Source organism: Carcharhinus amblyrhynchos, chromosome 1, assembly GCF_965287045.1.
Source record: "Carcharhinus amblyrhynchos chromosome 1, sCarAmb.v2.hapA, whole genome shotgun sequence".
Taxonomy (NCBI): Eukaryota; Metazoa; Chordata; class Chondrichthyes; order Carcharhiniformes; family Carcharhinidae; genus Carcharhinus; species Carcharhinus amblyrhynchos.
Window position 1 is genome coordinate 142,275,738 of NC_137324.1, and position 288,358 is coordinate 142,564,095.

At 43.6% G+C, this 288,358-nt stretch overlaps 2 protein-coding genes across 2 annotated transcripts; one reads left to right on the forward strand and one right to left on the reverse strand.

The window, feature by feature from the left end:
• Positions 1-921: 921 nt before the first annotated feature.
• On the forward strand, positions 922-132,575 carry gucy1b1 (guanylate cyclase 1 soluble subunit beta 1). The gene is made up of 13 exons (XM_080193462.1): positions 922-959; positions 1,476-1,549; positions 24,724-24,824; positions 42,642-42,760; positions 49,879-50,076; positions 71,421-71,651; positions 81,288-81,404; positions 82,050-82,183; positions 102,209-102,406; positions 111,621-111,858; positions 121,280-121,420; positions 126,861-127,015; positions 131,208-132,575. The coding sequence occupies exons 1-13, from the start codon at positions 957-959 to the stop codon at positions 131,329-131,331; spliced, it is 1,833 nt and encodes a 610-aa protein (XP_080049588.1). The 5' UTR covers positions 922-956; the 3' UTR covers positions 131,332-132,575.
• Positions 132,576-174,585: 42,010 nt separating this feature from the next.
• Positions 174,586-251,714, reverse strand: LOC145341381 (bile acid-sensitive ion channel-like). The gene is made up of 9 exons (XM_080186356.1): positions 251,446-251,714; positions 240,572-240,809; positions 233,078-233,197; positions 227,530-227,679; positions 216,768-216,915; positions 207,152-207,208; positions 198,874-199,042; positions 184,314-184,405; positions 174,586-174,773 (listed from the first exon to the last, which is right to left on the reverse strand). The coding sequence occupies exons 1-9, from the start codon at positions 251,712-251,714 to the stop codon at positions 174,586-174,588; spliced, it is 1,431 nt and encodes a 476-aa protein (XP_080042482.1).
• Positions 251,715-288,358: the final 36,644 nt, after the last annotated feature.

Here is a 288,358-nt window from a genome sequence, read left to right on the forward strand (position 1 = left end):
TCCTGCTGTAAATCGTGCTTATAGGGTGTAACAAATCACCTTAGCGTTTTCATTTTAATATGTTCATACATATAAAATTATGAAATAATTGGATTGAAAAATGCATGAAGCTTAATTTTGTGTTCATAAATTTGGAGCGCATTTACAAATGAATACAATACGCTTTAAAGGTTGATACATTTGCCTTGATTTTTGCAAACACATAGTGATACACTGCATCACAGCAATTGCAATGCGCGCAGATTTCATTTGATGATTTTTGCTGATTTCATTTTGAAGCCCCATAAGAATGTATATCTGGAGATTTTACAGCAGAACATTTTAAGATACAATTGAATATTAATTGTTGATAATTGATTGCATTATAGTCATATCATTAATACAATTACTTTTTTCATGCTGTGTATTTTGATATTTACTTTGTAAATTCTATTACACCTCTAATACTTCATTAATTTCAACTGCATTAGTGTAGCCGTTAGCCGCTATAAATGTTACTTTACTGACAATAACGCAGTACATTTTTAGATTTTACTTTATATATGTTTCTAAACATTGCACATTGTATAAAACATGGTATACTTTATATAAACTATTTATCATATATATTTATGAACAGGGTTCTTTTGTAAGGACTCGGCTGTACATACTTTTTCTTGACATTTAATTGCCCTTTTTATTGTGCTTTATCTTTCGTGATTTTAATTTACCGTACGCAAATTGTGAACGATCTCTGCTGCTTGCTCCCTCCATGGAGGGATTTTATTTCAGAGGAATGCTCTCCTCCTCGCTGCGGAGCTGATTGGCTCCAGCTCCTTAGACTATCCCAGTTAGGCAGTCTGACTGACGGCGCTGCCTGACAATCAGAACTGGCCTGGCGGCCTCGACACTCAGTGACGGACCGTCTGTTTCAGTGAGAGACGGTGAGAAGAAGCGGAACGGTCGCTAATATCAATATGGTGAGTGAATGTACACTCGGCAACAGTAAAAACATGTATATTTATGTTGTTTTTTTATTGGTTCGTGTTATCAGTTTTATTACAATACATTAAAAACGAGCTGTATTCAGACGTTGGATTAGAAGAGTTTTTTTGTCTTTATTTGGAATTTTTCTCGAATCAAATTCATTTATTTTAGGTCTTTCTCCCACTGTGATAATAAGGTCAGTCCGTTGGAAGAGAATGTCAAGTATATTGAATTAATTGAATTATTGACAGCGATGCAAAAAAAATGGAGCTGATAAAAAACCAAGAACAGTTTGGACCTGTGTTTGAAACATAATGTTGGTTTATCGGCTGACCCTAGAAAAGGCCGTTCATGTTTGTGCTGTAGTGTTCTATGTTCTGTGTTTCATGGATTCCCTAGTAACAGTATAGTTGGTGCTAAACTACACCGTTTTATCAATGCCTTGGAATTTTTTGTGTAATTTTTTATGTGAACGTCACAAATGTTACAATTCTTTATTTTATTGACAGTATGGTTTCGTAAATCACGCTCTGGAATTATTAATCCTACGCAATTATGGACCTCTGGTGTGGGAAGATATCAAGTAAGTGATGGCATACGAACAAAAATGAACCCAGATTATTCTAGACTGAGTTGAAGTGCCGCCTGTGCTTTACAGAGTCACACCGTGTTTAGACGCGAGGTGGTGCAGTTAAATATGTTTCAGAGGTGTTTGAGTTCCGACCTCAGTAAAAGATTAGTATACATTGCTGTACAATTGGCCGTCCATACACGCGGGTCTTGGTAATAACCCCTCAGTCTGAGCTCTGATGAACAGTCATCCAGAGTCCAAACGTTAGCTCTATTCTCTCTCCACAGATGTTGTCAGACTTGCTGAGATTTTCCCAGCATTTTCTGTCCTAATTTAAGATTCCAGCATCTGCAATAATTTATTTTTATCAATTTGAGCTGGACTAATATACTTAGAGAGCAACCATGGATGCCATTTGTTTAACTAATGGATACATTTGTAGTATAAGACTATTTCTAGTCCACATTAAGGGTTAATGTGGACTACAACAGTGTGGGTACAACACTTTTATTTCCACATGCATGAGGGAGAATCAGCCCAAACCCAGTGAAGTCCAGTCTGTATCTAGGCTGATTCTGAAGGTACAAAGGCTGTACACATTACTTTTGCAGCTTTACAGAATCTTAGTTAGGCTGCACTTGGAATATAGTGTTCAATTCTGGTCGCCACACTACCAGAAGGATGTGGAGGCTTTGGAGAGAGTACAGAAAAGATTTACCAGGATGTTGTGTGGAATGGAGAGTATTAGCTATGAGGGGAGATTGGAGAAACTTGGTTTGTTCTCACTGGAGTGAAGGAGGTTGAGGGGAGACCTGATAGAAGTCTACAAGATTGTGAGAAGCATGGACAGATTGGATAGTCAGAAGCTTTTTCCCAGGGTGGAAGAGTCAATTACTAGGGGGCATAGGTTTAAGATGTGAGGGGCAAGGTTTAAAGGAGATGTATGAGGCAGATTTTTTGCACAGAGAGTAGCGGGTGCCTGGAACCCGTTGCAGGGGTAGGTAGTGGAAGCAGATACGGTAGTGTCTTTTAAGGGGCGTCTTGACAAGTACATGAATAGGATGGGAATAGAGGGATGTGGTCCCTGGGAGGGTAGGGGGTTTTAGTTAAGTTGGGCAGTATGGTCGATACAGTCTTGGAAGGCTGAAGGGCCTGTTCCTATGCTGTAATTTCCTTTGTTCTTTGTATTTCTACTAATCTCTGGCGTCCAGGATATCATTGATATGAATAGCTTGAATTGATTATAGTTGATCACATTAGGTGGGTCTATTGTCCTGGGTATTTCACGTTAATCGGTTGTGTCCGGCTATCCTCGTCTATCTGTTTTGTGATACAAAAGTGATGGGTGTGATAAATAGGTTTCAATGGTGTGATAATCATCCCATCTCCCCAGTTTCCAGGAACAATGGCTACCCTCGACTCAGTGGAGCTTTGCTAATCAGTATCGACCCTGCATTGTTTGCCAAGGCCTTGAAGAGATCTCACCTGTAAAGTAACTGTGTTGGCAGCCTGAGATGTTAATTGGGTATGTCTGCCCGCAGTTACAGTGGACCCTGTGTTTTAACTCTTTCTTAGACATTCCTGTTGCTACATGCACACCCTGGATTTGCCCCAATACTGGGTTGTGCCCTACTATTCAGTGCTCATGTATTTATGAGAGCAATTAGAATTCTATCTTGTGGATATTACTGCTGGTTCTTATGACCGTTCTCCTGCTTTCTGGTTATTGTTGAGGATATGGTACCAGATCATTCAAGTGGCCCACCCTCCAGGTGACGGAAAGTGTCCTAAACCGCCCTGCTGTAACTATCAGCTGCTATCCTTTCCCTCTCCTGTGTGCGAAGGGATGCTACTGGAGTGGGCACGGGGTCAGAATCTTTCCCCTTTTGTTGCTGACAACACATAACTGTTGTCCATGTCAGCATTATGCTTATGCCAACTGTCATCTCCATCCTAATCACCTCCCATCGCCTGTAAATCGGTTCCCTGCTGACTCTGGAATATGTCCCACCAATGGTGTGTCCTGGAGAGTCCCACCCGAGTAGCAGTTTGGATTGCTAGATTCACCTGGGTCCTCCCCTTACTTGTCTGTTCCACAGCGTGCTTGACATACTCCTGAGCAAGTTCTATTTGTGGCCTGTTGGATTATTTTGCCTGATGCTTCATCAATGTACAGGGAATCATCCCACCAGGCCCTGAATAGGTAATGTGATGTTCTACCTGGGAGATGAAATTTTCCCACAGTTAAAGAGTCCATCACTTGCAGGCAGAAGCTGTGGCTGCTAGCACAATGTAGGCTCTCTGAGATTATCTCTGTCTCTGGTGTGATTAAACACCATTGAGGTGGGCCCACCTGTATGGCTTTAAAAGCTTCCTTTGGTGGTAGAACATCGATTAGTATCTTGCTGTTATTTGACAAGATTTCAAGGATCCTACAGGCACCCACGATGTAATGTGCTTATTCCGAGCAACACTCTGTAGTGTTCATGTCTGCCAGGTCTCCTTGATGTGCTGCATGCCCCAGAATCCAATTCGATAAACCCAACTCTCCTGCACCATATCCAGTGATCCGAATCTGTAATTGTCTAAATGTTCCTTTGGATGGATTCTCTTGTGGGACTACCATAATGAATTTTAAACCTCCCTCTACTGGCCCGCCGCCTAGTCTTGTGTCCACCAGTTCGTGCCTGTCGCTGTGTATGTTAAGGAGGTTTATTCTATATAGAATCATACAATCCTCCAGTGCAGAAAGAGGTTGTTTGGCCCATCGAGTCTGCACCAACCACAATCCCACCTAGGCCCTACTCCCATATCCCTACATATTTACCCACTAATCTCTTTAATCTATGCATTCCAGGACACTAAAGGGCAATTTAGAATGGCCAGTAGTTTGATGGAGCAGACGCAGCACGGATTCGTTAAGGGGAAGTCGTGTTTGACAAATTTATTGGATTTCTATGAGGATGTGACTAGGGGGCACAACCTCAAGATAAGGGGGGGGTGCAGTTTAGAACAGAGTTGAGGAGGAACTTCTTCACTCAAAGGGTAGTGAGTCTCTGGAATTCTCTGCCCGTTGAAGTGGTGGAGGCTACCTCGCTAATATATTTAAGTCACGGGTAGATAGGTTTTTGACAGACAAGGGAATTAAGGGTTATGGGGAGAAAGCGGGAAAGTGGAACTGATCCACTTCAGATCAGCCGTGATCTAATTGAATGGCGGGGCAGACTCGAAGGACTCGATGGCCTACTCCTGCTCCTATTTCTTATGTTCTTCTGTTCTTAATCAACCTGACCCACACATCTTTCAGACTTTGGGAGGAAACTGGAGCACCTGGAGGAAACTCATGCGGGCACAGGGAAAATGTTCAAACTCCACACATGTGATGACCCGAGCCGGTATTCAAACCCAGGTCCCTGGAGCTGTGAAGCAGCAGTGCTAACTACTGTACTACAGTGCCGCCCGTAGGGAGGTGAATAAATGCCTTGGGACAATCCTGAATCTCAAGTCCTCAATGTCAGCCCAGATACTATCAATTGAATCCCTAGTAATAGTATCACAGGCTCTTCCCTTTGCTTGTTCTTTGGTGGTGTTAATTCTACCCACGGATACTTCCCTCAAGGCCAGCAGAAGTCCTTCCCCTTGTAAGTTTCTGGCAGTCAGTCCCGTATGCCACATATTGTTGCCCTTTTCCGACCTCTGCGGCTATCCAGGAGGCATAATTATTTATTTCAGCTAGCTGCGCTGAATTCATGATTAAGTCTACACTGCCAAAAAAGTCTCCAATGTCTCCTAAAGTGCTCATTTTCTTTCGCCTGCATACCCTAGACTCAGGCATTATCCTGTATTAATCATCTGTAGCCTCCTGTAGCCTGGTTTTTGCCCCATGAAGTCTCTGGGATGATCGTGACACCTGGAGAATAGAATTCCTAATAACCCTGAGACATTATATGTTATTTCTAAAGATACCATTGTGACATCATGTAATAGGGTTTTAGGCTTCTCAATCCTGACTGGTCCTTCCGAGGGAATTCAACCAATTGAGAGCAGCGGGTAGCTTTTGATATCCACAAGTACTAAAATTATAATACCTAACACCTCTACATCCTGGTCAATCTGTTACATGTGTACAGTATTCTTGACAATATTGACCTTCAAGGCCAGGTCTCCACACAAAAGGAGGGAGGTTTGCCCATCGGGCTGTTAAATTTAAATACGTAGCGAATATCCACACCCCCCTATTTTCATTCCATTATGTTACATGTGTAACCCTCGTACCAATCCTATACGTACATCATATATCCCCTTGATAACCAAATATCCATCTGAGTCCTTTTCAGTTTTTAGTCCCAACTCGGAAGCTGTGGTGAACCAATGTCCATTTTGTAATGCCATCTCATGGGTTGTTTCACAGCATCACATCTCCAGTCTGTATTAGCCCATCCACAGCCCAGATGTTTGATCTAAATAGGCATCTTGGGTCTCTCGAAGGGCATGGAAGTGGTGCGTGCTGACATGGTCTTTCCCCAAAATGGCGTAATCGCTTGTGTCCAATGGCTGACGAGAGTTATTCGAACTGAAATCCAGATTTCTTAATCCATTCTCCTGTCCCCCGCCGTGGTTAGCTGGACATATTGTCCTGGGTGCAGTCAGGTGTCCCTGTCCACATATACGGTCAGTTCTTCTCATGTCTCTGTAGGGTTATCAAAGGGAGTAAAAGCCTGGAAAACAGGTAACATTAACCAATCGGGAGGGGGGGAATGTTAGGTCTCTTAAAATTTCTCATACTTTAACTGGGTAAAGTATTTCCATCTTGGTGAGGCTTTCATACCTATCAAGGTACAGGTATCCTCCCTGACAATCACCTCATATGGTCCTATCCATTGCGGCTGCAAACCTGCTCTTTTGGAAAGTACCTTGACCTTGTTCCCCGCCTCGGGACTTTGGGTTCTGATACATTCCTTCTCTCTTTCGCAATCCTTACCTCTTTATCTATCACCTCTCCTTTTAGTTTATGCAGCTGCTCAGCTAGGTGTCTAATAAACTGGTACACCTTTTCCCTTGCGATACAAACCTCTGCGTCTCCTGTCTCTGCATCCTCGGAAATGTCATTAGCTTAAAGGGCGTCAGTTCCGTCCCTGTAGCTGGGATGACTCACATCTTCATTAATATAGCAGGTATGACTTTACCCAACCCTGTCTGGTCTCGACTAATGCCTTTGTCAGGTTTTTAAGAGTCCTATTCCTCCTTTCTATCATACCCAAACTTTGTGGGTGGTATGGTATGTGAAACCGTTATTTGATTCCCAGCAGGACACAAGTCTGTTTCATTACTTTCCCTACAAAGTGAGAGCCGTGATCTATGTCTTAACTGCAGTGAAATACCCTACTGGAGCATCAGTTCCTCTCCAGTGTCCTAGCCACTGTTCTGGTGGAGCAATCCCTACAGAGAATGCTTCCACCCACTGGGTGAATTTATCTATCAATACCAAGTTATACTTCCTGTTCTGTGACTGGAGCAGTCCAGAAAATTATGCCTGTAGTTGTTCCCATAGTCTCTATGGTGGGTTGATGCCCCCCGCCCCCCCTCAACCTTCTCTCTGATCCTACCCTCTCTCAATACCACTCTCTTTGAGAATAGGAGCTGAATTTACCTTTATTGCTAGTGGAACAACAGAGGCACAAGTGCAGTGCGAAGGAAAAATAAATGTCAAGTATGTGATAAAAAATCTAATTCCTCAATCATTGGACTATTAATGTACCAGAGGAATTTACATATTCAAACAGTCTGCATAAAATTCTATCAAAGATTTTTGGGTATGATTTATCCAGGACATTCATATTGTAGCAAACAAAATGTAAAACAGATGAGAGTGAAGAGAGAAAATGTTCCTCTGCTGTGCACATTGCCACCACATTGAAGCTTTCTATCCCATTAAATGGGTCAAATCCCACACTCTGTGGCCTGGGCCCGGCACTTCCCTCTGCGACTGGATCCTGAACTTCCTAATGCACAGACCACCATCAGTAGGGATAAGCAACAGCACCTCCTCCACAATCATAGTGCCCCACATGGCTGTGTTCTCAGCCTCCTACTATACTCCATATACACCTGTGACTGTGTGGCCAAATTTCCCTTCAATTTGATTTTTAAGTTTGCTGACGACGCTACCATAGTGGGTCGGATCTCAAACAACAAAACAGAGTACAGAAATGAAATAGAGAGTCTGGTGAATTGGTGCGGCAACAATAATCTCTGCCTCAATGCCAACAAAACGAAGGAGATTGTCATTGACTTCAGAAGCGTAAAGGAGAACATGCCTCTGTCTACATCAATGGGGAAGAAGTAGAAAGGGTCGAGAGCTTCAAGTTATTAGGTGTCCAGATCATCAACAATCTGTCTTGTCCCCCATGCTGACACTATAGTTAAGAATACCCACCAATGCCTCTACTTTCTCAGAATACTAAGGAAATTTGGCATGTCAGCTATGACTTTCACCAACTTTTACAGATGCACTATAGAAAGCATTCTTTCTAAATATATCAGAGCTTGGTATGGCTCCGGCTCTGCCCAAGATCGCAAGGAACTATAGAAGGTAGCAAATGTGGCCCAATCCATCACGCAAACCAGCCTCCCATCCATTGACTCTGTCCACACTTCCGCTGCCTCAGCAAAGCAGCCAGCATAATTAAGGACCCCACGCACCCTGGGACATTTTCTCTTCCATCTTCTTCCTTCAGGAAAAAGATACAAAAGTCTGAGGTCACATACCAAACAACTCCAGAACAGCTTCTTCCCTGCTGTTGTCAGACCTTTGAATGGACTTACCTTGTATTAAGTTGATCTTTCTCTACTCTCTAGCTATGACTGTAACACTACATTCTGCAGTCTCTCATTTCCTTCTCTATGAACAGTATGTTTTGTCTGTATAACACACAAGAAACAATACTTTTCACTGTCTGTTAATACATGTGACAATAATAAATCAAGTCAAACCAAATCAGGTTGGTCAACATGTTATTTTGGTAAATTAGCACAGCAGAAAAAAAACCATGATTACGTGGAGGTCTATCTGCCACCGTAGGAGGAGAGGTAATAAGCCGTGGATAACGAAGGAGGTGAAGGAAAGTGTTAAATTAAAAGCGGAGGCGTTTAGAGTAGCTAAGAGTAGTGGGCGAGAAGAGGATTGGGAGAGGTTTAAAAGTCAACAAAGATTGACAAAGAAGTTGATAAAGAAGGGTAGGATAAACTGTGAAGCTGGGCTAGCGCTTAATATAAAAAAGGATAGCAAGAGTTTTTATAAATATATAAAAAGGAAGAGGTTGGCTAGGGTGAATGTTGGACCCTTAGAGGATGAGAGGGGGGACTTAGTGGTAGGGGATGGGGAAATGGCTGAGGCCTTGAGTAACTTTTTTGTTTCGGTCTTCACGGAGGAGGACGTGAATAATTTGCCGGGTGTTAGCGATGGAAAGATGGTCGGACTGGAGGGTCTCAATGACATTATTGTTACTAGAAAGGCGGTGCTTGACAGACTGGAGGGACTGATTGTGGACAAGTCCCCAGGACCGGATGGAATGCATCCAAGGGTTCTGAAAGAAATGGCGGAGGTGATAGTGGATGCCTTGGTGGTTATTTTCCAAACGTCGCTGGATTCCGGGGAAGTGCCGGAAGATTGGAAAACGGCTAATGTTACGCCGTTGTTTAAGATGGATGGCAGGCAAAAGGCAGGGAATTATAGGCCGGTTAGTTTAACGCCTGTTGTAGGTAAAATGTTAGAATCCGTCATCAAGGAGGAAATAGCGAGGCATCTTGAGGGGAATTGCTTGATAGAGCAGACGCAGCACGGTTTCGTTAAGGGGAAGTCGTGTCTGTTAAATTTATTGGAGTTCTATGAGGATGTGTCTAGGGCGGTGGATAGAGGAGAGCCGGTGGATGTGGTCTTTCTTGATTTTCAGAAGGCGTTTGACAAGGTACCTCACAAGAGGTTATTGCAGAAGGTAAGGAGGCGTGGAGTTGGGGGTAGGGTGTTAGCGTGGATAGAGGATTGGCTGTCAAATAGGAGGCAGAGAGTGGGGGTCAATGGGTGCTATTCGGATTGGCGGTTGGTGACTAGTGGAGTGCCCCAGGGGTCGGTGCTGGGGCCTCAGCTATTTACCATTTATATAGATGATCTGGAGGAGGGAACCGAGTGAATGGTGTCGAAATTTGCTGATGACACCAAGATTGGTGGAACGGCAAATTGCGCAGAGGGTGTGGAGAGTCTGCAGAAGGATCTAGATAGGCTGGGCGAATGGGCCAGGAACTGGCAAATGGAATTTAATGTTGGCAAGTGTGAGGTGGTCCACTGTGGTAGGAATAATGGTAGGAAGGACTATTACTTACGTGGCAAAAAACTGCAGCATGCGACGGTGCAGAGGGACCTCGGGGTCCTTGTGCATGAGTTGCAAAAACCCAGCTTGCAGGTGCAGCAGGTGGTCAGGAAGGCTAATGGGATGCTGGCCTTCATAGCGAGGGGGATTGAATATAAAAGTAGGGAGGTCTTGCTGTGGCTGTATAGGGCATTGGTGAGGCCGCAGCTGGAGTACTGTGTGCAGTTTTGGTCGCCGCACTTATGCAAGGATATTTTGGCCTTGGAGGGAGTGCAGAGGAGGTTTACTAGGCTGATGCCGGAGTTGAGGGGGTTGAGCTATGAGGAGAGGCTGAATAAACTGGGCTTGTACTCGTTAGAGTTTAGAAGAACGAGGGGAGATCTCATTGAGACATATAAGATGATGAATGGGATGGATAGGATAGAGGTGGAGAGACTCTTCCCACTCAGAAAGGACAGTAGGACTAGGGGGCACAGCCTCAAGATAAAGGGGGGGGGCGGTTTAGAACGGAGTTGAGGAGGAACTTCTTCACTCAAAGGGTGGTGAATCTCTGGAATTCTCTGCCCGTTGAAGTGGTGGAGGCTGCCTCGCTAAATATTTTTAAGACGCGGGTTGATGGGTTTTTGATAAGCGAGGGGATTAAGGGTTATGGGCAGAGGGCGGGAATGTGGAACTGAGCCACGACAGATCAGCCATGATCTTATTGAATGGCGGGGCAGGCTCGACGGGCTAGATGGCCTACTCCTGCTCCTATTTCTTGTGTTCTTATGTTATGTTCTAATGTGAGACAAACAAGAGCACATGATAAAGCTTAAGAGACTTAAGCTGATTCTTGACTTCCTAGAAATTAAAGAAACTTCATGTGATAATAAGATGTGTGAGTCAAACTATTAGTTAAGGGCACAGTGTTGTTTTTTTTGAAATCTCAATTTGATTAACGTGACACTCTCACAATGCTTTCAACAAGTTTAAACTTCACAAGGTATAAAAAAGGCAAAGCTGGGCTATTCTAAAACAATGCTTTTGTAGGTGTTGTTTTATATGAAGAAAGTGTGGTTCAAAATAATTAAACTGAACTTGGCCAATTTATCTTCTCACATTCCCGCATTTTTAAACGTAAATTAAGATTTTTAGTACAATTGGAATTTATCAGGCTGTTATGTGTCTCAACTGAAAAATTTGGCACAGAATCCTGCTGGTGTTTCTGTATGAGAATTTCTAAAAATCAATGCAGCTTCTGGCAAATAATCAAAATGCAGCGCTCCCTCCAAGCAAATGGGGCTCATTTTAGTCCAGTTTGATTTCTGTCATGGTCCTGTGGGTGATTACTGTCCCTACAAATCATCAGTGTTGTCTTTACCTCTCCTCTTCCTGCATGTATCTTACAACTGCAACTGTCACTTTGTGTTCTTTTATCCCTTGATTTTTTTTTAATAGCTACCGTAATAGAACATAGAACATAGAATAGAACATAGAACATTACAGCGCGGAACAGGCCCTTCGGCCCACAATGTTGCGCCGACCAGTCTTATTTTTAAAAAAAAAACATTGACCCACTAATCTAAACCAATCCCTTTTCGTCCATAAACCTATCCACCAATCTCTTAAACGCCCCCAAACTAGGCGCATTTACAACTGCAGCAGGCAGGGCATTCCAGTCCCTCACCACCCTCTGGGTAAAGAACCTGCCCCTGACATCCGTCCTATAACTACCCCCCCTTAATTTAAAGCCATGCCCCCTCGTGCTAGATTTCTCCATCCGAGGAAACAGGCTATCACCATCCACCCTATCTAAACCTCTAATCATCTTATATGTCTCTATAAGATCCCCTCTTAGCCGCCTTCTTTCCAGTGAAAACAACCCCAAATCCCTCAGTCTCTCCTCATAGGACCTCCCCTGCATACCAGGCAACATCCTGGTAAACCTCCTCTGCACCCTCTCCAAAGCCTCCACATCCTTCCTGTAATGTGGGGACCAGAACTGCACACAGTACTCCAAGTGCGGCCGCACCAGAGTTGTGTACAGTTGCAACATGACGCTGCGACTCCTAAATTCAATCCCCCTACCAATAAACGCCAAGACACCGTACGCCTTCTTAACAACCTTATCTACTTGATTCCCAACTTTCAGGGATCTATGTACACATACACCTAGATCCCTCTGCTCCTCCACTCTATTCAAAGTCCTCCCGTTAGCCCTATACTCAACACATCTGTTATTCCTACCGAAATGGATTACCTCACACTTCTCCGCATTAAACTCCATCCGCCACCTCGCGGCCCAGCTCTGCAACCTGTCCAAGTCACCCTGCAAACTTCGACACCCTTCCTCACAATCTACCACACCTCCGACTTTGGTGTCATCAGCAAACTTACTAATCCACCCAACTATACCCTCATCCAGATCATTAATAAAGATTACGAACAGCAGTGGCCCCAAAACAGATCCCTGAGGCACACCACTCGTAACCGAACTCCATGATGAATAATTACCATCAACCACCACCCTCTGTCTCCTATCTGCTAACCAATTCCTGATCCAAGTACCTAAATTACCACCAATCCCATACATCTGCATTTTCTGCAGAAGCATACCATGGTGAACCTTATCAAACGCCTTACTAAAATCCATATATACCACATCTACTGCCTTACCCCTATCCACCTCTTTGGTCACCTTCTCAAAGAACTCAATAAGGTTAATAAGGCACGACCTTCCCGCTACAAAACCATGCTGACTATCTCTAATCAATTCATTACTCTCCAAATAACTATAAATCCTATCCCTAATAATTCTTTCTAAAACCTTGCCCACTACAGAAGTAAGACTCACTGGTCTATAATTCCCAGGGAAGTCTCTGCTCCCCTTCTTAAACAATGGGACAACATTCGCTGTCCTCCAATCTTCCGGTACTATACCAGAGACCAACGACGACCTGAAGATCAGAGCCAGTGGCTCTGCAATCACCTCTCTTGCCTCCCATAGAATCCTAGGGTAAATCCCGTCTGGACCAGGGGACTTATCTATTTTCAACCCATCGAGAATATCCAACACATCCTCTGTATCAACTACAATACTTTCTATTTTACACCCCTTCACCCCAGTGACCTCCTCAGCTACATTCATATCGTCCTGCGTGAACACCGAAGAGAAATAATGGTTCAATGCCTCTCCAATCTCTTCTGGTTCCACACACAACTTCCCCCTACTGTCTGTAACTGGCCCTAATCTTGCCCTGACCAACCTTCTATTCTTGACATACCTATAGAACGCCTTAGGATTCTCCTTAATCCTATCAGCCAAAGTCATCTCATGCCCTCTTCTAGCCCTTCTTAACTCCCTCTTCAACTCCCTCCTAGCCAATCTAAAGCTTTCTACTGCACTACCCGAGCCCTCAAGCCTCATCCGAACATAAGCCTCCTTCTTCTTCCTAACCAACAAATCAACTTTTTTTGTGCACCACGGTTCCCTAGCCCTACCAATTCCTCCTTGCCTGACAGGGACATACCTATCACAGACCCACAGTAGCTGCTCCTTTAAAAAACTCCACATTTCAGACGTTCCTAGTCCCTGTAATCTCCTAGTCCAACCAATGCTTCCTAATTCTCTCCTAATGGCCTCATAATTACCCTACCCCCAGCTAAAACTACTGACCCGAGGTTCATGCCTATCCCTTTCCATCACTAAGGTGAACGTAACCGAATTGTGGTCACTATCACCAAAAAGCACACCAACTTCCAAGTCTAGCACCTGGTCTGGCTCGTTTCCCAGCACCAAGTCCAATATAGCCTCACCTCTAGTTGGCCTATCTACATATTGAGTTAAAAAACCTTCCTGCACACTTTGAACAAAAACTGACCCCTCTAACGAGCTAGAGCTATAGCTATTCCAATCAATGTTAGTAAAGTTAAAATCCCCCATAACAATTACCCTATTACTTTCACTCCTAACCAGGATCGTCTCTGCAATCCTTTCCTCAACCTCTCTAGAACTTTTTGGAGGTCTATAAAAGACTCCCAACAGGGTGACCTCTCCTCTCCTATTTCTAATTTCTGCCCATACTACCTCAACAGACAAATCCTCATTAAACTTCCTCTCTGACACTGTGATATAGTCCTTGACCAATAATGCTACTCCACCCCCCCTTCTACCTCCTTCTCTACTCCGACTAAAGCATTTGTACCCCGGCACCTGCAACATCCATTCCTGACCCTGCTCTATCCACGTCTCTGAAATGGCCACAACATCAAAGTCCCAGGTACTGGTCCACGCTGCAAGTTCATCCACTTTATTGCGAATACTCCTCGCGTTAAAGTATATACATTTCAAACCTCGCTCCGCCCCACCCTCACAATGCCGTGCAATGCCATCCCCTTCTATGCCCCCCTCACTTTCACCCCCTCTACCCAGGATCCCACCCCCCCTCTGATTACTACCCTTTTCCCATACTTGTTTTAACTTGACCCAATCACGAGGCACTTTGTGCCCTAATTGTAGCCCTTCTCCCTCATCTTAATTAATTTTATATTATGATTTACTATTGTCTGTACTATAGATCCCTTGGGCCCCCATTGTAGATCCTCCGTACCGGAGCAAGTCTTATCATTTTCAGCCATTACAACCATCCTTAAACTCTCCCCCTTGCAGCTTTACCCTCTTGTGGAATTCTCCTTTGCGGCTACTCCTCCTCACTGTAAGCGAGACCCCTCAACTGATCCTACACTGTCCTCTTGTGAATGTTTCCTCGGCTCTCATTTTATTCAAGCCCACATGGTCAGACTCTTCCTCTACATAGTTCTTATAGTACCACAACTTACGGCTGGCCAATGGCTAGTGTGGAATCACTCCCTTAACTACTCACCTGAATTGGAGCCACATAGTTGTCAGTCGTCAGTGCAGTACCCTGCTCCCAGTGCCAATTGTAAGAGGGAATAAACAAAGAGTCTTTGAGTCTGTGCTAGGCTTCAGTAAACAGTTTTATTTCCACATGCATGAGGGAGAATCAGCCCAGACCCAGTGAAATCCAATCTGTATCTAGGCTGATTCTGAAGCTACAAAGGCTGTACACATTACTTATACTGTTCTCTGGGGTCCAGAGTACTGTAATACAGGATATCATTGATGTGAATGGCTTGAGTTAATTATAGTTGGTCACATTAGGTGGGTCTATTGTTCTGGGTACTTCACGTTAATCAGTTGTGTCCGGCTATCCTTCTCTATCTGTTTCATGATATAAAAGCAATGTATGTGATAAATAGGTTTTGATGGTGTGATAACTGTCCCATCTCCTCAGTTTCTAGGAACAGTAGCTTCTCTAAACTCAGTGGAGCCTTCCTAATCAATATTGACGCTGCATTGTTTGCCAAGGCCTTGAAATCTCACCTGTAAAATAACTGTGTTGGCAGTCTGAGATGTTAATTAGGTATGTCTGCCGCAGTTACGATGGACCCTGTATTTTAACCCTTTCTTAGACATTCCTTTTCCTGCTGTTACATGCACACCCTAGATTTGCCCCAACACTGGATTCTGCCCTACTACACATACCTTCTCTCAAATATTTTTTGAAAAAATTGACACATATTTGATTTTGATTTCATATGGCATAATTTCCAGTTATAAAAATGGTCACAACATTTTAATAAACAAGGTTCCATATTGAGGGTAAATGTGTAATATGAAGCAGATTAATTCTTGCTTTATGACAAAGGTTTCTAATATACATTGTTGAAGATACGGACAAGTGAAAAACAAAACTCTATTTAATGATGTTTGGGTGTAATTCAATTGCCAGTAGATGTGGTCACTAAAATAAAGAGGCTCATGACCCATTTATTGATATTGGAGTTCACTTTATAGAGCCAGTCCTCTGCTGTTACATTATGGTCTGTGACTAACTAATGCTGGTTATTGAGAGACTGTGGTGTGAAGAAGTTATTTTCCATGCAGTAAAATAAATTATCCACTGATGTGGCCCAAAGTTTTGAACTTTGAGACACACCAGATTTATGCCATATTTTAACTTAACCCTGACTCCACTGCAAGTGAAGTATCAGACGTGTTCAACTATAAAATGATAATCTTAGACCAGGATGAAATAAACTATAAATCTCAACATTATGTCAGTCTAAAAGTCACTAAAAGTAATAGCAATTTTGAACTTAAGGACATAGGATATAGGAAGTGAAAAAGGTCATTAGGACTTCTGAGCCTGTACTTCCATTCAACGAGATCAAGGCTGAATTTGTACCTCAATACTGCTATCCCCAAAAATCTAAGAGATTTTTTGAATACACAGTGCCGAGTATCCATAGCTCTTTTGCGTGGAGAATTTCAAACGTACACAACAGATTTGAGTGAAGGACAGTCTTAAATGGCTGCCGTCTTATTCTGAGGGGGTGACTGCATGTTCTAGTCACTTCATAAGAAAAGCTAACATTTACCTTTCCAATTGCTGTGTTTGCATTTTAACTTTCTAAGATCCATATGCATGACCACCAGCTTTCTTTGAATGAATGTGTTTCTCAGTCTCCCACCATTCAATTAAAATTGACTGGTAGGCTTTGGGAGAACAGATTGTTGCTAAGGTGTGTAGGAGACCTTAGAAGCTGGATCAGGTAAGTAAAAAGAAAGAAAACCACTGGATTGGTCAGTGGAGAACTCTTTGAAAGCATTGGGGCTATGGGGTTGCCTTTTATACCATTGTGTCTTTGAGACTGGTTTCTCCAGGGCAGCCACAGGGAGACTGCGTCAATTTATCTGGCAGCTGCTCCATATGGTGGAAGGAAAATGCTGACAGCACTGTAAAGTGGTCTCTAATTGAGTTGTTAATTACGCTAATTGGATGCCCACCTTCTTGGAAAGAGTGGCCTCTCTGCGTCTGGCTCCACCACTGCAATGTGCAACAATGGCGATGAGAACTATGCTAGCAGCTGATCCTACATGATCCTCAAAGGTTGGGTAAAATGTTGGTGAAAGTACTTCTTTAATGTCTCTGCCATTTCCTCCTTCCCTATAATAATTTTACTTGTGCCTGCCGCTAATAGACTCTGGAACAGCTCCTAGAGATTGGAATGTAACCCCATTTTAAAAAAGGGAGGTAGAGAGAAAGCAGGGAATTATAGACCAGTCAGCCAGATTTTGGTAGTGGGGATATTCTAGAATGTATTATCAAAGAATTTATAGCAGAGCACTTGGAGAATAGTGGTAGAATCGGGCGTAATCAGCATGGATTTTCAAAAGGGAAATAATGCTTGACAAATTTACTGGAATTCTTTGAGAATCCAACTAGTAGACTTGATGACAGGAAATCAGTGGAAGTGGCTTATTTGAACTTTCAGAATACTTTTGAAAAAGTCCCACACAACAGATTAGTGTGCAAAATTAAAGTTAATGGGATTGAGTTAATATATTGAAAAGGATAGAAAACTGTTTGGCAAACAGGAAACAAAGAGGAGAAATAATGGATCTTTTTCCAAATGGCAGGCAGTGACTAGTGGGGGAAACCACAGAAATCAGTGCTAGTGAGCTATCATGAACTGTTCACAATATATACTAATGATTGAGAGGAGGGGACTAAATACAATATCTCCAAATTTGCAGATGATACGAAGTTGGGTGGGAGAGTGAGCTGTGAGGAGGATGCAGAGCTGCTTCACCGTTTTAGACAACTGGGTAAATGCATGGCAGATGCAGTATAATATGGAAAAATGTGAGGTTATCCACTTTGGCAGCAAAAATAGGAAGATAGATTCTCTTTTGAATGTCAATAAATTAAGAGAGGGGAATGATCTGGGTGTCATTGTACACCAGTCGTTGAATGTAAGCATGCAGTGCAGCAGGTAGTATTGAAGGCAAAAGGTAGACTTCATAGCAAGAGGATTTTAGTACGGGAGCAGGGATGTCTTGCTGCAATTATATAAGGTGTTAGTAAGGCCACACCTGGCTCATTGTGTGCAGTTCGGGTCTCTTTATCTAAGAAAGGATGTTCTCATTATAGAGGGATTGCAGAGAAGATCTACCAGACTGATTCCTGGGATGGCAGGACTGACATATGAGGAGATTAGGATTATATTTGCTGGAGTTTAAAAGAATGATGGGTATCTCATCGAAACTTATAAAATTCTAACAGGACTAGACAGGGTAGATGCAGGAAGAATGTTCAAAGTGGTGGGAGTGTCCAGAATCAGGGGTCATAGTCTAAGAAGACCTAGTAAATCTTTTAGGATTGAGATGAGATATTTCTTCACCTAGGGAGTAGTAGGCCTGTGGAATTCGCTACCACAGAAAGCTGTTGAAGCCAAAGCATTGTATATTTTCAAGAAGGAGATATAGCTCTTGGCGCAAAAGGGATCAAAGGACAGAACGAAGATGGAATCAGGCTATTGTGTTGAATGATCAGCCATGATCATAACGAATAGTAGTTTCGGTTTGAAGTTTCAAATGACCTATTCCTCTTTCTTTCTATGTTAATAAGTCCTCATTTACATTCACTGATCTCTTCCTATTTAAATATAAACTTTCACAGTGTTTTTAGGCCTCTTCTTGGTTCATATTAATATTATTTTTCCTTATTGATTTTCTTCCTCTATAAATTCTGAAATTTTGGGACCTTCTAATCATTTTGGCAACATTATAGTCTCTTTCTTTGATTCAGTGTTGTCATTAACTTTTCCTGGACCACTCTTTTTCTTTTGTGTTTTAGTGGAATGCATAATTGTTATAGTTCTTTGAGATTACTTACCATCACATTTTGTAAAGTAGTTTCTAATTCTAACTAGCTCCCTTCACTGATGCATTTGTTTGTTCTCTTTAAGATGCTAGTTTCAGCCTTGATTAAATTACCTTCAAGCTCAATATGATTTTCTCTTGTAACAGTTGGTTTTCCATAGAGTCTCTTTTACTATATGATTATTAATTAATCCTTTCTCAATTCACAATACTAGAACCCAAAATTACTTATTCACTAGTGGCTTTCATGACATACTGATTTGCACAATAATCTGGTATACATTCCATAAACTCATCCTGCACACACCCAATCTATGAGAAGATTGAAATGCCCCATGACGACTGTCTTACTCTTGCTATGTATGTGCATCTTTGTTTTTCTGATTGATTGGGATGGGGAACTACAAACATCTACTGCTAATGTTTTTCACCCTTTGCTGTTTCTTAGCTCCATTCAAAATGATGCTACTTGCTTTTCTGAGCTAAAATCCATTTATTCTAGTGTCTTAATCTCATCCATTATTAACATCATATCCCACCTCTTTCATTTTTGCCTGGCATGTGTAAAGGTTAAGTATACTGGGATATTTAGTTCATAACTTGACCACTTTGCAATCACATCTCTCTAGTGGCTATAGATCAAACCTATCAGTTTTGTTCTGTGTTATTTCAGTGGCACGCTGGCATAGTGGTTAGCATTGTTGTTTCACAGTATCAGGGACTGAGTTCAATTCTGGCCTTAAGTGACTGTGTGGAGTTGGCATGTTCTCTCTGTGTCTGCGTAGGCTTCCTGTGGATGCTCTGCTTTCCTCCCATAGTTTAAAGATGTGCAGGTTAGGTGGACTGCCATGTTAACTTGCCCTTTAGTGTCCCAAGGTGTGTAATTTAGATGGATTAGTTTTGCTAAATGCGCGGAGTTATGGAGATAGGGTGGGGTGGGGGTGGCGTGTGGGCCTGGGTGAGATGTTCTTTGGAGAATTGGTGCAGACTTGATGGGGGAATGGTACTTTTTGCGTTGTAGGATTCTATGATCCTATTAATTCATCTCATTTGTTATCAATACTTCATGTCTTGAGATGAAGAGAGGGTGATTATGCGTTGCGTTTGCCATGAGAACAATGTGGGGACAAACTGAGAATTGAAAAATGATATCCTTGCCAGCAAAGTCTCATTTTCCAACTTTACACACCACTTGCTGGTGACATAGCTAATATATATTAAATCTTAATGTTCCCCCACGTTAGAACTCTCCCTGACTGTCATGTCAACAAGGTTTACAACAGATATTTTAAAATGTGAAGTTGTCAAGAGGAACTTGCCACAGATGCACAGGGAAGTATAGCCCTTGGGGGAGTGGGACATGTGTAGGCAGTGCACTGCTCTGTGAAGCAGGCATTGATGACTTTATCCGGCCCTTTCCTCTTAGTGATGCAGTGTGTGATATCACTGCACCTTTAAGAAATGTATTTATATCACAAAATGCCAGTGGAAAATCAAACAACTGAGGTGTTGCAGAAAGCATATCCTGGGATCTTTCCTGACTGTGTGGTAATAAGGTCACAAAGACCACAGGTTGAGACAAGAACAAGGATTGAGGTTGAAGTTCAGTTATCAGAAAGCAGTTTTGATCAGATGGTTGAGAAAGAACAAGAACAGATGGAGACTGAAGCTGATATCTTTAGCTCAAGAAAGTTGGCAGAAATGCAGCAGAAAGATGTAGAGATAAAGAATTTGAAAGAATGTATATCGGGGACAAAAACAGAAAATGCTGGAGAAACTCAACAGGTCTGACAGCATCAGTAGAGAGAAAATAGAGCCAATGTCACTCCACGGATGCTGTCAGACCTGCTGAGTTTCTCCAGCATTTTCTGTGTTTGTTTCAGATGTGGAGATGCCGGTGTTGGACTGGGGTAGACACAGGAAGAAGTCTCACAACACCAGGTTAAAGTCCAACCAGTTTATTTGATAATAAACCCACAAGCTTTCGGAAACACTGTTCCTTCGTCAGGTGTGTGGAAGGTTCTGATCAGAGAAGGGCATACAAAGGCACACACATTTTACAGATACTGATTCTTTACAGCTAACCTGCTATTGAATCTTCAAGTCACATTGTCTGCATCTTTAAGACTTGAATAGCAGGTTAGCTGTAAAGACTCGCATTCTAACCAGTATTCTGTAAACTGTGTGTGCCTCTATATGCCCTTCTCTGATCAGAACCTTCCTGACGAAGGAACGGTTTTTCCGAAAGCTTGTGGGATTACTATCAGGACTTTAACCTGGTGTTGTGAGACTTTTTACTTTGTTTCAGATTCCAGCATCCGCAGTATTTTGCCTTTATCTTAGTGTATACATTAAAAATAATTTTGCTAGTGGGGATAATGTATTATTACTAATGGTAAGTGAACCTGTTAAAAGCCAGGTTTAGTGGGCCTTATCAAATCCAAAGCAAATTGAATGAGGTGAACTATTTGATAAGTATGCTAGGTAGAAGGAAAACTCACAAGTGTGTCATGTGGATATGCTGAAACCGTATTTTGATAGGGAAGGAAAACAGAAATAGGATGTGTTAGTTGTTAGAATGCAAAGTGAAGAGATAAATCCAGACGATTCTGAATTTGACATTCCTCAAATTACATTGGATAATAATGTAGAGGGACAGGTAGTATTGAGGAAGCAGAAGAACTTGGACAAGTTAGGAGAGTGGGTGAAGAAGTGGCAGATGGAATACAATGTGGAAAAGTGTGAGGCTATGCACTTTGGAAGGAGGAATGGAGACATAGACTATTTTTTAAATGGGAAAAGCTTAGGAAATCAGAAACACAAAGGGACTTGGGAGTCATTGTTCAAGATTCTCTTAAGGTTAACGTGCAATTTCAGTTGCTTAGTTAGGAAGGCAAATGCAATGTTAACATTCATGTCGAGAGGGCTAGAATACAAGAGCAGGGATGTACTTCTGAGTCTGTATAAGGCTCTAGTCTGACCCAATTTGGAGTACTGTGAGCAGTTTTGGACCCCATATCTAAGGAAGGATACACTGGCCTTGGAAAGGGCCTAGAGGAAGTTCACAAGAATGCTCCCTGGATGAAGAGCTTGTGATATGAGGAATGGTTAAGGACTCTGGGTCTGTACTCTTTGGAGTTTAGAAGGATGAGGGGGAATCTTATTGAAACTTACATGATACTGTGAGGCCTGGATAGAGTGGATGTGGAGAGGATGTTTCCACTTTTAGGAAAAGCTAGAACCAGAGGGCACAACCTCAGGCTAAAGGGACGATCCTTTGAAACAGAGATGAGGAGGAATTTCTTCAGCAGAGAATGGTGAATCTGTGGAATTCTTTTCCACAGAATGCTATGGAGGCCTGATCATTGAATGCCTTTAAGACAGAGGTAGATAGGTTCTTGATTAATGAGAGGATGGGGATGAGAAAGAAAAAAAAATCAGCCATGATTGAATGGTGGAGCAGACTTGATAGGCTGAGTGGCCCAATTCTGCTCCTATGTCTTGTGGTCTTAAAATGAGGAAATCATCAGAAATGTGAATAACTGGTGGCATGGTGGCATAATGATTAGCATTGCTGCCTCATAGCACCAGGGATCTTGGTTCAACTCCAGCTTTGGGTGACTGACTGTATGGAGTTTGCATGGACTTCCCATGTCCACGTGGGGTTTCCTCAAGGTGCTCCAGTTTCCTCCACAAACCAGAGATGTGCGCGTTAGGTGGATTGGCCATGGTAAGTTGCCCCGTAGTGGGGGTTAAGGGGATTAGTAGGATAAATATGTGGGGTTACTGGGATAGGGCCTGGGTAAGATGCTCTGTTAGGAGGGTTGGTACAGATTCAGTGGGCCAAATGGTCAACCGCTCTGTAGACATTCGATGATTCTATTGAGTTACCTTTTGGAGGAAAATCAAAATTAACTGAGTTATTAATCATATGGCGATAAATGTGCTTCAAACTATGGAGTACTAAAGTAATTGTGCATAATGTGGTTGTAAAAAATGATGTTCCAGTTGAGCAATAGGCTTAATCCACTCAAGTTGGCACACGCTCAGAAGGTGAAGCTGACTTTTCTTCAGACTTGAGATGTAGCAGCCGAAAGTCTCAATCAAACACTCTGAAAAGCTGGTGGATAGTTACAGATAACAGATGAAGACACAAAATGGAGGCAGATGTGTGTAATATAAAACTGGCGAAGGCAGGAAAGGAGACCAAATTACCGAACGATGATGTGAATAAGAGCAATTGTGGAGACAGGTACAAGAAAGGTTGATTGATTTGGAACATGCACCTGAGTTGTTGAAATTACCTGAGCATGAACTGCAGTAGTCAAAAAGAGCTCATTATCAATGAGAAGAAAATCACAGAAATCTTAGAAACCCTACAGAGATGCTGGATGATCTAATCCTGCTCTCATGTCAATAAAAAGCCACATTAAAATAAATGCACAAAATGCTGTATTTTTATATAATGCGAATGTGGGTAAATGTTGTGTATACATATGAGAGATGGTAGTTTCTCGACAAATATACACCTGGCAGAGCACAAGAAAAGTATATTATCAGTTTTAGGTAAGTATATCATCTGCCATTTCATTCCTAAATGGTTGATTTTTGCACCAGTCAGGTCGTCATCAGATTCTGTCTTTTCAACTTTCAGCAAACCTTCCTAGGATGGATGTCAAAAAATATATTTTCAAAAAACTGAACCAAAGCATTCATAGAACAGAGAACATTACACACAGGAACAGACTCTTTGGCCCTCCAAGCCTGCATAAACCATGCTGCCCATCTGAACTAAAATACCGTACCCATCAGGGACCTTATTCCTCTATTCTCATCCTATTCATTTTAATTTTCCTATATCTGCTTCAACTACCTCTCCCAGCAGTGAGTTCCAGGCACCCAAAAAAAAATTACCTCGTACATCTCATTTAAACCTTGCCCCTTGCACCTTAAACCTATGCCCCCGAATAATTGGTTCTTTCACCTTTGGAAAAAGCTTCTGACTATCCATGTCTCCATGCCCCTCGTAATCTTAGATTTCTATCGGATCGCCCCTCAACTTCCGTTATCCCAGTGAGAACAAACCAAGTTTCTCCAACCTCATCTCATAGCTAATGCCCTCCATACCAGGCAACATCCTGGTAAATCTTTTCTGTACCCTCTCCAAAGCCTCCACATTCTTCTGGTACAGTGGTGACCAGAACACTACATTCCAAGTGTAACCTAGCTAAGTTTCTATAAAGCTGCAACATGATTTGCTCCTCTTTCAACTCAATGCCCTGGCCGATGAAGGCAAGCATGCAATATGTTTTTATGACTACATCCTCCGCCTGTATTGCCATTTGCTGTGAGGTAACACTGTGCTCCACCTCCCCTTAAGTATTTAGGGTTGGGGAGGATGTTGGAATGAGGAATGTACCTACTGTATAAATTAGATGGTAACTGTAGTTTCAAAATCAGTGTCCTCAGAGCTATCTTAATGGCGGTGTTTTGTCAAGTTAACTGATTTACTGATCTATTCTAGTGGGATCAGAATCACATCTGAAATCTTTAGAAGTAATGGCAGCTTTAAATTTGTCCCTATTTCTTTCCAGGCTGCTCCTAACATTTCGAAGAAAATAACATAGCAAAAAATACATACTGGGAAATAGCAAACAGTAGCTGGAATTTTACCAGCATGTCCACCCGAGGGTGGTAAAATCCTGCCCAAGGCAAATGGAGAATGTCTTTCTGCGAGCCTCGTCTGCCCTGATTCCATGGTGGGCGTGCTGGTAAAACTCCAGCCAGTTTGTATGTCCTTCCCTTTGCAACATTTAGAATTCAGTGACATTTTAACATTATTTTATTAAAATGGTTGCAATTTTATCATGCTCATGCATAAGTCATAAAATATTTGTGTCCTTAAATTTCTATGGAGATTGGCAGAAGCCCTCAAGAAATTCTATAAGTGATATTTTTAACTGCTGATGCTGTTTTTCTCAGGAGAAATCATTCACTGAAGTTTACCCAGAAAACCAGGAGATCCCCAGCTGAAATTCAAAACTGTAGTGCCTATTGTGTATCATATTTTGTCAATTTTTTCTTTCTTGTAGAAAAGAAGCACAACTGGATGTGGAAGGACAATTTCTAGTACGGATTATATATGATGATTCCAAAACATATGATTTAATCAGTGCAGCCAGCAAAGTTCTCAGTAAGTACACTTATCTCATTTATAATATGTAAACATAGGAAATTCAAAGTAAACTTTGGACTTCCTTGACATTACGGGCATGATGTCTTAAGTTCAGCTACTTTCTAGCATCCTTCTCATTTACCTCATAGCTGTGAAGTTATAAGCATTTATTCCTTCTGTCCACACTTGACTACATACCTGAACTAGATAGGGTTGAATTTGCTCCTTATATTGACTTCAGTATTGCATCCAATATTTTGCCGTGAGGGTGACACGGTGGTTAACATTGATGACTCACAGTGCCAGGGACCTGGGTTCAATTCCAGCCTTGGTGACTGGTTACGTGGAGTTTGTATGATCTCCCCATGTCTGTGTGGGTTTCCTCTGGGTGCTCTGGTTTCCTCCCATAGCCCAAAGATGTGCAAATTAGATGGATTAGCTGTGGTAAATACGTGGGGTTACAGGGATAAAGCAGTGAGGTTTGGTGCAGATTCGGTAGGCTGAATAGCCTCCTGCTGCACTATAGAGATTCTATGTCTTAAGTTTATTGATGAAGACGATATTGGATTCGATGATCTGCCATGATCAAAATGGATCATGGAGCAGACTTGAAGGGCCGAATGGCCTACTCCTGCTTCTAGTTTCTATGTTTTGGATGTTCACTTGTATAACTTGTAGGGGATCCTTTTCTCATTTGCGTTAGGAAATTGCTGTAAGGCTAACCCAGATTGTCTCATCAGCAGGAAATTTTTCTTTTGACACATTAGAGGACTTAAATTAGAGTGTGAATTAGATGCATGCCACAGCTTAGTGAAGGGGAGGAACTTCTGGATGTCTTTTTCAGAGTACAGACATACCTTAGAAAAGTGCAGGTGTCGGAAAGGGACAACATGATTCTCACACTGCAGCATTGGGAGAAAAGAAGAAAGACGGATGATGAGGTTGTCAGGAGGAGAATCATAAAATTATATAGTGCAAACAACCCTTCAGCCCATCGAGTCCACACCGACATGTGAGAAACATCTGATCTCCTACCTAATCCTATTTACCAGCACTTGATGTTATGATTTGCCAAGTGCTCATCCAGATAATTTTTAAAGGATGTGAGGTAACCTTCCTCTACCATCCTCCCGGGCAGTGCATTCCAGACCGTCATCACCCTCTGGGTTTTTCCTCACCACCACCACACTCCCCCCCCAAACCTCCTGCCCCTCACCTTGAATCTATATCCCCTCATGATAGACCCTTCAACAAAAGGGAACAGCTGCTCCCTATCCATGTTGTCCATGCCCCTCATAATCTTGTACATCTTGATGAGATCACCCCTCAGTCTTCTCTCCAATGAAAATAAACCAAACCTATCCAAACTCTCTTCAGAACTTAAATGTTCTGTCCCAGTAGGATCCTGGTGAATCTCCTCTGTACCCTCTCCACTGCAGTTATATCCTTCCGATTATGTGTTGACCAGAACTGCACGCAGTACTCTTTGTGGCCCCAAAGTTCAGCACAACTCCATGACTTCTCTGCTTTTGTAATCCATGTCTAGATTGCTCAAGGCAAGAGATCCATATGTCTTCGTTCAGCATTCTACTAACATGGCGTTCTGTCTTCAGACATTTATGGACAAACAAGTTAAGGTTTTTGTTCTACAGAACTTTCTAGTGTCATGCTATTCATTGAATACTTCCTTGTCAAATTACTCCTGCCAAAGTGTATCACCTTCCACTTTCCAGGGTTAAATTTCATCTGCCACGATTTGCCCATTTGGTAATTCTGTCTATATCTTCTTGTAGTCCAAGACAGTCTCACTGTTTTCCAACCAACCAATCTTTGTCATCCACAAACTTGATAATCCTATCCTCACATCGTCGTCATTGTCACTTATATAAATGATGAACAATAGGGGATCCAGCACAGATTCCTTTAGTATGACACTGGCTTCCAGTTATTAAAGCAACCTCCTGTTATTACCCTCTGTTGTCCAAACTTGTATATTTTAACCTCTAGTGAATAAAGACACAAAGTCTTTATAGAACCCTACAGTACAGAAAGAGGCCCTTTGGCCCATCAAGTCTGCACCAAACACAATCCCACCCAGGCCCTACCCCCATATCATACCCACTAATCCCTCTAACCTACGCATCCCTGGACACTAAGGGGCAATTTCTTAGCATGGCCAATCAACCTAACACACATCTTTGGACTGTGGGAGGAAACCAGAGTACCTGGAGGAAACCCACGCAGACACGAGGAGAACATGCAAACTCCACACAGACAGTCACCTGAGCCAGGAATCGAACCCAGGACCCTGGAGCTGTGAAGCAGCAGTGCTAACCACTGTGCTACCGTGCTGCCCAAGTGTCTACTTAAACTTAAACACAATTTCATTCTGTAGCTACTTGAACAACAGAAGTACTTGCAATGCAGAAACCAAATACTCACTATCTGTTACGTTTACTTAAGGTTGCTTTCTGCTTGCAATTAAGACCTGGCCAGGATTTTGTTGTCACGTGGAATCAGTTATTTGTGCACTTCTTCCAGATGTTGTCTCTCCTTGTGAACTTGGTTCCTGGGTTCTTCACACTGCCTTTCTGAACAAGTTCTTTGTGTTAGCAGAGTTAAAACTCCAAACGTTCCTTGGGAACCAGCCAATGAATTGATCAGAAACTAGGTCAATCAAATACAGCCAGATTAGTGTCATCAATCACTTTAGCCCCTTCATCTCTCAGCCCCTTAAGTGCATGTTATTTACATTCCAATGCCCAGATAAGGAACACTGGCTCCAAAATATCTATAAGGAACTCCCTGCCAAGTACATGCTGTTAACTCTGACCTTCTGTCAAAGGACCTTTAATCTTTTGACAAATTCCAGACCACTGGCCACAAGAAATCCCAGCATAGTGAAACCAAAAAATCAGGTGTTCTTGATTGAAGATCTTTTGAGCATGTTAAAACTCCATTCAGCCACAGTCTCTCCTCTTGACCCTTGAAGCCACAGGCAAAATGGATCAGTCACCCATGACCAAGTTCATACGCTACTGAAGTTCAACCTTAGGCTAATCAACTAAATTAATTCAATTTATAGAGGAGTATCAATGTTATATTACATACATCACTTGATCTTACAAATAGTAAGAAGTCCCTCAACAGCAGGTTAAAGTCCAACAGGTTTATTTGGTAGCACGAGCTTTTGGACCACTGCTCCTTCATGAGGTGAGGCAGGTGGGGGAGAAAGTAGAGGGGGGATGGCGGGACACTTGCACCAAGAATCTGGTGGATGTTGGGGAAGGTAGAGCAAGCACTCTGAAACAAGGGCTGAGTCTGCAAGGCTCAGCAGACAGCACCTCTGTGTTTGGGAGTCGGGAACACTGAGCTGCGGGAAGGTGGTTGGGAAGAGAATCAAAGACGCATTAGTCACAGCATGATGTGCAATTAACAGTTTATTGTGCTCTTAACATAAATTATTACCAAACTCTGACTAATACTGACCTGCAGTGAACTACAAGTTTCTAACTTTGTGTTGTCTACAGCTTCTCCGAGGTGCTACTCCAGGATGCGCATCGGAGGTGGAGGTGTGCAGCTGTGATGCCCTGTTACCTGTGATGTCCTTGACGGACATCCCCTGGATGGCTGGGAGCTGGAGGGCCCCGGTTGACTTGCGGATGGCACTGTGTTGGTGCCACCCTGTTCATCGCACTGGCCCGGAGATGCCCTGGTGTGAGGAAGGGGGGAAGTAGGAAGGTCTCTGGATGTCCGGATCTCCTTTGTGGAAGACCTTGGCATGGCCTCAAGCCTTTCCTTCTCCCTTCGGGTGCCCAGAAGCCCCAGGGCTTCATGGGATGCCAGGGTAGCTGGACTGAGCTCCAGAAGCTCCAGCCTCACCTGGCTCTGCCAGTCCTGGAGGCCTAGATGCATCTGCCCTATGATGTGTGATCCTTCAGCCGGCCTATGTGATGGGCCAAACTCTGGAGCCCCTCCGCTATAGCATTCTGAGCAAGCCAGGCTCTGGAGCTCCTCACCTGTAGTCCTCTGAACCTGGGCAAAGTTGTTGAGACTCAGAGCTACAGCCTGCTATGTCTCCAGAGTCCCAGCCATGGCCAGCAGTGTCTCCCACATACCCCCCAACATCCATGGCCATCGAGCGCTGTGCCTCCTGGGTGCCGGAAAAACGCTTGCCCATGGCCTGTAGTGTCTCCAGCAGAGCCTGGACTCTGTCACCCATGAGGACAGACCCCTGAGCCAGACTTTCCACTGCGGCTGCCACCCTTGCAGTATATAGAACATAGAACATTACAGTGCAGTACAGGCCCTTCGGCCCTCGATGTTGCACTGACCAGTGGAACCAATCTAATGACCCTCTAACCTAAACTATTCCAATGTTATCCATGGATAGGTTTATGGATGGAAAGGGTTTGGTTTAGGTTAGAGGGTCTTTGTTTTTTAACTGGTCGGCGCAACATCGTGGGCCGAAGGGCCTGTTCTGCGCTGTAATGTTCTATATATGTTCTATATGTCTATCCACTGACCATTTGAATGCCCTTAAAGTTGGCGAGTCCACAACTGCTGCCGGCAGGGCATTCCACGCCCTTATTACCCTCTGAGTAAAGAACCCACCTCTGACATCTGTCCTATAATTACCACCCCTTAATTTAAAGCTATGTTCCCTCATGTTAGCCATCACCGTCCAAGGAAAAAGGGTCTCACTGTCCGCCGTATCTAACCCTCTGATCATCTTGTATGCCTCAATTAGGTCACCTCTTAACCTTCTCTCTAATGAAAATAACCTCAAGTCCCTCAGCCTTTCCTCATAACACCTTCCCACCATACCAGGCAACATCCTGGTAAACCTCCTCTGCACCCTTTCCAATGCCTCCACTTCCTTCTTGTAATGTGGCAACCAGAACTGTACGCAATACTCCAAGTGCGGCCGCACCAGAGTTTTTTACAGTTGCAACATGACCTCACGGCTCCGAAATTCAATCCCTCTCCCAATAAAAGCTAACACACCATACACCTTCTCAACAATCTTATCAACCTGGGTGCCAACTTTCAGGGATCTATGCACATGTACACTGAGATCTCTCTGCTCATCGACACTACCGAGAGTCCTTCCATTAGCCCTATATTCTGTACTCCTGTTACTCTTACCAAAGCGAATCACACACACTTTTCCGTATTAAACTCCATCTGCCATCTCTCGGCCCAGCTCTGCAGCTTATCTATGTCCCTCTGCAAACTGTTACAACCATCCTCACTGTCTACAACTCCTCCGGCTTTGGTGTCGTCGGCAAATTTACTAATCCATTCTTCTACACCCTCATCTAGGTCATTTATAAAAATGACAAACAGCAGTGGCCCCAAAACAGATCCTTGAGGTACACCACTTGTAACTGAACTCCAGGTTGAATATTTCCCATCAACCACCACCCTCTGTTTTCTATCAGCTAGCCAATTCCTGATCCAAACTGCTAAATCACCCTCAATCCCATGCATCTGCATTTTCTGCAGTAGCCTACCATGGGGAACCTTATCAAACACTTTGCTAAAATCCATATACACCACGTCAACTGCCTTACCCTTGTCCACCTCTTTAGTCAGTGGAGGCCTGGGTCTTGCGCTGTGTTGGCACCACCTCCTGCAACAGCACACTTTGACTCCCATAAACAGCCTTGCAGTCGCAGCATGGTGCTGACGGCCCTACCACAACTCCCCAGATTTCCTGATGCACCTCCACCTGCCTTGGGAGGAACAAACCCAGAGGGCCAGCAGCTGGCTTGGGGACAGCTGAATCCTGGCCTCTGGAAGACCTTCATGTCCCTGAACCCTTTGATTTGCCTGCCTCTACCAATGTGCATCAGCAGCTATGATGTGCTCAACAGATTGTGACCCAGAAGCCTCAACACTAAAGATACCCACTGTGGTGATTGTCTCTGTGTTGGTGGGTCATGTGGTGCATGCCTGTGATGCTTTAGTGGTGCTGCCCTCAGAGGATTCCTCAGTGCCTCCCTCAGAGGCGTCATCCAGGGGATCGTGGACATTTCGCTCCAGAGTGGCAGGGGCGGTGGCAACACCCAAAGGGCCGGCTTCCTCTGGGTCCAGAGCTGGAAAAATAACACACGTTAGGGGGAGGGAGGCAAACCATTCAATGCAGCATCGCACTTCGAAGAAAATCAAGGTTGAGGCTGCACTTCTGCTTACTTGCATGATGTACGTCAACCTGACTGTCGGTGACTATTTGGGATGGTCCATCACCCTCTGCTAGCTACATGGCACGCTCCTCCACATTACTCAGCTGCCTCAGGTCAGGCACACCACCGCCAGTCTGTCATCTCCCATGTGTTGTGAATTTTCTTTTCCTGTGGGAACACAAGGTGGATGGCAAGCATTAGCATATTGCACTGCATGGTGCACAATGCATGCCTGCGTGTCAGGTGTTGTGCTGACAGTTTTGGGGAAAGTGGTCACCACTGAAGGGTGCTCATCGTGGGATGAGAGAAAGGAGTTAGATTCTGTTCCTGGGGGAAGGGTCACTTGTTGCATGGCCGTTAGGTGTCTAAGCAGGGTTGGAGATCCGTGCCAAGCATGTGCACAGTTCGTTCACTGTTGCTGCTTGCAGAAGGTAGTTCATTTTTTTGTGGCATTGCCTAACAGAGTGTGGTGTAAGGCATTCACCACTTCTGCTGCCTCCTCCCACAGTGCAGTGGCAGATGCACTCCTTGGGTTAGGGCCCTGGTCAGGGAACAGACGATCGCGCCTCTCCTCCATGGCACCTAGCAGGTGCTCCTGGTCTGCCTCTGAAAATCTGTGCTGACATCTTTGTGGCATGATTGGCTGTGTGTCCATTCCTGCAGCTTATATACTGCTATGGCTTATCAGGAGAGTGCACGTGCAGTGAGTGTGGCCAGTCAAGGGCCCGTTGGCAATAAATACTTGTGAAAGATTTTGAAGACTGCATTCGGTTGCGTGTCATTTGTCCCTCAGGATGCTGATTGGCTGCCATTCAATAGACTGTTGCATCCGGGCTCCTAATCGATTAGATGTTGTGTTCGGGGGGGGCTGCAATACTCAAGGTTCCCATTCAAGAGAGGGAATGATCACAAGCTGGAGTTGTGCATGACAGCACAATGCTAGTTCTCTGCAGGGCAGCGGTGAGGACAAATATGTGAAATTGGCCTTGCAGGTGGAGGATGTGGTCAAGAAGGCGTATGGTGTACTGGCTTTCATTAATCGAGGGATTGAGTTTAGGAGTCAGGAGGTAATGCTGCAACTTTATAAGACCCTTGTCAGACCCCACTTGGAGTACTGTGCGCGGTTCTGGTTGCCTCACTACAGGAAGGATGTGGAAGCTATTGAGAAGGTGCAGAGGAGACTTACAAGGATGTTGTCTGGATTGGGAGGCTTGCCTGATGAAGATAGGTTGAGGGACCTAGGTCTCTTCTCCCTGGAGAGACGAAGGTTGAGAGGCGACCTGATAGAGGTTTATAAAATGTTGAGGGGAATAGATAGGGTGGATCCTCGGAGGCTATTTCCCAGGGCTGAAATGGTCGCCACGAGAGGACACAGGTTTAAGGTGCTGGGAAGCAAGTACAGAGGAGATGTTAGGGGTAAGTTTTTCACTCAGAGGGGGTGAGTGAGTGGAATCGGCTGCCGTCGGTGATGGTAGAGGTGAACTTGCTGGGGTCTTTTAAAAGACTTCTGGATGAGTATATGGGATCTAATGGGATTGGGAGTTACAGATAGTTCTATGGCTTGGTATGTATAGATGTGATCGGCGCAACTTGTGGGCCGAAGGGCCTGTTTGTGCTGTAGTGTTCTATGTTCTGTGTTCAGGGAATGGAGGGAATGCTTTCCTGCATCATCCGGATCCATGGGAGCATGAGGTGAGTGGGCAGCCATGTCTGTATCTGGAGGGAGATTGGGGGGTTGGGTAGCAATGAGGCCAGTGATCTGTATTGGGAGGGTTGTGGGGGCCAGTGATCAGGCCAGCAATGTCTCTGCGAGGGTTTGTAGGAGTCAGCAATGAGGCCAGCGAGTTTTGGGGACTGCCGATTTCAGGCTCTTTAGCCTGCCCCCGGAGCATTTAATGATATTCGCTACTGGGCCTTCTGCATCGCACAGAGCGCGGAGATTCAGGTGAGAAGCTGATCTGAGAAACCAGTCGGGATTTAGACCAGTTTTCCTGCCAATTCAGCACATTAGGGAGAATTGCCCCCAGTGTTCCTGATGCAGAATTTTGATTATTGTTATTTACTTTAGCAATTACTTACTTAGCCTGCCATGTTAATGTTTGAAGTTTAATGTCCAGATTTGCTAAATCAAGAGTGTTAATCGTGGACACTCTTGCACTATAAGCAGTTGCAAATCATTAATTAACTCTGTTCTAGGTGACCTTTTGGATCACTAAACCATTTTTGTTCTTCAATTGTCGCTTCTTGATTTAACTACCTCTGTGTTAAATAAAAGCATAACTCCTGAAGTTGAGAGGGACACCAATCAGGTAAATGTATTTTAGTGAAATTCAATACAATTGGTATTCGTAATGGATATTGTCATACAGTATGCTGCTTGTATCTATTTTTACTAAACCATTTTGAGGTCCAACAGTATTCATAGGACAGGAATATACTATTCGTAGAGATGAGGCAGTTGAGTAAAATTCAAATTCAAGTGTACAGTGTACCAAAGAAGGTACTGAAGAGGTAGGTTTAACTCTCCAACATACTTGATATTTAAGGTGATCCTTATCTGCATAATCAGCCCTTTGAAACATCACTTAACAGGAATTTGTATTTTACCAATCTCATCTCAGGGTTCTATGTAACATTGTAAATCGTACACAGTTGTCACTAAAAGATGCTACACGCTGTGACATAATTAAACCTCATATCATAGAAGCCCTGCAGTACAGAAACAGGCCATTTGGCCCATCGAGCCTGCACTGACCACAATTCCATCCAGGAAATACCTCCATATCCCTACATATTCACCCACTAACCCCTCTGACCTACACATCTCAGGACACTGAGGGCATTGTTTTTAAGCATAGCCAATCAGCCTAACCCGCACATCTTTGGACTGTGAGAGGAAACCGGAACACCTGGAGGAAACTCATGCAGACACGAGGAGAATGTGCAAACTCCACACAGACAGTGACCCAAGCCGGGAATCAAACCAGGTCCCTGGAGCTGTGAAGCAGCATTGCTAACCACTGTGCTACCTTGCCACCTATATAAACCGAAACATGGCACAAATGGGTTTGATTGTACCATTGTATAGCAAACTCCTATTTAAACATGTTTGGACACCCAAACATAACTGTTGCATCTGGATTCACCCATAAATGTCCATCTTCATACTGTACTGCATTCCAAGGAGTAAACCATTAATCTCCTAGTTGTCCTTCATTATGTCAGTTGTGAGACCCCACATCATTCAGCAAAATCAGAAGAACAATTCCTATGGAGAATGCCATTTCCCCTGCAACAGGTCAAGTTAGTACCTGCTGTTATGTACAGCTCATGTTATTATTTAGAAACTAAAAATTAAATAGTTATGGATTTATCTTCCTGTTGGAACAAATTTGGTTTAAATAGAAAAGAATCCTACCCTTTACATTGGAAAGTTGATAACTACCTGGAATATAGTGTTCAATTCTGGCTGCTACACTATCAGAAGGATGTGGATGCTTTGGAGGTGGTATAGAAAAGATTTACAGGATGTTGCCTAGTATGAAGGGCATTAGCTATGAGGAGAGGTTGGAGAAACTTGGTTTGTTCTCACTGGAACGCCAGCGGTTGAGGGGCGACTGATAGAAGTCTACAAGATTATAAGAGACCTGGACAGAGTGGATAGTCAGAAGCTTTTTCCCAGGATGGAAGAGTCAATTACTAGGCGGCACAGGTTTAAAGTGTGGAGGGCAAGGTTTAAAGGAGATGTAAGAGGCAATTTTTTTCCCACAGAGAGTGGTGGGTGCCTGGAACTTGTTACCGGGAGAGATAGTGGAAGCGGATACGGTAGTGACTTTTAAGGGGCGTCTTGACAAATACATGAATAGGATGGGAATAGAGGAGTATGGTCCCTGGAACGGAGAGTGTTTTAGTTAAGTCGGGCAGCATGGTTGGCGCAGGCTTGGAGGGCTGCAGGGCTATTCCTGTGCTGTAAGTTTCTTTGTTCTTTGTACTTCACATAACATGTTTTACCGCTAGGAGCATTTACAAAGAGTCAGGATGATGACAAAATAGCCCTTAATGAAAAGGAAAGGTAGGAACCAATTCTGGTCAGAAGAAGCAACAGGAAAATATTGATAAGACAAAACTGGAGAAGACCCGTCCAAGAAGAGTAAGAGAAAATCTAGATGACATTAGGAACACAGTGTCAAGCTGAACTGTGTCCTATCTACAAGATAGTTAAAGTTTAACAAGTACCCTCAGAAACATTGGCTTTGAGCACCTTGGCAATCAATATGCACTTTATCATTTGGGAACTCATTTAAGCACAGGAAGTTTGAGGTTTGTCTGGAAGCACACGCTTTTTAATTTGAACTTCATTCTGTCTACCTAAAAGTTCACTTTGTAGCCCATCACTATCAGGTAATCTTTATAAGTCTGTCATGTGGGGCCCTGTCAAAGGTTTTACCGACACCCATACAAACTACATAGATTGCACTCCTCTCATCTACAGACATGGGTATCTGTTCAAAAATTCAATCAAATTTGTTAGGCATGACCTCCCTCTGATGAAGCCATGCTGACTTTCTCTGATCGAGCCGCACCACTCCAAGTGGAGATAGATAGAACATAGAACATTACAGCGCGGAACAGGCCCTTCGGCCCACAATGTTGCGCCGACCAGTCTTATTTTTAAAAAAAAACATGGACCCACTAATCTAAACCAATCCCTTTTCGCCCATAAACCTATCCACCAATCTCTTAAACGCCCCCAAACTAGGCGCATTTACAACTGCAGCAGGCAGGGCATTCCAGTCCCTCACCACCCTCTGGGTAAAGAACCTGCCCCTGACATCTGTCCTATAACTACCCCCCCTTAATTTAAAGCCATGCCCCCTCGTGCTAGATTTCTCCATCCGAGGAAACAGGCTATCACCATCCACCCTATCTAAACCTCTAATCATCTTATATGTTTCTATAAGATCCCCTCTTAGCCGCCTTCTTTCCAGTGAAAACAACCCCAAATCCCTCAGTCTCTCCTCATAGGACCTCCCCTGCATACCAGGCAACATCCTGGTAAACCTCCTCTGCACCCTCTCCAAAGCCTCCACATCCTTCCTGTAATGTGGGGACCAGAACTGCACACAGTACTCCAAGTGCGGCCGCACCAGAGTTGTGTACAGTTGCAACATGACGCTGCGACTCCTAAATTCAATCCCCCTACCAATAAACGCCAAGACACCGTACGCCTTCTTAACAACCTTATCTACTTGATTCCCAACTTTCAGGGATCTATGTACACATACACCTAGATCCCTCTGCTCCTCCACTCTATTCAAAGACCTCCCGTTAGCCCTATACTCAACACATCTGTTATTCCTACCGAAATGGATTACCTCACACTTCTCCGCATTAAACTCCATCCGCCACCTCGCGGCCCAGCTCTGCAACCTGTCCAAGTCACCCTGCAAACTTCGACACCCTTCCTCACAATCTACCACACCTCCGACTTTGGTGTCATCAGCAAACTTACTAATCCACCCAACTATACCCTCATCCAGATCATTAATAAAGATTACAAACAGCAGTGGCCCCAAAACAGATCCCTGAGGCACACCACTCGTAACCGAACTCCATGATGAATAATTACCATCAACCACCACCCTCTGTCTCCTATCTGCTAACCAATTCCTGATCCAAGTACCTAAATTACCACCAATCCCATACATCTGCATTTTCTGCAGAAGCATACCATGGTGAACCTTATCAAACGCCTTACTAAAATCCATATATACCACATCTACTGCCTTACCCCTATCCACCTCTTTGGTCACCTTCTCAAAGAACTCAATAAGGTTAGTAAGGCACGACCTTTCCGCTACAAAACCATGCTGACTATCTCTAATCAATTCATTACTCTCCAAATAACTATAAATCCTATCCCTAATAATTCTTTCTAAAACCTTGCCCACTACAGAAGTAAGACTCACTGGTCTATAATTCCCAGGGAAGTCTCTGCTCCCCTTCTTAAACAATGGGACAACATTCGCTGTCCTCCAATCTTCCGGTACTATACCAGAGACCAACGACGACCTGAAGATCAGAGCCAGTGGCTCTGCAATCACCTCTCTTGCCTCCCATAGAATCCTAGGGTAAATCCCGTCTGGACCAGGGGACTTATCTATTTTCAACCCATCTAGAATATCCAACACATCCTCTGTATCAACTACAATACTTTCTATTTTACACCCCTTCACCCCAGTGACCTCCTCAGCTACATTCATATCGTCCTGCGTGAACACCGAAGAGAAATAATGGTTCAATGCCTCTCCAATCTCTTCCGGTTCCACACACAACTTCCCCCTACTGTCTGTAACTGGCCCTAATCTTGCCCTAACCAACCTTCTGTTCTTGACATACCTATAGAACGCCTTAGGATTCTCCTTAATCCTATCAGCCAAAGTCATCTCATGCCCTCTTCTAGCCCTTCTTAACTCCCTCTTCAACTCCCTCCTAGCCAATCTAAAGCTTTCTACTGCACTACCCGAGCCCTCAAGCCTCATCCGAACATAAGCCTCCTTCTTCTTCCTAACCAACAAATCAACTTTTTTTGTGCACCACGGTTCCCTAGCCCTACCAATTCCTCCTTGCCTGACAGGGACATACCTATCACAGACCCACAGTAGCTGCTCCTTTAAAAAACTCCACATTTCAGACGTTCCTAGTCCCTGTAATCTCCTAGTCCAACCAATGCTTCCTAATTCTCTCCTAATGGCCTCATAATTACCCTTCCCCCAGCTAAAACTACTGACCCGAGGTTCATGCCTATCCCTTTCCATCACTAAGGTGAACGTAACCGAATTGTGGTCACTATCACCAAAAAGCACACCAACTTCCAAGTCTAGCACCTGGTCTGGCTCATTTCCCAGCACCAAGTCCAATATAGCCTCACCTCTAGTTGGCCTATCTACATATTGAGTCAAAAAACCTTCCTGCACACTTTGAACAAAAACTGACCCCTCTAACGAGCTAGAGCTATAGCAATTCCAATCAATGTTAGTAAAGTTAAAATCCCCCATAACAGTTACCCTATTACTTTCACTCCTAACCAGGATCGTCTCTGCAATCCTTTCCTCAACCTCTCTAGAACTTTTTGGAGGTCTATAAAAGACTCCCAACAGGGTGACCTCTCCTCTCCTATTTCTAATTTCTGCCCATACTACCTCAACAGACAAGTCCTCATTAAACTTCCTCTCTGACACTGTGATATAGTCCTTGACCAATAATGCTACTCCACCCCCCCTTCTACCTCCTTCTCTACTCCGACTAAAGAACTTGTACCCCGGCACCTGCAACATCCATTCCTGACCCTGCTCTATCCACGTCTCTGAAATGGCCACAACATCAAAGTCCCAGGTACTGGTCCACGCTGCAAGTTCATCCACTTTATTGCGAATACTCCTCGCGTTAAAGTATATACATTTCAAACCTCGCTCCGCCCCACCCCCACAATGCCGTGCAATGCCGTCCCCTTCTATGCCCCCCTCACTTTCACCCCCTCTACCCAGGATCCCACCCCCCCTCTGAATCAGTTTAAACCACTCCGCATAGCCTTCACAAATTTACCCCCCAGGATATTTGTTCCCCTCTGGTTCAGATGTATACCATCACTCTTATAGAGATCCCATCTTCCCCAGAATGAGCCCCAATTGCTCAAGTAATTAAATCCCTCCCTCCTGCACCATCCCCTCAGCCACAAGTTCAAACTTTCCCTCTCCCTATTCCTCTCTAAACTATCCCGTGGCACAGGCAAGAGTCCAGAGATAACCACTCTGTTTGACTTGGCCTTTAGTTTCCATCCCAACTCCATGAAACTCTGCTTAATATCCCCTTCCCTTAGCCTCCCTATGTCATGTGTCCCCACATGAATTATAACTTGGGGTTGATCACCCTCTCCCCTAAGAGTCTTGAATATCCTCTCTGACACATCCCGGACCCCAGCCCCTGGTAGGCAACACACCAGCCCTGAATCCCTACCCTTACTACCAACTCTCCTATCCGTCCCTTTAACTGTAGAGTCCCCAATCACGAGGCCCAATCTCTTGCATCCCCTAGACACCTGAGCTTTTACAATAGGCTCACCCCCAGAGTCCTGCTCCCTTTGGCTATCCCCAGTTGATGCTTCCTCAACTGTAGCCTCCAGGACCGAAAACCTATTTTGGAATGAATTTTCTTCAGTAATTTCTCTACCACTGACATGAGACTCGCTGGCTAAAAGGCTTATCTCTTTAACCCTTCTTAATTAGCAGAACACATTAACTGTTCTCCAGTCCTCTGCCACCTCACCTATGATAAGAAGCCTCAGCAGGTTACAGTTCAACAGGTTTATTTGATAGCACAAGCTTTTGGAGTGTTGCTCCTTCTTCAGGTGAGTGAAGAGTTGTGTTCACAAACAGGGCATACATAGACACAGACTCAATTTACAAGATAATGATTGTAATGTGAGCCTTTAAGGTAGTCAAGTCTTTACAGATGCTGACACTCACCTGAAGAAGGAGTTGTGAGACTTCTTATTGTGCTTACTCCAGTCCAACACTGGCATCTCTACATCACTTCACCCATGGCCAGAGAAGAATTAAAAATTTGGGGATCAGAATTGGTGCAATCTCCTCCCTTATTTCCCACAGGAACTTGGTATTTCATCCAGCCTGCCAACACTCTAATACACTCCAGTACTTTGTGCTTCCCAATGTCAGGAGGTGAAAAATAAATCCTGTTTATCCTCATCGTCAATGTAATAGTCTTGGCACAGCCTGTCTTCCAGTATCACACTGCTTTATTTTTCATAAAGAAAAGGCTGCACCCACAGCTTATAGCAATACAAGTCTTAAGCTCTGGACTTACAATACCTGGTTTAGGTTATGAGCATGTGTTTTAAACTCCTGTTCCTCATTTTTTCATTGGGTTGAGCTTTAAGTGAGCTGCTGACCTCTATTCCTTAACTTTAAGGACAGAGACTTGACAGGATTTGATGAGCTTTTGGTTTAGCCATTCAGTACTAGATCTGGCTGAGCCACGTCAAACACTGTTGAGTTCTGATTTCAGCAACTAAAAGTTCTTTCTTCTAGGATCATCCTGGAATAAGAAGATAACCTCTGATTTCTTTGCTATGCTACAAACTAACTTAAATCCTCTCTCCTGTCTCCTCTGCTCTCACCTCCAAGAATAAATGAGGAGTTCATGAATATTTTTGTCACTTGACCAGCTGATCAAGACCATCTGATTTCTTGCCTTGCTGCTTCCCTCCCTTCCACTAGTCCACTAGGTTTCCTCTAGCCCTGGACTTTTTATTTATTTGTTCCTACCTCCCTTCCAGTTCTTTTGAGCTCTTATCTTATTCATAAGGGTCAATTCCTGCTCCCTGAACCCCATCCCAACTAAAGAAAGCAGATTTTATAGAGTGCCTATAATGTAATGAAACATTCCAAAGCCCTTTACAGGAGCTTTATAAAACATAATATGAGACTGAACTACATAAAGGGTTATTATGATTTAATGGGTGTCTTAAAGGAGAAGCGTCATGTAGCAAACTGGGGTGATTAAGAGAGTGAGTTCCAGAGCTTGAGACCAAGACAACTGAAGACACAGCTACAAGTGGCAGAACAATTAAAATCAGGGGTGCTCAAGCACCGTAGAACAGTACTAATTCAGATTAAAACCAACATTCTAGCTATTAGAAGCAATTATGCTGCTCCAGTAAAAATTAAGGATACAGATTGTAGACAGAACGGCACTGATAAAATGTAACGGACTGTTAGAAAAATCCTGCACAGAAACATGCCTAAAATACATTTCTTAAAGTATTGTATCATACCTGATCCTGCCTTCTTCCCATATCTTTTGATCCCCATCACCTCATGTGCTATATCTAACTGTTTCTTGGAAACAATGTTTTGGCCTCAACTACTTTCTGTGGTAGCAAATTTGATAAGCTGACCACTCACTGAATGAAGAAATTTCTCCTCATTTCTGTCCCTGTATCGTCAAGACTGAGACCTCTGTTTCTATATACCCACACCATCAGAAACATCCTTCTTGCATCTACTCTGTCTAGCTCTGTTAGAATTTTTTTAGGGTTTCTATGAGATTTCCCCCTCATTCTTCTAAACTCCACAAACACAATCCTAATCCCTATGGTACCCCACTAGTCACTGCCTGCCATTTGTAAAATGACCAGCTTATTCCTACTCTTGTTTCTTGTCTGCCAACCAGTTTTCTATCCATCTCAATATGCTATCCCAATCCCATGTGCTTTAATTTTATGTGCTAATCTCTTATGTGGGAATTTGTTGAAACCTTCTTCTATAATACCTTCCAAACTTGCAAACTTTACCACCAAGAAGGACAAGAACAGCAGATGCTATGGACACCACCACTTGCAATTTTCCTTCCAAGCCACATACCATCCTTACTTATATTTCAAAATTCTGGAACTTCCTCCCTAACAGCACTATGGGTGTACCTGCATCATACCATCATATGGAATGCAACAGTTCAAGATGCTGGCTCACCAACGTCTTCTCAAGGCAATTAGAAATTGGCAAATAAATGGTGGCATAGCCAGTAACACCCACATCCTGGGAAAGAACAGGAAAAGAAAAGCTATTGTTATGCTCTTGAAAATCATGACTTCAAGTGAATCAAATTTTTCTTTTAAAAGCAATGTAAAAGTTGCAGTTGGCCTGTAGGATCTACTTTGTTAGAGTAAAAGTTGAAACACTATACCCTTTAAGTTGAAATATGTCACATTGTTTAATTCCTATATTGGTAAACCAAATAAATTTTAATAGAAACTGTAAAATATAAAATAAATATGGTGACTTTCCTTTTACAGTACCTCCCATTAGCTTTCACTTCAGGGTCTCTCTGACCCTGGTGATGCTCTGACTTGTGGCCTCACCCACTCGCTGACCCATCCTCCCTCTGAACCACCCATTCCCTGACTCTGCTACTCATCACTTCTACCTCCTGCCTCTGTGTTTGACCTGAGGTGGTAAATTCTCTCACCGGCGATGTGATCAGATTATAGAATCTGCCTTTCTGCACTTCAATATGATTGGTGGGAAAGGAACAGCGAGTGGTCATGCTGATGGTGGTGACACAGGAAGAACTTTATCAGAGTAGCACAGGAGCTCATTCTCTAAATGTTTCCTGAATCACCAAAGTAGCACCCCTGATTCTCCCCCTGCCTCACCATGAATGTTTTTTTTTGTTTACAGTTATTTTGATCATCTTGTCTCTCAAATTGTGGAACCAAGAGTAATTTAGATCCAATACGAGTGCCATTAATATTGGGATAAATTTGAAGGGGGCGGGGGGCAGCATTTAGCGAGATGGGAATTGAAAGAAATTTACCAGCATCTCGAAGTTTTGCTTTTACTGTTGCCTTTCTGACTTCTGAGCTCTACTTTGGCATAACTTTAAATACATGTTGTTAGCTTCAAATTCAAGCTCCATTCCATAAGGTGTGTTTTTGATTTGTAAATAATCTAGTGCGGATTAAGCACTCCTAAATTCCTTCAAATCAAGAATTTTTAAAACTTGAGCTGAACAAAACTTTTGAGATATTTGAAATGAGGTCTTTTGTTTTGTGATTAACCCTTCACAGAAATCAATGCTGGCGAAATTCTGCAAATGTTTGGAAAGATGTTTTTTGAATTCTGCCAAGAATCTGGCTATGATACAATTCTTCGTGTTTTGGGCTCCAACGTTAGAGAGTTTCTGCAGGTAAATGTGTTTGTGGTATTAAATGCAACATTTTTCAGTTTGTAAAGATGAATATAAATAACAAGTTGCTACACAGTTGAAATGTTTGATGGTTAAACTTGTGTGTCGAATTTAAAAATATGCTGCACTATATTGAAATATTGAAGACTTATAGGAGAGTCATACAGCAAATAATGAGGACATTCAGTTCATCAAACCTGTGCTAACATTTTGAAAGAGTGAGGTAATTAGTTACACTAAGTACAGCCTGATTAGATGGAATAAGCAAAATTATTAGAACCAGCATTTTTACGTTGAATTATCCTCAGCTTTGCAATTACTCTGACCCTGAATTCCTTTTTTACTCAGGATATCATTGACTTAGGGCGGTGCTGTAGCACAGTGGTTAACACTGCTGCCTCATGGTGCCAGGAACCTGGGTTCGATTCCTGACTTGGGTCACTGTATGGAGTTTGCACGTGTCTGTGTGGATTTCCTTCGGGTGCTGTGGTTTCCTCCCATGGGTTACGTGCATTATAAGAAGTCTCACAGCACCAGGTTAAAGTCCAACCAGTTTATTTGACAGTAATCCTTCAAGCTTTTGGAAAAGCTGTTCCTTCGTCAGGTGTGTGGAAGGTTTTGATCAGAGAAGGGCATATTAAGTCACACACAGTTTACAGAATACTGATCAGAATGCAAGTCTTTACAGCTAACCTGCTATTCGAGTCTTAAAGATGCAGACAATATGAGTGGAGATAACATTAGGCATAGGTTAAAGAGATGTGTATTGTCTCCAGACAGGACAGTAAGTGAGATTTTGCAAGCCCAGGAAAGTCATCAGGGTTACAGATAGTGTGACATGAATCCAAGATTCTGGTTGAGACCGTCCTCATGTGTGCGGAACTTGGCTATCAGTCTCTGCTCAGCAACTCTGTGCTGTTGTGTGTCATGAAGGGCGCCTCGGAGAATACTTACCTGAAAATCAGAGGCCGAATGCCCGTGACCGTGCCTGGGCTTGCAACATCTCACTTACTGTCCTGCCTGGAGACAATAGACATCTCTTTAACCTATGCTTATTGCTCCTTCCACTCACATTGTCTGCACCTTTAAGACTTGATTAGCTGTAAAGACTCGCATTCTAATCAGTATTCTGTAAACTGTGTGTGCCTTTATATTCTCTGTTTGTGATCAGAACTCCCACTCATCTGACAAAGGGGCAAACCCCAAAAGCTAGTGGTGTTTACTACCGAATAAACCTGTTGGACTTTAACCTGGAGTTGTGAGACTTCTTGCTGTGTTTACCCGAGTCCAACGCTGGCATGTTCACATTTGGGCATAGGAAACAGAAGTAGCAGTGGAAGGGTACTTTTCTAACTGGAGACCTGTGACAAATGGTGTTCCACAAGAATCAGTACTGGGGCCTCTGTTGTTTGTAATATATATAAATGATTTGGAGGAAAATGTAGGTATTCTGATTAGTAAATTTACAGATGAAACAAAAATTAGGGAGGTAGCAGATTGTGAGGAGCATTATCAGAGGCGGCAGCAGGTTATAAGTCGGCTGGAGACCTGGGCCGAAAGATGGCAGATGGAATTTAAGTAAAAAGTCTGATAACACCAGGTTTAAGTCCAACCGATTTATTTGATACTTACTGAGACATATAAGATAATGAAGGGGCTAGATAGGGTAGAGGTAGAGAGATTCTTCCCACTTAGAAAGGAAAACAGAACTAGAGGTCACAGTCTCAAATAAGGGGGGGCAGTTTAGAATGGAATTGAGGAGGAACTTCTTCACTCAAAGGGTGGTGAATCTCTGGAATTCTCTACCCGTTGAAGTGGTGGAGGCTGCCTTGTTGAATATATTTAAGTCACGGGTAGATAGATTTCTGATAAACATGGGAATTAAGGGTTATGGGGAAAAGGCAGGAAAGTGGAACTGATCCACTTCAGATCAGCCATAATCTTATTGAATGGCGGGGCAGGCTCGAGGGGCTAGATGGCCTACTCCTGCTCCTATTTCTTATGTTCTTATGTTCTTATGAAATTGCTGGGGCCATGAGAGAAATCTTTGTATCCTCACTGGCTACAGGGGAGATCCCAGAGGACTGGAGAACAGTCAGTGTTGTTCCTTTGTTTAAAAGGATAGCAAGAATAATTCTGGTAATTACAGGCTGGTGAGCCTAACATCAGTGGTAAGAAAATTATTGGAGAGGATTCTCCGAGACAGGATTTATTCCCACTCGGAAATAAGTGAGCGTATTAGGGAGGGGCAACATGATTTTGTAAAGGGGAGGTCATGTCTCACGAACTTGATCAAATTTTTCGAGGAGTGACGAAGATGATTGAGGGTAGGGCAGTGTATGTTGTCTACATGGACTTCAGTAAGGTCTTTGACAAGGTCCGTCATGGCAGACTGGTACAGAAGATGAAGTCACATGGGATCAGAGGTGAGCTGGCAAGGTGGGTACAAAACTGGCTCGGTCAAAGACGACAGAGTAGCAGTGGAAGGGCACGTTCCTGAATGGAGAGTTGTGACAAGTGGCGTTCCTCAGGGATCAGTGCTGGGACTTTTGCTGTGTGTAATATACATAAATGACTTGGAGGAAAATATAACTGGATTGATTAGTAAGTTTGCGGACGACACAAAGGTTGGTGGATTTATGGGTAGCGATGAGGACCATCAGAGGATACAGTAGGATATAGACCAGTTGGAGACTTGGGTGGAGAGATGGCAGATGGAGTTTAATCCTGACAAATGTGAGGTAATGCATTTTGGAAGGTCTAATACAGATAGGAAATATACAGTAAATGGCAGAACCCTTAAGAGTATTGATAGGCAAAGGGATCACAGGTCACTGAAAGTGGCAATGTAGGTGGAGAAGATAGTCAGGAAGGTATACGGCATGCTTGCCTTCATCAGCCAGGGTATTGAGTTTAAAAATTGGCAAGTCATGTTGCAGCTTTATAGAATCTTAGTTAGGCCGCATTTGGAATATAGTGTGGTGACCAGAATTGAACACTATCAGAAGTATGTGGAGGCTTTGGAGAGGGTACAGAAAAGATTTACCAGGATGTTGCTTGGTATGGAGGGCATTAGCTAAGAGGAGAGGTTGAGGAAACTTGGTTTGTTCTCACTGGAGTGACAGAGGTTGGGGGAAGACCTGATAGAAGTCTACAAGATTGAGAGGCACGGACAGAGTGGATAGTCAGAAGCTTTTTCCAGGATGGAAGAGTCAATTATTAGGAGCCATAGGTTTAACGTGCGAGGGGCAAGGTTTGAAGGAGATGTATGAGGTAGATTTTTTACACAGAGTAGTGGGTGCCTGGAACTCATTGCAGGGGGAGGTAGTGGAAACAGGTACGATACTGACTTTTTAGGGAGCATCTTGACAAGTACGTGAACAGGATGGGAATAGAGGTGTATGGTCCCCAGAAGGGTAAAGGGTTTTAGTGAAGTTGGGCAACACGGTCGGTGGAGACTTGGAGGGCCAAAGGACCAGTTCCTGTGCTGTAATTTTCTTTGTTTTTAACTGGCCTACTTCTGCACTGTAGGGATTCTTTGATTCTATGGTTCTGACTGAAGTATGATGATGTGGAGATGCTGGTGTTGGACTGGGGTAAACACAATAACAAGTCTCACAACACCAGGTTAAAGTCCAACAAGTTTATTTGCTAATAAACCCACTAGCTTTTGGGGTTTGCCCCTTTGAGTTGCAAGAGTATGTGCCATGTACCTAGTGGATGGTGTTCTCATCAGATGATGGCATCCGTGTCAATGATCCGGCACATCTTGCAGAGGTTGCTGTGGCAGGGTTGTGTGGTGTCGTGGTCACTGTTCTCTTGAAGGCTGGGTAGTTTGCTGCGGACAATGGTCTGTTTGAGGTTGTGCGGTTGTTTGAAGGCAAGAAGTGGGGGTGTTTGGTTGGCCTTGGCGAGATGTTCATCTTCATCAATGACATGTTGAAGACTTCGAAGAAGATGTCGTAGCTTCTCTGCTTCGAAGGGTAGCTTCTCTGCTCCACTCACCTGACTAAGGGGCAAACCCCGAAAGCTAGTGGGTTTACTATCAAATAAACGTGTTGGACTTTATCCTGGTGTTGTGAGACTTCTTACTGAAGTAGATGGACAGAGCTGTTTGGAGATAGGACCACTTTTTTTATATTTAAGTGAATCATGTTTTGGAATACAGAGTAACGTTTCAAACTTTGCCAATAATAGTATATTTAGAGTTGTGGCAAGCATTGCAGAGAATGCCAATTGACTGCAAGATTGCAACAATAGGCAAGCAGAATGGAAAGGCAAGTAGCCTTGGGTAAACTGGGGCTCTTTTCCTTAGAAAGACGGAGATTAAGGGGGGATCTGTTGGAGGTGTATAAAATAATGAAGGGTATAGATAGAGTAAACAGTGGCAGGCTTTTTCCTAGATTGGAGACAAATATCACAAGGGGCCACGAGCTAAGGGTGAGGGGGGAGAGATATAATTTGGATGCTAGAGGGAGGTTTTTCACACAGAGGGTCGTGGGGGTACGGAATGCGCTGCCAAGTAAGGTGGTGGAGGCAGGCACGCTGGACTTGTTTAAGGTTTACTCAGATAGGCGCATGACCGAAACAGGGATGGAGGGTTATAGGAGATGGTTTTAAATAAGGATCAGAGCCTCGGGACGTTCCTGGAAATCTAATGCTACATGTGTTGATGTTTTGTCTCTTTTACTCCACAGGTGTCGGTCCACCTTGTTGTCTAACGAGGGGCATGCACACGGTGGGTCGTGCGTGGGCTGCTCTTGGATGTTTCGAGAGTGGCCTAGTACTTCGCATTGTTTGTGTATGCTTAAAACTGGACCAGCAGATGGGCACCACGACAGCTCAGTGACTATCACTGCTAGCTGTGCAGATACATGGATTTGGGCCAGTGTCTGTGGGAGTTTGCGCATTCTCCCTGTGGTTGCGTGGGTTTCCTCCGGGTGCTCCGGTTTCCTCCCACACCCCAAAGATGTGCTCTTAGGCTGATTGGTGTAACAAATTGTCCCTAAATTATTCTCCCCTGAATCTGGTTTCCAATGGGGGTACCATAAGCATGGGTCAAGGGTGGAGTAGGAAAAACACATTGTTAAGATAGCGGTGTGGGCTCGTTGGGCCGAAGGGCCTGTTTCCCGTGCTGTTTTGTTCTTTGTTCTTAGCAGTGAAATGTTGTGCATTGGCAGAAGGTCACTTTATAGCACAGTTCTAAACAGTGAGCTCTGGAAGTTCTTATGCATAGACTTTGAAGGTGAGAGGACATGTTGAGAGAGTAGTTAATAAATCATATGGAATCTTGAGCTTCAAAAATAGAGGTCCAAGGTAAAATCTTAATCAAGGGGTAGTGATTCATACCATCATTTGGAGGGGAGTAATACCAGCAAAATCCAGCTGCACAAAGATCAGGATGCCATCTTTAAAGGGCATCAGAACTGCAATAAACCTCCCCATATCCCACCACTGAGGCCTCGGGCTACCTTCCCTACCCCTAACCAGAGCCAGCTTTCACTCCCACTCCCCCTCCCCTCACCACCACCACCACAATCATCATCCCCTTCACGATAATCAGCCCCTTCTCCCTGTCCTGTTATTCCCACCCAGTCTCAACAGTCATTGCCAGCATCCCCTACACATTTATGTGCTTCCAGCCCACAACCACATTTGCATTAACTGCCCCCCAACCATGAGGCCCCTGTTGGGTGCTGTCCCTTGGCACAGGGTGGCACTGCCAGTTTGGCAGTGCCAAGGGATATTGCCATGACACTGACTAGCCTGGGGACTATACTTATTCTTTGCTCTGCTGGGGTGATGCCCACGACAGGTTCATATCTGTGGGAACTTGTGATTTGAAGATATGATGAGGGGTCAAAATATGGCAGAGGGTGTTTGTCATAGAACCCCTACAGTGCAGAAAGAGGCCATCAGGCCCATCGAGTTTGCAACGACCACAATCCTGCCCAGGCCCTACTCCCATATCCCTACACATTTACCTGCTAATCCCTCTAAGCAATGCATCTCAGGACACTAAGGGGCAATTTTAGTATGACAATTAACCTAACTCACACATCTTTGGACTGCGGGAGGAAACCGGAGCACCTGGAGGAAACCCATGCAAACACGAGGAGAATGTCTGTGTGGAGTTTGCACGGTGATCCAAGCTGGGAATCGAACCCAGGTCCCTGGAGCTATGAAGCAGCAGTGCTAACCACTGTGCTACAGTGCCATCCACTTTAACGATATTAAAATGCATGCATGCCAAGCAGGTTCAAGCTCATAATGGACATTAACATGATGATGTTGCTAACGAGGGGCAGGGATGATGCGTTATTACTGTCAGGAACTGAGACTTCCGGATCTTGAGCCCCCACCAGCAACCTCGCAGACGGTGAACATGGACTCAAGATTTCGCCCATTGAGTACAAAAGCTGGGAAGTTACGTCAGAGCGTGTATAAAACCCTGAATAAGTATTACATCTGATTCAGGTCACCACATTTTTGGAAAGATGTCCTTGAGAGAGCGTATGGGAGATTACCAGAATGATCCTAGGAATGGGAGAACTTAGCTACAAAGTTAGATTGGAGAACCTAGTGTTGTTCTCCTTCAAGCAAAGGAGGTCGAGGGGAAACATCACAGAAAAGATTGGCAGAATTTAGAAGTGGTATGCAATGAAAAGCGGTTGGCATTTGCTAATTGGGCAAAGACAAGGATACAGATTGAAGGTTTTGGCAAGTGGTAGCAGGGTGATATGAGTAAGAACATTTTTATGCCATGATTTTTAATAATCTAGAACTTCCTGCCTGCATTGGTAAAAGAGTGTATCAGTAATTTCAAAAGTAAATTGGATAGGCACATGAAGGAAATAGTCATTTGGGGCTACAAAGATCAAGTGGGGAAATGGGACTGACTGAGCTACTTTATAGGAAACTGACATAGACACAATGGTCTGAATCACCTCCCTCTATGTTATAATGGCTATGAAATTGACTGTATGACTCCATATCTGTAGGGGAAGGAAAATATTGTGGATGGTACAAACTTGTGGCTTGTTTTTCACATTGCAACAATGTTTTGCTAGAAATCGAGCACATTAACAAATTGTTAATTTTTCTCCTTCCCCCACCAGAACCTGGATGCTTTACATGACCACCTGGCTACAATTTATCCAGGGATGCGTGCACCATCATTCAGATGCACGGATGCAGATAAAGGGAAAAGTCTCCTTTTACATTATTATTCAGAAAGGGAAGGCTTACAAGATATTGTAATTGGAATAATTAAGACAGTTGCACAGCAGCTTCATGGCACTGAAATAGACATGAAGGTAAGATAATATTTAGAGTTTTAGTAATGAGTGTTAGAAAACCAAGATGTGTCCATGATCTATAGAATTAAATAACTTAGCACCTCCTTGTATATGTTCAGTTGCTATCTCTTATTTACAATTTTGAATGTAACTTTTGTCTTTTTTTTGTTTAAATATATTTATTGCTAGTCTATATAATACAGTATATGTTTTGATAGTTGAGGATAGTAGCTTGGATTTAGAATCTTGATGGTTATTGGACACAGCTTATCTCTTTCTTACATGTGTTCTTAATTGGGCCATTATGCGACTGTTTCCCAAGAATCAAGTCTACTATGTTGCCTTGATGTTTCATGTTTACCAAAATGGTATTGCCTCTTTCATGTAATGGCATAAATAGCCATTTAAATCTCACATCAGTTTTGCAAAATATTTTTTACCCATCTTCAGTATCTAATCTTTCCACCCAACACCACAAGTGCACTGTGGTTGCAGTATGGAAAATCTACTGGGTGCACCACCAAGCACAACCATGGGACCACCATCAATACAAGGTCTGTAGCTCCAAGAGAAAATTGCTGAAAAACACAGCCAGTCAGTCAATATTTATAGATAGAACAGACGAGCTCTTTTTTCCAGAATGAGCTCTTCTTCAGCCCTGTATTCTGAAGAAAGGCCTCTATCCAAAACATAAACTTGTCTGTTCTCTCATAGAAACCAGCTAATCAATATGTGTTTTCAGCATTTTCTTCATTGTTTCAGAATTTAATGCAGGTTTTTCAATCCTAATATTATTAAGGAATGGGATAACGTGTCAGGCAACTGACATCCCCAGTTACTGTCCACTGTCAAAGACTTGTTAATCTTTAATTCGAGGTTTCATTCAAATAAATCATTGCAGAATTCTGTCTCACACCTGATCAAATTGGTTGGCTGTTTAGAGGATAGGAGCAAAAGAATAATGGCAGGTGACTACAGTCAGAAATCCATAACATTCTGCCCTTCTGTATGGGGTGAAATTTGTGGGCATCCCCAAAATGTCATGGGAATTTTTCCAGTCTGTTTCATGTCATGGTATGATTAGCCATTTAAATCTCTCACCATTTTTGCAACATTTTTTTTACCAACCTTCAATGAAAGTTATGGTAGATGATAAAGGGATTTCTTTGGCAATTTCATGCTTTTTTTAGAGATTTGGTTACCTTGCACAATGTGTGGAAATGAATGATTGTGGATTATTGTATGCCAAAAATTTGAGTTTGGTTAGAAATACACTTTGGTGCTTTGCTTAGAAAAATAGATTCTCAGAAGGTCACAAGTTTGAACAGAGAATAATGACGTGTTAAAAGTTTCTTCCAACTAACCACAGGAGACTCGGGGACAGATTACAATATCATTCATGATTAAGGCATACAGTGAAACCACTGGAGTCACACTTTGCCTCTGGTACGGAATCACAGGAAGAGCATGCTAATATAACTCTCAGCTCCAAGTCACAGATACAGACTAGTTATACTGTTAGTCAGTACACAAAAAGCATTGTTTTAAAATTCCAGTATTGTCCATGGAGAGGTTTATAGGTTTTGCCTAAAAGCTTGTTTGTAAGCTCCTAGCTAGGAACTGTCCATTTATCTTAACAAGCAAACAACCTTGCTGGTGAGTTCCAGCATGTGATTTTATTCTGATGCAGGAATGATAAATCTATCCCTCTCCTCTTTTACTTAATCATTCTTACATTCCCCTTTTTGGCCCTTCACCTAGCCCGAGTAGCCAACTTTCCATTATGTTCCTCTATTCATAACTAATTTTTAGATATAATTGAAGCGGTATACTTGCATATAAAAGCAGTGTTAACATATGATTGCATAGACCTAAAAGATGCTCTAGCTCTCCCTTCACCTTATCCATCTTGTAGTTCTTATTATTACTTCTAGAACATAGAACATAGAACATTACAGCGCAGAACAGGCCCTTCGGCCCACGATGTTGCGCCGACCAGTTACAAAAACAATGACCCACTAGCCTATACCAATCCCTTTTCGTCCATAAACCTATCCAGAGATCTCTTAAACGCCCCCAAACTAGACGCATTTACAACTGCAGCAGGCAGGGCATTCCAATCCCTCACCACCCGCTGGGTAAAGAACCTACCCCTGACATCCGTCCTGTAGCTACCCCCCCCTTAATTAAAAGCCATGCCCCCTCGTGCTAGCTTTCTCCATCCGAGGAAAAAGGCTATCACTATCCACCCTATCTAAACCTCTAATCATCTTATATGTTTCAATAAGATCCCCTCTAAGATTCTCTCTAGCCTTCAATTTTCCCAATCCAAATTTTACTTTACTTTTACTACTGAAATCGTACTCTCTATGGGGAATGTATCAGTGCCTTGATCATTAAAAAAAAGTTCCCTTATTACCCAGACCATATTAATTATATCATGTCAAGCTGTGTCAAGTAGCTGAGCAAATCCCATTCTTCAATGCAGCTACACCATATATCCTCATATGTTGCTCATTCACAAGTTACAAACCCCACTTCTGCATTCTCACATTTGTGTTCTAATTTTGTCTTTCACCCTCTGTTGGAATCTCATTTTTTGTCAGTCATCGCCACATATTTTCCTTTCTGTTGGATGTAGTTTCTTATTTCTTTTTGACCAGGTTTTCTATTCAGGTAGTGTTCTTTTGTCATGCTTAGTGGCATATGTCTTCTCCTACAAATCATTATTTTGCATTTGTGGAAGGTTTACCAGGTCTGTAGGGATTGTGCTGGATATCAACTTCATTGCCTTTAAAAGGATGTACCGTTTAGTAATTCTATCAGGGTCTTCTCTAACTCAAAGGAGGTCCCCTGTCTCAAGATCTTTCTGTATTTCCCTTATACGGTCCCAATATCTCAGATGGTCACCAGGTTATCAAATTCAGTTCATAGGCACAGACAAACATATCTCCAAGAAAAAAGCTGTCACCTCATTCATCTCATCTATACTTTCCCCTTACTAGAATATTCATCAATATCCAAATTGATACATTGTATTGAATTACACTTTCAGGAGTTATGGAGAATATTTACAGTGAAATAAAACACAAAATATCCTCATATCTTGAAAACTAAATCTAGGCATTAAAAAACAAAATTTTGCTTGTTTGTTCTTTCCCTTAGCATCAGGTCAATTCAATTTTAAAAGCTTGAAATACCAACTCATGTCCAGATATTTATCAATTCATGCGCTTCTCAGCTAATAAACATATTCAGGCACACATCAGCTAATCTGAATCAGTGAAGCCTTCTGACGCAATGATTATGAACCCACTTTGGACGACTCCCTTCCAACTTCACCCTCAGCACAAAGCAGTCAGCGTCAATAAACCATTGCTCATTTCTTGACTCTAATCATATCACTTTTTGCAAAGCAGAGGTCCACTAGATAAGTGGCTTATAACACTGGGAAGAACAAGACAGTGAAGCTTTGAAGTAAACTTGAAGGCTGATAACATCAAACAGAAATTAAAAGTCATAAACACCCAAGTGCACCTTTTGAGAAACAATATCCTTTTCCTGTTACTGCTCCATCGTACAACCCTTGTGACTTCAGCAAACTCGATTTGACTGCTCCTTCTTCTGCTCCAATGCCCAAGAGCACCTGAGCAAATGTGCTTTGGATTTTGGAGCCTGTGAGGGCTCTGCCAAAGAATCCCCTTTTTACACCTGTGCAAGGGCAAGCCATTAGGGAATGAGGCAGCATGTGGGATCTGTCTTGAGGAAGGTGACAAAGGATCAGGAGAAGAAACTCTTTGTGCAGATCTCCTCTTCCATGGTCCTTTCTCCCTCTCATGATCCACCTTCAATTCCCTGCTGCTGAGAGCTAGAGAGCACTTTGTTGTACTACAGTGAGGCACTGAATGGTTTATGTAATGACTTCAATGAGGCCATTGAGGTTGGCCTCTTAGAATATGAACTTCCTCATTGAGCTCTCAGTAAAAGATGTCTGTCATTGAGTTCTATATGGCTTAGTCAATCAGGGAGCCTTTATTGTATATATAACTGAGAGTATCAGGTCTCCCCTGGCACTCTGAGTGCTGACTCAGAGCTTGTAATACACTATGAACTTGGAGAGCTTGTAAATGAAGGAATCTAGTGAAGGGATACTGACCTCTGCTGACTTAGTTCAGGTGAGGCTTTCCTCCATCATCTTTAATGTGACACACATGATGTGCAGACCATGGATTCTACCATTTACTGTATAATTCCTACATGCATTGGACCTTCCAAAATGCATTACCTCACACTTGTCCAGTTTAAACTCCATCTGCCATTTCTCTGCCCAAGTCTCCAACCAGTTATATCTTGCTGCATCTTCTGACAATTCTCTTCACTATCTGCAACTCCACCAGTTTTTGTGTCCTCTGCGAACTTACTAATTGTAAGATACAAAGCAATAACTCTGTTTTTTCTCTCCACAGATGCTGAGTTTTCCCAGCATTTTATCTGACTAATTTTCTGTTGCTGCTCCTGGATAGTCTTCTTCATTGAGACACCCTCTCTCCAAATCTCAGCACTTGCATCCAGCTAAGCAGATCCTGAAAGGTCCTGCATCTTGTAATATGGAATCTCCATCACCTCTACTGCTCATTTGTGATGTGCACTTGACAACTTAAATCCAAATAGATTCCTCCTCCTCTGCTGTCAGAGCCATTTTGTGCTCGCTGCCTCTTTCTGGTATTCTGTGTTGTTTTCTACAAGGAGAGAAAGAAGAGACCGGAGTGTGAATGTAGAATGTTTTCAGTGGATACGTAATAACATTGATAAAGGGCTACTGTGAAGAATAGATGTGACCTTGAATGTGAGTGTCAGTGATGACTGCGGATATGAGGAAGTGTTGTTTTTTGTTCATGGGATGTGGACATCACTGGCTAGGCCAGCGTTTGTTGATCATCCTTAATAGCCTTCCAGAAGTTGGTGGTGAGCCACCGCCTCGAGCCACTGCAGTCCATGTGGTTCAGGTACACCCACAGTGTGGTTTGGATTTTGACCCAGCAGCAGTGAAGAAACAGTGATATAGTTCCAAGTCAGGATGGGATGGCTTTGACATGGAGAAAAATAAATAATTACTCCTCAGACCAGCGTCCCATTCAGTTGAACAGTGTCTTTGAAGGCACTGCCTCACATCCCCATCTGACCAGCCACAAATAACACACTTCGAGTCACTTAGAAGCATAAAATCACTACGGGACAGAGAGAGGCCATTCTGTCCATTGAGCCTGCACCAACAATCTCAATCACAATCCCACCCAGGCCCTATCCTGTACCCCACGTATTTATCATGCTGACCCTCCTGAAACTAATGGTAATTTAGCATGGCCAATCAACCTAACCCACACATCTTTGGATGGTGGGAGGAAACCAGAGCACCTGGTGAAAACCCACACAGACACGGGGAGAATATGCAAACTCCACACAGACAGTCGACCCAAGGCTGGAATCGAACCCAAGTTCCTGGAGCTGTGAGGCAGCAGTGCTAACTACTGTGCGCCGCTCATTTCAAACTGACATTCATTCTTCAGAATGACCAACTGCTTATATTGTCTAATTATTTGTGGGAATGGCAGAGTGGGTGATTTACACTTGAACAGAGATGCTTTTCTACCTTTCTCAGCAGGACATTCAACCTCTTCTGGGGAACGTATGTCAGCTGCCTCTTCCAGCTATGCATGCTTGTCGTCTGCTGATCCTTTCTTCCTCATGTCTATGAGGAACCTCCTTGAAGGCTCTTCTAGATCACAACATGATGTCCAGAAATATATCTGAGAACTATAGAGCAGCTTTGTGGATCCACAATTGTCCAGTTTCTGGCTGAGATCTGGCACTTTAGAAGTACTTCCATGCAGATCCTTGTAGAGTTATTGGAGATGCAGCAAGCAGTTAGGAAGGCCAATGATGAATTGGCCTTCATTACAAGAGGATTTGAGTTCAGAATTAGAGATTAGGGTGGCTATACAGTCCCTTGGTGAGAGCACACCTGGAGTATTGTGTACAAGTTTTGTCTCCCTACCTGAGGAAAGATATACTTGCCATAGAGGGAGTGCAACACAGGTTCACTACACTGACACCAGGATCTGTGGGACTGTCCTAGAAGGAGAAATTGGTTCAACCAGGCCTGTAATCACTCGAGATTAAAAGATGAGAGGAGATCTGATTGCAATGCATATAGTTCTAACAGGGCTGTACAAACTAGATGCAGAGAGGAAATTTTCCCTGGTTGGGGTATCTAGAACCAGGAGTCAGTCAAAAGGTACTGGGAAAACTATTTAGGACTGAGATGAGGAAAAATTTCTTCAGAATAATGAACCTGTCAAATCCTCTACCACAAAAAATTTCTTCCTCAACTTCTGCAGTTTTTAATCTTCTCTGGCTGTTTGGAGAGTTGGTCCGGAATTCTTGCCAGCGGGATTCCCTGGTCCCACTGGCAGCGCATGGGTTTCCTGCTGGCATGGGGTGATGTCATTAGGAATGGCATTGACAACGGCAAGACCAGAGAATCCCATTGCTAGCAAACAACGTGCCATCTCCCACTGGTGGGAAGTATGTGGGTGGGAGGCCAGAGAATCTCGCCCTTTGTTTTTCTTTCTTCCTTCTATCATCAATCTCTCTTCAGTTTCACCAATGAGTCCAGTCGGTGCCATCTTTTTAAGAAAAACATTTTCAGCTTCTTTATTTTTAACAGATGGAGGTCGTCTTCTCCTTCAAAATCTTCCAAATCTTGCTGCCTGCAGTCTCACAGGATCTACTGATAGGGATGCCCCCTTCCCCCACTCACCACAGGCTGTGCCCAGGTCAGCAGCCTGAGTTTAAACCTCTTCGTCTCTTGCTGTTTCAGGAGAGGTCCTGTAGCTAATATCTTCTCTTAAAAACTTTCCAACCTATTTTCTTCCCTGTTCCCAGAAAGCACGAAATTCTTCACTTTCACAACTTCATGTCTTGACTACCTGAAGTTCCTCAGTGCAGGGATCACTACCCAGATAGCCTACAGGCTTTGTTAGATAGGGAGACCTACAAATCTCAGCTTCTCACTTTCCCATGCTTCTGGGACAAGCCCTGCAGCTCCCTGTGGCCCTTTCCCTTTTTAGCCATAGATCTGATCTATCTGAAGTCATTCTCTCCCTTCCATCCAGATTTCTTTTTAAACCTGAAACACAGCTCTGTTTCCTTTATATTCCTCTGCTCCAGAAAAAAAGCTATAGCATTCCTAAAGGCTCTTCGTTTTACTTTTCTGTGTCTATTCAAACCTCTTGACTTGACAGCCACACAGTGTTTGCTATGTTGACTGCTCCTCAGGGACTGGCACTACCTCCACAACTCTCTGGGCAGAATTTTACGACCTCGTTACACCCGTTTTGCAGTGGGAAAATTTCATAAAATCAGGCATACAGCAGTTAGTAGGAATGGTGTCCATTTTTGCGCCCATTCCCACTTTACCATGGGAAAAAAATCAGCGCGATCAGGAGCCTGCCCAAAATGGATGAGATGTTAATTTATGTGTTTTTGCATTCATAATATCATTCACAAGCTTCATGCCCAATTATCCCAGCTCACCTGCCTTTACAACCTCATTTGCTACAGACGGATCGGTCTGGAGAACGCCTCCTTTATAAAAGTCAGATCCTGGTGCTTGATCAGTGAGAGTGAACGGGGAGGTAAGTCTCTGTGTTCAAACTGCTCAGAGGGGATTGTTTCGTAGCAGACATGCTGCATTTTGGGCCGGCGGGGCCTGCAAATGTGTAGGGGCTTGGGGGGCTGTTGTTGTTCACGGAGGCCAACCTTGGACCCTCAGTATGGACTGGGTCTAATTGCTGACCTCGAGTCTTAGGGATGCCTCTGGGTTCTAGCACAGACAGCAGGAAGCATAGTTGCAGGTGTAGGATGTGCTGGAAACTCTTTGCAGCGGCAGTGCTGCAACCTGAGGACCTACCAAGCAGCATCATCCGTGGGTGTGTGTTAGTGGGAGGGGGGAATGGGAGTTGCTATGTTACTGGGGGCCTGTGTTGCTGGGGTGCTATGGCAGGGAATGGGGGTGCTGTGTTGCCAGGAGAGAATGGGGGCGCTGTGTTGCTTGGGGCTGAGGAGGGGAATGGGGGGGCTGTGTTGCCAGGAGAGAATGGGGGCGCTGTGTTGCTGGGGGGAGTAAGGGAGCTGTGTTGCTTGTTGGTGGTGGGGGGGGAGAATGGAGGGAATGGGGATGTGTGTTGCTGCAGCGCTGTGGGGGGGGAATGGGGAGGCTGTGTTGCTGGGATTGTGGGGGAGAAGCAGCGGCCTGTGTTACTAGGGAGGCTGTGGTGGGGGCATGGACAGTCTGTGTTGCTGGAGGGCTGTGTTGCTGGGAGAGCAGACATCTTTCACCTCACCATCTGTCTCTCCCTTTCTCCAAATGCCTTCCACACAAACACCACCCCCCTTTCAGATTGACACGGTGTCTTTTGCAATGTGACTCATTTATTTTGCTGTTCTTTTGGTTGGTCTGGAGCTGAGCAGGAGGTTGACTTGCGGACAGAGGAGGCACTTGCAGGAGGAGAGGGAATCGGCCACTGGAAGCAGGATGTGGCCACCATTCACCCCAGTGTGGGGATGGGCTGGGAAAGGTCTGAGTGGAGGCCCCAGCACTTGCATATACGAGTGTCCTTTGAGCAACTGTTGGCTGCCGAAGACTCCTGCTCTGAAAGGAGATAGTGCAATTCTAAACCACCAGTGGAGACCTTTGTAACATTTCCCAATCATCCATCCTCCAGGTGTGTGAAGGAGGTCACAAATGCCCTGTATGTCCAGGCTGGACTGTATATCAAATTTAACCTGGCCCAGGCCAGCAGCAAGCCTAGGCTGCAGGATTTGCAGCCAGCGTGGGGATGCCAAATGTGCAGGGGGCTATAAATTGCACCCACATTGCCCTCAAGGCCCAGTCAGGAATTCAGGAAGTTTCATGAATTGAAATATCTTTCATTCATTAAATGTACAATTGGTGTGTGACCAATCTCAACGTGCCAGACAGTCTGGCAGCATGTATGATAGCTTCATATTGAGGAGTTCTGGTATCCCAGAGGTCTTTGAGGAGGACCCCAGGGTCCAGGGATGGCTCATGGGGGACATGGAGAACTTGGCTGATGACGCTTGTGCGGAGTCCTGAGACTGAGGCGGAGACCCAAAGTAATGAGGCCCACGTTGCCACCCATTTAATAGTGGAGCAGTGCATAGCGCTCCTCAAGATGCAGTTCAGGTGCGTGGACCCCTCTGGCAGGGCCTTCCAATATTGCCCTCTAATATTGTCCCACATTGTGGGTGTGTGTTGTGTCCTACACAACCTACACAGCAGTGAGGCAACCTTTTTGAAGAAGAGGGCATGGAGGCCAACCAGCTGGGCATCACTGAACAGGAGGCTGCCAAACAGAGGAAGGAGGAAGATGAGGAGGACGCTGATGACAAGCGACACCACCCAGTCGCTGGAGGGCTGGGGGCAGCAAGGGTCAAGTTTGCAAGGGTAATGAGGGAGATCCTGATCAACACTTACTTTGAGCAATAGGAGGCTTTGTTGCCACATGTGGATTCTATTCTCTCCCTCACTCCTGCCCCACCCCTTCAACCCCCCTGGAGTCCTATAACATTGAGTGGTGGGCCTGGGTATGCTGTGCTAGTGAGTTTCTCTGGCCAGGAGGAGGGTGATGATGACTCATTAAGCACCATTGTGATGATACCCTGGTGCAAAGTAATCTGACTCTTAGCTGTGCTCTATGCACACTGGCACCTTGGCCCACATCTGGGTAGTGGGTAAGGGATCACTAAACCCCCATTCAAGATGGGGTGGAGGAGGGGAGGGAATCTCTCATGGACTCTGGGATGCCATGGCAGATGGTCTAAGTCGCTGCTGCCAATGCATGCCACCCACTAGCTAGTGATTTATTTGAGCGCCTTCATTTTCTCAATGACAGAGCATTGAGGGACCTCCCTCACTGACATCAACATGCAGGGTCCCTCCGGTGGCTGTCACGGGAAGAACGTTCCTGTTAGAGGCAAATCTGAGACAAATTAGTCACAGATCAAGAAATATTGATTGGTATCTTAACGATAAGTGATAATAGAAAAAAATGCGAACAGGAGATATGAAAGTACTCTATCTAGTGCTGCCCTTTACCCGTACTACCTTAGTGCTGCAACAACTTCTGACTTTACATGGCCTACCACTATATCTTGGTGTTCCCCAGGATGTACATCGGAGATGGTGGTGGCCAGCTGCCTACCGTGCCCTGTGACCTGTGATGACGTTAGCGATCATCCTCTGAAGGGCCTGGACATTGAGGACCCTGATTGACTTCCAGGTGTCAGGGACATATCCATGACACCCTCTTCATCCTGCTGACCCTGAGATGCCCCAGTGTCAGAAGGTGTAGCCACAGCCACAGTCTCCTAGCTGGATGGCTTTGACATGGGCTGTAGCCCTTTCTCATCCCTCTGGGTTCCTGTGTGAGCTCCTCAGTCACTCCTTAGGATGGCAGTGCTTCTGCAGTGAGCTCCAGACGCTCAGGCATCACCTGGCGCTGTCAGACCTGGAGGACCACTTACGCTCTAGCCATGGTGATCGAGTCTTCTGCGATAGCTGCCTGAGTCGGAGGCCACCTGCCAATGGCAGCAGCAAGTGCTGCCTGAGACTGGGCCATATCCTGCAGCCCCTCAGCCAAGCCCCTGTGTGACTGGGCCACGTAGTCGAGGGCTGCTGCCTTAGCCTGCTATGTCTCAGCATTGTCCCGTTGGGTCTCTTGAGCCTGCCAGCCATGGGCTGCAGAATGTTGAGAAGCCTGTTGAGGTGCTCAGCTGCGGCCTGCGATGACTGGACCATGACTGTCTGGGATTTGGCCATGGCCTGCTGTGACTCGGCCATTACTTGGAGCCTGCCACTCATGGTAAGAATCTCCTGCCCCAGGCTTTCTGCTGTGGATGCCACCCTTGCAGTGTTAGCCTGGGAACCATGCAGGACAGGCAATAGCTCATCCACCTGAAAACTTTGGGACTCCTTCCAACGGCCTCAGTCCAGTGTTGCTGTCAGCTCCTCCTGTGTTCTCTGGCTCTGTTGCTGCATCTCCAGCACTACGGGACAAGTGATCACAGAAGCCCAGCAGAGAGCCTGGGGCCAGTCGAGTCCTTACCCCCGTGTGCTAGTGGCCTGGAAGGTTCCGTCCTTCACCTGGTGTACATCAGAAAATGGCTGAGATGTATCGTGTGCACCAGAGAGTGGTCCAGATACCTCACCACCAACTTGACCCACCTATGTGAGGGGTGGGAACCGCGAGAAGGAAGCTGACGTGAAAATGGTGCCAGTATTGGAGATCCTTGGAGGAAGCTTATGAAGGGATCTCCAATACTGGCACCATAGGGGGCAGTGGGCAGAGTTTAACTTGACAGACAGCCAGAGGCCACAAACTGTGCATGCGCAGCAAGTGAAAAATAAAGCAGCTTTCCTGGCAGAGACCTGCCGGGCCACATACAAATCTCATATACTGTCCACCCCTCCAACACCCCCCACCTCGCAGAACCCACTGTTAGGTTCACCACCTCCTGTATTCATCCTGTTCTGGCAGTTATGGGCATTCACGTCCTGTGATGTCAGAAGGAGCCGTGAAAAAATCTGATGGCACAAGTCCTGCAGGCTATCAAGCTGTGGCCCTCAAAGGACAAGTGATGTGACACTCTTGGAGGGGGAGGAGGGAAGTTCTTGGGGATCAGGGAAACCATGCAGAATGCTTGGAGTGGGGGGATCTGGGGCTCATTTAGGGGAAAGATGCTAGATGAGGTTAACACTCACCCTTGCTGCCCAGATTAGGTCATTCATTTTCTTCTGGCGCTGCTTCCCAGTTCTCCTGGCCAGTGCCTGGCACTAACACATACGCCATGTCTCCCAGGCTACATTGCTATCCCTTCCCCTGGGATGACACCCCACAGTCATTTTTCTCCTCCCAACAATTGCATCACCTAAGGCTGTGAGCATTAATTTAAAAAATAAACTCACTGGTACACTGTTCAAAATATAAGAAGTCTGGATTCTGGTTTTGGGTCATAATGACTTGCCATGGTTAAGTTCAAATATCTCTGTTCAATATGAAGGAAAGATCTGTTATGTGTTGGCTTTTGACCTGTGGTAACCTCGTCTGCATTCCATCAAGCTTTGTTGAAACCGTTTGACTGTATTGATTTTAAGTGTCCAATTTTATGTTGGGCCAAATTGCTCAGGCCATTGTCCATTTGAACGCATGTCCCAGAGCATTTGCCTGGGTCTCAGCCTCTAGTCCAGTAGTACAGTGCCATTATGCCACCCACTTCCCCCTAAACTCTTGCAAAGGCTAGATTTTTCTTATAAAGTGATAGATTTCAGTTCTGAGTATGAAATCCAGTCCATTCCTGGGCAGTGAAATTAATCCGCAGTTTGAGTATTTTGTCATAATTTAATCAATTCGTGGTTGGAATATATAATGATTTACCTGAATTTTGCGAGCTGGAGAGGTGGAACATGTTGCTGTAAATGCCAAGATCTGCCCAACCATTGACTTTGCCAGAGCCAATGAGGCCAGAGAAGGGGGAATTTTGTCCACAATCACAGTTCTGGACACCTAGGTGGTTGCCACGTCTGTCCCAGCACCAGATCCCAAAGATGGCTTGAAGAATAGGAACTCGTGTTCCCAGTGTCTATGACCCTGCCATTGATGGTTTTGGCAATGTTGGTCAGTAGATACTTCTTCACAAGCCCACCTGTGAAAGTTTGGTACTGAGGATTTTTGTGCCAATGTTCAGAGAAAGGCAAGGGCAAGTATGACGAAATTACCATAAATCTTCAGTATCCAGTCATTATTTTTATTCTACAAACTGTACAGGTAGTGCACTGTGAATTGATTTTAATGTAAAATATTTCAAGGGGGGTGGGTGCATTTCAAATGCTACACCCTTGTTCAAAGATAGGGGAGAAAAATAAAATTAGGCAATTGCAAATATGTCAGTATAATATTGTTAGGAAAGCGTTTCAAAACAATAACCTGTGAGTAAATATACATCCAACTGTGCATTACTGAAGGAAAGGCAGCTTAAATTTAAGAGTAATTGTGTTTGATTAAATTGAATTTTTTGCTGACAGTTTTAGATGTGGTGGTACCAGGATTCTTGAAGCCTGAGCTTGCTGAATTTGATTTGCTTGTCAGGTTATCAGTTTCCCAGGGTTTTATTGTGTACTGCTGTGTTGTATGATGTGAACACTGATTTATGACCACCCTGCACATTTCAAAAAAATGGAGTATTTTGATGAGATGTCAGAGTCAATAATGAGGACAGTGCAGTTGACATATATATGTGCTTTCAAAACGTGTTTAATAACGATTGATGTAGGAGATATGTAGCAAATTATTTTAGATGGGAGGGTGACGTAAGGTGGAACCCCACAACGGCACCAGAACATCCTGTTTCTGAAACATTAATGATTTGGACATGGAGCTACAGGGCACAGTTTTGAAATTTGCAGCTGAAGTGCAGGAGAAAATAATAAACTTTAACAAGACATAGTCGGACTGATGGAATGGGCAGACACACAAGAGCTGAAATTCAGTGCAGAAAAATGAGATAAGGAGTACTAGGAGAGACAGTGTATATTAAATTATACAATTTTAAGGAGGATGCACAAACATAGCTATGTGAGTGCACAAATTCTTGAGTGGCAGCATATATGTAGGGATCCTTGATAAATAGAAATTAAATAGGGTAGCACTGCTGCACCAGGGACCCAGGTTCAGTTCTGGCCTTGGGTGATTGTCTGTCTGGAGTTTGCCCATTCTCCTCCTAACTGCGTGGGTTCCCTTTGGGTGCTCTGGTTTCCTTCTACAGTTCAAAGATGTGCAGGTTAGCCATGTTAAATTGCCTCTTTGTGCCAGGGAGATTAGTGGGGTTACAGGGATAGGGCTGAATGGCCTTCTTCTGCACTATGGGGATTCTATGAAAGCATAATGTCAGTATATAACAGTATTCCTGCAGGTGCTGGAGTATTGTGTTCAATTCCAGGCACAGCATTTTAGGAAGAATGTGAAGCCTTTGTCGATAGAACATAGGCAATTTACTAGAATAGTTCCAGGGATAAGGGATAGTTCCAGTTATTATTGGATTAATTGGAAAAGCTGAGGCTGCTCTCCTTAGAGCTGCTAAGGTTGAGAGAAGATTTGATAGTTTACTTGGAGTAAATAAAGGGAAACTGTCCCTCCCTGAAACCATTCTGGTAAAATAGTCTCTAACAAGAGAAAATCTAACAACCTCCTCATGACATTCAATGACATTACCGTGACTGAATCCCTCACCATCAATATCCTACGAGTCACCAGAAGCCTAATCGCATCAGCCACATAAATACAGCAACTACAAGAGCAGGTATTCTGCAATGAAAACTCTCTTCCTAATGATTCAGTCTTTCCACCACTTACAAGGCAGAAGCCATGTGTATGATGGAATACTCTGCAATAGCCTGCATGAGTGCAGCTCTAAGCAGTCAAGCAGCTCAACACCTTCCTGGACGATGCAGTTCTCTTGGTTGACATCTCATCCACCACCACAAATGTTCACCTTTTCATCACCAGCACTCTTTGACTATAGTGCAAACTAGCTTCAAACTACTGTCGAAGAGGAAGAAGTAAAGAGGAGCATAGTGGTAATTGGGGATAGCGTAGTTAGGGGCATAGACATTGTCCTTTGTGACAGGGATAAAGAATACAGAAGGGTGTGTTGTCTGCCTGGTGCTCGGGTCCAGGATGTCTCATCTGGGCTGCAGAGGAACCTGGAGTGGGAGGGTGAGAATCTGGTTGTTGTGGTACATGTGGGTGCCAATGACATAGGCAAAATAGGAACTAAGGATCCGCAAAGGGAGTATGCAAAGCTGGGAACCAAATTAAAAAGCAGAACCGACAAGGTGGTTATCTTTGGGTTACTACCTGAACCACATGCAGATGGGCTTAGGGTAAATAGAATTAAGGAGATGAATGGGTTGCTCAGGGATTGGTGTGCAAGGAATGGGTTTGAATTTATGGGGCATTGGCACCAGTATTGGGGCAGGTGGGACCTGTTCAGATGGGATGGTCTTAGCCTGAATCGTGCTGGGACCAGAGTCCTGGCAAATTGTATAACTAGGACAGTAGATAGGGCTTTAAACTAATTAGGGGTGGGGAGGGTACAGGAGTGGGAGAAATTACAAAATCTAAAGTAAAGGAGAGGGTACGGGTGCAGGAAAATGTTGAGGATGTCCCAGTAATAAAAGGAGTAGGGGGCATGAGAGAGGTTAGTATCGTTCCTTCAAATAAGGTCCAGATAAAGGCTGGTATATAGACACTTTACCTGGATGCACAAAGCATTCAGAACAAAGTGAATGAGCTGGTGGCGCAGATCAGCACAAATGGATATGATCTGGTGGCCATTACGGAAACGTGGCTGCAGGGTGACAGGGACTGGGAGCTGAACGTCCAGGGGTATCAAGTGTTTAGGAAGGATAGATGGGAGGGAAAAGGGGTGGGGTAGCTCTGTTAGTTAAGGATAATATCAGGGTGGTAGTAAGGGAAGATATAGGCTCCAAAGAGCAAAATGTGGAATTGTTATGGGTGGCGATAAGGAATAGTAAGGGGAGGAAGACGCTGGTGGGTGTGGTCTGTAGGCCCCCAAATAATAACTTAGAGGTGGGGCGGGCTATAAACAAGCAAATAATTGATGCGTGCAGAAACGGAACGGCGATAATTATGGGGGATTTCAATCTACATACTGATTGGATGACCCAAGTCGGATGCGGTGGGCTTGAGGAAGAGTTTTTGGAATGCTGTCGGGATAGTTTCTTTGAACAGTATGTGACGGAACCTATGAGAGAGTGAGCTATCTTAGATCTGGTGTTGTGTAATGAGACAGGTAGAATTAGGGATCTTCTTGTGAGGGATCCTCTTTGGACGAGTGATCATAGTATGGTTGAATTTTTGATGCAGAAGGAGGATGAGAAAGTAGGGTCCTGAACCTGCGTCCTCTGTTTGAACAGAGGGGAGTACGATAGGATGAGAGCAAAATTGGCGAATGTAGATTGGGGGCGCAGATTGGTTGGTAGGACGGCTGAGGAACAGTGGAGGATTTTTAAGGAGATCTTTTTCGGTACTCAGCAGAAATATATTCCGATGGTAAAGAAGGAATATAGGAGAAGGGATAACCAGCCGTGGTTATCTAAGGAAATAAAGGAGAGTATTAAATTAAAAGCTGATGCATTCAGAGTGGCCAAAAGTAGTGGGCAATTAGAAGATTGGGAAAAATTTAAAATTCAACAAAGAATGACTAAGAAGTTGATAAAGGAAACATAGACTATGAAGCGAAACTAGCACTAAATATGAAAAAGGACAGTAAAAGTTTTTACAAACATATAAAGAAGAGAAGGCTGGCTAGAGTGAATGTTGGATCCTTAGAGGATGAGACGGGGGATTTAGCGGTGGGAGATGAGGCTTTAAGTAAGTTTTTTGCCTCAGTCTTCATGGAGGAGGACACGAAAAGTTTGCCGGATTTTAAAGATAGAAGGATGGTAGGATTGAGGGCCTGAATGCGATTATTGTCACTAGAGAGGTAGTGCTTGATAGACTAATGGGACTGAAGGTGGACAAGTCCCCAGGACCGGTTGGAATGCATCCCAGGGTTCTGAAAGAAATGGCAGAGGTGATAGTGGATGCCTTAGTAATTATTTATCAAAATTCGCTGGATTCTGGGGAAGTGCCGGAAGATTGGAAAACGGCTAATGTTATGCCGTTGTTCAAAAAAGGTAGCAGACAAAAGGCAGGGAATTATAGGCCGGTTAGTTTAACGTCTGTAGTTGGAAAGATGCTAGAATTCGTAATCAAAGAAGAAATAGCGAGGCACCTAGAAAGGAATGGTTTGATCGAGCAGACACAGCATGGATTCATTAAGGGGAAGTTGTGTTTGACGAATTTATTGGATTTCTACGAGGATGTGACTAGTGCGGTAGACAGAGGGGAACCGGTGGATGTGGTGTTTTTAGATTTCCAAAAGGCGTTTGATATGGTGCCTCATAAAAGATTGCTACAGAAGGTTAGGGTGCATGGAGTTGGGGGTAAGGTGTTAGCGTGGATAGACGATTGGCTGTCTAGTAGGAAGCAGAGAGTTGGTATCAATGGGTGCTGTTCTGGTTGGCGGCTGGTGACTAGTGGAGTGCCGCAGGGATCGGTGCTGGGGCCTCAACTATTTACCATTCTTTAAATGATCTGGAGGAGGGGGCTGAGTGTAGGGTGACGAAATTTGCTGATAACATGAAGATGAGTGGAAAAGCAAATTGTGCGGAGGGTGTGGAAAGTCTGCAGTGAGATCTGGATAGGCTGAGCGAGTGGGCGAGGACCTGGCAGATGGAGTATAATGTTGGCAAGTGTGAGGTTATCTACTTTAGCAGAAATAATAGTAGGAGAGATTATTATTTAAAAGGCGAAAAGCTGCAGCGTGCTACGGTGCAGAGGGCCCTGGGGGTCCTTGTGCACGAGTCGCAAAAACCCAGTCTGCAGGTGCAGCAGGTGATCAAGAAGGCGAATGGAATGTTGGCCTGTATAGCGAGGGGGATAGAATATAACGGTAGGGAGATCTTGCTGCAACTGTACAGGGTAGTGGTGAGGCCGCAGCTGGAGTACTGTGTGCAGTTTTGTTCGCTGCACTTGCGGAAGGATATATTGGCCTTGGAGGGGCTGCAGAGGAGGTTCACTAGGCTGATACCGGAGATGAGGGTTTGGACTATGAAGAGAGACTAAATAGACTGGGACTGTACTTGTTGGAGTTTAGAAGGATGAGGGGGGATCTTATAAAGACGTATAAGATAATGAAGGGGATGGATAGGGTAGAGGTAGAGAGATTCTTCCCGCTTAGGAAGGATAGCAGGACTAGAGGGCACAGCCTCAAGATAAGGGGGGCGCAGTTTAGATCGGAGTTGAGGAGGAACTTCCTCACTCAAAGGCTGGTGAATCTCTGGAATTCTCTGCCTGTTGAAGTGGTGGAGGCTACCACGCTAAATATATTTAAATCACAGGTAGATAGGTTTTTGATAGACAGGGGAATTAAGGGTTATGGGGAGAAAGCAGGAAAGTGGAACTGATCCACTTCAGATCAGCCATGATCTTATTGAATGGTGGGGCAGGCTCGAAGGGCTAGATGGCCTACTCCTGCTCCTATTACTTATGTTCTTATGTTCTTACAGTGCACCAAATCACCAAGAATTCTGCAGCATGTTCTAAACCCATGATCACTGGAGTACAATACAGCAGACACACGGAATATCAGTTGCAATTTTCAATATTGCCAGAATCTGATTGGAGATCTCAAAGTTGAGCTAGCTCCTCTGCAGAGCTGAGAACTTGATGGCTGCCAGCCCTGATTGGGGATTTATCCCTGTGTGGCTTCCAGAAGTGGCTACTGTAGGTTGCCACCTCTTTTCAGCCAATGAACAGACCCATTACCATAACCATTGAATTTTGCCCAATACCCTGGAACTCTGGTTGCCAACAAGTTTGCTGCAGCATATGGTGTGCCATGAAGACCACCCCCCAAGTGTGCTATGAAAAAAGATGCAAAATTCATGTAAATAAACTAAAATTAACCTTTGTCTTCAGCTTTGTGGCTGACATCTCTTGGGCTCCCAGCACATACACTGGCCAGGAAAGAGCTGCACATACATGGTTTGGATTTTTTATGTTGGCCAGGCCCATGTACATGACCAAAGAGACTTGGTGCTGAAGACAAAGGCCCCATGTGCCTCCACAAAAAAATGAAAACTCAAAGAGGGCACAAAAACCCTGGGAAAAGCGAGGGAGTCAGGGAGAAGTACAAACAAAACAGGCTAGAGGATAGGAAGAAGTGAAAAAAACAAAGTTCATAGTAAGGGAAGATGACAGAGAGAAAAGGTGTGCCTCAAACAGTTTTATATTATAGTGGTGTACCATGATATGTAAAGGGTTGGGAATCGCTGCTCCAGATGATGTGTAAAGGTTTACCATAACCCCTTTGTTTTTGTGCTCTATGCCTCTGTTTATAAAACCAAGGATTCCATATGCTCATCTGTCTGTCTACTGAATTATGTATGCTTCTATCATCCTCACTGTTCACTTTATTTTCAAGGTTTGTGACATCTGTGAAATTAGGGACCCAATACACAGGACCTGTCATTAATATACATCAAAAAGAACAGTAGCCCTAACACTGATTCCTAAGGAACATCACTATACACTTTGACCATATCTGAAGAACAACTCCATTGAGTCCCTACAGTGCAGAAAGAGGCCATTCAACCCATCATGCAGAATCATAGAGGTTTGCAGCATGGAAACAGGCACTTTGGTCCAACTTGTCCATGCTGCCCCTTTTTTAACCACTAAGCTAGTCCCAGTTGCCCACGCTTGGCCCATATCCTTCCATACCTATATTACCCATGGAACTAACTAAACACTTCTTAAAAGACAAAACTGTACTCACCTGTACCACTACCTCTGTCGCTTGTTCCAGACACTCACCACTCTCTGTGTCTTATGAAACATCCCACCCTCTCCCCTCTGCCCTACCCCTGTAACCTATGCATTTACCATGGCCAACTTTGGACACTAAGGGGCAATTTAACATGGTCAATCCACCTAACCTGTACATCTTTGGACTCGAGCACCCAGTGGAAACCAACGCAGACATTGGGAAAATGTGCCAACTACACAGATAGTCACCCAAGGCTGGAATTAAACCCGGGTCTCTGGTGCTGAGAGGTAACAGTGCTAACCACTGTGCCTGTTTTAGGTGGCACGGTAGCACAGCGGTTAGTAGTGCTGCTTCACAGCTCCAGGGACCTGGGTTCGATTCCTGGCTTGGGTCACTGTCTGTGTGGAGTTTGCACATTCTCCTCGTGTCCGTGTGAGTTTCCTCCGGGTGCTCCAGTTTCCTCCTACAGTCCAAAGATGTGCGGGTTATGTTGATTGGCCATGCTAAAAATTGCCCCATAGAGTCGTGAGATGTGTTGGAGGGATTAGCAGGTAAATATGTGGGTAGGGCCTGGGTGGGAGTGTGGTCATTGCAGACTCGATGGGCCAAATGGCCTCCTTCTGCACTGTAGGGTTTCTATGTTCACACTTCTCTCTGCTTGTTGTCTTGATGCTAAGTATATATTGGTGCTTTGCTACCATTTAAAACCATGGACTACAGTTTGTTAATTATTTCAATTATGTGCACTTGACCAAACAGCTTTTGAAAATCGTCATACCTATTAACTACATGACCTTGATCAATCCTTCATTATTAAGTTGAAAAACCCAATCAAGTCTGTCAGGCATTATATTACCTTTTAATAATTTGTGATGATTGTCATTTATTAACCAGTGTTTGTCCAAGTGACAAATACATTTTTTCTGGATTTTCGTCTTCTGAAGCCTCCCTACTACTCATGTAAGCTGACTTTTACCATGATCATTTCATTCTTTTTTATTCAACAAATTATAATATTTGTATCCCTGAAGTTCTCTCCCATTCCTGTAGCCAAGAAAAATTGAAAGATTGTCGACAGAGATCTTCATTATTTCCACTAATACTTTCATCAGGAATTTAGGATGCATCCCTTGTTGGCCATGGGACTACCCCACTTTGAACACTGCCGTTACCTCCAGCTTACCTGTTTTTATCCTAGCCAATTTCACTATTCCTTCTCCTTTAGTGTGTGTTAGAACCTCTTGTTCTCACTTAGTACACATTTTATCTCTTAGATAAAGTGTTAATTTTTATAAGTTGAAGGGTCACTTCATTAATATTGCTTAAATTATTGTTTTTATAGAACAAAAACAAGATTGTTAATATAATTGAGATACTGAGTTTTAAATTATAAAATGAACAGTGAAGTGCATAAAATTTCAGCAATGAAGAGAGCTTTCTCTGAAGCTTTTCAGAAACCTTTGTGGCTGAAGAAAACAACATGGCATGGTGGCACAGTGGTTAGCACTGCTGCCTCACAGCGCCAGGAACGCTGGTTCAATTCCTGGCTTGGATTACTATCTGTGTGGAGTTTATACATTCTCCCTATGTCTGCATGGGTTTCCTCCGGGTCCTCCACAGTCCAAAGATGTGCAGGTTAGGTGGATTGGCCATGTAAAATTGCCCCTTAGTGTTCGGGGAACTAGCTAGAGTAAATGCATGGGGTTATGGGGATACGGCCTTGGTGGAATTGTGGTCGGTGCAGACTTGATGGGCTGAATGACCTCCCGCTGCACTGTAGGGATTCTATGATAAAGCTATTTTTCCCCATTTATTTGAACTTTTAGGTGGTCCAGGAGAAAAGTGAAGAGTGTGATCATATTCAATTCTTGATTGAGCAAAAAGGTTCAGAAGAAGAGGCTTTCTCCGAAGATCTGGACAGGTTTGAGGAGAATAATATCCAAGAGTCCAGAATCAGTCCATACACTTTCTGCAAAGCATTTCCTTTTCATGTTATGTTTGATCGAGACTTCACGGTGACACAGTGTGGGAATGCAATATTTCGAGTATTGCCACAGGTATGTACTTAATAAAGCCTATTAATTAATTATCAGCCTGAAACTTGACAACAGTTGAAACAAAAAAAGTCTTACATGGGAACATTTTCTGAGGATGTTAATTCTGTGTGGAGTCTTGCTGTGTCTTTTTTGGATGCAGATCAGAGAATCAGGCACAGATGCCAGTTTACCAGAATTGCAGTGCTAATGGTCTTCTGCTCAACAAATTTATTGAAAGTCATGAGCAGTTTTTGTGAGTGCACTGACTTCACTATCCGGTTCTATTAAGTTGTACTCCCATCATATCTTGGAAAGATTACCCTGTTTTGTCTATTAATATTAATGTTATTAATAGTAACATTTTATGATTATTTATAATATAGATGTGATGTATGCAGCTGTAATGCAACATGAAATAATAGTGTTTCTGGGAACTATTTTAGAATGATTACAATGAGAGATTCCAAAGAGCATATCACCATTCTGACAGCAGTTTATACAAACTCTAATGCTTGGGAGAATTTCATAGGAGCCTGTAATCTCAGTAGGATCTCATATGCAGCAAGCAGCTTATTGGAAAATCACCAGTGAAATTCCACTACTCCTTCCCATTGTTCATGAAAAGAAAAAGGTAGTGAATCAATGGGCAGAATTTTGCACTCAGTCAATGACTGTCTCACCCTCCTGATTGGATCTAAAAAATGGTGCGTTAATGTGTGTCAAGTTTTTCATGCCTTGGCTATCCAGCTTTTCTGTGACCACTGTTTGCCCATTCTTCAGGTGCCTTCATGGTACCTTGGGAATAGCCATGATGCTGAGAACGTCATTAATTCTGAAGTGCTACGGCTGTTCATGCTCTCTGCTCAACCAGATGGTTGGTTAATAGGATACAAGATATTAAGAAGGTGGCTCCAGATGCCCATAAATTCTCAAGATTAAACTTTGCTGCCTTTACTGAATTTTCAGTATGCACTAAGTCACATACAGCAAATCACAAGATCAAAGGTACAATCTGTCAGTACAGAGGGATGAGGGCACAGCGAATGACAAACTCAACAGTGAATCAAAGGAATAATATCAGGGTGAATCACACGGTTGCCAGCAGAGACTGGTGCTAAGGAGAGGAGGAGGGCACTTATAACTGGGCATTTAAACTGATGCATTGCAGGCCTTTCCCAACCAGCTGTGTGGAGGCATCATCTGATTTCTCCCACCGCAATAATGCAAACAATAAAGACATCCAAATGACTCACATCTACAAACTTCTTTTAGGAGGGCTCTGATATCATTTGGAGCAGCCGTGGCTTTCCAGTCCTTGTCAATGTCAGTAGTCTCCAGTCCACATGTAAACAAGAAATAACCGTGAAATGTATCAAACTTATAGTGAGGAATGTGTCATCAACATAACACTCAGTTTTACATCCAGTGATCAGCCGTGATGGCCCTTCTGTAATCTACTTGGATTATTTCACTTATTTCCAGAGGCTGCACTGTGATGCTACCTCATCGCTGCCAGTGGGCTGGAGGCAGCCTGCTGACCTTAATGCCCAGCTGGCCCGGATGATCTTGGGGATCCTCTCTGAAGTGCTGGTGTCATTGGCAGAATGATGTAGCAGCACCCTGTTAAGTGCCCCTAGATCAACTGGTGCTGAAGAACCAACTTGATATCTAATTGGTTCTCACTGATTACCTGAGGTGGACAAAGATCTGCACAACACTCCAATTGCTTTGATCATCTCTTGCAATGACAATGCCAATCTGAGGTCATGGACAATGTGAGGACTTGCAGGTCTGAACGCATACCCAGTAACATTTGATAGGGCTGTTGGATGTGGCTATCTTTGAAAGTTGCTAGACCCTTGATGGGGGAAGTTATGTGCTTAGAAAAGAGAACGATCACAGCCCTTAGAGCCAGGATGGACTCATCTACTGTCCTTACCATTGTGCATACCCTTTGGCGCCTGTGCCAGACCTTCCCACATTTCAAGATGGACATCCAATATTTGCTATCTCACAGATGAGTCCGGAGGTTCTTCATCTGCTTGAGGCTTAGCATTGCACATGAACCACACACACTCATCCAAGTGACTGCCTCTGACAACTGGTCTGATGCTTATGAATATTGCTCAAACCTGTAGATAGACCAATTTTGCTCAACACACAAACACTCAGCAGTATCTGAGTTAACGCTAGGTGCAAAGCAAGGATGTGAAGGTCTTCCTTCTGAAGTTCCCTCATCTTCCACAGAGGTCTGCACTGGACCTTCTGGGATGATGGTGTGTGGGGCCAAATAAGATGATGGGTGCAACTTGACTAGGAGGAGGAACACTAAGTATAGATAGATACATTTCAGACACAGACATGCAATATATGACACACAGCGCAGATGTGATTATCCTCGCCCATTGCACCATACATATCCATGCCATCTCCCATCCCAGCTAGACTTCATCACCCTTTACCAAGAGATATTCAATATGAAACTTGCCAGTCCAGCACCAACACTAGCTTTTCTTCTGCCAACCAATCTGTTTCCCTCCTGACTCATCTAATCAGGATGTTCTCCTCCACCCCAGACAAGCTCTCATTTAGGGATGGCATGGTCGTTAGCACTGCTGCCTCACAGCAGTGCTTTCGATTCCCGGCTTGGGTCACTGTCTGTGTGGAGTTTGTATATTCTCATCGTGTCTGCGTGAGTTTCCTCTGGCTGCTCCGGTTTCCTCTCATGGTCCAAAGATGTGTGGGTTAGGTGGATTGTCATGCTAAATTGTCCCTCAGTGTCAGGGGACTTGCTAGGATAAAGTATTGTCGGTGTAGACTTGATGGGCGGAATGGCCTCCTTCTGTACTATAGGATTATAAAAAAAACTTTGCCAGCATTGCCAAGTTTTGACACTACACTCTCTTTTCCTACATATGCATTTGGAGATTGATGACTTCAGCTCCCCAGGTAAGTACCTCTATCTCTGGTCTTTCCATGCTGCATATCGAGACACTGTTCCCCTTATAGGTAACCTTCATGCCCCAGCTCAGAGAGCCTCGCAGGTTGCCAAGTGGCATTGTGGGCATGCAGGTAACATACATCAACATCCTTGGTAGACCCTTTATTTACTTACTGGACATGAGAGTCACTGGCTAGGCCAGCATTTATTGCCTATCCCTAACTATCTTTGAGTAGGTTGAGGTGAACTGCCTTCTTGAATGCTGAAATCCCTGTGCTGTAGATACCCCTATAGTGCTGTTAATGAGCAAGGATGTGTGGATTAGGTTGATTGACCATGCTAAATTGCCCCTTAGTGTCAGGGTAAGTAAGTAGGGTTATGGGGATAGGGCTGGGTGGGATTGCAGTAGGTACAGGCTTGATGGGCCAAATGGCCTCCTCCTGCACTAAAGGGATTCTGTGATTCTATGAAGGAGGGAGATCCAGAATTTTGACCCAGCGAGAGTGAAGGAATGGCAATTATAGTCCCAGTCAGGATGGTGAGTGACTTGCAGGGGAACTTGTGTGGTGATGTTCCCATTTGCTGACCTTGTCCTTCTTCCCACATACACCACGTACTTATCCTCCCACAACTTCTCTGAGCTGGGGCTCTCTGAGCTGGGGCATGAAGGCTACCTATAAGGGGAACAGTGTCTCGACATGCAGCGTGGAAAGACCAGAGATAGAGGCACATCAACTTCTTCATTCACCCCTTCAGAAAGAAGACGGTCATTTAATTTCCTCCCGCATTGAAGCTAGGTCATATGGAAAATCCCACTGCAACCAAACTCCTCTGGCTCCTTCATCCAGACTTTCTTAGTCAGATTAAGAGGCTTCGTCTTGCCAACCTCTTGCTGTTTGTTGACAGTCTGGGGGAGAATATAGTGACCAGCATGTGAACGCTGTGGGAATACTGGATTGGGCGGGAGTGGATATTGAAAACCATCTGCCTTTTCTGATGCTCATGAAGATCCAAAGAGAAATTTTGAAGATGGTGGGGAGGTACCGCAGTACCTTGGCCAATATTTATCCCTCAGTCAAACAGGTATTTATGATATCAGTGAGGTGGGTTTGTCCAGTTCTCATTGCAGTGTCTTTCTCTGCCAGCTGCACAGAATGAGTAGGAAAACTAGGCGAAAAGTGTGCACGAAAAGCATGAATGGAGCAAGTTGAGAGTAGGATCTGGGGAAGTTGGGCAAGGAGAAAACAGGAGCCCAGAGATAGCATAACAAGGACTGAGCATGAGCAGACAAAGAAAAGGAGGGGGAGTGAGGCGGAGCACAGGAGGGAGGCGGAGCTCATGAGAGAGTCAGAGCAGACAGGGAAGGGGAAAGTCAAGTAGGGAAGAGAGAGAATGGGGGGAATCTTACCAAAAAAATGGGGTTGTTCCGGTGAGAAAAATGGCATTTTGCGTTTCAGGCATGTCTCACAAAACCAGGCGGACGTGTTTCATGGCATCATGTTGGGGGAGGGGGGAGGGCAGGGCGGGTGGGAGCTCAAACATGCTGACAGAGCCCAACTGCACTGAGATGGGGGGAAAAGAAGGGGGTGCAGTTTAAAGGGTGCCGCGATCAAAGCAAATAGCAGCCTCACCAGCCCTTCCCCCACCCCACTATGGAGTTCACACAGGGTCTCAATGCCCTTCTCCCCAACACTGCCTGATTGGAGCTGGCAATTACCACCCCCCCACCCCAACCCCCACCCAAACTGGAGCTAGCATTCATCCTCACCCCCCAATCCTGCTTGAAGCTGGCCATTTCTCCTCCTCACCTCGTCCTCCAGCAGTCAGTCAGAGCTAGCATCCCGGTCAAAGGACCATCGTCAACATCCCCAGCTCCATTGTGTGTTCCCACTCATCACCGCAAAAAGTGACCCCCCACCCTCACCACCGCTCCCCACCGCCCCCCCCCACCCCCCCCACCCCCACCCACTTGAGGCTCCCACTGGGGTCCACCACTGGCACTGTCCCTGGCACAGGTTGGCACTGCATGGCTGATGCTGCCAGGTTGGTACGTACATGCTGCCAACCTGACAGTACCAAGGGGCAGTGCCAGACCACTGCCTGTCCATGTCCCCCTCCCCTGGGGGGCTCTACTCACCTTTACAACCCTGTATACAGGGGTGATCCCCGTGACAGGTTTACATCTGGGTGAATCTGTTGTAAACTGTCATGTTGGCACAATTTGAATGTATGGCAGGGGTTAATATATGGTGGGGGGGGTGGGGGCGGGTTAATGACATGCAAATAAATTGAAATTATTTAAATCAGGTTCATGCCTGTCATGGGTGTGAACCTGACTATGTCATTGGTAAGTGGTGAAAATCAGAAGTCATGATCTTGCTGGCAAAATCCATGGATTCATGTTTCACAGAATCTTGAACCTCTGCTGCAATTTCTGGGCAGCAGTTTAATGCCCTCCTCCCTCCATCCTCCCACAGGTGATGTATAATCAGATGGTAGGACATGAGATGGAAATTATGTCACCCTCCCTCTAATCAAACCTATGCTTGCCTTCATTGGTTAGGGCATAGAGTATAAAAATTGACAAGTCGTGTTGCAGTTGTATAAAACTTTAGGTCACATTTGGAATACTGTGTACAGTTCTGGTCGCCACACTACCAGAAGTATTTGGAGGCTTTGGAGAGGGTCATGAAAAGGTCTACTAGGATGTTTCTTGGTTTGGAGTGTATGAACTATGAGGAAGACAATCAAAACCCTTAAGGGCCTCATTGTGTTGCTGCTGGTATTCAACCAGAAGCAAGCAGAGAACTCCCCATCCAGGAAAATTGTTTGCCTTTTTGTGAGGAAGGATTGGGATATCCCTCATCCAAATACAATCTGTGCCAGACTGATAAACCTGGCATTGAGAATGCTGGTACTCTGCCTTTTTTCTCTTTTCATTCACAGGTTTTAAGTCGGTCCACCTTGTGTCCAACAAGGGGCATACACGCGATGGGTCGTAATCGGGCTGCTCTTGGTTGTTCGAGATTGGCCTAGTGCTTCATGTCGTTAGTGTGTGTCTAAACTGGACAAGATAATGGGCAAGACGACAGCTCAGTGACTATCACTGTTTGCTGTGCAGACACACGGATTTGGGCCGGTGTCTGTGGGAGTTTGCGCATTCTCCCCGTGCTTGCTTGGGTTTTCTCCAGGTGCTCCGGTTTCCTCCCACACCCCAAAGATGTGCTGTTAGGCTGATTGGCAGGAAAAAATTGTCCCTAAATCAGTTTCCCTCAATCTGGATGGCCATAAAACATTAGACAGGGGTCGTGGGTAGAGAGGTGGACTGGTGGTGTTGAGATGGCGGTGCGGGCTCGTTGGGCCGAAGGGCCTGTTTCCTGGGCTGATTTTGTTCTTTGTTCTTTTTGTTGACTGGCATCCTCCCCAGATTAATAATAATCACCCCATAACCTTCACCCCATCTATGGTCACCTCCATCTGAGTATCCGTTAGTGAACCTCGTTGTAGGCCTCATCATAGCCCTGACAGTGGTGCTGTCAGTACTAGAGAGCTGCCTGCTTCTGATAGGTCAGCAGCAGTTGGACTGGTATTTCTCTCCTATGGGCACCTTAATGTAATGGGAGGCACGATGCTCTCCTGGTGAAAGCTTGATTTCCATAAATTACATAAGACCCCCCAGAGAAAAGTGACATAGACTTCCCACTGTTCTTCCAACTGGTGGTGAGACCCCCATCATTCATTAAATTGTTCCCCATACTACAGGAAAGACATGACTATCCTGGAGAGAGTGCAGAAGAAATTTATCAGTATGGTCCCAGGGATGTTGGACTTTAGGTACATAGTTAGGTTGCAGAAGCCATTCTACTTGGAGCAAAGAAGATTGAGCAGATAGCTGATGGACATGTTCAAGATTAAATAAGTCAAATAAAGAATGTTTGCACATTCTCCCTGTGTGCTTGGGTTTCCTCCGGGTGCTCCAGTTTTGTCCCATGCTCCAAAGATGTGCAAATCAGGTTGATTGGCCATACTAAACTATCCCTTAGTGTCAGGGGGATTAGCAGAGAAATTTGTGGGGTTACGGGGATATCTCTTGGGTGGAATTGTTGTTGGTGCAGATTCCATTGGCCGAATGACCTCCTCTGCACTGTCAGGATTCTGTAATTCTATATCCCATTAGCTGATAGAATAAGGACTAGACAATAATGATTTAAAGGTTCTGAGTAAAAGAGGTTGTGAGGAAGAACTTTTTCATGCAGAGGGAGTCATAATGATTTTGAACTCGATGAATACAAGAATGATGGAAATGAAGATCATCAATAAGGAAATTGGATAAGGATTTGAGGGAAACAAATTTGTAGGGTATGAGGGATAGTGAGGAAATGCAGCTGACTAAATAGTGCTACTAAAAACCAACAGGGACTCGAGACTGGCAGGTAAGCTCTGTCATTAAGGCAGGTGAGGAGGGGTGGGGGGATGGGTTGCGTGTGACTTGGGTGTGGAGAGGTTGCAGCTGTGTGAAACCTCCCATCAGTAGTGTCAGAGGTACAGGGTGCGCATTGCCAACAAATTCCTCCATGGGTCATGCATTAGCCAATAAAGACAGCTTTCCCCAGGGACCCACTGTCTTGGTTTACTTAAAAGTTTTGTCGAGCAGCAGGGGATTATAACAAAGCCAGCAAAATGGCAGGAGGGTTGGAAGTGACTGTTAATTGACCACCTAGTCAGCGGGCAGCCCCACCATTGGAATATCCCATGATGATGGGAAAATATCCAAACATATTTTTCAAGTTTTCCCTTCTCCCATTCCATCTCCAGAGAGCTAGCAAAGTCCTTTGGCTGTGGGCTAAATTTTCAGGTCCCTCGTACATAGTGGTTTTCAGTCTTGGCCACTTCTAAGAGGTACTGTCCTTGCATCTTTGGATGAGATGGTGATAACGTGCAGACTTGCCTCTTGCCTGCGTCATAGATGTACATGTTGGTTGTTTTCATTATGGAGGTGAATTGTGAGGGCATCTCCAGCAACTGCTGTACATGCAAAATTGTAAGGGAAGCCTCTGTTATTCAGCCTTGCTGCATAGCTGTTCTGCCTGCCAGAAGAGATAAGGGAGATGGTATTGAAGATGGTGCCTTGAATTAGGTGCACTCTCATTCTCCTGGATCGCTGCTTTAATGCTTGGTTGGTTCTCTGGATAGTTCAAGGGGAGCTGCAACTGCACTGTGAGCACCACTCACTAGTCTAGGTAACAGAATGTGGCTCACATTCTGTGAATGTCAGTGGGCAGTTCTGCATCCACTCCTGGTGCTACCGCATGTGGCTTTCTGAATTTGGCCACTCGCTCAGTGGAAGAGCTCATATGATTAAAGCCTGGAAGCTGTGCACAGTGAGCTGGACAATTTTTTCTGTTTTCAGCCTATGATCATGCACTGCCTCAGGGAGCTCTGATATACGAGAATACATCTGTTGCTGCTGAGTACAGTTGCTTTTCCATGATTGCTGATACCCTGCATCTGTGCCCAGCAAAGCAGAGCTGTCTCTCCTCTACCCACCTCTATCTCTTCCTGCAGATTAATCCAATGCAAATCATGCAATTCGAATCTATCTAACCTATTCTGAGGTTTTGGCATTGAATTTGCCCTGGCAGAACGAAACGTATTAATAGGCTTCTTCCTATAGACCCTGCACGCAACAGTCCATTTGTTGACTGTGTCAACTATCTCTATCTGGGCTTCTGTAATCAGGGAAGGTGGTCTCTGCTATCACCTTCCAGGACAGGAACCCTGGTCTCAAGGAAAACCTTGAGGTCCAAATCTGTTATTGGGATGTTAGCCTATCCTGAGTCTAGGCTCTGCCTAAAGAGAGTCACAGAGCAAAGGGATCTAGGGGTATATGTTCATAGCTCCTTGAAAGTGGAGTCACAGGTGGACAGTGGTGAAGAAAGCATTCAGCATGTTTGGTTCATTGGTCAGAACATTGAATACATGGGTTGGGACGTCTTGTTGAAGCTGTACAAGACACTGGTAAGGCCACACTTGGAATACTGTATACAGTTCTGGTCACCCTATTATAGAAAGGATATTATTAAACTAGAAAGGGTGCAGAAGAAATTCATTACAATTCTACCGGGACTTGAGTTATAAGGAGAGGCTGGATAGACTGGAACTTTTTTCTCTGGAGCGTAGAAGGTTGAGGGGTGAACTTATAGAGATCTATAAAATAATGAGGGGCATAAACAGCTAGATAGTCAATATCTTTTTCCAAAGGTAGAGGATTCTAAAACTAGAGGGCCAAGGTTTAAGGTGAGAGGGGAGAGATACAGAAGGGTCCAGAAGTGCAATTTTTTCACAAAGGGTGATGAGTGTCTGGAGCAAGCTGCCAGAAGTAGTAGTACAGGTAAATACAATTTTGTCTTAACAAGTGTTTAGACAGTTACATGGGCAAGATGAGTATAGAGGGATATGAGCCAAATGAGGGCTTTGGGACTAGTTCAGGAGTTTAAAAAAAGGCAGCATGGACAAGTAAACCTCTATGACCCTATGCTAGATTGTATGTACTCATTAAATCTATCTGACAAAATAATCTTTGTCTCTTGAAATAAATGAAATTTGTTTTACATTATTATTGTCTTAGATGATGGAACTGTTTGATTTGTGATTTTAATTGCTGGAAGCATGGATAGCTTGTTATTTGTAATCAATCTATTTTCTTTCTGCTGCAGCTTCAACCTGGAACCTGTAATCTTCTATCAGTTTTCTCTTTGGTTCGACCACACATTGACTTTAATTTCCACGGAATCCTTTCACATATTAACACAGTTTTTGTGTTAAGAAGCAAGGTAAATAGTACAATAAGTTCTAGCAAAGTCTCCATCATGGAATAGTTGGAATATAGTGTTCAATTCTGGTCGCCACACCGCCAGTAGGATGTGGAGGTTTTGGAGAGGGTACAGAAAAAAATTACCAGGATGTTGCTTGGTATGGAGGGCATTAGCTATGAAGTGAGATTGGAGAAATTTGATTTGTTCCCACCGAAACGATGGAAGTTGAAGGGAGACCTGATAGAAGTCTACAAGATTATGAAGGGCATAGAGAGAGTGGATAGTCAGTTTTTCCCCAGGGTGGAAGAGTTAATTACTAGGGGGGAGGGGGGGCACAGGTTTAAGGCGCGAGGGGCAAGGTTTAAAGGAGATTTATGAGGTAAGTTTTTACATAGAGGGTGGTGGTTGCCTGGAACTCTGCTGGGAGAGCTAGTGGAAGCAGATAAGATAGTGACTTTTAAGCGACATCTTGACAAATACATGAATAGGATGAAAATAGAGGGATATGGTCCCTGGTACGATAGAGAGTTTTAATTCAGATGGGCAGCATGGTCAGTGCAGGCTTGGAGGGCCGAAAGGTCTGTTCCTGCGCTGTAATGTTCTTCGTTCTATGAATGCTTTGGTCCAGTTTTTTGAAAATATATTTTCTGGCAACCATTCTAGGAAGGTTTGCTGAAAGTTGAAAAGACGGAATCTGATGATGACCTGACTGGTGCTGAAATCAACTGTTTACGAATGAAAGGGCAGATGATATACTTGCCTGAAGCTGATAGTATACTTTTCTTGTGCTCTCCCAGGTATATATTTCATTTGTCGAGAAAATACTGTCTCTCATATGTATACACCATTTATCCACATTTGCATTATTTAAAATATAACAATATTTTGTACATTTATTTTAAAGTTTTTTTGTTGATATTAAATCAAAGATGAGGTGAAAGCTCAAGAAATGGGAGCAGGATTAGATCATCAAGCTCATCAAGCCTGCTCTGCCATTCAGTAAGATCATGACAGAACTCCTACATCAAAAAGCTATTGGTCTCAGTCCTGAACATACTTGCTGAATGAGCATTCACAGCCCTCTGGTGTAAAGAATTTCAAACATTGATGACCCTCTGAGTGAAGAAATTTCTCCTTGTATTAATCCAAAATGGCTGACCCTGATGTGCCCCCTCATTCTAGAAGCTCCAGCCAAAGGAAACAATCTGTAAAGATCTACTCTGTAAACGTGTCTCAGACATTTATAGGTATTAGATTGTCTTCCATTTTTATCACCTCCAGGGACTATAAACGCATTCTATTCAATGTCCTGTCGTTCCAGGAATCAAATCTAGTTTATTTTCTCTGCACTTCTTTTAGGTCAAGCTCCTTAGGTACAGAAACTAAAGCAATACACATTCCAGGTATGGTTTCACCAAAATCATATTGAATTACATCAAAATTCCCTTACTATTATCTGCCAGCCTCTGCAGAAATCTGAACATGCTATTTGCCTTCTTATTTACTTGCAGTAACTACATGCTATCTTTCTGTGATTTGTATACAAGAACAATCAAATCCCTCTAAATATCAATGTTTGCTAGTCTCTCACTTTATATAAATATTCAGATTTCCTACTATTTCTATCAAGGTAGATCATTTCACATTTCCCTCATTTTTGGACGAATCACTTAATCAGTCCCTTTGAAGCACACTTATGTTTTTGCAACAGCTTATTTTTCCAGCCAGCTTTGTGTCTTCAACAGACCTGGACCATTTAATTAATGTAGCGATATAGATTGTAACCAACTGAAGCTAAAGCATTGATTTTTATGACACTCCGCTGGTTACACAGTTTATTGCTATTCTGTGTTTTCTGTCCGTCAATCCTCAATCCAGTCACATAAAAGCTAATTTTGTGATAGAGGCATTTTGTAAATGATGAATGTATGAGCTATATATCATGCTATTTTAGTTCTGTCATTCTTTGATATTCTATATAAAGCAATGGATAGGCTCTTCTGACACTGCATAACTTTAGCTTTTTGAGATGTCTGATGCACTCTGAATTATTTACGTTATAAGTGGATTTTTAAATGATTTTCACCATCATTCAAAGGGCTTCAGTACATGAATTTGGAAACTTCAGTGCAAATGAGATTACAAATGAATTAGGAAAAGGCATGGGCCACACAGCTCTTTGAACCTGCTCTGCTATTCAATAAAATCATAGCTGATCTTATTTTAGCCTCGACCCCACATTCCTGGCTATGCCCAATTCACCTGTTTGTTAATCAACAATCTACCTAGTTCTCCCTTAAAAATATTAAAAGACTTTGACTGCCTTCTGAGGAAGAGACTTCCGGAGACGCATGACGCTCAGAAAAAAACTCCACTCATCTCCATCTTAAATGAGCAATTCCCCCAAGTTTAGAATCTCCAGCAATGGGAAATATCCTCTTCACATCCACCCTATTAATATCCTTCAGGATCTTAATGGTTTTGATCAAGTCACGTCTCAATCGTCCAAACTCCAGTGGATACAAACCTAACTTCTCCAAGTTTTCCTCAGAAGCTAACCCATCCATTCCTAGTCTCATAAACCTATTCTGCATTTACATCTTTTCTTAAATAAAGAGACTGTGACCGCACACAATACACCAGATTTGATGTGATCAATGCTTTATACAACTGAAGCATAACCTTTCTACTTTTGTAATCAATCCTCTTTCCAATAATCACACCATTTGTAATGCCCTATGTTAGGGATTACAAAGAACAAAGAACACTACAGGACAAGAACAGGCCTTTCAGTCCTCCAAGCCTGCACCGATCACGTTTATCTATCTAGACCAACCACTCATATCCTTCCATTCCCTGTTTGTTCATATGCCTATCAAGATAAGTCTTAAATGTGGCTAACGTAACTGCCTCAACCACCTCACTTATCTGCGTATTCCAGGTCCCTGCCACCCTCTGTAAAAAAAACTTCTCCCGCACATCCCCAGTGAACCTTCCCCCCTTATTTTGAACTTGTGCCACCTTGTAATTGTCATTTCTGCCCCGGGAAAAAGCTTCCACCTGTTTGCCCTATCTATACCTCTTATTTTAAAAATTTCTATCATGTCACCCCTCAGCCTCTGTCTTTCCAGGAGAACAATCATAGTTTATTCAATCCCTCCTCATAGCTGATACCCTCCATACCAGGCAACATCCTGGTAAACCCTTTCTGTACTCTCTCCAAAGCCTCCACATCTTTCTGGTGACCAGAATTGGACTCAGTGGGCCCTATTTTACCATTTTGATTCTAAGTGTTAGATGGACTTGGGAATGTTTCAGATCCGACTGTTAGACCCATTCTCAGCCATCCCCATACGCCCTCTGCCTACAAAAATATCAGCGATTTTGAATTGTGCTGCAGAAGCCTTAGGGCAGGGCTAAACACACCCTAAACTCTGCATCTCTGATTGATGTCTTCAACTGCTCAAGTGCAGAAAAAGATGAAAGAATGCCACTCCCCTGCCACATTCCTCCTGGGCTGGATAATGCCTTCCCCTGGCCCCCACAGACATGCCCCACTCCCCACATCATTACTGACCCTCTTAACCGCCCCCCCCATGCCCCCGCCACCCAGACTGATTATGGCCCCCTCCCCCTCCTCCCCCTCCACCGATCTCCGGTCGAGTGGCAGCGGACACTCCTTCTGCCCCCACTGATCTCATGATGTAGAGATGCCAGCGTTGGACTGCTACTGATCTCAGGCAGAATGGCAGCATACTCTTCCCCCACCCCCTGATCTCATGCAGAGAGATCCACCCTCTCCCCTCTACCCTACAAATATCAGGCAGAGTGACTCCCCCCTCACCCCCACCTTGGATCCTCCCGCAGAAGGCCCCCTCTGGACTCCGATGGCTGTGTGACACCTCCTTCTCTCCCCTGTCCCAAATCATTGAGGCACTAATCCACGCTCCCCCCCACCGCCCCCATCAGCACACCTGCAAGTGCTCACTTGCCCTCCCCTCATTGCTAACCTGCAAACTGCGTGTAACTTGCTGGAATGCTCTCCCAAACTGCCTGCAGCTGATCAGCCCTAACGAGGGGCAACACCATTAAAAACTCAAGAATGGACAGGCAGTACAGGACAACGTGTGCACGACCAGTGGATCCCCCGTTCTTCTGAGGGCGACCTGGGCAGGCTCCTAGATGCAGCAGAGGCAAGGAGGCACACTCTCTCCACTCCCCATCCCAGGAGGACGCAGACCCAGGGTTCTGATGGCAATGCAGCCTGGGAGGCACCGGGAAGCAGTGCTGGAAAAAGATCAGTGACATCATCCGGGCAGCAAGGGTGAGTGCTGAACCCCGTCTAGCATCTTCCCCCAAATCTCTTCCAGATCCTCCCATTCCCAGCATCCTGCATGTTTCCAGCTCATGATCCCAAGCAGCTTCCTATTCCCCTCCCTCCCCAAAAGAGCCCTATTGTGTTTGCCCTCTAAGGGCCACCAGCTCATACTCTGCAATAGTCACACCATCATTTCTTTCATGACTCCTTCTGTCTCTCCCAGGAGAAGACCAGTCTAAGAGGGTGGACAGGGGGTGGTGAGCCAGACCTCTGGGTCCTCACCCCCTTTGAGGACCGGGCATTGGAGCTCTCAAGGGAAGGGGAGTGCAGGCTGTCTGCAACAGCATGGTCAGGCTGGAATCAAGAAGTGAGTACCTGTCAATCCTCCACTCATTTTGAGACAACTTCTCAGGGCATGAGTTTTGGGTGTGAGGTGCAAGGTTTAAAGGAGGTGTACGAGGCAGGTTTATTTGCACAGAGAGCAGAGTGGGTGTTTGGAACTTGCTGCCGGGAAGGTCGCAGAGGCAGATACAACAGTGACCTTTAAGGTGTGTCGTTCTAGCTATGTGAATGGGATGGGAATATGGTCCCCGGAAGGGTAGGAGGTTACTTATCAGATGGGCAGCCTGGCCACTGCAGGGTTGAATGACTGACAGGCCTGTTCCTGTGATGTGATTTTCTTGGTGCTTTGTTCTGTGTTCAGTGGAGAAATGTGAATCATGTTGCATCCTGGTTTCCTCTCCCTCCCTTGCACTTAACCTTGTGTCCTGTGTTGCAGGGACAGAACCGGTTATCCCAGAGCCTTCTAGACTACAGGCCTCTGCCAATCCTGTTCAGGGCAGCTCGGAGGATGCGGGTGAAGGGACCTCCATGAGTGGCACTGTTTTGGCGTCAGCTTCCACCCCAAAACTCACCATCCCAGATATTGACACATCTGTGGGTCCAGTTTGTGTTGAGCCTTCTGGGTCATTCTCTGAGCACGAAACATCTGCTGATGTTCATTGGATGGAGGAGGGAAAGTCTGTGGCCTCTGGTACGGCGGGGGGGGACCTGCTGGAGATGAGAACTCAGCTTGCCCCAGGCTACATGCTGGGTCTCTGAGATCACTTTTCCCTCAGCTGTTGGAGATGCAGCAACAGAGTCAGGGAATGCAGGGGTGGCTGAAGGCCACATTGAACCAACTGGGAGACTGTTGAGAGGAGTCCCAAAGCTTTCAGAAGGACCAGCTATTGCCTGTCTTGTGTGGTTCCCAAGTCAACATTGCAAGGGTGACATCTGCAGTGGAAAGCCTGGGGCAGGTGATCCTCACCATGAGTGGCAGGCTCCAAGTGATGGCCGAATCGCAGCAGGCCACGGCTGAGGAACTGAACAGGCTAGTTGAGATTCTGCAGCCCATGGCTGAAAGGCTCGAGAACTTGCAAGAGTGGGACAGCGCTGAAACACAGTGGGCTATAGCTGCAACCCATGAGAATGTGGCCCAGTCGCAGAGGGTCATGGCTGCAGGGCTGCAGAACTTGACCCAGTCTGAAAAGGCACTTGCTATGTTCATTGACCAAGGTGGCCATCGCAGAGGGCTCAACCACCATGGGTAGGAGGCAGGCGGTCCTCCGGGACTGGCAGGGCCAGGCGACGCCGGAGCTTTTGGAGCTCACTGCAGAAGCACCACCGTCCCCCCCAGGGGCCCACAGGAGCCTAAGGGAGGAGTAAGGGCTTCAGCCCATGCCTGGGCTTTCCAGCCAGGAGACTGTGACTGTGGCATCTGACTCCCTTCCTCCTGACACCGAGGCATCTCAGGGGCAGCAGGATGAAGAGGGTGTCATGGAAATGTCCCAGATACCTGGAAGCCGGCCAGAACCCTCAAGGTCCAGGATCTCCAGAGGAAGCTTGCCACGTGCATCACAGGCAACGGGGAAGAGGTAGGCTGCTGGCCCCCTCCACCTCCGATGTACATTCTGGGGAGTCACTGAGACATAGTGGTAGGCCACGTAACGTTATGAAGTTGCAGTTTCACTGATATGGCACGAGTGAAGGGTTAAGCACCTTAACGTTTTCCTTCACAAGTTTTTATGTTCAAACTTTTTACTTAAGCACTCTTTATTGCAATTATTAAATGTTTTTTTCACCACTCATCTGTGACTGATTTGTCTCGAGTAGGAATCCTCTCATTGATGATTGCCGGAGGGATACTTTATGTTGATGTCAGTTCAGGAGGCCCCTCAATGTTAAGTCACTGAGAAAAAGAAGCCATTGGTTCCCCAGAACCCATGAGTGATTCCCTCCCCTCCCCTACCCCACCCACCCCAGGGCCCTGAATGGGGGTTTCAGATCCCTTATCTCTAGACAAATGTGGGCCCAGTTGCCAGTGTGCATGCGGATCTCAGGTAGGTGTCAGACGAGTTTGCACCAGAGCATCATCATCATGGTGCTTAGCGAATTGTCATCACCCTCCGGCCTGCCAAAAAATTCACTAACACAGCGTGTCCCAGGCCCACTACTCGTGACAATGTTGCAGGAGATAGAAGGAAGTTTTGGGGGGTGGGATGGAACCTACAGACACAAGCCCATAGTGATTGGACCGCCTGGTGATCAGAGCAACTGTCAATTTGACAGCCACCAAGAATGGGTGCCCCCTGCCCCTAGGTGCCAGGTCCTGCAACAGGTGGCACAGGTCTTGCACTGTTTCCTTTCAGAGGCACACTGTGTCCGACATCTATTCAAATGACACATGCATGGAAGTGCCAGGGTCTTTGCTCCCTCCTTCTCCTGCAACACCCCCCCCCCCTCCCCCCCCCCACCCCCATCTCGTCACTGGGCGAATGGTGGCCATCTCCTGCCTCTGATGGTCACCTCCCTCTATTTCTGCAAGTGGTAAGGCCTGGGCCTCCTGTGTTCGCAATTCTTCCTCCAGCTTCTCCTCCTCATCTCCATTAGCAACCAGAAGAACAGCAAGATCGATCGGTTGCATTGCAAAAGCCATCTCGTCATTCTGAGGGGGGATAGTGTCGGAGGAACACAAGTAGAGGTTAAGGAACGCTGCTTGCCCCTAGCCCAACAACAGTCACTGTCCATACTGTCCATTCCCCCAGCCACATGCTCCCCAAAATCATAGCTCCTTGAAAAGTTGAGAGGCTGCAGCAGTGCAACTTGCAAATGCTTTCAGCTGGAAGAATGCTGAGTGCACTAGGACCCAGCAGCATCACAAGACCCGAAGCCAGTGCTGAGACCCGAGACCGTGCTGCTGAGCAACAGTCCTCTATACGCTCACAAAGCCGCCACTGACCAGAGAAAAATGGCTGCAACGTCAGCACACCCGTGAACAGCAGAGAACCGTCGGACACTACGCACTTACTTCCTCATTAACTCTTACTGATGGAACACCCGAATCAGACTTTCATGGACTATGTCTGTTTTGCACCAATTCTGAATTGGTGAATGCGGTGGTAAAGGGGGAAGTGCTGGTAAAGTTGAGCGTGCAGCCCACTGAGTCAATTTAAATGTATGCAAATACATTTAAATGGTCGTCACGCCCATTTCAGGCACAGTCCCAATTGCGTCCATTTTCAGGACTTGGTAAATGGGGAACAGGGAAATGGAGGCAGGCACGGATCTCGCCATTTGTCTTGCGCCCAACTCTTATCAACTTTTCATGCCCAGTATTCCAAATGTAGCCTGACCAATGTTTTATACAAATGTAACATAATTTGCCAACTTTTATACTTGATGCCCCGTTCGATGAAAACAAGCATTCCATTTGCTTTCTTCGCCACCTTTTCCACCTGTGCTGCCACTTTTAAGGATCTGTGGACCTGTACGCCCGGATCTCTCTGTATCAATGCTCCTGATGGTTCTGCCATTTATTTTATAGTTCTCATCTGAATTGGATCTACCAAAATGCATCACCCCACATTTGTCCAGATTAAATTCCGTCTGCTAATTTTCTGCCCAATTTTCCAGCCTATCTATATACTGCTGTATTCTTTGACAATTTTCATCAGTATCTGCAACTCAGCCAATCTTAGTATCATCGCAAACTTGCTAATCAGACCAGCTACGTTTTCTTCTAAATTATTTATAAACATCACAAACAGCAGAGGTCCCAGCGCTGATCCCTGTGGAACGCCACTAGTTACAGACCTCCATTCAGAAAAACACCCTTCCACTGCTACTCTCTGTCTTCTATGGATAAGCCAATTCTGAATTCATCTAGCTAGTTCACCCCGATCCCATGAGATTTAATCTTTTGCAGCAGCTTGTCACAAGGGACCTTGTCAAATGCTTTACTAAAGTCCATGTAGACAACATCCATGGCCCTTCCCTCATCAATCATTCTTGTTACCTTAAAAAACTCAACTAAATTAGTGAGACATGATCTCCCATGCTGTCTGTCGCAAACTAAACCATTCAGTTCCAAATGTGTATAGATTCTATTCCTAAGAATCTTCTCCAACAGTTTCCCTATCACTGACGTCAAGCTCATTGGCCTATAATTACCCGGGTTATCCTTGCTATCCTTCTTAAATAATGGGACAGCATTGGCTATTCTCCAATCCTCTGGTACCTCACCAGTGGCCAACGAAGAAACTCAAATTTCTGTTCGAGGCTCAGCAATTTCATCTCTTGTCTCCCACAGTAATCTGGTATAGATGCCATCTGGCCTTGGGGATTTATTACCTTAATGCTTTTTAATTCACCTAACAGTACCTCTCTGGTAATGATCACTTGTTCTAAAGGGCTTACACATCCCCTCCAAGCCACCACCAATCAATGTGTCCCTCTTTTTGAATACCGATGTAAAGTACTCATTAAAAATCTCACCCACTTCCTTTGGTTCTACACATAATTTCCCTCCTTTGTCCTTGAGTGGACCGACTCTTTCTTTAGCTACCCTCTTGTTTCTAATATGTATAAAATGCCTTGGGATTTTTCTTAATCCTGTCTGCCAAGAACATTTCCTTGTCCTCCTAACTCTATGTTTAACTTCTCTATTTTCCCTGTATTCTTCAGGTGCTTCTTCGTCTGTTTTTAGTTGCCTAGACCGTACATTTGCATCATTTTTTCTTTTTGACTAGACTTACAATTTCCCTGGTCAGCTATGGTTCCTGAATCTTGCCTTTCCTGTCCTTTTTCATAGGCACATCCTTGCCCTACATTCCGATCAACTTCTCCTTAAAAGATTCCCACATGCCAAATGTGGATTTACCCTCTAACAGTCTCCCTCTGTCAACAGCCTCCAAATCCTGTCTAATCTGATTGTAGTTAGCTTTCCCCCAATTTAGCACCTTAACCCTAGGATAACACTCGTCCTTTTCCATCAGTATCCAAATGTTTATGGAATTGTGGTCGCTGTTTTCCACATGTTCCCCCACTACAGCTTTGACCTGGCTGGTCTCATTCCCTAATACTATGCCCAATATAGCCCCTCTCTAGTCAGACTATCCACATATTGTTCCAAAAGACCTTCCTGGACATGCTTAACAAATTCCCCACCATCCAGACACTTAGCTCTAAGAGATATCCAGTCAATAAGGGGAAAATTAAATTCTTCCACTGCAAAAACCCTATTATTTCTGCATCTGTCCAGAATCTGCTTACATGTTGGCTCCTCAGCTTCCCATGGGCTGTTGGGAGGCCTGTAGTACAACCCCTCCCTGTTTCCGAGTTCTGCTCAGTGTCTCATTACATGATTCTTCCAAGGTATCCTCCCTCTATACAGCTGTAATATGTTCCCTAACCAGTATTGCAATTCTCCCACCTCTTTTACCTTAGTTTGAGTCTTAACAGAAATAAAAGAATGGGTTTGCACACATAGATTCAAATTAACATAAAACAGGGTTTTGAAAGAGTCTGTCTTGCACTACGCATGCAAACTGGAAGTAAAACAGCAGCCTGTCGCAACACCATAATGACATCAACATCAAAATCATGTGATCAGCTCTAAAAGCAACATGCCACCCTTTAAAATATATGATCTTCCTCCCTCTATGGTCGTGACAACAAATTACTACGATGTTAAACATAGGATCAACAACACTCTAAACGCAGTTCTGTGCATCATTAACCATTATACACAGTCAGTAAGAAAGTCAATCAGAAGGACTTCAGATACAACTAAGTCCTCCATAATAGTATTGATAATACTGGGGACTAAAGAATGTGGGACACTCATGGAGAAGATTCAGAGAAATAATTTCAAGATGGCAATGGTTGGTCAGCATAGCGTCACCAAGTTCACCTTCAGTTTGAACCATGTAAGAAATTGGACCTGTTTTTGCTAAAATTATGGCTGGTATCTATTTCTCACTCATGACATAATTATGTGCTAACACTCAATCTCCTTGTTAAAATGAGCATTGTTTTTCCCCTCACTTCTCATCTAGCAACTTGAGACTGTTGTTAATGCTGTACCATTGCTGAGGCAATAACATATCAAATACAGTTCTCAACTTTCTCTTTAAGAATAGAAATACAGGTAACATAGGGTGGTAGTGTTCCTAATAAGATGCCAAAAAGCTATTCACACAATGTGATAATGAATCTTGCTCTTTGGAATCTCTGAAAGAATATTTCAATGATTGTATGAATCTTTCAGCTAATCATTGGTTGGTGGATGATGAGATGCAGTTTTTATGTGCTGTAGACCATCTACTTTGAGATGGTCCTCAAACTCTTGTGAAATAAACTGTGAACAATTATTACCAAAAATCTGTACCGGTTTACCAAGTCTTGCCAACATTTCATCAACTTTTTGAATGGTTGGTTCAGATCTCATGATTACTTCTGGCTACTTTGTGCATGCATCAATTATGACTAAGAACGTGTAAGCCTCAAAAGGACCAGAAAAATCTACATGCCATGGCATTTCAGGCCACTCCTATAGGTGTAAAGAAGGCAATGGTGGTATATTTTTTATTCATGCACAGGATTGATACTGTCCCACTTTTTCCTCAATCTGAGCATCCAGACCTGGCAACCAAAAATAACTATATGCTAATTATTTCATCCGGACTGCACTAAGCTGACTTTCATGTAGTTGTTCAAAAACTCTTCCGTACAGACTAAGAGAAATGATCACTTGGAATCCCTATATTAGACACCCACCTTGGATGGTCAACTCAAACTTTCTTGACACACATGGCTTCAAATCAGCATGTGAACAATGTGTTCCAGCTATTCAAAGAACAAAGAAAATTACAGCACAGGAACAGGCCCTTTGGCCCCCTATTACGTTCCCTATCATGGGATCATTTCTGATACGTCTCTGAACACTGGAGAAGCTGTCACATGCAAGTAGATTATTAATAATCTACTAGTGATAAATAAAGATTGTTAGCAAGGTAAGCATGATAATACATCAGATTAGTCTGACACCCTGATGATGATACTTCAACTTGTCAGAATGTGCAGATAAGATCAGTGACCATCTTTGCAATTGACTAGCAGCTAATGAAGATATGCCTTTATGTGGCGTGTGAATAGTGGTTAAAGGTCGATGATCAATCTAATGCGAAATGATGACCATATAAAGAATGATGAAACCTTTATATGCCAAAAATTATACTCAACGTTTTCTTATCTATCTGAGCATGGATAGATTCAGCAATGGTCAAAGTATGCAAAGCCAAGCCTATTAGTCATTCTTCTCCCAAAGGCATGATATGTGATACTACTACCTTTACTGCATAAAGTGAGGCATCACAAGCTGGAGCAGCACAGTGGTTAGCACTGCTGCCTCACAACGCCAGGGACCCAGATTCAATTCTGGCCTTGGGTCACTGTCTGTGTGGAGTTTGCACATTCTCACCATGTCTGTGTGGGTTTCCTCCAGGTGCACTGGTTTCCTCCCACAGTCCAAAGATGATTAGGCTAGGTTGGGCTGATTGGTCATGCTAAATTGCCTAGGGAGACTAGCAGGGTAAATATGTAGGGTGACAGGGATAGGGCCTGGGTGAAATCGTGGTCAGTGCAGACTTGATTGGCCAAATGGCCTTCTTCTGCACTGTGATTCAAACAGTATTGGTAACTTCAGATTAAAATGAACCAATACTTCAGACTTTTGCAAAGCATCTCTGACATCCTTGTATGTTTACTCAGTTTGTTGCCCAGTCTCATGACTGTTTCACACATAGTAAATTATGCAATGTTTTCAATATTGCAGTTAAGTTTGGAAACTATTTGCCTATTAATTTATTAATCTTAGAAAGGATCTCAATTGCATCACATGCATCAGATATGGTGCTCCTGAAATCCATCTTTTTAGGTACTTAATGTCAGCTTTTGTTATCAATAACATGGCCCAAATATGGGACTGACATCTGGAAAAAGTTACACATTTCTTTCTTGAAACACTGACCATGTGTTCGAAGACATTCCAATGTTGCTTCTAAAATATTTGTACTCTTGCTCACTGGCCCTGTAATTAATATCATCCAGGTAACATTGTACACCAGAGAAACCACTTAATCCATTAATCTTTAGGGCTGCTGTCGCTGTTATTCCAAAAGGCAGTCATTAATAATGAAAAAGAGTAATGATGGTAAACAATGGTTGCGATGTAGCAGCTATACGTATCTGTAAGTATGCTTGCGATAGTTCAATCTTACTGTATTTCTGCTCACCTGATGACCCAGCAATAAATCGACTAAAGGAAGCAGATTTCGGATCAGCACACAGCGCTGGATTTGTGGTTGTTTTAAAATTACCATGAATATCAGCTGAACCATCTGATTTCATGATGAATATAATGAAATGACATACCAGTTGTTAACAAGTCGTACTAATTCTCCTTCGACCTTGATGAAGGGGGATGAATTACATATGACACCGCTCTTGCTTTGAGACTTTTTGGTTGACTGTTAGGTTTTATCTTGAATTGCACTTGAACTCCCCTCATTGAGCGAAGCGTGTCTTTGAATACACTCTTGTATTTATTCATAAGGTGCCGTAGGTATGTTTTGGCATCAACCAATATGTTGACAGCACCCCAGTTAAGCTTTATCTTCTCTAACTGTGATCGCCCAAATAGAGCTGGAAAATTACCATGGACCACTTGGAGAGACAACTCCACTGTTGTTCAAATCAACTCTACGCTCACCATGATGTAACCTTTTATCATCACAATCTCTTCCATGTATGTCCTTAAAATCACTTCAGTAGGCTGTACAAGAAGATGCTTCAGCTTTTGTCCGTAGTTACACTTACTGATGTGATTTTAAGGACATACATGGAAGAGATTGTGATGTTAAAACGTTACATCATGGTGAACGTAGAGTTGATTTGAACAACAATTAAAGATACAGCAGCACCAGTATCAACATCTATCCTAATATGCTGTCCTCTTAACTACTGAGTCACCCAGAATCTGTGTGATTCACCCTGTATGGAAAAACGTTCAGTTGGAGCTCTCCGTATTTTTGGATGTTTTCTTCTTCACAGTCATATTTCTTTTCTTCCTTGTTGTCAATTCTTTTTGTAGAATGCAACATGTTTTTCTTCTTGAAAATACCCCAAATCTTGCTCTATGCTCTCTCAGGGAAGCTGAACTAGCCAAATATGACTCATTTTGCCAAATTTTTCACATTGACTGTCCTTTATCCAGCATTCATCCACTGAATGGCCCATTTTGGCACATTTATTACATGCGTGTTGCTGTTTTGTCTTCTAATGGGCAGTTACCAACTTATGGATCATAGTCCTGCACCAAATTGTGAACTCTTTTTGGCAACCAGTTCCATCAACTGTGATTTATTTTCTCAATGTTCTTGATGGAACAAAATCCTGACTCATCACCAAGTTTTTTTTTGTTGGGTCCTAATTATATTAGCGTTTGTAGATTTTTAAAAAAAGGAATATGGCTTGCACATGCAGATTCAAATTAACATGCATCAGGTTTATTGAAAGAAATATTTTCTGCACTGTATTGGGTACAAACTGAAAGCAAAACAGCAGCCTATGCAAGCACCCGAATGACATCCCCAAATTGTATGATTATCCCTTAAAGCAACCTGCAACCCTTTTAAAAATATAACAATATTCTGTTAGCTTTCCTAATTACTTGCTGTACCTGTATATTAATCTTGTTTAATTCGTGCACTGGACACCCAGTTCCCTCTACAGGTCAGAGCTGTGCAATCTTGCACCATTTAGCTTATATGTTTGTTTTTCATTCTTCCTGCCAAAATGGAAAATCTCACATTTTATTCCATTTGCCAGATTTCTTTACCACTCACTTAGCCTATCTAGGTCCTCTTGTAGAATGGAAAGTGCTGGAAGATCGCAGCATGTCTGGCAGCACCTGTAAGGAGAGAAAAAAGTTGACATTTCAAATCCAGATGACCCTTTGTTAGACCCTTTGTCGAGTCATCTTGCCTCAACGTCAGCTCTTTTCTTTCCTTACAGATGTTGCCAGACCTGCTGAGATTTTCCAGCATTTTCTCCTTTGGTTTCAGATTCCACCATCCACAATAATTTACTTTCATTAGGTCCCTTTGGAGCCTCCTTACATCGTCTTCACAGTTTACTTTCCTAGCATCTTTGTATCATCAGCAAGTTTAGCAACCATACCTTCAGTCCCTTCATCCAAGTCATTTATATAAATTGCAAAATATTGAGGCCCCAGCACTGATCCCTGTTGCATACATTTGTGCCAGCTAAGCTTCCTGTTAGCTAGCCAATCTTCAATTCATGCCAATATATTACCCCCTACACCATGAGCTTTTATTTTCCACAATGACTTTGGTATCTTATTAAATGCGTTCTGGAAATCTGACTACAAACATCCACTTGTTCCCTTTCATCCACCGCACATGTGACTCATTTGAAGAATTCCAATAAATTGGTTAAACATGATTTCCCTTTCAAAAAACCATATTGATTCCACCTGATTGCTTTGAATTTTCTTTCTTAGTGGAGTCTGTTGATTTTACATATCCTGAAATGTCCGCCACTGAACATTTACTGACCTATCCCTTAAAGCACATTTGCCAGTTCACTTTAGCTAGCGCTGCTTTCATGCCCTCATAATAACCCTTATTTAAGTTTTAAAAGATCAGTATTGGATGCACTCTTCTCTCCCTCAAACTGAATGTAAAATTCAATCATATTGTGATCGCTGCTACCGAGAGGTATCTTCATTGAGGTTCTCTGTTAATCCAATTGCATTGCACAATACCAGGTATAGCCTGCCCACTATTGGCTCCAAAACATGCTGTTCATGAAACTATCCCAGAAATATTCTATGAACTATAATCTACGTTTTCTTTGCCCATTAAACTTTTCCAATGTATATGTAGTAAAAGTCCACCATGATTATCGCCGTATCTTTCTGACAAATGCCCATTATCTCTCTCTCTCTCTGTGTCTATATATATATATACCCTCTCCTACTGTGTAATTAGTTAGGGAGCCTGTACACCACTCCCATAAGTGACTTGTTGCTTTTACCATTTTTCATCTCAACCCAAACTGCTTCTTCATCCTGGTTTCCTGAATTTGGATCATCCATTTGTAATAAGCTAATACCATCATTAATTAACAGTCACCCGTCCACCTTTTCTTAACACCTATCCTTCCTTGTCACATACTTTTCAATATTCAGGTCCAAATCTGCATCATCATGTAGCCATGTCTCTATAATGGCTATTAGATCGTACTTATTAATTTCTATTTGCACTATTAGTTCATTTGTTTTGTGTTGAAGACTATGTACGTTTCAATATAGAGCCTTTAGTTTTGTCCTTATTTTTGTAATGTCTAGCCTTATCTGCTGATTTACTCAGAGTTTCAACTAGTTAAAGGAGCTGAGGGCTCAGGAGAGGTTAGTAAAGTTTCCAGACCATGTAATAGAACAGAGAGTATAGAAGGTGGCAGGAATCGAAGCTCAGGCAGAGGAAAAAGGTGACAAGTATGAGAAGTGAAGTGGTCAATGCAGGACTGTGGATGTTGTACCTGAATGTGCACAGTATACGGAACAAGGTAAATTAGCTTGTTGCGCACATTTGAAATTGGCCAGTATGATATTGTAGGCATCACAGAGACATGGCTGCAAGGGAATCAGGGCTGGGATCTATATATCCGAGGATATGTGTCCTATTAAAAGAACAGGCAGATGGGCAAAGGGGGCTAGGTTGCATTGCTAGTAAGGAATGAAGTTAAATGAATAGCAAGAAATGATATAGGATCAGAAGGCATAGAATTTCTGAGGGTAGGGTTAAGGAATCGCAAAGGTAAAATGAACCTGATGGGAGTTGTGTACAGACCCAGCTGTAGTCAGGATATGGGGCAGGAAATAAATCAGGAGATAGAAATGGCATATAAAAAGGCAATATTACAATAATCATGGGGGTCTTCAATATGCAGGCGGACTGGGAAAATCAGGTAGGTAGTGGATCCCAAGAAAAGGAATTTGTGGAATGCCTAAGAGATGGTTTTTTGGAGCAGATTGTGACAGCCTACTATGGAACAGGCAATTCTGGATTTGGTGATGTGTAATGAGGCAGACTTGATTAGGAAGCTTAAGGCTAAGGAACTCTTAGGGAGCAGTGACCACAATATGATAGAATTTACCCTGCAGTTTGAGAGGGAGAAGCTGGAATCAGATGTAACAGCATTACAATTAAATAAAAGTAACTATAAAGACATGAAGGAGGAGCTGGCCAGAGTTGATTGGAAAGACAGCCTATCAGAGGAGACAGTGGAACAGCAGTGGCAGAATTTTTGGGTGTTATTCAGGAGGCACAACAGAAATTCATCCCAAGGAGGAGGAAACATGCTAAGGAGGAGGACAAGGCATCCATGGCTTATGAGGGAAATCAAGGAGAGCATAAAATCAAAAGAAAAAGAATACAAAGTGGCGTGGATTAGTGGGAGACCAGAGGATTGGGAAAAATTCAAAAGCGAGCAAAAGACAACGAAAAAAGCAAAAAGGGGGAAGAAGATGAAATAGTGTAAGCTAGCTAGTAATATAAAAGAAAATAGGAACAGTGTTTTTTACAGTATATAAAAAGTAAGAGAGGCAAAAATAGTCATTGGACCACTGGAAAATGAGGCTGGAGAATAATAGGAAACAGAAATGGCAGAGGAACCGAATGGTTACTTTGCATCAATCTTCACGGTGGAAGACACCAGTAGGATGCCAGAGCTCTAGGAGAGTCAGGGATCACAGATGAGTGCAGTGGCCATCACTAAGGAGAAGGTTCTGGGGATACTGAAAGGTCTAAAGGTGGATAAATCACCTGGGACTGAATGGACTACACCCTAGGTTCTAAAATAAATAGCTAAGAAAATTGAAGAGGCATTGGTGGTGATCTTTCAGGAATCACTGGAGGCAGGGAGGGTCCCAGAGGATTGGAAAGTAGCTAATGTAACATTGCTGTTTAAGGGAGGGAGGGAGACAGCAGATAGGCCAATTAGCCTGACTTCAGTCATTGGCAAGTTTTTAGAGTCCATTATTAAAGATGAGATTGCGGAGTACTTGAAAGTGCATGATAAAATAGGGCTGAGTTAGGACAGCTTCATCAAGGGGAGATCATGACTGACAAATCTGTTATAGTTCTTTGAGGAGGTAATAAGGAAGTTAGCTGAAGGAGAACCGGTGGATGTGATTAATTTAGATTTCCAGAAGGCCTTTGACAAGGTAGCATGTTGGAATTGTTAAATAAGTTAAGAGGGGGCATGGCTTTAAATTAAGGGGGGGTAGTTATAGGACGGATGTCAGGGGTTGGTTCTTTACCCAGAGGGTGGTGAGGGACTGGAATGCCCTGCCTGCTGCAGTTGTAAATGCGCCTAGTTTGGGGGCGTTTAAGAGATCTGTGGATAGGTTTATGGACGAAAAGGGATTGGTTTAGATTAGTGGGTCAGTGTTTTTTTTTAAAAAACTGGTCGGCGCAACATCGTGGGCCGAAGGGCCTGTTCTGCGCTGTAATGTTCTATGTTCTATGTTCTATGAGCCCATGATGTTAAGGGTAAGATCCTGGTATGGGTAGAGGATTGGCTGACTGGCAGAGGGCAGAGAGTGGGGATAAAGGGGTCTTTTTCAGGATGGCAGCCAGTGACTAGTGGTGTGTCTCAGGGGTCAGTGCTGGGATCACAACTTTTCACAAAATACATTAACGATTTGGAGGAAGGAACTGAAGGCACAGTTGCTAAGTTTAGAGATGATACAAAGATATGTAAAGGGACAGGTAGTATTGGACAGGGGGGCTTGAGAAGGACCTGGACAGATTAGGAGAGCGTGCAAAGAAGTGGCAGATGGAGTACAATGTAGAAAAGTGTGAGGTTATGTACTTTGGAAGGAGGAATGGAGGTATAGACTGTTTTCTAAATGGGGAAATGCTTAGGAAATCAAAAGCAGAAAGGGATTTCTTGTTCAAGATTTTCATGTAGGTTCAGTCGGTGGTTAGGAAGGCAAATGCAATGTTCGCATTCATGTCGCGATGGCTAGTATACAAGAGCAGGAATGTACTTCTGAGGCTGTATAAGGTTCTGGTCAGACTCCATTTGCAGTATCATGAGCAGTTTTAAGGAAGGATGTGCTGGCCTTGGAAAGGGTTCGGAGGAGGTTCACAAGAATGATCCCTGGAATGAAGAGCATGTCCTATGAGGAATGGTTGAGGACTCTGGGTCTTTACTCGTTGGAGTTTAGAGGGGTGATCTTATTGAAACTTACAGGATACTGTGAGGCCTGGACAGGGTGGATATGGTGACGACGTTTCCACTGATAGGAAAAACTAGAACCAGAGAGCACAAACTCAGGCTAAAGGATGATCCTTTAAAACAGAGATGAGGAGGAATTTCTTCAGCCGGAGAGTGGTGAATCTGTGGAACTCTTTGCCGCAGAAGGCTGTGGAGGCCAGGTCATTGAGTGTCTTTGAGACGGATAGATAGGTTCTTGATTAATAAGGGGATCAATGGTTATGGGGAAAAGGCAGGAGAATAGGGATGAGTAAAATATCAGCCATGATTGAATGGCACAGCAGACTCAATGGGCCGAGTGGCCTAATTCCGCTCCTATGTTTTATGGTCTTATGAGTTGTATTCACTCTTCCTTCCTGTCATGGTCCGTTAATCATTTCCCATATTAGGACGTTTCCCTCTTGCCTTGCCTCTAGTCTTTGACTCACCACATTTTCCCAAATTTAGACCACTGCTCCCATTATTCAGTTCAAAATTCTCTCTACTTCCCTAGTTATGTGGCTCACTGGAGCATCAGCCCCAGTGCAGTGCAGTTTAGACTGTCCCAGTGGTACAGACCCTACTTTCCACAGTACTGATACCAGTGCCCCACGAACTCGATCCCATTTCTTCCACACCAAACTTTGAGCCATGTATTAATTTCCCTCAGCCTATTTGTCCTATGCTGATTTGCATATGGCTCAGGTAATAATCCAGATATTATTATGTTTGAGGTTCTGCTTCTTAATTTGATGCCTAGCTCCTCATACTGACTATGCAGAACATCCTTCCCCATCCTGCCTATATCGTTGGTATCTACATGGACCCATGGCCACTGGTTCCTCCCCCTCAAACTGCAAGTTTCTCTCTAGGACTGAGCAGATATTCCTGAACCATGGCTCTGGGCAGGCAACATAGCCATCTGTACTCTCTGCTGGGCATGATGTAGAGATGCCCGCATTGGACTGGGGTAAACACAGTAAGAAGTCTCACAACACCAGGTTTAAGTCCAACCAGTTTATTTGATAGTAATCTCACAAGCTTGTGAGTTTACTATCAAATAAACTGGTTGGACTTAAACCTGGTGTTGTGATACTTCTTACTCTCTGCTGGGAACAGTGTCAATCCCCTTCACTATGCTGTCTCCTACTATTAATACATTCTTATGTGCTCACCCTACTTGAATGGCTTCCTGTACCATAGTGCCATGGTTAGTCATCCACCTTGCAGCCAGCACTCTCAAACAAGCTGAAAGAACCTCAATCTTTTTGAACAATTGCAGAGCCTGCCATTCCTGCACTCATGCCCTCTGGGTCCCCTTACCTGCCTCAGCTGCAATCACGCCCTGTCTCTGACCGCTTTCCAAACCGGAAGATTCTATCCTAAACGGTTTGACTGCCTCCTGAAACAGCATCCAGATAATTCTGTCCTTCCCTGATGTGTAACAGTGTCTGCTGTTCAACTTCCAACTCAAGGACTCTAAGCCAAAGCTCCTCAAGCCACAGACAATTACTGCAGATGTGCTTGCTCTGGATAACATTGGTATTTATAAGCTTTCACATGCTGCAAATGAGACATATCACCTGTCCTGCCATACTTCTGAGCTTTAATTAATTATTTAAATATGTTATTCAATTATTTATTATTTTCTAGATATTTATTAATATATTCACAAATTTTAAGCCTTCAGAAAATAGACTTGTCCACTAACAACTCACTTTTTCCCTTATAGTAGAGCAGGAACCAATTTCTACAGAAAGCTCACCACACTGTTTGAAGATTGTTCTGTTTACCAAATCCTTCAGTAAAGAAAAACATTTTCTCATATTCAATTCAGTGTAATGAACTTGGACGATCTGACCAGGAGAGGCCTTTATCTCAGTGATATTCCATTACATGATGCTACACGTGATCTTGTTCTGCTTGGTGAGCAATTCAGAGAAGAGTACAAGCTCACACAGGAACTAGAAATTTTGACTGATCGACTGCAACATACTCTACGACAATTGGAAGATGAAAAGAAAAAGACAGACAGGTAAGCTACCTGTATGCATACCATGTCACTGACATCAATTTTCAAACCAACAACTGAGAATACTGCAGATGAAATACTGATTTTACACCTGAAGAGACTAGACAATTTAAGCCTTTTCTCCTTATCTCGGAGAATATTAAGATCCGATTTATAGAGATGTGCAAAATTATGAGGGATTTTGATTAGAGTAAAACAAAACTTTTTCTACTAGTAAAAAGGCAAGAACACACAGATTTAGAAGAGTTGTCGAAAGAGCTAGCACTGAGATGGGGAAAAATCTTTGATTCAGCAAGTCGGAAAACATTGGTGGTGGATGCAGATTCAATAGGAGCTATTCAGATAGATTCTAGAAAAAAAGGAAAAAAAATATGCAGGGTTGATGGGAAAGAACGGGACAAATAGTTTTTTTCAGAGAACTGGCACAGGGATGATGAAGGAATAGAACATAGAACATAGAACATTACAGCGCAGAACAGGCCCTTCGGCCCACGATGTTGCGCCGACCAGCTTTTAAAAAAAACAACACTAACCCACTAATCTAAACCAATCCCATTTCGTCCATAAACCTATCCACAGATCTCTTAAACGCCCCCAAACTAGGCGCATTTACAACTGCAGCTGGCGGGGCATTCCAATCCCTCACCACCCGCTGGGTAAAGAACCTACCCCTGACATCAGTCCTATAACTACCCCCCCTTAATTTAAAGCCGTGCCCCCTCGTGCTAGCTTTCTCCATCCGAGGAAAAAGGCTATCACTTAGGAAATGAATGGCCTCTTTTTTTCCATAACATGCCTTGATTCTATGATTTATTCACAATATCCAAATACAAAATAGTAATAAGGAAAAACCTCACCAGCCCAACCCTTCAAATAACACCTCCCCATGTGCTCAGAAGCACATGAACCAGAGTGGAAACAAGTCATACTTAATCTCATGGGGCTGCCTAAGAAGAAGAAGAAGAAATATCTACCTCTTACCCTCAGCACCCTTGTGTTATTTATCTCTCATATACTCAAATCTGATCAGGAAGTGAATATCCAATAAGAAGGCAGTGATGAAGATACAATACTGCCATTTAATTTCACACATGCCATTATCAGCTCAGATGCTGACAATGTATATATTTTAGAGAACATATATATTAGAGGTGAGATCTGCTCAAGTTGAGACATGTGTGCTGATGGGTAGGGACAAGGATAACAAAGGGCGAGGTTGAACACACAGTCCGCTGCAGAGGACTCAGATGAGACTTCACTGGAGTAATCAATAGAAGAATACCAATAGATATGCAAATAATTGCTTGGGGCAATGGAAAGCCTACCAGAAAACCTGCATTTAGTGTTAAAGATTAGAAGAAGAAACAAAATAAATCCCAAAAAACTAAAAAATCAAGGGATTAAAGGGAGAGAGGAATTTAAGACAATTACTGTTATTCGAGAAAAGGTGTTGGGTAAACAAATGGGATTAAGGTCTTAAAAGACTACAGAGATTGTGGATGCATGGGTTACAATCACCTTCAAAAAATCCTTAGATTCTGATAACATCCCAGGGGATTGGAAACCAGAAATGTTATACCTCTGTTCAAGAAAGGAGGCAGAAAGCAGGAAGCCAAAGGTGAATCAATCTGACGTTAGGAAAACAATGGAATTGATTATTAAGAATAGGACATTTATAAAACCATAATACAGTCAAAGAAAATTTACTTCGTTTTATGAAAAGGAAATCATGTTTGACAAATTTATTAGAGATTTTGAGAATATAATAAACAGGTGGATAAAGGCCTGCACCAACATCAATCTCAATCAGGCCCAATTCCCATAACCCCACTAGGCCCCCTAATACCAAGGGGCAATTTTATACGGTCAATCAACCGAACCCGTATACCTTGGAGTTTGGAGGAAACTGGAGCACTCGGGGAAAACCCATGCAAAACATGCAAACTCCACACAGACAGTGACCAGAATTGAACCTGGGTCCCTGGCACAATGAAACAGCTGGCCTAACCACTGTGCCACCATGCTTGCCCTAAAATTAGGGGCATGCCACAGGGATCAGTGTTTCGTTTTCAATTGTTTACAACCTATTTTCATGACTTGAATGAAGGGTCCGAGTGTATTTTAGCCAAATATGCTGTTGATACAAAGATGGTAATTTGTGAGGAGGATACAAAGAATCCGCAAAAAAAAATAGGATAAAGGAGTGGACAAATAATTAGCAGATGGAGGATAATGTCAGAAAATCTGAAGTTGCCCATTTTGGTGGGCAAAATAGAAATGCAGAATGTTACTTAAATGATGAGCACTACAGTACGCTATAGAATGCGTCCTTATAAATAGCTCAAAAAAATTAGCGTATGAGTACAGCAATTAATTACAAAGACAAATGGAATGTTGGCCATTATTGCAAAGGGGATGGAGTATAGAAGTAGGGAAGTCATGATTCACTTATTCAGGTCATTGGTGACTCCACACCTGGAACACAACATACAGTTTTGCTCTCCTTATATAGGAGAGATAGACTTGTATTGGAGGCAGTTCAGAGAAGGTTCATTAGGTTGATTGACAGATGATGTCATTGTCTTAAAGGAAAGGTCGCGTAGGTTGGGTTAATATTCATTGGAATTTAAAAAATGAAAAATTATTAACATATGATTCTGAGGGGACTTGATAAGGTAGATGCTGAGAAGATATTTCCCTTTGTGGAAGTTTCAAAATAAAGGATTTCCTATTTAAGACAGATAAGGAGGATTTCCTTCTCTCAGGTTGTTAATCTTTTGAATTCTCTTCCCTAAAGAGCAGAGGAATGACAACTGAAAACCAATGAGTTTGACGTCCATGGCAGGGAAATTGTTGGAGAAGATTCTTAGAGATAGGATCTATATACATTAGAACTGAATAGTCTCATTAGCGATAGACAATGTGGTTTTGTATGAGGAAGGTCATGCCTCACAAATTTGGTTGAGTTTTTTGAGGAGGTGACAAAAATGATTGACAAGGGTCAGGCTGTGGATGTCATCTACATGGATTTTAGTAAAGCATTTGATAAGGTCCCTCATGGTAGGCTGGTGCAAAAGGTTAAATTTCATGGAATCAAAGGTGAACTGGCTAGACGGCTACAGAACTGGTTTGGCCATAGAAGACAGTGGGTAGCAGTGGAGGGGTCTTTTTCTGATTGGAGGTTTGTGACTAGTGGTGTTCCGCAGGGCTCTGTACTGGGACCTCTGCTGTTTGTGGTATATATATATAAATGATTTGGAAGAAGATATAGCTGATCTGATTAGTAAAATTGCTGACAACACAAAGATTGCTGGAGTTGCGGATAGTGATGAACATTGTCAGAGAATACAGCAGGATGTAGGCTGGAAAATTGGGCGGAGAAATGGCAGATGGAATTTAATCCATATAAATGCGAAATGATGCATTTTGGTAGATCTAATGCAGCGGGGAGGTATACAATAAATGGCAGAACCACCTGGAGTATAGACACACAGAGGTGTGTAAGTCCACAAATCCTTAAAGGTGACAGAACAGGTGGAAAAGGTGGTGAAGAAGACATATGGCATGCTTGCCTTATTGGACGGGGCATGGAGTATAGAAGTTAGCATGTGATGTTGCAGCAATAGAGAACGTTGGTTAGGCCACATCAGGAATACTGTGGCCACTTCTGGTTGCCACGCTAACAGAAGGACATAGAGGCTTTGGAGAGAGTGCAGAAAAGTTTTACCAGGATGTTGCCTGGTATGGAGTGTATTAGCTATGAGGTGAGATTGAGTAAACTAGGGTTGTTCTCCCTGGAAAGATGGAGGTAGAGTGGCGACCTAATAGAAGTTTATAGAAGTATGAAGGGCATAGATAGGGTGAACAGCTGGAAGCTTTTTCCCAGGGTCAGAAATGACAAACACAAGGAGTCACAAGTTCAAGGTAAAGAGGGGAAAGGTTCAATGCAGATATGCGGGGGACATACTTTACACAGAGGGTGGTGGGGGCCTGGAATGCACTGCCAAGTAAGGTGGTTGAGGCAGACATGCTAGGATCATTTAAGACTTGATAGCCACATGAATAGACTGGGAATAGAGGGATACAAACAAATGGTCTAGTTAGGAACACATGATCAGTGCAGGTTTGGAGGGCCAAATAGCCTGTTCCTGAGGTGTATTGTTCTTTGTTCTTTGTTCTCCCAAACTCTCATTGTTGTAGTGCAAACTCAGGTTACTGTCATGCAAGGTCAAACTGCTGCCTTCAGGCTGTGGACTATAGTGTTCAAAGGAGTTGCAGAGAGTCATGACAGACCTGTAACTTATCCTTCAACAAATTACCAGGAATGCTGAGGCATGACCCTGGAGAAATAGTGTTGGTTTCAGGGAGCATGAACCAACTGTGTTCTTTCAGGATGACAGCATTTGGCTTCTACCTTAATTGTCTGTCAGCTAGCCAACCAGCCTTGAATGCTGCAGCCTATGCCAAGACAGTAAGGTCTGTACCTGGGCTTTCTAGATCCTTTCTAGGCAGCTTGATATTGTCATCAAAGACCATCTGCAGTCTCCTCCATTGAAAATTTCCCCATCAGTCATGCTGCAGCCATTACGTACACTATATAGCAGCATAATAGCACACAAGGGAAGACAAAGACACACAAAACACACATGCAATGCAAATGCACAAGAGTAATTAGTTTACATTGTATTGTTTCATTTGTAAATTTACTTTGAAATATTTATTTTCTGGTGCCTCTATATTGGCCATCTGTAATTTTGACAGTTAGTGAATTCAGAAATAAAGTTGTGTGTACTGATATCATATTTGGATGAGTTCTTTGAGGACATCCCGAGCAGAAAGGGGCTGTTTAGCCTGCCTTCTTCCTTCCCTATCCTTTCTCCTGTTCTTGGTCCATTATCCTCCTTGTAGCTGATGGCAAGACCAGTTTCCTCATTGTACAACATGCACTGGACCGCTATGAATCTTGACATACTTATTGCCAAACACAGCAAGACTTCTCCAGAGATGTCTAGGTAGCAGGAGCATTGTTTCAGCACACCAATGGCCCATCAGATTTCTGTGTAGCAGCATGTTTTCATTACATGGGATGGCACAGTGATTAGCACTGCTGCCTCACAGCACCAGGGACCCAGGTTCAATTCCAGCCTTGGGTGACTGTAGAATTTGCACATTCTCCACATGTCTGTGTGGGTTTCCTCCAGGTGCTACAGTTTTTTTCCACATCAAAGATGTGTAGGTTAAGTGGATTGACTATGCTAAATTGCCCCTTAGTGTCCCAAGATGTGTAGGTTAGGGGGATTAGTGGGGTAAATTGTGTGAGGTTACGGGGATAGGCCGTGGGTGGGACACTCTGTCAGAGAGTCAGTGCACACTTGATGTGCCAAGTGGACTTCTTCTGCATTGTAGGGATTCTATTTTATATGCATACTGTGCACTTACACAATATGCATAAGAATTATAGGGCAAGACATCCACAAATAGTCCTTTTAACTACGAGTCATCCTTTGTTTAGTCATGCAACAGGAATAGCAGACTGCTACAGATTGAAAACATAATTGATAATGTTAGAAATGCAGATCCTTTTCAGAGTAAATCAGAACACACTTCAAAGAGCTGAGAGCAGGTGATACACATTGAAACCTGTACTTAAGAGCTGGGTTTTCCCCAGTTGGGGAGTGGCTTCTGGATAGCATAAGAATTCATGTGGGAAGACTAGAAGCTCACAACTTGTGCTGAATGCCAGTATAATAATAAAACAGTTGTGCATCACAGCATGTCTTCTGTTGCCCGATTTGGTAAATGGTTACCAATGTATTAAATAATTGTAACTGCTGTCAGGCTATCAAGCGTTAACCTGTCTGATTTGCTGTTTAAGGTCACACACCAGCCAAATGTTGAGGGAGTGAAGGCTCTTCCAGTTCTGGAACATACCAGATTTGATATGTGACACTAAGTTTGATGCTTGTGATCAGTGTGGTAACCTGCTATCCTAACCAGCCCTGTGCTCACTCTGCTGGCTGGTGTCTGGTGAGAGTTAAATGTAGTTAGCTTTCTTTGAATTGAGAGCTTCATTCACCTCCCTTATGCAACAATGAATGCCAAACTACAAAATATTTTAATTATCTCAGTTCCAATCTGGAAGAAGCCAGGTGCATGAGTGTTCACCCTGATGGTTATCTTCACAGTTAATGGCAATATAAGTCTTGTCCAGCACCAAGGGGAGCAGTTGTAGCTGCTGCTGTAAGCACAGTTCAATAAGGACTGACTTATTGATGCTTCCTTATACATCCTCACTAAGATTCATATAATAACTCAATGTGGTGAATAACTAATTGAAGGATTTATTTAATAACTATAAACAACAAATGGTTCAACAGCATAGCTATTACAGACCTAACAACGCCCTGATTCCAACTGCAGTCTTGTAGCCCCTGAACTGCAAACTCTCACTCCTGATAGGCCCAGGTTTGTGCACTTGTGCTCCATTTGCTCTAGCCCAGTCATGTGGCCCATGCAGGATCATCCCTTAAAGGGGCCACAGTTCAGTTGGCATAATTGCTCCCCAATCACCCTGCAGGAATGTGGATGGCATTCTACTGAAAGTCTATCCTTTAGCAGTTTTGCACTGCATTGCCTCTGCTCATTCTTTCAGTCACGTTATACTCCTAGCAGAATTTCTACTTATACGCCCATGTTTGGAAGTAATTGGCCTCTGTGGCAATCTTGAAGTCAACAAAAAGAACTTGTCACATCGTTTGTGACCCTATTGTTCCAAGAAACAATTTCTGATACATTCAATGAACTCTGCCTCCAGGCTACCCTTGCCAGTTTGATTCTTCCAATCTGTGTGCATATTAAAATCACCCATGATTATTGTTGTACCTTTCTTGCAAGCCAGCATTTCCTGGTAGGAAATGTAGCCATGTTTTCTTACTGGCAATTAGGTCGCACCCATTTACCCCTGTTTGTGCCTTTTGATCATCTAATTTGTTGCAATTGTGTGAATTTAGGCAGAGTGCCCTTAACTTTGTCTTTTTAAGACTATTCCACTTTCTAAGCCGAGTTGATCTCACCTTCATTTCACTGGCCTTCTAATTCTGCTTGCTACTTTTCTATTTCCTTTTAGTTGCTTTACTGCCTTCCAATTTGTTCCCATCCCTTGACAAGCTAGTTTAAACTCTTTCCATAGCACTAGCAAATCTCCCTGCGAGAATTTTAATCCTAGTCCTTTTAAGGTGTTACCCTGTCCATCTTGTACAGATTCTATCTGCTACAGAACTGGCTCCAAATCCTTAAGAATCCTGATGCCCTTGCTCACCAGCCTGGTGTTCAATTGCTCAATCCTGCTATTCCTATGCTTACTTTCAATTGGCACTAGAAGTAATTTTTTGAAGGGGTAACCAAGAAGATAGATGAGGGCTGTGCAGTTGATGTTGTCTACATCGACTTTAGCAAGGCCTTTGACAAGGTACTGCAAAATAGGTTGTTACATAAGGTTAAATCTCACTGGATCCAGGCTGTGAGGTAGCTAAATGGATACAAAATTGGCTTGATGACAAGACAGAAGGTGGTTGTAAAGGATTATTTCTCAAACAGGAGGCCTGTGATCAGCGGTGTGCCTTGGGGAATAGTGTTGGATCCACTGTTATTTGTCATTTATATTAATGATTTGGATGAGGATTTAGGAGGCATGGTTAGTAAGTCTGCAGATAACTTCAAGATTGGCGATATAGTGCACGGTGAAGAAGGATTGCAACGGGACCTTGATCAATTGGGCCAGTGGGCTGATGAATAGCAGATGGATTTCTATTTAGATAAATGCGAAGTGATGCATTTTGGTAGATCAAACCAGGGCTTTGACAGGACTTCCTCAGTTAATGTTAAGGAATTGGGGAGAGTTACAGAACAAAGAGATCTAGATGTACGGGTTCATAGCTTCTTGAAAGTGGAGTCACAGGTGGACAGAGCGGTGAAGAAGGCATTTGACATGCTTAGTTTCATTGGTATGAACATTGAATACAGGAGTTGAGACGTCATGTTGAAGTTGTGCAAGACATTGCGAAGACCACATTTGGAATACAGTGTACAGTTCTAATCACCCTATTATAGAAAGGATGGCTGTGATTCTCCTAAAAGTGCTGAATTGGTGGGAGAACTGTTCTATATCCTGACTGTTCTGTCAGTTCAGCTTCTCACCTGAATCTTCACACTCTGTGCACTGAAGAGGTCCCAGTCATGAATCTCATTAAAAACCCAGGGGGTGTGGGCTTTATTCACGTCGGAATCTGACAGTTCTGGAACTTTGCACATACGCAGTAGTCCCAATCTGTCAGACTCCCAGTTTGCTGGCCAGCTGGATCGCTGGCCAGCCCAGGACCCCCACAGTGATGCCCCTCCAGCCTCCCCGAAGGCCTGATGGAGGCCTCCCACAGCAATTCCCGGGTCAGCCCTGCCCTCCCCCTGCTCCGGAGCACCCCGATGTACAGCCCACCACCCCTCCCCGTCCCAGCAAAGGTGATCCCCCACCTCCTCACCCAGCAATGGCAGACCTCCCCCCATCCCCAAGGAGTCAGCCTGCTTCTGGCAGACCACTCCTCCTACCAGGCCACAGCCTCCCCAGCCCATCCCAATCGCTATCCTTCTTCCATCCCAGACCAATCCTTTAAACCTTGTCCCTCGCACCTTAAATCTGTGCCCCCTAGTTTTTGACTCCCCTAACTGATCCCTAACTGATCCCCAGACCGATCCTGTCTGCAGAGTGGCAGCGAGACACCCTGCCCCTTTGGCACTGTGCAGTTCCCTGATGGGCAGTGGCATGGCGCTCTCTGGGCCTGGGCACTTTGCCCCTTGAGCAGTGCCGGGGGCATAGGCTGCCAATAACTTAAGCTAAAGGAACTGCCAGTCAGACACGTAACTAAACAAACCACAAAGTATATTTTTGTTTGAATTATATAGCTTGGTACCTCGCTTCAGATTTCTGCTAGCAGGTAAAGTGAACTGGCCAAAGAACACAAGTAACAGTTTTTACCTGGAATGTGATTCTGTTTGTTTCTTATTTTTAATGCTGTATATTTAATGACTATATTAAAAGAGTCAGTGCTGAGCTAAAAGTAGACAAAAATTGTTAATTTTTATAATTTTCACAATTTCAGTTTGAATTGTTAAGGAAACATGAAATATTAAGGATATTTTGAAAACAAATGTTCATCTTTTTCAGATTGTTGTATTCAGTGCTTCCTCATTCTGTTGCCAATGAGTTGAGACACAAACGTCCCATTACTGCTAAACGATATGACAACGTAACCATCCTTTTCAGTGGAATTGTTGGATTCAATGCTTTCTGCAGCAAACATGCCTCAGCTGAGGGAGCTATGAAAATTGTCAACCTCCTCAATGATCTTTATACAAGGTTTGATATCCTTACAGATTCACGCAAGAACCCATATGTGTATAAGGTAGGTTGCTGTATTTTTATTTGGCTCTATATGGAACTAGAGACTGAATTTCTGCACAGTATTGTTTATTACAAAACTCTTCTGGTGGGAATGGATGGTGCGATTTGAAAATCATATTCCCCAAGAACCTTACTGGATACTGCTGCCTCCAGGATGCAATGCAATTTTAAATGGTAAAGTGGGACAAGGGTTCACATGATCTAGCATGCCACTAATTGCCAATCACAGCCCCATCAGTTTTCTCAGCACGGCTACCCTAGTGATTGTAATTTCACCAAGTTCTTCTTTCCCTTCCACCTTCTGACTGTGTTCTAGGCTATATCTCAGTAGCCTTTTGTGCAGCAGAACTCCGTATTAAAATGGCTCTCAGTTCAAGATTTTATCTTCCTGTTTAATTCCATCAGTCACAAACCTTGAGGTGAGGAGGTGGCAGTCTCAGCACACAGCTAGAAAGCTGGTGGGACTCCTGTGCCACCTCCTTTCAGCTAGGCCTGTCATTCGGGCATTGAAAGGGCCAACATTGACCATTCCCCAGGATCGAGGATCCCAGAGTGGAAATCCCACCAGCTCTCCTGTACTCATTAGCACCACTGGGGAGGCATTCGCAGCTGTTGTTGCAACACAAACCAAAGGTCTCAGATCAAGGGGAGACCTAGGCACAGATGAGTGATGGAGTGAAGGAAGTTGTAGAAAATGGAAGAGGTGGTTTAGCTGCAAGAGTAGAGGGTGACTTTCAGTGGGCCCATCACTTCATGATACCAGGTCCCTTGATCAGGCACTGTGTGCCTTTAAGCAAAGAACATCTCCAGGAGCCTACAGCTGAAGGGGTTAATTCTTTGGAGTTCAGTCTTCTTTCAGTTTTCCTCACTGATCAAATAAGAATTAAGTTTCTTCCAGTTGTTTATTTGGGCATATGCAAAGGAATCCATACTTGAGGGAAATCTTGTTGTATGGACTCGATGACCATTTTGACACATTGTGTCAGTCTGTTGCTCCTGGCACTGCCCACCCAGCATGGGGCAGAGCCAAGTGGGTGGGAGTGATGGGGGTGAGGATATAACATTGTGTTACAGATTTTACATAAATCAATCACTGTCTGCCTCCCTGTATGGCCAGACTCTCGTTCATATGTCCTTCATTCAAACTGCTTTATTCAAATTGGCTGCTCCGGCTGATCTTATCCACACTATGCACAGCAGGACTCCCATGATCCCTAGTAGAGGTCAATTTACATTTCATCATACGTTAACAGGATAACAGAATAAAAGTGTACAGACTTTGTGGTTACCAGACATCTGTTCCCTCCATTTTAAATAACCTTCCTCTGTTTTGAGTATTCTGCTTACATTTCATAAATTCCATTAATCCTTTCTCTCCACATCAAAGCAAACATGCTTTTTGGACTCCCCATTTGCTGACTCCCCCATCCACCCCCGTTGGGCCATTGGGTGAATACCAGCAGCAGCAACATTAATTGTACACTTAACGGCCTCAATTAGCAGTTGGGCACCATTGATTTAATTGGGGTGGAGGTGCTAAGACCACCCTCCCATTTGATTAAATGCTCCCCCAGCACCAAAATCTCCACAGCAGAGGGCTCAGGATTTTGCCCTTGGTCTCCATTCCCTTGTAGTCCAGTGGAGATAATCTTTCACTATTTACCTACACTGTAAAATCCTCAAATTTCACTGACTCTTTACTTATCATGCCTATTGCAGCATCACTCTTGCTTACCACCAGATTTCTGCTATTCCCAGCTCTGCTGAAACTTCTGATCCCAAATCCCCTCCTTCCCATTCCTCAGACTCATTCTGTCTCTCCTTACTAAGCCCAAATTCTAGTCATCCCATTTTTATTTTTTTCCCCAGCACCCTGACCCAATCCTCTGACTATCTATCTGTAGTTTCCCCTTTGCCTGCACCCCACTATGGTTCTTCCCACTGTCTCTGTTTTCCCATTCCTTCCAAACCTAATCCTTCCCTAAACTCCTGGCACTCCCCCAATTCCCCGACTCTCTCCAACTCCTGAATTCCTCCCCAATTCCTGACTCCCTGACTCTCCTCTCCTTTGACTCCCTAGACTGCTGACTTACCCTTCCTCCTGACTCTTCCCGAATTCCCCTGACACTTGACTCTCTCCCGACTCCCTGCCAAATTCCCAGACCCATAACTCTCTCGCAACTGTCCGACTCCTGACTCTTCCCCTGCTCCCCCCCACCACACCCTCCCGTCCTGACTCCTGAAACACCATTATTAACTCTCTTCCTCCAAAATCCCTTCCATATTTGCAACTCCTCCTCTCCAAATTGTCCCTTCAGTCTTCAACGTTCCCTTTTCTCTCCCAACTCTCCCCAACTCACCCCAATTGTCTCATCTTCGCTCTTGACTTTCCCCACCTACTCTCAAGTCTCTCACTGACAACTCTCTTGCCCCTTCTATGCATCAAATTCCTTACATGCTTGGAGCATTGGGGAGTGACATCAGGAACCTGAGGTAGGGAACACTACTGTAGAGATATCCCATATATCATTCACCTGGGCAATCTGACAGTGTTAACAACCCAATGGCCAGAACTTTACGTCCCTGCCCCTCCCCCCAGAAGCAGACTTGGAAGTGGTAGGGGGGAAATTAGGTGGACTGGATGGTGCCATGCCAGTCACCTTCCGACCTCCTGGCTGGCTTGTGAGGAGAGACTGAGTAGACTGGGGCTATACTCATTGGAATTCAGAAGAATGAGGGGAGATCTTGTAGAAACATAAGATTATGAAGGGAATAGATAAGATAGAAGCAGGGAAGGTGTTTCCACTGGCAGTGAAACTAGAACTAGGGGGCATAGCCTCAAAATAAGGGAAAGCCAATTTAGGACTGAGTTGTGGAAGAACTTCTTCACGCGAAGGGTTGTGAGTCTGTGGAATTCTCTGCCCAGTGAAGCAGTTGAGGCTACCTCATTGAATGTTTTTAAGGCAAGGATAGATACATTTTTGAACAGTAAAAGAATAAGGGTTATGGTGAGCGGGCTGGTACATGAAGCTGAGTCCACAAAAAGATCAGCCATGAGCTTATTGAATGGCAGAGCAGGCTCGAGGGGCCAGATGGCTTACTCTTGCTCCTACTTCTTATGTTCTTATGTTCCACTTGTATTTTACTGATGGTGTGTTTGGTGGGCTAATTAATGGTCACTTAAGGGCCTCTTCCTGTATTTCACTTGCAGCTGATGGACATTAATGGGATGTGGGCACTGCTGGCTAGGCCAGTATTTATTGCGCATTTCTAATTTGCCTTGAGAAGGTGGTGATTTGTCTTCTTAAACTGTTGCAGTCCGTGTGGTGTTGGAACACCCAAAATGCTGTGTTCCAGAATCATGACCCAGCAACAATGAAGGAATAGGAATCTAGGGGGTGATCTAACAATAAAAATTCTCCCAAACAAATTCTATGTGTTAAATTCATGTGAAAGCTGGAGTAATTCACATTGTTTTTTCCAGTGGGAATCTCCCACACTCTGTGCAGTGCAGAGACGTGAATAACATTAAATTTCGGGGAGCTGGGTCTGTTCCTGCCCAGAAGGCTGAAATCAGCAGGCCTCTTTGCAAGCACAGTGGCCCAAACTATCAACCTCCCATTTGTTGACCAGCTTGATCACCACCCCCCCCACCCCTTCTCAGACTGCCCCGATCTCTAGCCAATCTCCTGCAGTGTAGACCCCTCCCCAGCTGACACCCCCTACAGTGTAGACATCTTCCCCAGCTGACTCCCCCTATCCTGCCCTGATTGCTGGTCTCTCTCCTGATCCCAATGCAGAGTGGCAGCGAGAGTCCCACTCCCATTGATTGCCCATAGGCCTCACCCCCATCAGGCCCCACCCACACAGGCCCCACCCACTTGGCTCTGCCTCATGCTGGGCGGGCAGTGCCAGGAGCAACAGACTGGCACTGCCAGGGTGCCAGTGCCTTGGAGGCACCACCCCCTGCTGCCTGATCCCATGGAGGGCCTTGATTGCCTCCCTTTTACTCCAGCAAGGTTGGGCCGCTAGCTCCCCAAAAGTGGGAAGTTGGTGCAATGCCCACAGGATTGAAACACTCTAGTGGAGTGGGAGTGGCTAGCAGCACCAGAGAATTAAGTCCTGGGCCTGCTAATTACATTTAGGCGCTGGGAGATGCGCTTGTGGCAAGAACACATGTGAATCCCGCGCATGCCCGGCTGCAAGATTCTCTCACCTCGCTGTGCCAGATAATTAGCACGGTGGGGTGGGAGGTTGGCCCCAATACCCATCATCCCCTCCCTCCCCCTCCCTGGTATCTTATGCAGTTAAGAGCATTTTAAAAACCCTGAAATTGGATTCCACCAGTATCGGGAGTGGGTGGAATTGTCAGAGAGCTAGCTGATAGTAGCCGAGGGTACCATTGCATAGTGTGCAAGACTCTTTGCTTTGGGCAGCAGAGAGATCTTCCACAATGCCTGTTATTTTCAGCCAGCCTCCATGATCTAAACACAACACACATCATGCCGTGCTATTGCGGGACCATGCGGCTGATCACACCCTACCCCCACCCCCCGGCCTGGCTGGACTGATTGACCCTCACCCTCTGTCCTCCCTGTCCAGATTGATCGGCCTAAGCTCTCCCCCCCAGCTGTGGCCAGACTGTTCGACCCCTGCAACCCCACCACTGATTGCAAATGCAGAGGACAGCGGTTCCCTCCCCTTCCCCCATCCCCCAACTGATCATGACTGCAGAGTCGCAGTGGTCCCCTCCCTTTCCTCCCCCAGTTGGCCTGACCTTCATGTCTAGTCCCTATTCCTGGGACCTAGTGTGATTCTCGCCAGAGAGACCCACAGAGGCACATGAGCCCAGACAATAGAGTCCTAGGCTCGCTAATTCCATTGAAATGACATTTAGGTGAAAGGGCCTGATGAAGGAGTAGTGCTGCGAAAGCTTGTGCTACCAAATAAATCTGTTGGACTTTAACCAGGTGTTGTGAGACTTCTTTCTATTACTACAGCTGTACAGGGCCTTGGTGAGACTACATCTGGAATATTGTGTGCAGTTTTAGTCATCTTCTCGCAGAAAGGGTATACTTGCCATAGAGGATCTGCAGTGAAGGTTCACCAGACTGATTCTTGAGATAGCAGGATTGATGTATGTGGAGAAATTGGGTTGACTGTGCCTGTATTTACTGGAATTTATAAAATATTAAAGGGAATCTCATTGAAACATACAACATCTCACTGTTCTCTGGAGCTGTGATTTCGACGAGTGGCTGCCTTTTGGCATTTAAGTCCAGCAAGGGGCATGCATGCGGCAGGTTGTAGTGGGCTGCTCTTGGACGTTGCTTCGGGAGTTGCCTATTGCTTCATGTCACTAGTGTGCTTAAACTGGACCATCTCGAGGGCAACATGACAGCTCAGAGACTATCTCTGTTGCTGTGCGGACACATGGATTTGGGCCTGTGTCTGTGGGAGTTTGCACGTTCTCCCCGTGGTTGCGTGGGTTTCCTCCGGGTGCTCCGGTTTCCTCCCACATCCCCCAAAGATGTGCTTTTAGGCTGATTGATTGGGTACTAAATTGTCCCTAAATTGGACCTCCCTGATCCTCGCACGTTAGGTGTAGACTAAAATCATGAATAGGTCACAGACAGTGGGACAGCGGTGCGGGCTCGTTGGGCCGAAGGGCCTGTTTCCCGTGCTGTGTTGTTCTTTGTTCTTTGTATTATCAGAGAACTGGACAGACTGATGGAGGGATGTTGTTTCCTCTGGCTGGGGGTTTATAATAAATGGTCACAGCCTCAGGATATAGAGAAGGCCAAATAGTAATGAGATAAGGAGAACTTTCTCTCAGAGGATAGCGAATCTGTGGAATTCTCCACCACAGAAGGCTGTGGAAGCCAAAATACTAAATATGTTTAAGAAGGAAATAGATAGGTTTTTAAACTCTAAAGGTCTCAAGGTGTCAGGTGCTGGTGTATGGTGCGATAGAGGAACAGCCACGATCATGTTGAATGGCAGAACAGGCTCGAAAGGCCAAATAGCCCACTCCTGCTCCCAGTTTGTATGTTTCTGTGTGTGACTTAAATAGGAACTTGCATGTGGTGGTGTTTCAATGCACCTACTGCCCTTGTTCTTCTAGATGGTAGAGATCATGGGTCAAAGCAGCCTTGGTGAGTTGCTGCATTTTGTGGATGGAACACACAGCTTTTCTGTTTGTCAGAAAAGGAAGTGAATGTTGAAGGTATTGGATGGGGTGCCAATCAAGTCAGTTGCTTTGTTCTGGATGGTGTTCAAGCTTCTTGAGTGCTGTTGGAACTGCACCCATCTAGACAAGTGGAGAGCATTCACTCACATTCCTAATTTGTACCTTGTAGATGATGGACAAGGTTTGAGAAGTCAGGAGGTGAGTTACATTCTGCAGAGTTCCCAGCCTCTGACCTGTTGTTGTAGCCACTGTGTTTATGTGGCTTTCCTGTGCAATTGTCCCTAAATTATTCTCCCCTAAATCTGGTTTCCAGTGGGGGTACCATAAGCATAGACATGGGTCAAGGGTAGAGGAAGAAAAGCACATTGTTAAGATGGCAGCGTGGGCTCGTTGGGCCGAAGGGCCTGTTTCCCGTGCTGTGTTGTTCTTTGTTCTTTTTTTCTTTGTTTCTTGTAAATGGTAACCCCAGGAAATTGATAGTGGAGAATTCAATAATGATAATGCTATTAAATATCAAGAGGATGTAGTTAGGTTCTCTCATGTTGGAGATGGCCATTGCCTGGCACTTGTGTAGCACAAATGTTACTTGCCATTCATTAGCCCAAGCCTGAATATTGTTCAGGTCTTGCTGCATTTTGGACACATGGAGTGCTGATCAGGTCCTTGGCCCATCGAGTCTGCACTGACAATAACTACCACTAAAGACACATTAATCCCATTTTCTTACACTTGTCCCATATACTTGAATGTTGTGATATTTCAAGTGCTCATCCAAATATTTTTTTAAAAATTGTAAGGTTTCCACCCACCATTACAGAGGAGATGTCAGGGGTAAGACAGGGGAGATGTCAGGGGTAAGTTTTTCGCTCAGAGGGTGGTGAGTGAGTGGAATCGGCTGCTGTTGGTGGTGGTGGAGGCGAACTCACTGGGGTCTTTTAAAAGACTTCTGGATGAGTACATGGGATTTAATGGGATTGAGAGTTACAGATAGGCCTGTTAGGTATGGATATGATGGGCGCAACTTGTGGGCCGAAGGGCCTGTTTGTGCTGTAGTGTTCTATGTTCTATGTTCTATTACCTTCCCAAGCAGTGGAATCCAGATTCCCATCACCCACTGAGTGAAAAGGTTTTTTTCTCAAATCCCCTCTGAATCTTCTCCCTAAATCAGTGCGCTGTCATGATTGACCCCCTCCACCATGGGGAACAGCTGCTCCCTACTCACCCTGTTCATACCCCTCATAATGTTATACACCTTTATTGTGTCCACCCTCAGCTTCCCTGCTCTAAAGAAAACAATCCAAGCCACAGAGTGGTTCAGTTGTCAGTGGTGCTGAATATTATGCAGTCATCAGTGAACATCCCTGTGTATGACCTTATGTTGGAAGGAACTGAAGATGGTTAGGGAAAGACTGAGGGACTCTCATAGTGATATTCTGGGACTGATATGATTGACTTCCAACAACCATAACCATCCTTTTTTGTGTTAGGAACAGAAAGCTTCCCTCTGCTTCCCACTTTGCTCAGGCTCCTTGATGTCTCCATGCTCAGTCAAATGATGTCAAGAGCAGTCACTTTGTCACCTAGGGAAGCTGCACAGTAAAACCCAACAGCCTCACTTTGGGCTGGATTTTGATAATTGTCTATCCTGCTTGGGTATTCTGTGGCCCACAGAGGGTTTCCCAGTGTCAAGAAGGCTCTTTTCCTTATAATTGACCCACTACCTTGCCTGGGCCTGGGATTGCAGCCAAAGACCAAAGGTTAATGTTAAACATGCAAATATATACTTAACATCATTGGTGAAGTACAATCACATGACAACATAGCATGCAATGAGATAGTTGTATCTCGAGCTGTTCAATGAACAGTAGAGTTTACCAACAGCCTTGTTTCTAGCATTGTCTGCAAGTCCTGATGTATAACTACCACATCTGAGATTCACAATGATAATAACAGACCATACCTTGGTTCTCCCTGGCCTTGGCTGTTTTTTATGCTTTATTTATTTTAATGGGTGAGAAAGTACATCTTGTTGAGGTCCTCTGCCAGTTACTTGCAGCCAGAGAGCCCTCTGAAGACTGGAAAGTCTCTGACTCCAAATTCGAAAGCTAGCCTTTAGGTTGACAGAGACTCGGTCTCCTTAGAAAGGAGAATGAGGGGACATCTAATAGAGGTGTATAAGATTATGAAGGGTATAGATAATTTCCTAGATTGGAAACAAATATTACGAGGGGCCACGGGCTTAGGGTGAGGGGGGGGCGAGGTATAATTCGGACGTTAGAGGGAGGTTTTTCACACAGAGGGTTGTGGGGGTATAGAATGCACTGCCAAGTAAGGTGGTGGAGGCAGGCACGCTGGAGTTGTTTAAGAGTTATTTAGATAGGCACTGAGCGGGATGGAGATGGAGGGATGTAGGAGACTGTTTTAAATAAGGATCAAGAGCCTTGGAACGTTCCTGGGAATCAATTGATTCCTATGGACCTTCCAACATATTTTCTGGCTCACTTGTTTTACTTTTGAGCTTCTGGGGATTCTCTTGAATGTTTGCATAACGATGTGCATGTTTTGATGTTTTTCTCTTTTAATCCACAGGTGCTTCGGTCCGCCTTGTTGTCCAACAAGGGGCGTACACGCGGTGGGTCGTGCGAGGGCTGCTCTTGGATGTTTCGAGAGTAGCCTAGTGCTTCACGTCGTTAGTGTATGCTTAAACTGGACCAGCTGATGGGCAACACAATAGCTCAGTGACTATCACTGTTTGCTGTGCAGATACATGGACTTGGGCCAGTATCTGTGGGAGTTTGTGCATTCTCCCTGTGCTTGTGTGGGTTTTCTCCGGGTGGTCCGGTTTCCTCCCACACCCCAAAGATGTGCTCTTAGGTTGATTGGTGTAACAAATTGTCCCTAAATTAGTTTCCCCTCAATCTGGTTTCCAATGTGGAGTGCCATAAGCGTAGACAAAGGTCATGGGTGGAAGATGTTAAAATGGTGGCATGGGCTCGTTGGGCTGAAGGGCCTGTTTCCCGTTCTGTGTTGTTCTTTGTTCTTTGAGGCGCAGCACTTGACAATCTAAACTTTAATCAGGTTCTCTTTGGAGGCAGGTTTCTGATGCAAAAACAAACCCCGCTTTTGTTCTATGCCTCTGGCAAAATATCAGGCAAATATCTCCTAATTTTAGTTTCTTTGTGATTTTATTGAATAAAATTTTAAGGCCTGTTAATTTTTCTTATTTATTCAGGTGGAGACAGTTGGAGATAAGTACATGACCGTGAGTGGTCTGCCAGAGCCATGTGTCCATCATGCTCATTCCATATGCCACCTTGCTTTGGACATGGTGGAGATTGCAGGGCAGGTGAAGGTTGATGGAGAACCTGTGGAGGTTAGTTTTGAAAAATTGTGAACTTACAAAAGATGGTCTTACTCATCTTTTCTGTCATACATTTAATGTTCTAGTTGATTTTCAATTGCAGTGTTCATGTATTTAAATAAAAACCTCTTAAAACTGTTTCAATGGAAACTCCAGCCTCACCCATAGCTGAGATTCTCCGGTCTCCCTGCAGCGAGTGGAGTTTTGACTATATGGCAAATTCCCCATTCTTGCTGGCAGTGGAGCCAGGGTGAATGAGATCTGAGAATTCAGCCCTTGTCTCCAACACTCTTACTTCTTGCTGTTTCACTGCCTTCTATTTGTTTTCCATTCTTTCTGTCTCACTTAATTGTGCTGAATAGATAAGCCACACAAAATTTATCCCATTGTTTTGCCAAGCCAGCTTTTATCCTTTACGATATTAGCTTAATGTATTTTATCAATTATAAAGCATTAACTTTTAAAAAAATCTAAATTTAAACATTTGTCTGCTCGATATCAGTGTATGTTTACATCTTTCTGTTTGCTTCTCTTTCTCATTTTTTTCTTTCTCTCCCAGATATCTTTCCTTCTTTAATTTTTATATTTGCACATCCTGTGTCTTTCAGATGGCTTCTATTTTTATCTCTCTTTATCATGTCTGTCTGTTTCCCACTTTCTGTGCTTCTAATGTTTTTTCTCACTTTTGCTATACATTTCATTTTCGTATGTCTTTCTTTTCAATGCATCTTCATTTTATCTTACTTGAAGCTAAATGTGGAGCTCTGAGCCTCTGAAAGCTGCCTAAACGATCTTTAATTTGATATAAGTGAGTGTGCCGGGACCTAGGTCTGCACTGTACCGCACAAGTCTTGGCTAGACTGATGGAGTATTACTCATGTAGGTCCGAAGCTACTGCGTTAGTGATGCAAATTGGAGTGCCTTCAACATATTTCAGTTACATGCAAACTTCAGTTTAGAAGCTAAAGTTTGAGTTTTGTTTTATCACTGTGGTTCCTGTCAACACAAAATAATCATCAGGATCCCTCCCCCATCACTGACATCAAATGTCCCCACCCTTAATCACTGGCATCATCAGAATCCCCTGCCCACATCACCGGCATAAGATGTTCCTTCCTTTATTGCTGACATGTTGCCTTCTCCAGTGAACTGAGGTCTGACTTATGTGCACCATGAGATGGGTTTAAGGCTGAGGTAATTTTCCTCTGGCATGGATTGAAAGGTCTGATGAGATTCCAGAGATCAGTTGCTTTAATGAGCATTTATGAGGTGTTAATGAATAAAATGGCATTCACGCCTCCAGGCAACGAGATAAACAATCCGGCATTGGGAGAATCGCAAACTGTTTTGAAGCAGCAGGTTTCCGACTTTTTGCCTGCTGCTGGATTCTCTGTTCCCACCACGGGCTGGATGGGAAAATTCCACCTAGTGGGTGTATCTTAACATTCTGTAGATTCTGGATCAATGCTGTAAATGTAACCCCATTATTTCAGAAAAGTGGGAGAGAGACCTGTTAGTCTGACATCAATCAGTGGGAAAATGCGAGAAATTATTATGAAGGATGTGACAACTGAACATGCAGAAAATAATGATCTGATGGAACAAAGAACAAAGAAAAGTACAGCACAAGAACAGGCCCTTCACCCTCCAAGTCTGTGCCATGGTGTGCATAAGTCAGACTCAGTTCACTGGAGATTTCAAGGTGAGTGTAACATACATAGTCCACCTGCCACAGTACTGTGCTGCTCCTGTTGCATTGTGTAACTTCACAATCACCCATTCAATTCCGGCCTTGGGTGACTGTGTGGAGTTTGCACATTCTCACCATGTGTGTGTGGGTTTCCGCCACAGTCCAAAGATGTGTGGCAAGGTTGATTGGCCATGCTAAATTCTTCCTGAGTATCATTAGTAGGATAAATAAGTGGGATTGTTAGAATGAACTGATGATAACATGGTATTAGATATAATGTGACCAATGGTAACAAGCTATAAGGGTCAGCTGATCCAGTAAACTAAGGAACCAATTGCAGAATGATGTGATGGTTAGCTGTCCTGCTGACTCAGTATAAATAAGAACCTGTTGGGAATCGAGGGAGAACTTGGAAAGGCCCTGGGCGAGGCCCTAAGTTTGGAATAATGAAGTTTCTATGATTTCTATGATTTATTTAAACCCTTTGATTTATCAGTTGGCGTAAGTTTTTATAATAACTCCACGGAGGCAAAATTTCCGTCACCAAATTACTTTATTTACACCATACGCGGCCAGCTTTCCGGTTGCTCCGTACTGAATGTAGGCTGGAAGTCAGACACACCTGATTTAAATAGGGACCATGAGGCTCCCTGATTCAACCATCAATTATGACTCGTCAGGTAGTTCTCTCCATACCAACCAAATAAACAAACTCAAATTAACTTAGGAAGAATCATCAGGTAGTTCATACTCTAGCAAACCAACCTCATTAGCCTGGCTGAAGCCATCACAGTTTTGTTATTTTTTTATTTTCTGTATTTATTCCTTCTGGATAAACAGTGGTTACAGGGATAGGCCCTGGGTGAGATTGCTGTTGGTGCAGGCTTGATGGGCCAAATAGCCTCCTTCTGCACTGTAGGGATTCTGTGATTCTAAGGGAGATGTGCTCTGCTGGAAAGAATATATTGCCAAACCCTAATTACCCTTGAGAAGGAGGTGGTGAGCTGCTTTCTTGAACAGCTACAGTCAGTGTAGTGTAGGTACACTCACATTGCTGTAAGGGAGCTCCAGTACTTTGACCCAGTGACAGTGAAGAAAAAATTTGGGCAGGCCAGTGGATGCTGTATGCATGGACATTAGTAAAACCTTCAATAAAATTCTTCATGGCAGACTGATGTAGAAGGTGATATGGGATCCTAGGTGAGTTGGTAAAATGGATACAAAACTGCTTAGGGCATAGAAGTCATGATGTGGAGATGCCGGTGTTGGACTGGGGTAAACTGCTTAGGGCATAGAAGTCATGATGTGGAGATGCCGGCGTTGGACTGGGGTAAACACAGTAAGAAGTCTGATGACAAACCTGGCGTTGTCAGACTTCTTACTAGGGCATAGAAAGCAGAGAGTTGCAGTGGAAGGATACTTTTCTAACTGGAGGTGTGTAACAAGCGGTATTCCACAAGGACCAGTGCTCAGGCTCTGTTTGTAATACATATGTGATTTGGAGGAAAACACAGGTGGTCTGATCGGTAAATTTGCAGATGATACATAAATTGGGGAGTAGTGGATAGTGAGGAGGATTGTCAGACAATACAACGAGACATAAATCAATTGGAGACTTGGGTCAAAAGATGGCAGGTGGAATTTAACTCAGACAAATGTGAGGTGATGCAATTTGGAAGGTCTACTGCAGGAGCAAAGTTTACAGTAAATGATAGAACTTTTAGAAATATTAGCATACAGAGGGATTCAGACATGCAGATCCACAGTTCCCTGAAGGTGGCAACTCAGGTGGTCAAGAAGGCTTATCATGCTGGCCTTCATCAGTGGGGGCATTAATAATAGGAATTTCAAAATCATGTTGCACCTGTATAAGACGCATTTGGATTATTGTGTACAATTCTGGGTGCCACACTACTGCAAGGACGTTCATGCATTGGGAAGGATGCAGAAGAGATTTACCAGGATTTTGCCTGGTTTGGATTGTTTTCATTGGAGCATCGGAGGATGAGGGGAGATAGAGGTTTACAAGATTAGACAGTCAGAAGTTTTTCCCCAGGGTGGAAGAGTCAATTACTAGTGGGCATAGGTTTAAGGTGTGAGGGGCAAGGTTTAAAGGAGGTGTAAAAGGCAAGTGTTTTACACAGAGGGTGCTAGGTGCCTGGAATTCGCTGCTGGGGGAGGTAGGGGAAGCAGATACGGTAGTGAGTTTTAAGGGGCGTCTGGATAGGAATAGAGGGATATGGAAGGGTAAGGAGTTTTAGTTCAGTTGGGCAACATGGCTGGTGCAGGCTTAGGGGGCCGAAAGGCCTCTTCCTGTGCTGTAATTTTCTTTATTCTTTGTTCTTTTTATTATGACAGCTTGGATAGAGTGGATAGTCAGAGTCTTTTCCCCAGGGTTGAAGGGTCAATTACTCAGGGGCATAGGTTGAAAGCGAGAAGGGGAAGTTTAAAAGTGATGTTAGGGGCAAGTTCTTCACACAAAGAGTGGTGAATGCCTGGTATGTGCTGCCGGAGGATGTGATGGAAGCAGATTCTAGAATAACATTCAAGAGGCATTTGGATAGACACATGAATAGAGGGATATGGACCATGTGGTGACAAGAAAATATTAGATTAGATAGGCATCTGTGTCGGCACAGACTTGGTGAGCTGAAGGGCTGTTCCTGTGCTGTATTGTTTTGTGTTCTTAATGGCTGGGGAATGAGCAGTTACGTCCAGCTAAATCCAAAGGGAAAACTTTGCAAGCCCCATCTCCCCAGAGCATTACCCTATGTCTAGACTACTAGTCCAGTGACAATACGACTATGCCACTTCTTCCCTTATGCTGTAACAATTATAATTGGTAAGATGGGGCTTGTTTTAGAATTCTTCCTGCCTTCAGGGAATAGTGATAAATGAAGATTTCCAGAGGATTTAACAGAAGGTCTGCTTGAATCTGAGGCAGCTTGCTCAGACCGATCATTTCCCACATAGGTGGATCCATATATGCTCCACCTTTTTGGGAGCACGATGAGCAAGTTAGCAGAGATGTGTTTTCATCTAGGGAGGTGTTGTCCTGGTTGGAATTGTGCACTTAAGGTGCCAGCACAATAAAAAACTCAAATGTGGGCAAGGGTCATGTGCAGAGTATCAGAATTGTACAGACAAATTTAGATGTTAGTAAGTAGCTATGTTTCATGAAGCTAGGTTGTTCTTAAGTGACTTTATGTATAATGGTCTTTTGTCAGTGTGACAATAGTTTGAGAAGACTTTGTCCGAATGCAGTGGTCTCCAGAATGTGAATAGAAGAATACTTGTTTGTTGTTACTCAGAAATCATTTGAGTTATTTTCTGAGTTTGTGCTGGTTCCTGTTGCCACTACATAATAGAAAATAGCAGACAAAATTTTCAAATTTTCTGGTGACCAAGGATCACCAACACATGAGGAAAATGTCCTCCATTTGCTAGGACATAAATAAATCTCCATTTATTGAGCAGAATCTTGCAGCCGTTCACACCAATAAGATTTTCCAGTCACTCTGTAATGAATGGAGATTTGGCTGAGCGCCAAATCCTCTGTCCTTGATTGCAGCATTGGTGGGATGAGAAAATCCCAGCCATTGTGTCACCTGTCTTCAATTTTCTATTGAGGTACTTTGGTCCCAGAATGTCAGATGCACACTGTTCACGTGAGAAACAGCTGCTGATGTTCTGTGTTCTCCTGACTCACGTTGCTTGTGTTGGAATTTTTTGCATACTTTGAAAACTTTTCTTTCACTCTAGATCACTATCGGTATTCACACTGGGGAAGTGGTCACTGGTGTAATAGGCCAGAGAATGCCTCGCTATTGCTTGTTTGGAAATACTGTTAATCTAACGAGCAGGACAGAAACCACTGGAGAAAAAGGGAGAATCAATATCTCAGAGTATACATATAGGTAAGCAATAGTTTAATCTACAATAATTCCACTTCTGTCTGTTTGCGTTTCCTGATTGGTCAGTAATTTGATTTGGTGGGCCTGGTGCATGTGTCTGACTAACTCAGCTTTTTTTATTGTTTAACCCCAACTGCTCCCCACCTTGTTTACTAGTCCCTGGACTTTGTCCCTACACAACTTATTACCAGACCTGGCCCCAACCTGAGGGTAGGACAGCATGAGAGGGAAGGAAGGGGGCAGATGGAGTGGATAGCATGGGAGGTGGGAAAATAGCATGTGAGATAGTGAGGATTTGCAAGGAAGTGGGTGGAGATGTAATAGAGGGAAGGGGGCATGGACACGGGAAGTGATTTGCAGAGCTGATGGACGGACAGGTTACTAATGAGGAAGATCAATACTTAAGGAACTAGAGAATGAGGGGGATGCATAAGAAGGGGCCTGAGACATCCTGAATAGAATGGAATAGAAGATGGGGTAGTATAGGAAGAAGGTACTGTGGGGAATGGGATGGAATTGACATGAAAAGGATGAAAGGAAATTAAAAGGTATAGCATGAAATGGATGGCAGGGGAAAGATAGAAGGGCAATGGATAGGGATTTAATGAAATACTATTAAAAACAGAAACATAGAAAATAGGAGCAGGCGGAGACCATTTGGCACTTTGAGCTTGCTCTGCCATTCATTATGATCATGGATGATCATCAAACTCAGTAGTCTAATCCTGCCTTCCCCTTTGATTGTCTTTGCCTCAAGTGCTATATCTAACTGTTTCTTGAAAATATTCAAAGCTTTGGTCTCAAGTACTTTCTGTGGTAGCAAATTCCATAGGCTGACCATTCTCTGAGTTAAGAAATTTCTCCTTATCTCTGTCCTAATCTGTATCCTCAGGCTCTAACCCTAGTTCTGGAAAAGCCAACCATTGGGAACATCCTCCCTGAATCTACCCTGTCTAGTCATGTTAGAATTTTTATAGATTTCTATAAAGTTCCCATCTCATTTTCTAAACTCGAGCGAATACAATTCTAACTGACTCATAGAACTGAGATGAGGAGAAATTTCTGCACCCGGAGGGTGGTAAGTGTTGGAATTCACTACCACAAAATGTAGTTGAGGCCAAAATGTTGTATGATTTCAATAAAAAATTAGATATAGTTCTTGGGGCTAAAGGAATCAAGCTATGTAAGGGGAAGGAGGGATTAGGATATTGAATTTGATGATCAGCCATTATCGAAATGAATGGCAGAGCAGGCTCGAAGGGCCAAATGACCTACTCCTGCTTCTAGTTTTTATGTTTCTATTTAGTTCCCTCATCTATGTCATTAATAAACATAATGAATAGCTGGGGCTGCAGCACTAATCCTTGCAGTACCCCACTGCCTGCCATTTGTAAAATTCATAATCTTTGTTTCTATTCTTATTCTTTGTTTCCAGTTTGCTGTCCATCTCAATACACTACCCCCAATCCCATGTGCTTTAATTTTACATATTAATTTCTTATATGGGACTTTGTCGAAAGCATTCTGAAAGTCCCAACAGATGACATTCACTGGCTCTCCATCAACTCTACTAGTTACATCCTCAAAGGATTCCAGTAGATTTGTCAAGCATGATTTCCCTTTCATAAATCCATGCTGCCTCTGTCCGAACCTGTCACTGTTTACTGAGTGTTCTGCTGTAAAATCATTGATAATGGATTCTAGAATTTGCCCCACTACATTTCTATGGATATCAGGCTTATTGTTTATAATTTCCTATTTTCTCTCCACCTCCCTTTTTATGTAGTGGGGTTACATTAGCTGTCTTTCAGTCTGTAGAATTTTGGAAGATGACCGCCATGGCATCCAATATTTCTCAGGCTACTTCCTTAAGTATGCTGGGATGTAAATTTTCAGGCCTGGAGATTTATTGGCCTTCAATCTCATCAGTTTCCTCAAAACCATTTTTCTACTAACACTGATTTCTTTCCTTCCGTTCCTCCCTCTCACTAAACCCTGTGTACCCAACATTTCTATTTCAGTAAAGACACTAAATTCCTGGACCTCAAATGTTTTGTGGGTTTCAGCTAGTATCTATAAGCCTGGGTCATCTGAGCAGCAGCAATGATAAACAGAGTGCTGCTGACTTCCAGGATTCTCCTGACTTAATGCTGCTGGGCATTTTAAAAGTTTCATCTTAAAATTTAGGGAATAGGTGAATTGGTAAATGAGTGAATGGGTAGGTGGGTGAGGTGGTAGGGTAGATGAATAGGTGAGTGGTGAGGTGAGTAACTGAATGAAACTGCAGGTTGATAGATGGGTTGGGCTGAGGGTTAGTCAGGTGGTCAAGGTAGTACTCGGTTGTGGGTAGTTTGGTGAAATGGTTAGGGGATGGCTGGGTTGGGGGTGGTCTAGGAGTTAGCCGTGTCAGGTGAGGTGGTAGTCATGCTTTTGGGGGTGGTAGTCGTGTTGGGGGTGGGTAGTTGGTTCAGGTTGAGTGTGGTCAAGTCAGGTTGAGGGGGAATTGGGGGCCCAGGGAAGTAATGGGGGTAATTGTGAAGTTACCCAGGTGTTAAACTAAGTTTTAGTATGTCTGATACTTACTGGGTAACAGGTAAGCCATATAGAACTGTCCAAAGATTCTATGTGGCGTTGGAGACAGTCACGCAGGGTTCTGGGGAGCAGGGGCATCGCTCATCAGAAGTTTAAACTTCTCAAACAATTCCTATGGAAGTCAGTGGGCAGAATTTTCCCATCCCATCCACCACTGAAATCACAACGGGTGGGGGGAAGACCATGCAAAGGTCTATTGACCTCAGGTGAGATTTTCCGGTCTTGGGATGAGTGTGGCTGGAAAATCCTGCCCAGCATGTCAGGTGAGGTGATGTGATTTGGAAGGTCTATTGCAGAAGGAAAGTATACACTAAATGGTAGAGCCCTTAGAAATATTAGAATCTAGAGGGATAAGGCATGCAGATTCACAGATCCCAGAAGATTGCAATGCAGCTGGTCAAGAAGGTGTATGGCATACTGGCCTTCAAATGTCGGGGCGTTGAGTATAGGAATTGGAAAATCATGTTGCAGCTGTATAAGACTTTGGTTCAGCCACATTTGGAGTATTGTGTACAATTCTGGTCGCCACACTATTGGAAAGATGTTGATGATTGAAGAGGATGAAGAAAAGATTTACCAGGATGTTGCTTGGCTTGGAGGATATGGATTATGAAGAGAGGTTGAACAAACTTGAATTGTTTTAATTGAAGTGTCAGAAGATGAGGGGGGATCTGATAGACTTCTACAAGATTATGACAGATTTGGATAGAGTCGATAGAGTCTTTTCCCTAGGGTTGAAGGGTCAATTAGTCAGAGGCATAGGTTGAAACTGACAGGGGGAAGTTTAAAAGAGATGTGAGGGGAGTTTTTCACACAGGGTGGTAAATGCCTTGAATGTGTTGGAGGAGGTGGTAGAAGCAGATTCTACAACAACGTTCAAGAGGCGTCTGGATAGATACATGAATAGGCAGGGAATAGAGGGGTATGCCATGTAGGGGCAAGAAAATATTAGATTAGGGAGGCATCTTTGTCAGTGCAGACTTGGTGGGCGGAAAGGCCTGTTCCTGTGCTGTATTGTTCTTTGTTCTTTATTCTTTGACTGCCACGGGATCCTGACACACAACAACTTGGAGACAGCAGAATTTGGCCTAATGTACTTGCTCTTTAATGGAGCAAAGTAAAATATAGTATAGACTGCAATTTTAGGCTAGGGTGCACCTATAAACAGCAACACATTGAGTTAGATGAAAACTTGAACCACGGGCAAAAGGAGGGTAGTTTGTTTCATTTCAACATCATTGAAACAGTCAATTTAATCATTTTAACATGAACAGATGCCTTTGCAAAGGGTATTTCATTTGCTACTATCAAGTGTTAAATCTTATGATAATCAGATCTGAATCATAAATTGAATTAAAGCCGTGCCAATTAAACTGCAGTAATAGAGTTATAAGTCTGTACATAATACCCTATGATTGGCAGAATATGACCACCAGTATAAGTTAGGATGGTGTTTTGTGGTGTGATTGTAAAGGGGAGGTGGGATCTGGGAGGGGGAAACATCTTCACATTTGTTACATTTCTTATCCTTTCTGAGTTGGCTTTGTTCGAAATAACATTGAAAATTAAGTTAATGGTCCTGATTATCACCTTTTTTAATCAGATGCCTAATGAGTGCAGAGAACTCAGATGAACAGTTTCAACTGGAATACAGAGATCTGATTAACATGAAGGGTAAGAAAGAGCCAATGAAGGTTTGGTTCCTGTCCAGAAAATACACAAAGTAAGAAGTTTGATCCATCAAAGAATAATTTATCATTTGGACCCTAAAAAGTAAAAAATAAAAAAAAATGATAAATGAAGAGTTAACATTCATAACTGAAAAACATAAACAGTTCCAACATAAAGGGCATTTTATATAAATTATGACTAGTGCAGTAAAGCACTTAACCTTCAAATTGCAATGATTGTTTCACAAACATTGTTTCTTCAGTAAATGCCATGCAAAAACTAACACCAGCAAGCATTTCTTTTGGCTGCTTCTGCAAACAAGACGTTGCAGGTTCTGCCAAGTATGATCATGTCCCATCAAGTACTTTCTATAAAAAAACAAGACACTGAGAATCTGTAAGCCACCATTTGGCCTGCTATATGTGGATCATTATCCTCCTGCCATGAGCCTGTTGGAGGTTAACAAGTCAATAAGAAAGTGCCTCCTTTCCATGGGGCCAGTGAAGATGAACACTGCCATGAGTATATTGCCAATGCCTATGTGATTCATTCAGCTGCAAAAATCCTTTACCTGAGCACCAGTCGGAGGAATTGGTGAGGGGTGCTGCTATCCCTGATTCAATTTAGTGCGCACTTAGAAGATCAATAAAGACTTGTTTCATAGTAAATAAATAATAGTGACCCAATGGGGATCTAAGCTGCATCAAGCTCTGAATGTACTGGGGAACCTCAAGCAAGGTTACCCATCGTCAAAGAGCAAGTGAAGATTCCACAATTTATGAATGTGCCTGGGAACTTGCAGAATTGGCAGAGAGCCATCATAATTAGACCATTCCTTTTCAGTGGGTTGTGTCAAACTTCTGATAGTATTTGGGCCAGCTGCATGAATTTTGATTTGATTTATTATTATTACATGTTAAAGTTCTAAGTGCCGAATTTGTGTAAAAAAATCAGTAAATCCTGGTGTTTTCTCAGTGAGAATTTCAAAATGAATCTTCCACACTGTGCACCATGTGCAAAATCAGAGAGCAGGGTCTATTAAAACATTGAGTCATGGAGGTTTACAGCAAGGTTTAAATCAAACTGGAGTGAAACACTCCTAACATGTGACACCACATGTGCTAATATGCTACCAAATAAACCCGTTGGACTTTAACATGGTGTTGTGAAACTTCTTAATGTGCTTTCCCCAGTCCAACACTGGCATCCCCACATCATGAAACACTCCTGGCCGGGGGGGACGCTAGCGGGCCCAGAGACTTCAGTTCAGGCCTGCTAATCACACGGTAATTCAAATTTACATACATTGTACTGTGGGGATTCTATGATTCTACATTATACAGCTCTGTGCTGATTTCTGGTGCAGAGCTGATGGTGCCGGAAATTTGGCACCTGGAAATTTGTAGAGGCTGTGATGCCCAGGGTGAGCCTGCTAAATGGCTGCCGCTTGAGTCTTCTGGCCCACTGCACTGCAAAAGCAGCACAGTAGGCTGGGAGAATCACCTCCATCATTTCTTGTGCCCTATGCAGACAAAACATAATGTTCATAGAGAATACAGGGGGAGAGGAAAGGAGAGAGTGCAGAATATAGTCTTACAGTCATAGTTAGAGTGTAGAGAAAGATCAATTTAATATAAGGTAGGTCCATTCAAAAGTCTGATGGCAGCAGGAAAGAAGCTGTTCTTGAATCAGTGGCATGTGTTCCTGTCTTTTCCTGATGGAAGAAGGTGGATGACTATATGTCCAGGTCCTTGATTATGCTGGCTGCCTCTCTGAGGCAGCGGGAAGTGTAGATGGAGTCAATGGATGGAAGATTGGTTTGCATGATGGTCTGGGCTACATTCACAACCCTTTGTTGTTTCTTGTGTTCTTGGTCAGAACAGGAGCCATACCAAACTGTGATACGTCCAGAAAAGATGCTTTCTATGGTGCATCTGTAAAAATTAGTGATAGTTGTTGCAGACATGCTGAATTTCCTTAGCCTGCTGAGAAAGTAGAGGTGCTGGTGAGCTTTTTAACTATAGCATCTGCACAAAGGGACCAGGACAGGTTGTTGGTGATCTGGACACCTAGAAACTTCAAGCTTTTGACCATTTCCACTTCATCCCCATTGATGTAGACAGGAGCATGTCTTCCACTGCACTTCTTGAGGTCGATGACTATCTCCTTCATTTTCCTGACATTGAGGGACAGATTATTGTCATCGTGCCATTTCACCAGATTCTCTATCTCTTTCGTGTGCTCCATTTTGTCATTGTTTGAGATGCGACCCACTAGAGAAGAGAGTGGTGGAGAAGAGGGACGTTTTCCTCCAAGACGGACAACGAACCAGGGATCACGTTGGCAATGAAGCCTGGGACGTGGTGGAAACAGCAATCCGTGCTATGCAGTAACAGGAAGGACTAGCTGTTAGTGTCGGAAGAAACAAAATGTCCTCAATCGGGCAGCAAGGGTGAGTATTCTGCCATCAGTCCCGTCTTACCAGTGCCGGATTTAGACTTGGTGAGGCCCTAAGCTATATAAAGCTTGGACACCCCTTGTTAAAAAGTTACACTGAAAGGTGTACCAAAGGTGCATACTAAAACAGGACCTTGGGTCGCCCCAAAAGAGTTGAAAACATAATTATGCCTTTTAATTATTTAATAGTAAGGTATTTAAAGTGAAAGATACAAATTATTTTCAAATGAATGCATTTACTGATTACATATTTATCATTTAGCTGGCTTGATCTCTCTCGTAGACTATAATATAGTATACCCTGGAAACAATACTTAAATGTAATTTTTAAAATAATTTTAAGACACATTAATATATATATACAAAATGCTGACAAAGTAAGTAATCAGGATCACTTTTATTAATGTAAGTAGTAATGAAATCGTTTGCAAAAATCAGAAAACTGATATCAGATACAACTTAAAACATTTTCTTCCTTGATTTTTCAAAAGCAAGATCATGAATTATGTCCTCAAATGATATGCTACACAGCTTATCGCTTTCTACACACATGATGCTAAGTGCAGTTTGTCTTGAGACATGATTGCTCCGAGTTCGTTTTTGATTCTCTTTAGCTGTGAAAATGACTGTTCTCCTGAACAATTTGTTACCATCAGACATAAAAATAGTTGTAATATTGCTTCCACATTAGGGAAAACTAAATGAATCTTGTCTTAGAAGATGATTTGATACAGATCATTATGGCAAATTTGTTCTTTTCCTGGATAATTCTGCTTGACATAAGCATGAAAGTGCTTCAGTTCCCCTGTAAGGTTAATATCAACATCGTTTGGATGCTTTTTCATCAAAGTTTCTACTACTTCACACAGCTGTGCCTCTGAAGCTTCTAAATCAACTAAAAATGAAAATCAGTTTGCAGCATAATTGTAGACTGTTGCTCTTCTTTTCAAGCTTGCTTCAAGGACATCAATTATAGGAATGAAGGATTTCACTTGAAATTTGTGTCTTGGAGAAAGCTCTTCATCAGCATCAGGTGCAGTTCCATCGTAAGCTTGTTTTTTTTCTCACCCTCCTCCTTTTCTCTGCACACTTGTAATCTACATCAGACAGTTTGGATTTAGCTTCTTGTTCAATATCATCAAAGTTTTCTCGAATATTTTTCACAAAATAGGAAAGTGTTGAGTACAGATTCACACATGCGGTAGGTGCAATCTGTGGATCCTGGAGAGCCTTACTGGTTTTGTGAAACTCCTTCAACAAACAAATCCACAAGTGTAGCATAAAAACAAACTCCAGTTCCTCCATTTTTTCCAGAAGAGTACCAGCTTATCTTCTTGTATCACCCTTTTCATTCTCATTAGTATGGAGATGACTTAGAGCATCGGTGATTGACTTGTAACTCTTATTTACGGCAGGCACAGCTTTGGCATGTGCTTTCTACCTAGTGTCAGACCGATAATTAACATTCTTTGGCACTCTGGAGTCTGCATTCAAGAATGATAATAACACAGCCCAGCTCTATGTAGAAGATGAAAAGAAAATTTATATTTCTTGCGCAACAGCAGAATAGTTTACTGCATCTAAACAGCAATCTACTGCAGCACAGCCAACAAGATTTAGTGAATATCCGGCACAGGGAATATACGTAGCGTGCTTGTTTTTCTCTAGAATTTTTTGCTGCATTCCTTTGTATTTACTAGCCATATTTGCTGCATTATCATGACTATCCTCGGCACTTACTGAAATCAACTATGCAGTCTTTACTTAGCCCATCACCGTATCTGCCATACTTTCACCACTGTGATTTTCCAACTCTAGGAAAGTTAGAAAGCGTTCAACAGGTAAACCATCATCAGATGATACATATCTTACTATAACATTTCATAAGAACATAAGAACATAAGAAATAGGAGCAGGAGTAGGCCATCTGGCCCTTCGAGCCTGCCCCGCCATTCAATAAGATCATGGCTGATCTGTCGTGGCTCAGTTCCACTTTCCCGCCCTCTCCCCATAACCCTTAATCCCCTCTCTTATCAAAAACCCATCAACCCGCTTCTTAAAAATATTTAGCGAGGCAGCCTCCACCACTTCAACGGGCAGAGAATTCCAGAGATTCACCACCCTTTGAGTGAAGAAGTTCCTCCTCAACTCCGTTCTGAACCGCCCCCCCTTTATCTTGAGGCTGTGCCCCCTAGTCCTACTGTCTTTTTTGAGCGGGAAGAGTCTTTCCACCTCTATCCTATCCATCCCATTCATCATCTTATACGTCTCAATGAGATCTCCCCTCATTCTTCTAAACTCTAACGAGTACAAGCCTAGTTTATTCAGCCTCTCCTCAGAGCTCAACCCCCTCAACTCCGGTATCAGCCTAGTAAACCTCCTCTGCACTCCCTCCAGGGCCAAAATATCCTTGCGCTGATCCGCGTGGGAAAGATCTGGTGTAGAGTCCACAAACAAACTGAAGTAGCCTGCTTTTCTCAAATCATCCAAAACTGATTCTCTTACTGAATTACCCATAAGCTGAATAAGTTCATCACATATTGTCTTAGACAAATATGAAGGAGACCCAGATCTTCTGTTTCTATATTGTTTTGTGGTTGGATCAAGCTGAGCAACTAATTCTAACAGGCCAAGGTTGTTGCCATTATTTGGTGATCCAAAAGTTTCATTGTCTCCCCTAAAAGCTAGCCCACATTTTGCTAATGCGCATATCACTGCAACAACATGCTCAAGCACATGTCACCACTACTGTTGTTCAGTTTTTATTTGTTCTATTAGTTCTGGAGTCTCAGGTTGAACACGCTTTCTTGACAAGTATGGCAGCAAAGCTGTTCTATACTCTTCAGAGTTTTCATAAAATTTAATTGCAATGGGATTTCGCCAGCCAGAAAACCCACCAGAAGCTAGTACTGCAGTTGATGTTGAAAAGAGCTTGCAGACAAAGCGGTAAACACGGCCAAGTTGTTGGAAGGTACACTAGCCATTCCCAATGGTATATTTCACCATTAATTTTTCTGGATTGAAAAAGACCTTTTGAACAATATCTATCTTGATTTTTGAATGACTGCTTTGAGTTTTCAAATGGGCCGTTCCAGTGTTGACACTCTGAAGGACTCTAAAGGACCCAGCCTAAGAGTTCATCCTTGGCTAAGACACCCCATTGACCTACATCATTGAGTTTTGTGAATTTTGTTGTTTCAACTGTGGATGTGGGCTCTACAACGCTCACATTTGCATCACTTCCAGTGTTTTCCTCAGCTGAGATTCCAGACTCTGTTGTATCAGTAACAGAGGCACTAGGGGCTGTGTTTGTTTTGGACTTTGCTGATCACCTTGGGTTTGTAGATCCTTATCTGTTTTTGGATTAAACTTTTGGTAATTTTGAGTTGCTCTTCAAGCTGGTGCTTTCTTTTTCTTTTCTGGTATCCACTCTTAAATGTTCTCTTCATTGCAAACCTTCTGAAATTTTGTGAAGCCCTAAGCTGTAGCTTGTTTAGCTTATGCCTAAATCCGGCACTGCGTCTTACGCACCTGGAGTGTCGATCCACTCCCTAACACCCTGCGACCTTCTAGCACCCTGCTCCCTAGAGCCTGCCTCCAATGCCTCTGCCATCCCCCCCCATCACAACCCCTGCCTGCTAAGGCACAGTCCCGGCATTCGCCACTCGATTGCCCCATCTGCGACACCTTGTGCCCTTTCAGTCATCAGGCTTTCAGCCCCCCTTCTGTCCCCACAGGAGAAGGTGGCCCATTACTGCTGAGATCGGGAGAAAGCAGGAGGTGGGGTCCCTGAGCTGCAAATTCTCACTCCCTTTTAGGAGAGAGCTCTTGATCTGGCAAGGGTTGAAGGAGGAGGCCAGGACTGTAAGCCATAGCCAGGTCAGAGTGCGACATGGAATTTGAATATCTGCCAATCTTTCATTCATACGACACACCTTAAGTAAGTGGTTTGCTGCCCAGATACTTGTCACTCCCTTCCATTGAACCTTGTGACCTTTTTTCAGGATATGATCTGATGTACCCAGTTGTTCCCACTGAGACATCCCATGACAGTTTGGAGCTCCAGGAATCCTCCAAGCCCAGCACCAGCCAATCAATACAAGCTTCCACTACACAATTCACCAGCACAGATACTCTCACCACAGTGGGATGAGTTAGTGCTGGGGTTTCTGGGTCACTCTCTGGTGTGCACGACACAGCCGTTGATGTACATTGGGTGGAGGCAGGAATCAGACATGTATCAGATACGTGGGGTCTGCTGGAGGTTTGAATTCAGCTGACCCCAAGCCAGAATCCAGGCCTCTGCGTTTTGTTCTCCTTAAGCTGCTGGAGATGCAGCAGCAGAGCTGCAGCTGTCAGCAATATCGCAGCATCTACGAAGCTATTAGGAGGAAGCCCCACAGACTGCAAGTACAGGAATATGGCCGGCATTGTGATGTACCCAGACCAACACAGCAAGGATGGTATCTGCAGTGGAAAGCCTGGATCCAGAAATGATCACCTTGGGTGGCAAAGTCCAAGGCATGGCTGAGTCACAGTGTGTTATGGCTGCAGGGCTTGGGAAGCATTCTTGTGACACGGTGAGTCATGGCTGCAGGCTTCAAGAGCATGGCCCACTCTCAGGACCCTCTAGGGGACACCTGCCGAGGACATCACAGGCCACAGATGAACACAGCTGACCATCTCCACCTCTCATGTACATCCTGGGGGAACACCTTAACGTAACAGTAGGCCCCAAAAGATTAAGAAGTTGTAGGGTCATCAAAAGGACATGGTGAAGAACTGCACGAGTTAAGTTTAGGAAAATAGGCATTGTTTAGAATCACACACTTTTTATTACAGTGTTCAATATCACCACTAAATATTATTGCACCCCACAGCTATGATTAATCTGCCTGTGATTTACCTCCCACAGGGGCAACCACATCCAGACGGGCTTAGGGTGTTATTCTGCATGGGAGAGGCCCTCTAACCCACCAATTATGTAATCCCCATTTCCCAACATCTGTGTCAGACCCCTGACTGGAATGGGACTCTAAGCACTCATCCCAAGCAGTCTCAGCAATGGGTCCCTGTAGGCTCACTGTGGCATGGCATCTCCAGCACCCACCAGAATCTGGTTGAATCTCTGACCCTCCCTTAGATGTGGGCCCGAGCATCAGTGTGGGGCCATAGAACAGGTAGGAGTCAACCTATGTGGTACTGGGACTGTATCACAGCTTGCCTCACAGCGAGTCGCCATCACCCTCCTTCCTGCCTGGATGTGTAACTCGCTAATATGGCCAATCCAGGCCCCTCACCCTGTGTGCTGGTCAATGGGATCCGTGGCAGGGAGTTTAGACAAGGATTGGTGGGAGAGGTTGCAAGCTCCAAGGGGTGAGGGTAGGAGGCGGTGGATCGCACACCCCTTAATTTTGTGGCGAAAAGGGCCTTCTTCACCATTCCTACCAGCCCCTTGCTGCTGCATGTCCTCCATCTTCCTGCTTCTCCTTGGCCTTTTCCTTCTCAATATTCTCATGGGCCTCTTACTCTTTAGGTGCATCCACCTGGTTGGCCCCCTCCTCTTCCAGGAAGTCTCCCTGCTGTTGTGTCAGGTTGTGGAGCAAGCAGTAGACCATGATGATGCAGGAGAACCTCAGAGACTGTACTGAGGGGCCCACCACAGCAGTTCAGACAACGGAACCTGCTGGACAATGCACCAGGTGGCCGTGTGGGCCCCATTATAATGTATCTCCTTATTGGTCTCAGGCCTCTGCACTTCAGAGGTAGATCTTGTCCCCCACGAGCCATCCTGGCAGCCTGGGCTGGTGTTTAAAGCTCTGCAAATGAAGCTACTGTGCACATTCCCTGAATGATGTGCATGACATTCATATAAAAGCAAAATACTGCAGATGTTGGAATCTGAAACAAAAACAGAAAATGTTGGAAAATCTCAGCAGACCTGACGGCATCTATGGATAAAAAATAGTCATGATATGGAGATGCCTGCGTTGGACAGGGGTGAACACAGTAAGAAGTCTCTCAACACTAGGCTAAAGCCCAAAAAGTTTATTTGATAGCAAAAGCCACTAGCTTTTGGAGCGTTGCTCCTTCATCAGGTAAGTTTACCTGAGAAAGGTGCAGTGCACTGAAAGCTAGTGGCTTTTGCTACCAAATAAACCGGTTGGGCTTTAACCTGGTATTGTGAGACTTTTTATGATAAAAAGTAGACCAATGTTTTGAGTCTGGAAACACTTTCATCAGAGCTGAAGACAAGGAAAATCATAGAAATCCCACAGTGCAGAAGGAGGACATTCAGCCCATCAAGACCACACAGACAACAATCCCACCCAGGCCCAATCCCCATCTTCTGTAACACATTTATCCTGCTAATCCCCCTGACACTAAGGGACAATTTACCATGGTCAATCAACCTGACCCGCATATCTTTGGACTGTGGGAGGAAACTGGAGCACCTGAAGGATACCCATGCAGACACGGGGAGAATATGCAAACTCACATAGGCAATCACATAAGACCGAAAATAGAACCTGGATCCCTGGAACTGTGAGGCAGCGGTCCTAACTACTGTGCCAAGTTTTCAAATTTTCGATTTTCAAGTTTGCAGATGACACCACTATCATGGGTCGGATCTCAAACAAGACAGAGTACGTGTATGAGGTAGAGAATCTGGTGGACTAGTGTAGCAGCAGTAATCTCCCCTTCAATGTCAACAAAATAAAGGAAATTGTCATCGACTTCAGGAAGTGTAAAGGAGAATGTGCCCGTCTACATAAATAGGGATGAAGTAGAAAGGGTTGAGAACTTCATGTTTTTAGGTGTCCAGATCACCGACAGCCTATCCTGGTTCCCCCTTTGCCAACACCATAGTTAAGAAAGCCCACCAACGTCTCTACTTGCTTGGAAGATGAGGAAATTTGGCATGTCAGCCACAACTCTCACCAGCTTTTACAGATGCACCACAGAAAGCATTCTTTCTAGTGTATCACAGTTTGGTATGGCTCCAGCTCTGCCCAAGACCGCAAGGAACTACAAAAGATCATGAATGTAGCCCAGTCCATCAAGCAAACCAGTCTCCCATCCATTGACTCTGTCTACACTTCCTGCTGTCTCAGCAAAGCAGCCATCATAATTAAGGACCTCACACATCCCAGACATTCTCTCTTCCATCTTCTTCCTTTGGGAAAAAGATACTAAAGTCTGAGGTCACGTACCAACCGACTCAAGAACAGCTTTTTCACTGCTGGTGTCAGACTTTTGAATGGAGTTACTTTGCGTTGAGTTGATGTTTCTCTACACCCTAGCTATAACTGTAACATTACATTCTGCACTCTGTTGTTTCCTTCTCTATGAACATAGAACATAGAAAAAACTACAGCAAAACAGGCCCTTCAGTCCACAAGTTGCACCAATCATATTCCTACCTACTCGGCTTACCTATAACCCTCAATCCTATTAAGTCCCACGTACTCATCCAGAAGTCTCTTAAAAGACCCTATCGAATTTGCAGTGGTTGAGACCCCGCCACTGTGCCCCAGAGGTTGTTGCTCGGTGATACTCCTTGATCGCTTTCATCACTACTGCACCTGAAACTCACATATTTGAATGAACGGTATGTTTTGTCTGCGTAGCATGCAAGAAACAATACTTTTCACTATGTTAATACCTGTAACAATAATAAATCAAATCAAATCAAACTGTAAGTCAAACAAGATTTATACTGAACAGCACCTCATCTTCCGATTGGGCACTTTGTAGCCTTCTGGACCAAATGTTGAGTTCAACAACTTCAACTGGGCAGCACGGTGGCACAGTGGTTAGCACTGCTGCCTCACAGCACCAGGGACCCTCACAGCGTGCAACACAAGCCCCAAGCCAACACCGATTGCTGACCATTGGAACCTCAGGCCAGCATGACCACCCCTCAGTCTGGCACGACCACACCCGCCCCCCTCTGTAATCACTGTACAAGCTCCCCACCCCACCCTACATCATGGCTGTGGTTGAGATCTCCCCACTGTGCCCCAGAGGTTGTTGTTTGGTGATACTCCTTGATCGCCTTCATCAGTACTGCACCTGAAACTCACTTACTCAGAGCAGCTGTAATTCTCACCAGTGTGATGTGTGACCGATGAGATAGCTAGCGTAACTAAGGGAGGAATGATTACGTGCCACACTTGCTAATTATATTGAAGTACATTCAAATGCATGCAAGTTGATGTTCATGCCTGGAGAAAGTGACTGGTAAGATGGAAACCCACTTGACACTAGGCGCGTTTCTGAAATATTGCTTCATACACAATCTTATGACCTCACCTCGCTGAATGGCAGGCAGGATGAGGCCATAAGATCAATCCCACTGCCTACTGCCGGCTGTCATGCAACGTTGAAATGAACAACAGCTAAATAGCACCTTTAACGTAAAAAGGTGCTTCATTGGAGTTTTATCAGACAAAGCTTGTCAGTGGAGATGTTCAGACAGATAAGCAAAAGCTTCCCAAAGGGGGAAATTTAAGAAGAGACATAGCAAGAGAATTTGGAACATACATAGCTCAAGGCATAGCCACTAAAAGAGGGGCAAAGGAAATAGGGGATATGCCAGAGACCAGAATGGGAGAAAAATAATGTTCTCTGAGGGTAGCAGACCTGGACAAGATTACAGGAATGGAAAGACCATGGAGGATTTCAAAGGCAAGGATGAAAATTTTAAATTTGGAACATTTCTGGAATCGAACCAATGTAGAAAAGTGACCCAAAGGAGACATCTGTCCAGTGGATATGGTCATCCTCACTTGTCTCACTATTACTCCCACCCCACTACCCTCACAACCTATTAAACACAGTCCCCACATTTGCTAGAACGATCCTGACCTGCCCCAGCAAAGAACTTATTATCCCAATTTTTCTGTAGTTCCTCATTTTGCCTGATTGCAGGCCCACCAGTGGTTAGCCTCACCCCACTGGCCCAGCCCCCATTGTGGAGGCAGGCTCTGACTTTCAATCCGTTGAGAGGTCCACCACCACCATGAACATAGATGTAGTCATCATGGTATATTAGTGCAGTTTTAGATGAGTTGAAGTTTACAGAGACTGAAAGATGGCAGATTGGTGAGGGGAACATTGGAATAGTTGTGCTTCAGAGTTGAGGCGGGGTAGATAAGATGAATCTGAGTACCCTTGCTGACAGAAGTGATATGGAGTCAGTAGCTCAGCACACGGTCAAATAAAACATCAAGGATTGGAGTTTCCAGGGGTGAGGGTTGGTGGACGGGAGCATGTACTTACTCATTTTTAAAAAAGGATACCTCACAGCAAAGCAATCTGCCCCTCAATGCAAGCTATCCCATGATGAAATGAGCAATGAATGGATCCTCAAGTATCCAGACTCAGGTGATTCTTGCATTTTTGGCTAGGGAGGGATCGAGCACCCTATGGTGGGGAGGGTTAAGAGGGTGGATCTGGCCTTTGGAGGCCAGGTGGGAAGGCACAAAGTGGGGCGTATTATCTATAGAGACGTGTCCCGGTGCACACAGTGCATCCCCCAAAAGACATACTCATTTTTCCCCTTTCTGCTTTTACACCTAGACAGTGAAATAAACAAACTCCCCGCTCTTGCTCACCTGCCAATGCCAACCCTATTATGGCTTGCACAGCATAATATGCAAGCCAGTTGGCTTGTTAACAAGCTCAGTTACCCATCTTTTTAATGGTGGATGGGCTGCTCATTGCAGTACCCAGCCAGCTGCAATATTATGGGAAACTGACGTAATTATGCCAAGTTTTACAAATGCACAGCAGCAAATGTATAGAATCCTTACAGTGTAGATGGAGGCTGTTTGACCCATCAAACTTGCACCAACAATAACCCCACTCAGGCTTTATCCCCACCTACCTGTTAATCCCCTGACACTAAGGGGCAATTTAGCATGGCAATCAACCTGACCCACACATCTTTTGGACTTTGGGAGAAAGCTGGGGCACTCAAAGGATACCACACAGACATGGGGAGAACATGCAAACTCCACACAGACAATGACCCAAGGCTGGAATTGAACCCATGTCCCTAGCACTGTTAGGCAGCAGTGCTAACCACTGTGCTACCATTAGCACCATAAGAAAGATGTGGAAGCATTGGAAAGGGTGCAGAGGAGGTTTACCAGGATGTTGCCTGATATGGTGGAAAGGTCTTATGAGGTCTTATGAGGTTATTTTCGTTAGAAGAAGGTTAAGAGGTGACCTAATTGAGGTATACAGGGTGATCAGAGGGTTAGATAGGGTGGACAGTGAGATCCTTTTTCCTCGGATGGTGATGGCTAACACAAGGGGACATAGCTTTAAATTAAGGGGTGGTAATTATAGGACGGATGTCAGAGGTAGGTTCTTTACTCAGAGGGCAGTAAGGGCGTGGAATGCCCTGCTTGCAGCAGTTGTGGACTCGCCAACTTTAAGGGCGTTCAAATGGTCAGTGGATAGGCATATGGATAACATTGGAATAGTTTAGGTTAGAGGGTCATTAGATTGGTTCCACTGGTCGGTGCAACATCGAGGGCCGAAGGGCCTGTACTGCACTGTAATGTTCTATGTTCTACCATGCCTCCTTAGGTAATATTCCAACCTAATTTATAACTGCCTGATAGATAGATACAGCTCAGACATTGGTGAGGGAGAGAGAAAGAATCGGTGCAGAGGGAACAGAGTTTGTGGCCAACACTCAAAGGTCCTTCCAGAATTTAATTGAGGGAAAGTTCTGCTCATCCAATACTAGATGTCAGTCAGTTTCTTAGACAAAGCTGATTCATACATTGGCAACACACATTGGCTTAGATTAGACGAATTGAAGTATTAATATATTACTTGTCTCCAATGCAAACTTGTGATTTGAAAGGTAATTACTTTCTTAGAAATGTTTTTGCATCTAAAAGTTTACTGAAGATATAAGGATACCCTAACATATGCTTTCTTTTCACCAATCATCTTTTTCTGAGGTAAAAATTATATTTTTAAAATTTAGACTAATTTAAGCCACATTGTTATAAAAATTAATGCGATATATCCACAATTATGAAGTCACATTCCTGTATGCCAGCATATGATTGAATTTAAGATCTATTTGTGTTTAAATATATAAGCTACTTATATATTGAAATGACTGAAAAACATTTTACGGAAATAGCAAATGTGCAGTGTTGGAGTGCATTATACACAGTTGAAATGTGAATATCCTATTTACAATAATAAAAACAGAGTGGTCCATATTTTCAGAATAATAGCTTAATGGCAGTTGCCATTTTTTTATGCACAGGTAGTATAGCAACTTCACATTAGAAGAAAATGTGGCATTAAATATGGATATTTTAAATATGGATATTTGATGGTTGCTGTCCAAGTTAGTACACTCAACCACTAGCTTCACAAAAATGCTTATTGTTGTCTGGTTTGATATTTGAAATATATTGATTATTGTGAAGTTGCTACATTTTCACAGTATACATGAATTAAACTCACCACAGAATGTCTAGTCTTGTCCATTCCAAGTCAAGTAACCTTTTAATGATGTGATAATTGTTAATTACTACCATTCAATCTCTGGCACTGAACATTAACCACAACAAATGTGCAGTCTCATTCCTTCAGCTTTTGATTGTTGTTAACAATTACAAAAATGTTAGTATGAATGTCAGGAAGAAAAGGAAGGTGTACAAGAGGTTCAGGGAATTAGGAGATGTTAAAGATCTTGAGGAGTATAAGGACTGTAGGAGGGAACTTAAAAGGGAAATTAGGAGAGCCAGAAGGGGTCATGAGAAGACCTTGGCGAGTAAGATTAAGGAGAATCCCAAGGCCTTCTATAAATATGTGAAAGGTAAAAGGATAAGAAGAGAAGGGATAGGACCGATAAAAGGTGAGGGGGGAAAGGTTTGTGTGGAACCAGAAGAAATGGCGGAGGTGCTTAACGAGTACTTCGCCTCAGTATTCACGGTGGAAGCCGATCTGGGAGATTTTGTTATGGATTTGCAGCAGATGGAAAGGATTGAGTACGTGAATATTAAGGAGGAGGATGTGTTGGAACTTTTGAATTCTATCAAGGTAGATAAGTCGCCGGGACCAGATGGGATGTACCCCAGGATACTGTGGGAGGCGAGGGAAGAGATTGCAGAGCCCCTGGCGATGATCTTTGCGTCGTCAATGGAGACGGGAGAGGTTCCAGAGGATTGGAGGATTGCGGATGTAGTTCCTATTTTTAAGAAAGGGAACAGAGATAGCCCGGGAAATTACCGACCGGTGAGTCTGACCTCAGTGGTTGGTAAGCTGATGGAGAGGCTTCTGAGGGACAAGATTTACGAACATTTGGAGAGGTTTGACATGATCAGGAATAGTCAGCATGGATTTGTCAAGGGCAGGTCGTGCCTTACAAGCCTAGTTGAGTTCTTCGATAATGTGACTGAACACATTGACGAAGGAAGTGCCGTGGACGTAGTGTACATGGACTTCAGCAAGGCGTTTGATAAGGTCCCCCATGCAAGACTTCTTGAGAAGGTGAGAGGGCATGGGATCCAAGGGCCTTTGGCCTTGTGGATCCAGAACTGGCTTGCCTGCAGAAGGCAGAGAGTGGTTGTGGATGGGGCTTTTTCTGAATGGAGGTCAGTCACCAGCGGAGTGCCTCAAGGATCTGTTCTGGGACCCTTGTTGTTTGTCATTTTCATAAATGACCTGGATGAGGAAGTGGAGGGATGGGTAAGTAAGTTCGCTGATGACACGAAGGTCGGTGGTGTTGTGGATGATCTGGAAGGATGGCAAAAGTTGCAGCAGGACATAGATAGGATGCAGGACTGGGCGGAGAAGTGGCAGATGGACTTCAACGCGGATAAATGTGTTGTCGTCCATTTTGGCAGAACCAACGGGATGAACGAGTACACTATTAAGGGCAGAAGTCTGAGTAGTGTTGAGGAGCAGAAGGATCTTGGGGTCCGGGTCCACAGGACTCTTAAATCGGCCTCGCAGGTGGAGGAGGTGGTCAAGAAGGCGTATGGTGTACTGGCCTTCATTAATCGAGGGATTGAGTTTAGGAGTCGGGAGGTAATGCTGGAACTTTATAAGACCCTTGTCAGGCCTCATTTGGAGTATTGTGCGCAGTTCTGGTCGCCTCACTATAGGAAAGATGTAGAAGCTATTGAAAGGGTGCAGAGGAGATTTACAAGGATGTTGCCTGGACTGGGAGGCATGCCTTATGAAGTTAGGTTGAGGGAGCTGGGACTCTTTTCCCTGGAGAGACGAAGGTTGAGAGGCGACCTGATAGAAGTTTACAAAATGTTGAGAGGAATAGATAGGGTGGACTCTCAGAGGCTATTTCCCCGGTTTGAAATGGTCGCTACGAGAGGACACAGATTTAAGGTGCGGGGAGGGAGGTTCAGAAGTGATGTTAGGGGTAAGTTTTTCACTCAGAGGGTGGTGAGTGAATGGAATCGGCTGCCGTCAGTGGTGGTGGAGGCGAACTCGCTGGGGTCTTTTAAAAGACTTCTGGATGAGTATATGGGGTTTAATGAGATTGAGGGTTATAGATAGGTCTGTAGGTTGGTAGGTGATGTGGTCGGCGCAACTTGTGGGCCGAAGGGCCTGTTTGTGCTGTAGTGTTCTATGTTCTATGTTCTATGTTTGCAGATTACTTTTCTTTTCCCTTTTTTGACACTTCTTTACTCAATCTTTCCCTTTTTCATCTTCTGCCTCTTACTTGATATTGAAATTACCCTTTTTAATTTGCAGTTCCTCCTCTATTGTTATGCTAGACTGTGGTAAATCTTGACTTGGGTGTTTATCATTCTCCGTGTTTAGAACTTCAAGACTGCCTCTGTTCATATATTTCTCCAACTTCAATATTCAGTCTCTGATATGCAGGCACACATTAACAATTTAGACAATTTAAAATATTCTTGTTACAACATTATCAGTACATACTTTCATAATATTGCCATGTAAAAATGTTTAAAACCTTGCAAGAGTTGCAACATATGCTATTAGATGCCCTGTTTGCAATAAAATTTAATTTAAGAGTCTGACTGCGTCTGTTTTTAATTGTGACAGTAATGTTTAACAGTTAACGTCAGGCAGGATCATCACCTGGTACTGCCAGTATTTAACTTGACTATGTAAAAATTTATTTATTATACAGAGAAATATGAAGGATGTCACATTTGTTCCATCACTTCAGTTTTTTTCAGAACTCAACTTACATTTTGATGACACTACTTGATTGATGTATTCTTCACTTTATTTGAAGTGTAAATGTTAACTTGTGTTAACTTGTGAAATCTTCAGCTTTTGCTTTAAAATATTCAGCCATTGAAAATTTCAGATTAATTTTGCAGATGTTATTAATAACATAAGAACATAAGAAATAGGAGCAGGAGTAGGCCATCTAGCCCTTCGAGCCTGCCCCGCCATTCAATAAGATCATGGCTGATCTGTCATGGCTCAGTTCCACATTCCCGCCCTCTCCCCATAACCTTTAATCCCCTCTCTTATCAAAAACCCATCAACCCGCGTCTTAAAAATATTTAGCGAGGTAGCCTCCACCACTTCAACGGGCAGAGAATTCCAGAGATTCACCACCCTTTGAGTGAAGAAGTTCCTCCTCAACTCCGTTCTAAACCGCCCCCCCTTTATCTTGAGGCTGTGCCCCCTAGTCCTGCTATCCTTTCTGAGCGGGAAGAATCTCTCCACCTCTATCCTATCCATCCCATTCATCATCTTATATGTCTCAATGAGATCTCCCCTCATTCTTCTAAACTCTAACGAGTACAAGCCTAGTTTATTCAGCCTGTCCTCATAGCTCAACCCCCTCAACTCCGGTACCAGCCTAGTAAACCTCCTCTGCACTCCCTCCAAGGCCAAAATATCCTTGCGTAAGTACGGCACCCAAAACTGCACACAGTACTCCAGCTGCGGCCTCACCAATGCCCTATACAGCCGCAGCAAGACCTCCCTACTTTTATATTCAATCCCCCTCACTATGAAGGCCAGCATCCCATTCGCCTTCCTGACCACCTGCTGCACATGCAAGCTGGGTTTTTGCGACTCATGCACAAGGACCCCGAGGTCCCTCTGCACCGTCGCTTGCTGCAGTTTTTCGCCACGTAAGTAATAGTCCTTCCTACCATTATTCCTACCACAGTGGACCACCTCGCACTTGCCAACATTAAATTCCATTTGCCATTTCCTGGCCCATTCGCCCAGCCTATCTAGATCCTTCTGTAGACTCTCCACACCCTCCGCACAATTTGCCGTTTCACCAATCTTGGTGTCATCAGCAAATTTCGACATCCTACACTCGGTTCCCTCCTCCAGATCATCTATATAAATGGTAAATAGCTGAGGCCCCAGCACCGACCCCTGGGGCACTCCACTAGTCACCATCCGCCAATCCGAATAGCACCCATTGACCCCGACTCTCTGCCTCCTATTTGACAACCAATCCTCTATCCACGCTAACACCCTACCCCCAACTCCATGTCCCCTGACCTTCTGCAATAACCTCTTGTGAGGTACCTTGTCAAACGCCTTCTGAAAATCAAGAAAGACCACATCCACCGGCTCTCCTCTATCCACCACCCTAGACACATCCTCATAGAACTCCAGTAAATTTGTCAGACACGACTTCCCTTTAATGAAACCGTGCTGCGTCTGCTCTATCAAGCAATTCCTCTCAAGGTGCCTCGCTATTTCCTCCTTGATGACGGATTCTAACATTTTACCTACAACAGACGTTAAACTAACCGGCGTATAATTCCCTGCCTTTTGCCTGGCACCCTTCTTAAACAACGGCGTAACATTAGCCGTTTTCCAATCTTCCGGCACTTCCCCGGAATCCAGCAACGTCTGGAAAATAACCACCAAGGCATCCACTATCACCTCCGCCATTTCTTTCAGAACCCTCGGATACATTCCATCCGGTCCTGGGGACTTGTCCACAATCAGCCCCTCCAGTCTGTCGAGCACCGCCTCTCTCGTAACAGTAATGTCATTAAGACCCTCCAGTCCTACCACCTTTCCATCTCTAACACCCGGCAAATTATTCACGTCCTCCTCCGTGAAGACAGAAACAAAAAAGTTATTCAGGACCTCAGCCATAACCCCATCCCCTACCACTAAGTCCCCCTTCTCATCCTCTAAGGGTCCAACGTTCACCCTAGCCAGCCTCTTCCTTTTTATATATTTATAAAAACTCTTGCTATCCTTTTTTATATTAAGTGCTAGCTCAGCTTCATAGTTTCTCCTGCCCTTCTTTATCAACTTCTTTGTCAATCTTTGTTGACATTTAAACCTCTCCCAATCCTCTTCTCGCCCACTACTCTTAGCTACTCTAAACGCCTCTGCTTTTAATTTAACACTTTCCTTCACCTCCTTCGTTATCCACGGCTTATTACCTCTCTTCCTACGGTCCTTTTTGACCATCGGAATAAATTTCCGCTGAGCACCAAGAAAGATCTCCTTAAAGATCCTCCACTGCTCCTCAGCAGACCTACCTTCCAACGCGCTCCCCCAGTCCACATTCGCTAATTCTTCTCTCATCCTACCGTACTCCCCTCTGTTCAAACAAAGGACATGCGTCCAGGAACCCACTTTCTCCTCCTCCATCTGCACCAGAAACTCCACCATACAGTGATCACTCTCCCCCAGAGGATCCTTCACCGCAAGGTCCCTAATTCTACCCGCCTCATTACATAACACCAGTACTGCAATGAGTTGGTGGTATTCAGCAATACACTAAGCTAGTCTATGTTTCCATATGTGACATTGTTGAATGTTATTTTGTAATAAAATATTTTTCAGTAATAGTCATTTTCCTTTTTTACTGATCAATACATTTAAAGGGGGGAAAGGGACTGTGCAGTTTCAGGAGTTTTGCAAGGATTGGTATCGTGAGAAATGCTAAATTGAAGAGTTGGTGTGGCACAGTGCCATAGTAGCTAGCACTGCTGCCTCACGACTCCAGGGTCCTGGGTTTGATTCCTAGCTTGGGTCATTGTCTGTGTGGAGTCTGCAGGTTCTCCTCGTATCTGTGTGGGTTTCCTTCCAAAATCCATTGTGGATTGGCCATGCTAAATTGCTCCTTAGTATACTGGGATGCGTAGGTTGGAGGGATTAGCAAGCTCAATATGTAGATAGGGATAGGGCCTGGGTGGGATTGTTATTGGTGCAGACTTGATGGGCCAAATGGCCTCCTTCTGCACTGTAGTGTTTCTATGAGTATCTTTAAAAATACCAAGAGTACTGAATATTGTGAAAGTGGAATGAATGGGTCTGTCAGTCAAAAGGATGGATTTGGGAATACAAATTTATCTTTCAAACTTCTCTCTCATCAAGAACCAATGAAAAATTGTGTATGACAGTAAGCAATAAATGCTGGACTTGATAGGAACACACACACCCTGAGAATTCATGAAGAATATAAAATGTATTGAGTATAAAATGTTACTCAATCAATTGAAAAAGATGGTAAGAGGGAAACCAAAGAATTATAATCCAGTTTGCTCATATCCATTGTCAGGAAACTACTTGAGTGAGCATCTTTACATCTTCAGCTCATCAGAGAGCCAGCATGGACTTAGCTGTGGCTCAGTTGCCAGTGACTCAGAGTCACTGGCAATTCAAGACTAAAAATTAAGGCTGATGTGCCATTACAACACTGAGTGAGTTATAGATGCAGTCCTTCTGATGAGGCAGTGGTCCTGTCTTGCACTCTTATATTAATATGGAAGATACCAAGACATTGCTTCAAATAGCAGGGGAGTTATCTGTTCTCCCCTGAACAATGTATGTCCTTGATCAATGTCACAAAAAGCAGATTATCTGGTCATTACAACATTGCTGCTGGTGAAAGCTTGATGTGTTTTCTGTGGAACAACAGTGACTACAGGCAGTATTTAATGCAGCAAACAGAGATCTCATCTCAGCTAGAGAGAGCCCTGCACCATGCCATTTTGGGATGGCTCACCACATTAACTACTAGTCAGGCATTTAAGTGACCAGTGGCAGACTTTCCCTAGTGATCAAAAACTAGGGTGAACCCCGCGGAGAACTGCTGGCCAATCACCATCTGCCAGTTCTCTGTTTTAGGCATGCCAGTGAAACAAGCAGTAGTTGTTGACAATGGACCCACCAGAGGCTCAAGATCAGCAAGCGGTCACACATGGGTGAAAGCTGAATGGAATGGGCATGGGCAGAAGTGTGGGGGGAGACAACGTAAAAGCTACATGCTTGACCACACAATGTTGGCCAATCTCCTCAGTGCCCCATTCAGCACAATGCACTCAGTACTCACCCATGTTGAGCCTGTAGGTTATTGAATCTTTTGCAGCACTGGATCCAGGTTCTCCAGACAAGGTCATGGCCACCTCATGGTCTGCTGCCATCTCAGTCTATCTATGCCTTCTTGGGGAGGTGGGGTGACCTCATCATCACATCCTACAGCATCAGCACATCCCTCATCACTGTTACTACTTCCACCGGGGCTTGGAGGCAGTCATCCAGGAAACTGGATGCTTGCTGGCTACCCAAACTCCTCTCCAGTTTACTATGGCTTCCTGCTGCTGCCATTGCTTAGACAAGACTTCTTCTGCGATCTGTGGAGGCCACAGAGTCACCGATCAGGAATCTCCCCTTGGAAACAGCAGGGAAATTGTCAGGTTGTAGTTGGAACTTGATGTAAAAAAACGTCTTACCTGATGGTAGAATTCCAGCAGCATGTGATGTGGCCTTTAACTAGCTCTTAATTGGCTGACCTTTCCTGCCACTGACTTAAGTTGGGAGGGAGCCATGAATGTGACAGGATCTCCACCATGTGCTTTGCTGCCCGAGTTAACTTTCAAAGGGGGAGGTACTAAATTCTCCCCTTTACCTAACTTCAGACTCAAAGGGATAAACTATATATGAGAAATAGAGGGTAACCGATGGGCTAATGTGAATAAAGAATTGAAAGTGCCATTGGTTCTCACTCTATTCAAGGATGATAGCTACTCAGGGTCTTTGGTTTCTGCAATGGTTCTTCCAGATTGATCAGGCTGATTTTTGACCAGCATATCTTTAAGAATGTGGGACAAGAAATCCCACGGGATAGATTCTTCTTCATCATTAAGACATTGTGACTCAGAACATGATTTAGTGTGAAAAAAAACTTGTCATTCTGAGCAATTGGTAGTAAATTCCTCCCAAATTGAATGTCAACACTGCTAAACTTCAAAGAGAGCACCAGAGTCTCAATGAAGCATTTTCTTTGTCCTTTGCTGGGATGTTGACCATTTGAGGATAGATAAAACAACACCTCATAGGCAGAGATGGTTTTCAACTTTCCAGGCATAATGTGCAGTTCATCAAAGTTGATTTTGCAGGAATTCTTCCTGAAAACTTGTGGAGCTGGCTTCACAAAAGGCGTGTTTGTTCTATAATCTTCCCTTTGAATCCGCAGAGGGCGGCAGAGACATTGATGATGAAATTTCACTATTGCTCCAATGTGTTGCTGATAACACAGTCCAGCTCTCACAGGAGTGTAGTGATGACAAGGGCTCTGTATACCAGGATAACTGTTGACTTTCTGGGGCAGCTGATCCAGTGTTGGATCTTCTAATCTATGGCTTTCTGACAGAGGTGGCTGACAAGTTGTGGAAAGTGTTCAACATTTTCCAGAGTCTTTCTTTGAACACACATTGGAGGTGAAATATTTGATTGAACCGATATAAGTTGTTATTGGAGTATTGTTTTTCAACATTCAAGGGCAGGCCTGCTTCTTGTATGCCGAATCTAAGAGATCGAGAGCAACTTACACATATGGTGTGGAATGGACAATGACACTGCAGTCATCCATAAACTACAGGTCATATATGGTGGTCAGATTAGCTTTGGCATGAACATGATGGTAAAAGAGTTTTCCATTTAGGTGGTATTTAGTACTCACCAGAGGGCAGTTGACCGTTGATGAGGTGAGTAGCCACTGTTAGGTCGATTTTAACTATCACACAGCCTTGCTTGTGATTTGATTTATTATTGTCACATGTATTAGTATACAGTAAAAAGTATTGTATTTTGCGCACTAAATGGACAAAGCACACTGTTCATAGAGAAGGAAAGGAGAGAGTGCTGAATGTAATATTACAGTCTTAGCTAGGATGTAGAGAAAGATAAACTTAATGTGAGGTAGGTCCATTCAAAAGCCTGACAGCAGCAGGGAAGATGCTGTTCTTGAGTCGGTTGGTATGTGTCCTCAGACTTTTGTATCTTTTTCCTGCCAGACAGACTTGAAGCTGGGCGAGTTTCAAATCTGTCTTTTGGGTGTGTTTTTAGGCAGTCCATATGCAGTCTGGCTGTAAAATTTTGAGTGAGTCTGCAGAAGCCTGTGGACCGGGCTTAACATGGCCAAAACCCTACAACTCCAATTAGAGCTTCCAACTGCGCATGCACAGGAAAAATACAAAATAATGCTGAACCCCTTATCCCCTCCCCAACCCCCACCACCAAGACTGATCATGGTCCCCTCCTCAGTGATCACAGGCAGAGTGGCAGCACCCCTCCCAGGCCCCCAGAACCAAAGACCCCAATCTCCCCTCCAGTAACACAGCCCCCCCATACACCCAGTAACACGCAGAACTCATGCAATAGTGACCTAAGTAGTGAAAAGTCCTGAGGATGCAGCACTAGCATTTCAAAGGGCTTTCAGCACATCCCCATCTGGAGCAGTGCTGTATGCACTAGGATCCAGCGGCATCCCCGGGACCCAATGTCAGTACTGAGACTCGGGTCCATGCTGCAAATCGGACATCGGATACTGTGACCAGCAACAGCCCCCCAAACCTCCACATACCCACAGACCCTCCCGACATAGAATACAACTTGGCCACCATGAAATGTCCCCCTGTGAGCTGCACGGAGCCATTCAATGCTAAGTACTTACCTCCTCATTAACCCTTAATAATGGAGCACCAGGATCTGACTTTTAAAGAGGAAGTATTTTCCAAACATAGAACATAGAACATTACAGCGCAGAACAGGCCCTTCGGCCCACGATGTTGCGCCGACCAGTTAAAAAAGCAATGACCTTCTAACCTAAACCAATCCCTTTCCATCCATAAACCTATCCACAGATCTCTTAAACACCCCCAAACTAAGCGCATCTACAACTGCAGCAGGCAGGGCATTCCAATCCCTCACCACCCTCTGGGTAAAGAACCTACCTCTGACATCCGTCCTATAACTACCACCCCTTAATTTAAAGCTATGCCCCCTCGTGCTAGCTTTCTCCATCTGAGGAAAAAGGCTATCACTGTCCATCCTATCAAAACCTCTAATCATCTAATCAAACTGATCTGGATTGGGTGAATGCGGTGGTAAAGGCAGGCATGCTGGTAAATTGGGGCACGCAACTCGCTAATTGCATTGAGATGCATGCAAAAATATTTAATTTGACGTTGTGCCCATTTTGAGCAGGTTTGTGCTGATTTTTTGACCTTGGTACAGTGGGAATTGGTGCAAAAATGGGCGCAGAGAGCACTAATTGCCTCACGCCGACTTTACCACTTTTTCGCACCTGAAAATGGTACAACGCAATGGTAACATTCAGGCATATGTCCAGGGTGGGGTCCTTAATTATGCTGGCTGCTTTTCTGAGGCAGTAAGAAGTGAAGACAGTGTCAATGGATGGGAGGCTGGATTGGGTAATGGACTGGGCTTCACTCACAATGATTTGTAGTTTCTTGCGGTCTTGAACAGAGCAGGAACCATACCAAGCTGTTATACAACTGGGAAGAATGCATTCTATGGTGCATTTGGACACCAGTCCAGATTTTGAAGAGATATGAGATTTTGCTTTTCTGTGCATGCAATCTGAGTTGCTGGCTGCCTGATAAGTTAAGCCCCACCCACTGCCTCTTGTGACCAGAATGGTCTAGCCCAAAATTTCAAAGACAGAGTGCACAAGATTGAACGTGAAAACTCAACTGAAAAACGGCATTGGTGGTGATCTTTCAGCAATCACTGGAGACAGGGAGAGTTCCGGACAACTGGAAAGTAGCTAATGTTTCAGATCTCCTACTCATGACAATCGTATCATCATGAAACAGTTGCTGGATTGTTATGAAGTTTCTTCCGTAAAGCCTTGTAATTTACTCTTCTGCAGTGAAGGGTTCCTGAGGTTGTCCTTGATATTTTTTCTTGAATTTCTTTGGCAACAAGGACCATATCAGAAATTTCTCTGGAAGATCTAAAGCCACACTATGAGCGAAATTTTATGAGTTTTTTTAAGTGTCCAGCTAGCGTGAAAATAGGAGAATTCCAGATCCATAAGACATAGAAGCAGAATTAGGTACTTGGCCCATTGAGTCTGCTCCACCATTCAATCATGGCTGATATTTTTCTCATCCCCATTGTCCAGTCTTTTCCCCTTAACACTTGATCTCCTAAATCAAGAACCTATCTCTGTCTTAAAGACACCCTATGATCTCCCCTCCGCAGCCTTCTGCGGCAAAGTGTTCCACAGATTCACCACTTTCTGGCTGAAGAAATTCCTCCTTATCTCTGTTTTAAAGGATCATTCCTTCAGCCTGAATTGATTCTTCTGGTTCTAGTTTTTCCTACTCGTGGAATCATCCTCCCCAGGTTGACTCTATCCAGGCCTCATAATATCCTTTAAAGTTCAATAAAAACCCCCTCATCCTTCTAAACTCCAGTGAGTATAAACCCAGAGTCCTCAACCATTCATAGAATCATAGAATCCCTACAATGCAGAAGGCCATTCAGCCCATCGAGCCTGCACTGACTGCAATCCCATCCAGCCCCTGCAACCACACATATTTATCCTACGAACCTCCCCTGAGACTAGGATCAATTTAGAATGGCCAATCAACCTTATCCACACATTTTTGGACTGTGGGAGGAAACCGGAGCACCAGAGGAAACCCACGCAGACAGGGAGAGAACATGCAGACTCTACACAGACAGTGACCCAAACCTGGAATCAAACCTAGGTCCCTGGCACTGTGAGGCAGCAGAACTAGCCCCTGTGCCACCTTTCCACCCTTATACGACAAACTCTTTATTCGAGGGATCATTCTTGTGAACTTCTTGTGAACTTCCTGTGGACAATTTCCAAGATGGGGAGGTGCCTGAATTGGACTGGGGTAAAGTGGAAGGGAGCACTGTCCCTTTGTCAGGTGAGTGGAAGTTCTATTCGCAAACAGGGCATATAAAGACACAAACTCAATTTACAAAATAATGATTGGAATGCGAGTCTTTACAGGTAATCAAATCTTAAAGGTTCAGACATTGTGAGTGGAGACAGCGTTAAGCACAGGTTAAAGAGATGTGTATTGTCTCCAGACAGGGCAGTTAGTGAGATTTCACAAATCCAGGCAAGTTGTGCATTTGACTTCTGCTACCAAATAAACCAGTTGGAATTTAACCTGGTATTGTGAGAGCCCTTTCCAAGGCCAGAACATCCTTCCTTAGATAGGGGTCCAAAACTGCTCACAATACTGCAAATGAGGACTGCCCAGAGCCTTATACAGCCTCAGAAGTACATCCCTGCTCTTGTATTCTAGCCCCCTTGACATGAATGTTAACATTGCATTTGCCTTCCTAACTGCTGGCTGAACCTGCATGTTAATCTTAAGAGAATCTTGAACAAGGACTCCCAAGTCCCTTTGTGTTTCTGATTTTCTAAGCATTTCACCATTTAGAAAATAGTCTGTCCCTCCATTTCTCCTTCCAAAGTGTGTAACCTCACACTTTTCCATATTGTATTCCATCTGCCGCTTCTTTGCCCACTCTATTCAAATCCTTCTGCAACCCCCCTGCTTCCTCAGCACTACCTGCCCCTCTACATATCTTTGTATCATATGCAAACTTACAACAGTGCCTTCAGTCCCTTCTTCTAAGTCGTTAATGTATATTAGGAAAAGTTGTCATCCCAGCACCTGTGACATGACTAGTCACCGGCTGCCATCCTGAAAAAGACCCCTTTATGTCCACTCTCTGTCTTCTGCCAGTCAGCCAATCCGTTATACATGCCAGGATTTTACCATTAACACCATGGGGTTTTAACTTATTTAACAGTATCCAATGTGGCATTTCGTCAAGATCCTGCTTCCATACTCATGTCTGTCCTTGTCCTGCTGCAATGTTCCAGTGAAGCTCAACATAAATTAGAGGAACAGCATCTCATTGTCCAGCTAGGCACTTTACAGCCTCTGGTCTCAATATCAAATTCAACAATTACAGATGATTTGCTCTACCCCACCTCAACACCTTTGTTTTCGTTTTATTTACTTTTTTACTGTTCCCTACCTTTTATCTATTATCTTTCTTTATTTTTCTCCCCCCTACTCTTTCTCCCTACTTTATCCTCCATCTTCCCCCCTTTTTCAAAATTTTACCTCTCTCCCACCTATTCCCCCCCTCCCCCACATCTTCATCTGTCACAGCTTACCCTCTGATTTCAGCTTCTCTGCTGTTTGGCCTTTATTCTCTCTATGGGCTGCCATTAGTAGCCTTTTCCCCTGGTTTCTGTAGCTATGATTCATCTTTCATTCCCTCACCCTGCAGTATAAATATTTCCCACTTTCTAATGCTTTTTAGCTTTGACAAAGCATCATCTGGACTCGAAATGTCAGCTTTTTTCTCTCCTTACAGTCATTGCCAGACCTGCTGAGATTTTCCAGCATTTTCTCTTTTGGTTTATAAATGAGTTAGCCTCATGCTGTTTAGAAGGACATTTGCATTCAGGAGCAAGATACAAGACTGTCTGCCTGCTCAGCATCTTAGCTGAATGAGGAAATGGGATGGGATCAACTTGTATACATCCTGAAAGTAGATTGTCAAACAACAGAAATGACATTCACCTTATTGAGATCCATGAAGATTGAGAAACAGATGTTTTTCTTAGCAAGGAGGCATATTTCTCCTTTCTGTCTGTATATTACTACTTCATCCATTCCAGATCCCTCAATCAATGCAACACTTTCTTTGCTTCTACCATGTTTTGTGCTCTGGATGTGATGCTTGTTGCAATGCAGCTAGAGGCATGAAATAACAAAGCGTTATTAAGAGATTAAGTGAATAGATAAAATGGTTGAGCAGGTTGTGTGTCTGGACTACAGAATGTGGGAGTTTGTGGATGATGAAATGGTCCGGAGTGCTGTACATTGCGTAAGATATTGAGTAAGAGTAACACATGCTCACCTGCAGGCAGACATTATTTAACAATTTCATTTATACCTCCCCAAAAGAGATGGCAGCAGAGGGGCAATATAACAAAATGCTCAGCTCTTTCAATATACTACACTTCTTCCCCAGTTTGAAAAACATTTTATACATTAAAATATAGGCTGGAATTCTCTGTAGGAGGGATTCTCTGACCTCGCCTGTGAATGGGATTCTCCAATCTAACTGAGTTGAATCGAGTTTTGGCTGAGTGCAAAGTTTTTAGCTCACGCTGGCAATGGTGGTGGAGTGCACAACATCAGAGAATTCTGGCCATCAAAAATATGTACACGCACATATTTTCCCTAAATAGAATGTGACTTATGAAATGGTGGTATGGTGGCACAACGGTGAGCACTGCTGCGCCAGACCGCCAGGGACCCGGGTTTGAGTCCTGGTTTGGGTCATTGCCTGTGTGGAGTTTGCGTGGGTTTCCTCTGGGTGCTCCGGTTTCCTCCCACAGTCCAAAGATGTGCGGGTTAGGTGGATTGGTCATGCTAAATCGCCCCTTAGTGTCAGTGAGATTAGTGGGGATAGGGCCTGGGTAGGATTGTGGTCGGTGCAGACTCGATGGGCCAAATGGCCTCTTCCTGCATTTAGGATTCTATGATTAAACCAACATGAACATGACCTCAAATTCAACAAATATTTAACAGAATATTTGTTTCTACTGTAAACACAATTAAAACCAGTATGGCTGTACTTCTGGTGTAATTAATATCTTAAACGAACACATTGAGAACTGCCCTCCCCTACTCCCTGTGCACAGTTGCCCTCTGTCTATATTCCATCTTCCTGCCATGCTCCAACCCCAAAGACTATAGATACCTGAACGGGAATATTCTGCTAAAAGTCTTTCAAACTTCACTCCAGACAAATGTTCAGCACCATTCCCTCTGACTTCAATAACTTGTGGGATCTCCTCCAGTTACACTGCCACAATACTTCCAGCAACTCAGCATTACTAAACTGTCAAAAGCACATCACCTGAAAGTCCTATGCAGATGTTAGCAGGGCTAATGTTCCTCATGTATCTGACTATATCCTTGATCCTTCCTAAAATTGTAATGTGCCGTACTGGTAGGGGTCAGAAGTGGGACTGCTGCCACTTTCTATTCCTCTAGGCCCCTGTAGCACTGAAAACAGTGATGCTAAGGGGCCTAATTTTGTGGTCAAGGGCTTCCTCTTCCTCTGACATCAGCAGTAGAGAAACTATTGGAGAAAATTCAGAAGGAGAGAATTAATCTCCACTTGGAAGGACATGGGTTAATTAGGGATAGTCAGTGTGACTTTGTCAGAGGAAGGTCATGCTGAACAAATTTGATTCAATTTTTCAAATAAGTGATCAAGCATGTGGATGGGGGAAATTAATGTAGTTTATATGGATTTTAGAGAAACCTTTGACAAGGTCTCACCAGGGAGACTGACTGAGAAGGTTGATGCATGTTGAATTCAGAGAAACTTGGTCAGATGGATCTGAAATTGTCTCAGTAATTGGACACAAAGGGTTGTGGCAGAAGATTGTGTGACTGGAGGCCGCTGCCTAGTGGAGAATCAGAAGGTTCAGTGCTGGGACCTTTGTTGTTTGTTATATAAATGATTGAGATAATAACGTGGCGGGGGAGGGGGGGTGGTGGGGGGTGCATCATAAGTTTACAGATGACACAAAGATTGGTAGGATGGTTAATAGTGAAGAAGATGGTTGTAGTTTACAGGAGGATATAGATGGGTTGGTCAGATGGGCAGAACAGTGGCAGATAATATTTAACCTTGTTAATTGTGAGGTAATGCACTTTGGAAGAAGTAACAAGACAAGGAAGTATTTAATGAATGGTAAGACATTAGGAAGCTCAGAGGAACGGAGGCATTTTGAGGTACTTATTCACAGATCCTTGAAGGTGGCAGAGTAGGTAAATTGGATAATTAAGAAGGCATATGGGACATTGCTTTTATTAGTTGTGGCATAGAGTATAAGAGCAAGGATGTAATGTTGGAGCTGTACAGAACAGTGGTTAGGCCACAGCAGGAGTACAGTGTGAAGTTCTGGTCACCTCATGACCAGAACGATGTGATTACACTGGAGGGGGTACAGAGGAGATTCACCAGGATGTTGCCTGGGATGTTACATTTGAGCTAGAAGGAGAAACTGGCTGTGCTTGGATTGTTTCCTTTAGAGTAGAGAAGGCTGACGGAGGGATCTGATTGAGGGGTATGGATATGGTGAATAGGAAGTAGCTGTTCCCCTTGTTGAGGGGTCAATCATGAGGGGTATACTTTTATTGTAAGGGGTAGGAGATTCAGAGGGAATTTGAGAAAAAAACATGTTTTTCACTCAGACAGTAGTGAGAATTTGGAATGCACTGCTTGGGAAAGTAGTGGAGTCTGGAAACCTTAGCCTTTAAAAAGTATTTGGATGAGCACTTGAACCATCATAACAAGTGCTGGAAAATGGGATTAGCACGACTTTAGTGGTAGTTATTGTTGGTGCAGACTCGATAGGCCAAAGGACCATTTCTGCACCGTACAGATCTATGACTCTTCAGTAGATACCCTCCTTCTATATTTAAGTAATGGAAGTGTAGATAAGATTTGATTGCAAACATGTGTTGCATACAAAGTTTTAGTTTGATTTGTCGTATAACCCTCTTAGTGATATGGAATGGTTTGATAAGAACATAAGAACATAAGGACTAGGAGCAGGAGTAGGCCAGCTGGCTTCTCGAGCCTACTCCGCCATTCAATAAGATCATGGCTGATTTTTTTTGTGGATTCAGCTCCGCCTGCTTAATTCCTTTACTGTTCAAAAATTTATCTATCCTTGCCTTAAAAACATTCAATGAGATAGCTTCAACTGCTTCACTGGGCAGGGAATTCCACAGATTCACAACCCTTTGTATGAAGAAGTTCCTCCTCAATTCAGTCCTAAGTCTGCTTCCCGTTACTTTGGGGCCATGTCCCCTAGTTCTAGTTTCACTGCCAGTGGAAACAACTTCCCTGCTTCTATCTTATCTATTCCCTTCATAATCTTATATGTTTCTATAAGATCTCCCCTCATTCTCCTGAATTCCAATGAGTACAGCCCCAGTCAACTCAGTCTCTCCTCATAAGCCAACCCTCTCAACTCTGAATCAACCCAGTGAGTCTCCTTTGCACCCCCTCCAGTGCCAGTATATCCTTTCTCAAGTAAGGAGACCAAAACTGTGCACAGAACTCCAGGTATGGCCTCAAAAGCACCTTATGCAGCTGCAATATAACTTTGCTGTTTTTAAACTCCATCCTTCTCACAAAGAAGGACAAAATTCCATTTGCCTTCTTAATTATCTGCTGCACCTGCAAACCAACTCCTTGAGATTCCTGCACAAGGACACCCAGATCCCTCTGCACAGCAGCATGCTGCAATTTTTTTACTATTTAAATAATAGTCCATTTTGCTGTTATTCTTACCAAAATGGATGACCTCACATTTACCAATATTATACTCCATCTGCCAGACCCTCGCCCAGTCACTTAGACTATCTATACCCCTTTGCAGACTTTCAATGTCCTCTGCACACTTTGCTCTGCCACTCATCTTCGTGTCATCTGCAAATTTTGACGCACTGCACTTGGTCCCCAACGCCAAATCATCGATATAAATCATAAAAAATTGCAATCCCAACACTGATCCCTGAGGCACAACACTAGTCACTGATCGCCAACCAGAAAAACACCCATTTACCACCACTCTTTGCTTTCTGTTGGTTAACCATTCCTCCATCCATGGTAATATGTTACCAGTAACACTGTACACCATTATCTTATGTAGCAATCTTTGGTGTGGCACCTTGTCAAATGCCTCCTGGAAATTCAGGTACATCACATCCACAGGTTCCCCATTGTCCACTGCACATGTTCTCGAAGAATTCCACCAAATTAGCCAAATATGACCTGCCCTTCATGAACCCATGCTGTGTATTACCAATGAGATAATTTATATCCAGATTTCTCGCTGTTTCTTCCTTGATGATAGATTTGAGCATTTTCCCTACTACAGAAGTTAAGCTAACTGGCCTATAGTTACCCGCCTTTTGTTTACCTCCCTTTTTAAACAGTGGGGTCACATTTGCTGTTTTCCAATCTGCAGGAACCACCCCAGAGTCCAGTGAATTTTGGTAAATTACCACTCGTGAATTTGCTATTTCTCCCGCCATCTCTATTAGTACCCTGGGATGCATTATATCAGGACCAGGAGATTTGTCTATGTTTAGCCCCATTAACTTGCCCAACACTACCTCTTTTGTGATAACGATAGTTTCTAGGTTCTCACCTGCCATAGCCTTCCTGTCATCAATTTTTGGCATGTTACTTGTGTCTTCTGCTGTGAAGACCGACACAAAATTCCTGTTCAATACCTCAGCATTTTCTCATTTCCAGTTATTACATCACCCTTCTTGCCCTCTAAAGGACCAATGTTTACTTTAGCCACTGTTTTGCATTTTATATATTTATAGAAACATTTGCTATCTGTTTTTATATTCTGAGCTAGTTTATTCTCATAATCTATTTCTTTATAGTTTTTTTGTGGCTTTTTGCTGATCTTTAAAGATTTCCCAATCCTTTAGGTTCCCACTAATCTTTGCTACTTTGTATGCATTTTCTTTCAATTTGATACCCTCCTTTATTTCCCTAGATATTCCATGGCTGATTGTCTCTTTCTTATCACTGATATGTACTCTTGCTGAGCACTGTAACAGATTGCTTTGAAAGTCCTCCACTGTTTCTCAATTGTCCCATCATAAAGTTTTTGCTCCCAGTCTACCTTAGTCAACTCCTCCCTCATGTCTTTGTCATCTCCTTGATAATTGTATTAAATTGAGAAATGATTTAAAAAGGCTGATTCTGTTTACTCGAGTAGTGTCTTGACAAAACACCCTTCACAGTGCCAGAGCAACTACTTGTAGATTTTCCATTGTATATTAACTAATCGCCTACATGAAGTCAGATGTTGGAATGGGGTCTGATTAAACATTACAGAACCACTACAGAATTTTGTATGTCCTTAAAAATGGCAAATAATCTATAAAACAAGCCTCTCAGGTTAGAGGGAAAAAAATCAATATGCCATTAAGCTGCCACATTCAATTTAATTTGTTTTGATGCGCTTCACTATTCCTAATATGTTTGCTTATTTGACAGCATTTGTGGAGAGAGAATAGAGTCAATGTTTCGAGCCTAGATTACCCTTGGTCACGGGAAGGTCATCTAGACTCGAAACATTAGCTCTATTCTCCCTCCACAGATGCTGTCAGACCTGCTGAGATTTTCCAGCATTTTCTGTTTTTTTTTCAGATTACAGCATCTGCAGTATTTTGCCTTTATGTTTTCTTGTTTAATTGGATGTCTGCTCATATATGGTGTTGGTTGCTTTCTTCATAAAATCAGTGGCATATCATTTTGAAATCAGATATTAATTCCTAAAAATAAGTGATAAAATATTTATCACAATATTATGCATTTTTACTAACAATGACAAGTTTCCTTCCTGTGAATGATCTGATTTAATAGAACATTACAGCGCAGTACAGGCCCTTCGGCCCTCGATGTTGCACTGACCAGTGGAACCAATCTAATGACCCTGTAACCTAAACTATTCCAATGTTATCCATATGCCTATCCACTGACCGTTTGAATGCCCTTAAAGTTGGCGAGTCCACAACTGCTGCAGGCAGGGCATTCCACACCCTTACTACCCTCTGAGTAAAGAACCTACTTCATCCATCCTATAATTACCGCCCCTCAATTTAAAGCTACGTCCCCTCGTGTTAGCCATCACCATCCGAGGAAAAAGGCCCTCACTATCCACCCTATCTAACCCTCTGATCATCTTGTATGCCTCAATTAGGTCACCTCTTAACCTTCTCTCTAACAAAAATAGTCTCAAGTCCCTCAACCTTTCCTCATAAGACCTTCCCATCACACCAGGCAACATCCTGGTAAACCTCCTCTGCACCCTTTCCAGTGCTTCCACATCTTTCTTATAATGCGGCGACCAGAACTATACACAATACTCCAAGTGCGGCCGCACCAGAGTTTTGTACAGTTGCAATATGATCTCATGGCTCTGAAATTCAATCCCTCTACCAATAAAAGCTAACACACCATGTGCCTTCTTAACAACCTTATCAACTTGGGTGCCAACTTTCAGGGATCTATGCACATGCACACCGCAATGTCTCTGCTCGTCGCCAAGAGTCCTTCCATTAGCCTTATATTCTGTACTCCTGTTACTCTTACCATAGTGAATCACCTCACACTTTTCCGCATTAAACTCCATTTGCCACCTCTCAGCCCAGCTCTGCAGCTTATCTATGGCCTTCTGCAAACTGTAACATCCATCTCCACTGTCTACAACTCCTCCGACTTTGGTGTCATCAGCAAATTTACTAATCCATCCTTCTACACCCTCATTGAGGTCATTTATAAAAATGACAAACAGCAGTGGCCCCAAAACAGGTCCTTGAGGTACACCACTTGTAACTGAACTCCAGGTTGAATATTTCCCACCAACCACCACCCTCTGCCTTCTATCAGCTAGCCAATTCCTGATCCAAACTGCTAAATTACCCTCAATCCCATGCATCTGCATTTTCTGCAATAGCTTACCGTGGGGAACCTTATCAAACGCTTTGCTAAAATCCATATACACCACGTCAACTGCCTTACCCTTATCCACCTCTTTGGTCACCTTTTCAAAGAACTCAATAAGGTTTGTGAGGCATGACCTACCCTTCACAAAACCGTGTTGACTATCCCTAATCAATTTATTTCTCTCCAGATGATATTAAATCCTATCTCTTATAATTCTTTCCAAAACTTTGCCCACAACAGAAGTAAGACTCACTGGTCTATAATTCCCAGGATGGTCTCTATTCCCCTTCTTGAACAAGGGGACAACATTTGCTATCCTCCAGTCTTCCAGCACTGTACCTGATATATCTGAAAATAACATAAAAAGACTACCCTAAAATCCTTCAATGGTGTACACGTGTTCGTTTCTGAGTAAATTAATTTTTGATACAAAAACCTTTTCAAATGTACTTACTAATGCCTGTGCACTAATTAGTGGCATTTGAAGACGCTGGTAATTGTTAATAGCCAATTTTATGTCTAGGCTATAATTCAGAAAAACTGAATTTGAATACAAAAATGGTAGAGATGCTGGTGTTGGACTGGGGTAGGCACGGTAGACTGGAGTAGGAAGTCTCACAACAGCAAATTAAAGTCCAACAGGTTTATTTGGAATCACGAGCTTTTGGCGCACTGTTCCTTCATCAAGTTGTAATCTGTAGTCCTTTTGGGATCTGGCCTGCTTCCTTTGTGGAAGTTTGAAACACAAAAGACTGCATGATTCACTGACAAAGTGATCAAGTGGGAATTCCACCTCTTTTTTTTATTCTAGAGAATCCTTTGTCTATGATTGCTTTAACTGGATTGCCACTTTGAATGAGTTTTGCCAGTTGCAACAGGTGTATTCCAAGCTAATAAATTTATAGATTAGATTATTTTAAATTCACAAGCAAAGTGATTCAGTTTTGTCAACCCCCCCCGCCTCACACCGTTCCCCCCCACCACCCCCCGTGCCTCACCGGCCAGCCTCATGCCTTGACCTCCCCGGCCTTGCGCTGTGTTCTCCCCCCAGCTTCATGCTGTGCCCCCAGCCTTCTGCTGTGCCTCCTCCACCTTCTGCTGTGCCCCCGCCTTCCGCCGTTCCCCCCGGCTTCCTTCGTGGCCCACCCACCTTCACCAATCTTCCCTGCCCTCTGCCGAGCCTACCCTTCGTATACCATGCCTCCCTGCTTGCCCACCTCGCCTCCCTGCTTGCCTGCCTCGCCCCCCCCCGCCTCGCCTCCCCACCTACCCGCCGTGTCTCCCTGCCTTCCAGTGAGCCTCTGTGCCTTACAGCGAGATTCCCTGCCTTCCTGTGGGTCCCTTCATCCCACCGAGCCCCTGGCCTTCCACCTTCGGAGGGCCGTAGGGTCTGCTTCCTGTGCTGTATTGTTCTTTGTTCTTTGTGTCCCCCCCCGCTTCCAGTGAGCCTCCCCGCCTCCCCACCGAGCCTCCCCGCCTCCCCGCCGTGCCTCCCCGCCTCCCCGCCGTGCCTCCCCGATTCCCCATCGAGCCTCCCGGCCATGCCGCCCCACCTTCCAGCTGACCAGCTGACTCAATATAAATAAGGAAATATGTAGAATTTTGGGGAGCTTGGAATGGCCCAGGGCGAAGCCCCATGTTTGGAGTAATGATGTTTCTTTATTTATCCCTTTCTTTGATTTATAAATTGGAGTAAGTTTTGTTGTATTTTCATTAACTGCATTTTGAAGAATTCTTTCTGAAGAAACAGTGTACCTGTGCACCCAGATCCCTCTGCCTATCAATACTCTTCAACCAATCTATATCTTGCTGTATCCTCTGACGGTCCTCATTGCTATCCACAAATCCACCAACCTTTGACTTACTGATCAAACCAGTTACATTTTCCTCCACATCATTTATATATGTTACAAACAGCAAAGGTCCCAGCGCTGATCCCTGAGGAACGCCACTTGTCACAGCCCTCCATTCAGAAATGCACCCTTCCACTGCCACCCTCTGTCTTCTTTGACCAAGCCAGTTTTGTATCCACCTTGCCAGCTCATCTCTGATTCCATGTGACTTCACCTTCTGCATCAGTTTGCCATGAGAGACCTTGTCAAAGGCCTTACTGAAGTCCATGTAGACAACATACACTGCCCTACCCTCATCAATCATTTTCATCACTTCTTCAAAAAACTTGATTAAGTTTGTTAGACATGACCTACTTTTCACAAAACCATGTTGCCTCTCGCTAATATGTCCACTTATTTCCAAATGGGAGTACATTGAAGAATCCTCTCCAATAATTTCCCTACCACTGACGTAAGGCTTACCAGCCTGTAATTACCTGGATTATTCTTGCTACCCTTCTTAAACAAAGGAACAATATTGGCTATTCTCCAATTCACTGGGACGTCCCCATAGTCAGTGAGGATACAAAGATTTCTCTCAAGGTCCCAGCAATTTACTCCCTTGCCTCTCTCAGTATTCTGGGGGATATCCCATCAGGCCCTCCATTCAGAAACACTCCCTTCTGTCTACCTTAATGTTTCTTAAGAACCCCAAAACCACCCCCTTTTTGAACTCAACATGGCTGAAACAATCTACACATCCTTCCCAGACTCATCATCCACCAAATTCTTCTCTTTGGTGAATACTCATTTAATACCTCGCCTATTTTATCTGGCCCCACACATAGATTACATAGATTCCTGCCCATCCTTAAGTGGGCCTACTCTCTCCCTGGCAATCTTCTTGCTCTTTATATATGTGTAAAAAGCCTTGGGATTTTCCTTAATCAAGCTGGCCAATGTTTTCTTATCACCCCTTTTAGCCTTCCTTGCTTAAGTTTCTTTCTACTTTCCTCGTATTCCACACTTGCTTTGTGTGTTCCCAGCCTCCTAACCTTGACAAGTGCTTCCTTCTTCTCGTTGACTAGTCTCACAAGATCTCTTGTTATCCAAGGTTCCCAAAACTTGTCATACTTATCCTTCATCCTTACAGGAATGTGCTGGTCCTGAATCCCAATCAACTTGCACTTGAAAGCCTCCCACATGCCAGATGTCGATTTGTCCTCAAACATTTGCCTCCAATCTACATTCCTCAGTTCTTGCCTATTAATATTGTAATTTGCCTTCCCCCAGTTTAGCACCTGAACTCGAGGACTACACTTATCTTTATCCATCAGTACCTTAAAGCTTACTGAAATGAGATGACTGTTCCCGAACTGCTCCTCTGCTGAAACGTTGACCACCTCACCCTGCTCATTCCCTAATACCAGGTCCTGTATGGCCCCTTTCCTAGTTGGACAATCTATATACCATTTCAGGAAGCCCTCCTGGATTCTCCTTACAAACTCTGCCCCATCCATGACCCTAGCACTAAGTGAGCCCCAGTCAATACAGGGGAAGTTAAAATTTCCCACCACAGCAACCCTGTTACTTTTACACCTTGCCAAAATCTGCCTATATATCTGTTCCTCTATCTCCCGCTGGCAGTTGGGTGGCCTATAGTAAACCCCCAACATTGTGACTACACCCTTCCTATTCCTGAGCTCTACCCATATTGCCTCGCTGTATAAACCCTTCGAAGTGTCCTATCGCAGTACAGCTGTGATATTCCCCTTAACCATTAACACAACTCCCCCACCTCTTTTAATTCCCCTCTAGTCCACCTGAAACATCTGTATCCTGGAATGTTAAACTGCCAATCCTGTTCTTCCCTTAACCAAGTCTCTGTAATAGGAACAACATCATAGTTCCATGTACTAATCCAAGCTCCAAGTTCATCTGCCTTACCTGTTACACTTCTCGCATTGAAATAAATGCACTTCAGTCCACCAGAAACTCTTTGATTAGCAATCCCATCTTGCCTGCTCTTTCTCTGAGTGTTACTGGCCCCACTGCCTTGTTCCCCTTCAATTAATTCCCCTTTGCTTTGGTTCCTACCCCGCTTCTGTGTGACACCAGCAACCTCCCGGCCAAAATATTTATTTCATTGAGCTTCCCTGCCTTCCACCACACCCCTGCCTTCCACTGGGTGGCTCCCCCTCACCCACCCTCCCCCCCCCCTTCGCCTTCCACCAGGCGCTCCCCTTCGCCTTCTGCCAGGTGCTCCCCTTCATCTTCCTCCGGGTGCCCCTTTCCACTGGGCTTTCCCCCCTGCCTTCCGAAGGGAGGTCAAGAAGGTAAGTGCAATGCCCATGTGCCCCTCATGCCTCTCCTACGGGATGGGGGTCTCATGACTAGACTGCACCATCTAGCCCTGGGAAACCTGACCATCACCCTTGGCATGGTGATTTCAGGCATCTCACTGATCAATGTCTTCATTCCAATTAGTGGACTGTAAAGAAATTGAAGCGGCCTCCCCTTGGATGCCTGAAAGTTTTCTAAATCACAGCAATACTCCATTCACTATTTAAAGAGCTGCAGGTGTCAAAAGTCTTCTGTTCTATAGGAGAAGTCACATTCACTGGGGGATGGAGGGTGCAGGCGGTGTGGGGGACCCTTCCCTGCTGCTGCTCACTCAGATACATTCTTGCAATACTTCATTTTCTTCACCTCTCTGAGCCTTCCTAGAAAGATCAAATCTATTGCCAGTGTTTGAAATCCATTATAGACCTCAGAAAACCTTTGTTCTTATTCAGGGTCCCGTTCTGACACTCTTCAGGCCCGCCCCTAGGCAGTGCCCCTGACTCCTGTCCAACAGTGTCCCTGGCAACACAGGGGCTCCAAAAGCCTCATGTACCTAGTATGGTCATAACGTCTATCCAGATAATTAAATGGTGGCTGTGAGAAGATAATTGAAGACCTGAATTGTGCCAGCATCTTCAGCTGCAGAATACAATATCTGATATCAGCATGCTGTTCCAGGATAAAAGACCCACTATGGAAAGCAGTCAGACAGAGTGCTTGGACTCTTTGAGAACATCTTCTGAGCAAAGAGAAACAATGGTTTAGGGCGGGGGCTTCTCCAGCCCCCTTTGCTGCTGCCAGAAATCCCAATCACCTGTTAAATAGGGTGTTATGCCTAAAATAGAATTCCCATTGGGCATGAATGCCTTTGGGATTTACCTGACTGACTGATAATTATGGAAAACCACAGTAATGGGCTGGATGGCCCGTTCAGCAGCTTTGCATATTCACCCGCCTCCCCAGTGGGAACTGCACCGAACAGGCTTTGGTGTATGTCATCACCAATGTGGACCTGGTGTGTTGGACCTCGAAAAGGGTCAGGGAGGTAAGTCTAGTGCCTATGTGCCCATCTGTTACTGCCAGGCTACAGATGTCCACCAAGGGTCCTATGGATTTGGTGGGCTCAGGCTGGGGACAAGGGGTTAACCTCACCCCTGTCCCTCAGGATGGGGGCCTCTTGGCTGGCCTGCTTCTTCTACCCTCAAAGGTTGTTCAGTTTCAGGATGGTGCATTCAGACACTATCCTGGGGTAAAAGACTCATTATTTTCTCCGTCATCCAAAACCATTGAAGTTCCCTGGTCACTTAAATTTCAATGCTTGTCCATAGCTTATTGAAAGTGAAGTTACAGATGGACAGAGTGGTGAAGAAGGCATTCAGCATGCTTGGGTTCATTATTCAGAACATTGAATACAGGAGTTGGGACGCCTTGTTGAAGTGGTGCAAGACAATGGTAAGGCTGCACATGAAATATTGTGTACAGTTCTGGTCACCCTGTTACAGAAAGGATATTATTTTAAGAATGCAGATAAAGTTTACTAGGATACTACCAAGACTTGGATTGAGTTAAAAGGAGAGGCTGGATAGACTGGGACTTTTTTCTCTGGAGCATAGGAGGCTGAGGGGTGATCTTATAGAGATCTATAAGATAATGAGGGCACATAGTTCAGCTAGATAGTCAATATCTTTTCCCAAAGATAGGGGAGTCTAAAACTAGAGGGCATAGCTTTAAGGTGAGGGGGAGAGATACAAAAGTATCCAGAGGGGCAATTTTTTTCAGTGTTTTGGAACAAGCTGCCACAGGTAGTAGTAGAGGCGGATATAATTTTGTCTTTTAAAAAGCATTTAGATAGTTACATGGGTAAGATTGGTATAGAGACATATGAGCCAAATGTGGGCAATTGGGACTAGCTTAGGGGTTTAAAATAAAAGGGCAGCATAGACAAGTTTGGCTGAAGGGCCTGTTTCCATGCTGTAAACCTCTCTGACTCTATGACTATGACTCTATGATGGGAAAAAAATGTCTCAATGTCCTAATCATAAATTGGGGCTCGATTTTCAATATATTTATTTAGATTCCATCAATTGTCAGTGAAATTACTGGTAAGTTAAGACAAGGCTACTCAAAAATTGTAGCATTTGCTTCAACCTCTACTCATAGCAGAGAGAAAAAAGACTCAGTGCTGTATGTTCCTCTTGCTATAGCTATTCCTTTATTTAAAAATGGTCACACTACAAGATCAGCAAGTTTGGCTAGTCCTCTGTTTATTTTATGTACTTTTGAGAAAATATGGAATGTGATTAAATTTTCTCATGTGGAGCACATAAGCTTCTTTACAGTTCATACTTAAACATCTCTTCTATTTTAACAGTAAGATGTTTCATTTTTAACACAAATGAAAAAGATTATGAATAAAGCTAAAAAAAGCCATGAATATCATAGGACATAATTGCTAAAATTTTAAATTTTGCAGGTGACACCAAATTGAGGAAGATGTGAAGGATAGTCAGTACTGAAGAGGATTGCAATAGATTACAAGTTGATAAAAAATTTGAAATATGTGTATAAAACTGCTAAGCTATTTTAATATAGATAAATGTGAAATACTACATTTTGACAAGAAAAATAAGGAGTATTAGAAAATAAGAATTTACACTGAGAGGAGAAAAATGTTCTGAGAATACAAATACACAAATTATTAAATATTGAGATGCAGGCTAACACAACCATGGGCTGAACTTCACACCCTGACCTGGTATTATACATCAGGGATTACTCCAGAGCCAGCTAATGACTGTTGGGCCATTAATCAGCTTGAAGTAAGACCTCCGTGCCCATCGGAGAGGAAATCCCAGTTCCCAGAGCCATTCAAATAGCTGCCTGTTCTCTGGTCACAACAGCGCCCTCAGGAGCTGTGGCCACTGGTGGGACAGCAACAGTTCCTGAAGGAAACATGCAGCAGTGGAGTCAAACATGAAGGTAAATCTTGGGTCTGTTTGGCAGGCCTCAATGAAGTGGATGTTTGATGTGACAGAATTCCTACAATGAAGAAAGAGGCCATTTGATCCACTGGTTTGCTGACTCTGTCTCTCCCTGACCCTATCCCCGGAACCCCACATATGGCCAATCCACCTAACCCACACACATTTGGACTGTGGGAGGAAACCAGAGCACTTGACATAAACCCAGGCAGATACAGGAAGAACCTGAAAACTGCACACAGATAGTAACCAAGAGAAGATCGAGGAATGATCAAATTGGTGTCTTTAAAATTCTGGAAAGTTTTGATAAAATTAACAGAGGCCGGAATTTTCTGACTGGCCATGCTGGTAATATCTTCTGTTCCTGCCGATGGTGCACACCCACCCTAGGTTTCCTAGCAGCGAGGGGTGCACTCAATAGGAAACCCCATTGACAACAGCAGGACCAGGAAGTTCCATCAGCAGCCAATGGCAAGTGTCTCTGCGAAACACGCAGTGGGTTGCGCAGAAAATCCCACTCAGGGTGTTTTTACTTGTGTGGAAGAGTAAAAGTAAGGATTAACAATATAGGCCTGTCACCAAGAAATGAAATATTCAGCAGAGTCCTACAAAGAACAAAGAACAACCCGGCATGGGAAACAGGCCCTTCGGCCCAACGAGCCCACGCCGCCATTTTAAAGCATTTTCCTCCACCTACCTTGCCCTGTGTGTATGCGAATGGTACCCCTACTGTAGCCAGATTCAGGGGAGAATAGTGTAGGGTCAATTTGGTACACCAATCAGCCTAAGAGCACATCTTTGGGGTGTGGGAGGAAACGGGAGCGCCCGGAGGAAACCCACGCAATCACAGGGAGAATGCGCAAACTCCCACAGACACTGGCCCAAATCCATGTATCTGCACAGCTAGCAGTGATAGTCACTGAGCTGTTGTGGTGCCTGTCTGCTGGTCCAGGTTTAAGCACACACATCGACACGAAGTACTAGGCTACTCTCGAAACATCCAAGAGCAGCCCACACACAACCCACCGTGTGCATGCCCCTCGTTTGACAACAAGGTGGACCGACACCTGTGGATTAAAGAGACATAACGTTAACATGTAGTATTACATTTTCAGTATCGACCCGAGGCTCTGTCCCTATTTAAAACCGTCTTATATAACCCTGAGTTAACCCAGAGAGTGGTTAGAATGTGGAACACACTACAACAGGAAATGGTTGAAATAAATAGCGCAGATGCACTTAATTCAAGGAAAGATAAACATATGAAGTAGCAGAGAATGGAAAATTATGCTAATAGAAGTTTGATGAGGAAATTTGGAAGGAGACACAATGGTTAGCACTGCTGCCTCACAGCACTAGGGACCGGGTTTCAATTCCGGCCTTGGGTGACTGTGTGGATTTGCACATTCTCACTGTGGCTAGGTGGGTTTCCTCTGGTTTCCTCCCACAGTTCAAAGATGTGCAGGTTGGGTGGACTGGCCCCTTAGTGTCTAAAGTTGTATAGGTTATGTGTAAGGCCTGAGTGGGTTGCTCTTTTGGAGAGTTGGTATAGAATCAGTTGGCAGAATAGCGTCTTTCTGCACTGTAGGGATTCTATGGTTTAAGGCTCAACTAACCATCAAAGCTGGCATGGACTGGTTGGCTGGAATAGTTGTTTCTGTGCAGAATCTCCTATGTAATAAAGTAAGTATGTGCGCACAGCAATTGCTCGGTTGATCCGTAAATGTACATTGAGACTACAAATTGAAAAATCTTTCTACCAAATCTTGACAATTCAGATTCATGGTAGCATTACTCCAGATGGTGAAATAAACATTCTCCATTATGCTATCTATCTGGGAGGTAACTGCTTTTTTTCTTTTGCAGGAGCATTTTGAATGTCATTATTTGACATTTTTGGTGGTTTTAATAACCAAACTATACACATCCAATAGAACTTGGTGAGAAGGTATTCCAGGATTTCAATGACAGTGATCAAGCTTCCACCACAGAATAGACCAAGTTGACCTCCAATGTCACCTGTGAAAAATAGAAATAATGTAAGCATTAGCAATAAACTATGTATAACTAGTAAATCAGTTTAATTTTTTTCAGCCTATGAACTAAGGCATTTCTGTATTATTTAACAGTTATTGCAAGATTTTGTTAATTGAACATTCTTCCATTTTACACACAATTTTTGTCCAAAAGATTAAATTGAGTAATCCAGCCAAAGGCCTCAAATTTCAAATTATCCTATTAATTCAATTCTCCACTATTGATTATTTGAATACAGATGTAACCCAAATTTTGAGGTAGAAAAATAGTGAGGCTATCAGCTTCACTGTTATTAGAGCTTAAATCAGGCAGCAACTTCTGACATCCACATATGTGCAGTTAATTGTGGTAGTCAATTCTGTTCCTACAGGAGCTTTACACTAATAATATCCCTCCCAGAGACTCAGCATCCCTGCACATTCAACAATGTGAAGTACTTACCTATTAAGTATCCATTAAACTTTCAAAAAGCTTGCTCCTTTATAATCTTAATAACATGCTAAATTTTGCTGAAAAAAGACACATATTGTCAAAGCTTTTTGTCTTGTATTGATCAGGAAAATTCATAAAAATACCAAATATAAAGGAACCACAATTTATATATGTCATGATAAGAGATCTGCAAGACATACCAAGCTACAAGATGAAGGCATGCAGAATCGCTGGCACCAATGCACCACTTCCTGAAAGTCAACCCACAGAAAGTGACTGGCCCAGATGGGGTGCCCAGACGAGCACGCAGCTCCTGCACGGACCAGCTGGCGGGGGTATTTGTAGACATTTTCAACCTCTCTTAACACCAATCTGCTATCCTTGCCGCTTTAAGAAGATGACCGTCATCCCTGTACCAAAGAAAAGCTAGGCAGCGTGTCTTAATGACAATTGTCTGGTGGCTCTTGCCTCCATCATTATGAAGTGCTTAGGAAGGTTAGTCATGGAACAAATCAATTCTAACCTCCCAGATTGCCTGGATCCATTACAGTTCATCTATCACTGCAACAGTTCCACAGCAGACACCATCTCTCTGGTCCTACAATCAACCCTGGAATACCTGGACAACAAAGACACTTATGCAAGACTCCTATTTATTGACTACAGCTCAGCTTTCAACAGCGTTCTTCCTTCAAAACATATCTCCAAACTCCATGGCCTGGGGCTTGCCTCTTCCTCTGTGACTGGATCCTAGACTTCCTAACCCACAGACCTCAATCAGTAAGGATAGGCAACAACTCCTCCTCTATGATCATCCTCAACACGAGGCTATGTGCTCATCTCCTTACTACTTATTCACCTGTGACTGTGTCGCCAAATTCCTGTCCAACTCAATTTTCAACTTTGTTGATGACATCACTGTAGTGGATCTGATCTTAGATTATGAGATGGAAACAGGATAGAGATAGAGAATCTGGTGAACTAGTGTGACAACAATAATCTATCCCTCAATATCAGCAAAATGAAGAAGCTAGTCATTGACTTCAGGAAGTGTAGTGAAGGGCATGTCTGTGTCAACACCAACAGGGATGAAGTCGAAATGCTTCAGAGCTTCATGTTTTGAGGTGTTCGCATCATCAACAATCTGTCTGGTCCCTCCATGGAGGGACCAGATAATTAAGAAAGGCCTCCACTTTCTCAGGAGGCTAAGGAAATTTGGCATGGCCTCAATGACTCCCACCAACTTTTACAGATGCATCGTAAAAAGCATTCTTTCTGGTTGTATCACAGCTTGGTGTGGCCTCTGCTCTGTCCAAGACTGCAAGAAACTACAAAGGATTGTAAATGAAGCCCAGTCCAGCCTCCCATCCATTGACACTGTCTACACTTTCTGCTGCCCCGGAATAGCAGCAAGCATAATCAAGGACCCCATGCACCATAGACATAGTCTCTTCCACCTTGTTACGTCGGAAAAAGGTACAAAAATCTGAGGTCACATACCAACTGACTCAAGAACAGCTTCTTCCCTGCCACCATCAGATTTCTAAATGGACCTACCACGCACTAATTTGGCCTTTATCTTTGTCCTGGCTACGACTGTAAGATTACATTCTGCACCCTCTCACCTTCTCTAGGTACATTGTGCTTTGTCTATAGTGTGCAAGAAACAATACTTTTCACTGTATACTAATATATGTAAAAATAATAAAGGATTGGGAGCAGTTTAGAATTCAGCAAAGGAAGACCAAAGCACTGATTAAGAAGGGGAAAATAGAGTGTGAAAATATGCTTGCAGGGAACATAAAAACTGACAGCAAAGTTTCTATAGGTATGTGAGGAGAAAAAGATTGGTGAAGACAAATGTCAGAAACAGGGAATTGGGGGAACAAGGGAAAATGGCTGACCAACTGAATTCATACTTCGGCTCCGTCTTCACAAAGGAGGACACAAATAAGATGTCAGAAATGTTGGGGAACACAAGGTTTAGTGAGAGGGAGGAACTAAAGAAGATCAGTATTAGTAGAAAAATATTGGTGGAGAAATTGAAGGGAGTGAAGGCCAATAAATCCCCAGAGCTTGTTGATTTATACCCCAGAGTACTTAAGGAAGTGGCCTGAGAAATAGTGGAATGCATTGGTGGTCATCTTCTAAGGTTCTATAGATTCCAGAACAGTTCCAGATCAGAGGGTAGCTAATATAAACCCACTATTTAAAAAGGGAGGCAGAGAGAAGACAGGGAACTATAAACCAATAAGCCTGATGCTGGTGGTGGGAAAATTCTAGAATCCATTATCAAAGATTTTATAATAAAACACTTAAAAAACAGTGACTGGATTGGGCAGCATGGATTTTTAAAAATCATTCCTCGGAAATAGGCGTTGCTTGCTGGCCAGCATTTATTGCCCATCCCTAGTTACCCTTGAGAAGGTGGTGGTGAGCTGCCTTCTTGAATCACTGCACTAATTCACTAATGTCCTTTAGGGAAGTTATCCTTACCTGGTCTGCCTTACATGTGACTCCAGAACCACAACAATGTGATTGACTGTCAACTACCCTCTGAAATAGCCAAGCAAGTCATTCAGTTGTATCAATCACAACAAATTCTCAACAAAGAAATGAAACTGGACGGACCTCTTGACATCGACCTAGGCACTGGAAAAATCAATGGCAAAACAAACAGCCCTGTTGACCCTGCAAAGTTCTCCTTACTAACATCTGGGGGCTAGTGCCAAAATTGGGAGAGCTGTCTCACAGACTAGTCAGGCAATAGCCTGACATAGTCATTCTCATGGAATCATACCTTACAGATAACACCCCAGACACCACCATTACCATCTCTGGGTATGTCCTGTCCCACCAGCAGGACAGACCCAGCAGAGGTGGCAGCACAGTGGTATAAGTTGGGATGGAGTTTCCCTGGGAGTTCTTAACGCTGGACCCCATGAAGCCTCATGACTTCAGGTTAGACATGGGCAAGGAAACCTCTTACTGGTCACCACATACTGTCCTCCTTCAGCTGATGAATCAGTACTCCTCCATGTTGAACAACATTTGAAGCAAGCACTGAGGATGGCAAGGGCGCAAAATGTACTCTGGGTGGGGGATTTCAATATCTACCACCAACAATGGCTCAGCAGCAGCATCAGCAATCGAGCTGGCCTAAAGGATATAACTGCTAGACTTCGTCTGCAGCAGGTGGCGAAGGAACCAACAAGAGGAAATAACATAATTGACCTCATCCTTACCAATGTGCTGGCTGCAGATGCATCTGTCCATGACAGTATCGGTAAGAGTGACCACCGCACAGTCCTTGTGGAGACAAAGTCCTGGCTTCACATTGAGAATCACCTCCATCCTGTTGTTGGGCACTATCACCATGCTTAATTGGATAGACTGTGAACCAATCTAGCAACTCAAGACTGGGCAGCTGTGAGTTGCTGTGGGCCATCAGCAGCAATGGAACTGTACTCCAGCGCAATCTGCAATCTCATGGCCCAACATATCCCCCACTCAACCATCAAGCTAGTGAATCGGCCCTGGTTCAATGGACACTGCAGGAGGGCATGCCAGGAGTCGCACCAGGCATACCTAAAAATGAGGTGTCAACATGGTGAGGCTACCAAGCAGGACTACTTGCATGCCAAATGACAAAAACAGCAAGTGATAGACAGAGCTAAGCAATCCTACAACCAACGGATCACTTCTAAGCTCTGTAGTCCTTCCAGTCCATTGGTGGTGGACAATTAGACAATTCACTGGAGAAGAAGGGTCCACAAATATCCCCATCCCCAATGATGGAGGAGCCCAGCATATCAGTGCAAAAGATAAGGCTGAAGTATTCGCACAACCTTCGGCCAGAAATTCCAAGTGCATGATCCATCTCGGCCTCCTCCAATGGTTCCCAGCATCTCAGATGCCAGTCTCTAGCCAATTCGATTCACTCCATGTGACATCTAGAAATGGTTGGAGGCACTGGATACTGCAAAGGCAATGAGCCCTCATAACATTCTGGCAATAGTACTGAAGACTTGTGCTCCGGAATTTGTCACTCCCCTAGCTAAACTCTTCCACTACAGTGAAAACACTGGCATCTGCAATGTTGAAAATTGCCCAGGTATGCCCTGCAGGACAAATCCAACCTGGCCAATTATCGCCCAATCAGTCTACTCTCGATCATCAGTAAAGTGATGGAAGGGGTCATCAACAGTGTTATCAAGCTCAGGAATAACCTGCTCAGTGACACCCAGTTTGGGCTTCACCAGGTTCACTCAGCTCCTAACCTCATTACAGCCTTAGTTCAAATACGTACAAAAGAGCTGAATTCCAGAGGTGAGGTGAGAATAACAGTCCTTGACATCAAGGCCGCATTCAATCGAATGTGGCATCAAGGAGCCTTAGTGAAACTGGAATCAATAGGTATCAGAGGACAAGCTCTCCACTGGTTGGAGTCATACTTGGTTCATAGGAAGATGGTTGTGGTTCTGGAGGGTCAGTCATCTCAGCTCCAGGACATCTCTGCAGGAGTCCCTCAGGGTAATGTCCTAGCTCAACAATTTTCATCTGCTTCATCAATGACCTTTCCTCTGTCATAAGGTCAGAAGTGGAGATGTTCACGGTGATTGCACAATGTTCAGCACCATTTGTGTCTCCTCAGATACGGAAGCAGTACATGTTCAAATGTAACAAGATCAAGACAATATCCAGGCGTGGGCTGTCAAGTGGCAAGCAACATTCGTACCACACAAATGCCAGGCAATGACCATCACCAATGACAGACACTCTAACCACCATTCTTTGACATTCAGTGGTGTAACCATCAATAAATCTGCCATTGTTAACATTCCTGGGGTTACCATTGACCAGAAACTCAACTGGACTCACCACATAAACACAGTGGCTACAAGAGCAGGTTGGAGGCTAGGAATACTGCAGTGAGTAACTCACTTCCTGACTCCCAAAAGCATATCCACCATCGACATGGCACAAGTCAGGAATGTGATGGAATACTCCCCAGTTGCGTGGATAGTTTAACTCCAACAACACTGAAAAAGCTTGACACCATCCTGGACAAAGCAGTCTGTGTGATTGGCACCACATCTACAAACATCCACTCCCTCCACCACCAATGCTCAGTACGAGCAATGTGGACTATCTACAAGATGCATTGCAACAAATCAGCACAGATCCTTAGATAACACCTTCCAAACCCATGACCTCTTCCATCTAGAATGACAAGAGCAGTAAGACACACTGGAACACCACCACCTGCAAGTTCCCCTCCAAGTGACTTACCATTCTGACTTGGAAATATATCGCCATTCCTTCGCAGTCACTGGGTCAAAATCCTGGAATTCTCTCCCAAACAGTATTGTGAGTCCTTTCAGGTCCCGATCAAATCTCCCACCCCGCCAGGAGTACTTCATTCCAGCAGAGTTCAGGCTAACTCCCCACGTTCGGGGAGCTAATAGGAGACTCCGCCGGAATGAAGGGGGGAAATTGGGGCAGCCCAAGGAGTCAGGCGGTGGGGGGGAGTGGTTTCTCGGCACGGGCACCTGGCAGTGCCAGCCTGTGACCCCAGGAACTGCCCAAACGGCAAAATGCCGATGCCCAGGGGCACTTTGGCACTGCCCACAGGCATCTGGCAGTGCCAAAGGGGTGAGGCCTATTTTGGGCAGGGCCTAAGGGTGATCAGTGGGAGTAGGGGGGTGGTCCCGCTACCACTCTGCATTGGGATTGGTTTGGGATGGACGGAGGGCAGTGATTGGGGCTGTCTGGGGGGGTCTATGCGGTGAGGGGGTGGGGCCAGGGGGGATTACCACTGCTGGGGGATGGTGCCTGGGCATTGGGGTGCTCTGGGACAGGGAGGCAGGGCGCTGGGCTGGCACAGGAATTGTTCTGGGATTCGCGATCAGGCTGTGGAGGGGACTGGATGGACAGCATTGTGGGGATCCTGGGCTGGCCAGCGATACGGCTGGCCAACAAATGGGAGTTTGACAGTTCGGGGCCACTGCGCATGTGCAAAACTCCAAAACTGTCAAACTCTGGCGTGAATAGACCCTGCCTCCCCAGAGTTTTTAATGAGATTCATGACTGGGACCTCTTCAGTACACGGAATGCGGAGATTCAGATAAGAAGCTGAACTGTCAGAACAGGTGCGATCTAGAACAGTTTTCCCACTAATTCAGCACTTTTGGGAGAATTGCCCCACTGTGTGTAGTTTTGTCTCCTTATTTGAGAAAGGATGTTTTTGCTCTCGAGGAAGTGCAGAGAAGGTTTACCATACTGATTCTTAGGATGGTGGGACGGAGGAGAGATTGAATACATTAGGATAGTATTTGAGGAGTTCAGAAGAATGGGGGGGGCGGAATCTTATAGAAACTTATAAAATTCTAACAGGAGCGGATAAGCTAAATGCAAGAAGGACGTTCCTGATGGTGGTAGTGTCTAGAACAAGGGTCACAGTCTGAGGATAGAGAGTAGATGGTTTAGGACAGAGATGAGGAGAAATTTATTTTGCCAGAGAGTGGTCAGCCTATGGAAATTGCTACCACAGAAAGTAGTTGAGGCCAAAACATTGAATGTTTTCAAGAAGCAGATAGGTATAGCAATTGAAGTAAAGGGGATTAAAGGATATTGGGGAAGGCAGGATCAGGTGATTGAGTTGGATGGTCAGCCTTGATCATAATGAATGACAGAGTAGACTCAAAGGGCTGAATGATCCCACCCCCCTCTCCATTCCTATTTTCTATGTTTCTATTAGACTTTTAATTCCAGATTTTTATTTAGTTCAAATTTCACCATCTGTAGTGGCGGGATTTGAACTTGGGTCCCCTGAGCATTGCCTGGGCCACTGGGTGCTGGCCATAATTTTCCAGTCTCCTCCAGATTCAGGGGAGGTGCCAGAGGACTGGAGAATTGCAAATGTTATGCCTTTGTTTTGGAAAGATTGTCAGAATCGCCCCAATAATTACAGACCAGTCAGTTTAACGTCAGTGATGGGCAAGCTTCCCGAAACAATTATTTGGGATAGAATTAGTAGTCACATGGAAAAATGTGGTTGATTAGGAAAAGCCAGCATGGATTTCTAAAGGGAAAATTGTTTTTAAGAAATTTGCAAGAGTTATTTGAACAGAAAGGGTTGATGAGGGTAATGCTGTTTATATGGTGTTCATGCACTTTCAAAAGGCATTTGATACAGTACGACACAATAGACTTGTGAGAAAAGAATAGAAGGGACAGTAGCAACATGGTTACAAAATTGGTTGAATAATAGGAATCAGAGAGTAATAGTTAATGATTATTTTTGGGCAGGATGAAGGTTTGTAGTAGTGTTCCCCAGAGGTCAGTATTTGGGACCTTCGCTTTTCCTGATATATGTTAATGATCTAGGTCTCCATGTGCAGAGAACAATTTCAAAGTTTGTGGATGTCACAGATCTTTGTAAGTACTGTAAATTTTGAAGAGAAACATGTCCTTCAAAAGGACATAAGTTTGTGGAGTAAGTATATGAAGTTCCGATGGAGTTCAATGTGGTGAAGTGTGAAGTGATTTGTTCTGGTAGGATGGTCATGGGGAGACAAGGTAAAATAAGGTAAATTCTTAAGGGGGTGCAGAGGAACGTGGGTGCACATGTGCATAGATCATTGAAGGTGACAGGACAGGTTGAGAGAGACGTTAATAAAACATACAGTATTCTAGGCTTTAATAGGGCATAGAGTACCAGAGCGACAGGTTTATGCTGGACAGTAATTAGACCTCAGCTGAAGCATTGTCTACAGTTCTGGGTGCTGCACTATAGGAAGGATATGAATATATTGGAGAATGCAGAAGAGGTTTACAAGAATGGTTCCAGGAATGAAAATCTTCAGTAATTAGGATAAATTGGAGAGACTTGGACAGTTCTCCTTGGAGCAAAGAACATAAGAAGAGATTTTATAGAGAAGTTCAAAATCATGAGTGCAGGTGAATAAAATAGATAGAATAGATAGGGAGAAAATTGTGAAATTCTTACTGTAAAAGAATCAAGAGCAAGAGGGCACAGATTTCAAGTGATTTGCAAAAGAAGCAATTATGATGTGAGAAAAAATATTTTCACATAGTAAGTGGTTCAAGTCTGGAATGCATTGCCTGAAGAATTCTTTATTGAAACCATCTACCCTGGTGGGATATGAACCAGTAATCCCAAAGCATTACCCTAGCTTCATGGTTTACCAGTTCAGTAATCTATAATAGCCATAGGAGGAAGCCAATGCATTATCTGGAAGCGTAGTGGAGGCAAGTTCATCGAGGCATTCAAGAGGGCAGTAGATGAATGTGCAGGGTCATGGGCAAAAGGCAGGCACTAAGTCATGATATTCGTTTGGAAAGCTGATGCAGACATGATGGGATAAATGGTCCCCTGTGCCTTAGCAAGTCTTAAGTTTATTTATCAGTATCACAAGTAAGACTTACATTAACACTGCAATGAAGTTACCATGAAAATCTCCTAGTCGCCACACTCCAGCGCCTGTTATCACAAGTAAGACTTACATTAACACTGCAATGAAGTTACCATGAAAATCTCCTAGTCGCCACACTCCAGCGCCTGTTCGGATACACTGAGGCAGAATTTAGCATGGCCAATGCACCCGAACCAGCACGAGTTTCTGACTGTGGGAGGAAACTGGAGCACCTCGAGGAAACCCACGCAGACACAGGAAGAACGTGCAAACCCTACACAGTGACAGTGACCCACACTGGGAATCGAACCCAGGTCCCTGGAGCTGAGAGGCAGCAGTGCTAACCACTGTGTCACCATGCCACCCTCAATTCCATAATTGGTGGAGTTAAGATACTAATCAATCTGGTTGAATGGCAGAATTGATTCAAGTGATTATATGGTGTGTTCCTGCTCCTGTTCCAATGTTCGCATGCAAGATTCATTTATATTGTTACATGTTCATCTGATTACTTATGTGCAGCACAGCTTTTGAATCTATCGTTCACATATATTCTGACATGGAAAATAGGAGCATTGTTATTATTTGGTATTTTAGTTTAATCATTGTGTAGTAAGAATGGAAAAATGTTTGGGAGAAGAGTGCAACTCACCAATAAGCTCAGTAACTGGTAGTGCCTTCTGCTGCTGAGTCATTTCATAATTGAGGTCCTTGTAAGCTATGTCAATGTAAACAAAGTTTTCCCTAGGGGTGAAATAAAGAATATTTTATTTACAACCATGTCCAACAATTTCCAAACATATTGATAATTTTGATGAGCTGATTGAGACAGCTCTCATTTCATTAACTAATTGGAACCACTTGCAATGGTTCCTCTTCGCATTCCCACCTTATTGTCTCCCAACGATTTTTCCTCAGTCCATCTTATTTCTCATCAACAAGCTTGGTAACATCATTTGATAGCACAGAATTCATTTTCACATAGATGCTGAGAACTCAGCTGTACAATACCACAAACCCTCTCACTCCCCCACTACAGTTAAATTGTCACATTGCTTATCTGACATCCAGAAAATCAACAGAAATTTCCTCCAACTATAAATCAGCACAGTGGCATTGTGGTTAGTACTCCTGCCTCACAGCTCCAGGGACCCGGATTCAAATAGAGGCATGTGTCACTGTCTGTGTGGAGTTTGCACATTCTCCCTTTGTCTGCGTGGGTTTCCTCCAGTTGCTCCGGTTACCTCCCATAATCCAAAGATGTGAGGCTCAGGTGGATTGACTATGCTAAATTGCCCCTACACAACATATGTAGATTAGATGTTTTGGCCATGGTAAACACGTGCGGTAGGGCAAGAGAGAGGGCCCTGGTAAGATGATCTTTCGGAATGTCGGTGTATACTCGAAGGGCTGAATGACCTCTTCTGCACAGTAAGAATTCTTTGATTCTCTGACAAATATTGGGAAAATCTCAGTCATTCTTTCTGCACTCGCCACAACCTCTATTTCTCAGCCACTGGCTCCATTCTGCTTACTAGCAGATTCCCAGGCGAAACTTGAACACTTAAAATCTTGGTGTCACATTTGACTTTGAGGTTGTTCTGACCACAGAACAAATCATAGCATCATAGTTACATTTGGCCCATCTTCCCCTCCCACCATGGGTTCCGTTGCGGGATGAGAAAGCTGAAGTAATTCACACTACAGAATATTTTTTCATGACTGATCATGGAATTCCCACCTCATTAATTATAGGTGCGTGCATTGCGTATCGAGTCTCATAATGAGGCAGGCAGAAAGTTTAATGTTCCGCCATCATGTCCAAGTGCCATATTTAACAGAAGCTGGACAGGTTTTCACTAAAGGAAGAACGAAAGGATGAATAGAAGGCAGCAAGCCATGGCTCCTGCTTCAGTGGCAGACCCCCGGAGCATTTATTGAAAGCTGTTCAGGAAAGTGGAATGTCCTCTATCCTAGGGATGGCTACATGAGGCTATCCAAGGTGATCACTGTGGGATGGAACAGGTAGGCTGAGTTGTCAATGTTCTTGTGGTACAAAGGAGGACCAGCCTGCAGTACAGAAAAAGGGCCAATGATTTAATTTGTGTCATTATGATAAATGAACCTTCTTGCTCAATGTTCATTAACTGGTTGCATCTATCAGTCCCAAGGCTGATTGAATAATGGAGCTAGCACTCAATGTTACTGATTTGATGGTAGTGATCTGATGAGAAGGACTTCGAGAGGAGGCCTGGCCTAAGGTCCATGGTCCAGGGGCACCCCAGCAACACCCAGAGGGTGAAGAGGTTAGACCCATGGAGGCAACTCACATAATCAAGAGTCCACCAAAGAAAACTACCCTATCTACACAGTAGCAACAAACAATGCCATTCAGTTCTGTGCTTGCCCAGAGATGTGGCGACATGGTGGCACAGTGGTTAGTGCTGCTGCCTCACAACACAAGGGACCGAGGTTTGATTATGGCCTTAGGTGACTGTGTGGACTTTGCACATTCTTCCCATGCCTGTGTGGGTTTCCTCTGGTTGCTCTGGTTTCCTCTCATACTCCAAAGATGTACAGGTTTGATGAATTGGCCATGATAAAATTGCTCCTTGGTATCATAAGACATGTGGTTTAGATGGATTTACCATGGTAAATGCGTGGGGTTATAGGGGAGAGAGCCTGGGTGAGATACTCTGTCAGGGAATCTGTGCAGACTTGATGGTCTGAATGGCCTCCTTTTGCACTGTAGGGATTCTATGATTCTGTGGATGAATTGACCTCACTATGGCTGGGAGGAAATCCCATCCCAGTGGCACTCTGCAGCACTCTCCATGGAAAGTATGCCATCAAGGTCTGCTACATCCAACCTGGTGCTTCAAAATCCCTTGTCAGAGGGAGACATGGAGGAGGCTGAGATCTCCTTGGATGATGAAGAGCAGGAAGGGTCAAAGCCTGAAAAGGGATGTGAGAGTTTGCTTCCACTTGAGGGAGATGTGCATGTGCCACACAATTCCAGGAGAAGTAAGGTGCAGGCAATGGGACATGGCAAGATTCCTTCTGTCCCTTAATGTCATACCACAATAGACTGAAAGACCTTTACAACAGTGACATTGAGAGCAAGTTCAGCATTTGGTCTTGCACCTTTAGCCCTCATGATTCACTAGGCCCTGTTCATTAGAATGGTCAGTGCTGAACCCTCCATTGATGCACTCTGGGAAGTGATAGTTGCCACAACAGTGCAGACATTGCATCAAAAAATTTAATGCAGTTATTGGCCACTTTAATGATGCATGATTGAAGCAACCATCAATCCAAAGGTGTGCAGGTTTGGTTGATTGGCTACACAGATCAGACTAATTATATCTTTCTTTCTTAGCTTGTACTAAATATGAACATACAAACATGTGAAATAGGAGCATAAACAGGCTATTAGGCTCCTAGAGCCTGTTCATGGCTAATCTATTTGTGTTTTGAATTCCACATTTGCATCAACCTTTGATAATCTTTGATACCCTTGCCCAATAAGAATCTATTGATAAAAGCAAAAGAGTGCGGATTCTGGAATCTGAAACAAAAACAGAAAATGCTGGAAAATCTCAGCAGATCTTATAGCATCCGTGGGGAGAGAATAGAGTCAATGTTTCAAATCTTGAGGATCCTTCATCAGAATCTATCTAACTCTGCCTTAAGAATACTCAATGACCCATGCCTCCACTGCCTTCTGATGCAGGCAATTCCAAAGGCAACCCTCTGAGAGAAAATACATTCTCTTCTCCTGTTCTAAAAGGGTGACCCCTAATTTAAAAAAAAAGTGGCCCTTAGCTCTGGTCTCATCCAGAAAATGACACGTTCTTTCCACATGAACTTTGACAAGGATTTTATATACTTCAAATATGTCAATAGTACAAGTCCCATCTGTCAACAATTTTCTCTTAAGACAACCCATTCATTCCTGGTAATCCTCCATTGAACCGCTTTCCTTCCTTAAATAAGGAGACCAAAACTGCACACAATGGTTGAGATGTACTCGCACAAATGCCCTGTATAACTGAAGCACAACATCTTCATTTTTATGTTCAGTTTCTCCTGGAATAAAGGATAGCATTTGTTAGCCTTCTTAAGTTCTTGGTGTTCCCGCATATTAACATGTTGTGACATATGCACCACAACATCTAGATCCCCCTGCACCTCAGAATTCTGCAGTTGTTCTCCATTTAAGTAATACTCTGTCTTTTTATTCTTCCTACAAAAGTAAACAATTTTCCAGTATTATATTCCAGCTACCAGATTTTTTTGCTCAATCACTCAACCTGAAACCGTCATATGTCCTCTTCACAACATGTTTTCCCACCTATCGTTTTGTCATCTGTAATTTTAGCTAACGTGCTATCACTCCCTTCTTCTAACTCATTGATACAAATTGTCAAAAGTTGAGGTTCTGGCACAAGCTGCTGTGGGTCTCCACTTGTCACATCCCATGGTCGTGTAGTTTTTGGTGTTGTCAAGAGACTTCAGACTTTGTTAGGATCAAAAAGTATCAAAAGGAATTTTCAGCAATAAGCTGTCCTGGAGTATCAACTCAGATGCTCCAGCCCACGTGTGCTCACTCCATGACTTCCAGATATATTCTGACAGAGATATGTATCCACCCTCTGGAGTGATCATTCAGTCTCAGCTCCCATTGCTTCCTCAAGCCAGGTGACCTTCTTGTTGTAAAGAGACAGACACTTCGGGCAGAATCCTCCCAAAAAATTCTAAGTGTTGAATTCACAGGAAATTTGGAGTAATTTGGTGAATGGAATCGGCTGCCGTCAGTGGTGGTGGAGGCGAACTCGCTGGGGTCTTTTAAAAGACTTCTGGATGAGTATATGGGGTTTAATGAGATTGAGGGTTATAGATAGGTCTGTAGGTTGGTAGGTGATGTGGTCGGCGCAACTTGTGGGCCGAAGGGCCTGTTTGTGCTGTAGTGTTCTATGTTCTATGTTCTATGTTAATTCATGTTTTTTTTCAGTGGGAGTTCACACTAGAATCTCCCATAATCTGTGCACTGCAGAGGCCACTAGCATGAATATTATTAAATTTCAGGGGGCAAAGCCAAGCCAGCGGGCATCTGTACATGCGGAGTGGTCCTGAATTGTCAGCCTCCTCAATCGCTGGTCAGCCTGGGACCCCCCTAGTGCTGCCCCCAACACCCCCACAGCCCAATGGTCGCTCCCCCGACAATTCCCGGCACTCATGATGTCCCGGACCGCCCGGATCTCCAGCAGCAACCCCCTCCATCCCCACCTCCTGCAGTGCCAATCCTTTCCACCTCCCTGCATGCAGGCACCCCTGCAGGCAGATCACCTGTGCCCCTGGCAGACATCTCTGGCAGAAACCCCCTGCCAGCAAACAATCCCCAGCCCACCCGATTGCTGGCCTCCCTCCTGCCCCTATTGATCCCAATGCAGAATGGCAGTGGGACCTCCCACCCCCACTGATCATATCCTATGTCCTGCCTCCATCAGGCCCAGCCAGAGCATCGCAGCCTTTGTCATCTTATAGCCAAGATTCCAAAATGTCTATAAGATCAGATTTATTTACTTTGATGTGTGCTATCAATTCACTTGCCTGCTTGTCCCTTTAGCTGCCTCACTTACTATCATATCCTCTTAGAATCATAGAAACCCTACAGCACAGAAAGAGGCCATCTAGCCCATTGAGTCTACACCGACCACAATCCCAGCCAGGCCCTATCCTCATATCCTTCCACATTTATTTGCTAATCTCTCTAACCTATGCACCTCAGGACACTAAGGGGCAATTTTAGCATGGCCAACCCACCTAAAGTCATCTTTGGACTGTAGGAGAAAACTGGAGCACCCAGAGAAAACCCACGCAGACACAAGGAAAATGTGCAAATGCCACAACAGACAGTGACACAACCAGGAATCGAACCCAGGTCCCTGGATCTGTGAAGCAGCAGTGCTGACCACTGTGCTACTGTGCCACCTTACTCTTGACCTTGCTGATAACCAAAGCAGACAGTAGTGGAGGAGTCTCACCCATTACCAATCTTCGGTAACCGAGAAAGTGCCTTTTTTACCTCATCAATTTAAATTTGCTAATATTTAGTTCTCAGCAGTTTTATAAATAATTGGGCATTGTTTGTATTACTGCAACAGGTAAACATTTGTGCAAGCCAGGTTAAAGCAATAATCTGATTGGTGATAGGTGAAAAGGACTGAGCAGTAGAATTTTGCACAATCTCAATTTTATCAGGGTAAAATGTGAGAGGCTTTTGAAACAGTTAAGTTTATAGGTAACAGTGATATGACTGCAAATTTCAGCCACAGATGAGCCGAGGCAGAGTAAAGAATGATAATTTTGCAAAAGTGGAAATAGATGCTCTTAGTCATGAACAGGATCGTATAAATCTTTTACTAAAGATTTCCATGGAGAGGAACACTCAGAGTTTTAACATGGCAGTGTAAAAGAGAGGTAATGTTCCAGCAGGTCAAAGATCAGCAAGGGACATGACAGGAGGCAGGTAACTACACCACAGTGAAATCTAGAAGCTGAACTGCAAACACTATGCAACATAAGAGGGAAGGCGAAATACCTGGACATTTTTTCCAGAGGACTATTATACTTTGCGGACTTTGCTTTCATCCACACAGGTTGTGAGCACTTATATCCTGTTTGACAGTTGCAATATTGCCATCCCTTCTCCTCTCCTGTGTTTCCTGTTCATTTTTTTTAAAGACCCCCACCAAAAGCAGGGCAATAAAAAATTAGTTAAAACTCTGAGTGTTCTTCTCCACAGAAATCTTTAGTAAAAGATTTATACGATCCTGTTCATGACTAAGAGCATCTATTTCCACTTTTGCAAAATTATCATTCTTTACTCTGCCTTGTCTCAACTGTGGCTGAAATTTGCAGTCATATCACTGTTACCTATAAACTTAACTGTTTCAAAAGCCTCTCACATTTTACCCTGATAAAATTGAGATTGTGCAAAATTCTACTGCTCAGTCCTTTTCACCTATCACCAATCAGATTATTGCTTTAACCTGGCTTGCACAAATGTTTACCTGTTGCAGTAATACAAACAATGCCCAATTATTTATAAAACTGCTGAGATCTAAACATTAGCAAATTTAAATTGATGAGGTGAAAAAGGCACTTTCTTGGTTACCGAAGATTGGTAATGGGTGTTTACTGCCCTGTAGAGATAGTACTTTAGCAGAATAAAAATGTAGCCAGCCATAATGTTTGCTTAGTCTTGATGAGTAGCAGTGGACAACCTCTGAGAGATCAAGGCTATGCAAATAATTGTTAAGTACACGGGAAATATACCTTGGTTACAAAATATCAAACATTTCAGAGTATTTGCAATGGACCATAAAATGTTTAATCTGAAGAGCTGTTAAATGGCTTCAGTACTGTCGTCATTGATAACAAACTGATTCTTCCAATTTCTAGAGCAGCATATATTTTCAACTGACAGGTTTATTATATTCCATATTCGCCCAGTTCTGATCTGGTCACTTTACATTTCAAATTCATCCTTTACACTGTAAATATGTGAGTGTTACAGATATTGCCATTCCACCTGTGGACTTTACCCAAGGCCTATCGAGGCCATTAATATCACAAATGTATTGCTGGGTCCTAAAGATGAACTATAAATAATTGGTCTAATCAGATGTTCTGCTTATGAAAGCTATTTATATTTTCCAGCAATGCTGTTATACTCCTGGCTGGTTTAGTTCAGTTTGCTGGACAGTTTGGTGGCACGGTGGCACAGTGGTTAACACTGCTGCCTCACAGCTCCAAGGAACCAACTTCAATTCCGGCCTCTGGTGACTCTGTATGGAGTTTGCACATTCTCCTTATGTCTGCATGGCTTTCCTCAGAGTGCTCCAGTTTCCTCCCACACTCCAAAGATATGCAGATTAGGCAGATTGGCTCAGCTAAATTGATCCTTGGGGTTACAGGAATAGTGCCTGGGTGGGATTGTGGTCAGTGCAGATTCGATGGGCAAATGGCCTCCTTCTGCTCTGTAGGGATTCTATGACCTATGATTAAGCTGGTTAGTGATGCAGAGCAACAGTAACAGCATGATTATAATTCCTATACTGGCTGAGCTTATTCATGAAGGTTCACCTTCTCAACTTTACCCCTTACCTGAGGTGTGGTGATCCTCAAGTTATATCACCACTATTAGCTTTCCCCTCATTGGGGACTGCAGTCTATGGTCATCTGTGATTATGGTGAGTTTATACTCCAGGTGAAAATAGATGAAACCATCATTACCATGCTTTGTATCAGTGCTTATTTAGGTAGGACAAAATGCCAGATACTCAGGTGCTCACTTGAGCTGACATGTCAAGCATCTACAACATAGCTAAAATGCCTAACACTTACTAATCAAAGTGAATATAGAGAGCTTGAGTCTGGATTGCACTATCATGGCAATCGAAGGAGGCACAATAAGAACACACTGAAGGCTTCATATAAGCGTACTGATATTGACTTTCGGTCCCGGGAGAGGCTCAACTAAGTTTGCTTCATCTGACATAACCAAATAAAAAGAAGTGTAGTCTCCTTTGAAAGTAATCCTATAGAGGCAGAGAGAAAACCCAAGAGGAAATCTGGACCAGCAACTTGTCTAAAGCTCAATCATTTGTGATACCCTCTCCTGTTTGCACAGTACATCCAGATTCATTGAGGACCTCACAGCAGAAGCCATGAACCCCAAAATTTAGCTGTGACTCCCTGGTGGCTCTCTTCAACATTGTTTGCAAACACTGTGATGCCAACTTTGAGGGATGGAACAAGGATGTCCTCTAGCCTCACTAGCCTGGGAGCGGTTTGTGGGGTGGTTTGTGCTGCTGTGATTCAAAAAAAGGAAGGTACTGAAGTGCAGGAAGAGAATGATTAAGCTGCAATATCAGAGTAAGTCAGCCATTTGCTCAGTCCAAACTCACAGTCTCATAATGGCATCTGGTACACAAAGAATTAAACTCCTTAGGGATCTCCCACATCTTCGTGGAAGAGATCAGTATCGAATCCACCATGCTGCACAAACAGCATCTTCAGTGTACACAGTCAGCAGGCGTGTTTCCCAAGCCCATAACAGGAGGAATGACAGACATCCAGGAACTCTTCCCTAGAGTTGGACGCAGCTGAGTCGGCAAGAAAGGACAGGCATCGCTTCTGTGCTAAAAGTGACATTGCTTCCCTCATTAAGTTAGTACAGAACAGGGAGATGATGGCTTAGTGGTATTATCACTAGCCTATTCATCCAGAAACCCAGCTAAGGTTCTGGGGATTTGGGTTCAAATCCTGCCACAGCAGATGGTGGAATTTGGATTCAATAAAAAATTTCTGGAATTAAGAACCTACTGATGACCATGAAATGATTATTGAATTTTAGAAAACCCCATCTGGTACACTATTGTCTTTAGGGAAGGAAATCTGCTGTCCTTATCTTGTCTGGACTACATGTAACTTCAGAGTCACAGCAACTGCTCTTGGGCAACTAGGGAATGGCTATAACTGCTGACCAGCTACCATCACTCATGTCCCATGAATAAATAAAAAAACAGTTGATCACATCCTGACATTCACTGTGAGTGACATGCAGTGATACATTTTGCCTGCTCATGAACTAAATCTATCGTCTCTCTCTTACAGACACCAGCCAAACAATCATCCCTAGCCCACATCAGATGAGGATCGATTTGGTGAATTTGATGAAGACCTGTGTTCACCACTGTGTTCACCTGTGCCCTTCACCTGTACAAAGACACACTTCAGTGGATTAGATTTAGCTGAGGCCTGGAGTCACTGCAGCAGTCAGAGGCAGTAACAGCCCAGGTCTCTGACACTTGGAGGACTTGCTGAGACCAGATATTTGCTGAGTTGGAGTCAGGTGATGAGCCTCTGCACCAACCATGGCACACATGCTGGAGATACAAAGACAGGTGGTGGAACATTGGCCAGAGTTGTGAGAGGCCGGCAACAGATTGACATGAAAGATGAAGGGGTCTGTCTGTGTATGTCTGATGTGGCTCTGACATGCAAGTACCTTGTAGTGCTGGGAAAGATGGCAACTGCCTTGGAGATCTTGGTCAACAGGTTCTGCAGGATTTGCACTTACACCTGCATTCCATCATTCTGGACGTAAATGGGACCCATCAGTGGCTAGGCAAGAGAGGAATGGAACTTTCTGACAATTCTCCAGTTGCTTTTCTCCTCAAAAGGTCAGGAAGGGCTCCTCAAGCAACTAAAAGGCCAGTTATCTAGGAGAATCTGAGACTGTCCAACCAACCCCAATTCCTATCATCTTGAGCTCCACAGCTGGAAACACAAAGCAGGCAACACCTTGCCCCTCCACACCTTGACCCTCAGAAGTCATCAAGGCTATCACAGATAACAGGGCATAGCATGCTGCCTCCACCTCTGCTGTGAATGTTTTTTCGAATTATAAGATCCTTGTCAGACCCCACTTGGAGTACTGTGTGCAGTTCTGGTCGCCTCACTACAGGAAGGATGTGGAAGCTATTGAAAGGGTGCAGAGGAGATTTACAAGGATGTTGCCTGGATTGGGAGACATGCCTTATGAAGATAGGTTGAGGGAGCTGGGACTCTTCTCCCTGGAGAGACGAAGGTTGAGAAGTGACCTGATAGAGGTTTATAAAACGTTGAGAGGAATAGATAGGGTGGGTTCTCGGAGGCTATTTCCCAGGGCTGAAATTGTTGCTATGAGAGGACACAGGTTTAAGGTGCTGGGGAGCAAGTACAGAGGAGATGTTAGGGGTAAATTTTTCACTCAGAGGGTGGTGAGTGAGTGGAATCGGCTGCCGTCGGTGGTAGTAGAGGCGAACTCGCTGGGGTCTTTTAAAAGACTTTTGGATGAGTACATGGGATTTAATGGGATTGGGAGTTACAGATAGTTCTATAGCTTGGTATGTATAGATATGATCAGCGCAACTTGTGGGCTGAAGGGCCTGTTTGTGCTGTTCTATGCTCTAGTGCTCTATGCTCTATGCTTCTAGTGTTCTATGTTCTATGCTATGTTTTGGTACTTTGTTTCTAATCAAAAAACCCAATTCAAATCAAGTCCAATCATGAACCCCCCCCCCATCTGAGGGACAAAGAAGATCCAAACTCACAGGACAAGATTTTGCATTCCATCTTGGGCTTGATCAAACAAGATGCAAACTGACAGAATGAGGCATTCCACCACCACCACCAACCGCTACCCCACTACCCCCCTTGCCCCCCACCCCAGCACGAGGGTTTGATCTAATGCTTCATCCTAGCCAAAAGGCCGATATGGCGTTGAAAATTTACATCAGGTGAAACCTCAGTTTAACTTCATTGTTTATCCTGGTTCTTTACTCTACCCTACTGCGATCAAAAGTGTCAGCACACCCCAAGTGCAGAAGGCTAGCCTCGTCCCCTGCTTGAATTTTTTTTGGAAACATCAGCTGACCATCAACTCTTACTTAGTTGGATTTCCCTATTTTGCTCATTCCCTCACTGGATATGCAGATCCTTTTTGTTCTAGTGTACTGGCAGTTCAGGATTTGTACTTGGAATATTCAGCTCTGAAACATGAAAGCAAAATATTGCAAATGTGAAAAGCTGAAATAAAAACAGAGATAATAATCAACAGGTCACATACCATTTGTGGAGAGAAACCTAGTTATTGGCAGGAATTCCCTCCTCCTGGTAGAATCTTCCTGACCTGTCAGAGTGAATGGATCTTTAAACGGCTTGCCAGATTTTCCAGCACTACTCCTTCTGCGACAGAGCCAGAAAATTCCACCCGTAATGTTCATTCACCTGAAAAGTTAGCACTGCTTTTCCCCACAGGTGGAGCCTGACCTACCAAATATTTCCAGCATTTTCAGTTTTTATTACCTTTAATTCTGCATTGGCAAGGTGAAACACTGGGAGTACTTTCATTCATTGGAATCTTAAATTTCCATGACTATATCCTGTCAACTATTAACATGTTAAATTCTGAATCACAATTATGACGGTATCAGGGATGTGAAATTGCAGAGATGAAAAACCCTCTGCACTGTTCTTTGAGCAATAGAGGTGTTCAATATCATAAAGGATCTTAATTAGATAAATAAGACAAAATTGTTTCTGGTGGCAAAAGGGTGACAAACTAGAGGATACAGACTTAAGGTAATTTGCATAAGATCCAGAGTGTAGCCAATTTGAGCATCCAGCCAAAACTCAGTCTACAATTATGCTGGTGGGTGAGATTGAAATATCGAGGCATAAATGCTATTATCTACAGTATGTCCCAAGATTTTTATGACTCACAGCGCCAGGGACATGGGTTTGATTCCCAGCTTGGGTCACTGTCTTTGTGGAGCTTGCACATTCTCGCTGTGACCACATGGGTTTCCTCCATGTGCTCCAGTTTCTTCCCACAGTCCAAAGATGTGTAGTTTAGGCAAATTAGCCATGCTAAGTTGTCCCTTAATGCCTAAAGATGTGCAGTTTAGGTGGATTAGCCATGATAAATGCATGGGGTCACGGGTTTAGGGTAGGGCAGGGCAATGGAAGGATGGCAGGAATATGATACCTTGGTAAGATGTTCTTTATGGGAGATGGTGCAGACTTGATGGACCGAAAGGGCTCTTTCTAAACTGTTGGGATTCTACAGTTCTATGAAGGTCTCCACATGTAGCTTTGACTTAACATTTTAAGATGGACATCTCAGTGATTTATCAAAATTAGAGTTGACAAAAGCATCTTCTATTTCTGACAGAAGTGCACCTTTAGTTTAGGTCTTTATGGGCATATAATGAAAGTAATAGAAAGTGAAGAGTATGTGATTGTAGGTTGGATTTAGCATTTTGATTGAAAATTATATACGAACAGACAAAATAGGAGCAGAAGTAGACAATATGGCCCATCAAGCCTTTTAATAAGATCTTGGCAGATTTGTTTGTGTTGAGTTCCACGTTCCCTCTCGATCTCAATAACTTTGATTCCTTTGCCTAACAAGAATCCATCTACCTCTGACTTAAAAATATTCTGTGACCTTACTTCCACTGCCTTCTGAGGCGGAGTTCCAAAATCACACAACCTCAGAGAAAAAAAATCTCTTCATCTCTATCCTAAAAGCTTAACCTTCCATTTTACAATAGTGTCCCCCTAGTTATGGAGTCACTCACAGGAGTAGGCATTCTTTGATCGCCCACCTTGTCATTATCGTTCAGGATCTTACATACTTCAATCAAGTCACCCATCACTCTTCTAAATTCTAGAGGAAACAACACAGCCTTTCCAACCTATCTTCAGAAGACAACATTTCCGGGTATCATTCCAATAAACCTGAACTGCCTCCAATTCATTTACATCCTTCCTTAAACAAGGAGACCAACACAGTATTCTAGATGTGACCATGCACAACTGAAGCACACCATCCTTTCTTTTATGCTGAATTCCTTAGGAACACATTCCCGAACAATGAGGAATAGATTACAGATGTACAAGGTTTATTTAAAATATACTGTGAGTTTGTTAGATCCCAGCTATAGAAATAAGAGATAGGATTCAGATCACTCAACTCCCTGGTCTAAGGTGCCACTTGGTTTCGCCACATTTTTTTCCTCTTTCCTTTACTGCTTTTCCCTTACTGGTTCTTACAATTCTTTAGGCTGGATTTTCATGCCCTGAATCAGAGCTGACCCATATCAGGCAACCTGAAAAATAGCAGATATATCTCTATTCCAGGATTCTTGCTCTCATTCCTGTCACTGGCGATTTTCATCAGTGTAGAATAAAGAGATCTGGAACCTGCACGCTGATGCCCCCACATGCCAACTCAATTGTGGAATTGTTTTGAAAACGTGTGACCATTAATGTGAACAGAACTGTGAAAGTTGGTAAGTCTCAGATGCATTGGAGCACATTATCAACTGGATAAAGTGCTTTTCTGCATTGTATATAATCAAAATTCAGATTTCACTCTGTCAGGTCTTTGCATCGAGTCTGACTTTGCATAAATGACTTTGAATTTCAATGAACCTGGTTCAAAGCTTCAACAGTGGCTGAGCACTTTGGAATTCATCTGTTTGGCTACTTCAAAGTTTTGACAGATGGTTGACTTTCTGGTTGGCTTCAAAGGCTTTGATATATTTAGCTCTGGAAGTTTTCTTAACACAGTTTTTGGACAGATTCATATTATAAATCCATGGCTAAGCTCCAAACCCACTAATGATCCAGCTCAGAAGGAAAATTGGTATAGCCATCAAAGGGAATGTGAGCTTGTCTGATATTGTCAGATATATGAGCAGCTAACACGATTTTGGATTTGAATTATTCTTTGTTTATTTTCAAAAGATGTATGAACTTCTTAAGGACTGTTATGATAAAGTTTATCAATTCTAACCATAACAGATCCTGGGTAGATCAGTATAAGGCATGAGGGGGTAAGGGGCTGAAGTAATATGAGAGTGATTGGAATATGTTGTGTCAGAGGGTGAAGTGGTATGAGAGTTGAGGAGGTTCAGGAAGGGATGAAGCAGAGTTGGGGTGAAGGCTAGGAGATTTCCCACCTCAAAAAGAGGTTGCCCATTAACCCAGCCATCTTGGCATCTACCTACCTCCATCTCCACATAGGACTTGCTGTGTGAGCTGCCTATCCAATCTTCAGGCCTTCCCTTCCATCTAGCCATATTGATAACATGGGCAGGTACTGTAGATCAGGAGCTGGGATCACAGTGTCAGGAAATGACCAGACTCCCAATTCCTACCTCCAAGAGGAGAATTTGGCTCCATTTGTACATCATAATAAAGCATCATTTACTTTCATGGAAATCTGATATAAAAACAGAAAATTCTGGAAGTACTCAGCCAATCAGCTAGCGTGAATAGAGAGTGAAAAAAGTCACATGATATCATTGTAAAGTTGGATTATTATTTTCATTGCTCACATATGACAAAGAAGTAAGTTTGGTTTTGTCACTGTATGTAATGCATTATTCTGATAGTATAATTATTATAATATAAGTTTTATGTTTATTTGTACCAAAAATGATCACTATTAAAATAGTACCCTGGCTAAGAGTTGATGGCTGCTTCCCATTACCATTTCCATACCCATATGTGGTCCTTTAGGCCACCAGGAAAAAACTTCGCCCTGATACACATCTTTAATCTCATTACAAATAGATAACATTACTCACCTGATGTACTGTTTGGTTTTCCCAAATTTTTCAGACAGAAACTGCAATCCCCTATTACTTGGAAAAGTTGAGTATGACACGATAGTAGAGTACTTGATCTCTTCACATGGAACTGGACAGTTGAAGTTATGTGCACCTGCTTTGCAAAGTCCCTCTTTTTCTAAGTTACCTGGAATATAAAGCAGACAATGCAAACTGTTTATTTTTAATGAGCAATTGGTATTCATAACATAATATCCATGTTGCTTATCTTAGTTCATGTAATTTAATAAGTTGTACTTACCATTTCCTAAATAAGACCATAAGAAATAAGAATAGGTGTAGGCTGTTCAAGTCCTTGACCTGCTCCACCATTTCCGAAGTCCACTTTCCTGTCCTTTCCCTGAAACCTTCGATTCCGATACTGGTCAAAAATCTATCTATCTCAGCCTTGAATATACACATTGGTTCAGTGCTGGGACCCTTATTGTGTGTTATATACATAAATTATATCAATGAAAATGGGGGGGGGAATGATAAGCAAGTTTGCAGATTATACAAAGATTAGTAGGGTGGTTAGTGAAGAAGAAGGTCATAGATTAAAGAAAATTCATATGGGTTGGTCAGATGGGCAGAGCAGTGGCAGCTGGTGTTTAACCCTGATAGGTGTGAGACAAGGGAACATTTAGTGAATGGAAGGACACTAGGAAGCTCAGAGGAACAGATGGATTTTGGGTACTTAATCACAGATCCCTGAAGATGGCAGAGCAGGTGAATAGGATAGTTAAGAGGACATATGGGGCATTTGGGTGGAGTTATAAAAGATGGGGGGGGGCTGCAAAAGGGTGGCTATACAATTTGGGTATGCAAGGGGACTATGCAAGAGGGGGACATTGCAAGGAGGAAGAATGCAAGGAAGGGCTATGCAGGTTGGGACATAATGTAAGGGAGTGCTATGCAAGCTGGGGGCTATGCAAGGGGAGCTCTCCCCCAATGTCGGTGATCCATACTGATGTGTGGGAAAACATGCCACTGATGACTGGAGGGAGTCCAATGTCCATGGGGAGGGGAAGGGGGCATATGGAAGGAGGTCTCTCAGTTCACTGCAAGATCAGGGCACCCTGCACAATGGCAAATCTCCCTGCTGTGAGAAAAACTGATGAATGTGGAAAGATTGCAGTGCCAAACCCACTCAAAAAAGAGATGCAGAACACATCCGTTTTCAGACTTTTATGACACTTAGGATTTCTTGAGGGAAAATCATCCCCAAAAAATGCATTGTTGTAGCTACCCTTTCTAACTAAATTAACTCAATCAACATGAAGATTAAAGTCACTTTAATTATTGCTGTATTTTTACATGCTCCTATTATTTGCTGATTTATATCCTTTCCTGCAGTGTGGCTACTGTTTGGGGGTCTATGAACTACTCCTACCAATGTCTTCTTTCTCTTGCTATTTTTTACCTTCACCCAAATGGACCCGACATCATCTGAGCCTACACCATCTCTCACAACTGACCTAATTTCATCACTTATTAACAATGCTAGCCTACCACCTTTCCCTCCTTCTTATCTTTCCAAAAAATAAAATATCTGTGGATATTAGGTTCCCAGTTTTGATCTCCTTTTAACCATATCTCTGAAACAGCTATGAGGTTAAATCCATATGTTGTACTTAATGTTTCCTAACTACAATGGACCGGATTTCCTGTCTGCCCTGCGGCAAAGAACAAAGAAAACTACAACACAGGAACAGGCCCTTCTGCCCTCCAAGCCTGCGCTGATCATGATGCCTGCCCTAACTAAAACCATACACACTTATAGAATTCATATCCTTCCATTCCCATCCTACTCATGTATTTGTCTAATTGTCCTTTAAATGCCGCTCCCACAACTTCTCCAAGCAACGCGTTCCAGACACTTACCACTCTCCACATAAAAAACTTGCCTTACATATTTCTAACCTTTTCCCCTCGTAACTTAAACCTATATTCCGTAGTATTTGACTTTTCCACTTCAGGAAAGATCACCGGACTATCCATTCTGTCCATGCAACTCATAATCTTGTAAATCTCTATCAAGTCATCACTTAACCTCTGTCGTTCCATTGAGAACAAATCGAGTTTATCCAACCTTGCCCCATAGCTAATATCCTCCAGATCAGGCAACATCCTAGTAAACATCTTCTGTACCCTCTCCAAAGCTTCCACATCCTCCTGGTAGTATGTCAACCAGAATTGTACACAATATTCTAAATGAGACCTAACTAAGGTTCTGTATAGCTGTAGCAGGAGCTGCCAAGTTTTATACTCAATTCCCCAACTGATGAAGGCAAGCATGCTGTATGTTTTCTTGGCTACCTTATCCACCTGCATTGCCACTTTCAGTGATCAGTGGACACGTACGCCCAGAACTCTCTGCCTGTCAATGCTTCTAAATGTTCTACCATTTACCGAGTAATTCCTGGGGGAATTGTACCTTCCAAAATACTTTATGTTACACTTGTCTAGATTAAGCTCCATCTGCCATTTCTCTGCCCAAGTCTCCAAACGGTGTATATCTTGCTGTATCCTCTGACAGTCCCCTTCACTATCTGTAACTCCACCAATTTTTGTGTCACCTGCGACTTTGCTAATCAGACCAACTACATTTTCCTCCAAATCAATTATATATACTACAAGCAATAAAGGTCCCATAACTGATCCCTCTGGAACACTCCTAGTCACAGTCTTCCATTCAGAAAAGCACTCCTCTGCTGCTACCCTTTGTCTTCTATGGCCAAGCCAGTTCCGTATCCAATTTGCCAGCGCTCCTCTGATCCCATGTGACTTCACATTTTGTACCAGTCTACTATGAGGTACCTTGTCAGAGGCTTTACTGAAGTCCATGTATACCACATCCACAGACTTTCCCTCATCTATCACCTTCATCATTTCTTCAAAAAACCCAGTCAAGTTAGTGAGGCACGACCTCCCCTTCACAAAACCATGTTGTCTATCACAAATAAGTCCATTTGTTTCCAAATGTGAGTAAATCCTGTTCCGAAGAAACTTTTCCAATAATTTTCCTACCTCTGACGTAAGGCTTACTGGCCAATAATTTCCTGGATTATCACTGCTGCCCTTCTTAAAGAATGGAACAACATTGGCTGTCCTCCAGTACTCTGGAACTTCATCAATAGCCAATGAGGATACAAAGATTTCTGTCAAGGGCCCGGCCCTTGGTCACCATTACTGAAACTACCTTTTTATTAATTATGTTATTAATTAAATTTAAAGTCCACTTGGTGTCAGCCCGGAATTTTAGCCTGGGCCTTTGGATTATTAGTCCAGTGACATTATAGTTAGGCTACCACCTTCCCAACAAACATTTGTCTTTGCTGTGTGGGTAACAATCTGGCAGTGCATTTTCTGACTTGTTATCAAGTCCACTCAGGCTGCATCTCATTTGAGTCATTGAAATAAAATTGGTACCAGTTATACAATGGATGGGTAATCTGCTCTGTCAGGTGAAGATGGAAATTTTATGACTGGGCATCAGAGGAGGAAAGGTTTAACAAAACTATGAAGATTCTCATGATAGAATATGCACTCTCAACTCTTCTGCCCAAAGACTGATTGGTTGATATATAGAAAGTTGATTTTGTACTTGGATCACAAGCATAAAGCTTGGTTTTTTAGTGCAGGTGAAAAGTAAAGACCAGACTGAAAGTTACAGGACAGTTACAGGACAGATTTTAGACATCACCACGTATATGTGTCATATGCACTGGTCTTTCCCTTCAAGGTCTTTAGCTAATGGAATGCAAAGGATGGAAATTCTATGGCTACCTTTGAGTAGGTACATGTGCAATTGGGCAGGACTACCCTACCCACAGCTCATGCCCGCCCCCTGACCTCCAGCTTCTTCCAAGAACCCCCCAGTGTTTTTTTCCATAACCCCTGGCTCCATCGCAACCCAACGCACCCCTACTTCATCCCATTTCTTCTACAGGACTCCGCAGCACCTGAAAATTCTCAGGAAGGGATCCAGGTTCCAGAGATTGGGACTTAAAGGGCCCAATTTTCCCATTTTGATGCTAAGTACTGAGTCTGGGCATGATTCAGATCCAACTTGTGAAACCTGTTCTCAAGTGCCCCCATATGCACTCAACTTAAAATAAAAGTTGTGAATCTGAATCTTGCTGTGGGAAGGGCTTATCGTGCCCGAAATGCCGCTACTCCAATCGGAGTCTTCAAGTGCACATGCGCAGTAAAAAAAATTTGGAAAACCCACCCATGCCACATTGTGCCTGGGCCACAAAAAATGGCCCTAGTGCGATGGCCCCCTCAGACATTGCCCCACCCCCACAACATAACTGACCCCCTTATCCACCTATTCCCACCTCTATCAGACCAATCGCGGCACCACTTCCCCCCCACCAATCACCCGCAGAGTGACAGTGGACCCCCCCCGTCCCGCCCCTGCCACCCCCCTCCACCAGAGAGCCATCTGGCCTCCCTCCTCCTCTCTCCCCACCAGAGATACATCTGACCCATTTCCTTCACCCCCCCTCCCCCCACCCCACCAGAGAATGATCTGGCCCTCTTTCTCCTCCCCATCCCCCACCAACCAGAGAATGATCTGACCTCCCTCTTACCCCCTCCTGCCCCCACCAGAGATACATCTGGCCTCCCTCCCTCTCCCCCCCACTGATCTGAATTACAGAACCACTGGAAACTCTGAACTTACCTCTTCAGAACCTGGAACGCCCAAAACAGACTGTTGTCGAGCATCTCTGTTTCACGCTGTATCTGGACAGGCAAACACAATGGTAAAGGCGGAAGTGCCAGCAAGTTTGGGCGTACAGCCCATTAAGTCAATATAAATGCATGCAAATGCATTTAAATTGACGTCGCGCCTGTTTTGGGCACAGTCCCGATCATGTCATTTGCTGGCCTTGGTAGAGGTGGAAACGGCATGGAATTGGGCACAGATCGCGTTATTTACCTCATGTCCGACTTTACCAAGTTTTCACACTTGAAATCGGACCCAAGGCCACAATTTCCAGAAATGCAACCATAACTTTAAGTGAGGACTTTGTACATTTTTAATTGATTTATTTAGGGGATATGGTCATCACTGGCATGACCAACATTTATTGCCTATACCTTGTTGCTCTTGAGAAGCAGTTGTAAGCTGGCTTCTGAAACCACTGAGGTTTGCATTGTGAAGGTAATGACATAATGCTTTTAGTTAGGATATTTCATGATTTAGAACCAAAGACAATGTAAGAACTATGGTATCATGATCTGTGATATCATCCAAGTCAGGATGCGATGTGATTTTAAGTTAGACAGAGTGGTTGGAGAAAGGGTCATGGAATGTGGATGCTGCAGCACTTGGAGTTGGGCTACTCCCATGTGCCTGCTGTCCTTCTTATTCCAGATAGTGCAGTCTGGGAGTTGCTGTTGAAGAAGGTTTGATGAGTTGCTGCAGAGCATTTTCTAGATGTACATTGTAGCCATGTTGTGGTATTGAGTGAAGGGAGTGAGTATTTAAAATTGTGAATGAGGTGTCAATCTGGTGAACTATTTTGTTCTAATTGATGTCAAGCTTCTCATATATTGGAGCTGCACTCACCTAGGTAAGTGAAGAGTATTCCACGTTCCTGACTTGGGCCTTGCAGGTGGAGAAAGGCGATGGCATGTCAGCTGGTGAGTAATTCACTACAATATATGCAGCCTCTGATCTGCTCCTATATTTGTGCAGCTGGTTCAGGTTAGTTTCCAATCAATGGTGATTCCCAGCTATTAATGGATTTGAGTTTGACAGTAGTAAGGCCATTGTATGACTGGTACTTGTATTGGCATGAAATTTACTTCATCAGCTCAAGCCTATATATTCTTCAGATCTCGTTGCACTATTGTTAATGACTCTCACTACCTGAAAGGCTATGAATGGAACGTACGCCATGCAATCATCAGCAAACCTCTCCAGTTCTGATGTTATGGCCAAGGAATGCAGCCGAACTCCTGTTGCAATGTCCCAATACTGAAATGCATGGCCTCCACCAACTGCAGTCATCATTCTTTGTGCTAGATATGACCCTAGCCAGTGGACACTTTTCCCCTAATTCTCACTGACTTCAATTTTGCTAGCATTCTTTGCTGCTATACTTGGTCAAATGCTGCCTTGATATCAAAAGAAAATTCCACTGAGAAGAGAAAAAAATTGCAGGCCACGGAAAAGATCAATGGACCAACTCAGACACAGACATGATGGATCAAATTGCCTCCTTTCTTGCTGGAACCTTTCTATGATTCTGTGTCTTGTGATTCTGTGATTTTGTTTTCTTTTATGCCAGATGTGGTTCCAGCCAGTGCTGCATTTCCACAGATTCCCATTAACTTCAATTTTACTAGAACTCCATTGTTTTTACTGTATCCCATGCACCCAGAACATAAGAAAGGAATAGACCACATGATGTGTTGTGCCTACTCTGCTATTTAATACCATCATGGCTGATCTTGTGGTTCGACCCCACTTTCATTTAGAATTGGCTGAAGATTGGTTTCAGTCATGGTGGGGACTTTAATTCTATTCTTAGCATGCTTTTTCTGCTGTTTCATAGACTTAAAGTTTCACCAGGTTGGCAACTCATTTTTAAAAGTTTATTTATTATTATCACAAGTAGGCTTACATTAACACTGCAATGAAGTTACTGTGAAAACCTCCTAGTTGCCACACTTGGTGGCTGTTTGGGTACACTGAGGGAGAATTTAGCATGGCCAATGCACCTAACCAGCACAACTTTTGAACTGTGGGAGGAAACCGGAGAACCAGGATGTTGCCTGGTTTACCAGGATGTTGCCTGGTATGGAGGGGAGGTCCTATGAGGAGAGACTGAGGGATTTGGGGTTGTTTTCGCTAGAAAGAAGGCGGCTAAGAGGGGATCTTATTGAAACATATAAGATGATTAGAGGTTTAGATAGGGTGGATAGTGATAGCCTTTTTCCTTGGATGGAGAAAGCTAGCACGAGGGGGCACGGCTTTAAATTAAGGGGGGGTAGTTATAGGACTGATGTCAGGGGTAGGTTCTTTACCCAGAGGGTGGTGAGGGATTGGAATGCCCTGCCTGCTGCAGTTGTAAATGCGCCTAATTTGGGGGCGTTTAAGAGACCCGTGGATAGGTTTATGGACGAAAAGGGATTGGTTTAGATTAGTGGGTCATTGTTTTTTTTTAACTGGTCGGCGCAACGTTGTGGGCCAAAGGGCCTGTTCTGCGCTGTAATGTTCTATGTTCTATGTTCTAACCTGGAGAAAATCCATGCAGACATGGGGAGAATGTGTTGACTCTGCACAGACAGTGATCCAAGCGGGGAATTGAACCTAGGTCCCTGGCGCTGTGAGGCAGTAGTGTTAGCTGTTCACTAAAACCAATTTGCAATTAAGTGCACTTAGTGCTGATTCTGACATGCTATCTTCAAAGTATTTATTGAACATGGGTCAGTCCATCAGTTTAATGGCAATGATGATGCTGGATCACATGTTTACAGATTGTAGAGGAATACAAACCTGCTGTTGTTTGTATCCTATAGAATGTTAAAGATATCAAACTTTGAACAGCTGAATCTGTTCTGAATTTATCCTATTTAGTACGGTGGAAGGTGTCCTTAGTAAAAAGTACCACAACGCCACAAGACCTGTGCAGTGGTCATTCCTGCTGATACAGCATATGCATTTGCAACAGGTAGATTGGTAAGAATCATTACTTTTTCCTGATGTTAGTTGGCAGATATGTCCCAAGATTTGATTAGCTGTGGCACTCTCAAACCACTCTTCATGATGGATATTCCCAGAGTGCATCATGCCCTTGCTACCCTCAGTGCAACTTTTGAGTGAATTTCAACTTGGAAGACGAGTACGGATTCATCAGCAGAGAGAGTGTGTACTTAGTAATCAGCAGGGGGTTTCCTTGCTCATGTTTAACCTGATGCCATGAGATTTTATGGGATATGAAGCCCATGTTGAGGGCTCCCATAGCCAATTGCTCCTGACTGCAGAGAGAAGGTGGAGTCTGAGATGTTGGCAAATATGTCAGTATGATCATTGCAGGTTTAACTAACGTGTCCCAATTTAGAACCTGCAATTTAGTGGAACAGATGGTGGTGGCCAACTGATGCCTGGTTAATCTCTTGGTTTGATTTTTAATGCTTTAAATAATTGTTTTGATCATCTTTAAATAAATCAGCTTGTACTGTTTCTGCTTACTTTACCATTTATGTTAAAGTGATGCTTCCAAGGCATGATACTTACGTAAAATGGGATATGCACAGTTGTAATACTTTTCTGGTTCACATTCAGGCCCCTTTCCTTGAAAAAAAAATGCATGTAACAATGTTAAAACTGCTGCAAGTAATTTCCTCACTGACCAAATGTTTGTTTGCCAAAGGGTAGATTTGGACTTAAGGATACATTCTAATAAGGTTACCAATAAATTATATTAATAATATGGCCCAAGTGTTATTGTATTTGATCTTATAAAAATATGCACAATATGTTAGTCGCTCTATTAGCAGCTACACAGGGGTTTTTGGTGCACAGCTGGCCAAAAATGAGGACACCATTAATATTAAATGGCCCATTTCTGAACCATTAACATTGTATATTTATTACAGTTGATGGTACTGGAGAATCATCTGTGATGGTTACATGTAACAAAAGCATCATCTCTATCTCTAATCCCTGCGTTGGTACTACACCTTCAGTGGTACTATCTTCAATATTAATCTATGAGGTGCCAATGCTACAATCACTCTGGCATATTTCTTAAAACTCAAAAATGCTTTTTTTTACTTTGAAGTCACATGAGGAAGTGCAGGAATTTGCGATGATCTTCTTGATGTTTTTAATATTAAACCACGTGTTTCAGAAATTGATGGCCATTACACTGATTTGTCGCATCCTTCCCAGCGCTCAATCTTAATTTTTCAATGTTGATGTAAAAATATACCACAAGATAAATGGAGCTCATAGAATCACGCAGTACAGGCCTTTTGGCCCATCAAGTCTACACTGGCACATTAGAAACACCTCACTTTCTACCTAATCCCACTTACCAGCACTTGGTCCATAGCCCTGAGTGTTATGACATGGCAAGTGGATATCTAGGTACTTTTAAAGGATGTGAGAAAACTCACATCTATTATTCTAGACTCTCACCACCCTCTGGATAAAAAAAGTTTTTCTTCTTATCCCTGCTAAATCTCCTGCCCCTCACCTTGTACCTATGACCCCTCATGACTGACCTTTCAACTAAGGGGAACAACTGCCCCTTATCCACTCTGTCCATGCCTCTCATAATCTTGTACACCTCGATCAGGTCGCACCCCATCTCCCCTCACCAAATATCTGTACAACTCCAACATGATTTCCCTGCTTTTGTAATCTATTCCTCAATTGATAAAGGGAAGTGTCCCATGTGCTTTTTTTCACCACCTCACTAACATTCTATAATGTAAAATGAGGCCATTTGGCCAATTAAGCCTCCACCACCAACAATCCCACTTAGGCCCTATCCCCATAACCCCACAAAATTTATCGTGTTAATCCCCCTGTCACTAATGGTCAATTTAGATGCTCAATCAAAATAATCCACACATCTTAAAAGTTTAAATTTAAAATTTACATTAGATATGATCAGCACATCAGATGAACAAGTTTCAAGTATCATTTCAAACATTATACAAGTTCAAAGGTATCCCAATACAGTCTTTTCTTATACAATGTATTTATAAGCACTTATCACAGTAGATGACTTAATCCACTGTTTTTGTTGTGGTGGGAAACAGGAGCACCCAAAAGGAACCCACACAGACATAGCAAGAACATGCAAACTCCACACAGCAACCCTTGGCCAGAATTGAACCCAGGTCCTTGGCACTGTGATGCAGCAGTACTAACTATTGTACCACCATGCTTCCTCTAACATGACCTTCAGTCTTCAAAGATATATGGATAAATATGCCAAGGTCCCTTTGTTCCACAGAAAATTCTATGTCATGCCATCCATTGAATGTTTCCTTATCAAATTACCCTTTCCAAAGTTCATGACTTCATACTTTTCAAGGTTAAATTCCATTTGCCACTTATCTGCCTAGCTGACAATCCCATCCATATTTTCCTATAGTCCAAGACACTCAACCACCCAGCCAATCATTGTGTCATCCGCAAACTTACTAATTTACTAATCTTATCTCCCACATATTTTGTTTTCATAAATTATGAAAAATAGGAGACCCAGCACAGAACCATGTGATTTGCCACTGGACACTAGCTTTCAGTCACTAAAGCAGCCTTCTGGCATCACCCTCTGTCTCCTACAACTGAGCCAATTTTAAATCTATTTCATCACACTATCCTGTATCCCATGTGCATTTGCCTTCTTTCTAAACCTCCCATGTGGGACCTTGTAAAGGCTTTACTGAAATCCATATAAACTACATCAACTGCACTATCCTCATCTACACACCCGGTCACCTCCTCAAAAAATTCAAATGAGGCATCATACCCCCGTAACAAAGCCATGCTGACAATCCCTAATCAAGCCTTACCTTTCCAAGTGGAGATAGATGCTCTCCTTCAGAACCTTCTCCAGTAATTTCCTCACCACTGATGTGAGACTCACTGGTCGGTAGTTCCCTGGTTTATCTCTACAACGCTTCTTAAATAGCTAAACCTCTTAAGCTGTTCTCCAGTCCTCTGGCACCTGTCCTGTTGCCAAAGAGGAATTAAAAATTTGGGTCACAGCCCCTGCAATCAACTCCCTCACAGCCTGGTACGCAATTCATCTGGATCTGGATATTTGTCCACTTCTAAGCCTGCTAATACCTTCAATACCTTGTCCTTCGCTATGTCAATTTGCTCAAGAACCTTGTACTGTCTCTCCCTGAATTCCATACCTTCATCCTCATTTGCTTGGGTGAAAATAGATGTGAAATACTTATTCAACACTCTACCAATGTCCTCTGGTTCCCAGCACAGATTGCCTCCTTGTCCCTAATGAGCTCAACTGTTTTGCTGGTTATCCAATTCCCATTAGCATACTTATCGAATTGCAATACTGAATTGCTTCCTTAAAACAATCCAGTTCGTGTGTTGTTGGAACACCCACATCCTTTTCAGGAAAGGAGTTCTTGGATTTTGACCCAATGATGCTGAAGGAACAACAAAAATGATAGGGAATGGGATAGCTTGATCTTGGGTTTGGAATAGCTCGGCACAACATCAAGGGCCGAAGGGCCTGTACTGTGCTGTACTGTTCTATGATCTATGTTCTATGTTTGTTCTATGTTCTATGTTAAAAACAATTTAACGTTCCTCTTCTTCCTTTATTCATCTACTCTGTCCAGTAAGAAAATATATACATGATAACGTTAAAGCCAAAGAGGAAGCATGTAAATTGGCCAGAAAAAGCAGCCAACCTGAGGACTGGGAGAAATTTAAAATCCAGCAAAGAAGGACAAAGGGTTTAATTTGGAAGAGGAAATAGAATGCGAGTGCAGGTTTGGAGAAAACAAAAACTGACTGCAAAAGCTTCTATAGAAATGTGAAGAGAAAAAGACTTATGAAGACAAACGTAGATTCCGTACAGATAGAATCAGGTAAATAATGGGCAATAAAGAGATGGCAGATCAGCTGAGCAAATACTTTGGATTCATCTTCACGAAGATGGGGTGGGGGGGGGGGCGGCACGGTAGCACAGTGGTTAGCATGGCTGCAGGGTCCTGGGTTTGATTCGCGGCTCGGGTCACTGTCTGTGTGGAGTTTGCACATTCTCCTTATGTCTGCGTGGGTTTCCTCCAGGTACTCCAGTTTCCTCCCACAGTCCAAAGATGTGTAGGTTAGGTTGATTGGCCATGCTAAGAAATTGCCCCTTAGTGTCCAGGGATGCGTAAGTTAGAGGGATTAGTGGGTATAATATATGGGGTAGGGCCTGTGTGGGATTGTGTTCAGTGCAGCCTCGATGGGCCGAAGGGCCTCTTTCTGCACTGTAGGGTTCTATGATGATTCTATGATGATGATGAAGAGGACACAAATAACCTTCCAGAAATATTAGGGGACAGAGGGTCTAGCATGAAGGAGGAATTAAAAGGTATCCTTATTAGTCAGGAAACTATAATAGGGAAATTGTTGAGATTAAAACCTGACAAGTCCCCAAGGCCTGATGCTCTGTATCTCAGGGTACTAGAAAGAAGGATTATCTGAATGGTGACAGTTTAGGAAAAGAAAAAGTGCAATACAGTCCTAGAAATAGTGGATGCATTGGTGAGCAAGGTAGCTAAGGTAACCCCACTTTTTAAAAAAGGAGGGACAGAGAAAACCGAAATTACAGACCGGTTAGCCTGACATCAGTGGAGGAGAAAGTGCTGGAGTCAATTATTAAGAATGCAATACCTGAGCATTTGGAAAGCAGTGACAGGTTCGACCCAAGCCAGCATGGATTCATTAAAGGGAAATCGTGCTTGACAAATCTTCTGGAATTTTTTGAGGATGTGACCAGTAGAGTGGACAAAGCTGAACCAGTGGTTGTCGTGCATCTGGACTTTCAATAGGCTTTTGCCAAGGTCCCACACGAGAAATTAGTGAGCAAAATTAAAGCTCATGGTATTGGGGGTAATGTAGTGTCATGGATAGAGAACAGGTTGGCAGACAGGAAGAAGAGACTGGGAATAAACAGCTCCTTTTCAGAGTGGCAGGCAGTGATTAGTGGGGTACTGCAAGGTTCAGTGCTAGGATCCCAGCTATTCACAATACACATTAATGATTTGGATGAAGAATTGAATGCAATATCTCCAAATTTGCAGACTACACGAAACTGGGTGGCAGTGTGTGCTATTCGGAGGATGTTAAGAAGTTGCAAGGTGACTTGGACATGCTGGCTGAGTGGGCAAATACAATATAATATGGATAAATGTGAGGTTATCCACTTTGGTGACACTTTGGATTATCTGAATGATAGCAGTTTAGGAAAAGGGGAAGTGCAATGAGACCTGGGGGTGTCATGGTGGAACAATCACTGAAGATTGCATGCAGATACAGCTGGCAGTGAGGAAAGCTCGGGCATACTGGCTGTCATGGCAAGAGGATTGGAGTAAAGATGTCTTGCTGCAGTTATACAGCACTTTGGTGAGGCCACATCTTGAGTATTATATGCAGTTTTGGTCTCCTAGTCTGAGGAAGGAGATCTCAGCTATTGAGGGAATTCAGTGACGGTTCACCAGACTGAATCCTGGAATGGCAGGATTGACATATGAAGGGAGACTGGATCAACTGGCCTTGTACTCACAGGAATAGAACATAGAACATAGAACATTACAGCGCAGAACAGGCCCTTCGGCCCACGATGTTGCGCCGACCAGCTTTTAAAAAAAAAACAACACTAACCCACTAATCTAAACCAATCCCATTTCGTCCATAAACCTATCCACAGATCTCTTAAACGCCCCCAAACTAGGCGCATTTACAACTGCAGCTGGCATGGCATTCCAGTCCCTCACCACCCTCTGGGTAAAGAACCTACCCCTGACATCAGTCCTATAACTACCCCCCCTTAATTTAAAGCCGTGCCCCCTCGTGCTAGCTTTCTCCATCCTAGGAAAAAGGCTATCACTATCCACCCTGTCTAAACCTCTAATCATCTTATATGTTTCAATATGGTCCCCTCTTAGCCGCCTTCTTTCCAGCGAAAACAACCCCAAATCTCTCAGTCTCTCCTCATAGGATCTCCCCTCCATACCAGGCAACATCCTGGTAAACCTCCTCTGCACCCTCTCCAAAGCCTCTACATCCTTCCTGTAATGCGGGGACCAGAACTGCACACAATACTCCAAGTGCGGCCGCACCAGAGTTGTGTACAGTTGCAACATGACACTGCGACTCCTAAATTCAATCCCCCTACCAATAAACGCCAAGACACCGTATGCCTTCTTAACAACCTTATCTACTTGATTCCCAACTTTCAGGGATCTATGTACACATACACCTAGATCCCTCTGCTCCTCCACACTATTCAAAGTCCTCCCGTTAGCCCTATACTCAACACATCTGTTATTCCTACCGAAATGAATTACCTCACACTTCTCCACATTAAACTCCATCCGCCACCTCGCGGCCCAGCTCTGCAACCTTTCTAAGTCACCCTGCAAACTATGACACCCTTCCTCACAATCTACCACACCTCCGACTTTGGTGTCATCAGCAAACTTACTAATCCACCCAACTATACCCTCATCCAGATCATTAATAAAGATTACGAACAGCAGCGGCCCCAAAACAGATCCCTGAGGCACACCACTCCATGACGAATATTTACCATCAACCACCACCCTCTGTCTCCTATCTGCTAGCCAATTCCTGATCCAATTACCTAGATCACCCCCAATCCCATACATCTGCATTTTCTGCAGAAGCCTACCATGGTGAACCTTATCAAACGCCTTACTAAAATCCATATATACCACGTCAACTGCCTTACCCCTATCCACCTCTTTGGTCGCTTTCTCAAAGAACTCGATAAGGTTAGTAAGGCACGACCTACTCGCTACAAAACCATGCTGACTGTCTCTAATCAATTCATTACTCTCCAAATAACTATAAATCCTGTCTCTAATAATCCTTTCCAAAACCTTACCCACCACAGAAGTAAGACTCACTGGTCTATAATTCCCAGGGAAGTCTCTGCTCCCCTTCTTAAACAATGGGACAACATTTGCTGTCCTCCAATCTTCCGGTACTATACCAGAGACCAACGACGACCTGAAGATCAGAGCCAGAGGCTCCGCAATCACCTCTTGCCTTCCAGAGAATCCTAGGGTAAATCCCATCCGGACCAGGGGACTTATCTATTTTCAAACCCTCTAGAATATCCAGCACATCCCCCGTATCAACTGCAATACTATCTATTTTACACCCCTGCACCCCAGTGTCCTCCTCAGCTACATTCATGTCCCCTTGCGTGAACACCGAAGAGAAATATTGGTTCAACGCCTCTCCAATCTCCTCCGGTTCCACACACAACTTCCCTCTACTGTCTGTAACTGGCCCTAATCTTGCCCTAACCAACCTTCTGTTCTTGACATACCTGTAAAACGCCTTAGGGTTCTCCTTAATCCTATCAGCCAGAGTCATCTCATGTCCTCTTTTAGCCCTTCTTAACTCCCTCTTCAACTCCCTCCTAGCCAATCTAAAACTTTCTAATGCACTACCTGAGCCCTCAAGCCTCATCCGAACATAAGCCTCCTTTTTCTTCCTAACCAACGAATCAACTTTTTTAGTGCACCACGGTTCCCTGGGCCTACCAAATCCTCCTTGCCTGACAGGGATATACCTATCACAGACCCGCAGTAGCTGCTCCTTGAAAAATCTCCACATCTCGGACGTTCCCAGTCCCTGTAATCTCCTAGTCCAACCAATGCTTCCTAATTCTCTCCTAATAGCCTCATAATTACCCTTCCCCCAGCTGAAACTACTGACCCGAGGTTCATGCCTATCCCTTTCCATCACTAAGGTGAACGTAATCGAATTGTGGTCACTATCCCCAAAATGCACACCAACTTCCAAGTCTAGCACCTGGTCTGGCTCATTACCCAGCACCAAATCCAATATAGCCTCACCTCTAGTCGGCCTATCTACATACTGAGTCAAAAAACCTTCCTGCACACTTTGAACAAAAACTGACCCCTCTAACGAGCTAGAGCTATAGCAATTCCAATCAACATGAGTAAAGTTAAAGTCCCCCATAACAATTACCCTATTACTTTCACTCCTAACAAGGATCGTCTCCGCAATCCTTTCCTCAACCTCTCTAGAACTTTTTGGAGGTCTATAAAAGACTCCCAACAGGGTGACCTCTCCTCTCCTATTTCTAATCTCCGCCCATACTACCTCAACAGACAAGTCCTCATCAAAGTTCCTCTCTGACACTGTGATACAGAGTCCTCATCAAAGTTCCTCTCTGAATATAGAAGAATGAGAGGGGATCTCATAGAGACATATAAAATCCTGATGGGACTGGACAGATTAGATGCAAGTAGAATGTTCCTGATGTTGGGGAAGTGTAAAAGTAGGTGTCACAGTCTTAGAATAAGAGAAAAGCCATTAGGATTGAGATGAGGAAGAACCTCTTCACCCAGAGAGTTGTAAACTTGTGGAATCCACAGAAAGCTATTGGGGCTACTTTGTTAACTCTGTTCAAGAGGGAGCTGGACTTGGCTCTTGTGACAAAAGGGATCAAGGGTTATGGAGAGAAAGTGGGTGTTTGATACTAAAAGTGCATGATCAGCCATGATCGTATTGATATGATATGGTGGCACAGTGGTTAGCACTGCTGCTTCACAGCTCTAAGGACTTTGGTTTGATTCCTGGCATGGGTCATTGCTTGATCTTACCTCATAGATGATGTTGACAGAGCTCAATTTAGGCATTTTATAATTGACATTAATAGAAATCTAATTGATCAATTAAGAAAATCATTAAATCACATGGAAAATTCCACGTATTCAGGAAAGCCATCGCTGATTTAGATGAGAGAACATTAGGGTTGAAATGCAATTTTCTAACAAATAGGCTACATTGTCCTGAGTTATACATCTGTATAATATTCCTTTCCACTAACTTTATGCTAAAAGAAACAGGATGGAGAGTAGGATGGTCAGCAATAACTCACCCCGCTGAAATGGAATTTCACCCTGCGACATATTTGTCAGGTGCAAGTTTGGGTCATCTGCAAGATGTAGAATGCCAACTGGCCACCTAAGTGTTGCAGCAGACAGTGAGTGGAAATCATGTACCTCAGGGTGACCAGCTCACTCTGACCAGCCGCTGTAGTGACCTGGTCCAGACCAGTCAGTTGCCAGGACAAGAGTATATATGTTTGTGGAGGACTGATGGCACAATTTCAGGACTGGGGTAGACCCAGACTTAAAGTGGCCCTATCTGGTTTTGTTGAGCTCATAGGGAAACTCCAGTTCCTCCCAGTATCTTTAGATTCTTCTTCAGCAGGACTGCCAGGTAACTTTGCGTAGAATGTATAGTGCATTCTACACCTAATCATGTTGTAAAATGATCAAGGAGATCCCATGTATGTCATGTAGCAGCAATAACATATTGGGCAGAACCCATCCAGTCTCATGGGACAGGCTGCAAGGCAAGACCAGGAGGAGGAAAAAAATCGGAGAAGTACACATTGTGTCAGTGGTCCATATTCCTGTCTCTGGGTGATTTTGAGGAGCTAGGCTGGCAGATTCCTGGAGGCAGCTTGCAAATAGTTAGCCTGGGGGAGACCAGTCACCACCACTGTCCCTCGAGAGCCACAACTAGTAAGTGTGCTGGCGTCCTTGCGACTGGAGCCTCATCAGAGGACACCTGATGATGGCTTCCTCATGTTTCCCCCCCAGACAATGGCAACACTCACCTCACCTCACCTTCCAAGATAGTAAGGTTAGAGTCTCAGCAGAACAGAGATTTCATCAGCCCCAACAATGGAAGGATGGAGCGGTATGGCATCACTACCATTTTTAGATCAGAGTCACCCATTTCCACTGAGTAAAAGACCTCAAAAAGTCCATCCATATCTTTAGGATATAAATTGTGTTTCAATAAGTGTAAAGTCAATTGTGTGGTAGAGGCAGTTTGAATTATCTCATTCAAAAGGAAATTGGATCATCATCTGAAAAGAAAATAATTGCAGGGCTATGGGGAAAAGAGTAGGGAGTGACATTCGGTGGATTGTTCCTTTAGAGGACCAGTGCATACACATTGGTTACAACATGTAAAGAGGCTAATAAACCCATTCTATGATCCAATTAAACTGAAGGGATTGTTTGACTACCTCCTGGTCCACTTTAAATGCCCTTTTTAACTATTTACCAACCTGGCAGCAGAAAGGGTACGCAGCCACAGTGTTCTTTTATATATTTTGATTTACATTCTTGTAAACAGCCGTAAGTTGTATAAGTGTCATGATATTCCAGCTGAATGTTGGGATTACATTCTCCCCATGGATACTCCTGGTTTATAGTCTGCAAAAAACATGAAGACTGAATGTTTTTTCTCAATCATCAAGATGTTGGGGAGGCAGTAGCCCAGCAGTATCATTACTAGACTATTAATCGAGAAACTCAGCTAATATTTTGGGGACCTGGGTTCGAATCCCGCCATGATAGATGGTTGAAATTGAATTCAATTGAAAATATCTGGAATTAAAAATCTACTGATGACTATGAAACTATCCTTGATTGTCAGAAAAACCCATCTGGTTCACTAATGCTCTTTAGGGAAAGAAATCTGCTGTCCTTACCTGGTGTGGCCTAAATGTGACTCCAGAGCCACAGCAATATGGTTGACCCTTAACTGCAAATATGGGTGGCAATAAATGCTGGTCAGCCAGCATCGCCCATGTCCCATGAATAAATTTAAAAAAATACACATATTCAATTACAGTCCGATGCCACAGTGCACAATGGAAAAATTGTTATTAGTGAAAATAAGTATTTGACACATTTTTTTTATTCATTCAGGGGATGTGAGTGTCAATGGCTAGGCCTGCATTTATTGCCCATCCCTGATTGTCCTTGAACTGAGAAGCTTGCAAGGCCAATTAAGAGGGTATTTAAGAGTCAACTGCATTGGTGTGGAGTCACATGTAGGCCAGACCAGGTAAAGATGGCAGATTGCCTTCCCTGAAGGACATTAGTAACATAGATGGATCTTTACAACAATCAACATTGGGTGCATGGTCATCATTAGATGTTTAATTCCAGGTTTTTATTCAATTCAAATTTCAACATCTGCCATAGTGAGATTCAAACCCGGGTCTTTACCCTGAACTCTGAAATACCAGCCGAGTGACAATATCATTGCGCCATCACCTCGCCTAAATTTGTTAACACCATGTTATAAATAGTTTAAAATAATTATATCTTTCAGATAAACAAATTCAAAATATTTAAGCCACTCAAGTAAAAAAACTAACCAGACCTCAGCAGTAGCAGTTTTGTGTAACACAAGATAGGTTCTTCAGGCAGTAAAAGGCACCAGATGTTCAAGCAGTACAAGGAGGAGAAGGGGGACCAGAGAAACCTTGAGCACCATGTAAATACACATACCACACCAATCTGGAGAGAGTGTCAGAGCAGGAAAGAGTGCAATTCACTCAAATCGTTTCTAAGTGCTGATGCTAGTGGAAAACGCAGAGTGTTTCTTGATGGCATTAGCAGTGAATCAGATGGGATTCACTGATCTTAACGATGCAAATTTGATGCAAGAGACACAGTGCCAGATGTGTCCCCTCAGAAGCCCCTTAAGACCCCCCACTGCCAATCTTCCACTGCCCCCGGCACCCTGATAGTGACACCCTGACTTGGCACCTTGTAACCCAAGAGGTGGACAAGTAGGAATGTTATGTTATTAGGTGCTATGTCTCAGTGCCCGCCTCTCCCCCCCGTGGCATTGGAGGCAGGTTGCTTTTCTCATTGACCTGTTGACCCATGGGCGGCATGGTAGCACAGTGGTTAGCACTGCTGTTTCACAGCTCCAGGGACCTGGGTTTGATTCCCTGCCTGTATGGAGTTTGCACATCCTCCTTGTATCTGCGTGGGTTTCCTCCGGGTGCTCTGATTTCCTCCCACAGTCCAAAGATGTGCGGGTTAGGTTGATTGGCCATGCTAGAAAAAATGCTTCTTAGAGTCCTGAGACGCGTAGGTTAGAGGGATTAGAGGGGTAAATATGTAGGGATATGGGGGTAGGGCCCGGCTGGGATTGTGGCCGGTGCAGACTCGATGGGCCAATGGTCTCTTTCTGCACTGTAGGGTTTCAATGATTCTATGATGACACCAATGACCTTGTGATCATCCTCTAGTTGGTGGGACCTGAGCAGTTTTCGCTTGGGAGGGTTCACTCAACAACATTTTTTAGGCAAACCTCAGTTGCCGCAGACTTCTGAGATGGAACAGAGGCTGGCAGGGAGACAGAGGAACTGGTGCCCTTGTCCAGTGCTTCATAAGAGGAGAATACAGAAATGGCAGCCAGCTCATCTGCCAGTCTGAGATGAGTCCTCATCTCCCTGTTCAGCAATGAAGGATGGGCAACCATTGGTGACAGTGGTTGGCATCTTCTCTCGCTCAGGTATTGACCTCCTGAGGTCAATGCTTGTGTGAGGGTTTGCAGGTCCAAGCAGAACTCCTATAATGCATCACTGTGTTCCTGAAACTGCTTCTCCCTGAGCATTGTTACACTCTCAACAGATGAGGCTGTGCACTTGTAGCTCAGAGTCAACACAATGGCCATGCTCCTCAAGGACTCCTCCATGACAGAAAAATTGGCAGACAGACCCTCAGGAATCTCTGCCAGATCTCGCCATGCATCCAGCTTCTGCCACTTGATTAATCACTCCACAGACTCATCGTCTCCCACAGACGCAGCATGGTCCTGGTCTCCAGCAGCCCTCTTCCAAGTGCTGGCGGTCTGGGCATTCCCTACCTCACCCCTGTGAGTTTGATGTGCCCTCACAACTCTCCCAACCAGTCATGGCCCCCAGTGTGCATGCAACTGCACTGGTACTGGGTGCTGGGAAATGGTGTGCTGTATGTGCATCCCATTGATGTCTCAGGCGTCATGGTGAGGGGTTGAGGGGGTGGGCGTCAATCTGCCTGCTGGCAGACTGTGGTGGACAGCTCACCTGAGGGGTGAAAATAAGGAGTAAAAATGATTAGTCATGTCACACATATTGACATTTCAGTACATGCTGACCATCACGATAGTTGTAGTTGCATTGAGGTTTCTCAGTGGGGGTACAGAAATGAAGTTGTTCTGATGGAGAAGAGCTGCCATCATCACCTTAATGTATCGTGTTTCAGCCCAATGGACTCTTAGCTTCCTCAGAGGTGTCAGCACCTCTGCAGCCTGACAATCTTCCTTGCACCCTCTTCAGCTCCTGAACTCCCTGTTCATGGCTGGTGAGGTTTTCCAGGTTACATAGTTACCACCAGTGCAGATTGCTCCCAATTGTTGTGACTTTGTTTCTTCTGAAGGTCAATGTAGAGCTCCAATGTGTGCAGAGAACTTCACCTAGAATGTCATACTATGCAAACCCCTGACTCAAAACATTTCCCTGAGAGGTTTGAGAATATTACCACCCCTTTGGACACCAGAATCTTTGGACCAGAGGCTTTATCTCTCCAGCTTTGTGATGTACTAGCACGTCTGTGCTCAGAGACTACACAGAATTCACACACTAGACAACAACCATAGATGGCCACCCTCCTCAGTACCCCATTCAGCATAATGCCCACTCAGTACTGCAGGTGGCACAGATGAGAAGGTAACTGAACCTTTTCGAGCACTGGATCCAGGTTCCCTAGAAGCTCATGGCCACTGACTTCCGCTATCACCTCAGTCCATGTCTTCTTGGGGAGATGGGGTGACCTCATCACATCCCTCAGCATCAGCACATTCCTCCCCACTGTTACTGCTCTCACTAGGGCTTGGAGGCAGTCATCCAGAAAACTGGGTGTTTGCTGGCTGCCCAAACTCCCTCTCGATCTGCTGTGGTCTCCTACTGCTGCCATTGCTCAGACACAGATTCTTTGATGGACTGTGGAGGCCACTTTTCAAGTTTGTGGTAAGCTGTCATTGGATACAATACTGCCACACACCCACCTCTGCCGGCCCCACTCAATGTAATTCGGCACTTTGACTTAGTGGCAGCCAGCATTTATGGTGAGTTTCAATTGGATTCAAGACTTGTGGCCAGTTCCAGTTCTGCCCATTGCGCTGGTCAAGAATGAAATTCTACCATTGGTGATCGTGAGACATAGCGCAGTGCCGATACAGTGACAACTACCTCCAAACAAGGACACACATTCAGGAGACCAGAGACCTGCTAAAGATGAGAATCAGATGTCTTAAAAACTCTGTAATGTTCTTCAATTGTCTCCTGTCAAGGTTTCCCAGATGAAAGAGAGGTGTTACATACTGTACAACCTAGTGCAGTAGAGGTGTGTGCTTGAGATGGAAGAGGCGGAGGAATGCCCCCTTTTTTAGGACGAGGAGAAAGAGGCAGAGGCTGGAGAAATGGCTCTGGGGAGACTGAGGCTGAAATGCTGAGCTACTGAATTGAGGATGGTGACTTGTTGTAGTATGAGCCCAGAGATGTGCTGAGGAGTCCATGAATGCTGCTTTAGTAGTAAAAAACCTTCTCATTCAACAGTGCTTCACCTGAGGGATGCCTCACATGGCATGTGCCTAGAATTAACCAAGGGCCATATCTTTACAGAAAAAGCAGACAAGCCGACACCTTTTCCAATACAATAGACACATTTAGAAGGTCTACTGGCCAGTCTTCATGGATTTAGATGGGAAATTGATGACCTGCCTGAATGTAGTAGTCAACGGTTTTTGTAAATAATGCAAATAATGTAGTCCAACAATGTGGAGGTTAGGTGGTTTGGTCGTGGTAAATGCGCAGGGTTGTGGAAATGGGGAGGAGGGAGTGTGGGGCTGAGCAGAATAGTCTTGATGTGGATCTGCTGGGCCAAATGGCCTCCTCCTGCACTGTGGGATTTCTATGATTCTATGAAATAAAATGTAGATCTTTGCATAAAACACTTTGTTTTGATGTACAAATGATTTTGACAGTTTTCTATGCAACTTATATGTTTTAAAGAACACAGTGATCTAACTGATGAGGTATCCGCCACACTCAGACACTCTGATGCACTCCCTTTGTTGCAGGCAGCCCATGTCTTCTGATTGTGATGACCATGGTGCTTGGCTTTAATTTGCAGGAACCTGTTGTGGCCCTTCCTGTGACTGCATTGGCTGTATCTTTGTTGGAGAAGCTGAGGATGGTGAGATTCACTCATAGTGCAGGGAATCCTGACCTCTCTCTGTAGATTCTTAGCCCTTGGTGTGGTCTCCTGCTGGTTTGAAGGTGTTTGCTGCTGGTACAAAGCTGGCATGGTTTCCAGCCAGTATATGATACCTGTGAAATTGGCCTGTTCAGGTCTCTTAACCCTGTGCTGGCTCCAGCTATTGAATTGCATGTGGCTCACCAAGCGGTTGGTCATATTCTCACTCATGGGTAGCTCTCCTGTTTGAGGGCTCGAGACATGGTTGAACTGCGCACCACTCAAAACTCCTCTTTTCACAGGGCTTGAGTTTGCATTGCCTCAACAAACCCTGCCAGATTCCTGCAAATACTGAGCACTAAAACGAGAGTCCTGAGGATCCATCTCATTGCCTTATGGCACAGCACTCATCTCTTCAAGGAACTTCTCCAAAGATGCCTCCGTCTGGTGCCTGATGATGTCAACTGGTATGACAATGCTCCTTTCAGGGTGTTCAACACTATGTTCTTCTCCTGGGGATGGCCTACATCACTGGGATCAGTGAAATGAACAAAAGAGACTCTTCAGATGAATCCATGGAGAGTCTTTTCAATCCTCAATGACTGCTTCCCACATTGTTCGCAGCGTCCAGCCTTCTGCGAGTCTCGATTTTCCTGGCATCATTCAGTGGCATCCTTCCATTCTCCAAACCCTCATCCACACCCCACTAATGCTATTGCCCAAGATACTCCACCAAGCCAACATCGCCTGTGCATTTGGAAGGGGACATTTTTCTTCATCCACACTCAATGGCATCCTGGCTATCACAGGTCAAATGTCTCAAAACACAGGTTCCATTTTTCAGGCTTTTATTATTCACTCACAGGATGTGGATAATGCTGTCTAGGAATTGGAGAAGAAGATAAGTTTAATGAGGTGGTTCTGTTCTGCATGGAGATGGAAGTCCCCTTTATGATGGGCGTTGGTTTTTTATTAGTTTATGGAACATAGGCTGGCTGGGCCAGCATTTATTGCCCGTCCCTGAGGTCATTAACGGACATAACATTATTACGGATCTGGAATCACATATAGGTAAACACAACAGATTTTCTTTCCTAAAGGACATTAGCAAATCAGATGGGATTTTATGACAACCGACAATAGTTTCATTAGATTTTAACTGTAGATTTTTATTGAATTCAAATTTCACCATCTGCCATGGTAGGATTTGAACCTGAGTCCCTAGAGCATTACCCTAGGTCTCTGGATTATAGACTAGTGACAATACCACTATACCACTGCCTCCCCCCCAGGGGTCATTATGTCTGAAGAAAGTCTGTGTATTCTTCCATAGGTTAACTGTAAGCCTCAATGAACTAGAACATTTATAATAAAGGGTACAAGCTGAGAAGTGCCTCTATGCTTAGATATATGTCTCTGACCAAGGTCTGGCTCATGTGCCTTTTTATATCACTGTATAGGCAGCATTTTACTTAGTCCCACATTAACCCTATATGTGTCACACCTTAAGCTACAACTTTCACTTAGTCTGTAACAACATCTCCTCTTTGACATCCTTAGACATTAGCAGCAGTTGCTGCATCAATAACTTGGGCACACAATCTACCAAGGTTGAGATGTAACCTGTGACCTATGTACACTAGATATTTGGCTTGTTGCATATTGTAAGAGTCAAGGGGGCACCCCTAATAGACCAGTGTCACTTAACTTGCCGGACTGCAAGTCACTGAAGTGTTTCTGGCACTCAATCCAACTTTAGCAATGTTTGCCCATGGTGCTCACCACCTTGGTGAGCACCATGGGTTCTGCTGCTATGCCCTCTTTGTGAAGGCAAGGGAACGATTGTAGCCTGATGGGAAGTGGACATTCCTCCTGATGTACACATTATTCTGATTTTAGAAACTTATCATAGGGCTGTCCCTGATCCCTTGGTTGCAAGTGCAGTATTCATGCATGCCTGTGTATGCATGAGTGTGCTGCCAATATGAATATTGTCTATAAAAAGCATGGATTGGGACAGGCTGTTCTCTGGCAAGGATGTGATTGGTAAGTGGGAGGCCTTCAAAGGAGAAATTTTGAGAATGCAGAGCTTGTATGTTCCTGTCAGGATTAAAGGCAAAGTGAATAAGAATAAGTAATCTCGGTTCTCAAAGGATATTGGAACTCTGATAAAGAAGAAGAAAGAGTTGTGACACGTATAGGCAACAGGGAATAAATAAGATGCTTGAGGAGTATAAAAAGTGCAAGAAACTACTTAAGAAAGAAATCAGGAGGGCTAAAAGAAGACATGAGGTTGCTTTGGTAGTCAAGGTGAAGGATAAACTTAAGAGCTTCTACAGGTATATTAAGAGCAAAAGGATAGTAAGGGATAAAATTGGTCCTCTTGAAGATGAGAATGGTCGGGTATGTATGGAACCAAAAGAAATGGGGGAGATATTAAATGGGTTTTTTTCATCTGTATTTACTAAGGAAACTGGCATCGAGTCTATGGAAATAAGGCAAACAAGTAGGGAGTCATGGAATCTATACAGGTTAAAGGGGAAGAGGTGCTTGCTGTCTTGAGGCAAATCAGAGCAGATAATTCCCCAGGACCAGGCAGGGTCCTCAGACTTTGAAGGAGACAGTGTTGAAATTGCAGGGGCCCTGGCAGATATATTTAAAATGTCGGTATCCACAGGTGAGGTGCTGGATGATTGGTGGATAGCTCATATTGTTCCGTTGTTTAAAAAGGCTCAAAAAGTAATCCGGGAGATTATAGGCTGGTAAATTTCATGTCAGTAGTAGGTAAATTATTAGAAGGAGTACTCAGAGATAGGATCTACAAATGCTTGGATAGACAGGGAGTTTTTAGGTAGTCAACATGGTTTTGTGCGTGGTAGGTCATGTTTAACCAATCTATTAGAATTTTTCGAGGAGGTTACCAGGAAAGTGGATGAAGGGAAGGCAGTGGATGTTGTCTATATGGACTTCAGTAAGGCCTTTGACAAGGTCCTGCATGGGAAGTTAGTTAGAAACGTTCAGTCGCTAGGTATACATGGAGAGGTAGTAAATTGGATTTAACATTGGCTCAGTGGAAGAAGCCAGAGAGTGGTAGTGGAGGATTGCTTCTCTGAGTGGAGGCCTGTGACTAGTGGTGTGCCACAGGGATCAGTGCTAGGTCTATTGTTGTTTGTCATCTATATCAATGATCTGGATGATCATGTGGTAAATTGGATCAGCAAATTTGCTGATGATACAAAGACTGTAGTTGACAAAGGTGTAGTTGACAGTGAGAAAGATTTTCAAATCTTACAGAGGGATTTGAACCAGCTAGAAAAATGGGCTGAAAAATGGCAGATGGAGTTTAATGCAGACAAGTGTGAGGTATTGCACTTTGGAAGGACAAGCCAAGGTAGAACATACAAGGTAAATGGCAGAACACTGAAGAGTGTAGTAGAACAGAGGGATCTGGGAATGCAGATACATAATTCCCTAAAAGTGGCTTCATAGGTAGATAGGGTTGTAAAGAGTGCTTTTGGTACATTGGCCTTTATAAATCAAAGTATTGAGTATAAGAGTTGGAATGTTATGGTGAGGTCGAATTTAGAGGATTGTGTGCAGTTTTGGTCACCTAATTACAGGAAGGATATTAATAATGTTGAAAGAGTACAGAGAAGGTTTACAAGGATGTTGCCAGAACTTGAGAAGCTGAGTTACAGAGAAAGGTTATATAGGTTAGGACTTCATTCCCTGGAGCGTAGAAGAACGAGAGGAGATTTGATAGAGGTGTATAAAATTAGATAGAGTGAATGCAAGCAGGCTTTTTCCACTGAGGCTAGAGGAGAAAAAAATCTAGAGGACATGGGTTAAGGGTGAAGGGGGAAAAGTTAAAAGGGAATATTAGAGCGGGGGGCTTCTTCACACAGAGAGTGGTGGGAGTATGAAATGAGCTGCCAGATGAAGTGGTGAAAACGGGCTTACTTTTAACATTTAAGAAAAGCTTGGACAGGTACATGGATGAGAGGGGTGTGAAGGGATATGGTCCAGGTGCAGGTCAGTGGGTCTAGGCAGAAAAATGGTTCGGCACAACGAAGAAGGGCTAAAAGGCCTGTTTCTGTGCTGTAATGTTTTGTGGTTCTATATGTGCATGTATGTGCACGTGTGTGCACATGTGTGCACTATCCATGCGTCTGCATGTCCATGAGCTGTCCAAGTGTGTCTATGTGTGCTCTCTGTGCAGGTGTGTGTCTTTATGCTGTCCATGTATGTGCCTGTGCGTTGTCTGAGTGTATGTCTATGTGCTGTGCATGTATGGATACATCCATGTGCCAGTTTGTCTGCTGTCTTTGTGTGTGCCCGTGTGCACACCCGTGTGCTGTCCATGCATTGTGTCCATGTGCTGCCCATGTGTGTGTCTACATGCTGTCCATGTGTGTCTGTATACTGCCCCTGTGTGTCGGTGTGCAGTCCCTCTATGCTCAGTGTATGAATCCACTATAGTTTGCCTATTGCCGCAACAGGCCCACAGCAAATGCCATTTCCCTGGCCCTGCATTCAACCCTGGAACATCTTGATAACAAGGACACTTATGTTAGACTCCTATTTATTGACTACAGCTCAGCTTTCAACACTACTAAATTCACAAAACTCACCTCCAAACTCCCTGGTCTAGGCCTCAGCACCTCTCTGTGCAACTGGATCCTGAACTTCCTAACTCACAGACCACAATCACTGAGGATAATCAACAACACCTCCTCCATGATCATCCTCAAAACTGGTGCCCTACAAAACTGTGTTCTCAGCCCCCTACCATAGTCCTTATACTTCTACAACTGTCAAATAGCGGGCAAATTCCCCACCAATTCAATTTTCAAGTTTACTGACGACACCACCGTAGTGGGTTGGATCTCAAACAATGACGAGACAGAGTACAGGAATGAGATAGAGAATCTGGTGAACTGGTGCAAAAACAATAATCTCTCCTTCAATGTCAACAAATCGGCTTCAGGAAGTATAAAGGAGAACATGCCCCTGTCTACATCAATGGGATGAAGCAGAAAGGGTCGAGAGCTTCAAGTACAACCTGTTCTGGTCCCCCAGGACGACACTATAGTTAAGAAAGCTCACCAATGCCTCTACTTCCTCAGAAGACTAAAGAAATTTGGCATGTCAGCTACAACTCTCACCAACTTTTACAGATGCACCATAGAAAGCATTCTTTCTGGTTGTATCACAGTTTGGTATGGCTCCTGCTCTGCCCAAGACCACAAGGAACTACAAAAGGTCGTGAATGTAGCCCAATCCATCATGCAAACCAGCCTCCCATCCACTGACTCTGTATACACTTCCCACCGCCTCAGCAAAGCAGCCAACATAATTAAAGACCCTACGCACCCCGGACATTCTCTCTTCCACCTTCTTCCTTCAGGAGAAAGACACAGAAGTCTGAGGCCATGTACCAACTGACTCAAGAACAGCTTCTTCCCTGCTGCTGTCAGAATTTTGAATGGACTTACCTTGCATTAAGTTGATCTTTCTCTCCACCCTAGCTATGACTAAACACTACATTCTGCACTCTCTCATTTCCTTCTCTATGAACAGTATGTTTTGTCTGTATAGTGCGTAAGAAACATTATTTTTCATTGTATGTTAATACCTGTGACAATAATAAATCAAATCAAATACTCAATTACTTTTATGAATAATAACAACAAAACTCGTCTGTTCAATTTTAATCATTTATCAAATAAAACACAAAGTTTTTTGAATTAACATTTTCAGAATATTGTGAGAAGTTTTAAAATTTACCTTCATTTGTCGTATTGCAGCATGAGCATGCATTCCAACACCTGTGGACAAGCCCATTGTTTCAACTTGTGGTGGTTCATTAGGTGAGTGGATAACAAAGGAAATTCCAGCATCAAGAAACCCAAGAGAAGGATTATCTTTCATTTCTGGCTACAAATGAATAAACAAAATGAACAGCAATAACAACAGGCAATGCAACTTTGCAAAAATAATTTTTCCTAATATTTCCCAATGAAAATGACATTTCAAGAAATTCTGAACCCCATTATTTAAGAAAGGAGGGAGAGAGAAAACAGGAAACTACAGACCTGTTAGCCTAACATCAGTCATAGGAAAATGCAGAATCTCTCACAGAGTAATGCGATAACAAGACGCTTTGAAATAATGGTAGGATTAGATAGAGTCAACATGAATCTAGGGAAGGAAACAATTTTTAAGAAACATTTTGGAGTTTTATGATAAACTTGTAGACTAGATAAAGGGGAACTGCTGAATTAGAGGGTTATGGTGTGTGGGGGGGCATGAAACTGGTATTTAGAATTTCAATAACACAATAGGTTAGTAAACATAATTAGAGAACGCAGGATTGAGGGCAATATACTGGCATGGATTGAGAACTGATTAGCAGAGTACAGAGAGTAGGAATGAATGGTTCATTATCTGGTTAGCGGGTGGTGATTTGTTGGATGCTGCAAGGATCAGTACTTGGTTCCCACCTATTCACAATCTAAATCAATGATTTGGATGTGGGGCGGCACGGTAGCACAGTGGTTAGCACTGCTGCTTCATAGCTTCAGGGACCTGGGTTCAATTCCCGGCTTGGGTCACTGTCTGTGTGGAGTTTGCACATTCTCCTCGTGTCTGCGTGGGTTTCCTCTGGGTGCTCTGGTTTCCTCCCACAGTCCAAAGATGTGTGGGTTAGGTTGATTGGCCAGGTTAAATTGACCGTAGATGCATAGGTTAGAGGATTAGTGGCTAAAATATGTGTGGATACGGGGGTAGGGCTTGGGTGGGATTGTGGTTGGTGCAGACTTGATGGGCTGAATGGCCTCTTTCTGTACTGTAGGGTTTCTATGATTTCTATGATTAAATGTAATATTTCCAAGTTTTCAGATGACACAAAACTCAGCAGAAGTGTGAGTTGTAAGGAGGATGCAAAGCTGTCTCAAGGGGCTGAGAAGTATTGAAATTTAAATGGATATGGGTGGCCCTGTCCATGAGTTACTGAAAGCTGGCATGTAGGTAAAACAAGCAATTAAGAAGGAAAATGGTATGTTGACTTTTATTACACGAGTATTTGAGTATCGGAATAAGGATGTCTTACTGCATTTATATAGCGCTTTGGTGAGACCACATCTGGAATGCGCAGTTTTGGTCTCCATATCTAAGGAAATATATATTCGCCATAGAGGGAGTGCAAAAAAGGTTCATTAAATTCATCTCTGGGATGAAAGGATCGTCTATGAAGAAAGATTAAATTGACTGGGCCTTTCTTGGCCAGTATTTAGAAGAATGAACATAGAACATAGAACACTACAGCACAAACAGGCCCTTCGGCCCACAAGTTGCGCCGGTCATATCCCTACCTACCAGGCCTATCTGTAACCTTCAATCCCGTTAAATCCCATGTACTCATCCAGAAGTCTCTTAAAAGAGACTTTGCCGCCACCACCACCGACGGCAGCCGATTCCACTCACTCACCACCCTCTGAGTGAAAAACTTACCCTCTGACATCTCCTCTGCACCTACTCCCCAGCACCTTAAACCTGTGTCCTCTCGTAGCGACCATTTCAGCCCTGGGAAATAGCCTCTGAGAATCCACCTTATCTATATCTGTCAATGTCTTATAAACCTCTATCAGGTAATGAAAGGTGATCTCATTCAAACATACAAAATTCTTACAGCACTCGACAGCGTGAACATAAAAAGATAAGAGCTAGGAGCAGGGGTAGGCCATTTGGCCCCTCAGGCCTGTTTGCCATTCAATAAGATCATGGCTGATCTTTTCGTGGGCTCAGCTCCACTTACCCGCCCATTTACCATAACCCTTGATTCGTTTACCGTTCAAAAATTTATTTACACTTGCCTTAAAAACATTCAATGAGGTAGCCTCAACTGCTTCACTGGGCAGGGAATTCCACAGATTCACAACCCTTTGTGTGAAGAAAGCCCCCCTCAACTCAGTCCTAAATCTGCTTCCCCTTATTTTGAGGTCAGTTCTAGTTTCACCTGCCAATGTAAACAACCTCCTTGCTTCTACCTTATCTACTCCCTTCATAATCTTATGTGTTACTATAAGATCTTCCCCTCATTCTTTTGAATTTCAATGAGTATAGTCCCAGTTTACTCAATCTCTCCTCATAAGCCAACCTTCTCAACTCCAGAATCAACCTAGTGAATCTCCTCTGCACCCTCTCCAGTGCCAGTATATCCTTTCTCAAGTAAGGAGACCAAAACTGTGCACAGAACTCCAGGAGTGGCCTCACCAGCACCTTATACAGCTGCAACATAATCTCGCTGTTTTTAAACTTCATCCCTCTCACAAAGAAGGACAAAATTCCATTTGCCTTCTTAATTACCTGCTGCACCTGCAATAAACGTTTTGTGATTCCTGCACAAGGACACCCAAGTCCCTCTGCATAGCAGCATGCTGCAATTTTCATCATTTAAATAATAGTCCATTTTGCTGTTATTCCTACCAAAATGAATGACCTCACATTTACCAACATTGTACTCCGTTTGCCAGATTCTTGCCCATTCACTTAGACTATCTGAATCCCTTTGCAGATTTTCAGTGTCCTTTGTACACTTTGCTGTACCACTCATCTTAGTGTCATCTGCGAATCTTGACACACTACACTTGAGCCCAACTCCAAATCATCTATGCAATTGTAAACAATTGCAGTCCCCACACTGACCGTAGATGCATAGTTAGAGGATTAATGCACACCACTCGTCACTGATCACCAACCAGAAAAACACACATTTACTCTCACTCTTTGCTTTTTATTAATTAACCAATCCTCTATTCATTACTCGTAACACTATGCACCTTTATCTTCTGCAGCAGCCTTTGGTGCAGCGCCTTGTCAAATATCTTCTGGAAATCCAGATACACCACATCCACAGGTTCCCCATTGTCCACCATGCACATAATGTCCTCGAAGAATTAATCAAACATGACCTGCCCTTCATGAACCCATACTGCATTTTCCCAGTAGGACAATTTATATCCAGATGTGTCACTATTTCTTCCTTGATGATAGGTTCAAGTATTTTCCCTACTACAGAAGTTAAGTTAATCGTCCTACAGTTACCCACCTTTTGTCTACCTCCATTTTTAAACAGTGGCATCACATTTGCTGTATTGCAATCTGCAGGAACCACCCCAGAGTCCAGTGAATTTTGGTAAATTACTAATAGTGCATTTGTTATTCCCCCTGCCATCTCTTTTAGTACCATAGGATGCATTCCATCAGGACCAGGAGAATTGTCTACCCTATTAGGTTGTCCAATACTACTTCTTTAATGAAAATGATAATTTCTCGGTCCTCACCTGCCAAAGCCTTCTAATGATCAATTTTTGATAGGTTATTTGTATCTTCCACTGTGAAAACTGACACAAAATACCTGTTATTCCTTGAAGGAGCAGAACTCCGAAAGCTTGTGATACCAAATAAACCTGTTCAATTTTAACCTAGTATTGTGAGACTTCTTACTTGACTGACCTGGTTGGGCCAATCAACAGCCTATTCAGAATTGGATTAAATGAAGGAAACCCGTCTTTTGCATGGAAAGGACGAGCGATGTTTACATTAGAGGTATTCGCTGCAATGCACAGGAGTTCCATATAAACACGGACTGAAGTTACTTGTGACTGAATTTCTCTCTGAAGATCAGCATTGTGCCTTTTTCAATGTGTCTGGAGGAGATTCCAGACCACAATTTCACAGGTGCCAAGTACTATTTATGAGTTAGCCATTGTTCATTGTGAACCTTGACAAAATATCTCTTCTTGTGCATGACAGAAGTGTCAGACCAAGAATTGTCCTTAGTGGATGTCCACAAGTACATATGGGTCTTGTTGGGGTCACTGATTAGCAATTGGCAGGGGGAAATCTGGGTTGCTGAGTTTGGGTCTGGGCAGCATTTTGGCATTAGTTGCCAATGGGAAGATCAACATAAATTTTGTCACAATATGCCAGGTAAGCTATTTGATGAAATTCTGAACAAATACAATAGAGTCATATAAACTTACATTGAGGAAGGAAACTATTGAGCCCACCATTACTATGTTAGCTTTTTGAACGAGCTGTCCTGCTTAGGCCCTCATCTCATCTTTTGTCTGTAAGCCTAAAGATTTCCCATCCTCCATTACTTGTCCAAATCCCTTTTGAAATTATTTCTGGAATCAGCTTCCACCATCTTTTCAGATAGATTGACTTCAAATCCCAACGACAATCTGAATGAAAACACTTTTCCTCATCTACCTTGAAAATTGTTTGTCAATGAATTTGAATCTGTGAGCTCTAATTATTAACCTTGTAAGTTCCAGAAGGCATGTTCGTGAAGGGCCAGATGGATTGTTTCTGAGATTGCTGAAGGATGCTCTGAGGATGATTTTCCAATCCTCACTAGAAAGAGGGAAGGTGCCAGGGGACTGGAAGGTGTGAGCAAATTTCGGCGGGCGGTTGTTTCAATGAGCATTCATTCATGTGATATAAATGAATGCAAATGACATTCATGCTCAACCTCAGCTGGTGAAACATTTCCTGTTCTAGGCACTACACTATAGGAAAGATGTAGATGCATTGGAGAAAGTACAAAAAAGATTCACAAGAATAGTTTCAGTGATGAGGAACTTCAGTTACATAGAAAGATTGAAGAAACGGGGACTGTTTTTCATGAAGAGATTTGATGTAAAATCATGAAGAAATTGGACTGAGTAGATCAGGAAAAATTATTCCCACTGGAAGGATTGAGAACTAGAGGGCGCAGATTTAAGGTAGGCAACAAATGAAGCAATGGAGACGTGTGATTTTCATAGATCTGGAATGCACTGAAGGTATGATGGAAACAAGGTCAACTGGGGCTTTCAAAAGGGAATCCAAATATTATATGAAAATAAAAATGTGCAGGCCTATGGGGAAAAGGCAGGGGGGGGGTAACAGTTGATGAATTGTTCCATCTGAACGCCATCACATAATCGATGGGCTAAATGGCCTTCTGTACTGTAACCAATTTATGATTTTTTAAAAATGTAGAACATAAGTATTGGTATAGAGTGGTTTGTTTGCTGTGAATTGTAAATAATATGACTTCCAACGCAGCACACCAAGTTTTTTGAATGATATCCTTACCACTCTGATTTTAAAATCATAAGACCCCACACATGCCTTCGAACACATTCTATTTCAATGAATTTATCACAATGACTTAAATCTTACATTACTAATTACTTGTTCTCTTTAACCGCAAATATTGAAATTTCCCACAATTATCCGCACCAAATGGCTTATTCTATTGCTTAGTATCATTAAAGTTAACCTGTTTAATATCAAGCATCACGTTTAGTCCTCTTCCTGAAATGTTTGCTCTCTTTTTAGCGTTATCATCATAGTTGAAAGTGTAACAACTGCCATATTCAGTAAAAACATGTCGAAAATCCTAGAAGGCAAATACAAAAGTTAGCCCAATGATATTTGCTTTTTTCCCTCTCTTTATAGGATATTTCAAGATACAAAAACACAAAAGCAAAATTTAAAAACATTTGGCAGACAGTGAGCACTATCAGATCAGAATAGTTGGAGGAAAATGCAACTTATAAAGGTTATCTTGAACGCTGAAAAGGTATGCTCAGTTTCTTTCCTCCTTGACTCCAACTTATGATTTCAATTATTTTTATATATTTTCTAAATATGATACTCAATAACAGTAAACATCTGGGTCTATTTATTCATTGGTCAGATAATAAAAGTTTAACCAACTAATAGATTTATTTAACATGATAGCAAAAAAACATGCACCATAAAGGGATTCGCATAATAAGCAGTAATTACACTTTATATAGGAACATCGGAATTATTAGACCAAGGTTCATCGTCTTCACCATTTACCATCCTACTTGTTTTATAATATGACTTATCATAGCAATCAATAACTTTCTGTTCATCCAATACGGAGCCAAACATGAGGTGAGGAAAGCTTCTGAGTGATGAAAAACTTCGAGAACCATAAAAAGAGAGTAACCTGAAACTTCATTCCACAGATGCTATCAGACCTGAAGAGTATTTTTTATTATTTTCTGCTTTTAGTTTGAAGTCACCTTTATCTTCCAAGAATGTTACAGGTATCGATTTAATATTTTAAGTAACTCATCTATTGTGTGGCTTTTACTGTGGATTGTATCATTTATCACAAAATTATTTTTGCAATAAATTTCCATTGTCTAGGAATTGAGATTTATTTCAGGCAATTGAAGAGTAGTTCTAGCAGGGAGAATCATAGAATAGAATACTGCTTAGAAGGAGGCCATTCAGTCTATTGAGCCTACACCGACAAACAATCCCACTCAGGCCCCAACCCTGTAGCCCCATGTATTTACCCTGCTAACCCCTTAACAGTAAGAGGCAATTTTGCATGGCCAGTACACCTAACCAGCATGTCCTTTGGACTGTGGGAGGAAACCGGAGCGCCTGGTGGAAACCCACACCGACACAGTTACCCAAGGCCGGAATTGAACCCAGGTCCCTGGTATTGAGGCAATAGTGCCAACCACTATGCCACCCAAAGAAGAAAGCAGAGTGTAACCTATATCCATGAGATTGATATCTTCTAAAGTGTGCTGGAAATAGATCTTGGGCAGAAAAAACAGCACTGAAATCGCCAATAGCAATGGTGGCTTTCTCGATTATATGGCGCAGAAATTTGAAAGAGAAGCTTAAAATCATGAGTCCCACAACTTGTTGCTGGTGGGGCAGCCTTTGATTCACCATCCCACCAGCAATTCAGACACTTGCTGTTCGAGAGTGCCATTTTTAAAGGCTGCCCAGTGCTCTGCGAGCAAACCAGGTCGCCCAAGTGCAATCCTCCTTTCCACCAGGATTCCCCCCCAGCCTTAACTGGCACTACCCTGGCTGTCTCATACACTACCCAGGCATAGCTCTTGCACTACACTGGCATCAAGTTGGCACTATCCAGGCACAACCCTGGAATTAAGCTGACACTATCTTATCCACCCACCCCCAAGCACAACACTTAGTTGAGCTCTGCTGGGAGTAATGCTTGGCAGCAGCATGACGTCTGAGACAAGTTATGCTACCTCCTTCCTGCCATCATGTCGCCGTGGATGGATTTTTTGACATGGAGGCATTTTTCTGGCACAGAGAGGCTTCCAGCATTGAATGTCAGGAAATGTAACCTGTCACTGACAGGGGGAAAGGAAAACTGCATCATGCTTTCACATTGTTGTGAAACATGGCTTCAAACTTCTCATGATATTTTTTGCTTCTGTCGCTGGACCTGCCCAGCGCAAATAGAAGTGGAAAATTTCAGCCATAGAAACATAGAAAATAGGAACAGTAGGGCATTTGGCACTTAAAGCTGGTTCTATTAATCAGTAAGAGCCTTGATGCCTAATCCTGTATCCTCCTGCTCTCTCCTCATACTCCTGCATGCCTTTAGAGCCTAGCGATCTTTTTTTCCAGAATCATAGAACCCCTACTGTGCAGAAGCCCAGTGAGTCTGCACCGACTCTTCAAATGAGCATCTCATGCAGCCTTTTGATGTAGAGAATTCCAGTTTCACCATGCTCAAGACAGAAAATTGTTCTACGTGCAAGTCCTACATTGTCTACCCTGTATCCCAAGAGTTTGAGACCAGCCCCCCACCCCACACCCAGCCCTTATCTCCCCCAGCCAGAGGAAATAACATCACTGCACCCAATCTGTCCAGCCCCTGTCAGAATTTTAAATGTTTTGATGAGCTCCCCTCTCATTCTTCTGTACTCCAGTTAATGCAAGCCCAGTTGACCCAATCTCTCGTTATATGAAACTCTAGCCATCCCAGAAATCAGTCTGGTAAAACTTTGTTGAACTCCCTGTCTGGCAAGTATATATTTCTTCGAAAGGAGATCAAAACTGCATAATATTACAAGTATCACCTCACATAGATCCTGTACAGCTGTAGTAAAGTATTTTTGCCCCTGTAATCAAATGCTCGTGCAATGAAGGGCAACATTTCATTTATCTACCTAATGGCTTGCTGCACCTTCATCAACAATTTTGTATGTAGGGCGTAAGGGACAGAACGAGCTCTAAAAAATGTTGGTTTTGACTCAAGGTTCATATAAATTTTTACCTTAACTCCTGGTATGCATCCCAATGCTCTCTGAAAAACTTTTTGATATGCCTACAAGATCTTCTTGAAAATCCCAGCTGTGATATTGAATATTTCCAGCCAATTCAACTTGAGTTGCTTCAGCTAATCTTATCTTATTAGGCTAGGCCTTTGTCTTTTCACTACCATAGGAGTAGCTAAGCAGACTAGTGCAAGACATCAAAGTTGACGACACGCTAATATTTTCAGTACCTCTCCTGTTGTGTAGGTTGCCAACTTTGCCAAGGCACTATTGAGCCTCATAAGTTGCAGATTTCCCTGCAAATACTTTGTTCATCTATTACCATGGTGAAATTGTCTGTATTGACCTCCTTAGCTAATGGATGTCCGTTAGCTATAAAGGTGATTTTAATGGGCGGTTGTTTTATTTAACTTTACAATGTTGAGCTTATAAGGCGTGATTTACCCATTCAGCTGCAATTTTTTTTAGCGCAGCAGGCCAGGCGATACAAGCAGTGCCCAATGCAGGGATCTGCACTGGGCATCCTGCCTTGAAAGCATTTCCCAGTGTTAGATCCCAACTAGAAATAAGTGAGAAGCCACATAAATTATTCAAATAGCAATTTAAATATAATTTAAAGGGAAAAAGTGTGCCCAGGACTGAAATCTCCAGACTCTTGCTAGCAGCTCCCTTCTCTCTGTCAGGAGTATTTCATTCCAGCAGGATTTACAGTAGCTCTCCACATTCAGGGGGCTAGCAGCCTGATCACACTGGAGTGGAAAGGGCAGCACTCAGGGGCTACCCCAGAGGGTCAGGTGCCAGTGGGGTGCAACCTGGGCATTGACACTTTGATAGTGCCAGCCTGTGCCCCTGGCACTGCCAAAGGGGCAAAGTACAATGGTTCATCGGGCATGGGGTAGTGCCAAGGAGGTGGAGCCTAGTAGGGAGCAGAGCCTAATGGGGGATCAGTGGGGGTGGGGGTTCCTGCTGCTACTCTGAACTTTGGGTTCAAGCAGAGGGAGAGAGGCCAGCGACTGAGGCTGCCAGGGGGTGGAAGAATGGTGGAGCTCCAGGGAGGAAGAAGTTGGTGTTGCCGGGGGGGGAGGTGGGGGGAAAGAAGAGGGGAGCAAGCTTTAGGCAGGCTGGGAGTGGGGAGGGTGGGGGGAGGGGGGGGTAGCGGCACGAGGTTGAAGCCTGGGCATGCTCGGGATGAGCCAGCGATTGGGTCATGGGGGAGCAGAAGCAATGTGGGGATTGTGGGGCTGGCCAGCGATTGAACTGGCCAGCAATTGGGAGGCCAGCAGGCAGAGGCCATTGCGCATGTGCTGATCTTGGCAATGGCAGATCGGCGCATGTATAGTGGCCCACTCAGTGCTATGCTGTTAGTCTCTACGGTGGGAATAGCCTCCGCCCATAGATTTTTCATGTGATTTACTCTAGCGCATTCCGCAGCACACAGAATGTGGGAGATTCATTTTGAAACTTCCACGGAAAAAAACAGTAGGATTTACTCCAGCTTTCACGCAAATTTGATAACTGGAATTTTTTTGGGGAGAATCCCAGGCATTAACTTTGTACTTCTCTTCCAAATATTCCCCAACCTTGTTCATTGGAGTCCTTGTTTTATTTTCTGGCAACCAGGTGTCATCTGTTTGACTTGGCATCTGGCTTGTATGTGGCCCTATCAATTACATCTGAAACAAAATAACAATTACATTTGCATCTGTCTTGGGGACGGTGTCCTCCCACAATGATAACACTCATCAGCCCCTTATGGCTGATGATTTCCCTTCCTTCTCACCACTCCCTCGCTACTGGTATTTCGAGCAGCCGCCATTATCTGACAAACTTTGTTCATCTTGCCCTTCAATGCCTTGCAGTTCAAAAGTTCTCTGTTCCGCCCTTTCAGTTACTCAAGCCAATTCAACCACTTTATCCAGAGATACTTTCATTCCTGCCAGCATCTTCTTTTGAAAGTTCGAACTATTAATATCACATACGAAACAATCATGTAACATAATAGACATGTCAAACTGTTTGGTTGTTTGGCAACAAAAGCAGAAACTGTCCCCCTGTGTTCCTAACAGCTGAATGGAATTTATATTGCTGCATATTAATAGAACATAGAACATAGATCACTACAGTACAAACAGGCCCTTCGGCCCACAAGTTGCGCCGATCACATCCTGACCTACCAGGCCTACCTATAACCCTCAATCCCATTAAATCCCATTAAATCCCATGTAATAATGGAGGGTCGGAAATTGTAGTGGTCCCTACAACCTCCCCAACCACATCCCTGCCACAACCACATCCCCCACTGCCACCACCAGCAACCCCGCTCCCTCTGCTACCTTCTCCCTGCTGCCAGGAACCTGCTGCAGGGGGTCACCTTCGATGGGACTGGAAGATCCTCCAGTGGGAAGGGCTGGAAAATCCCAACCCATTTCTCGCTCCATATATCATGTCTGGCCTGCTGAATATTCCCTCCAGTTTCTGTTTTTAATTCCATGTTCAGTATTTGTAACATATTGTCTCATGTTGGGATCTGCCTACTCAACATGCTTCTGGTGCCATGTTAATATGCTCACTAAGGTGATCTGGTATGGGTGGTGCCGTGGTGCAGACACCATTTTGGCACCAAAACAGCAACATGAAAGGTAAAAACACAACAAACTGAGAGTGTTGCAGTGTATTGACTGTGGAAGGAACCAGTTATACAGTCTGAATTTATATTGCACCATTCACAATAAGGAGAGACTGTACACGCGTTGCGAGTATGTACCAAGCTTTAACTGTTAATACCACATACACGAAGATCATGAAACATATCATAAAGGTAACAGAGTGCAACTTTGCAGTCAAAGAATCAAAGAGCGCAGAAGGCCATTTGGTTCATCATGCCAGTGCTGGCTGTTTCTCAGAGCTTCTAAGTAATCCCACTTCTCTGCTCTTCCCCAAAGCTTCTCTTTTTAACTTTTTAACAATACCTCCAGTTTCTTTGAGAGAATTACTTTTGAATCTGCCTCCAAACATTTTTAGACAATGCATTAAATCATTAAAAACAAATCAATATCTCATCCTGGTTATTTATCAATTATATGTGGATGTGGACACTTTGGAGAGGGTACAGAAGAGGTTTACAAGGATGTTGCCTGGTCTGGAGGGTATTAGCTATGAGGAGAGGTTGGATCAACTCGATTTATTCTCACTGGAACGAAGGAGGTTTAGAAGATTACAAGTGGCATGGACAGAGTTTTTGTCAGATGCTCTTTCTTAGGGTAGAAAAGTCACATACTAGGGTACATAGGTTTAAGGTGCATGGGGAAAGGTTTAGAGGAGATGGGCAAAGCAAGTTTTTTACACGGAGGATGGTGAATGTCTGGGATGTGCTGCCCAAGGAGGTGGTGGGAGTAGGTATGATAGTGGCATTTAAGGGGCAACTAGACGAATACATGAATAGAATGGGAATGAAAGGAATTGGACTCCGTAAGTGCATACGGTTTTAATTTAGGCAGGCATCGTGATCAGGGCAGGGTTAGCGTCATAGAGTCATAGAGGTTTACAGCATGGAAATAGGCCCTTCGGCCCAACTTGTCCTTGCTGCCCTTTTACTTTTAAAACCTTAAGCTAATCCCAATTGCCCGCATTTGGCCCATAAGACAAATTGTACCCGTCTCTACTACGACCTCTGGCAGCTTTTTTCAGACACTCACCATCCTCTGTGTGAAAAAATTGCCCCTCTGGACACTTTTGTATCTCTTCCCTCTCACCTTAGACCTATGCCCTCTAGTTTTAGACTCCCCGACCTTTGAGAAAAGATATTGACTATCTAGCTGATCTGTGCCCCTCATTGGAGGGCCAAAGGGCCCATTCCTGTGTGTACTGTTCTTTGTTGTTTCTTTGTATGATTTTAATGTCAGGATCAGATTATCATTTCCTATCTCCACTTCCTCACCAGGTTGAAAGGCTGGTGGATTACTCAATGGGTAATCCTTCAACATCAAGCCACTGTGAGGGAGCAGAGAAATGGGACTGTGTGATTGGAAAGGTGATGGGTGAAGAAGATCAGTGGCTCAAATAAAATTAGAAACCAGAGGGAGATCAGCATGCAGATGAGTGGCAACATTGGAGAACAAAGAGAAAATTGGAGGCTAGACTTGGGGTGATTGAAGGTCAGAGGAAACGTTGGAGGCTGATCAGATGGGATTCAAGATTGGAAAGGTCAGGCCAGATCTAAATGGTTGGGGAAATGTCTGATCACAGGAGAATGGTTGAAGCAGGTAAGCTGAATTCAATAGGCAAAAGGAAAGACCTCATGGATTCAGCTGTCCTCACCTCTCTTTAGCCATTGGGTTTCAGAGGATCACTTAGCACACCAAGGTTATATTTAAAATTAGATTTAAATGACTCACAAATGGCCAAACATTATCGTATTCCAATAATAAAACTGCCTCCCAAGACCATGTTAATTGTTGCTCTTCTATCCAACCTTTGTTAAAACTGGAAAAGGGCTGGTTGAAGATAGGTTGGTGTCAGAATTTAAGACTTAGTTTCATCAATATCTTCAATTGTCTTTTACATTGTTTCTCCAAGGTTTCTACCAACCATCAATTGAATTGACACTAAGAGACATAAAGAACCCTGTGGAAATTCACCCCGAAGAACTTTGATTTCAAGATAAAATAAATAGTTTAATTTACCTTTGCAGAGCAGGGCTCCCCAAAGAATTCACATTTTAGGAGAGTGGAGTCATCAAGTTGGTAACCATATTTTTTGGTGAAATTCTTGATGCTGAAAGATGGATTTTGTTGAAGAAAGTCTAGGATTTCTTGAGAGGTGCTGCTATTTCCATCACTTTGACCAATTCTTAGAACAACACACACAATAGACCACAACATATATATGATGTTCATGTTGGCTACTGCTTGGGCTTGGTATCTATAGGGCACAAAACAAAATTACTTTTTCATGCTAACACCAAAGTGTGAAAACCATTATATGAAATTCACCTTTGAAAGTACAGCTGACATTGTGAAAATATTGAGTCAAGTGATAAATTGAAAATTTAGTCAATGGATGGGAGGCAAGTTTGCATGATGGATGGGCTACATTCACAACTCTTGTAGTTTCTTGCAGTCTTGTTTAGAGCAGGAGCCAGACCTAGCTTGTGTTACCAGAAAGTGCAGAGATGGCTTTCTATCCCATTATTTAAGTTCATAACAAATGCAAATTGTTGAGGCCCCAAGGTAGATACTTGCAGGACACCACTTGTATTCTGCAGTACGTCCCCATCATTCCTGCTCTCTGTCTCCTGTAATGTGGCCAATTTCTTAACCAGGTCAATTCCATAAGATTCAACATTAGTTAGCAGTTCTCTCATGAGAAATGTTGGATGTTGTCTGGATGTTCATATGAATAACATCCAAGGCATTTTCCTGTCCACAACTTTAGTCACCTCTTCAAAAATTTTAATCCAATTTTCCAGGCATGATCTATTCTTTCCAAATCAATGTCAACTTTCTCTGCTTAGCTGAAAATATTACAGGTTCAGTCATTTTATCCTCAATTTCTCCTGTCCTTAGCAGACTGAGCAGGGGGGCAAAATGTAGGTTGTCTGGAACTTCGGGTTGGGGGGAGCAGTGGAAACTTCTGGCAGAAAAGGGACCTGTAAAGGAGGCACATCCTTCCCTATTATCTGTGCAAAGCCCAAGTTATCTGCTGGGTTTTGACCCATTGTACTCTCCACCTACTGCATGTAAAGATTTGACAAGCACAAGGGAGGGGTATGGTTGATAAGTGACAGGAGCGTTGCCTACTGGCATTAAACCAAATATTATATTACCCCCGCCCATCTTCCAACCTCCCCAGGGAGTGCAAATTCTGGCCAGATGTTGCACTAACTGTTCAATAATTCCCTGGTTTTCCTCTCTGACCTTCCTTGACACAGTAAGAAATCTCACATTATCATGTTAACGTCCCATAGGTTTATTTGGTATCACTGTTAAACCCTTTGTATATATAGTTCTTATTAATAAACCCTTTAGTTAGTTATTTGCTTTAGCGAGTCACCTTGACACTGGCGGTCAGGATAAATTGGATCAGTCATTGAAAGCTTGCAGCGTAGTGATGGCAAAGGGCGGGGGTTGGGGGTGGTAGTGGAGTGATCACTTTAAGTTCAAAGTGATACCAAATAAATCTGTTGGACTTTAACGTGGTGTTGTAAGACTTCTTACTGTTTCCACCCCAATCCAACGCCGGCATATCCACATCATGCCTTCCTTGACATGTATTCAAAAGAACTTTGGAAGATTATTGTTCGGGTTCAACAATGTTCTCACTTGTATTTTTTAAAACCTTAAAATGGAAACTATCTGAACTTGGGAATTTTGTTACTACTCGTGGCATTATTTTCTTCATTAATGTTATTTTGCTTCCGTTAATTTTGAGGAGTCTCTCTCTCTGATTTGTCCTCCTTGTTGTCTGGCGAGGGACGTACACGCGGTGGATCGTGCGTGGGCTGCTCTTGGATGTTTCGGGGGTGGCCTGGTGCTTTGCGTCGTTTGTGTGCGCTTGGGGCTGGACTGGCGGATGGGCACCATGGTGGCCTGGTGGCTGTCGCTGTTTGCTGTGCGGATACGTGGATTTGGGCCAGTGTCTGTCGGAGTTTACGCATTCTCCCTGTGGTTGCGTGGGTTTCCTCCGGGTGCTCCGGTTTCCTCCAGTGCCCTGGGGATGTGCTCTTGGGCTGATTGGTGTAGCAACTTGTCCCTAGATTATTCTCCCCTTAATCTGGTTTCCAATGGGGGTACCATAAGCATGGACATGGGTCAGGGGTGGAGGAGGAAAAACACATTGTTGGGATGGCGGCGCTGGCTCGTTGGGCCGAGGGGCCTGTTTCCCGTACTGTGTTGTTCTTTGTTCTTTAGTTTCTTTAGGATGCCTGATATACTGACCTCTTCCTTATATACTAAATAGGGAGGCAAAGTAATTATTCAGTAGGTCCACTACTTCCTTATTTCATTGACATTAGGTAAAGTGCTACGGTCCCTGTAGTAGCATGGCTCCTATAAAAGGCGCGCCTTCATGGACCATGTGACTGATCCAGTGCCAATAGATCTCAATGGGTGAAACTGGGCTAATTGGGAGTGAGGGAGAGCATTCCTGCAGCTGAAGCCAGGACGTCGTTAGGAATAATCCTGCGTTAGTTGTGATGTTAAATCCTTTGTTATATACAGTTCTTATTAGTAGTTATTTGCTGTATCGAGTCACCTTGTGTTATTACACTGGCAGTCAGGCTAAATCGGATTAATCATTGAAAGCTTGAAGTGTAGTGTTGGAGGGGAAGGAGAGTGATCACTTTAAGTTCAAAGTGCAAAAAGATAAAGACCCCATTATTTGGGAAGATAGAACTATTTAACCCCGAGATTGAGAGTTGGAGCTGTAAACTGAGAGGCTCGATATTTTCTTGCGGCAAACAAAACAACAGCCAAGAGGAATCTGTACTTGGTGAGGAGCTTGACGTCACCTGAAGTTACGAATCACAATAACCTTTGATCACTTAGTCAATCTAGTTAAGGGTCATTATAACCCTCGACCTTCCATAACCATACAAAGGTAAATAATCCACTCTACTGTTAGAGAGCCAGGACAGACTGTGGGGCGCACCGGTGGCACAGTGGTTAGCACTGCTGCCTCACAGCGCCAGGGTCCCAGGCCTCTGTCTGTAAGGAGTTTGCTCAAACAGTAAGGAGTTTGCTCCTTACTGTCTGTGTGGAGTTTACACATTCTCCCTGTGTCTGTGTGGGTTTCCTCCAACTGCTCCAGTTTCCTCCCACAGTCCAAAGATATGCAGGTTAGGTTGACTGGCCATGCTAAATTGTCTGTTAGTGTCAGGGGGATTAGCAGGGTAAAATGTGTGAGGTTGCAGAAATAGGGCCTGAGTGGGACTGTGGTTGATGCAGACTTGATGGGGCGAATGGCTTCCTTTTGCACTGTAGGGATTCTTAAAAAAGTATGATCTTTGTCTTTTTGGCTGGCTCAGCACTGCAAGTTCAGGCATTTGTTAGGAGACATGTTGAGAGACCATTTAATATGTGGGATCAACAATCTCAATGTCAAAACAAACTGCTGAAATCATAATTTCACTTAAAAGCAGTAGAGACTATTCAATCGACAGAGTGCACTGAGTAAGGCATGTGTGAGCTGCAAGCCATGCAGAATAAAGTGAACAGTTGTGGAGAGAATTGACCATTGCTATGAATAGCCTGAGTGACAGTGCAGTGGAGTCTAAGAGCTGTTCAGCACCATGTTTTCAGTGTGGGGGAGATCACTCCCACTCCTAGTGTAAGAATTTCTGTTTCAGATGTAAAAAGAAGGGTCACCCACAAGCTATGTGCAGGTTGCACAGAATACTCCAGGAAAAAGGGAAACAATTAATACGCTCCCTGTAAATAACTCCTGGCAGAGGAACAAAAGGAGGAATCCAAGGTTCACCAGTTAATCAAATCCAACTCAGGAAAGTACCACCTATAGAGATTATCTTAATTGTAAACAGCCACCCTCTGAAAATGGAAGTTAACTCGGGCCCAGCAGCCACTGTCATCAGGGAAAAGACATTCCAGAAGGGACTACAGCCCTTAAACCTTACCCATTCTGAGGCTAACTTGGTGATGCATACTGGGGTAACATTAAGAATTGTGGGGACAACCTCTGCCAGTATTGTACAGGAGTCAGTCTGCTCAACTGCCCATCATGGTGATTGAAGGACAGAGGCCCAGTCTCATGGGAGGGGACTGGTTAAAACAAATAAAACTAGACAGGCTGGAACTATTTAAGTTCCGGGACAGAGATTCTGAGAACTCCTGTGGGTGGCATGGTGGCACAGTTGGCACTGCTGCGTCACAGCAGTGAAGCTGATCTTCTTGTGGATTCAGCTCCACTTACTGCCCGCTCACCATAACGCTTATTCCTTTCCTGTTCAAAAATGTATCTATCCTTACCTTAAAAACATTCAGTGAGGTAGCCTCAACTGCTTCACTGGGCAGGGAGTTCCACAGATTCACAACCCTTTGTGTGAAGTTGTTCCTCCTCAACTCAGTCCTAAATCTGCTTCCCCTTATTTTGAGGCTATGTCCCCCTAGTTTTAGTTTCACCTGCCAGTGGAAACAACTTCCCTGCTTCTATCTTATCTATTCCCTTCAAAATCTTATATGTTTCTATAAGGTCTCCCCTCATTCTTCTGAATCCAAATGAGTTTAGCCCCAGCCTGCTCAGCCTCTCTTGATAAGCCAACTGTCTCAACTCCGGAATCAACCTAGTGAATCTCCTCTGCACCCCCTCCGGTGCCAGTATATCCTTTCTCAAGTAAGAGGACCAAAACTGTACACAGTACTCTAGGTGTGGCCTCATCAGCACCTTATACAACTGCAACATAACCTCACTGTTTTTAAATTCCATTCCTTTAGCAATAAAGGACAAAATTCCATATGCCTTCTTAATTACCTGCAGCACTGTAAACGAGTTACTTGAGATTCCTGAACAAGGATACCCAGGTCCCTCTGCACAGCAGCTGGCTGCAATTTTTCACTCTTTAAATAATTGTCCATTTTGATGTCATTCCTACCAAAATGGATGACCTCACATTTACCAACAGTGTACTCCATTTGCCAGACCCTCGCCCACTCACTTAGACTATTCGTATCCCTTTGCAGACTTTCAGCATCCTCTGCATACTCTGCTCTGCCACTCACCTTAGTGTCATCTGCGAATTTTGACACATTACACCTGGTCCCCAAATCCAAATCATCTATGTAAATCATAAACAATTGCAGTTCTAACACTGATCCCTGAGGCACACCACAGTCACTGATCGCCAACCAGAAAAACATCCACTTACCCCCACTCTTTGCTTTCTGTTAGTTAACCAATCCTCTATCCATGCCCATGACACTGTATACCTTTATCTAATGTAGCAGTTATTGGTGCGGCACCTTGTCAAATGCCCTCTGGAAATCCAGATACACAACATCCACAGGTTCACCATTGTCCACTGCACATGCAATGTTCTCAAAGACTTCCACAAAATTAGTCAAACATGACCTTCCCTTCATGAACCCATGCTGCGTCTTACAAATGGGACAATTTATATCCAAATATCTCGCTGTTTCTTCCTTGAAGATAGATTCAAGCATTTTTCCGACAACAGAAGTTAAGCTAACCGGCCTTTTGTCTACCTCCTTTTTTAAACACTGGCAGCACATTTGCTGTTTTCCAATCTTCAAGAACCACACCAGAGTCCAGCAAATTTTGGAAAATTACCACTAGTACATTTGCTATTTCTCCCGCCATCTCTTTTAGTACCCTGGGATGCATTCCATCAGGACCAGGAGACTTGTCTACTTTTAGCCCCATTAACTTGCCCAACTCTACCTCTTTCATGATAATGATAGTTTCTAGGTCCTCACCTGCCATAGCCTTCCTGTCATCAGTTTTTGGCATGTTATTTGTGCCTTGCACAAATAAATATTTAGGTATTTATTTTACCTAAATAAATTAGGTATTAAGACACAAAATACCTAATCAATGCCTCAGCCATTTTCTCATTTCCAGTTATTACACACCCCTTCTCATCGTCTAAAGCAGCGATCTCCAAACTCTGATCCAGATCCAGTCTGCTGTTGGCTGGATGTGGCCTTCGGGCAGTAGTTTGGACACCCCTGCTCTAAAGGACCAATATTTACTTTAGCCACTCTTTTTCGTTTTATGTATTTGTAGAAACTTTTGCTATTTGTTTTTATATTCTGAGCTAGTTTACTCTCATAATCCATCTCACTTTTCTTTATAACTTTTTTATGGCTTTCTGTTGGCCTTTAAAAAATTCCCAATCTGCTTGGTTCCACTAATCTTTGCCACTTTGTATGCATTTTCTTTCAATTTGATACACTCCTTTATTTCCTTAGATATTCATGGCTGATTGTCTCTTTTTCTACAGACCTTCCTTATCACTGTACACTGTAGTTTTCTATGATTCTATGACACTGGTATATACTTTTGCTGAGCGCTGTGACAGATCACTTTGAAAGTTCTCCACTGTTCCTCAATTGTCCCAACATGAAGTTTTTTGCTCCCAGTCTACCTTAGCCAACGTCTCCCTCATCCCTTTGTAGTCTCCTTTGTTTAAGTACAAGACACAGGTATTGTATTTTACCTTCTCACGCTCCATCTGTATTTTAAATTCAACCATACTGTGATCACTTCTCCCAAGAGGATCCCTAACTGTAAGATCATTAATTATTCCCACCTCATTACACAGGATCATATCTAGGATAGCTTGCTCCCTTGTAGGTTCCATTACATACTGCTTGAGGAAGCTATCATGGATACATTCTATGAACTCCTCCTCAAGGCTGCCTTAACCGACCTGGTTTGACCAATTAATATGTAGATTAAAATCCCCCATGATAATTGCTGTATCATTTTTACATGCATCGTTGTTTACTTCTTGCCCCACCATGATGTCATTATTTGGTGGCCTATAAATCCCATCAGTGACTTTTTCTCCTTACTATTTCTAGTTCCCACCCAAATGGATTCAATCTCTTCTCCATAGAATCTATATCATCTCTCACCAGTGCCCTGATGTCATCCTTAAATATCAGAGCTACACCTTACCTTCCTGTTGGTTCCTCTGAACATAGAATAGTTGAATAATAATTGAACAGTTCAATACTCCTGATATTTAACTCCCAGTCGTGACCATCCTGCAATCATATCTCTGTAATGGCTCCCAAATCACACTCATTCGCAATGATTTGTGCCATCAACTCATTTACCTTATTTTGAAAGCTACGAGCATTCAGATAAAGTGCCCTTATGCTAGTTCTCGTACCTTGTTATTGAATTCTAACACTTCCAATAATAACATCTCCCGAGTTCTCCTTCCTTTTAACTTGTTTCCTGATTTTTGATGTAGTTGGAACCTTCTCTCCAATTTTGTCCTTGCACCGTCCTTCTCTAACTTCTTACATAGGTTCCAATCCCCCTAACAGATGAGTTTAAACCCTTCCCAACCACTCTAGCAAACACTCCACCTAGAACATCAGTCCCAGTCCTGCCCAGGTATAATCCATCCAATCTGTACAGGTCCCATCTCCCCCAGAACTGGTCCCAATGCTCCAGGAAGCTGAAACCCTCCCCCGACACCATCTCTTCAGCCACGTATTTATCTGATATATCCTGTCATTTCTCCTCTGACTAGCACGTGGCACTGGCAATAATCCTAAGACCTTTGAGGTCTGATTTCTTAACTTTCTTCCGAGCTCCCTGTATTCTGCTCTTAGGACCTAATCCCTCTTTTTACCTCTGTCGTTTGTACCAACGTGTACAATGACCACTGACTGCTCATCCTCCCCCTTCAGAATGTCCTGCAGCTGCTCCGAGGCATTCTTGACCCTAGAATCAGGAAGGCAACATACCACCCTGGAATCTCGTTTGTGGGCACAGAAACACCGGTCTATTCCCCTTACAGTTGAATCCCCTATAACTATTGCACTGGCACACTTTTTACCCCTCCTCTCTGCAGCCCATAACAACCCATCCTCACATGTTATCTCCATTTTACACTGCTTGTAAGGTATAACTCACTCTGACTTATTTTAGCACTATTATTGCATCACCATTCCCTTAATGTTTGATAGCAATGGGTTCCTTTCGGTCCAAGTTTTTATATGAGTAGCTGAGACCTGACATAGTTCTTTTCAGGTGCAGTTCCAACACTATTTGTTGTGATGGTGAAGGTAATTTCTGCAGCAAAGGTAAGTGGCTGAGTGCATCTGCATTCAATATTTGCATCCCTGGATGACATTAGAAAGAGTAGCTGTACGCAGCTAGCAATAAAGCCCACCTCTTTGCAGATGCAATTGGTAGCATCGTTTCAGGATAAACCCAACAACGGCTTGTGGTCTGACACTGTGGTGAAATGCCTGCCATACAAATGTTCACAGAACCCCTACAGTGCTGAAGAAGGCCATTCACTGTAGGGGTTCTATGAACATTTATATGGCAGGCATTTCACCACAGTGTCAGACCACAAGCCGTTGTTGGGTTTATTCAGCCTATCAAGTCTGCACCAAGTCTTACCCATGTTTACCCATAACCCCACATATTTACCCCGCTAATCCTCCTAACCTGTATATCCTGGGACACGAAGGGTCAATTTAGCATGGTTAGTCCATCTAACTTGCATATCTTTGGACTGTGGGAGAAAACTGGTGGACCAGGAGGAAACCCACACAGGCATGGGGAGAATGTGCAAACCCCACACAGATAGTCACCCAAGTATGGAATTGAACCCCGGTCCCTGGTGTTGTGAGGTAACAGTGCTAACTACTGTGCTGCCCTCTCCAATGTATAAATTACTGCCAAACTTTTTTTGTCAATCTGAGAATACTTTTTCTCAACATCTGATAACTTTCTTGATGTAAATATAATTGATTTCTCTAGAAACTGCTCCTATTCCATATGGTGAAGCATCATAGGTAACTGCTAATGATTTGATTGGATCAAAGTTTACAAGTAGTGCCAATTTTTAGGCCGTGGTACTTCCTTCATGATTTTAACTTGATTCTCCAAATAATGTGGGCCATAAGCTTCTACCCTGAACACTAGGTATATAACTTAATCCACCTGAAAAATGCATTTCTCTTGTTACAGAACTTCCTCTATGTTTACTCTGTATTCCTCAACTGAAGTTCCTGTAATTAGGATGTCATCCAGATATACCACTATGTTGGGAATGCCTTGAAATGTACTTTCCTTCTTATGCTGGCAAATAGCACAGACCAAAGAGACTCCAAACTCAGTACTGGTATAAGGTCATGTGCATGTTGATGACAACTAACTGGAAATCTTCATCCTACTCCAGTTGCTGGTAGGCACGACTGAGGTCTAACTTGGTGTACTTCAGGCTGTCTAATAATTTGGAGTAGAGGTCCTCAACTCTCAGAATGGAGTATCTAAACTCCTTGATTTACAGTTAATTTATAACCTACATAGGTTCTTACAGTGTAAACTGCTTTTAGAATAGAGGCTATGGGTACAGACCATTTAGAGAACTGTGCAGGTTTTATTTTCCCAGATCCTTGTGGAAAACTTCAGTACTTGCACAATAACTCTTAAACTTCCATCCCGAATATTTAATATTTCCAACTGATCTAATTTTATCTGTTTCAACCAATCTTCATTCATGAAACAAAGTTTGTAACCCTCAATCACTCGGACAAGCAATTGTGCTGTTTGATTTCTGTAGGATATGGTACCGTAGCTGATACTACTTTCTTCAATGTCTCTGTGTAAGTACATAAAATGGCTCCTGAATTATTTAATTTCAAAGAAATACATAGCCTTTCAATATATTGTCCCCAGTTTTCCAGTTCTGGGTCAGACAACTCAACCTTTCCAAATAAAGGCATTTTTACATAGCATATGGACCTAACACTCATTCTCTCCTTCCTCTAGCTGCACACTATGATCCCCAGTGACTAACAAAATTTTTTCTCATCACCAGTGTAATATCTTTGAAGGCAATTCATTGTGGCTTCAAGTTACAACTGATTTATTAACAATAATATTATATATGTACAAACATGGGTCAGACAGAACTGAAATACGTGTCTACTCTCTTCTCCCTGGCTCCTACTGAGGTTCCCCCCCGACCCAAGACTTTGCTCCCAATTGGCTTGGATTCCTGTGCTCTCACTTCATAGGATCCAGTCCAATCATGTTGGCTCAGGGATCGCCCTTTTAAGGGACCACATTACCACAAATATAGAACACAATTTCTGGCTGTTACTCTATTTGTTCTTTTTGTACAATGTTTGCCACACGAGCTATGAGGGTTTTCTGATTGAGTTATCTTTAGAAATGTTTCATCCAGATTTCTTAAGACAAATACCTCTAGTTGCAGGTATTGAAGACGTATATTACATTTGCAGCTTAGAATGTCATAGTCTATGCAAAGTGGTCTAACGAATGTTTATTGCCTCATGCATTAGTTGTAAATGGTTGTACATATTGAACAATTTGTCATCTTATTTCAGGCAGCCAATTAACATTCACACTCACTATGATAAGAATAATTCATGTTGGCACACCCTAAGATATGTACCTGTAGGGTTCCATCTGACATTGTGCCAAAAGGAAATCTCAGAATACTAGCATAAAACTGTTGCATAGTACACAAAATCTCTGTGTGACTTAGCTTTACAGGGGCTTTAAGATTTGAGCATAGATATTGAGTTAATCAGATATTGCATGCATCTGCATCTGGAAGTGAACAGTCTTTGCTTGTGCTGGTTCCCTTCTCTGTTTCATGCCTTCACACAATTGATTGGATACTTTCCATCAGAGTTGATGTAAATTGTTTCATGTTCATCTGTATGGAGCATCACATGTTGTCAGAGCTAATTTTTGTTTGTCAACAAGATCTTTTCGTGTTTTCCACTTCTCTTATATGAACGTTAATTTTAAAAGTCACAGGGAAACATGCAAAAGTTTATTAAAATATAACATGCCATACCTATTTAAGTTGCAGAGAGTAACAGCAGGAAATTCAATTTGCTCAACATACTTTATCGTGACAGATGTAGATGTTGGCCAGCTGAAGTAGCGAATGAAACACTGGATGATCTGAGAAAAAACCACAATAACACAGCCAAAGACTACAAGCATCCAGAAAGCCCTACGAATTCTAGGTTTGCTTTGTAGTGCATTTCGTAAACCATGGAAAGAAGTTGATGCTGCAAACTCATGGTCAAAGTGTTGGATATTCTTGATGGACTGCAACATTTTTCCAAATAAAAAAGACCAAATCTTTTTTAATGTGCCTAAAAAATGCAAACAAAAGATAACAGTCATTGATTTCCTGAAGGGAAGGTTATCAACTGTATACCAATTATGCAATTTTCATTTAGCATACATTTTGTTGTGCTGCTTTTTTAATTCATTCATGGGATGTGGGCATTGATTGCTAGGCCTGCATCTATTGTCCATCTCTAATTGCCCTTATTTAGAGTCTGAGAGTCAACCACATTGTTGTGGGTCTGGACTCATATGTAGGTCAGATTGGGTAAGGGTGGCAGGGTCCCTTTCCTATAGGACATTAGTGAACCAGATGGGTTTTTATAACAATAGTTAGACTTAATTCCAAATAATTACTTAATTCAAGTTTCACCAAATGCCATAGTGGGATTCGAACACAGATCTCTAGAACAATTCCCTGAATCTCTTGATTGCAAATCCATTTAATAATGTAAATGCAAACATATAGAATGTTTTCTTAAGCAAACTTCTCAGGCCCAATTCTTCCATCACGATGCACTAATTTTTTGGTGCATCGGGTTGGGAGATGCAATTGTCGGCCATTTCATGGGATTTGCGCATGCGTTCCCAATGCATCCGCATCCCCTAGCACCAGAGAGCAGGTGCAGTCGAGATCATGCTGAGAACTGGTGGGAAGACCAGGTAAGTAATTTTAATCTACTCTTAATGTAATTTAAATATGATTATCAGTCCCAGGACCGAATTCTCCAGGCCCGATAAGATGTCCCACCCCACCAGGAGTATTTCACTTCAGCGGGATTAGCTCCCCACATTCAGGGTATTTCATTTTAGCGGAGTAGCTCCCCACTTTTGGGGAACTATTGGGAGGCCCCGCTGGAGTGAAGGAGGGGCAATCGAGACACTCCAGGGATCAGGCGGTGGGGGTGGTGCCCACTGGGCATGGGAACCCAGTCAGTGCCAGCTTGTGGCCCCGGCACTGTCCAAGGGGCAAAGTGCCCATGCCCGGGGGCAGCTTGGCATTGCCCATTGGGCAGTGCCTATTGTGGGTGAGACTTAGGCTGATCAGTAGGGGTGGTGGGTGGGGGGGGAGCCTGCTGTCACTTTGCATGAGAGATCAGTTGAGGCTAGAGGGAGGCCAGCGATTGGGGTGGGCTGGGGGAAATGGTCTGCAAGGGGGGTCTGCATCTGATGAGGTGAGGGGATAGGCATCATCACTGCTTTGGGGGTGGGGGGGGGTGCAGGGCTGGAGATCAGATGCTGACTCTGGGATGGGGAGGGAGGGGTTGGGGCAGCTCTGCGAGGATCCCAGGCTGGCCAGTGATTGAGCTGGCCAGCAGATGGGAGGCTGAGAGATTGGGGTCACTACACATGCACAGAGGCCCAAAACTGTCAGACTCTGGCATGAATCGGCCCTGCCCCCTGATCTTTTAATGATATTCACAATTGTGACCACTGCTTTGTACAGTGTGGGAGATTCAAATCTGAACTCCTGCTGAAAAAAAATCATGAATTACACCAGTTTTCCCGCGAATTCAGCACTTATAATTTTGGGGGGAGAATCAGGCCCAGCTCATCTCTGGGCTCAAACTTGGTCCAGACTGAAGCAATGGAAAGTTTGTTGACAAAATGTATCCCTATAAAATTAACTTTGTTTGTCTCAGTTTGTTATTATTCCAGATTTCCAGCATCCATTGTATTTTTCTCCTGTGTTATCAATGTAAAGGGAGCATTTCTTTTTAAAGCTATTATACTCAATGCTGAATGGAAAAAAATGTTCCATTCCTTAGGATTGACATATTTCACTTTGGCTATACATAGGTTACCAAATAAAAGTATTACAGTTTGTGCACATCATTCATTCATTTTACAAAACATGATATATTTGCATATTTTGTTTCCCCCTCCAAGACACAAAATGATCTTTTTCCTTAAAATCAATCCTGCCTGTGGAGCATCACATGTTGATCCACTTCTGATCATTGTTTCATAAGCGCTACCAAGATTTTCAATTTGACTCCAGTCAAAAGTTATGTGAAAATTATTTAAGGAACAATCACTAAGTGATGATTATGATATCATATTTTTGCTACCTGTCTTTATGTTCAAAATATCACAGGGAGAATGTGCAAACTCCACACAGACAGTGACCCAAGGCTGGAGTTGAACCTGGGTCGATGGCACTGTAAGGCAGCAGTGCCATAATGTTGCCCACATTAGAGAATCCCCCTACATGTTGAGCGTTATGAAAAACCTACTTGGTTCACTAATGTCCTTTAGGGAAGGAAATCTACCTTCTTTACCTAGTCTGGCCAACATGTGATTACAGAGCCACAGCAATGTGTTTAACTTTTAACTGTCCCTTGAAGTGGCCTAGCAAGCCACTCATTTGTATTAAAACAGTTACAAACTCTAAAAGGAATGAAACAAGATGGACAACCTGACATCAATATACACACCATGTTGTCTACATGGACTTTAGCAAGGCCTTTGACAAGGTACCGCATGGTAGGTTGTTGCATAAAGTTAAATCTCACGGGATCCAGGGTAAGGTATCTGAATGGATATAAAATTGGCTTCTTGACAGAAGCTGTGGTTGTAGAGAGTTGTTTTTCAAACTGGAGGCCTGTGACCAGCGGTGTACCTCAGGGATCAGTGCTGGGCCCACTGTTATTTGTCATTTACATTAATGATTTGGATGAGAATATAGGGGGCATGGTTAGTAAGTTTGCAGATGACACCAAAATTGTTGGGTTGGTGGACAGTGAGGAAGGTTATTTCCAATTGCAGCAGGGTCTTGATCAATTGGACCAGTGGGCTGACGAATGGCAAGTCGAGTTTAATTTAGACAATTGCAAGGTGATGCATTTTGGTAGATTGACCCAGGGCAGGACTTTTTCAATTAATGGTAGGGCACTGGGGAGAGTTACAGAACAAAGAGAGTCTCACTTCTGTTGTGGGCAAGGTTTTAGAAAAAATTATTAGGGATAGGATTTATAGTTATTTGGAGAGTAATGAATTGATTGGAGATAGTCAGCATGGTTTTGTAGCGGGTAGGTCGTGCCTTACTAACCTTATTGAGTTTTTTGAGAAAGTGACCAAAGAGGTGGATGAGGGTAAGGCAGTTGACATGGTATATATAGATTTTAGTAAGGCGTTTGATAAGATTCACCATGGTAGGCTTCTGCAGAAAATGCAGATGTATGGGATTGAGGGTAATCTAGGAAATTGGATCAGGAATTGGCTAGCAGATAGGAGACAGAGGGTGGTGGTTGATGGTAAATATTCATCATGGAGTTCGGTTACGAGTGGTGTGCCTCAGGGATCTGTTTTGGGGCCACTGCTGTTCGTAATTTTTATTAATGATCTGGATGAAGGTATAGTTGGGTGGATTAGTAAATTTGCTGATGACACCAAAGTCGGAGGTGTGGTAGATTGTGAGGAAGGGTGTCATAGTTTGCAGGAAGACTTGGACAGGTTGCAGTGCTGGGCCGAGAGGTGGCGGATGGAGTTTAATGCGGAGAAGTGTGAGGTAATTCACTTTGGTAGGAATAACAGATGTGTTGAGTATAGGGCTAACGGGAGGACTTTGAATAGTGTGGATGAACAGAGGGATCTAGGTGTATGTGTACATAGATCCCTGAAAGTTGGGAATCAAGTAGATAGGGTTGTTAAGAAGGCATACGGTGTCTTGGCGTTCATTGGTAGGGGGATTGAATTTAGGAGTCGCAGCGTCATGTTGCAACTGTACACAACTCTGGCGCGGCCGCACTTGGAGTACTGTGTGCAGTTCTGGTCCCCACATTACAGGAAGGATGTGGAGGCTTTGGAGAGGGTGCAGAGGAGGTTTACCAGGATGTTGCCTGGTATGGAGGGGAGGTCCTATGAACATAGAACATAGAACATAGAACATAACAGCGCAGAACAGGCCCTTCGGCCCACGATGTTGCGACCAGAAAGCTAGCACGAGGGGGCATGGCTTTAAATTAAGGGGGGGTAGTTATAGGACGGATGTCAGGGGTAGGTTCTTTACCCAGAGGGTGGTGAGGGTTTGGAATGCCCTGCCTGCTGAGGTTGTAAATGCGCCTAGTTTGGGGGCGTTTAAGAGATCCGTGGATAGGTTTATGGACGAAAAGGGATTGGTTTAGGTTAGTGGGTCATTGTTTTTTAACTGGTTGGCGCAACATCGTGGGCCGAAGGGCCTGTTCTACGCTGTAATGTTCTATGTTCTATGTTCTATGGTACATGTTCATAGCTCCTTGAAAGTTGAGTCACATGTGGACGGAGTGGTGAAGAAGGCATTTGGCGTGCTTGGTTTCATCGGTCAGGAGTTGGGACATCTTGTTGAAGTTGTACAAGACATTGGTAAGGCCGCACTTGGAATGCTGTGTGCAATTCTGGTCATCCTATTATAGAAAGGATATTATTAAACTAAAAAGAGTGCATAAAAGATTTACTAGTATGCTACCGGGACTTGATGGATTGAGTTATATGGAGAGGCTGATAGACTGGGACTTTTCCTCTCTGGAGCGTAGGAGGCTGAGGGGTGACCTTATAGAGGTCTATAGAATAATGAGAGGCATAGACAAGGTAGATAGTCAATATCTTTTTCCCAAGAAAAGGGGAGTCTAAAACTAGAGGGCATAGGTTTAAGGTGAGAGGGGAGAGATACGAAAGTGTCCAGAGGGTCAATTCTTTCATACAGAGGGTGGTGAGTGTCTGGAATAATCTGCTAGAGGGAGTAGTCGAGGCAGGTACAATTTTATCTTTTAAAAAACATTTAGATAATTACATGGATATGATGAGTATAGAGGGATATGGGCCAAATGCAGGCAATTGGGATTATTTTAGGCGTCTTAAAAAAAAGGGTGGCATGGACAAGTTGGGCCGAAGGGCCTGTTTCCATTCCTTAAACCTCTACGACTCTATGACACCAGAAATAACAACGGAAACCCAACCTTATCGACCCTGAAAGGTCTTCCTTTTCAACATCTGAACACTTGTGCCAAAATTGGGATAGCAGTCCCAACAGCTTGACCTAAGGTGGGATTTTTTGGCTGCGCTGACCCCAAGGCCGGAAATTCCTATCTAAGGTCAATGGTCCATGTCCTGCCTGCTATGATTCCCATGATAGTGGAACAGGAAAAATCAGATCAAAGTCTTACTCATGGAACCTAATCTTACAGATAATATCCCAGAAACCATCCCTGAGAATTGTCCTGTCTCACCGTCAGGACAGACCCAGTACAACTGGCAATATAGTTGTATACAATCAGGATGGACTACTTCTAGGAGAACTCAACATTGACTTTGGGCGCCAGGAAGTCTTTTGGCCTCAGGTCACACATACTTACTATTTGAACATCAAGTGAAAGTAACACAGGGTGACAAGAGCATGGAATGTATTCCCCAGAAGGGTAGGGGTATTAGTTCAGACTGGTAGAATGGTCAGTGCAGGCTTGGAGGGCTGAAAGTCTGTTCCTGTGCTGTAATTTTCTTTGTTCAAATGCAACTCCTCCATATTCCTTTACTGAGATTGGTTGGCCTTGGTAAATTGTCCCTTGGTGCAGGGGGATTAGTAAGGTAAATACGTGGGGTTACAGGGATAGGGCATGGCTGGAATTATAGTCAGCACAGACTCAATGGGCTGAATGGTCTCCTTCTGCACTGTAGAGTTTCTATGATTCTAAAAACTGCATCTGCCACTTATCTGCCCATTTTACCAACTTGTCTATGTCCTTGTGAATTTCTACACTGTCCTCCTCACAGGTCACAATAGAACATAGAACATTACAGCGCAGAACAGGCCCTTCGGCCCACAATGTTGCGCCGACCAATTAAGAGAAAAGCAATGACCCTCTAACCTAAACCAATCCTTTTCCACCCATAAACCTATCCACGGACCTCTTAAACGCCCCCAAACTAGGCGCATCTACAACTGCAGCAGGCAGGGCATTCCATTCCCCCACCACCCTCTGGGTAAAGAACCTACCTCTGACATCCATCCTATAACTACCACCCCTTAATTTAAAGCTATGTCCCCTCGTGCTAGCTTTCTCCATCCGAGGAAAAAGGCTATCACTGTTCACCCTATCTAAACCTCTAATCATCTTGTATGTTTCAATAAGGTCTCCTCTTAGCCGCCTTCTTTCCAATGAAAACAACCCCAAATTCCTCAGTCTCTCCTCATAGGACCTTCCCTCCATACCAGGCAACATCCTGGCAAACCTCCTCTGCACCCTCTCCAATGCCTCCACATCCTTCCTATAATGTGGGGATCAGAACTGAACACAATACTCCAAGTGCGGCCGCACCAGAGTTTTGTACAGTTGCAACATGACATTGCGGCTCCTAAATTCAATCCCCCTACCAATAAACGCCAAGACACCGTATGCGTTCCTAACAACCTTATCGACTTGATTTCCAACTTTCAGGGATCTATACTTTTAAGTTTTCTGTCATCTTAAAACTTTGAAATGTTCCCCCACCCACCAAGATCTAAATCATTAATAAATATCAGGACAAGCAAGGTACCCTGGGGAACAGCACTACAAACCTTCCTCCAGCCCAGAAATATCCATTGTCCATCTCTCTCTACTTCCTATTATGCAGCCAATTTTGTATCCATGTCGCTCCTTTCCCTTTTATTCCATAAGTTGTAACTTTTCTCACAGGTCTATTGTGTCGCACTGTATCAAGTGCCTTTTGAAAGTCCATGTAGACCAGATAAACAACATTAGCCTCTTCAACCCTTTCTATTACCTCTTCAAAAAACTCCAGTAAGTTAGTTAAGCATGCTTTCACCTTGAGAAATGTATACTGGCTCACCCTAATCAACCCATGTTTTTTCATGCGATTACTAATTCTACCCTGAATAATTGTTTCTAGAAACTTGCCTACCGCTGATATTCAATTGAGTAGTTACATGGGTAAGATTAGTATAGAGAGATATAGGCTAAATGGGCAATTGGGACTAGTTTAATGGTAAAAACTGGGCAGCATGGACAAGTTGGGCCAAAGGGCCTGTTTCTATGCTGAAAACTCTATGACTCTAATAACTAAACACACTGTTTTATTTGAAATTATTTCTTGTTCCCAAAATATCCACATGTTCCCTCAAATCACTGAGACACCCCTTTTTCCAAACAACATTCACTTTAGTAAATCTCTAATTCAAATCCAGCTCATAGTTACCACACAGTACAGCTTAGATGACCAAGTCTTGGAAAACATCTTTTCTTGCTACAGCGAATGCTTGGAACTGCGTCTTTTAGAGGAGAATATCTGCCATGGCTCCAGATGTTAGATGGAACCAGCCTCTGTCTGACTGAATGGAAAACTAGCCGCCTTCCCCAGTGAAGGTGCTATCAGTATTATTCAATTTCTTTGATATTCCACTCTGGATGGGGCTATCTACATATCTCACTCCTTTGTCTTTGGACACTATCATTTGTATAGCCCCACTTATCTCTGGTAGACAGTTTTTCTGACATGACAATTCACACCTCAATTTCTCTGGACATCTGCTAATCTTGTTGCTTGTTTGTTATTTTGTTTCCATCTCAAATTCAACTACAAACCTCATTAACCTATCAAACTCCTAACACTTCAGTATACATGATATAAAACACTGTGGCATGCAGTACTTGCACCCCAGGACAATGTGCATATAATTACTGAACCGGCGTATGCTGTGTTTTGTAGCAGTGGTGTTTGCCATAACATTCCATAACATTCCATGTCTGTGGATATATCTCTTAGAATTTTCAGGGTTATCACATTCCCTGTGTCAATGTTGGCCAATAACAAGTACTTACCAACTTCTTAGGGCAGATAATTTGAATCTTACAAACATTTCAGACACTGTGACAGTGTCTACGTCTTCCATGAGATTGATGATGTGAAACATGTTCTCACTGCTCTTCATCATCATTATCTGGTTTGTCAATCACCTCATGTATTTGTTTCTGATGAGATACCAGATGATCATTTTTATTGCTTGAAAGTAGTGTTTTGTAAAGTCTATTTGGGTCAGTGCATAGTCCTTTGTAGCTGCATCAGCCTTTGCTCTAATGCACTGTTGCTTTCAATAGCTTTTTCTGCCACATGTTTTGCAGCATTGCTGGAAAGCTAAGTATTATTATTGCTGTTAGGGACCAGATCAGTAACGCAAATGTATATTATGAAGTTAGTCTAGGTTTTGTTTTTGCTTGTTAATAGTGACAGAGAGAGTGACAGCAAGACACCCGTCTTCTGACAGCTCCAAAGCAGCAGCATCCAGAGAGAGAGAGAATGACACTTCATGCATCTTGTAGACCCAAGCAGAAAATGCTTTTATCTGTAAGATTAGGCCACTAATTCATGAGACATGAATCTGTCTTCTGCCAAACAACATAATCAAACCCTACTCTGGCATTAGCTAAGATTAAAACAAACATCCCATTATCCCAAAGGAATAATGGGAGGAAGAGGAGGAATCAGGATATTGAATTCGATGATCAGCCATGATCAAGATGAATGGCAGAGCAGGCTTGAAGGGCCAAAAGGCCTACTCCTGATTCTAATTTCTATGTTTCTATGAATTATTCTCCTGCATACTCAGCATATGTGCTGACCAGTCTAGACAGATCGGCATTGTATAAACAAAAATGATTGCAAACAGGCTCCTCACAAGAAAGATATAAATACATTACAGAAAGGCACAATATCATCACATTGCATGTAGAGGCCACATCTTCCACACCTCTTGATAGGTTCAGGTGTTGTAGTTAGAACATCAACAATTGTTGAACTGATAAACTTCAACAAACTCTGAGGATCACTTCATACTTACATCCATCCTGCAGCAGTTCTTTGATGCTATAAATTCCTCCACTCCCTCTACACTGCCATCTCAAAACCCTCCAATATATTGGCTCACATAGAGTCTGACCTGAATGTTGAGGATCCTCTCGTGTCATGTAGCATGATCTATGACCAATTTGTATGTGTTCTTAATTTTGCTGGCAGGTGGAGCACCATATCATTTAGAAGAAACTGTTACTGTACCCCATACTGGGGGCAATTCTCCCACCCTGTTGCACTAGGGCTGCGTGGTGGGAGAATCTTGCGGCCAGACATGCATGGGATTTGCACAAATGTTCCCACCGTAAGAACATCTCCCAGCACCAAATTTCTGGTATCAGATCTGCACTGGAAACCAGTGGGAAGACCCGTTAAGTAATTTTAATATAATTTAAACCTGTTTTTAATGTAATTATTGAGCCTGGGATTGAATCCTCCAGGTCCGCTATCTTCTCCCACCCCGCCAGAGTATTTCACTTTAGTGGAGATTACAGTAGGTCCCCACTTTCAATGAACTATTGGGATAATCCTCCTGGAGTGAAAGAGGGCAATCAGGGCCCCCCTGGGGATAGGGCAGTGAGGGGATGGTGCTCCCTAGGCATGGGCACCCTGGCATTGCCAGCCTGTGCTCCTGGCACTGTCCAAGGGTCAAAGTGCTCATGCCCAGGGGAACCTTGCCACTGCCACTCTGCATGGGGATCTATGAGGGCAACAGGGAGACCAGTAATCGGGGGAAGTCTGCCGGTATTCTTCTTGGTGTGATTGAGCCACGGGGGAGGCGGGGGCGGTTGTTGGCGGGGCAGCACTGCGGGGGTCCCAGGCTAGCCAGTGATTAAGCTGGCCAGCAAAGAAGGAGACTGACATTGCGGGGCCACTGTGCATGCACAGAGGCCCACTGGTTTCAGTCTCCTGGGTGGAGATGGGCCCTGCTCCTTGAAATTTAATGGTATTCACGCTGGTGGCCTCTGCATTACATGAAGTGTAGGAAATTCTAGTCTGAACTCCCACTGAAAAAAACAATGTGAATCACTCCTCTTTTCCCACAAATTCTTTGTTAGAATTCTGGGCATTGGGTTTGTATAATGATGAGAAGGCATCGATCATGCATAAGGGATTGTGCTAACACATTGTGGGTTCATTTATTGTGACTAGGCACAAAGGAACGTCTATATAAGTACTGAAACTTGAATGCAGTAGAGCCGCGTGTTCCCTGCTGAAAGCAAATGTAAAAGCAAATAACAAAACATGGCACACTTCCTTCATAGTAATGCCAAGCCTGTAATCCTGTCCCAAGGTGATAAAATTCCTGTTCCCACTCTATTACTGTCAATGCTTTTGCTTTTGTCTCACCAGACAACCCAGACTGTGTTAGTCTTACTGTTTTAATCTTACACCAAACATTCTATGACTGAAAGCTGCTTAATATCACTTTCCAAGTTTATCTGTTGTCTCCTCAACTCTAGCTCACCTTTAAACCACCTGCACTGGAGCCATTGGGGAAACACCTTGAAGATTCAAAGAGTGCATAGGGGAACTCCAACAATGTTTATTCCTGTCTGGTGGAAAGGTAGAACGGGAAAGATGGCCAAACTGTGGCTTACAAGATCTGAGAATTGGGAGCAGTTTAGAATTCAGCATAGGAGGATTGATGAGGGAACATTAAAACTGACTGTAAAAGGAATGTTGAAGAGAAAAAGGTTGGTGAAGAGGGTGCATCTATGGAATGAGCTGACAGAGAAAATGCTTGAGGCAGATTCAATAGCAACATTTATATAGCATTTGGATAAGTGCATGGATGGCAAAGGGCTAGAAGGATATGGGCCAAAAGTGGGCAATTGGGACTAGCTAGGAGGGTACCATAGTTGGCATGGACCAGTTGGTCCAAAGGGCCTGGTTCCATGCTGTATTGCTCTCTGACTCTAAGACATATGTCAGAATGCCCTTACACTGATAAACTGGTGAATTTATAGTGAGGAGCAAAGACACAACTGACTCCTAAATGCATACTTTTGTCTTCACAAAGAAGGACACAAATAATATATCAGAAATGCTGGGGAACAGAGGGAGAAGGAGGAACTGAAGGAGATCAGTATTAGTAGAGAAATTATGTTAGGGAAACTGATGGGATTGACAGCTGATAAATCCCCAGGACCTGATAATTGACATCCCAGAGTACATAAGGAAATGGTCCCAGAAATAGTGGATGCATTGGTGCTCCTCTTCCAAGGTTTATAGATTCTGGAACAATTGGTACAGATTGAAGGGTAGCTAATGTAAACCCACTATTTAAAAAAAGGTGGTAGAGAGAAAACATGGAATTATAGACAGTAAGCCTGATGTTGGTAGCAGGAAATATCTAGAATCCATTATCTAAGATTTCATAGCAAAACACTTGGATTGGACAAAGTGTGGATTTATGAAAGGGAAATCGTGCTTGACAAATCTATTGGAATTCTTCACAGATGTAGCTAATAGAGTTGATAAGGGGAAGCCAGTGGATGTGGCTTATTTGGACTTTCAGAAGGCTCTCGACAAAGTCCCACATAAGAAATTAACATATAAAACTAAATCGCACGGGATTTGGGTAGTGTACTGAGATGGATAGAAAATTGGTTAGCAGACAGGAAACAATGATAAGGAATAAATGGATTATTTTCTGAATGGCAGACAGTGACTAGTGGGGTAAAACAGGGATTAGTGCTAAGACCCCAGCTATTCAAAATATACATTAATGATTTAGATGAGGGAACTAAATGCAATATTTCCAGATTTGCAGATGACACAAAGCTGGGTGGGAGGGTGACTGTGATGAGAATGCAGAGGTCCTTCAATGTGATTTTGATAATTTGAATGAGTGGGCAAGTGAATGGGAGATTCAGTATAATTTGGATAGACATGAACTTATCCTGTTCAGTAGCAAAAACAGCAAGACAGATGATTATTCTCTGAATGGCTATAAATTAAGAGAGGGGAATGTGTAAGAAGACCTATGTGTCCTTATACACCAGTCGCTGAAGGTAAGCATGCAGGTCCAGCAGGCAGTAAAGAAGACAAATGGTATGTTGGCCGTCATATCGAGATGATTCAAGTACAAGAGCAGGGATGTCTTGCTTCAATTATTAGAGTGAGCGCAGAGAAGATTTACCAAACTGATTCCTGGGATGGCGTGACTGACATGTGAGGAGAGATTGTGTCGATTAGGATTATATTCATTGGACTTTCGAAGAATGAGAGGGGATCTCAAAGCAACCTATAACATTCTAACAGGGTGGATGCAGGAAGGATGTTTGTGATGGTGGGAGTCATAATCTAAGCATATGGGGTTGACCTGTTAGGACAGAGATGAGGAGGAATTTGAAGCAATAGAAACCATAGAATCCTTACAGTGAAGAATGAGGCCATTCTGTCCATTGAGTCTGCACCAGCTGTCCGAAATAACATCTTACCCAGCACCCTCCTCCTCCCCCACCTGCCCTATCCCCAGAACCTTGCACATTTACAATGGCAAATCCACCTAACATACACATCTTTGGACTGTGGGAGGAAATCAGAGCACCAAGAAAAATCCCATGCAGACATGGGAGAACATGCAAACTCCACACGGACAATTACCCAAGGCCAGAACCCGAGTCCTGGTAAGGCAGCAGTGCCACCCAAAAAGTGGTAAGCCTGTTCTTCATCCAGAAAATAGTTAGTCTGTGGAATTTGCTACCATAGAAAGTGGTTGATGCCAGAACATTGTATAGAACATCGAACAACACACACAGTGCAGGCCCTTCAACCCATGATGTTGTACCGAACTATGTCCGAACCCAAGATCAAGCTATCCCACTCCCTGTCATTCTGGTGTGTTCCATGTGCCTATCCAATAACCGCTTGGAAGTTCCTAAACTGTCTGATTCCACTATCACAGCAGGCAGTGCATTCCACACCCCAACCACTCTCTGAGTAAAGAACCCACCTTGGACATCCCTGCTGCATCTCCCACCATGAACCTTTTAGTTATGCCCCCTAGTAACAGCTACATCCACCCAAGGAAATAGTCTCTGAACGTCTACCCTATCTATCCACCTCATCATCTTATAAACTTCTATTAAGTCGCCACTCATCCTCCACTGCTCTAAAGAGAAAGCTCCAGCTCCCTCAACCTTTCCTCATAAGACCTACCCTACAAACCAGGCAGCACCCTGGTAAATCTCTTCTGCACTTTCTCCAATGCTTCCACATCCTTCTTATAGTGAGGTGACCAGAACTGCACACAATGTTCCAAATGTTGTCTCACCAAGGTCCTGTATAATTGTAACATAACCCCAACTCTTAAACTCAAATATCCTGTGCACTCTCCTGATGAAGGAGCAACACTCCAAAAGCTCGTTCTACCAAATAAACCTGTTGGACTTTAATTCAGTGTTGTGAGACTCTTTACTGTGCCTACCCCAGTCCAATACTGGTGACTCCACACCTATGTAAGGTATACAAGCTGGACAGTCTACACCAGAACAGGCGTGAGATGATTATTCCCATACGGAGATTTGCTACTGTTGTTGGCTGGGGGTAGAGGGTGTTAGTTTGATTGGCAGGGGGATGGAAAGCTCATGGGAAGTTCAGAGCAGGGAACAGGAGGTGGAGAATTAGTGAGTGACTCTGAAAGACAGAAGCAGGTTTAAAAGTAAACAGTACAAGAAATTGACAATGTTAAAAGGTATATATGTAAATATAAGAAAAATCGTAAATAAAGCTGATGATTTGAAGGCACAGACAGACACATTGCAGCATGATATCACCGCTATAACTAAGGAGGGGCAAAAATGTCAGCTCAACATGGCTGGATATAGAGTTTTCAGGTAGGATAGGACTAAATGTTAGCATTACTGGCTAAAGAATCAATAACAACTGTGAGGAGGGATGATACACAAAATGAAGCATCAAATAAGGCCACTTAGGATGAGCTAATAAATAAAAAAGGGCAGCCACACTTCTAGAAGTATACTATAGACCCCCAAATAGTGGAAGGGAGTTAAAGGAGCAAATATGTAGACAGATTTCTGAGTGCGGAAACAACAGGGCAGTACTCGTTGGGGACTTCAGCTGCCCTAATATCTATTGTGACATGAAGCGCGTGAAGGCCACAGAGCGCACAAAATTCTTTAACCACATGAGCAGTCAAAAGAAATAATCTAGCAACATTTCTGCAAATAATTAATGACCTTAATTTTACATCAGATTATCAGCTTTATTTACTGTGTTTCTTACATTATATATATACCTTTTAACACTGTCAATTTATTGTGCTATGCACTTATAAACCTGTGCTGCGTCTGTCTTTCAGAGTCACTCGTTAATTCTCTACCTCCTGTTTAAGTGTAAGCAATTACAACAGAGCACATGCTTGAGTCCATTTCAAATAGGATAGCACCAGTATCAAATCAGTAATTGCACATCATAATCTGCCTGCCCTGCACATTTTGACAGTCATCAGGTGTGTACACACAAAATCTTTTACCAAGGTGCATCTGACATACTTCCCATTCAATAGTGAACATCTAAGTCTCACAGATCATTTTTTCCAAATATATTTCTGCCATATAATATTACTACTATTTGCCACAGTGCTATAACATTGGTTCAATAAACAATCTCATGTCATCCACAACAGTCTGACTGAAAATATCTGCAAATCTGGAATATATTACAACAAAATTAATTCTACATTTTACCTGAAGTATAGCCATTTAATAAGATGCCAGATATTTAAAAATAAATATTTATTTGCTTGTTGCAGCAATTTGAACAATAATAGAAAAAAAACTTATGTCAATAAGATTACCAGTTGCCTCAATTTGTGGCAAAGGATCCATGGTGAGGATCAATGAATCTTGATTGAGGATCAAATAAAGATCTTGCATCAAGCTGTTATACTGGGTATAGTGGTAAAAGTATTACTAGAACTGAATCACTCTTTGGAAGAAGAGGAAGGTACTTTATGAATACAGGTGGATTACAACAAACTGGGAGGAGTTTTATACTGGTACATAGTTCAAGCTCTATGCAGTGATTTCCTGTTCAATCCTTTCTCCTGGGAACAGCAATATAATTTCACGTTCCATTCACCATTTGTTCAATATTTGTTCAAATATTCATAGTAAATACTTTCCCAACTTAGAAACTTTATAACAATGTCTCCTGGAATCATACTTATTTTTATTGATTCATGGAGTGTGAGCGTTGCTGGCTGGACCAGAACTCATCACCTGTGAACTGAATGCCCATTTCAGAGGGCATTTAAGAGTCAACTGCATCGCTGTGGGTCTGGATTCACATGGAGGCCAGACCAGGTAAGAACAGCAGATTTCCTTCCCTAATGGACAATAGTGAACTAGGTGGGTTTTTAGAGTAATCGTGGTCATCATCAGACTTATCAATCCATATTTTTATTGAATTGAAGGTTCACCATCTGCCATAATATAAAAACAAAACACTGCAGATGCTGGAATCTGAATCAAAAATAGAAAATGTGGGAAAATCTCAGCAGGTCTGACAGCATCATCTGACGAAGGGTCATCCAGATTCAAAATCATAAAACCCTACAGCGCAGAAAGAGGCCGTCAAGTCTGCACCAACCACAATCTCACCTAGGACCTACCTAGGGCGACAAGGTAGCACAGTGGTTAGCACTGCTGCTTCACAGCTCCAGGGACCTGGGTTCGATTCCTGGCTCGGGTCACTGTCTGTGTGGAGTTTGCACATTCTCCTCGTGTCTGCATGGGTTTCGTCCGGGTGTGCCGGTTTCCTCCCACAGTCCAAATTTGTGCGGTTAGGTTGATTGGCCATGCTAAAAATTGCCCCTTAGTGTCCTGAGATGCTTAGGTTAGAGGGATTAGTGGGTAAAATGTGTAGGGATATGGAGGTAGGGCCTGGGTGGGATTGTGGTCGGTGCAGACTCGATGGGCCCAAGGGCCTCTTTCTGCACTGTAAAGTTCTATGATTCTATACTCCTACATATTTACCGAGTAATTCCTCTAACCTGCACATCTCAGAATACTAAGGGGCAATTTTTAGCATGGCCAATCAAACTAACCCACACATCTTTGGACTGCGGGAGGAAACCAGAGCACCTGGAGGAAACCCACGCAGACACGAGGAGAATGTGCAAACTCCACACAGACAGTGACCCGAGCCGGGAATCGAAACCAGTCCCTGGGGCTGTGAAGCAGCAGTGCTACCCACTGTGCTACTGTGCTGCCCACTTGTTGGCTCTATTAGATAGATACTCTATAGATACTCTACCTGCTGCAGTTGTAAATGCGCCTAGTTTGGGGGCGTTTAAGAGATCCGTGGATAGGTTTATGGATGAAAAGGGATTGGTTTAGGTTAGAGGGTCATTGTTTTTTAACTGGTCGGCGCAACATCGTGGGCCGAAGGGCCTGTTCTGCGCTGTAATGTTCTATGTTCTATTCTCTCTCCACAGATGCTGTCAGACCTGCTGAGATTTCCTAGCATTTTCTGTTTTTGCACCATTTGCCATAATGGGAATCAAAGCTAGATCAAGAGTCAGGAGCATTACTCTGGGTCTCTAGAGTACAAGTCCAGTGACAATACCACCGCAACTTCCCTAATGAGGGAACTTCCCTAGAGTTAGACCAAGAACATTTTAAATAATCTTACATAAATGGGAAAACAACAACAAACAAAACACAAAGTCAGTCATATCTGCAAAAGTCATGCATACAAAGGTTTTGCTTACACTGCCAATGTCATAGGAGTAAAACTTGTTGTCCATCATAGATGACCACGATTTTCTAATGGCAAGAATGCTGAACATTCAGACCTTTTTCATTGTTACACATTGGATACTGGAGCTGGACAAAACTGCTGGGGCCCTTCCAAAAATATCTCCAGCCATGACCTTAGTGTCAGAGAGTTTGGCTTGATATCCTTTGCATACCTAAATATTTACCCCCCATTCTCATCCCACTGGTGATCAGATAGAGTTCAGAGAGGGGTGGATTTCTTGAAATGTATCGAGGGGATATATGGAAGGCCCAACAAGGGATTGCACAGTGATAGACTGGTTCTGGAGAAAAAGCCGAACAAGTGTTCAATGTGCCAGTTGGGGAGTTTTTTAGCAATAGCGACCACAACACGGTATGGTTCAAAATTGTTATGGACAAGGAGAAATGTAGCCTGCAAAAGATGGCTTTGGATTGGGGGAAGGCAAATTTTATTAAAATAAAGCAGAATCTGGCCAAATTGACAGCTCCTTGCGCGTAAGTCTGAAGGTGGCAAGAACGCAAAATGTACTCTGGGTGGAGGATTGCAAAATCCACCACCAAGAGTGGCTTGGCAGCAGCACTGCTGATTGAGTATTCACAACTCGTCAGATACTGAAGCAGTCCACGTTCAAATGCAACAAGGTTTGGACAATATTCAGGCTTGGGTTAACAAGTGGCAAGCAACATTCGCACCACACAAATGCCAGGTAATGACCATCACCAGTAAGAGACACTCTAACCACCACTTCTTGACATTCAGTGATATTACCATCACTGAATCCCTCACCGTCAGCATCCTTGGGGTTGCCATTGGCCAGAAACTCAACTGATTCAGCACATGAACACAGTGGCTACAAGTGCAGGTCAGAGGCTAGGAATGTTGTGGCGAGTAACTCATCTCCTGACTCCCCAAAGCCTATGCACTATCTACAATGCACAAGTCAGGAGTGTGATCGAATACTCCCCATTGCCTGGATGGGTGCAGCTCTAACAACACTCAAGAAGATTGACATCATCCAGGCCAAAGCAGCCTGCTTGATTGGCACTACATCCACAAACATCCACTCCTTCTACTACCGACGCTCAGTAGCAACATAGTGCACTATCTACAAGATGCATTGCAGCAATTCACCAAAGATCCTTAGACAGCACCTTGCAAACTCATAACCACTTCCATCTAGAAGGACAAGGGCAGCAGATACATGGGAACACCACCTGCAAGTTCACCTCCAAGTCACTCATCATCCTGACTTGGAAATATATCACCGTTCCTTCACAGTCGCTGGGAAAAATCCTGGAATTCCCCCCCCCGCCCCGCCAATGACATTGTGGGTCAACCACAGAACATGGGCTGCAGTGATTCAAGAAGGTAGCTCACCATCTCCTCCTCAAAGGAAGCTAGGGATTATAGAACATAGAACATAGAACATAGAACATTACAGCGCAGAACAGGCCCTTCGGCCCACGATGTTGCGCCGACCAGTTAAAAAAAAACAATGACCCACTAATCTAAACCAATCCCTTTTCGTCCATAAACCTATCCAAACTAGGCGCATTTACAATTGGACAATAAATGCTGGCCAGCCAACTAGTGATGCCCATGTTCCACAAATGAATAAGAAAAAGCCTACAGTGGACCAATGGGGGGGCATTCAAAAAGCAGCTTGGGACAGTATATGTCCAACATGTACCCCTTAGGGGTAAAAGTAAGAGCAATAAGATCAGGGAATTCTAAGGAATGTGGAGGAACAGAGCCATCTTGGAGTTCATATCCACAGATTTCTGAAGGTTGCCATTCAAGTGGATAGAGCAGTGAAGAAGGCTTATAGTGTATTAACGTTTATTAACAGGGGGTTTGCGTTTAAGAGCCATGGAGTTATGCTGCAACTGTACCAGACATAGGTGAGACCACATTTGGAATATTGTGTTCAGTTCTGGTCACCTCACTATAAGAAGGATGTGGAAGCATTGGAGAGAGTACAGAGGAGATTTACCAGGATGCTGCCTGGTTTGGAGGGTAGGTCTTATGAGGAAAGGTTGAGGGAGCTGGGGCTTTTCACTTTAGAGCGGAGGAGGATGAGTGGCGACTTAAGAGAGGTTTAAAAGATGATAAGGGGGATAGATAGAGTGGACGTGCAGAGACTATTTCCTCGGGTGGATGTAGCTATTACTAGGGGGCATAACTATTAGGTTCATGGTGGGAGATATAGAAGGGATGTCCAAGGTAGGTTCTTTACTCACAGAGTGGTTGGGGTGTGGAATACTCTGCCTGCTGTGATAGTGGAATCGGACACTTTAGGAACTTTCAAGTGATTATTGGATAGGCACATGGAGCACACCAGAATTATAGGGAGAGGATAGCTTGAACTTGGGATTGGACATAGCTTGGCACAACCTTGAGGGCTGAAGGGCCTGTACTGTGCTGTATTGTTCTATGCTCTATGTAACCCTGGATGTCTAAAACAATTCAGGACTGAATGAGGAAGAAGAGAAAGGCTTTTAGCCAAAGGGAGCAATACAGTTGTAGCACTAGAGGAATATAGGAAGTACAAGAGCGAAATTAAGAAAACAATTAGAAGAGCAATAAGGATACATGAAAAAGAACTTGTGAATAGGATTAGGGAGAATCCTAAGGTATTTTATCAATACTTTAAAGAAAAGAAGCTAACTAAGGAAAGAGTATGACCCATTAGAGATTAAGGGGTCATGTGTGTGCTTGAAGCCACAGAACATTGGAAGGGTGTTAAACGATTACTTCTCTTTGGCCTTCACTCAGGAAAAGGAGAACATAGGTACTGAATTCAGGAAGAGGGACTATAAGGAACTTGCACAATTCGATATTGGAAATAGGTTGGGTTAAGGTTAAAGGCTCTGACAGGCTTAAAAATGGACAAATTCCCTGACCCAGATGAATTGCATCCCAGCCTGCTGTGGGAGGCGAGGCCGGAAATTTCAGGGCTCTGACAAATTTCTAATTCCTCTCTGGAAACAGGGGACGTGGCAGAGGGCTGGAGGACGGCTAATGTGGTTTCACTTTTCAAGAAGGGTAGTAGAGATGAACCAAGAAATTATAAACCAGGGAAGCTCATGTCAGTCGGGAAACTATTGAAGAAAATTTTGAAGGAGTGAATAAATATCCATTTGGGAAGGCATAGGTTATTTAGGGATAGTCAGTATAATTTTGTCAGAGGGAGGTCATGCCTAACAAACTTATTAGCATTTTTTGAAAATATGACCAAGTGTAGAAGCTTAGTTGACGTAGTTGATATGAATTTTAGCAAAGCTTTTGACAAGGTTCCACATGGGAGACTGACTGAGAAGGTTAAAGCACACAGAATTCAGGGAAGCTTAGTGAGATGGATAGAAACTGATGGGTAGAAACTAGAAAGCTCAGAGTAATAGGTCAGTTTCTGTCCAAATGCAGTAGAAGGCTTTTCAAGTGACAGGAGGCCAGTATCCACGTGGTGTCCTACAAGGTTCAATACTGGGACACTTAATGCTTACTATGTACATAAATAGCATAGATGAAAATGTATGTGAGTGGGAGGGGGTGTGGATATTAAGTAAGTTTGCAAATAATACCAAGATTGGCCAGGTGGTTAATATTGAAGAAGATAGTGGCAGGTTACAGGAAGATACAGATGGGTTGGTCAGATGGGCAGAGCATGCAGATGGCATTTAACCCTAATAAGTGTGTGGTAATGCACTTTGGAAGAAGAAACAAGTTGAGGGAGTATTAAATGAATGGCAGGACTCTGGAAAGCTCAGAGGAACAGATGGATCTTACAGTACTTATTCATAGATCCTTGAAGTCAGCAGAGCAGATGAATTGGGTAGGCATATAGGACACATGCTTTCATCAGTCATGGAATGGAGTATAAGATAAAGGGCAGTATGTTGGAGATGTACAGGTTACAGAGTTGGTTAGGCCACAGCTGAGTACTGGATGAGCACTTGAAATATAACGTTCAAGGATATGGGACAAGTGCAGCAAAATGGGATTAGGGCGCCTTTACTTACTGTTGGTGCAGACTGTTCTGTGTAACTTTTTAATATGTAATTACATATAGACACAATTCTTATCTCTAAACCATGTTAATGTAGATATATGTGCTTCCCATTTCTCCTTATCTTTTAGTAATGTATTTACTCTATCTTAACTCAACAAAACCTGGTTGAATTGGCTCTCTCAACATAACGACTGGGCCTGGAAAAGGAATCCAAGAGTAAGGGAGCCTTGTTAGATTAAACCTTTGTTGCTACCAGCGGAGAATGAGTTGAATAAAAACCTGGAGTCGGTCATCCCTGTTCACGTGGGTTTGTAACAATAAGTGAATGTCCCAGCGAAACAGAGACAAATCAAGGACTCTTGCCCTGGATCAATAATATTTGGGACACCCCAACTGGAGATTTATCAGCCTTCAATTCCATCACTTTCCCCAACACCATTTCTCAACTAATACTAATCTCTTTTACTTCCTCCCTCTCACTAAACCATGTGTTCCCCAACATTTCTGGTATTTTTTGATGTTCTTTGTGAAGACAGAACCAAAGTATGTATTCAGTTGGTCAACCATTTCCTTGTTCCCCATTATAAATTCCCTTGTTTCTGACTGTAAGATCAGGTCTGTTGTTTATCTTGGTCATATTATATGCCTTTCCCTTGCATATAATACTATCTCTAATTTCCCTTGTAAACCATGGTTTGGCCACCTTTCCCATTTCATTTTTGCACCAGACAGAATAAAGAATTATTGCAGTTCACCCATGCGCTCTTTGAATTTTTGCCATTGTCTATCCATCATTATTCCTTTATGTTACGTTTCCCAATCTATAAAAGCCAACTCGTATCTCATATCATTGTATTTCCTTTATTATGTTTCAGGACCCTCTTTTCAGAATCAACTACATCACTCTCCATCTTAGAACATAGAACACTACAGCACAAACAGGCCCTTCGGCCCACGAGTTGCGCCGATCACATCAACACCTACCAACCTACAGACCTATCTATAACCCTCAATCTCATTAAACCCCATATACTCATCCAGAAGTCTTTTAAAAGACCCCAGCGAGTTCGCCTCCACCACCACTGACGGCAGCCGATTCCATTCACTCACCACCCTCTGAGTGAAAAACTTACCCCTAACATCACTTCTGTACTTTCCTCCCCGCACCTTAAATCTGTGTCCTCTCGTAGCGACCATTTCAACCCGGGGAAATAGCCTCTGAGAGTCCACCCTATCTATTCCTCTCAACATTTTGTAAACTTCTATCAGGTCGCCTGTCAACCTTCGTCTCTCCAGGGAAAAGAGTCCCAGCTTCCTCAACCTAACTTCATAAGGCATGCCTCCCAGTCCAGTCTTGATGAAAAATTCTATCACGTTATTGTTGCCCAAGCCCAAGGGTCTCATACAACTATATTGCCAATTATTCCTTTCTCATTACACGGTACCCAGTCAAGTATGGCCTACTCTCTTGTTGGTTCCTCAACGTATTGGTCCAGAAAACCATCCTGTATACACTCCAGGAATTCCTCATCTATGGTGTTGTGACTAATTTGATTTGCCCAATTTATCAGTAAATTAAAATCACCCATAATTACAGATGTTCCTTTATCTCGGGCATCTCTAATTTCCTGTTTAATGTCACTCCCAATATTATCACTATGGTTTGGGGGTCTATTTACAACCCTTACAAATGTAGTTTGCCGCTTGATGTTTCTTAGCTTTACTCATATAGATTTCAATTTGTCGGTGCTAATATTCTTCCTCAGTATAGCGTTACTTTCCTCTTTAACCAGCAGTGCAACTCCACTGTCTTTATCTTTTTGTCTGTTCTCCCTAAATATGGATTACTGCTGGATGTTCAGTTCCCATCCCTGGTCACCATGCAGCCATGTCTCTGTAATCCTGACTCTATCACACTCGGTTACACCTATTTTCAAAGTTAATTCATCCAGTTTATTGCGAATGCTCCACACATTAAGCTACAAAGCCTTAAGGCTCGTACTTTTAATGTTACTGCTCCCATTCACATTATTTTTCACTGAGGCTCTGTTTGAATCTGGCCCCTGTTTTCTCAGCCTATCATTTTTCTTATTCTCCTTTCTGTCTTTGATTTCCTCTTCTCTCGCACCTTGCATTGGTTTCCAACTCTCTGCCTTTTTAGTTTAAATCCTCCCCAACCTCCCTAGCAAATATTCCCTCCAGGACATCAGTCCCAGTCCTGCTCAAGTGTAATCCATCCAGTTTGAACTGGTCCCACCTCACCCAAAACCAGTCCGAGTGCTCCAGGAATCTGGAACCTTCTCTCCTCACACCAGCAGAGTGGCAACGTGGATTGGCTGTTGCATGTAAGATTTGCATAGGTGCAGTCACAGCTATCAGGAGGTAGTTTGTCGAGGAGCAGTTAAAGGGACAGTTAAACCCCAAACATTACTTCAGTGTTTCCCTCCTTACCTCCTTCTCTAACCAAAAAAGATCATTGGGAAGACCACAAGCAGAGTAAAGATGAGTTGAGATTCTTTTATCTTTTTGCCTGTATAAGGGCAGTATGGCAGCTAGGGCAGTGGTATGCTCCTCCTGCCAGATGTGGGAAATTAGGGAGCAATCTCATCTCCCTGACAACTTTACCTGCAGGAAGTGTCCTCAGTGTAGCTCCTCAAAGACCGCATTGTTCAGTTGGAGCAGCAGCTGGATGCACTGTGGAGCATACAGGGGACAGAGAGTGTGATAGAAACTAGTTACAAGGGGGTTATCACACCACAGGTTCAGTCAGGTAGACGGGCGACCGCCAGGAGAGGCAGGCAGTTAGTGTAGGAGTCTTCTGTGGCTATTATGTTCTTATTCTCCTTTCAAACAATTATACCATTTTGGATACGGTTGAGGGGATAGCCTGTCAGGGGAAGATACCAACAGCAGCCAGGCTTGTTCCACCACATCTGGTTCTGCTGTGGAGCAGGATCAGGCAAAGAGCAACCGAGCAGTAGTAATAGGGGACTCGCTAGTTGGAGGCACAGACAAGTATTTCTGCGGCTGCAATCAAAACTCTAGGATGGTGTGTTGCCTCCTTGTTGTCAGGGTCAAGGTCATCTCTGAGCAGTTGCAGGACATTCTTAAGGGGGAGGGTGAGCAGCCAGAAGTCATACATATTAGTACCAATGACATAGGTGGAAAAAGGGATGATGTCCTGAAGTAGGAATATAGAGAGTTAGACAGAAGGCTAAAGTGCAGGACCTCGAAGGTAGTTACTTCTGGACTATTATTGGTGCCACGTGCTAGTGAGGGTAGGAATAGGAAGATCAGGCTTGAGAGATGGTGCAGGGGTGGAGCGATTTATATTTTTGGATCATTGGAATCTTTTCGGGGGAAGGGCTAACCTGTTCGAGAGGGACAGATTATACCTGAACTGGAGGGGGATTAGTATCCTGGCGGGGAGATTTGCCAGAGCCACTTGGGAGGGTTTACCCTAGTTTGACAAGGGGTGGGACGCAAAGCAGTAGGGAGACAGAAGAGAAAGTTGAGGACAGCACAAAAGTTAAAAAGAGCACATTAAACTATAAAGGCACTGTCAATAATCCTAGTACTAGACAGATCAGGCAAAAGCAAGACAGAGAGCAAGGGAAGTCCAGATTAAACTGAATTTATTTCAATGCAAGAGGCCTGATGGGCCAGGCAGATGAACTCAGAGCATGGATGGGTACGTGGGATTGGGATATTATAGCAATTACTGAAACATGACTAAGGAAAGGACAGGACTGGCAGCTCAATGTTCCAGGGTACAGATGCTATTGGAAAGATAGAACAGGAGGTAAAAGAGGAGAGTGAGTTGCACTTTTGATTGAGGAAAATATCATGGTAGTACAGAGAGGGGATATATCCAAGGGTTTGCCCACTGTGTCTATATGGGTAGAACTGAGAAATAAGAAGGGAGAAATCATTTTGATAGGGTAGTACTATAGGCCTCCAAATAGTCAATGAGAAATTGAGGAGCAAATGTGTGAGGAGATTACAGATAGTTTCAAGAAAAATAGGGCGATAATAGTAGGGGATTTTAACTTTCCAAACTTTGACTAGAACAGCCACAGTATTAGAGGCTTGGATGGAGAGAAATTTGTTGAGTGTATTCAGGAGGAATTTCTCATTCAGTATGTGGATGGCCTGAATAGAGAGGAGGCAAAACTTGAACTCCTCTTGGGAAATAAGGAAGGGCAGGTGACAGAAATGTTAGTGAGTGATCACTTTGGGACCAGTGACCATAATTCCATTAGTTTTAAGATAGCTATGGAGAATGATAGGTCTGGCTCAAAAGTTAAAATTACAAATTGGGGCAAGGCCAATTTTGATGGTATCAGGCAGGAACTTTCAAAAGTTAATTGGGGGAGTCTGTGGGAAGGCAAAACGACATCTGGTAAGTGGGAGGATTTCAAAAGTGTGTTAACCAGGGTTCAGGGTAAGCACATTCCTCTTAAAGTAAACGGCAAGGCTGGTAGAAGTAGTGAACCCTGGATGACCTGGAATATAAAGGCCTTGGTCAAGAAGATGAAGGAGCCATATGACATGCATAGACAGTTGGGATCAAGTGGATACCTTGAAAAGTATAGAGGGTGTAGGAGTAAAGTTATGAGAGAAATCAGGAGGGCAAAAAGGAGATACAAGACTATTTTGGCAGATAAGGCAAAGGAGAATCCAAAGATTTTCTACAAATACATAAAAGGCAAAAGAGTAACTAGGAAGAGAGTAGGACCCCTTAAGGATCAACAGTGTCATCTATGTGCAGATCCACAAGACACTGGCGGGATCCTAAATGAATATTTCTCATTTCTATTCATTGTTGAGAAAAGCATGGCTGTTAAGGAACTTGGGGAAATAAATAGTGATGTTTTGAGGAGCGTACATATAAGAGAGAAGGAGGTGCTGGAAGTCTTAAGGGACTTTGATGTTGTGGCCATTTCAGAGACATAGATAGAGCAGGGTCAGGAATGGTTGTTGCAGGTTCCGGGGTTCAAATGCTTCAGTAGGAGTAGAGAGGGAGGTAGAAGGGGGGGAGAGGTAGCATTATTAGTCAAGGATTGTATCACGGTGTCAGAGAGGAAGTTTGATGAGGACTTGTCTGTTGAGGTAGTATGGGCTGAGGTTAGAAATAGGAGAGGAGAGGGCACCCTGTTGGGAGTCTTTTATAGACCTCCTAAAAGTTCTAGAGAGGTTGAGGAAAGGATTGCGGAGACGATCCTGGATAGGAGTGAAAGTAATAGGGTAATTGTTATGGGGGACTTTAACTTTACTAATATTGATTGGAATAGCTATAGCTCAAGCTCATTAGAGGGGTCAGTTTTTGTACAAAGCGTGCAGGAGGGTTTCTTGACTCAGTATGTTGACAGGCCAACTAGAGGTGAGGCTATATTGGATTTGGTGCTGGGAAATGAGCCAGACCAGGTGCTAGACTTGGAAGTTGGGGTGCATTTTGGTGATAGTGACCACAATTCGGTTATGTTCACCTTAGTGATGGAAAGGGATAGGCAGGAACCTCGAGTCAGTAGTTTTAGCTGGGGGAAGGGTAATTATAGAACATAGAACATAGAACATAGAACATTACAGCGCAGAACAGGCCCTTCGGCCCACGATGTTGCGCCTACCAGTTAAAAAAAAACAACAACAATGACCCACTAAAGGCAAATTGTGCGGAGGGTGTGGAGAGTCTGCAGAAGGATCTGGATAGGCTGGGCGAATGGGCCAGGAAATGGCAAATGGAATTTAATGTTGGCAAGTGTGAGGTGGTCCACTTTGGTAGGAAGAATGGTAGGAAGGACTATTACTTACGTGGTGAAAAACTGCAGCAGGCGACGGTGCAGAGGGACCTCGGGGTCCTTGTGCATGAGTCGCAAAAACCCAGCCTGCAGGTGCAGCAGGTGGTCAGGAAGGCGAATGGGATGCTGGCCTTCATAGCGAGGGGGATTGAATATAAAAGTAGGGAGGTCTTGCTGCAGCTGTATAGGGCATTGGTGAGGCCGCAGCTGGAGTACTGTGTGCAGTTTTGGGCGCCGCACCTGCGCAAGGATATTTTGGCCTTGGAGGGAGTGCAGAGGAGGTTTACTAGGCTGATACTGGAGTTGAGGGGGTTGAGCTATGAGGAGAGGCTGAATAAACTAGGCTTGTACTCGTTAGAGTTTAGAAGAATGAGGGGAGATCTCATTGAGATGTATAAGATGATGAATGGGATGGATAGGATAGAGGTGGAGAGACTCTTCCCGCTCAAAAAAGACAGTAGGACTAGGGGGCACAGCCTCAAGATAAAGGGGGGGCGGTTTAGAACGGAGTTGAGGAGGAACTTCTTCACTCAAAGGGTGGTGAATCTCTGGAATTCTCTGCCTGTTGAAGTGGTGGAGGCTGCCTCGCTAAATATTTTTAAGAAGCGGGTTGATGGGTTTTTGATAAGAGAGGGGATTAAGGGTTATGGGGAGAGGGCGGGAAAGTGGAACTGAGCCACGACAGATCAGCCATGATCTTATTGAATGGCGGGGCAGGCTCGAAGGGCCAGATGGCCTACTCCTGCTCCTATTTCTTATGTTCTTATGTTCTTATGTAAACCAATCCCTTTTCGTCCATAAACCTGTCCACAGACCTCTTAAACGCCCCCAAACTAGGTGCATTTACAACTGCAGCAGGCAGGGCATTCCAATCCCTCACCACCCTCTGGGTAAAGAACCTACCCCTGACATCTGTCCTATAACTACCCCCCCTTAGTTTAAAGCCATGCCCCCTCGTGCTAGATTTTTCCATCAGAGGAAAAAGGCTATCACTATCCACCCTATCTAAACCTCTAATCATCTTATATGTTTCAATAAGATCCCCTCTTAGCCGCCTTCTTTCCAGCGAAAACATCCCCAAATCCCTCAGCCTCTCCTCATAGGATCTCCCCTCCATACCAGGCAACATCCTGGTAAACCTCCTCTGCACCCTCTCCAAAGCCTCCACTTTTTTTTTTCCTCACTATCTACCACACCTCCGACTTTGGTGTCATCAGCAAATTTACTGATCCACCCAACTATACCCTCATCCAGATCATTAATAAAAATCACAAACAGCAGTGGCCCCAACACAGATCCATGAGGCACACCACTTGTAACCGTCAATAAGGCTATTAGGAGAGAATTAGGAAGCATAGGTTGGACTAGGAGACTACAGGGTCTGGGAACATCCAAAATGTGGAGTTTTTTCAAGGAACATCTACTGCGATTCCTTGATATGTATGTCACTGTCAGGCAAGGAGGAATTGGTTGAGCTAGGGAACCGTGGTGCACTAGGAAAGTTGATTCGCTGGTTAAAAAGAAAAAGGAGGCTTATGTCCGGATGAGACTTGAGGGCTCAGGTAGTGCACTAGAGAGCTTTAGATTGGCTAGGAGGGAGTTAAAGAGAGAGTTAAGAAGGGCTAAAAGAGGACATGAAAAGACTTTGGCTGATAGGATTAAGGAGAATCCTAAGGCGTTCTATAGATATGTTAAGAACAAAAGGTTGGTTAGGGCAAGATTAGGGCCAGTTAGAGACAGCAGTGGGAATTTATGTGTGGAACCGGAAGAGATTGGAGAGGCATTGAACCAATATTTCTCTTCGGTGTTCACGCAGGGGGACATGAATGTAGCTGTGGAGAACACTGGGTTACAGGGTTGTAAACTGGACAGTATTGTATTTGATAAGGAGGATGTGCTAGTTATTCTTGAGGGTTTGAAAATAGATAAGTCCCCTGGGCCGGACGGGATTTACCCTAGGATTCTCTGGGAGGCAAGGGAGGAGATTGCAGAGCCTCTGGCTCTGATCTTCAGGTTGTCGTTGGTCACCGGTATAGTGCCAGAAGATTGGAGATTAGTGAATGTTGTCCCATTGTTTAAGAAGGGGAACAGAGACTTCCCCGGGAATTATAGACCGGTGAGTCTTACTTCTGTTGTGGGCAAGGTTTTAGAAAAAATTATTAGGGATAGGATTTATAGTTATTTGGAGAGTAATGAAATGATTAGAGATAGTCAGCATGGTTTTGTGGAGGGTAGGTTGTGGCTTACTAACCTTATTGAGTTTTTTGAGGAAGTGACCAAAGAGGTGGATGGGGGTAAGGCAGTTGATGTGGTATATATAGACTTTAGTAAGGCGTTTGATAAGGTTCACCATGGAAGCCTTCTGCAGAAATTGCAGATGTATGGGATTGAGGGTGAGTTAGGAAATTGGATTAGGAATTGGCTGGCGGATAGGAGACAGAGGGTGGTGGTTGATGGTAAGTATTCGACATGGAGTTCAGTTACGAGTGGTGTGCCTCAAGGATCTGTTTTGGGGCCACTGCTGTTTGTAATTTTTATAAATGATCTGGATGAGGGTATAGCTGGGTGGATTAGTAAATTTGCTGATGACACCAAAGTCGCAGGTGTGGTTGATAGTGAGGAAGGGTGTCTTAGTCTACAGGGAGACTTGGACAAGTTGCAGAGCTGGGCCGAGAGGTGGAGGATGGAGTTTAATGCAGAAAAGTGTGAGGTAATTCACTTTGGCAGGAATAATGGATGTGTAGAGTATAGGGCTAACGGTAGGACTCTGAATAGTGTGGATGAACAGAGGGATCTAGGTGTATGTGTACATAGATCCCTGAAAGTTGGGAATTAAGTAGATAGGGTTGTTAGGAAGGCATATGGTGTCTTGGTGTTTATTGGTAGGGGGATTGAATTTAGGAGCCGCAGCATCATGTTGCAACTGTACAAAACTCTGGTGCGTCCGCACTTGGAGTATTGTGTGCAGTTCTGGTCCCCACATTATAGGAAGGATGTGAAGGCTTTAGAGAGGGTGCAGAGGAGGTTTACCAGGATGTTGCCTGGTATGGAGGGGAGGTCCTATGAGGAGAGACTGAGGGATTTGAGGTTGTTTTCGTTAGAAAGAAGGCGGCTGCGAGGGGAGCTTATTGAAACATATAAGATGATTAGAGGTTCGGATAGGGTGGACAGTGATAGCCTTTTTCCTCGGATGGAGAAAGCTAGCACGAGGGGGCATAGCTTTAAATTAAGGGGGGTTAGTTATAGGACGGATGTCAGGGGTAGGTTCTTTACCCAGAGGGTGGTAAGGGATTGGAATGCCCTGCCTGCTGCAGTTGTAAATGCGCCTAGTTTGGAGGCGTTTAAGAGATCCGTGGATAGGTTTATGGATGGAAAGGGTTTGGTTTAGGTTAGAGGGTCATTGTTTTTTAACTGGTTGGCGCAACATCGTGGGCCGAAGGGCCTGTTCTGTGCTGTAAAGTTCTATGTTCTTTGTTCTATGTCTTAAAGCACATCAAGGCAGATAAATCCCTGGGACCTGATGGAGTGTATCCCAGGACACTGTGGGAGAACATAAGAACATAAGAAATAGGAGCAGGAGTAGGCCACCTAGCCCTTCGAGCCTGCCCCGCCATTCAATAAGATCATGGCTGATCTGTCGTGGCTCAGTTCCACATTCCCGCCCTCTCCCCATAACCCTTAATCCCCTCTCTTATCAAAAACCCATCAACCCGTGTCTTAAAAATATTTAGCGAGGCAGCCTCCACCACTTCAACGGGCAGAGAATTCCAGAGATTCACCACCCTTTGAGTGAAGAAGTTCCTCCTCAACTCTGTTCTAAACCGCCCCCCCTTTATCTTGAGGCTGTGCCCCCTAGTCCTACTGTCCTTTCTGAGCGGGAAGAGTCTCTCCACTTCTATCCTGTCCATCCCATTCATCATCTTATACGTCTCAATGAGATCTCCCCTCATTCTTCTAAACTCTAACAAGTACAAGCCTAGTTTATTCAGCCTCTCCTCATAGCTCAACCCCCTCAACTCCGGTATCAGCCTAGTAAACCTCCTCTGCACTCCCTCCAAGGCCAAAATATCCTTGCGTAAGTACGGCGGCCAAAACTGCACACAGTACTCCAGCTGCGGCCTCACCAATGCCCTGTACAGCCGCAGCAAGACCTCCCTACTTTTATATTCAATCCCCCTCGCTATGAAGGGAGGTTAGGGAGGAAATTGCAGATCCCCTAGCAGAGATATTTGAATCATCGATAGTCACGAGTGAGATGGCTGAAGATTGGAGAGTGGCAAATGTTGTATGTTTGTTTAAAAAGGGCTGCAGGGAAAAGCCTGGGAACTACAGGGTGGTGAGCCTCACATTTGTAATGGGTAAGTTGTTCAAAGATGTTTGGAAAGACAGGATCTGCAGGCATTTAGGGACGCAAGGACTGATTAGGGACAGTCAGCATGGCTTTGTGAGTGAAAAATCATGTCTCACAAATTTAAATTTTTTGAAGGGATAACCAAGATGGTAAATGAGGGCAGTGCAATTGATGCTGTCTACATGGACTTTAGCAAGGTCTTTGACATGGTAGGTTGTTACATAATGTTAAATCTCACGGGATCCAGGGTGAGGTAGCCAAATGGATACAAAATTGGCTTGATGACAGAAGACAGAGGGTAGTTGTACAGGATTGTTTTTCAAACTGGAGCTCTGTGAACAGTGGTGTGCCTCAGGGATTGGTGCTGGTCCACTATTATTTGTCATTTATATTAATGATTTGGATGAGAATTTAGGAGACATAGTTAGTAAGTTTGCAGGTGACACCAGGATTGGTGGCATAGTGGACAGTGAAGAAGGTTATCTTGGATTGCAACAGGATCTTGATTAATGGGTCAGTGGGCTGACGAGTGGCAGATGGAATTTAATTTAGATAAATGCGAGATGATGCATTTTGGTAGATCGAACCAGGGCAGGACTTACTCAGTTAATGATAGGGCTTTGGGAAGGGGTATAGAACAAAGAGATTGAGGGGTGCATGTTCATAGCTCCTTAAAAGTGGAGTCACAGATGGACAGCTTGGTGAAGAAGGTATTTGGCATGCTTGGTTTCATTGGTCAGAACATTGAATACAGGAGTTGGGACATCTTGTTGAAGTTGTACAAGACATTGGTAAGGCTACACTTGGAATACTTTGTACAGTTCTGGTCATCCTATTATAGAAAGGAAACTAGAAAGAATGCAGAAAATATTTACTAGGATGCAACAGGGACTTGATGGTTTGAGTTATAAGGAGAGGCTGGATTGACTGGGACATTTTTCCTCTGGAGCATAGGAGGGGTAATCTTATAGGAGTCTATAAAATAATGAGGGGCACAGATCAGCTAGATAGTCAGCATCTTTTCCCAAAGGTAGGGGAGTCCAAAACTAGAGGGCAAAGGTTTAAGGTGAGAGGGGAGAGATTCAAAAGTGTCTGGTGGGGCAATTTTTTCCACAGACTGTGGTGAGTGTCTGGAACAAGCTGCCAGAGATAGTAGTAGAGGTGAGTACAATTTTGTCTTTTAAAAAGCATTTAGACAGTTACATGGGTAAGATGGATATAGAGGATATGGGTTAAATGCGGACAATTGGGATTAGCTTAGGGCTTTTAAAAAAAAGGGCATCATGGACAAGTTGGGCTGAAAGTCCTGTTTCCATGCTGTAAACCTTTATGACTCTGAGGGCATATTGGAGGAAACAAGATGCTGTAAAGATACTGGTCTCATTGCTTTAGACCTTATCTTTTCATCTGCCAAATTTTTTGTGGCTAAAAAAGCCTAAATAAAATGAATTAACATTACAATGAGCCACTTAAATATTAAACTCCTTGGATAATGAATGACTTCACCCATCATACCTATTGGCTATATTTCCCTAGTGTGCTTAGAGAGAGCTCCCATAACTTGTGAGATGTGGGAGACTCGTGACACTTCCAATGTCACAAGCGACTACGTCTGCAGGAAGTGTACCCAATTGCAGCGCCTTACAGAACGCACGGATAGGTTGGAGTAGCAGTGGATGCACTCAGGAGCATGAAGGAGGCAGAATTTGTGATAGATAAAAGCTTTAGAGACGTAGTCACACCAAAGGTGCAGGCAGATGACTGCCAGAAGGGGCAGGCAGTCAGTGCAGGAATCCCCTGTGGTCATCCCTCTCTCGAACAAGTATACCAGTTTGGATACTGTTGGGAGAGATGGGCTATCAGGGGATATCAGCAGCAGCAACCAAAGCAGTGATAGCATGGCTGGCTCTTTTGTTAAGCAGGGAGGGACAAAGAGGACTAGAGCTATAGTTATAGGGGACGCTATTGTTAAGGGTACAGGTACGCGTTTCTGTGGATGTGAAAGAGAATTCAGGATGGTATGTTGCCTCCCTGGTGCCAAGGTCCAGGATATCCTTGAACGGACAGAAAGCATTCTGAAGGGAGAGGGAGAATATCACAACTGTACTCCGGGAGGACATCTCAGAGGACTCATACAGCGAGGCAATATGGGTAGAGCTCAGGAATAGGAAAGGTATAGTCACAATGTTGGGGGTTTATTATAGGCCATCTAACTGCCAGCAGGAGATTGAGGAACAGATGTGTAGGCAAATTTTGGCAAGATATAAAAGTAACAGGGTTGTTGTGGTGAGAGATTTTAATTTCCCCTAATATTGACTGGGACTCATTTAATGCTTGGGGCGTGCATGGGGCAGAGTTTGTAAGGAAAATCCAGGAGGATTTCCTGGAACAGTATGTAGATAGTCCAACTCGGGAAAGGGCCATACTGGACCTGGTGTTGGAGAATGAGTCCGGCCAGGTGGTCGATGTTTCAGTAGGGAGCAGTTCAGCAAGTCACCGCATTTCAGTAAGCTTTAAGGTACTGACGGATAAAGACAAGTGTAGTCCTCAAGTTAAGGTGCTAAATTGGGGGAAGACTAATTATAACAATATTAGGCAGGAACTGAAGAACGTAGATTGGGGGCAGATGTTTGAGAGCAAATCAACATCTGGCATGTGGGAAGCTTTCAAGTGTAACTTGATAGGGATTGAGGACCAGCACATTCCTGTAAGGATGAAGGATAAGTATGGCAAGTTTTGGGAACCTTGGATAACGAGAGATATTGTGAGTCGAGTCAAAGAGAAAAAGGAAGCATTTGTCAAAGCTAGGAGGCTGGGAATTCACAAAGCCAGTATGGAATACAAGGAAAGTAGAAAGAAACTTAAGCAAGGAGTAAGAAGAGCTAAAAGGGGTCATGAAAAAGCATTGGCCAGCAGGATTAAGGAAAATCTCAAGGCTTTTTACACATATATAAAGAGCAAGAGCGTACTCAGGGAGAGGGTTGGCCCACTCAAGGACGAGGGAGGGAATCTATATGTGGAGCCAGAGAAAATGGGCGAGGTATTAATTGAGTACTTTGTGTCAGTATTCACCAAAGAGAAGGACTTGGTAGATGGTGACTCTGGGAAAGGGTGTGTAGATAGTTTGAGTCTTGTTGAGATCAAAAAGAAGGAGGTATGGGGTTCTTGAGAAACATCAAGGTAGACAAGTCTCCAGGGCCTGATGGGATATACCCCAGAATGCTGAGAGAGGCAAGAGAGGAAATTTCTGGGGCCTTGAGAGAAATCTTTGTATCCACACTGGCTTACAGGGGACGTCCCAGAGGATTGGAGAATAGTCAATGTTGTTGCTTTGTTTAAGAAGGGTAGCAAGAATAATCCAGGTAATTACAGACTGGTAAGCCTTACGCCAGTGGTAGGGAAGTTATTGGAGAGGATTCTTCAAGACAGGATTTATTCCCACTTGGAAATATGTTGACGTATTAGTGAGAGGCAACATGGTTTTGTGAAGGGGAGCTCGTGTCTCACGAACTTAATCAAGTTTTTCGAGGAAGTGATGAAGATGATTGATGAGGGTAGGGCAGTGAATGTTGTCTACATGGACTTCAGTAAGGCTTTTGACAAGGTCCCTCATGGCAGACTGGTGCAGAAGGTGAAGTTGCATGTGATCAGAGGTAAGCTGGCAAGGTGGATATGAAACTGGCTCGATCAAAGAAGACAGAGGGTGGCAGTGGAAGGGTGTGTTTCTGAATGGAGGGCTGTGACAAGTGGTGTTCCTCAGGGATCAGTGCTGGGACCTTTGCTGTTTGTAATATATATAAATGATTTGGAGGAAAATGTAACTGGATTGATTAGTAAGTTTGGGGATGACACAAAGGTTAGTGGATTTGCGGATAGTGATGAGGACCATCAGAGGATACAGCAGGATATAGATCAGTTGGAGACTTGGGCGGAGAGATGGCAGATGGAGTTTATCTGGACAAATGTGAGGTAATGCATTTTGGAAGGTCTAATACAGATAGGAAATATACAGTAAATGGCAGAAACATTAGGAGTATTGATAGGCAAACGAATCTGGGTGCACAGCTACACAGGTCACTGAAAGTGGCAATGCAGGTGGAGAAGGTAGTCAAGAAGGCATATAGCATGCTTGCTTTCATCAGCCGGGGTACTGAGTTTAAAAATTGGCAAGTCATGTTGATGCTTTATAGAACCTTAGTGAGGCCACATTTGGAACACAGTGTTCAATTTTGGTTGCCACATTACCAGAAGGATATGGAGGCTTTGGAGAGGGTATAGAAAAGATTTACCAGGATGTTGCCTGGTACGGAGGGCATTAGCAATGAGGAGAGATTGGAAAATTTGGTTTGTTCTTACTGGAGCCAAAGAGGTTGAGGGGAGACCTGATAGAAGCCTACAAGATTGAGAGGCATGGCCAGAGTGGATAGTCAGAAGCTTTTTCCCAGGGTGGAAGAGTCAATTACTAGGGGGGAGAGGTTTAAAGTGCGAGGGGCAAGTTTTGAAAGAGATGTACAAGGCAGAGTTTTTACGCAGAGAGTGGTGGGTGCTTGGAACTTGTTGCCAGGAGAGGTAGTGGAAGCGGATACGGTAGTGACTTTTAAGCGGCGTCTTGACAAGTACATGAATGAGACGAGAATAGAGGGATATGGTCCCCGGAAGCTTAGGGGTTTTGGTTAAGTTGAGCAGCATGGTCGGTGCAGGCTTGGAGGGCCAAAGGGCCTGTTCCCTTGCTGTAATTTTCTTTGTTCTTTTGTTCATAATCACATGCTCCTGTAAAGCTGCTGGTGACTACATTTGTCTACTTCAAAGCAGTTAGTGTTAATCTTAATATCAATGTTAAATCAAACTGTATCAACTACCCCACTTCAAATTTATCCAGGCAATGATCTCCTCCCAATTAGGCACTAACCACCTCCCATTGACATTCAATGTCTTTACCATTGCTGAAACCCCTATTAAATATCCCAGGATAATCACAAATGGTCCTTTTGAGCTCTGTTCAGTCACTTAACAAGATCAGAGGCTAGGAATTCTGCAGCATGTGACTCACCATCAGCCTAAAAAGTCAGGAGTTTGATAGAATACTTGTACTTAAGAACATAAGAAATAGGAGCAGGAGTAGGCCATCTAGCCCTTCGAGCCTGCCCCGCCATTCAATAAGATCATGGCTGATCTGTCGTGGCTCAGTTCCACTTGTCTGGGTTAGTACTACGTTCGTGGCCGGGTGTCCCTGGAGAGGGAGCACGCGGTGTCCGTGGGCACTGTCGAGGCCTTCCGTGCCCGTTGGGCACCGCAGGGGCTGAGGTGCGTTATAGACCCCGATAATCACATTTTGATTTGATGTGTTTTAAGTTTCCTTTGTACTTTTTGTTTCCGTTCGGGCTGTTCCCCCTCCTTCTGGGGAGCCTTTTTCTTTGTCCGAGCATAATTTAAGTTTGTTTACTTGGTTCGGCCCGCAAGAACTGTCTGGATTAGTACAACATCCAGGAAGCTTGATACCATCCACGACAAAACACCCACATTGATTAGCATTCTGTACACAACCTTAAACACTCATTCCCACATTTGCACAATGATTACAGTGTGTGCGGTCTGCAAGATAAACTGGTCTGCAAGATAAAAGGTTTCTTTCAGAGCCTCTTCCAACCCTTACCTATGGTGATCACTTATTCACCACCTCCAAATTCACAAACCACACTGATTTGTAAATATATCACTATTTCTTTACTACTGTTGGGTTAAAATGCCAGTACTCTCTTCCCAACAGCATATTGTTGCGTCTACACAGTAACAAGCAGTTCACAAGAGTAATTAGGGATGGGTATTAGCTCTTCCCCACACCAGTGATGATCACATTCAGTGAATGACTAAATAAAAG

What these genes read in the sequence shown, in the direction of transcription:
- gucy1b1 (XM_080193462.1), top strand. An exon ending in CTGGTGTGGGAAGATATCAA is followed by an intron (nt 1,550 to 24,723) that starts GTAAGTGATGGC and finishes TCTTTCTTGTAG; the next exon opens with AAAAGAAGCACAACTGGATG. An exon ending in TGCAGCCAGCAAAGTTCTCA is followed by an intron (nt 24,825 to 42,641) that starts GTAAGTACACTT and finishes AACCCTTCACAG; the next exon opens with AAATCAATGCTGGCGAAATT.
- LOC145341381 (XM_080186356.1), bottom strand. Translation starts at nt 251,714, where the DNA reads ATGTTGCAGTCCATCAAGAATATCCAACACTTTGACCATGAGTTTGCA. An exon ending in TGATGCTTGATATTAAACAG is followed by an intron (nt 227,680 to 233,077) that starts GTTAACTTTAAT and finishes ATTCATTTGTAG; the next exon opens with CCAGAAATGAAAGATAATCC. An exon ending in ACCAGTTACTGAGCTTATTG is followed by an intron (nt 174,774 to 184,313) that starts GTGAGTTGCACT and finishes TATTTTTCACAG; the next exon opens with GTGACATTGGAGGTCAACTT.